The sequence below is a fragment of the Podarcis vaucheri genome (assembly GCF_965113315.1).
Source record: "Podarcis vaucheri genome assembly, chromosome: 7".
Lineage (NCBI taxonomy): Eukaryota > Metazoa > Chordata > Lepidosauria > Squamata > Lacertidae > Podarcis > Podarcis vaucheri.
Genome location: NC_138765.1, coordinates 92,202,366 through 92,448,235, shown reverse-complemented (window position 1 = coordinate 92,448,235; position 245,870 = coordinate 92,202,366). Strand labels below are relative to the sequence as shown.

Here is a 245,870-nt window from a genome sequence, read left to right as displayed (position 1 = left end):
TTTGTAAAATGCTACAGTTAAATCAAGGTCCGTATAGTTAAAGCTATGGTTTTCCCAGTAGTGATGTATGGAAGTGAGAGCTGGATCATAAAGAAGGCTGATCGCCAAAGAATTGATGCTTTTGAATTCTGGTGCTGGAGGAGACTCTTGAGAGTCCCATGGACTGCAAGAAGATCAAACCTATCCATTCTTAGGGAAATCAGCCCTGAGTGCTCACTGGAGGGACAGATCCTGAAGCTGAGGCTCCAATACTTTGGCCACCTCAGGAGAAGAGAAGACTCCCTGGAAAAGACCCTGATGTTGGGAAAGATGGAGGGAACAAGGAGAAGGGGATGACAGAGGACGAGATGGTTGGACAGTGTTCTCGAAGCTACCAGCATGAGTTTGACCAAACTGCGGGAGGCAGTGGAAGACAGGAGTGCCTGGCGTGCTCTGGTCCAGGGGGTCACGAAGAGTCGGCCACGACTAAACAACAACAGTTAAATCAGTAAAACGAGTAACTTTAAAACACGGAGAAAAACACGGAGAAAGGGAGGACTTTTTTAAAAAGTCCTTCTTCACACACTAGGGAACCTGCTCCCACAGGAGACAGTGATGGCTCCCACACATCCTGGCTCTGCTCTGCCTCCGTCGTTGGAGTCAGCAATGCTTCTCAATACCATTTGCTCAGTCTAAGCCACAGGAGGGGAGAGGGCTGTATGCACTCATGTGCTCCTCATGGGTTCACCACAGGCATCTGGTTGGCCCCTCTGAGAACAGGATGCTAGGCTAGATGATCCAGCAAGCTCTTCTGATGGTCTCAGTTCTTGTTCTGCTGGTAGTGGAGGGCAGGACTTGAAAAGCACCCTTTCATTTCATATTATATCTCATGGTATTTAATATTTTTGTAAGGGAAAAGTTGTCCTGCTGCAGTTCACGTGGCCACCAGTTTCTTGCTTCTGCAAAATACACTGTGAGGACAGACTGGCTGGGCAGAGAGTGAAAGGGTAGTGTGGATTTGGGGCAGCAGAGGCTGGGGCGGGGGAGAGAGAGTGGGGATGGGCAGGAGACTCCCGATCTCTGAAGGGAAGGGGAGAGAAAAGCCTTCAACGGCCCCCTTTTCCTTCAAACTTCTGGAGTTTGTGTACAGAGGGGCACTTGAAGGCCTGCTCCCTCCCTACAGCTGATAGGCAGCAGGGAATGTGCTGAGAAATTCCCCACACCCCCAGCTGCAATTCTCCTTCAGACCTCTGAGGTTAATTATATACATATACACAGACAGGTATCTTTTTCTGGGTTGCATCCAGTGTGGTGTTAAGTAACCTGTTCTATTAGCGCTCGTGTGATGGAACTCCTCCACTTTGCACCCCCCTGATCTGTTCTGGGGTTCACTCCAATCCTCTGGAGCCGATTTTAGGGAGGGTTTGGGGCACACACAGGGGCAGGAGAGAGGGGGACTTTTGTTGCACAAGCACAAATCTTTGTGCTAATGGAACAAGTACATTGGGTGCAGTCCCATGCGTCAGATCCTTGGTCCACCCAGCTCAGTGTTGCCTACACAGACTAGCAGTGACCCTTCAGAGTTTCTGACAAGGGGTCTTTCCCAGTCCCGCCTGTGGGTGCTTGGATTTGAACCTTCTGCATGCAGAGCAAGTATTATTGAACTAAGGCCCTCCCTAGTTGTAATGGTGTTTCTGTAGTTACTATGAGGCATAGGAAAGTGATAGCAACAAACGCTCTTTGCATTGGAAAAAGGCAGTGGTTTCTGTCTTGAGTAAGAGTGGATTTTGCTCATAGCCCCCCCCCCCATACGCACCTGGATGTGGGCTTGCAAAATCTAAGTTTGGACAGCAACATAGAAAGCTGCCTTACACTGAATCGGACCACTGGTCCGTCTAGCTCATTATTGTCTACCCTGACTGGCAGCCTGTTGTCTTTGTCCATGGAGTTTTCTTGGCAGGGATACTGGAGTGGCTTGCCGGTTCCTCCTCCAGGTGGATCACGTTTGGTCAAAACTCTCCACTATGACCTGTTCATCTTGGGTGCCCTGCTCGGCGTAGTTCATAGCTTCTCTGAGTTCTTCAAGCCCCTTCGCCACGGCAAGGCAGTGATCCATGTGTTTGACCAAACTGCGGGAGGCAGTGGAAGACAGGAGTGCCTGGCGTGCTCTGGTCCAGGGCGTCACGAAGAGTTGGACACGACAAAACAACAACAACAGACTGGCAGCAGCTCTTGGGGTTTCAGACAGGGAGTCTCTCTTTCCCAGCTGTGATTGGGAGCTTAAAAGAGGAGAGGAAGGCGGCTTGCAAAAGCCTTGGGGAGCCCCCCACCTCAATTCCCTTGTCAGTCCCTGATCTTACTCTAATGTTAAACGGATTGTGGGGTTGCAAGATCTGAGAGAATTGACCCTGAAATCTCTTGCCACTTTGAGATTGGGGTGCATGCAACAATATGCTCCCTCCAAGTTCAGAGGTGGATGCCTCTGAAAACCTGTTCCTGAGGACCATGTGCAGGGAGGGTGACCAGGCACACCGATCTCGTTCATGCACTTGCCAAAGGTTGGTGGCTGTGGAAACAAAACTGGGCTTGATGGGCCTTTGGTCTGATCCAAAGGAGTCCTCCTCTGCCATTTCCCCACTGCTGTCTCCGAAGGGCTGCTAACCAGCCAGGTATTTCCTTTTGTTTCTCCTCTAGCCGCTCATGTCATGTGCATCCAGCAGTTCTGACTTATAAATAACACTTTTGACTGACGCTGAAACAGTTCCCTGCTTTCTGGCCCAATGGCTTTGAGTGTGCAGCCTGTTCTCTAAAGCAGGGGTGAGAACTGGATCCTGCCAACAGGAGTAGAACCTTCTTGCTCTTCCTTTCCCCCTCTGTTCCTCTCTCTTTCTCCCAGCCCCCCCCCAACAAATATACCAAGCCAAGTTTGACAGGTGGGTGGGACTCCCCACATGCCAATCACCTGATGTCACAGTGATGGCTGCTCGCCAGTTTTTGTCTGCGCAGTTGGAAAGCAAATGGTGCAGGCTAAGGCACAAGCATGTGTGAGTGTGGTGTAGTGGTTGGTGTGTTAGACTAGGACTGGGGAGACCAGGGTTCAAACCCCCACCCAGTCATGAAGCTCACTGGGTGACCTTGGGCTAGTAACGCGCTCTCAGCCTAGCCTACCTCACAGGGTTGTGGTGAGGATGAAATGGGGAGGAGGAGAGCTACGTTTGCCACCTTGAATGCTTCAGGGGAAAGGTGGGATAGAAATGTAACAAATAAACAGCAAATAAGTGTTGATGGCCAGCTGAGTCTAAAGTATTCATTGTTGTTGTTGGCACTTATCTGCCTTGGGAGACAATGAAGTACCTTCCTAATTTAGCCAAAAAGATAGCACAGAGCCCTGCAGAACACGACAAGTTTACAGCACTCTGTAATAAGATGCCAGTGAAGGAAAAATGCCTTTTAAAAATCTGCCTCTTGGTTTTGGCGATGAAGTATGTACATAGACTGACTCTAAAATCGCTTTGCTGGGGAAATAACTATTTGAATTTGGAGGAGTTTCACTGGTCTGGTAAATGCATTTTAAAAGTTCAAAGCTGTGGCTGCACACTAGGTGGTGCTTTATTTCAAACTCGCTTTCCTGACACTAGAGTTTAATTAAGTGTTTCAGCTCCAGAGCCTGACGGACTCTGGAAGAACACGGCTCTGTCCCAGCATGGGAGTGAAGCGCTGCTGGGCTGGGAGATCTCTTGGAGTCAAATGTTTTTTCCTACCCAGATCGGTGTGATAAGTTAAATATTTTTTGGTTGACTGCTGTCCACATGGTTAATCTGAAGTAAGGAGGCTCATGCTCAGAGGAGTTGGTCTTCAGGCCAGGAGAAGCTGTCTGCTTTTTTAACATTGAACATTTTAACATTAACATTTTTTAACATTTAACATAAATTTTATTTTTACAGTCTGGAGGCTGCTATGCATACTATTTGTTTAATGAATTAAGAATCACTTCCCACAAAACATCCCAAAGTGAATAATAAAAAAATAAAATAAAAATCCCAATAAAAACATCAACACTAAAAAAATGTGTAATTGATGCATAAAGAACTGAAGTGTTTTATTGTTGGCAGCCTGTCAACTGTCAAGTTATAGCATACGAATTAAGGGGGAATCAGCAAATATTACATTAGAGGTGCAAGCTCCAAAGGTGTGTCCGACCTAATGCCTTGATGGGAAAGCTGACCAAAGAGCTGAAAGCACTGAAAGGGCATCCAGGTGGCATTGGTTTTGTTGCTGGTGACTTTTGCTTTATAAAGGTAAAGGTAAAGGACCCCTGACAGTTAAGTCCAGTCGCAAATGACTCTGGGGTTGCGGCGCACATCTTGCTTTCAGGCCGAGGGAGCCGGCGTTAGTCTGCAGACAGTTTTTCCACGTCATGTGGCCAGCACGACACTGGTGAAACCAGAGTAGCGCACGGAAACGCCGTTTACCTTCCCGCTGGAGTGGTACCTATTTATCTACTTGCACTTTGATGTGCTTTTGAACTGCTAGGTTGGCAGGAGCAGGGACTGAGCAACGGGAGCTCACCCCGTCACGGGGATTTGAATCGCCGACCTTCTGATTGGCAAGCCCAAGAAGCTCTGTGGTTTAGACCACAGCACCACCTGTGTCCCTTTATACATGCTTTATACAGTATGTTAAAAAGGAAGGAACAGACTCATGGACAGCTCTGGAGGGACCTGTTTGGGTAAGACTAGGACTACATCCACACCAGACATTGAAAACACTATCAAAACACTTTTAACAGACATGGCTTCCCCCCAGGAATCATAGAATTGCAGAATTGGATGCAGTAGCGTCGTGTGGGGAGGCCAGAGGGGCGGTTGCCCCAGGCACATTTTTCGGGGGGTGGGTGAATTTTATTCCTTGCCACCCTGCCAGCCGCATGCTGCAGTGCCGCTGTCCACCTGCAGCCCTTGGCAAGCGCAACAGGCATGCTCCCAAGTAGCGCACTCATGCTGCTCTGCCAGCCGTGCCCTGCTTTGCGATGCTGCAGGGCTGTCTGAGGAGGTGCAGCACAGCCTCGCCTGGCAGGGGGTCGACGGCGGTGTGGGCTGGGCATGGGCTTCATTCCCCCTTCATTCTCTGCCCCCTGCCCCCTGGGTGAGTGCCCCCCCTGGGTGCACAGCCACCCTCCTGCCCCAGGCACCACCACACACGCTATGCCACTAGTTGGAAAGGACTCTTGAGTGTCCAACCCCCTGCATGCAAGAATCATAGCTAAAGCACCCCTGACATATGGCCATCTAAGCTCTGCTTAAAAACCTCCAGTAGGGAGTCCACCACATCCCAGTACAGTGGTACCTCGGGTTACAGATGCTTCAAGTTACAGACGCTTCAGGTTACAGACTCCGCTAACCCATAAATAGTACCTCGGGTTAAGAACTTTGCTTCAGGATGAGAACAGAAATTGCACAGTGGTGGTGTGGTGGCAGCGGGAGGCCCCATTAGCTGAAGTGGTGCTTTATGTTAAGAACAGTTTCAGGTTAAGAACGGACCTCCGGAACGAATTAAGTACTTACCCCGAGGTACCACTGGGTCAGAACAGGCTTCCTCAACCTCGGCCCTCCAGATGTTTTGAGACTACAATTCCCATCATCCCTGACCACTGGTCCTGCTAGCTAGGGATCATGGGAGTTGTAGGCCAAAAAATATCTGGAGGGCCGAGGTTGAGGAAGCCTGGGTCAGAATCTATTTTCCTATGATTTAAATCCATTGGTTTGGGTCCTCTCCCCTCTGGAGCAGGCAAAAACATGCTTATTCCATCTTCTGTGAGACGGCCCTTTATATATTTGAAGGCAGCTGTCCTATCGCCTCAGTCTCCCATTTTCAAGGCTAACATTCCCAACTCCCTCAACCATTCCTCATGAGGCTTGATTTCTCTGGGATAAGGGTGATGAGAGTTGTTAAGAGACCCGTGCTTCCCTCGCTGAGCTATAATTCCCACAGTGGTTTAGCTGTCCCGAGGGAACTCTGGGAATTGCAGCTTTGTAAGGAGAACAAGGTGGTCAACTAGTAGCTCTCAGGATGTGGGCAAAGATGGAGCCAGCCATTCTGATATGGGTATGGGGGACATGGGTATAAAAATGCTTTAAGAGGAAACAATGAAATGCCAGGGTTCATAGAATCATAGTTGGAAGGGACCCTGAGGACAGGGCAGGAATAGGCAGCTGTCCCATATGGGGACTTTAGTGAGCAAGGCAAAAGGGAGTAAGGAATTACCGTATTTTTTGCTCTATAAGACTCATTTTTCCCTCCCAAAAAGTAAGGGGAAATGTGTGTGCGTCTTGTGGAGTGAATGCAGGCTGCGCAGCTGTCCCAGAAGCCAGAACAGCAAGAGGGATCACTGCTTTTGCTGCGCAGGGATCCCTCTTGCTGTTCTGGCTTCTGAGATTCAGAATATTTTTTTTCTTGTTTTCCTCCTCCAAAAACTAGGTGCGGTCTTGTGGTCTGGTGCGTCGTATAGAGCGAAAAATACGGTAGTAGAAGTTCTGCCTCTCCTATCTTCCCCTCTGCTGCTTTCCCCATCTCTTCTATAAGTGCTTGGTGGGGTGTGGGGTGGGAGAACTGGTGAGTGTGGCACTTCTCCAAGAATACAAAAACAAAAATCATTTTCCTTGATAAAACTGAGCGTGTTGAGTGTGCATTCCATAGATCTGAGGGGAAAGGTCATATTCTTTGCAGTGTTTCCAGATGACAAGAACCTTCCTCACGCTCCTACTCACTGGCAAGCCCCACAGAGCAGCACAAATCAAGATGCAACTGATTTAACTGCAGAATGTGTGACGAACTCCTGTACTGTTTGTTGTTGTTCAGTCGTTGAGTTGTGACCCCCATGGACCAGAGCACGCCAGGCACTTATTTTATGAGATAACACTGAACTACGGTGGACCTATGACGCTGTGCGTGGGCGTAGCTGGGGGTAAATCCGGGCTATGCGCATGGTGATGTGCAGATCATGTAACACACAATCTTCTCTTCCGAGCAAAACTTCTGAATTTTTCTTCATTTTTCACTTACACTGTATGTATTTTTGGAAACAGCCACGCTCCCCCCCCCATTGGGAAAGGGCGCATATGCCTGGTTAGAAACACTGCCCTAACCTAGTATAAAAACCCAAGAAGAGTCTGCTGGATTGGCCCAAAGGCCCATCCAGTCCACTTGACACTGAGATGGTCAAGGTGTGATTGGACGGTACCACTTTAATCTGCAGGTGGGGGGGGAGAGAGACTGTAATTGAATGGATGCTCTTCCAACCCTCAAAAATTTCAGACACAACAAAGTAATATTATAGTGGCCAGGTTACATCTTTCCCCCCCATATGATGCTACTATTCTGTCGTGCATGAAGTTTAATCACTTGAGCCCCTCCTGGACGGCTGGAGTGGCCCAGCCCGGCCACCCTTTCATTCCTCCCCCCTTTAAAAAGCCCCTGAAAGCTGCGGCCCTTTGCCCTTTTCCAAGGTTGGGCAGGAGCAGAATCCCTTCGCGCTCATGCCCAATAAGGGCCCTGGTGGGTGCACGTGTGAATGGCTCATGCGGGAACAGGCTCGGCTCTTCAAGAAGCTGAAGCGTTTCTAGAGCGCTGCCACTTTCCGGAGCGCGAGCGTGGCCCGAACAAGTTTTTAAAATGCCCGCCGAGGGTCCTCCGGCTCCCTTTCCTCCTCTCCCGCGAGAGAGGCTGGCAAGCTCGGCTGAGGCGTCTCGTGTGAAGGCGCCGCGGGGCCGGGGAGGGGCGCGCGCCGAGGGCGGTAGCCGGGCTGGGGCCACGCGGCTGCACCCAGGGGACCCTGGCCCTCCCGCTGCCTCGCCCGGAGCTCCTTTCCACAAGCGCGCGTCCGCGGCCGGGCCCCTTGTTCCGCGCCGCGGGGACCCCCGGGGGCAGGAGCGCGGCCGGAGGAGCTGCAACTTGGCGAGCCCGAGGCGCGGCCGGTCCGGAGCAGCGCTCGCCCCGCCGCCAGTCCGTGCCGCGCGCCCCGAGTCTGGCTGGCAGGGCGCGGGCGCTGAGTCAGCCCCGCGCCGGCAGCAGGCCGCTCGCTGCTCCCCCCGGCCCGGCCCAGCCCCCGCCCAGCAACCGCGGGGGGAGAGAGAGGCACCTCCAGAACAAAGAGGCAGCAGCAGCAGCAGCAGCAACGTGCGCTCCCTCCTGCTCCGCCGCCTGCAAGACGCTTCCCTCCGCCGCCCCGCCGAGCAAGCTGCAGGCGGGGGCTCCCGGCCTCCCCCCCCGCCCCCACGGGCCCGATCCTAGCGGTTCCCCTTCCCAGGAGGAGGCGGCGGCGGCTGGTGCTGGTGGTAAAAAAGGGCTCCTTTGTGTCTTGGGCGGGGGCGGCGTTTGGAAGCTCCTTCTGGGGGCTTGACCAGCCGAGAGACTAGTTGGCCCGAAACACAACCCCCTCTTCTCTCTGGCGGAATGGGAGTCTTTTAGAAAGCCAAAGGAGGAGGGAGAAAAGTTCTCTCAAGCTTTGCCTGCGAGGCTTCAGGAGGAAGGTCCTTCCACCAGGGAGTGGATTCCCGCCGGGATCTGGCGTGGGGGTGGGGTAGGGTTGCGTTTCTTAAGTTTTTAAAGGGCGTTGCCAGGGAAGAGCTTCCTTCTCCTCAAAACAAATCAAAAACGACACTTTTTGAAATTTTTGCTGTCTTGGAAACCCAGGAGCGCTGTGTTGCCACCAGTTCGATGTGGAATGAGCTTGGGCTGACGTGTGTCTCCAACCTTGATGTGCATATGGGGGGGTGCTGTGAGTAATGGCCCCCACTCCCGCCCCATTCCTCTTTAGAATACTTTGCTGAGGAAGTGTGACTTTGGACCACCAGGTGCAGAGGCTCGAACGGAACTCTTTCTTGACACTCACCCTGTCCAAAGTGCTTTTCTCTCCAGGATGGTCCATGTTCAGAGCACCTCTGACCTCTGTTGTCCTAAAGATCCCAGCATTTGGGAGTGTAGCACCCTGAGAAGAGAGAGAATATCGGGAAAGAAATGTAGATGAAGTACAGCAAGGAGAAGAGTATATCTTTTTTGTTGTTGGAGCGAGTTGGACTCATTAGGTAACCCAAATTATTCACCAAGGTGTTTTTGAGATCTTTGTTCTGAAGAGGTACAAAGTCCTGCACAGCTTCATGCCAGGGCATCACCCTAAACTGGCTCCATTGCCGTTCTCTGCCACTGCAAAGTCATGAAAAAGACCTGTTTCGCGCCGCCACTTAGCAGCACCCTGGAGGGGGCCTGTCACTACCCTGAGTACAGTGAGATGCTGAGCACAGCCAGCGGTGGCTTCCCAACAACAGTGCAGAATGAGGGCTGCATTGGTGTGGACTCTGCCTCCCAGTCCCGGAAGAAACGAAAGCGCTGTGGGCTCTGCATACCTTGCTTAAGGCAGGAAAACTGTGGGACTTGCACCCATTGTGTGAATCGAAGAACCAGCCACCAGGTCTGCAAGATGAGGAAATGTGAAGCTCTGAAGAAAAAGAAACTGGGCTGCATGAGAGAGGTAAGTGTTCCTTTTCTTAGATGTTTGTTTGAAGGGATTCCTTCTGTTGCCGGGCTTCTGTGGCACTGCTCAGTCTGGGAGTGACGGGAGCCCCGGGACCCTTTGCAATATTGAAGAGGATGTGCACTCTTGGATTGTGCCCAGTTGCACATGATCTGTGAGATGTGGCTCAGCTCCCACTGTGGCACTGGCAGAAGTGTGGATCTGGGGCCACCTGTGGGTTCCTTGCGTACTTTCAGGTGCTCCTTGAAACTACAGTGAGGAATAGCGTAGGGCAGTGGCTGATGAGCGAGAGGTTTCTTAGGAGTAACCTGAGAGACAGCTCATTTTAAAGTGTAAACTTTTAATGTTTAAAAAGAAGTGGCTGCTGTAATCTTCTGCAAGTGACTGTGTTCAAAGAATGGAAGGGGGGGTGAACAAAACTGAATGGACCAGAATTTGATTCCTGGGTGGGATGCGTTTGGACCAAGGCACCTTGTTGAACACCGTCCCCACCTAACTGCTATAGGCGGTGGTCTGCAAAAGGGTGAGCAAACTAGAATTGTGGTTGACTATAGAATATAGTTGGAAGAGCCATAGCTGCGAGCCATTTTGAGGGGTCATCATGGGGGTGCACTCCTCTTACTGTGTTCTGCCTTGTCAGTCTCCCTAAAAACATGTGTCTTGAAATGGTTGCTTGTACTGTATAGTTGGGCCAAAACCCTCTAAGTCTTAGAATAGTAGAGGTGGAAGAGACCACAAGGGTCATCTAGTCTAGCCCCCTGCAATGCAGGATTCTTTTGCCTAATCTGGGAGTTGAATTCACGATACTGAGCTTAAGAGTCTCATGCTCTACCAATGGAGCTATGCTTGCTTTCTTACTGCCCAAGTGAATGGTGGGAGCTTCTAGAGAGCAGCTGCCTGCACTTCAGTCTGGATACTGTAGCTCATAGCTGGGTACTGTGGTACCTCAGGTTACAGACACTTCAGGTTACAGACTTCGCTAACCCAGAAATAGTACCTCGGGTTAAGAACTTTGCTTCAGGATGAAAACAAAAATCGCGCAGCGGCGGCAGCGGGAGGCCCCATTACCTAAAGTGGTGCCTCACGTTAAGAACAGTTTCAGGTTAAGAATGGACCTCCAGAATGAATTAAGTTCTTCACCCGAGGTACCACTGTACCTTGAAAGCATCTGCTGCCCTTCCTGCAAGTGAATGTTTAATAAGGGATTCTGTCCGTATAAAGGTAGTTGTTACATCATGGTTAGCAATTAGACACATGATGTTCAGCCAGATGGGAGGTGTGCCATGAATTGCTAGTACCATGACATAATAGCAACTCCTGTGGGTGGAAGACTTTAAGCTGCTTCCTCTTATCAGAGTATGCGAAACTGTAGAAGCAGCAAAAGCAAACTACGCTACTGCTAAATGCCACTTCTAAATGAAGGCAATGCACTTTCAAAGTTGATTTTACTGGATAGTATGGTAGCACATGCTGGAGTTCATTGCTCTGTGGCTGCTTTGCATGTGATTCAGTGTTGAGATGCGGCCATGGGAAGTTGTAATTTGCACAAGACTCTTTTCTGTTCACTTTTTTCCATGTGAAGGAGCCCGCGGTTCCAGGGTTAGAAATTAGTCAGGTGCATTTTGTGACCACATGGAGATTTCTGGATGCCAGGTTGCAGACTGACATCTCCATCTGGCAGGTCCTTCCAGCTTCCTTAAGCAAGTAAGCAGAATAACTTATTTATTGCATTTATCTCTCACCTTTTTCTCCAAGGAGTACGTAGTTTACTCCCCTCCTCAGTTAATCCCTACAGCAACCCAGTGAGGCAGATTAAGAGGCTGTGACTGGCCCAGGGTCACCCAGTGAGCTTCATGGCTGAGTGGGGATTTGAACCCTGATCTCCCAGGTCCTAGTCCGGCACTCTAACCACTACTCCACACTGGCTTCCTGGAGTACCTCTGCTATGGGGCAGCTATATGAATTAAGTAAATAAATAAATATGGGGAAAGCAAAATGTAACTCAGAGAAGGATCTGAAATATTTTCCTTGAAGCTTGAATTTGTTTTATTCTGGATTATTTTATTTTATATTATATTTCAATGTGTTGTAAATGGCTTTGAGATTTTTGCTTTAAAATATAAAGCAGGATATAAATGAAATGAAGAAGAAGAAGAAACTTCATTGGTGAAAAAATGGCACCTGGATATTCTGTTGTGGCAACCGTAACCTAGGTTTAAGGTGTCATTTGGTGATTAGTTTATACTTCTGAGTTTCTAATACTGCTCCTTGCCCAACAGAGCAGGTTGTTAGTGATTGTTAATTTCTCTTCATGGAAGGTTAAGAGGTAACACCTCGCCCACCTTCAGCATCTGGCTCTTCTTGTAATTATTATTATTATTATTATTACATTTGTTATCTCAGGTGTCAAGGTAAAGAGATGTGTCTTCAGCATTCACCAAAAGTCATATAATGAAGGTACCAGAGGCATCTCTGTGCAGAGTGAATTCCACAGCAGAGGCTGCCAGAGAAAATACTACCCCCCAAACTTTGAAGGAGGTAGAACTACTCTGTGGGCCTCCTCTGCTGTGCTCAACACCCTAGAGCAGGGGTGTCAAACTCAAATTCATCGGGGGCCGTATCAGCAGTTTGGTCACCCTCAAAGGGCCGGTTGTATCTGTAGGACTTACAGTACAGGAGAGAAGGGTTCAGGCAGCCGCTGGATCTGTCACATCACAGGATGGCATGCGCTCAATATAAAAACAAGGGGAGGTTTCCTGAATGCATGTAAAGTGGAGGTTTCCTGTGTAGAACGGCCAGCACCGCTAGAGGGCAGACGTTCTCTGGCTTGTAGGCTGCCGCGCATGTGCTGAAGAGGCGGCTTTCTTGTGTAAAAAAAAGAAGAAGCGAGAATAAAAGGTGAAGGCTGGCGGCCGGCGGCGGCTACACGGGCCACATGACGAGGTCTGGCGGGCCGGATTCGGCCCGCGGGCCTTGTGTTTGACACCCGTGTCCTAGAGAATCTGCAGGGAAGGAGGCAGCTTTCTAGCTATTTGGAGCCAAAGTCACTTTGGGCTTTAGACTTGAGCATAAGCACTTTGAATGGGCCCTGAAATCAACTGGCAGCCAATGCAGCTGTTTTAGATCGAGGCTATAGGAGGCAACCCCAGCCACTTAACTGACCACTGTGTTTTGAACCAGTTGAAGTTTCCAAGCCATCTTCGAGGGCAACCTCCCATAAAGCACATTGCAATAATCTAGTCTGGAAGTCATCAAAGCATGGAGTACCATGGCCAAGGCATCTCAGTCCCAAAGGGGCTGTAGCTGATGAAACAGCTGCCATTGCAAATATACATTTGTAGGCTCCAGTGACAATGTTGGAACAGGAGTACCCCCAAGCTATGAACCTGTTCCTTCTGGGGGAGTACAACCCCATCCAGAACAGGCAATCTTCCCATCTCCTGGATTTGAGAACTTGGAGCACATAACATCTGTGTCTCTTCAGGATTCAGCCTGAAAGTTTTTGCCCACATCCAGCCCATTGTTGCCTCCAAACACCTGTCTAGCATCTCAGGCACCTCTCCTGACTCAGATGGAATAGAGTTGGGTGTCATCTACATATCTGTGATACCAGACTCCATATCTCCTGATGACAGCTCCCAGAGGTTTAATATGGATGTTAATGATAGGCAAGATAGAACCCTGTGGGACACCACAGGACAACTCCCATTGATCGCATTGGACAGTGTCCCCATCACTATTTTCTGACGTATAGTGCCCCCAACCCCCTTCTCCTTGAGCTGCTCCATTATACTGTGGTCAGTGGTATCAAAAGCTGGGGAGAAGGCATGAAGAACGAGCCAGGTCCCACTGCAGTCAGATTGAAATGTATCCCATTATTCAGCTTCCTCCAAGTGTGTTGGAATTTGGACAGCCACCATCCTCTTGAGTTGTTGTTGTTTAGTCGTGTCTGCCTCTTCGTGACCCCATGGCAAGAGTAGATGTGTTTGAGACACAACCAGGCATGGTGGAGAGAGAGAATGAGAGAGAGAGTGAATGAATGGAGCCCCTTAACTTGTTCATTTGCATATTCTAAAAGGCAACTCCTTTGATCTTTTAAGAGAGGGAGAGAAAGAAAGTTTTGTGGTTGCCATGCACAGAAGAATGGTGCATGTTGAAGGATGGCTGTGTCTGCATGAGGCTGCACTGTTTGGGGCTGCTGTTAAAGACTGTTCTTTAGTTGGCTCAAAGTATGGGTCCAGAATGCTATTGGGAACCTATCAAATGGATATACAGTGGTACCTTGGTTCTTGAACTTAATATGTTCCAGAAGTCCGTTCAACTCCAGAAATCATTTGAAAAACAAGGTGCAGCTTCTGATTGGCTGCAGGAGCTTCCTGCACTCAAGTGGAAACTACTTTGGACATTCAGCTTCCGAAAAACTTTCATAAACCAGAAAACTTACTTCCGGGTTTTCAGTGTTCGGGAGCCAATTTGTTCAACAACTAAGCCATTCGAGAACCGAGGTACCACTGTAATGCCAATCTTATTTTATCAACTACATTACTTCTGGGCTCATTTTTAAAGTGCTGATGGTTTTAATGGCCTGGGGTCAAGTCAATTTTAAGCGCCTCCCTTGCCTAAGCCGTGAGATTGGCATTGGGAGTCCTGCACCAGCTATGAGGTGCAGGACCTTTTTTCTTTTTCTTTTTTAAAAAAATAATATTTATTAATAATTTCAAAATTACAGAAAAGAAAGAAAAAAATTAAAAACAACACTACAATACATAGAAAAAAACAAGAAAAAAAGACATAAAAACCAATGCAACAATACAGCAAAAAGATAAAAAAGAAAGAAAGAAAAAGACACAAATCCCATATTACATATCTTTAACTTCCATTTGCTTGTTTCATTGACCTCCTCACATCTCCCTTTTTGTATTCTAGTTTAATTATTTCAGCAAATTCTTTCCATCTTTCTCAATTTTTACTAAATAATTTATCTTAACAATTTAACGTATTAATTAACACAACAAATCCTTTCTATTCTTTCCCCATATTCTGTTATTCAAATTACCTTAAGTTATTTAACCTTATCTTACAAAAAAAATACTTTAGAGCTTAATTCTTAATACTCGATTATACATAACTCCTGATATCTTTTCTACTAGAGTCATATAGTTTCATTCCAACATTTTCCCTAATGTTCATTAATTTTAGGCTAATTCCCTAGGGGGAAAAAATTCTTTATAAATTTTCTTCCAATCTTCATCCAACGTCTCTTCTTCCTGGTCTCGGGTTGTGTCAGTCCTTACTGTCCATTCCATCTGGTAATCTAATGTCCGAGGCCCTTAAGTCTCTTCCATGTCCCTTCTGCAGATCTTCTTCTTGTTGTTTATACTTGCACTTTTCCTTATCTTTTGTTGGTCTCTTTCTTAGTTTCTTTCCTTTCTCGTTGGGGAGTAGGTCTCTGGGGGATTCCAACCCAAAATTATCTTCCTCTCCCTTCATCCAACCAGCCCATTCCCCAGAGTCCCACTCCCCACAGTCATCAATATAGTCCAAGAAATATTTAAAAACATATTTCGAGGTCTCTCCAAAGTTAAGAACCTTCTTAGCTCCAGACTCCCCCTGGCCGACTCCAACTTCAATCTTCAAAGACAGCGGCTTATGCTCCTGTAGGGCCTCGGGTCTCTCCATTTGTATTATTTGAGGTGCAACCGCAACCTCCTCCATTATCTTCTGCACTTGCCCAATCAGTACAGGTTCCTGAGTTGGTCCCTGAATAGTTTCTGTATCAATATTCCCTGTTTGTCCACAGTTATTAACCACAACAGTCATCAAATCCATTTTCTCATTCATCAAATCCATCTTCTCATGCATCTGTTCCAGCAAGGCACTTGTCTTGCATAAAGCAAGCACCAAAACTTCCTCCCAGCTCATATTTAGTCAAGGTCAAAAAGGACTGGTCCCACGATCTTAATCTGACAGCTGTAGAGTTCTCAAGTAGACTGCAGCAACAATTTAGCAAGCTCCCTCTAGAGGAGACAATTTCTATTTGTATCCATTTTTTTAGGCAAGTCCAACAAAGGAAAATTACTTTCATTTTTCAGATATTTTGTTTCTTTAGAATGCAGAAGGCAACATTGGAATCAATTTATTTCTCTTCTTTAGCTATCTGTCAAAGTATTCCATTCACAGTCAATGAACCTCTCCAAGAATTTCTGTCTCTGACACCCCGTTCCCAGGTTAGAGACGGTGGAAACTTATCTTTCTTCACTCCCTCTCCTGCAGGCGTTAAACAAAGTCCCCCCCTTTTCTCCTGCTTCCAAGGGGGTTTCAGTAATTATAAATGAAGAAAATTTAAACTTTTTAAACGACTTTCCAGACTTTAGCTTACAAGGTTTTTGCTTCAGTCTATGTACAAAAAGCGGAAGGCGGACTTCCTGTTTTGAACCTTCCCGCTTCGGTGCCAAATTAAGATATTTCTTGATCCAATTTTCCGTTTCTACTCACGGGTACTTGTTTTAAATCCAATTGTCCACAGGAAAAAGTCAGCGCTCTCCAGCAATGGCTGTGTGGCTTCACTCCGTGAAAGTAGCAATCAGTTCGCAGCACCGCGCCGCTCACCCCACTTCACTCCGGAGCCCCAAAATGGGGTTCCCAGTGCGTAGGTGCTCCTGGTGCCCTGCCGAACCCCACGTTCCCAGGCTTCCTCCGCCTGGGATTTCTAGTGGGTCCCCACCTTCGCCGCGGCGGGAAGACCCAGTTTCCACGGAGCCAGTTTCTCCAGTTGGAGGAACTCCGCCATTCGCCGATGGCGCTAACCCGGAAGTCCTTGGAGGTGCAGGACCTTTTATGAGTGGCAATGCCAAAACTTAGTAGGGGTCCCGCTGGAGAGATCAGTTGGGCCCCCTCTTTTCCTCCTTTTAGGTAGACTTGAAAGCCTGCCTCCCCTTCTGTTGTTAGTTGCAATTGTATTCTGTTTTTAATACAGTGGTACCTTGGTTTACGAACTTAATCCGTTCTGGAAGTCTGTGCTTAAATCAAAATAGTTCTTAAATCGAGGCACGCTTTCCCTACTGAGGCCTCCTGCCACCGGTGCCCTTCCACCGTTCGGATTCCGTTCTTAGACCAAGGTAAAGTTCTCAAACCAATACACTATTTCCGGTTTTGCGGAGTTTGTAAACCACATCGTTCTTAAACTGGACTGTTCTTAAACCAAGGTACCACTGTAGTAGGATTGCTTGTTATATCTTTTTAAACATTATCTTGTTTTAATTGCATATGAGATTGCCACTGTTTACTTTGATGCACACCACTATGGATGCATGTTATATCTTTTTAAACATTATCTTGTTTTAATTGCATATGAGATTGCCACTGTTTACTTTGATGCACACCACTTTGGATGCAAATATATGTGAAAAAGTGAGGTTTCAATTGATGTAATCTGCAGTCAAGGGACTTGGCAACAATGTGCTAGCATGACTCCTTCCTTACTGTGGTTGTGTGCCTTCATTCTACAAAGTAGAAAGTTCCATCTAGTTGTCATGATGACAGAAACTGTCAACTGGTGGTTGGCGCTGCCCATTTTGGAGACTAGAGCGCGAGGGAGATGGTTTTGTTTGTGTAGGGCAGAGCTTGGCAGATAACGTTAAGATACATAAGGATTTACTGACAGATCTCTGGGTGAGTTGCAGCAGATAGGCCAAGATTTCTGACTTTTCTGACGTCCAGTTATTTAATAATGCCAACAACAAAATGACTTCCAACTCCAAAATTATATTGTTGTGATGAAGAAAGCTGGGGGATAACCTGTCATCTGGCTGGCCGCTCTGAAAACAAGATGCTAGAGAGATGGGCTGCTGGCTCTTACTAAGTTCTGAATCAGGACTGAATATGTGTGGGACAGCTCCATTTAGTTCTGCTTCTCAAAGCAAATCGCAAGGTTCAAAATTCTTTTCATTCCAAATGTATGTCTCTTGCATTCAGATCTTGAGGTTCTAGTAAAAAATGAAGTACATCCCATAAATCTGAAATTTGCTCCCCCCTGGGATGGCAGGGAGTTGGTGGGCCTGTCTGCAGTTGCTGGTGCACTGGCAGGCATGTACCAATTGTCTGGTCAGTAAAACCACAGCAGAGATTTGGGCCTAATGTTTTTTGAAGCAGTGAGGGTTTAGTTTAAGTGTGTGTGTGCAGGTTCTGGTTAAGGGTTCCTTTCCCACGCACTGGCCTTGCAGCCAAGAATTGCCTCGCTTGTAGCCTTCTGAGGTTGCAGGAGTATCTGCCATACTTACCACGTGCATATGTTCTGTGGGGGTTTCCCCCTTATTCCCTGACCTATGAAAACTGAGACAGTGCTGTTGTTGTTCTGCTAGAAGTAGGAGGCATGTGGAGAGAGAATTTCTGTGAAAGGGAGATTTGAAACTAAATTTAAAACCCCTTGTCACACTTCTGCATTATGTAGTTCTGCTTCTCAGAGAAAGGAAACTCCTCTGTTGGTGCTTTTTTGTCTTGTAAGCCACTGGTGCTGGCCTTCCTGTCAGTTAGTGACTAATTTTCCAATTTTTGCATGTTGCATTTGTGCAGCCAGAGCAAAGAAGCGCAGGCAGGAACTTCTGACTCACAACGTTTACCTACTTGGGAGGAGAGAGGGAGGAAGGCACTGAAACGCCTAGGGCCACCTTTACACGTTATGCCACGTGCTGCCCACCTAAGGACACTAGAAGAACCTAGCTGATGGATCAGTCCATAAGGACCCATCTAGTTCAACACCCTGTTTCCACAGCGGCCGGCCAGAAGCCTTTTTAGCACAGCAGACACTGTGTCAGTCCTGTAATCTGAAGGTCCTGAGTTCAAGCCTCAGAGAAGGCAACTTGCAGCTCTCCCATTTGGACAGCCAGTGTGGTGTAATGGTTAGAGTTGACCATGACCTGGAAGACCAGGGGTCAGATCCCCACTTGGCCATGAAGCTCACTGGGTGACCTTGGGCCAGTCACCACCTTTCAGTCTAACCTCCCTCACAGGATTGTTGTGGGTACAAGATGGGGGGGGGGGACACACACCATGTAAATCATCTTGAGCTTCTTGGAGGAAAAGGTGGTATAGACATACATACATATGCCAGCCAGCCATCCACCAAGCCCATTATGTGAAACCTGCAAGCAGGACCTGAATGCAACTGCAGTGCCCTGTCCACCTGTGTTTCCCAGTCACTGGTAATTAGAAGCATGCTGCCTCTGACACTGGAGAAAGAATATGCGCATTGCTAGTCGCCATTGATTGTCTTGCCCTCCATCCATTTGTCTGGTCCTCTTTTAAAGCCATCCACATTGGTGGCCATCACCTACATTGGTACTTTAGTTGAAGTTTGACCTGCATGTGCCCACAAGTCAAATCCCCCAAGAGAGAATGCCACTCTAGTGTTCGCCACAGCACCTGTGCAGATCTTTGGGAGGCTTTGTCCCAATGTTTGTAATCCAGGGAAGAAGCAGCAGCCCAACACTGTAGCACAACCTGCCCTGTGGGACCCCTTACCCACATTTGTGTACTCCATCCATGGAAGGTTCAGAGGATGGCAACAGAAGAGCAAGCCTTTATGGTGGTAGCCCCATTTGTGAAATGCTCTCTCCAGGGAGGGAATGATGCCTGTTGCCATCTCCATATAGTTTTAGGTGCCAGGCAAATACTTTCCTTTTCCCTTGGACTTTTGTCCCTTAATCTGAGGGACATTGTGGCTGCTTTTGGTGAGGTGGGACATGTAGTCTTGTATTTTTCATAGATTTATAGAATTGGAGATGGAAGGGACACAAAGGTTTATCTAGCCCAACCTCCTGCAGTGGAGGAACCTCCACAGTTTAGCTGCGTTTCCCCATCATTTTTATACTGGTGGTGTCTATAGGTTTTTATTGTTTTAAATTGCTTTTAAAGTAAGTTGCTTTGAGTTACCTCTGTAAGAAAAGTGACAAACAAATACAATTCCTCCTCCTCCTCCTCCAGATTTGCCATGCCTGGTCTTCCTGCTAATGCTGCCATTCTTCCATAGAATCACAGAACTGTAGAGTTGGAAGGGATCCCATTGATCATCTGTTCTAGCCTCCTGCAAGGCAAGAATCACAGTTAAAGAATCCCTGAAAGTTTGCAATCCAACATCTGTTTGGAAACCTCCAGTCACCTTCCAAGGGGATTCCATCCCACTGCTAAACAGCTCTTATCACCAGAAACCCCTTCCTAAAGTTTGGTCTGGAACTCCTCTCTTGTCCTTTGAATCCTCTGGTTTGGATTGTGCCCTCTGGAGCAACAGAAAATGTGCTTTCAGCATGTCCCCCCCGCAAATGCTGCTTCCTGAAGCATGTGCTTTCCCTATGTCAAAGTTGGGGACACACTTTTACACCAGAGAAGGGTTGTGGGTTTTTTTTGGGGGGGGGGGGTTAGAAACGACCCACCTGCAGAGGAGCTCCCCCCACCCCAGCACCTCTCAGCATGACTCAGAATTGCTCTGACGTCCAGGACGTCCCCACTGTACCACTTGCCCTTCAACACGGTGGCTACCGACTGTAGGTGGGGGTTGGGGGAGGGAGCCAGCGTGGTTGGGTTTAACAGGGTATGTGAAATGATGCACATGATTTCACAGCACTGCCAACACATCATCCCATACTTACTAAGCACACCGGCTCACTCTTCAGAAATATGCTACATTGTCAATTACCAAATCCACCCACACAGCAGATCTGTGAGCAGGTCAACACTTGCCTTTAAAAGCTCGCTTGTGACGACAACAAGCACAAGAAGCTTCTGTGTCTCCCCCCCCTTTTTCTCTCCCCCCTCCCTCCCTCCTTTCCCCTTTCCCTTTGCCTTCTCTTTTCCTTCCCAGCCAGAGGCAGCCAAAGGCATTTGGCTCCTGAGGCACAAAATCTATATGACATCATCCCTGCCACCCCTCCCCAAAAAAGTTAAAATAATGAACTCCATTATTTGGTGGGGAGGGACCCTCAGCTCAGTGGCAGAAAACATGCTGTGAGCGCAGAATATTCCGGTTCATGCCTTGGTATCTCCGGGTCAGGCTGGGAAAGATTGAAGCCAGAGACTGTGGAGAGCAGAGGCTGTTGCTGATCAGTGTGGGTGAAGGGTGGGAATGCCCCCACCCTGCTAAGGGCCACATTCTGTTGGGGGCAATGTGGGGGGGGTCCAGGGGGGGGACGCTTTCAGGATCATCAGCTTTCAGTGTTGTTATGTTTCGAAGTTCTCACCCTGGACCAGCAGGGGGATACTGTAGATAGTTTCACTCAGGTCCGCATATGCAAATAAGGAATTCAAAGTGACGTTCAGTGATTGGATAGTTACAGAAAGTTGTTACTGTTGCTTTGTAGTTGAACTCTATATAAGCAGGTTGGCTGAACCCTTCAGTTCGGTCCTGTTCTGGCCTGTGAATAAACAAGAGCTGTTTGAAGAATCGCTGTGTCGTCTGATATGTTCACCCACAACTTAACAAGTGTTACACACACACACACACACACACACACACACACAGCGTGCTTCCACCCATCCATTCGCCTTCCTTCTCTCTCTCTCTCTCCCTCTCCCTCTCCCTCTCTCTCTCTTTCTCCTTCCCCTGCTGGAGTGGCAATTAGGGTTTTGTTTTCAGTTTTAAATTTAAAAAGCTCCCATTGGTGTCTGTGGAAGCCCCCCCCCCCCCCGTCCCCAAACCTGACTGCCACACTTGGGAGTTAGGTGGGGTTTTTATCGTGTTGGCAGTGTGTGGCAGGGTGGGGAGCAGAGGGTTAACATTGTAGATCGAGTGGAGCTGGAAGCATCTGTGGGCTAACTCATGACAAGACAGCTGCCTACATTTTGAGCACAATTGCTGACAACTGGCTCTTCCCCTGCCACCCCCAGAGGCAGGCCGCCGCAGCTTGCCTTAATTTTGCGCTCAGTCCTGTCCCCAGATTTGCCTCATGCTCTGGACATGTTTATGCTCTGTCTCTGGCTCCCCCTGCCCTGCCCCAAATCAGCCAGCGATAGTGTTTGGAGCCAGACATAGTTTAGTCTGCCCCAAGTCTCACTCCAGTGGCTCGCAGGCAGAGGGAGCTAGAGACCTTCGCTGAGACTTGGCTGTGCCACAGTTTTGTGGGCCTCACACAAGTGTCCAGGATGTGATTGTTCAGTGGGTTTTGTGCTGGTGACTTGGGGGCTGGCAGGCAGGGATTCAGACCTGGTTCACCACCAACTGTATGATGACTTGAGTCTTGATAGTTGCAAAAGGCTCACCAAGTCATGAATTGAGGTCCTCCCAAGTCCTCCATCACTTCTGTTATGGAGACACAACCTCTTTTAAAGCTTGGGGACAGAGAGGTGTTCATTAAAGATTTAAGCTAGTTGGAAAGCTGTTTTAAACAGCATCCTTTTCCTTTCAAAAAAAAAACTCTGGAATTTGTTGCTGTGTGTTGAAACTTGGGTAAGCTGGCAGGTGCCCAGTTTTCTTAGATGGAAGCCATGATAGTTGATAAGTCGTTTTTGAAATGGATTTCAGTGTGTGGTGTAGGTATGTCATAAGACCTTTCTTCCATGGGAGGTCCAGAGGGTGGCAACACGAGAAAGGGCCTTTTCTGCAGTGGCTCCCCGTTTGAGGAATGCTCTCCCCAAGGGAGGCTTGCCTGGCGCCTTCATTGCATATCTTTGGGCACCAGGCAAAAATGCCTCTCTTTAACCAGGCCCTTGGCTGATTAACATTCTATACCATTTTAAATGTGTTTGCGGGAGGGGGGTTATTGGCTTGTTTTTGTTCTTGTTTTTATTATGTATTTTGTGGTCTTGTTTTGTATTTTTATGTTGTGAATTCCCTATGATCTTTGGGTGAAGGGCAGTATATAAATTTGATGAAAAGTGAATAATATGGACCACCGGTATAAAATTTACGGCATGTAATGCCTTAAGAGAGAATATTATGAAAATGATTTATAGGTGGTACATGACCCCAGTCAAGCTTGCAAAAATTTACCACCTGCCTGATAATAAATGTTGGAAATGTAAAGAAACTGAAGGTACTTTTTTTCACCTTTGGTGGACATGCCTGAAGATTAAGGCTTTCTGGGAAATGATATATAATGAAATGAAAAAGGCACTTAAATGTACTTTTCCTAAGAAACCAGAGGCCTTTCTCTTGGGCATTGTCGGCCAATTGGTGTCAAAGAAAGATAGAATTTTTTTTATGTACGCTACAACAGCAGCAAGAATACTCAACGCAAAGTATTGGAAGACACAAGAGTTACCCACTCTGGAAGAATGGCAGATGAAGGCGATAGACTACATGGGATTGGCGAAAATGACTGGCAGAATCCAAGAGCAGGGGAAAGAGACGGCGGAAGAAAACTGGAAGAAATTTAAAATTTATCTTAAGAAATATTGTAAAATTAATGAGTGCTAAAATGTTGTGGTTTATAGAAGTAAGGGATTACAACTGAAAAAGTTTAAGTAAAAGAAAAGGAAAGGAAACGATTAGATGAAATTAAGGGGAAGGATTTGCTGAAATAAATTTGGAAATTGGAATGCAGAAAGGGGAGGTATGGGGAAGTCAGTGAAACAAGTTTTAAGAAAACTGGATATGAAATCATACATGTTTGTTTTTTGTGTTTGTATGTTTGTATCGTGTATTGTGTATTGTTTGTGTTCATATAAATTGTGAAAATCTAATAAAAATTTATTAAAAAAAGAAAAAAAAGAAAAGTGAATAATAAAAGATATGGTTGTTGTTGTTGTTGTTACAGCAATTATACACTGAGCTGTGCTCCTTTCTGTGGAGCAGAAGGAAGGAGAATGCAGAATTAAGCCTCTGTTTATATTTGGTACTGTTCAGACATAGTGGCCAAGCCATAGCTTGTTGTGTTGTGAACAGACTTCAGACTCACCTGCTCCAATCTCTTTCCAAACCTTGCTGCCTCTTTTTATTTCTTACATGTTGTGTTACAACTTGAATTCCAGGGAACCTTTTCCAAGTGTCTCATGTTCACCCTGGCCGTTTCTAGTCTATCCTGTCCACCTTGTGGGCAGACTGGGCTGCTGAGTACTCACAGGTGCTCTGCAGAGCACCTCCATAAAGCTGATCTGCAGGTTTGGGAGCCCCTGGTGTAAACCATAGTTTGTAATATCCAGATTGGGGAAACCACGGGTTGCTTAAAACAGGAAGGGAATTGTAGTTCATGGTGTTGGGAGGGGGAGTGCAGTAGTGTTTTAATGACAGCCAAACCATGTTGTTTGAACCAGGCCTTAACTTTTCTCTTTAACCGTTGTGAAAGTTTTTTTCTGGTGGAAGTAAGGTATTGTTGGACAGTTTCTGTAAATCAAAATTTTTGTTGGGACTGCTTGCACTGAACTGTATATGTTTCAGAATTCACATGTGACTTGGAAAGCTGTCACAGATTCATTTTTATGGGTGCCATCAATATTTTAATAATATATTGCAGGGAAGAATTATTTAAATAAGAGCCACCAGAGAAGGATTGGAACAACTGTTACAGCACTTTTGGTTTTTGAATACACACTCCAAATCTAGCTGTCTGTTTCTGTCATTAATAGGTATTTGGCTTAACCCTTGGCCTTACATGTATATAGTGTTAAAATCAAGGGGGCTTACTCCCAAGTGCCTGGTTTTTTTATTATTTAAAGAAAATAATGATGTGTTTAGCACGCTCCAATCATAGGCCTTCACCTCCACCTCGCTTATGACTTTCTTCCTGATTCTCTTGCCAGCCAACTTTTAAATTGCTGTTTTTCCTTCCTTGAGACAGGGATCAAAGCTAATGGAAGCTCAATCATCTTTGGTCCAGTACCAAAGGAAATGTTTAAGAGGTGTTGATAGTGTCTATTCCTCCAATCTAGCTGCTTTGTCTGAGGTGAACCATGAAGTTAAATGGTTTAACACAGCAGCTTTATAATACCTTTCAAAGCCTGGGAATACAATACCCTCATTCTCAGCTCACAAAAGGTCAGGAGCCAATTCTTGCCATCTGATCAATATTAAATATCAATATTGCCATCTGACTCACCTTTCTGAAAATGCTTTATGTTTAAAAAGTAACAATGCACCCATGGGTCCCTGGGCATCAAGCCCCTTGTACTCCTGTTTGAAGGATAAGCTGGAACCCCCAAAAGCATTGCTTCTAGAATAATAGAATCATAGAATCATAGAACTGTAGAGTGGGAAGGGACCATGAGGGTCATAAAGTCTAACCCCCTGCAATGCAGAAATATTTTTGCCCAATGTGAGGCTTGAACCCATGACTCTGAGATTAAGAGTACAGTCTTACCTTGGGTTGAATGTGCTTCAGGTTTAGCGCTTTTGGGTTGCGCTCCGCGGCAACCCGGAAGTAACAGAGCACGTTACTTCCGGGTTTCGCCACTCGCGCATGTGCAGACACTCAAAATGACGTCACACGCATGCACGGAATCTGCAAAACGCGACCTGCACGCGCGCAGACACGCTGTCGCGTTTTACATTCTGTTCAGGATGCGAACGGGGCTCCGGAATGGATCTCGTTCGCATCCCGAGGTAGCACTGTACCATTCTCTACTGAATGAGATGTCAGATTCCCGTCAGACTGCCCATTCCTTTCATGTCCTCCTTGTGAGCTTCCCATGATGAATCTGGCTGGCCAGTGTTGGAAACAGAGTGCTAGATTATTTATTTAGTCAGTTAAAAGCATTTTTATCCTGCTCTTCAGCAAATAATAAAATACAAATGTGACCTTAGTGTGGCTTTATAAATAGACAACAGCAGTTTACTACAAAGCCCAGCTTTCAGTTGCCTTTTGTGGCTGCTCATTCCAGGACTTGAGCATCCTTGTCAAAGTTCTGCTGTTTTCACCTGTACTTTGCTCTTCAAACAGTGCACAGAAAATGCTCACTTTCAAAAAGCAGTTCTCTGCAACTGCCCAGGAGTAGCAGTATTATCCCTACAGATCCTTGCGAGGCTTTCTGTTGCTTCCACATCTCTCTCTGAAGCCAAGAGATTTCTGCAGAGATTCACCACCCACCTCTCCCCTTCTTGCTGCATCACTGACGTCCCTGGCTGTTTTGAGAGTGATGCTGTAGTTGGGAAAGTGCGAGCTGTGTTACCATGCCGACAGTGATGATGTTTTCAAATTGTCTAAAATTGCTTTTTATCTGGCAAACTCATATTAGTGTGGTGGCTGGGTGGTTTCATGCCAGTCAGTTTACAGGGTTTACGTGTGTGTTTGCCAGCTGCATAAGGAATGTGAAAATAAGTTGGGTCCATCTTTGCAAAAAATTGATAGGTAGTGATTGTGGCTTGTATAAATTTGCTTTCATTCCTGTGTCTAATTGCCTTGTTGTACACTGCCATTATATTATCAAATGAAGAATAACTTGCATCTGAACTTCTGTGTGTGTGTGTGTGTGTGAGAGAGAGAGAGAGAGAGAGAGAGAGAGAGAGGTGTTTCATAAATCTGGAATAGATCTGACAGATCATCTGGTCCCCAAATCTTGATGTGATGCATCATGAGCAACGTGAAAGTACTATTTTTGGATTGTTTTTAGTTGTTGTAGTTGTTTTTTTTTTAAAAAAAAAGTGCACTGCCAATCCTGTTCTCACACATTTCCTAAGCCAGGATTAGCCTAATACCCCCTAGATGTTGTTGGACTGTATCTCCCATCATCCCTGACCATTGAGCATGCTGGCTGCAGGTCCAACAGCATCTGGAGGGCACCATGTTGACTAACCTTGCTCCAAGGAGCTGCATCAGCACACCCTCTGATTGCTGTGTAGCTTGTACAGTATTGACCAGAAATGATGTATCTCCAGCTCTGCAAATATCATGACAAGAATCATGTGTCTTCTGCTCTCTCTATAAGGATCTTGGGGGGGGGGGGCAAATGAACTGGGGACCTCAGAAGGTCTCCCGGCTAGACCACCGGCTCCAGGGCACCAGCCTCTGCTGACACAGTCCTCCTCTATTTCACGCCTGCTGCTGGGACAGGCCAAGGACTGGCCTTGGGCTCTTCAGTCCCAGGCGGAAAGTTCAAGGTGCCTTCAGGTGCTTTCAGAAGAATTCATGAAAACACCTGCCGGTTTCTTCCATCCAGTCCAGCATTCTGTTCTCACAGGGCACAGCCAGATGCCTGAAGCAGAATCCCATAAGCAGGGCGGGAGTGTAGTAGCCTCTCTCACCTGCTCCCAAACTCCCACAAACTGCCTCTGAGTGAATAATAATAATAATAATAATAATAATAATAATAATAATAATAATAATTTATTATTTATACCCCGCCCATCTGGCTGAGTTTCCCCAGCCAAACTCCCACAAACTGCCTCTGAGTGAATAATAATAATAATAATAATAATAATAATAATAATTTATTATTTATACCCCGCCCATCTGGCTGAGTTTCCCCAGCCACTCTGGGCGGCTCCCAATCAGTGTTAAAAACAGTACAGCATTACATATTAAAAACTTCCCTGAACAGGGCTGCCTTAAGATGTCTTCTGAATGTCAGGTAATTATTTATCTCTTTGACATCTGATGGGAGGGCGTTCCACAGGGCGGGCGCCACTACCGAGAAGGCCCTCTGCCTGGTTCCCTGTAGCCTCACTTCTCGCAATGAGGGAACCGCCAGAAGGCCCTCGGCGCTAGATCTCAGTGTCCGGGCTGAATGATGGGGGTGGAGACGCTCCTTCAGGTATACAGGACCGAGGCCGTTTAGGGCTTTAAAGGTCAGCACCAACACTTTGAATCGTGCTCGGAAACGTACTGGGAGCCAATGCAGATCTCTCAGAACCGGTGTTATGTGGTCCCGCCGGCCACTCCCAGTCACCAGTCTAGCTGCCGCATTCTGGATTAATTGCAGTTTCCGGGTCACCTTCAAAGGTAGCCCCACGTAGAGTGCATTGCAGTAGTCCAAGCGTGAGATAACTAGAGCATGCACCACTCTGGCGAGACAGTTCACGGGCAGGTAGGGTCTTAGCCTGCGTACCAGGTGGAGCTGGTAGACAGCTGCCCTGGACACAGAGTTAACCTGCGCCTCCATGGACAGCTGTGAGTCCAAAATGACTCCCAGGCTGCGCACCTGGTCCTTCAGGGGCACAGTTACCCCATTCAAGACCAGGGAATCCCCCACACCAACCCACTCCCTGTCCCCCAAAAACAGTACTTCTGTCTTGTCATAGACATAGACATTGTGGCTAATAGCCATTGCAAGCCTTAAAGGTAAAGGGACCCCTGACCATTAGGTCCAGTCGTGACCGACTCTGGGTTTGTGGCGCTCATCTCGCTTTATTGGCCGAGGGAGCTGGCGTACAGCTTCCGGGTCATGTGGCCAGCATGACTAAGCCGCTTCTGGCAAACCAGATCAGTGCACGGAAACGCTGTTTACCATCCCACCGGAGCAGTACCTATTTATCTACTTGCACTTTGACATGCTTTCGAACTGCTAGGTGGGCAGGAGCAGGGACCGAGCAACGGGAGCTCACCCCACTGTGGGGATTCGAAGCGCCAACCTTCCGATTGGCAAGCCCTAGGCTCTGTGGTTTAACCCACAGCGCCACCCGCGTCCCTCCATTGTATATAAAAACAGAATAAAACATCAAACATTAAAAAAAGCTTCCCTATATATGGGGCTGCCTTCAGATGTCTCCTAAAGGTTGTATAGTTACTTATCTCCTTGGCTCAGGGGGTCAGATAATGCCATACCCTCCAACATTTCTCCAATGAAAATAGGGACATCCTAAGGAAAAGTGGGACATTCTGGGATCCAATCAGACACCAGGTTGGCTTCTGCAAATATGGGTCTGTCCCTGGAAAACAGGGACTTTGGGAGGGTCTGCAATGGGTATTCAGAAGCATTGCTGCTTCTGACTGGGGGGCAGAGCAGAGCCTCCCCCCTGCTTGTGGAGTTCCTATTAGGGCACCCGGTTGGCCACTGTGAGAAATGGTAGATGTTAGACTGGGTGGAGCATGGTTTTAATCCATCAGGGCTCTTACGGTAGCCATGTGCATCACCATGAGTTGGGTGAAATTGTAACAGAAAGCCAACTTTGTTCCAAAATTGTTGCTCTCTCTTTTGGAGTGACGACTGTGTAACCTTCTGGTTATATATGCTCCTTAGTCTTAAAACTGTTGGGTTAAATGCCAGCCTTGACACACTGGTAACAGCTGTGATTTATGTATTTGTTGTGCTTTAGTCCAGTGTTTTTCAACCACTGTTCCGCGGCACACTAGTGTGCCACGAGATGTTGCCTGGTGTGCCGTGGGAAAAATTGAAAAATTCGAAAGATTTTTTTTTAAAAAAAAGTCAAATTTTCGCCCACTAGGCGGGCGCTGGACTGTGCCCACCCTATTTTCCATCCATCCTGGGTGGGGATCAGATCGGATGGGATCGGATAAGAGCGGACAGGCGGTCCGCTCTCATCCGATTCCCCATAGAGAGCAGCGGGGCTCTGACATCTCCCTCTCCGCACACCATGGTGGTGTGCCTCGTGATTTTTTTCATGAAACAAGTGTGCCTTTGCCCCAAAAAGGTTGAAAAACACTGCTTTAGTCCATGCCTGCAGAAGAGTTCTGTGTAACTCAAAAAGTCACTTCTATCATTTTATCATCACAGTGCTTGCTCTGTGTTTTTTCTTCTGCTGGACTTTGGGGCTATAGAGGGTGGGTTTTAGCAGAGCTCTTTCAGTGGGGCTGTCACGGGTGTTGTTTAAATGCAAGGGGAGGAGACATACAGTGTTTCTGTAGCGAATAGGGGTGATTTTCAGCTGCTTGTGTGTTAGACGCAGGCAGGGGCCATGGACCTCTGTAAAGGAAAAGAGGAATGGGTCTTCCCCCCTCCCTGCCTGTTTTGTTCTAGAGGTCACTATTGATTAGAGGGGAAAAGGTGAAGGACCATGGCTTTTATTTATTACAAAAGATCACAGTGGGGGATCTTCACTGCAAGAAGCAAGTACTCACTGACCCATGAAAACCTGTCCTCTCCCCCACACCCTTTCCCTTTTTACTGCGGCGAGACTTTCTCATTTAAACATCAGCTGCTGTCCACATTGAGGTGCTGGTTAATGACTAAGCAGCCACTCAGCCCCAAAGTGACTTCATTACTTTTCAGGTGATGGCAGTTGGGTCAGTGGTAAAGCCCATGTCTGGAACAGGGTGTATGAGCCGTTAGTGCTGAGTTCTTTGTTTTTGGTGGGTCCAATTGCTCTAAAGTTTGGTTGTTTGTGTGGTTTTGAAACCTACCTAGTTCACTGCAGAGACAGTAACTGATTGAGATCATAGAATTGCAGAGTTGGGAGAGACTCAAAGGGTCATTTGGTCCAAACCCCTGCAATGCAAAGATACTGGTTGTGGTTGAAGCCTCTCTCCAGTGAAAAATTATTCTTAAGCTAGTTTTGATTCATTTCCCCAATATTCCACCCCAGATAGCAGAGCTATAATTGCACTGGGAACTTTCCACCAGTGGTTAAGTTCACTTTTAGAGTAATAGTAATATTCACACTTTCTCTTACCAATTGAGTGTTAAGTGCTTCACATTATCTCTGTCAGTGGAAGGCAATTTTAATCAAGTTAAGGCAGCCTTTCCTAACCTGTTGTCTTCCAGATGTTTCTGACTACAAGAGCTGTGCTCACCGAGACTGATGAAAGTTACGTGGTCATATCCATACCATATATTTAAAACACCATAATAGTCATGGCTTCCTCTAATTTATTTATTTGTTGCATTTATATGCCATCTTTTCCTCCATGCAGATCAAGGTGGCTTACATGGTTCTCTTCCTGCCCCACAACAGCCCTGTGAGGTGGGTTGGCTGAGAGTGAGTGGCATCACTCAGTGAACTTTGTGGCCAAGTGGGGCTTTGAACCCTGGTCTCCCAGCTCTTAGTCCAACCCTCTAACCGTTATGCCATGCTGTTGGTTAAAGGTGCTGACCTCACAGAGCTCTGACATCCCCAACAAACTACATTTCCAAAGAATCTCCATGGCTGATAAGAGTGCTTTAAATGTGTGGTGTTGCTGTGACTATATTCCAAAACATCTGCAGGACACCAGGCTGGGAAAGGAGAGGCTAAGGATGGCAGAGGAGTGTGAAAGCTATAGGGTTCCTCATTGACCAGCTTCATACCTGCTGGCTTTCCTGCTGGTGTAAATTGCTCTTGAACAGGCTTGCAAATGTGTCCTTTGCCTGGAGGAAGTTTTTGCTCCTTCCACACAAGTAGATAGAGGTGCTTCCTGATTTCTCTTCTCTTGCTTTTTGGCCTTAGAGGCTTAGATGGCTAGCAAAGAACCACTATGTTCTGTGGTTAAGAGTTTTGGATCAGGCCTGGGGAGACCCTGATTGAAATCCTGATGGCACTTGGCTGCATGATCCCTCTCATCCTAACCTTCCTCACAAGGTTGTTGTGAAGATAAAATGGTGGCAACCACATATGCCGCCCAGTCTTCCACAATCCCTCTGGAAGGGATGTCATGATGGAAGATCTATAGCCAGGGTGATGAGCAGAGCCTCCATCTCGTCTCCTGCTTAGAGGCAGGGTGGGGGCAGAGGCAGCTGCATTGAGTTTATGGATGTCCCAAAGTTGGACACAGCTGTAGGGGGGGAACCCTATCCACCTCTTGCAGGGTGGAAGGGGGCGTGGGCAGGTCCCCAGAGTGCGCAGGACTTTGAAGACCCTGTGATGTCTGGGTCTGCTTGGAATATGGAAGCATAAGTGGGCCAGTTAACTTTTTATGTGAGCTCGACTGCCCTAAGTGGCAATCTGCAATTGTTTTGGACCCAAGTTCAATGGCACCCAATTATGTTGTGTGTGGCTTTTTTTACCCCATGTGTCAATCTTTCTCCTTCCTTTATAAGACTCCAATGCCTTGCAATAGTAACTTATAGTTGTTCATGTTGCTACCCAGGGCTGTGCTTCATTTAATCACAAAGGGAAAAGGAAAAAAGAAAATCTGAGCTTTGCAACCTGTATGCATTATGCAAATTAAGCAGCTTTACCCATATTATTTTAGCTGGCATAAGACGTTCTCCTTCTGCTGGGCATGCAGAGAGCAGTGGACAGGAGTGCAGGGCATCAGGCAGGCTCACGACCTCCTGGTTGCTGGAGCTCCTCCCCAGCCTTCTTTTTTTTAATTTTTTTTTTTTTTGATGAACACCTCTATTGATGGTTACTGGATTTGAGAGGTCGCCTGCCGGAGTGATTCTCACCCTAGCAGCCGATCCATCATGCAGTTTAGTTATTAGCCACAAAAGTCTTTTGTCTATTCCCCAACGTGCTAGTTTTCCCCAAAGTAGTCCGCTGGGGATGCTGTCAAAAGCGGCCTTTAAATCAATAAAGGCCGCACAAAGTTGGCCTCTATTTGGGGCGGAATATTTCCGGGCAAGGTGGTATAAAACTAAGACATGATCGACCGCTGACTGATTCGATCTAAAACCAGCCTGTTCAGGCCCAATCAGGTTGTTCTCTTCGGCCCACTTAGTAAGCTTAGTTAACAAGAACCGTGCATATATTTTCCCAATTATTGACAATAAGCTGATATTCCTGTAATTTCCCGGATCATCTGTCGAGCCCTTTTTATGAATTCCCCAGCCTTCTTTGGCTCTGGACATTTCATTCGGCAACATTTCCAGTGCACTCTGATCTCCGGTGTTTTCAGCATCACCTATGTCTTTTCCCTCAGAGGCTCACAGTGGCTTCCCTCTTCTTTGCTGGAGGCAGCTTTATCAACTGGGATTGGGAGTGTGTAGTGTGTGCTTGCTTGCTTGCTTGCATGGGGGCTCAGGTATGGGCTGGCCATGCCCACTTTTGCTTTGGCCACACCCACTGCTGGCATGCAAGCCTTGGAGGGTTGGCTGACAGGAAATGCAGGCCTCCAGCTGAAAAGGCTCGCCACCCCCTTGCACGGCACCTGTAGTCATGAGGTGCATTCAGCCTCTGGCAGGCACAAACAGGTCTGGCAACCAGTTTACTTGCATCTGCTGATTCCAGAAATGTGCTGGATTGTGGTAGAGTGAATTCTTTTCATGTAGGCAGCTGATTTCAATCTGGGACGGATTTCTACAGATGATGGGACAAGTTTGTGCAGATCTTGTAGAGCAGAATGTGACTGGGCACGCAGCTTTCCTCTTTAAGAGCACATTTCCATGTGTTTTGCATGTCTGCATGAATGTGCTTGGCTGTCTGAGATGTTCCTGTGCATGAGGAATAAGCTATGAAGGTTGATTGTGCAAATGTGTTTGGGAGCTGGGTGTCACCCTTCTGTGTCTGCTGTGTTCCTGTAGGGCCCTCTGTTGCAATAAGGACACACCTTTTTTCTTGTTTGAATGAGACAACAAAGACCATTCTGAGAGGAATGATGTTAGTCCTGCAAACATTGCCTGCAAACTGTGACCCATCAGCCTAAGTATGACATGCCTAAGGAAACATAGCCTTTATCCTGGGATTGCTTAATCAGTAGAGCATGGACTCTTAATCTCAGGGTTGTGGGTTCAAGCCTCACATTGGGCAAAAGATTCATGCATTGCAGGGGGTTGGACTAGATGACCCTTGGGATTCCTTCCAATTCTACAATTCTGTGATTCTATGATACTATGAAGACTCACATTCCACACACCCTGCTACCTAGCTCAAGTTTATAACCTTATACTTTCAGCAGACTTGAGCAGCAGTAGCTTTGTTGTATTGCCCAGTTTCGAGTTGGATGTGAGGAATTGCCCATTAGAAAGCCTACCTGTCAGGGGAAAATATCTGTTCTGAACTAGAAGAGCCCTGCTGAATTGGACCAAACATCCACCTAGTTCAACATTTGGATTACAGCTATGGCTGGTCAGTGACATACCTCTTGGGACTCACAAGTGGGCCAAAAAAGGTCTTCCCCTGTTGTTTGTTTTCATCCAGCATCTGGCATTCCCAGATGTACCGTCTCTGTCTCAGGCAGCCATCCCCAGTCAGCGGCCCTCCAGATGTTGTCAGCCTCAAACAATGGAGCTGTGGGATGTTGGAACTAATAGGAGTTGTAGTACAGAACATAAGGAAGGCACCAGGTTGGAGACTGTGGATGTAAAGACTGTCATGATAATCCTGGATAGCCCTCTCCATGAAGTTTTCTACCCCCGCCCCTTTTAAAAGCCACCTAAACTGGCTATGTCTTCTCTTCATTAGACAGATTGCATCTTGCATTTTTACCAGGGTTTAAATCCCTACTCCACTTGTTGGGTGACCTTGGACCAATCTCTGGCTCTCAGCCTAACCTGCCTCAGGGCTGTTGTTAGAATAAAATGTGAAGGACCACGCACAACACCTTGAGCCCTTTGGAGGAAAGGTGAGATATAAATGTAATAATAATAAAAAAGAAAAGCATCTGAAAGCATAGTTGTGAAAGAACCTAGCAACCATCATTTTATGGCAGCAGAGTGCTTCCTTTTATCTGAACCTGCTGATAAGAAACTGATTGCGTTAGAGTGAGGGGTTCCTTGGCAGGCTGCTTTGGAGCAAGGACGGTTTCGATGCAAAAGTGCGGAGGAGAATTGATACATGAAATACAGAGCTGCAGTGTGGGGAATATAAAGGGTGACCAGCCTGACCAGGAAGCTGAATCGCTCTGAACACTAAAAAATGCAGAGCATTGCTAGAAAAGGTTTGGGATCTTTGCTGTGATGGCAAAATCTATGACATGTTATTTGTGAGCAAAAGAAAAGAAAAACCAGCAATAAAATTGGAAACCATTTGTTGAACACTGTGGCCGGGGGAGGGGGGAAAATACATTGCTTCCCCAGTCAAAGGGTGGCTTTGTAATGTTTCGGGTGTGGATTTGAATCCTGATCTCCCAGGTTCTAGTCCAGCACTCTAACCACTACACAACACTGCTTCTCATGATTACATGCATTGCGTGGTTCCTAAAGAGTTCTAATAGGAACAATTATTGCTAACTAAGTCTTTGAACTTTATATCTTTTGAATTTTTTTCTTTGTATGTGGTTTGTTTGTGGGTGCATTTTTCAATCTATTATTAAAATTTTCGTACTGTTGTAATATTAAAAACTGTGGTGGGGGGGGGAATGCACAGCATTATTTGTTTTGTGCAGAGCCACACGTGGCCGCGGTGCCCTTGCCAGGCGTTCATGGCATTCTTGGAGATGCCTGCCTTACTCCTTGCCAAACTAGCCCTGGCAGGCGTAGTTCCTCCTCCGCGAGAATTGGCCCACGTGAGTGAATGGCCTCATCCTTGCTCTGGACTTCCTCCTCCGAGAGCTGCTTCCCTCAGTAATGTGTCCATGCAGGGGAAGTAGCAGAGTCCTCCCAGCTCCATCCCTGGTGGACAGATCTTGGCCGGAGTGGCACTGGGTCAGTAGAGCAGGGGTGACAGCTCTGGGTGACCCTCCTCGTCCTTCTCTTTGCTTTGGTCTGCTGCCTCTGTGAGGCAGGTGAGAGCTCTGGGGAGGCAGCTGCAAAGCCCTGCCCACCCTCACCGCCCTCCTGCTCTGGCTGCTGCTGCTGGGAGGGTTGGGTTTCTCCCACCCCTCCCCTCGCCCTGCCCCTCCTCCGGTGAGGCAGGCAGGCAGGCAGGCAGGCAGGCGGAAGCCTGGGCATGCATGTCACGTCCACCCTGCTTGTTTGGTGGGGAGGGGGGGAAGAGGGCTGGGAGCTCGGCAGTATGATAATGACTCTAGCGTCTGGCAGGAGAAAAGCCCCTGACTGCACCAGGGTGTCTGTACCGCCGCTTCAAGGAGAATGAGGCAAGATGGCTGCTTGGTAGCGATGGAGGAGGCTCGCTGGGGCTGAAGGCAGGCTGGCTTTGGGGGGGAGGCGAGCTGGCTGGGAGGCAGCAAAGGGAAGCGGGCCAGCGGAGTGGGAAGCTGCAGAAGGAAGGTTTGGGGCGAGGTAACAAATGGATTCCTTTCTTATGTTTATGTTCAAAGACCTTTAAAAAAATAAATGCAAGCCTCCCGCACCATCCCTTCCTCCTCCTCCTCCTCCGCCTGAGAGGATTATTGTAAATGGAGGATGAACATTTAAATAGCCCACCACAGGCCTGGCAAATTAAAGCTCTCTTGCATCTTGCTGGATACCTCGTTGTTGTTGTTTTGCTTCGGCTGCTTTCTAAAATTTAGTTTTGATAGTTGTTGTTTTCTTTCTTTCTTTTTCTTTTTAAAAAATTCCTCTGCAGGTGGAAATAAAGGACAATAAAGACACCAGCACACGGGATCGAAAGCCAGCAGTGGAGGTACTGTTTCTTTGTATACTTTTAAAAAGACAAAAGCACTGAAGGGGGATTTGGAAGTGGAAGTACGGCCAACTGTGAAAGCTGATTGTGTGTGTGTGTGTGTGTGTGTGTGTGTGTAATATCGCAGTAAATCTCTCTCTCACACACACACACACACACACCTCCTGGTTGTCAGTTTCTGAGGCTTGCTTCTCATCCACAGTTGGTGTGTATGTGTTATTTTTCTTGGAGTTCCTTTGGAGTTCCTTTGCATCCTAAGAGCATCCGAAAGGTGCCCCAGGTTTATGACAGGCAAGCCATGATTTCTCTCTCTCCCTGTTCCCCAGATCTCTGTATGAGCTCGTAAAATTATCAAAGGAGACGAGACTCTTTGAAACAGGTGTGACATCATCCTGATGTAACCATGGTGACTGTCTTAACCTTTCTGTGATGTGGCTTGAAGTGACCGCTTGGTAGCGATGGTGCAAAACAGGAACTTTCCCTCTCCTAATTTTGGGGAGGTATCAAAAAGGGGGAAAGCAGGTGAGCAGTTTGATCATGTGCTTGTTCAGGACAAGGCCAGTTTCTGCCTCCTGGTATGCTGATCTTTGCGAAGAGCAACTTGACAACTGAAGAGCTTATTTTCCATGTGCCCCCAGCAGAATCTGGTCTCATGGGCTGCTCCAGATCTGAGAGCTGCTTGTGGGAAAATCCCTAAGAGGAGGCAGTTATGGTGATGATGAAACACCAAGCTCAGCATTGCAGCTTGTGGCGGTTGGGTGTTCTTGGTAGATATGAGAGGGAGGGGAAAGTGAGTTGGAGAGGCTGACTTTTCTGACTGGTCTGATAGAAGGTCGCACAACCAAACTAAGATTTGGCAATAGTTGCCATCCTACCAACCGCAGGTGATATGTGGGTTTACATTTCTCTATTTTCTGTTATCCAAGGTTTTGTTCTTTCCCAGGCTGTCCTTACACTACACACTCAGGTTTGGTTTATTAAATTTGGTTTGGTTTATTAAATTTCCTAGACACTTTATTCTAGAGAAAGGCTCAAGGTGTCTTACAATTTAAATATGCAAAGGTTAGAAACAAAACCATATGGCTAAATTTCCTGGACTTACTTAACATTTTCTTATGAAACAATATGAATCTGCCTTTCATTGGCCACTTATTGCCAGCAGCTAGGCTGGTATTCTGAAGATACTTGAAATTTCTGGAGGGAACGGCAATAACCACATGGTATAAGGAAGTCTGCCAGTTAGCACTTGTGAAAAATATCTGACTAAAAAGTTATAATTAGTGAGGGGTTTGAAACAAAAGGACATATTTTCAATGTCCTTTACTAAAGAGGACATGCTGGAGTCTCCTTCACACTGCAAAAGTGTTGGTTGGTATAACTTTAAGCTATAATCTGTTCTGATATGTAATGGGCACTGACATCAGAGTACTCTGTAACCACGTATCCTGGGGCACTTTGGGGAGGTGTTCTTATATTGCTCTTTGTTGACCTGTAACGTAAGAAAAATGTAATCACCTCATTTGCTGAGGATGAAAAGGTAAAATAGAGCTGTGTGTTGTCTGTGCACTGATGACAGAACATTCCAAGCCTCTTGATGACCCCACTCAATGGTTTCATGCAGATGTTAAATAACATGGGGAATATCATAGTGGGGAATCGGTGGGGCCGAGCAATATCCCCTCAGCACTACCAGCTGGAGCTACCCATTGAAGTAGGAATGGGACCAGTGCAAAGCAGTGTCCACCCTCCCAAATTTTATAGTCCCTGCTGAAGGATATAATGGTTGATGGTATGGAAAGCTGCTGACAGATCAAGGAGAACCAACAGGGTCGGATTCCCCTGCCCCTCTCCTGGTACAAGGTGACCAAAGCAGTCTCTATGCCAAAACAAGGCCTCTTCCCCAATTGAAATGGCTCCAGAAAATTGGCTGGTTCAAGGAAGGGGGAACTTGCCTATGTCCTAAAGTTATTAAAGTCTTCTAGGGAGGGGGGTCACTGCCTCTTTTAGGTAGCCTAGGACCTCTCCCTCCCACAAGGAGACATTGAGCCATCACCTCCTGACTGGATTTTAATGAGCCACAAGACACAAGGATGCAATACACAACTAATTGCATGAACAAGAATTGCACTTTGTCCTTGGGCTTCACCAGCAGAAATTCATTCAAGTAAAACCAGAGAGGAGATACTTCTCTAGATCTCACGCTTGCTGCAATAGTGGGATCCAATCCCTAGTACATGCAAGCAGCTTTATCCGCAAAATATCTTACAGATATGGTACAGTGGGCACTATTCAGCCTCCTTTGAGCTCCAAACTATCTGGAAAAGTTCAAGCTGGGTGGCATAAAGAGGATGCAGTAGAGGTGGAAAAGAGGGTTTTTCCATCACCTCCATTGCTACTGAATGGGCATGAAACATGAACACACACCAGTGGTTGGTTGTCTTCACTGGGAATTCCCCCCCCCACCTGAGCTCAATCTGTTTCCCAGCCTGGTTTATCACTCTCAGATCTGGGGGAGACCAAAGAGCTTTCTGAGCTTTGCCAGACAAGGAAGCCTTCTCAGGAGTAATTGTGTCAGCTGCTGCTCAGCTCTCTTCTGCATTCCACGTTTCAACCAGGACTTCAACTGGAGAGCCAGCATTGTCTGGCGGAATAGCTCGCAGGGCCCTCTGGAAATACATATCCTCTCTTGGAGGCACATAACTGGGCTCCTGCCAAATGAGACCACCAGCTTCTCAGACAGCAGATTTTCCTTGGAACTGCAACATCCGAAAAAGGGAGGGAGGAGGGAACCTTTCAAGAAAGATGTCAATAGGGTAGTCCTTGTGACATCCCCCCCGGGGGTGAACTCCCCTTTGCCACCCCTTTTGAGATTGCCAGAAACACTGCCTCCCACAAGGAAAAGGACAGTGCCCCTCTGCTGGCAATGTTCCTCTAGTGTCCTCCTCACCTTCAAGAGCAGGGCCAGATGGATAACAAGCACACCTCCTCTGCAGATTGTCCTGCTGCTGCTACTCCAGCTTGCTCCTGAACTCCTCTTCAGTGGCGGAGCTTCATGCTCTGGTACCGGGGGCGGAGAGCAGGCGATGGTGGGGCTGGTGCACGTCCTGGGGACATGGCGCGCTGCCCACAGGGGTGTGCTGTGCATCCTGGGGGCGTGGTGCCCAGCGTGGGCAGGGGGGCAGCCACGATGGCACCCCACTGGGATCGCGCTGCCGGGGGCGGTGTGCTCCCCTCGCACTCCTCTTCCTCTGCTAGTGCTCCTCTTACCAGCCTGTTGAGGTCGCTCCATAGGTATTTTCATTAGGAGAGTCTCATGAATCTGTTCCAGGCCTGCTGCAGCAAATCATAAGACTCTCAACTACTCAAAAGAACTTTTGGCTGGACCTATTACCTAGACTCTCCTTCTTGATTACCGTATTTTTCACCCTATATGACGCACCTTTTCCCCTCCAAAAATGAAGGGGAAATCTGGGTGCGTCCTATGGGGCGAATGCAGGCTTTTGCTGAAGCTTGGAGAGCGAGAGGGGTCGGTGCGCACCGACCCCTCTCGCTCTCCAGGCTTCAGGAAGACATCCGCAGCCTAGGCAGCCCTGCGGGAGGTCCCGCAGGGATGTCTAGGCTGCGGATAGCAGCCTGCCGCCCAGCGCAAGGGGCGCCCTGAAGCAGAGCGCCCCCCACGCCCGGCAGACATCAGCAGCATGGGGAGCCTTGCAGGAGTTCCCCGCAAGGCTCCCCACGCTGCGGATAGCAGCCTGCTGCCCAGCGCGAGGGGCGCCCTGAAGCAGAGCGCCCCCCGTGCCAGGCAGACATCCGCAGCGTGGGGAGCCTTGCAGGAGTTCCCAGCAGGGCTCCCCACGCTGTGGATAGCAGCCTGCCGCCCCGCAGGGGGGGGCGCCCTGATGCAGAGCGCCCCTCGCGCCGGGCGGACATGGGCCAGCCCCACAAGCTGGGGGACAGCAGGGAGGCGCAGCGCCGCCATCCCGCTGTTCCTCGACCTGGTTCGGTTTCCCCGACCTGGTTTTGGGGGGGAAATAAAGGAAAAAAATTTTTCCTTTATTTCCCCCCCAAAAAACTAGGTGCGTCCTATGGGACGAAAAATACGGTAAATTGTTCCTACAAACTGGTCTTTGTATCTGCATGTGACCCTTCGGTCGTGACTCCCTTCTTTGAGCAATTGATGCACACTGTTATGTTATGAATCTGTTGCTTTTGTTACTGTATCCTATATTTTGTACTGTGCAACAATTTGTTTTAAAATAGTAATTTTATAAGAAAAAAGTAGTCTGATCATATAACACCTTGACTGCTGTACATTTCCTGGCACAGTTCAAGTGCTGTTCTAACCTATAAAGCCTTCAAGCTTGGTACCCTGATACTTGACAGAACAACACTTCTAACAGGTCCAGAATCTAGAGTAAGGCACTGCCCTTTAGAACCAATTTAAACCTCGCAGAACAGCAAGCGAATATTCAGCTTACTCAGAACTCTTCATCAGTTAGGATGTTAAACAAAACAGGAAGCCAACATGCGGAGGGGCCTTCTCTGCAGTGGCTCCCCGTCTGTGGAATACTCTCCTCATGGAAGTTCGCCTGGCGCCTTCATTATACACCCTTAGGCGCCAGGCAAAAATGTTCCTTTTTAACCAGGTCTTTGGTTGATTTGATTGACAGCCCTTTTAAAATGTAGTTCTTTTTTGGGGGGGGCACACACACATTCTATTGGGTGGTTTTTATTTTGATTATATATTTTGTGGTTTTATATTTTGATTTTGTTCTGTGAATCACCTCCAGGTATAGGGTGCTATATAAATTTAATAATGATGGTGATGATTTGGGGGGGGGGAGAAGCTGTGAGTGGTGTTGAACTTAGAATGCCAGGGGAATTTTGCAGATGTTACTGAATCAAGTGCTCAAGGTGTGAGGCAGATTGTAAGAAACAACCTAGTGCTGTTATGTTTTCTCATTTTTGAGAGTATATAAATTACAGTTTTTACTCAGGTCTAGTTCAGGCCCTAATCACCCTAATTGGGTTCCCTTGGAAGGCAGAGTGAAAAAAGGGAAAGGGCAATGTAGTTGTCTTCATATTAGCAAATCTGGATATTAGTTTTTAGCTGCTATGCTATGGAGAAAATCAGGTAGGAATTACGTTCAGGAACATTGCCTAATGGGTGGAGCACATCCAAAGTTAACTCCCATCTTCAGGTGGTAGACTACCATTTCCTTGTGGTTTCAGGATCCCTCTCGTGCATGTCATATAACACTCAGCTTTTCTCTTTCCTTTCTCCGTTTTATAGCATCTTGCCTGTTGAGAAGTGCTGAATAACTCAAGGGTTTGCTCACAATTCTGTGATATTTTAATTGGTCCTTATTGTGGATTTTGAGTGTTTCTTTGCCGCTGTAAAATTTCATTATCTGATTGTTATTCTGTGTTTTCAGATTACATCCATATATGTGGGGGTTTGGGAGGGAGGATAATGGAAAGAATTCTGGAAACACAAAGATCTTTGTATGGTAGGAAAAGCTAAGAAATGGAGAGTTTTGATTCCTGTTAGCTTGTGGCAGCTTGGAACACAGTAGAGTTGAAGGCATTCCCCTTTCCTCCTCCTGTCTTCTGCCCATCAGTCAGAAGCAGCACCTCTTAAGTATAGTAGCAGTGCCAGTGCTTCTTTCAGCCGGAACTCCCAGGAGCTCAGTTCTGGCACCTCTCAGGTGGGCTCCTTTGCTATTATAAGAGAATAAAGGCTGTGTTCATGGTGAGTTCCGGCCCCTCTTTTTCTAGAAAAATATCACTGAGTAGTACTGAGAAATTCCATCCATGTGTAGCAGGACCTTAGAATGCTCCCTTTGTGCATTCTGAGCTTGGCTTTGTATAATTAATGTACGTGGGGTGGGATTCAAAGTTTGTCTATTCCTCTGAACTTTTTTTTTTTTTTTAATGAAGTATCCTATATCTTACTCCAGCATGTTTGACTTTGGCATTTCAAAGTTAGCTGAAACTTATTGACAGTAATACCACTTAGCATTTTTAGAGTGCGTTTCAAAAGGACAACGAAATTACTTTATCCCCCCATCATAGGCTGGTGGGTAGTAGAGTTAGTTGATGAATATGTGGGTGAGGTGAAATTTGGAATAGGAGAATTTTCCGTTCTTCCTGGTGGCTCATTTGCTTCTGCTTCTCTTATATTGTCCTGTGGAAGCAACAAGTGCCCCTCCCTTTTTGCAGCAGGAGTAAGTCCAAAACATTGAAAGATATTCATGAACTGTTGCAGTTAAAACCTGAATTTACTGTACTTTGATACATAGCTGCCTTATGCTTGGAGATCTATACGCTGTAAGGCACCCTTCTTCAGGAAGCTCATTGCAAGCATAGCAGTGCAATTTGTGTAAAATATTGCTATATTAGTCTCAAACATGATAATGACCATCTGCAATTGTTCAGTAAAGCATGCAGTTATAACCTGAAAAATATAGCTCTCCTATGCAGTCTTATGCTCAGTTCTGGGCATCACAGTTCCAGAAGGATATTGACAAACTGGAACATGTGCAAACAAGGGAGATCAATATAATCAAGGGTCTAGAAACTTAGGAGGAACAGTTGAGAGAGTTGGGTATGTCTAGACTGGTAAAGAGGAGACCGAGAGGATATATAGCAGCTATCTTCATGTATCTAAAGGTCTGTATTATGGAACGTGCAGCAATCTTGTTTTCTTCTGCTCGAGAGGGTAGGACCTGATCAACGGAGTCAAATGGTAAGAAAGGAGATTTCAAGTAAACCAGGCTTCCTCAAACTCAGCCCTCCAGATGTTTTGAGACAACAATTCCCATCATCCCAGTACATTTCCCATCATCCCAGTATGTTTCCAAGCACAATTCAAAGTGTTGGTGCTGACCTTTAAAGCCCTAAACGGCCTCGGTCCATTATACCTGAAGGAGCGTCTCCACCTCCATCGTTCTGCCCAGACACTGAGGTCCAGCACCGAGGGCCTTCTGGCGGTTCCCTCCCTGCGAGAAGCCAAGTTACAGGAAACCAGGCAGAGGGCCTTCTTGGTAGTGGCACCCACCCTGTGGAACGCCCTCCCACCAGATGTCAAAGAAAAAAACAACTACCAGACTTTTAGAAGACACCTGAAGGCAGCCCTGTTTAGGGAAGCTTTTAATCTTTAATATACTATTGTATTTTAATCTTTTGTTGGAAGCCACCCAGACTGGCTGGGGAATAAATAATAAATTATTATTATTATTATTATTATTATTATTATTATTATTATTATTATTATCCCTGACAACGTGTCCTGCTGGCTAGGGATCATGGAAGTTGCAGGCCAAAAACATCTGAAGGGCCGAGTTTGAGGAAGCCTGAACTAAACGTTAGAAGGAACTTTCTGACGGCAAGGGCTGTTCTACACTTCTATTGTACTAAGATCCTATGATTCATAGTAAGTGCATGAAATAGTCCTGATCAATAGAGTACTGGTAATTGATGTTTAAATACAATGCTTTGAGTTTCCATGCATGTTGATTTCTAATTGCTTGGGTAGGGCTGGGCAATATCTTGTCTCCAACACAGCGATATATCACAATTGCAGTTTGGTGATATATAATGATGTCTGAAACATTGAACTATGTGGGGTGGGGGTGGGAAGATCAACTGCCCTGAGACCTCTGGATATAGGGCAGTATATAAATTCAATAAATAATTGTCCTCATCATCAGGCGGAGGAGCAGCCATGGGAGGTTAGGTGGGGTGAAAGAGCAGTGCGGGTGGGGAGTGTGTGAAGGAGCAGCCTTTGGAGACTGCACAGGTGTGTATGTTGGGGGGGGAGAGAGATCAGGTGTGTTGGTGGGCAAAGGAACATGGAGATTGGGCAGTTGCGGGGCTTGAAGATCAGGCATTTGGGTAAGTCAAGGACACACAGACAGAAGGGAGCAAGGGAGGAAAGAGGCTGGAATGACACAGGGCTACTTACTTTGTGGCATCTCAGCGACCCAGCATTGGCAGTGGCTTCACAAAACCCTGCTTTCTGCCAGCTGCTTCCAGGCAAACGCACATTGCATGCACGCACACGCTGTGATCCGTGATGTATTGCCACATCAGTTATTTTCAAACTGTTATCATGATGTGGTCTAGAAACCAGTACTGGACGATCAGTATCAATATATTGGCCAGCCCTACGCTTGGGTTAAACTTTTTCAGTTGGGTTCCAATTTCTTCTGTGCCTGCCATCACGTGTGGTGATCCAGATGTGTTTCCTTCTTCTGAAACTTCCACCACCAAGAACAAGAATCTTCCTTCTTCTGAGTCAGAATGTTGAACACTGACTGGCAGCGATTGTCCCGGGTTTCCCTACCTAGAGATGCTGGGGATTGAATCTGGACCTTTTGCATGCACAACAGATGCTCTACCACTGAGTTACGACCCTTCTCTGAAAGAATATTATTCATCTGTTGGGTCTGGATTAAAAGACCCCTTTCTGAGACCTATTCCCTTGCTGTAGCTCACTGCATATTTATAGCCCCATACAGGTAACATTGCATGTTATACTGTTTTTTCCAATGCTCTCGTGAAAGGGGACCATAATACTCGGTGCAGTGTCTTGCGCTAAGCCAAGATTATTGCTGCTCATGATCCAAGAGTTGGGTGCCTCTTATGAGCCAAGCATTTTCTGGGATGTAGCAAGAGGTTCTGGAACTTTCAGAGGTTTTGCTTGTGCTCTTAAAATATATAATTGCCCCAAGCAACTGTTTAGGTTGCTTGTGTAATTGGGTCAGTCCAGGAGAAAATTTTCTAAATTTATGTATGTTTGACAAATTATTTTCAGTTGTTTATTTGCAGTTGTCAGGAAGCAAAACACAAAGTGGGGCAGTGTAAGGGTGTTGCTGAAAATTGCTGGTTCCACAGGACTGAACACCTTGAGCCTCCTGTGTCTGTTTTGTAATGCTGTAAGGGATTTTCAGATGTTGATGAAGGCTGTGGTCTCTGGCTGAGCTGCGTGGGTGTCAGAGGGGCAAGAAAGGCAAAGGAATGTCTCTTTGCCGCTGGCAGTCTTCCTTGCATCCCACTTTGTGGATACTTGACTCCCATGCAATTTAGCTTAATGAGTGAGATAGGAGGCGAAGGTGACTCCTCCACTTTGCTGTCAGGAGAGGGTCTTAATTGTGATTGCTTTGCTGATGTGTGGAGGCAGCAATAATTTAGACTCAGACGGTGTCCTCCTGCTCATTCATCTTTTGACTCCTAAAAATACTTGTTGTGTTGCAAGGTCACAAACTGAGCTGTTGGCATGGTTATAGATCAAGCTGTCTTACCTAGTTGGACCATTGGTCAGTATAGCCCAGGTTTCCCTCTCTGATAATGGCTCTGAAGGTCCAGGTTGGGTCCTTTTGCAGCCATTGCCTCCTGAGACCCATTTAACAGGATTAGATGCTGGAAATTGAATCTGTGACCTGGTGCCTACAGAGCCTGTGCTTCTGCACTGAGCTATAGATCCTCTCTGAGACTACAACTCCTAGCATCCCTGATCATTGACCATGCTGACTGGGGATGATGCGAGTTGGAGTCCAACAACATCAGCTGGGACACTAGGCTGGGGAAAGTTGCTCTGGTGTGAAGTGCCACACAAAGACAAGGAGCTGGTGCAGGATGAAGCAGAGATGCTGGAAGCCAAAAAGACATAAAATGCTCTTATAAGTCCAGGTGCTGCTGTTAGGAGGAGAGGCAGTGGGCGTGTGCTCAAAAGATCAAAGGCTTGTTTTAAGTTGCAAAAGACCTTTAATTCTTCAGGAACCATCCCATCGTGCAATCCAGCTCAGAGCAAGCTATGTACACTGCAGCAAACAAGTAATAATCTCTGAAGGGCTAACTACCAGAGTTTCTCATCAAGAACAAATATAAGTGAAACAAGTTGGGGGTGGGGAGGAGAGAGAGAGAGAGAAAGAAAGAAAGAAAGAAAGAAAGAAAGAAAGAAAGAAAGAGAAAGATGAGAGATGCATCCTCTTGTCTCCTGGAGCTAGACCCCAAGGCCTGTTTAATATGTGTACGTAGAGTATTTACTTTTATAATCAGGGCTTTGTGGGTGCTGCAGCTCTGGCCCAGAAGGGAGTATGATAATAATACTGAGCACAGAAAATGGCTTCTTGAAAACCTCAATCCCACACCCTTCTTAAAAAAACACAAATTGCAAAGCACGTCTTCTGAACCAAGTTTGTGGACCATACGTGGTGGGATGTCGGAAACTACCTAGGGGTGTGTGTGTGGTGTGGTGTGGTGTGTGCAGTAGCGATGGGGGTGGAGAGGTGCAGACTCTCCAGGCTTTTCTCATTGCAAGTAGATCAGGATAAACTATGCAGAACAAGACATATATATCAACTTTAATTTACAAAGCTGATCCGGGTCTCAGAATCCTGCATTTCATATAATTGTGGTGTTGGAAGGAATCCAAAGGGTCATCTAGTCTAACACCTTGCAATGAAGGAATCTCAGCTAATTTCCTGGTACAGTCATACCTCTTGTTACATTTGCTTCAGGTTGTCTTTTCAGGTTGCGTCCTGCAGCGACCCGGAAGTACCGGAAAGGGTTACTTCTGGGTTTCGTCGCTCGCGCATGCTCAGACACGCAAAATGACACCACACACATGCGCAGAAGCGGCGAATCGTGACCCGCGCATGCGCATGCGCAGATGCAGGTTGCGTTCCTTTCAGGTTGCGAACAGATTCCGTTCGCAACCAGAGGTACCACTGTATAGGATTTTTGTTTTCATATTTTTAAGTACACATAGTTCATTGTCCTGTGCAACTCCTTTGGACAGCAGTATTTCCTTATCTCATATGTATCCCCTCAGCAACCTTATGTGGTAGGTCACTAGCATAATTCTTGTTTTATTTCCGTGGAGAAACAGGCTAATTTGCTCGAAACGAAGAAGTCCAGAGCAAACCTGGAGTTTTTCTTTTTTAAATAAAGATTGGAATGCCAAGTTATAGCAGAGATAAGAAAAGTTTTATGAAACCTATGAATTACCCCCAGTATCTTCTTCAGTCATCTGTGATAGTCTGCTTCTGGTTACTGTCTCTGATTCCTGGGTTTGGACTGTTCCTGTCCCACAGATGAATTGGACGCTGATGTTTGGATGGATCTCTAATTCTTCAAGAGCCCATATTGAAATGTGATGCCCAGGTGGGAAATCTGTGACCCTCTGGATATTGTTGACTACAATCACCATTAGTCCCAGCTAGTTATGGCCAATGGTTGGGTGGGAGATCCTTGGCAGAGGATCATTAGTAGTGCTGTAGGCTCATGAGGTTTTGCCTTATGTCCACAAAGACCAGGGCTTTTAGCGTGGTAGCACCTGCCCTTTGAAATGTGATCCCAATGAACATCAGGTGGGCATTGGCATTTCAACACCCACTGAAGACTCGTTTGTTCACCCAGACTTTCCCTGAGGGTGATTCAGTTGTGTTGATGTACGAGGGGCGTTCATTAAAGATTTCCCCTGACCCACTTCCAGTGATTGTAGGAGGATGAAATTGCGCATACATCTCTCCATAGGTAACGTAGTAATTTGTAGCTCTGAATTCCTAACAGTTTCTCTGTTACGAGTAATGTCTGCACATCATGCAGCGGCCATCAGGTTCTTGTACTTGAAAGGGCGCACACCATGGGAGATGTTCGATGAGATGAAAAGGACTTATGGGGAGGATGCTCCATCATATGATGTAGTCAAGCACTGGCATCGTCAGCTCAAGTGTGGTTGGACTTCGGTAGAATGGCTCCCATTCCTGGGTGACCACAGTCCTCCATTGATGAAGACACCATCCGGCAAGTGGAGGCCGCCATTTTGGAGGATCGTCGCATAACCTTTCACCAACTAGCTGCAGATGTCAACACCAGTGTGGGCTCTGTATAAAAAATAATCCATGACCATTTGCACATGGGAAAGGTGTCCGCACAGTGGGTTCCTTGGATGTTGATGCGTTTCAAGAAGCAGGAATGAGTCAGATGCTCACGGGCTCTTTGGGCCATGTGTTACAAAAACCATGATGACTTCTTCACCAGATTAATTACTCAGGATGAAACATGGTTCCATCATTATGACCCAGAGACTAAATCCCGGTCCAAACAATGGAAGAACTCTGCCTCACCACCTCCAAATTAGGCACATATCTAACTGTCAGCAAGCAAGGTCATGCTCCCGGTCTTTTGGGACCAGCATGGAGTAGTGATGATGGATTTCCTGGCAAAGGGTACCCAACTGCTGTGACATATTATGCTTCACTGCTGCAGAGATTGCGGAAGGCCATCAAAATTGAGAGGTGTGGTACACTGACCAAAGGTGTCCGCCGCCTGCAGGATAACACCCCGATTCACAACTCGCATGTTGCTCAGACTGAAGCATGGTCCTGTGGCTATGAAATCCTTCCTCACCCCCTTATTCTCCTGACCTTGCACCATCGGACTTCCACCTCTTTCCCACCATGAAGTTATTTTTCAAGGGCAATCTTTTTCCAGATGAAATGCTGATTTCTGAGGTCATGTTGTGGCTTCTGACGCAACCTGCTGACTTCTACAGACACGAGGTCTCCACAGACTCTTGTTGGTAGCTATGTAGAGAAGGACTAATAACTGTGTCCAGTTTCATTTGTCTCAATCCATGGGAAATATGTCAGGGGAAATCTTTAATGAACACCCCTCGCATTAAGCTGATCTAGCGATTTGTGGTGCCATTATGAATGTAATTTTTATTGCTGATATTGTGCTGTTCACTACAATAATATCTTCCATACCATTGGTATGGCATGGAAAGTTTATAAATACGTAAAATACAGTGGTACCTCGGGTTACAGATGCTTCAGGTTACAGACTCTGCTAACCCAGAAATAGTACTTCGGGTTAATAACATTGCTTCAGGATGAGAACAGAAATCGTGCTCCGGCGGCGCAGTAGCAGTGGGAGGCCCCATTAGCTAAAGTGGTGCTTCAGGTTAAGAACAGTTTCAGGTTAAGAACGGACCTCCAGAACGAATTAAGTTCTTAACCAGAGGTACCACTGTAATTATTGAAGTTGTCACTCAACAACACCTGCAGGGTTCTGCATCCCTGTGATAGACTGAACAAGTAGAATTTTGTGTTGACCCATGTTAGAAAGCAGGGGGGCAGTCACATTAAAATATATTTGAGTATCTTTGTTGGCATCTGTCTGTCTCAGAAGACAATGGAAGAGTGCACCTTCAGGGGTGAAGTCACAGTGCCTGCTGTGGCTTTCGAGACCAATATGGGAGAGACATGTTTTGTTGCAGCTAGGGCAGATGCAAGTGTCTGATACACCAAGGCGTTTCTTCTCTCTGTGCTCCTTCCAGTGGTCATTCCTTCTCTGGTCACTGCTGTGGATGCACGACCCCTGACCGCTGTCTCCAGGCACTGCAATTGTCTGCAAGGGATTCCCACACAGCACTTAGTTATTTGAGTATGCACTAAAATAATAATTGCAGAATTTAAGTAAGGGTATGCTATATTATGTGATTGCACCTCCCATTTGTTTGCTTTTGAAAAACTACTATTCCAAAACTTTCTCTCAGATATTGCTAGGAACTTTTTATTGATGTGGGAAGCATTACGAAAAACACGATTCCCTCACCCACCCACCCACCCACTACTGCAGTCTGAAGTGGAACTGTCCCAGATTCTGCTGGCTTCTTCTACTATTGTTCTTTGGAATGTGGAGAATTGATCCATTCAGTGCTCTCCCTACCCCTGCACACATGTTCCAAAATTCTCTATGCCTGTAAACCTAACCTACTTATCCTTTGTTGTATTTGTGACTCTACTGGAAGACAAATGATGATAATATTTAGCATTTATAGAACTAATTTCTAGTGGTTAAAGCACATTACACAACATTATTGGCTTCTCCTTCTATGTATGCACCTGGGTAAAGTATTACAATATTACAATACAGTATTACAAACATCAATAATTTATTGCTCTGTGGAGCCACAGCTTGAGTTTGCCTTTCTTTATCCATGGTATAACTATTTCATTAAAGGCAAAATCTAGAGAGGAAGGAATGTGCCTTTTTAAAATGGGAGAAGCTTTCAGCTTCTGCCTTGGCATTGTCTCCCACATTGGTTTCCTAAGGCCACAAATCTGGTCAAAACTGCAGAAGCACTTTGGATAATGGGCGTGCCTCATTCTAGAGTGTTTGGGACATTTGAAAGAGCATCCCTTCTCCTCCTCCTCCCACCTGCCTGGAGATGAGGCCTTACGCAGCGGTGGTTGGCAGTCAAAACTACCAATTGGTTCTTGCTGCAGTCTGCTTGCTTGCTTGCCAGCCTGCCAGCACGTGGCTTTTAGGTTTACAAACATTGCAGGCTGTGTGTACACCTCCCTGTGAGTCAGCAAACCTCAGCATGGTCCTAGGGCTTGCAGATTGTGGATGAGAAGCTGGAAGACAAGGGAGAGCAGCATTTTCTTGCTTCTTGGACCCAATCCCTGAAATGATGGTTTCACCAAAACCTATCTTGCTCAAAGCAGATTCCTTCCCTTTTCCTTTTCCTTTTCCTTTTCCTTTTCCTTTTCTTTCCTGTTGATTCATTTGGCTACTTGGGAGACGCAGCAGGAAATCTGTGCAAGTCGTGGTGCTGCCAGAAAGTGTGTGGGATTCTCCTCTGCATAAGTGATTTGTAGAAGCAGACCTCTCACCCCCCCCACCTCTGCTTGCCTGCATGCAGAAGACTATTTAAGTGCCTGCTTCTTGCAAATTTAATCTTAGGTTTTGGAGCGGCACACTGGGAATAGAAAATATGAGGACTTAACGCTGGACCAACTGTTATTGCTACACAATGGGCGGAATACATTTTCATGTTCAGCCTGCTGTTTGTGTTTAGTAAAAAACAAATTTTCATAAAAGCATTTTGGAAGATGGAAGTGTGTGCTTTTTTGGGCATTGGCTGGGATTTAATTACTGTGGCTATTTTTAAATTTATTTTGTTACTTTTAGAGTGACTGGAAAAGGGGGCTGAGAGATTGGGGGACAAAGAAGTGGAAGGAGGAAAATGCTTCAGATGAAAATAATGATTCACGGCCAATTCTGGCAAGCAAGGCTACCGAGTAAATTGTGTCCTCTAGAGTCAGCTAATTGAGAAGAGAGGGTGGGCAGGTGGTACCACCACAGTCAGAACACATTGGTTATTTGAAGGGGAGATGGGCGGGTGAGAGTTGTATTGGTTCAGCTTTAGTATGTCAGCAGCAAGCAGAGCTCTCTCCTCCCCCTTCCTTGCCGCTGCATTTGAAGAGGGCCTTTTCCACAAGGGCTATTTTTAGCCACCCGTCTCCAGGCATTAATGGCAAAAAGAGTGACGCCATAGCTCTTGTGCGTGAGCAAGATTTCCCCTGCAGCTCACTCACGTTTGATCCTCTGGCGCTGGGGAGGGGAAGATGAGAGGAGGGTTGTGAAAACTAGATTTGGGGTTTAGCCAGAGATCCTTTTTTGTCTCAATAATGCACCAATATTCTCTCTCTCTCTCTCTCTCTCTCTCTCTCTCTGTGTGTGTGTGTGTGTGTGTTGCCTGATCTGCTGGAAGAGAAGAATATATTCCTTCCTTAATGGAAACAACATGACTATTGAGAGAGACGCAGAGGAATTTCTCTGGCATTCATTTCTTGGAGGCCTCTTAGCCGCATTAATTCTTGAAGCACACTGAATGCATGTTGTTTGATTTACAGTTGTGTTCAGATTTTGGGAGGTTTTCTGTAGTGGGGGCAGCTTTATTGTGAGGCAAGGGGAGGCAACTATCAGAGGTGCTGGATTTTGGAAGTCATGGACATTGATATGGCTGTGCAAGAACACAGAAGTGCTCCTTTCCGTGGGGCTTACAGAGGGGGTCTTTTTCCTAACTGATTTGTGCCTTGTGTTCATTAGTTGAGGGGAGGTGTCACTTGAATTGGCTAGCTTGGGTACCAAAACCAGGCTGTACCTGTCCTTACATCAGGAACACAGTGTGTTTCTGAACACATGCAAATTAAAACTTGGGTGAGTTTTTGGCAAAGGTCTAGAGACCTTTTTGTGAAATATGTGGTCTTTCTTAGAAGCCTGGCATTTGAGGTGCTCTTTAGATTAATTCAGTAGACCCATTTTGCTTAGGTCAGCCTTCATGGGTGTAGCCAAGGGGGGCAGGAGGGGACAGCTGCCCCCCAAAATCAATACAAATCTGATGTTTTGCCCCCTAACAAAAGCCTGCCCCCCTGACAGAAGCTTGCTTCCCCTAACAAATATCCTGACTATGCCCATGTCAGCCTTCTTCAGCCTTGTGGCTTCCAGATGTTTTACATTACACCTTCAATCAGCCCCCGCCAGCAATGCCTAGATCATGTTGAAAAGCACTTTAAAAAAGCAGGGGGTGGACTTTTTAGCAGCTGTGTGTGTAGCAGAGGCCCACCAATAGCGCTGAAACAACCACCATTGCATGGTGTCAGCCCATTAAAAGTTTCCTTTCCCTTCCAGTCTGATATCAAGCAATGACTTGAGATCAAGTTCTTGTGATCTAGTAAATACATCCCATTCATGTGACCTCAAATATGATTCACATTATAGGACATGCTTGGAAAGTGGAGTGGAGAAAGTAAACAGGTCTCACTTGATACAACTTGCCCTAAGACAACCTTTGCTAACCTGGTGCCCTCTAGATGTTTTGGACTACAATTCCCATCAGGCCCAACCACCCTGGGCTTTCTCCCACACAATACCACATGGTTGTGCTCACTGGGGCTGGTGAGTATTGCTGTCCAAACATATGGATGGCACCAGGTTGGGGGAGGCTGGCTTAGATAGTTACATAGCTTTTGCATAGTGCTTGTCCATATTGCATTACATTTACTCAGTGCCAGAAGTAGGTTCCAGGCCAGTATTTTGGGTAGGATTAACCAGAAGCATGTTTGCTGCTTCTGGCTAGGATATGAAGTGGCAACCTTTGTGTGCCAATGGGCTCTTGCAGATCTGTTGTCCCTCATAAACGTCTGCATTGTCCCAGTCACATGATTTTCATGTGCACATATCTGATTGCTCTTCACCAAGGTGAAGTGTATATGTGAACCAGTTGAAGATGAGTAAGTAGCAAAATATGTCAAGGTTCCTTTTGCCTTCTCTGTAGCCATGAGATGGTAAATGGAAGTTCAGCGAGCACTGTTCCTATGATGTGACATGTGCTTCTCCAAATTATTGAAAGAAGCTAATCTATGCAGGCGGGCCAATTATACTAGCTGAGAGAATGCCTCAACTTCTGTACTTCTGCAAAGATATATGTGCTTGATTCAGGAGCAAATCTTGTAGTTGCACATGGGCGGGGGATGTCTCATTGGGAAGTGGATTCTGTCATTCAATCCTGGTAGGAACACTCACGAGCAAATTGTGTCAGGAGCCCATTTAAGTGAGATGTTTTCAGGTGTGCGCTGCCATGCAAGTCAGACTCAAAGACAACCTGAGCATTGCAAATTTTTGCATTGGTACTGGCCCCAGAGTACTACCCTGTCTAGTAGAGCCCCTCAACTTTAAATTATGGGGTTTGTACATGGTTTTGGAAGTCAATTGGATCTCTTTTTTAAAGTTTCTTATTTGTTGAAGATTGGAAAGCATTTTGGGACTCTGCTCCTGAAGGCCCAGGTAGAATTTTATAACTTAGGAGTGTAGGCACACAGACATACATGGCTTGAATGGCAAGTCTGTCGTGAATCACTTTCTAGCTACAACTTTCTCAGAGAAGACAACTTTCAGGCAAACTGCTCTTCCTGTTTCCAATAGAAGCCGGCTGTGAAGAGTGCTAATTGGCTGTCTCTTGTGACAGTCATACAGTCCCTTCCCCCTTCCTTTCCTGGAGCTGTGTTTCAAGTAGCAGAGAAACTGGCTTTAGAAAAAAGGTTGGGTGTGAAAGAGCCACACAAATACTTAACTGGATGAGTATGCCAGGCATCTGATTTGGGGGGGCAGGGAGGGGAGAGGGACTCCAAAAACCTCTCTGGATCAGCTGGATTTGGAACTGGGGTTGTGCCCTTGTGTGTGTCTGGGGTGATGGGGGAGCAAAGCTGAAAAACATTTCAGGATGCATTTCTGTACATTGGTCGGTACGTCAACTTCAGCCACTTCTAAACAAGGCTAACAGGACCATTGTGATACAGTAGCCTAGCCTATCAGTTACCACATGATCTAACAGACTCTATGTGGGGCTTGAAGATTGTTTGGACACCAACATTGGTTCAAATGGTGTCCCCTTGCCTCTGATGTGAATGACCCAGAGGTAGTGCAACACTTGTTTGAAATAGCTTATCATTCAGAATTTTTGGTACTGGCCTTAAAAAGCAGGCCAGGGTTCGTGATAGATTAAGGGCTGTTCCCGCCTTGTCTGTGAGCTCTGCAATGCATTGATGTCATCAGGTGAAGAGGGTCTAATCCAGGTACTGACCTTGTTTGAGTCCAGACTGAAGGACAAGGGCCTTTTCAGTGGTGGCACCCTATGGTCTATTCTTTATGGCGGATCATACAGAAGGTTTCTGTGCTCCGGCTGTATTGGAGGGGGTGGTGGAATACAGTAGAATTTTGGACTACAATAATATTTTCCTTGAGGGTGGATCTGTTACCGACTGCTTTGCTACTGGTTGTTTTTGGTTGCCCTTCTGCCTTATTTATATTGTTGTTGTGCTTGGATTTTGGGATTTCTGTGTGCTTTAATGGCAGAAGCAGTTTTGAGAACTGAGTGAAGGTGACAGGATATACATTTCAAAATAAAAACAGCAATAAGGATGCCTGGCCCTCTTGACTTGCTACAAATACTATCTGTGCAGTTTCTGGTGTCCTCCAGATGTTTTGAACCATACTGGCCAGGGCTGATGGGAGATTCAGTTCAAAACATCTGGAGGGCATCAGAGTGGTGAAGATTGGCTAAGAGGATTGGGAGCTAAACAGTGTGGAAAGTGCACAGCTGCCAGAAGTCTTGGAATGATACGGAAAAGTTTGGGACATGCTAGTAGTCTTTGCATACATTTACCCCTTTGCAGGGGTAGGGGGCTTGCTTCTGGGGACCGTAACTGCCACACTGCGGGGAGAACCTGGAAAATGGACCTATGTAGATGTATACAGTAACTGTGTTCAGAAATGTTACAGATTAAATATTAGGAAATCATTTATTTAAAGCGGTGTTTCCCAAACTGAGTGGTAGTGCCCCCTGCGGGGGAGGGCAATAGGGTTACCTAGAGGGACACTAAGAGGCAAGGGGGTGGCAGGAGGGCACTGGAGGTGTAAATGACTATCAGACTTGAAATGTTTGTGTCATTGGATCAAGTTCATTAGTTTTGTTGAATTAATTAAACAGTTTTAATTGGATTTTGCATAAATGTGCAATTAATTGATGTTTTAAATTTTTTGTGTTATTAACTGCCTTTGTGGACAATGCAAACCATTATTCTGAATAATGCTTTGGATAGGATAGGAGGCACAGGGAATGAGTTTATGGAACCAAGTGGGCTGTGGCTCAAAAAAGTTTGAGAACCACTGATTTAGAACATTTTTACTTTGCTGTTCAAGAATTGTTTGATCCAAGTTTGGAGGCTCTTCTGTTATTTTGGGGGGTGTCTGAACTCAGAATTATTGTCATTCAAAGGCCCCCATTACTACTTTTGTTTGATTCTCTCCCTGCCCCCCCCATTACTGCTAACCTGGTATAGCCACACTTCCAAGTGTTTGCGTAGCCAGAGGAAGAATTGATGGTTTGTTTTAAGCCATTCATTCCCTTCCCTGAGTAAGTGTTGGAAACATGAGTTCAGAAGCTAAGAGTGCTTCTGCTAGGGGAGACAGCTGGTCTAGATGTAAGGAAGAGGACTGACTCCAAGTCTTTTCATTCCCTTGGAACTTGCTCCATCAGGTTCTGACTCAAACAGCTGCTCCAAGGAGCTTGGAAAGCCACAGGGTTTGCCCTGCCAGCTGGCTCCCCCCTGGACATACTTGCTTCTGTTGTGCGCTGTGTGGCTACTATGATGGGGAGTTCAAGTTACGGTTTGGGCACCAGCATGAATGGCTGTGTTCTTGAAGACACTTCCTTTCCCTGGCAGCCCTTTTCTCTGACATCGTGGTTTCACTTTGTCACCGGAAGGTTTGTGCGCATGATGCAATTTACAGCAAGACTGATCTGAAATAAGGGTCCATCTATCAACCTGAGTATCATTTGGCTCCCAGCTACTTTCCAAGTTTGTGGCAGAGGGGCTTTCTTGTTGGAAAATTAGGGGCCTTGCATGGAGACCACCAGAGATGTTTTGCATGAGCATGCTTAGGGGTGGGATTCAGATAATGAGCCCCACCAGTGGAAGCGTACACAGGGACTTCCGCTAGCGCAACACGACTCCCCTCCACCACCTCCTGCAAACTGGCTCTGGGGAGAGAACCCCAGGAGAAGCACGCAGGATGAGAAGATGGGAGATGATTCTGTTAGGCAAGCAGAAACGACAGGCAGAGCAATCTGCTTAGCAGATTAGACTGAATTCCTCCCAACCTCTGTAGACTGTTGTTCTTGAGGTTGGGCTGGCTTTGTGGGCAGCCTCAACACTGGTGTTAGCAGATTAGAAGAGCCTTGCTGGATATTAGCAAAGGTCCGTCTAGTCAAGCACCGAGGAGCAGGGGGTGAAGGCAACATCCATTTGCCAGCACTGCTCTCCAGGTAATAAAAGACCTGCTGCTTCCACTTCTTGAGTCGTGTGTGATAGACCTCCTCTCCCAAGAATTTGTCTGATCCCTTTTGTAAAAGGAGGCAATGGTGGCCACCAATCTAGATGGCTTTAAAGAATGATTAGACAAATTCATAAAGGAGAGGGCTATTGATGGCTACTAGCCAGGATGGCTCTGCTCTGCCTCTGCAGATGGATACCAGTTGCTGGAAGCCACAGGAGGGGAGAATGCTCTTGTGTTCAAATCCTGCTTGTGAGTTTCCCACCAGTGTTAGAAACTAAAATATATAAGCTAGTCACCAAATGGCACCTTAAACCTAGGTTCCAGTTCTCACAATGAAATGCCGGGGTGCCTTTTTTTACAATGAAAGTTATTATTATTATTATTATTATTATTATTATTATTATTATATTAATTCCATTTCCATACCAAAGAAAAATCTTAATGTTCTTTACAATGCATTAAAACACCAAATGAAACAACCCAGAATAAAGTAAATTCTGCAAGCTTCAAGGAAAATATTTCAGATCCTTCTCCAAGTGACATTTTGCTTTCCCCATATTTATTTACCTACTTATTTTATATAGCTCCCCCATAGCAGAAGTAGTCTAGGAGCCTTTACGAAATACCTCTCTAACAATCTTCCATTTTTTTCCTGCCCCACTCCCATGGACTTCCCTCATACGTCCACTTTGTTTTACTTTCAATTTATTCATGCTGCGTATTATTCCCCCAATTTATTCCTAATACATTTACATCTATTTTTATTTTATTTTATACATTTGTGAATGTTTACTCAAACCCTGCCAATGAGTCCCAACTCTTCATGTTGTCTCTTCATATATATTGTAAATGGTTCCCATTCTCTTTTAAAGTCTTTGTTGTCCTTTTCATGTAAATTTGCTAATTCTGCATATTCCATGAGTTTCTCTTGCCATTGTTCTTTCGTTGGGGTTTCTTCTGCCTTCCAAGCTTGTGCTAGTAAAATTCTTGCCACTGTTGTTGCATACATAAATACCGTATTTTTTGCACCATAACACTCACTTTTTTCCTCCTAGAAAGTAAGGGGAAATGTCTGTGCGTGTTATGGAGGGAATGCCTACGGGCGGCATGCCTACGGATTTTCCTCCTCTAAAAACTACGTGCGTGTTATGGTCGGGTGCGTGTTATAGAGCGAAAAATACGGTAATTTCCAGTTGTCTTTTCTTATTTCTTCATCTAAAATCCCCAGGAGGAATGCTTCTGGTTTCTTAACATAAGTCTTTTAAAACATTTTTTTCAATTCATTATATATCATTTCCCAATAATTTCTGACCTTTTTGCATTCCCACCACATATGATAAAATGTACCATCTTTTTCTTTATGTCTCCAACAAGTTTTCGATCCCGTCTTACACATTTTAGCCATTTCACTGGTGTAATGTACCATCTATACATCATTTTCATATACTTCTCTTTCAGTAAAATACAGTCTGTAAATTTTAAATTCAGCTTCCCCATCCTTTCCCAGTCTTCAAATTGTATTTTATGATCTTGAGCCCACTTTATTTGTGCTGACTTTACCATCTCATCCAATGTTTCCCCATATAGCAGGAGATTATACCTCTTTTAAGTAATTTTGTATCACTCTCGATAATTTCTTTTTGAAAGTTTGAAACTATGTAACCAAAACCTCTCTTTGAACTGTTCATTCAGCTTTCTATTATGTAGCCAACTTTACAAAAAGACTTTCAATTCTTCATACTCTGTTAGTTTCAACCCTTCCCCCCCCCATCAATAATTCTCTAAATGTCATCCAGCTGCCTCCACTGGCGAAAGCCACCATGGGGTTTGGGTTCTTATTATATGGTTATGAAAGCCTTTGCGTTTTTTTATCTTTCCCATACCATAAATATGAATGCCAACCAGATCTATTATTGTGCTCCAGCATTTCATCTTTCTCTAATTTAATCCAGTCCCGAATCCATGTAATACATGCTGCTTCATAGTACAGTTTAAAGTCTGGGAGGGAAAAGCCTCCTCTGTCTTTTATATCTATAAGTATTTTATATTTTATTCTAGACTTTTTCCCTTTCCAGACAAACTTAGAAATATCTTTTTGCCGGTTTCTGAAGCAGACAAGATTACTTATTATCGGTATTGACTGAAATAAAAATAACATCTTTGGTAGTGCATTCATCTTTATCACTGCTATCCTTCCCATCAGGGAAAGGTCCATTCTGTTCCAAATCTCCACATCTTTCTTGATCTCATTCCAAACTTTCTCTTGTGTTGCTGCAATCTAAAGATATTGGAACTGATGACCAAGTGAGATGTGACACTGGGAACCTAGAGTGGTTTGTGAAACACTCAGATGAAACAACACACAATACAAATGGCACAGTTATTTAAAATATATATTATTCACAGTGAAAATTCTCCAACATCTCAACAGTGACATAAAGGAAAACCAAGGGACATTTATGTATCCATTCCCCCCTAAAGGTCTGGGTAAAAACATGTGACTTGACACCGGAAGATTGTCAGTGAAGGAGACAAACAACACCTCCAGAGGATGAGAGCTCCACAATTGGAATGACACCACATTGCCACACAATGGACAATGCCTATTTACAAAACCACAAGAATCGTTTCCTCCATAGATCTCAAGGCTTTGAACTCTCCAGGGAGAGGATGGGACAAGATGGAAAGAACAAGCACGAATCCTTCCGTTTTAATACAGAGAGTGTATTATAAATATATGAAGAGCAGTGGAGGAGCTTGTATCAGTGCTCTCCTGTCAGGGACTGGCAGGAGTGTGCACCAGGGGAATGGGGGCTGGAGTCTGACTCGGGAGAGGGTGCCAGTGATTTGTGGAGGAAAGAGTTGGAGCCAGGGGATACTTCAGAGCTGGAGGTTGAGCATGGGATGGGTTGGAGGAAGAGGCAGGTCAGGCAAGAGTCGAGCCAGGTGCTTCCCCAACCTCTCCTGCACCACTTTCTCCCAGGATCAGGAGGGGACTGAAAAGGGATGAGCAGAGGAAGTTTTCACATAGGCGCAGTCTGTGGCTGCATGTGCGCAGCCCATCTGGGGAAGGTACATAAGCTGGTGGAAGGGTGGTGGTCCCCTGTTGCTGGAAGAAGAGGCGAGGGGGGCCAGCCACTGTGCTTACCTTCCCAGGGGCGTGATCTGTAGCGCATTTCATCTCAGTGGGCTTGAGCAGCAGTGGCGTAGCGTGGGGGGTGCAGGGGGGCCCGGTCGCACCGGGCGCAACATCTGGGGGTTAGGGTTAGGGGGCGCAAATCCACGGGTTAGGGGGCGCAAATTACTTGCCTTGCCCCGGGTGCTGACAACCCACGCTACGCCACTGTTGAGCAGTTCTTCAGGCACTGAATAAGTGGCCTTGAAACAATTGCTGCTTACTTGTGAGTAAGCGTGTCTTTAGGGCTCTTAGTGTCCATGCATCCAGCGGCAGGGCAGTGTGCGGCTACACGCCGAGATGTGGCGTCTCCTGGCGGTGTAGGTGGAAGCTGGCGGGGAAGGGAAGGCGGACTTCGGGAGGTGGCGAGGTGGGAGAAGCTGGCGGTGGGCACTACCTTTGTCTCCTTGTGACAGGAAGAAGAGGCCAAGCGGTGGCTCCTCTTTCAATCAAACACTGCTGAGCTAAACCAGGCGCGGCGTTTGAGTGGCAGAGCCGCCGTCGCTCAGCCTCTTCCTCCCTTCGCCATCGCTGGGAGTCTCGGTTTTGCAGTGTGGGGTGCGGGCTGGATTTATGACCCAGGTGGGCCTGATTTGGCCCACAGGCCTTAGTTTGCCAACCCCTAGTGTTGACCTAGGAATAGTAGCCTAGATGCTAGATTGGTGTGCATAGATAGGCATCCAGAGCTGTAGAAGCAACTGTGTTATCTTTGACAATCAAGAGTTAACTATCTGCCATGTGCATTCCTTTGGCTGTGAAGTGCCTAAGACTCCCCCCTCCACCACATCACTCCAAAAGAGCAGTTTGGAAGGCACTTTTGAGTGGAGAAAGAACAAGAGGGAGCAGACTTAGCAGCCCCTCCTTTCTACTGTTCTTTTTCTTCCAATTAAGGATGCATTTTCACTACAAAATAAAATAAAATTGGAAGACTGACATGCACTCATGCACCATCTATATACTTTGGCCCTGAACCTATGCCCTTTCCATTACAGATAGTCTCTTCTTGTTATGGTATATATAGGAAACACCATTTTAAAGAGGGATTTCTCCTTTACGCACACAAAAAAGCCAGAGAAATTGTGCAACGTAAGAAATCATGCCATCGAATTTTGCTTTTCTTGCCATAGAATTTGAGCAGCAGGCATGCAGAAACTTAAGAGAGTGAGAGAGAGAGAGAGAGAGTGTGTGTGTACACATGCAAGCTCCACACCATCCTGCCCTGGGTCAAGGAGGAAACCAAGATTAGATTAGGCTCCTGTCCTGCAGACGTGCAGGCAGCTGGTCATGTGGGAAGAGCACTGACTCATGCCCAGCATCATGAAACTTCCAGTATTCTCTGGGTTTCACTGGAGCACATCTGTTGCCCAAGAGAAGATGCCCAGCATGCGAACTGGGCATAGCAGTGACTGCACTCTTTGGGGCTTGGGGCTCTGGCCAGTTGCTTGTGCTGCTTTGAGTTTTCCAGACTTTTTTTGGAAAGCATATGGAGCAGATTAACCACAGGCGTCTGAAAACATTCTCCCTGTGCTATGGTGACAAGCAAAGGGGACACGAAGCCCTATGCTTTTATACTCTGTTTGCAGTTACTCTTCCTCAGGTATCTTCAGAACATTGTCCTCCTTCCATTTGCACACTTCTGAGGTTGCATGAGGTTGCTGGACAGTTCGTGAACTTGCAAGCCTTTCTGTGGTGAGAGCATGGCGGGGCCAGCGAAGCAAATTGAACAGTTCAAGGAGTGTGGTCCATCTCAGAAACAGGATTGCTGCTCATGGCCTTCTTTCCACCTTCCATGAACAATGTGAAAAACCATGGGCGAAGAAAGCTAACACAAAGGAGTTCAGTGGAACACACCGCAGAGCTCAGGCTGGGGAAGTCATGGCACTGATAAATTCTTATCAGCATCATATTTGATTAGTGTTGGATACAAATTGTCCAGCAAGAGCCATCAGGGCACCTGAGGCAGATTCCCAAATGGTGCCCCCTTCCCTGCTTCTCCACGAGGAATAAAGGGGGGGTGGGGAGATTGACACTGGGATCTGCTGCCCCTGTGGGATCCTGTCACTAAGGCAGATGCCTCACTTTTCTGTGGCAGGAGGAGCCAGCTACTGGAGCTGTGCCATGCTGGGCTCCATGCTTCGCCCCTGCACTTTTTGGTCATTGAGGGGCCCCAGCCCCTATTCCAATAATATTCGGAGTGGTGGCCAAAAGGGCTTAGCCCCCCGGAGCTGGTGCCCCTGTGTGTGGCTAGTTCTTTTTACATAGCTTCTGTTTCTGGGAAAGAGCCTGTTGGGTTCCCCCCCGCCCCAGTGGCTAAACCCACAGCCCTTGGTTTGCCTCCCATCTGCAGTCCTCATAGTGGCTTATTTTTCATTTGCCTCTTGAGTCTCTTGCTTGCTGCTTGTCTGAGTGTAATATCAAAACCGGCTGGTGCAGTCCCAGCCCACTATAATGTTTAATTTCCCTTTGTTTTCTTTTGGGGAGTTGGCAGGTATGCTCTTTGGCTCTTTAAAGACTCAGAACCTGCTGAGGCAGCTCCAAAGTCTCTCCCTCTCCCTCCCTCTCTCTCTCTCTGTGTGTGTGTGTGATTCAGTATTTGCATGTGCCCTTAAAAAAGTAAAATAAATAAATAAGTGAGCTATTAACAGACTTAGTTCAGCCTCAGAGCTGTGGTTCCAAGCTTGCTCCTGATTAGAGCCATGTGGTGAAGGAGGGGATTGTTTCAAGGCCACATAGCCCAAGTCCTTTCGCTCACTACCATAGCCAAGTCCTTCCAGAGTTCTCAAGACGGGTTTGTGTGCAAATGTAGGAAACAACTCTTAAAATACCTTTTAGCAACACTGACACTTCGGAAGAAGACCAGAAATATTTATTCAGAGGATTGTAGAAGATTTTTTTTGGGGGGGTGGAGCTCCAGAATTGGAGCATGTACACACACATCTCATTTTTGTCTTTCTTAGGCAGGTTTTGCCTGTCTGTGTTCTTTCAAGCCAGCTGTGAAATGGGAGTGGGCCTCCTGCTTGGCTTTTAAATCAGGGCAGGGATAACCAGTAAATAAGTGAATGCTATTACATGATAAATACAGCACATGGAACAATGCTTTTATATGTATGTGCTTGCGGTTCTCCTTGGTATGTGAACTAGGGTGTCAGAAGAACGTCTCTAATTTTGTCTGTCAAAAGCTGAAGGATTGGCCTCTGAATAATTGGGTTTGTGCACCTCATTCATTCATTAATTGACTGGGGGTTTGAAATGGTTAAGATACTTCACATAGAATCATATGGTTGGAAGGGACCTTGAGGGTCTTCTAGTCTAACCCCTGCAATTCAGGAATCTCAACTAAAGCACCCAACCTCTGCTCAAAATCCTCCAAGGAGAGTCCACCACCTTCTCCATTCCATGGTCGAACAGCTCTTACTGTCATAAAGTTCTTCCTGATGTTTAATTGGGATCTCTTTTCTAGTAATGAGCTTAAACGTCATATAAAAGGTAAAGGGACCCCCGACCATTGGGTCCAGTCGTGACCGACTCTGGGGTTGCGGCGCTCATCTCGCTTTACTGGCCGAGGGAGCCGGCGTACAGCTTCCGGGTCATGTGGCCAGCATGACTAAGCCACTTCTGGCGAACCAGAGCAGCGCACGGAAACGCCATTTACCTTCCCGCCGGAGTGGTACCTATTTATCTACTTGCACTTTGACGTGCTTTTGAACTGCTAGGTTGGCAGGAGCAGGGACCGAGCAACGGGAGCTCACCCCTTTGCGGGGATTTGAATCACCGACCTTCTGATTGGCAAGTCCTAGGCTCTGTGGTTTAACCCACAGCGCCACCCACGTCCCAAAACGTCATATAGTTGTTGTCTATTAGAACCATATGGATATGTGACATTTATTCTTGCCCTTCAAGATGGGGGATTCAGAATGTGCTCTGAAATGGTTAAAGAGATATTCCCAGTCTGAGCCCTATATTGTATGAGACACCTTACAGTTAATAATAGAGGCGATACTTTCCTCCTAACGGAGCACGAACATAACGTAGAACAAGATTTGTGTGCTCAAAAGCTTCACTTACTAGAGTGTTATAAGGTAAGTAGCCTTTGATGGGTAACAACTTGACGCTTTGATGCAACAAAAACTTTGATTGGCTTCTAATTGGCTGCAATGGGAAAACGTGTCACTCCCATAGCGTGATGACTAACACTTCCCCCTTGCTGTCCTTAAACTTGGCGCTTCCCACCAGCAGCGAGGAACTGAGCCTGGAGTCGTGTGACCCAGGACCGCATGCCCCATGAAACGGGGTTGGAGATGCGACCATGTGATGTAGAGGAGGAGCAATGTCTCTGCAGTACTGGGGGCTTGTGGATCGCGTCAGAGGGATCATTTACGAAAGAGAGACCGGGGATGGGAGGCAGGTTTTCCGCTGCGCTTACCTTGGAAGGGATTTCGTTAGGATGAGACGATGCTCTGACGTCAGACTTGTAGTACTTGGATGGGGGGGGGAGGGAGCTGCAATTGGCCACAGCCATGTTTCCGCGCTTCTGTTGCAGCGAGCGCAACTGGTTCCTTTTAACAGAACGGTCAGGAGGGTCATCTGAGGTAGTTTTGTAGATGTCTGCAGTAGGAAAACACAGCACTTGCAAGACGCAGTGCTTTGAAGAGTGGGCGACTTCTTGTGCATACGTCAGTTTGTGGAATTAGATTTTATTCTTTCAAAAAATACATATTTTCAAAAGACCTTTTGGAAAGGTGAAGGCCTTCCTCCTCCAAGCCTGCTGGGGTGTGGCTTCCCCCACCCCTTCCAGGGGGGAAAAGTCTCTTCCTGTCTCCTGCAGCAATCCAGTCCTCTCTGACTCTATGCAGCACTGCAGCCATCCTGGGGATGTACGTGCAATGTGCAGGAGGGATAATGGCCCCCACAGCTGTTCGGAGAGGGGAGGGGGAGGTCTGTGTAGGCTGAATAACTAGATCACTGTTACCTCCTCTGCAATCGGTCTTCAGTTGTGGCATATCTCATTTTCCTCGGGATTCCTCCATGCTTTGCTTTTCTTCTCCTTCGCCGTATTTGGTTCTCTCTTGGCGAATTCTGGAAATGTAAGTGCTTCCTTGTGCTGTTTTCCCCTCTTCTCCCCCTCTCCTCTCTTGCCTGCAGTTTTCCAAGATGTCTGTCTGTCTCCTTCTTTGTGCTCGCTGGAGAAGCGATTGACTGGTTTGTTCTTTGCACAGAGCACTTAGCCAAAGGCAGCTTTTTCTGCACACAGGCTGGGCTGCCCTCCTGTAAGCCGAGTTCACAAATCTGGTGTGTAAGGCAGCAAACACACATGCCATTTTTAACAAACAGGATTTGCAGCACTGTAGCTAAAGCGGAGGAGAAAATTGGGGCACCATTAGGGGAGGCTGAGTGCGCTTTGGAAGCCCTGTGAAACGCGAACCTCTGTCAATATTTTGCTTGCTGTTTCTGAATCATGGCAGTGCTGCTGTGCAGAAGGGGATGAGGCACAAAGATCTGCAGACAGAGCCCAGAGAGTGAATTGTGCCGAGTATGTAGGGAGGCAGATGCAGTTCGTGGTGTGGAGGTTACTCTGTCATTTTGGTTTACTGCTTTTTTTGCACCTTGCAGCTTTGCAGTGGAGTTTTCCCATAATTGCATCAAACCACAAATGGCTGCTAACTTTTTGAAGTTGGATTTGAAACCTTTGCCAAAATCCTTGAGGTCATTTTCCCTTTAATGTTGGGAGTTCTTTACATTTTTTTGTTTTAAATTCTAAAAGAATGTAAGCCTTTTGTGTTGGGGGTGGGGTGGGAAATATGTGATCCCCCTCCCCACTTTGATTTTCCTCTTGTATTGCTATTCCTTCCCCCCAAGCCACGGTGAAGTGTGGTGGGGAAAATGTTTTGTTTTAAAGCATTAGGATGACTTGGTATTTGGGGTGCTGCTTCATCCAGGAACATTTAAGCAGGGGAGTGCATGCCACATAAATGATCCTTGCTCTGGGACCAGCATGTCCTCCAGGGGATCTTTGTTTGCAGAGGAGGAGAGGAAACCAAAGGGTTTGTTCGGATCATGGAGTTTTTGCAAGGGAGCTGGGTGGGAGGGGGATGAATGCACAAAAGGCTCTGGCAGACCCTGCTGCTACTGCTGTGCTGGGAAAGAACAAAGGAATGGATTGGAAAACACAGGAATGGGTTAACAAAAATGGGCAAATTTAATCTGCAAAAAAATAATACTTGTAAAAATCAGCAGCGTTCCATAAAAGCTGGTGTATTTATCTAGCATTTCAGAAGTTGGCCAGCCTAAGTTAGATTGTTGTGATTTCAGGATAAGGTAAACTTGCCCCAGCTTGTTGCCAAGACTGGACTCAAATTTGCTGCTTCTTTTTTTAACATGGGCTGCAAGCATAATTGGGGATGCATTTTATTTCTGCTGCTCCTGCTTCTTGAGGGAGGAATTTGCTTTGCAACCTGGTGTTTGTCCACATGCAGTTGCACCTGAATGTTGGAAGATTCAGGACAGCTGAAAAAAAACAAACTTCTTCATGCAGCACAGAGTTAAACTGTAGAATTGACTCCCATAGGAGGCAGTGATGGCCGCCAATCTAGATGGCTTTAAAAGAGGATTAGACAAATTCATGGAGGAGGAGAGGGCTATTGATAGCTACTAGCCATTGTGGTTACACTCTGCTTCCACAGTCAGAGGCGTCTGCTTTTAAATACCAGTTGCTGGAAATCATAGGAGGGGAGGGGGGGCTCTTGCATTGGGGCCCTGCTTGTGGGTTTCCCTTGGGGGCATCTGGTTGGCCACTGTGAGAACAGGATGCTGGACTAGACGGGCTGTTGGTCTGATCCAACAGTCTCTTCATGTGTTCTTTAATCAGGTACACTGCCACTGAACAATGTCTCCTCCCCTGAACACTTTGGCGGTGTAGACACACGTGCTCCCACTCCCAACACGACATAAAAGCACTGGGCAATGGGCTTTGTGGGGTGGTGAATGCTTCCCTCTGTGAGAGAGTCTTCCTGAACCCACTTAAAGAAGCGGTTATTAAACTGCTTCTTAAAAAAAAATCTTTGGACCTGGCCATTGTGACCAATTATCACCCAGTCTCAAATCTTCCATTCTTGGGCAAGGTGGGTGGTCACTTGAACAACTCCAGGCACATCTGGAGGATGCAGACCATTTGGACCCCTTCCAGTCAGGGTTCAGGCCTCATCATGGGACTGAAACTGCTTTGGTTGCACTGGTTGATGATCTCCAGCGGGCTAGGGACACTAGCAGCTTTTGATACCATTGACCATGGTATCCTGGATTGTCTAGGGGCGTTGGGAGCTGGGGGTGCTGTTATGCTGTGGTTCTGCTCCTTCCTCCTGGCTCATGTCCAGAAAGTGGTGTTGGGACCCCTGGGCACTCATTTGTGGGGTGCCTTAGGGCTCTGTCCACTCCCCCATACTTTTAAACATCTATATGAAGCTGCTGGGAGAAATCATCAGGGGGTTTGGGCTAGGTGTTCACCTATATGTGGATGATACCCGGCTCTACCTCTCCTTTAAATTGGAACCAGTGCAGGCGGTGAATGTCCTGTGTGAGTGTCTGGAGGTGGTTGGAGGATGGGTGGTGGCTAATGGATTGAGGTTGAATCCCAACAAGACAGAAATATTATTTTGGGGGACAGAGGGTGGGTGGGTGTCCTGAATGGGGTAACTGTGCTCCTGAAGGACCAGGTGCACAGTCCGGGAGTCATTTTGGACTCACAGCTGTCCATGTACAGGTTTATTCTCTGTCCAGGACAGCTGTCTACTAGCTCCATCTGGTATGCAGGCTGAGACCCTACCTGCCTGCGCACTGTCTCGCCAGAGTGGTGCATGCTCTGATTATCTCCCACTTGGGCTACTGCAGTTCACTCTACGTGGGACTGCCTTTGAAAGTGACTCAGAAACTACAACTGATCCAGAATGTGGCAGCTAGACTGGTGACTGGGAGCAGCTGCCAAGACCATATAACACCGGTCCTGAAAGACCTACACTGACTCCCAGCATGTTTCTGACCACAATTCAAAGTGTTGGTTCTGACCTTTGAAGCCCTAAATACACAGTATACCTGAAGGAGTGTCTCCACCCCCATCGTTCTGCCCGGACTCTGAGATCCAGCTCTGAGGGCCTACTGGCAGTTCCCTCACAGTGATTATGTGAAGTTACAAGGAGCCAGGCAGAGGGCCTTCTTGGTAGTGGTGCCCACCCTGTGGTATGCCTTCGCATCAGATGTCAAAGAGATGAGTAATTATATAACCTTCAAAAGACATCTGAAGGCAGTCCTACAGTGGTGTTGCCTGTTGCCAGTTGCTCTCTCTTCCTCCCTGTGTGTGGTGGTGAGGATTGTGCTGAGAGAGAGAGATGGTGGCTGTTGTTGTCTGGGCTAGAGGGAGAAAGTGAGTAGCCAGTGAACAGCAGCCATAGTGAATGGTGTGCCCCTTGCTAGGTTTGGGCCCTGGCGGGTGCTGCCTAATGATACCAGTTGCTGGCAGGTTTGTTCCTGGAATAGTTCACCTACATGAACACCCCCATGACTTTTCTCGGAAGTCTTTGACACATAATAATCATCATATTTGGCACAGTTATTTGTCTCTGCAACCCACTGAAACCTTTAAAAAGTCCATGTAGCTGTAACCAATGGGCATTCTTTCCCTTCCTTGATCTCCTATCCCTTCCTTTGTCAAGTTTTAAATATATGTTCTGCAAGGTTAGGACCTGTTTTCTTTGCACAGTAACTTGGATGGTGTGGTATAAATAAAGTTGATCCCAAATAGCATTTTGGGTTCACAGGGTGGGAGAGAGGTTGGATTTGTACCTCATAGAATCATAGAGTTGGAATAGACCACAAGGGCCATCGAGACCAACCCCCTGCCAAGCAGGAAACACCGTCAGAGCACTCCTGACATATGGTTGTCAAGCCTCTGCTTAAAGACCTCCAAAGTAGGAGACTCCACCACACTCCTTGGCAGTAAATTCCACTGTCGAACAGCTCTTACTGTCAGGAAGTTCTTCCTAATGTTTAGGTGGAATCTTCTTTCTTGTAGTTTGGATCCATTGCTCCGTGTCCGCTTCTCTGGAGCAGCAGAAAACAACCTTTCTCCCTCCTCTATGTGACATCCTTTTATATATTTGAACATGGCTATCATATCACCCCTTAACCTCCTCTTCTCCAGGCTAAACATGCCCAGCTCCCTTAGCCGTTCCTCATAAGGCATCGTTTTCAGGCCTTTGACCATTTTGGTTGCCCTCCTCTGGACACGTTCCAGTTTGTCAGTGTCCTTCTTGAACTGTGGTGCCCAGAACTGGACACAGTACTCCAGGTGAGGATGAAAAGGAAAGCCTGCTGGATGAAGCCAGTGACCCATCTAGTCCAGCATCCTGTTCTCACAGTGGCCAACCAGATGCCTGTGAGAAACCCATGAGCAGGATTTGAGCACAAGAGCCCTCTTCCCTCCTGTGGTTTCCAGCAACCGGAATTCAAAAGCACTGCTGCCTCCAGCTGTGGAGGCAGAGCATCGCCAACATTGCTAATAGCTATTAATAGCCCTCCATCAATTTGTCCAGTGCTCTTTAAAAGCCATCTAAATCATTGGCCATCACTGCCTCCTGTGGGAGTGAGTTCCATAGTTTAACCATGTGCTTACTACTCCCAAAACCACATATCCTCATTCTTCTCTTGTCCCCTGGATAATCTTCTCTCATCTCTCCTCCCTTCATGCCCCAAAGGCCAACTCATAGCCCACCTTTTAAATCTGGCACCTACATGAATTGCTTCTCCACCCCAGTGAATAAGCTGCATGGAAAGAATTAGATATATCAGCTCAGCTAGGATTTCTCCAGATTAATAATACTGGAACAATATGGTGGCTGAGGCAGCACAGTCAGGCAAACAAGCAAACAAACAATACTAGGTAGTTATATATTTTATACTATTAAAAAGTTTTTATATACCACCCTTCCCCCAAACTGGTCACAGAGTGGTTTACAAAAACAAACATAATAAATGGAAACATTAAAACATTCTCATAAAATATAGAAGTAGCATAGTTAGAAACACCATAAAAATGACTTGACCCCATCAGCCACTGAAAGCCTGGTGAAAAATATGGGGTTTTGATCTGGTGTCTGAAAGAATACAAAGCTACACACCTCTGTGGCGAGGTCACTCTACCACCAAAAAGGCTGTCCCAGAGATGCCTACACCACATACCTTTTTTTATCTTGGAAACACCAGGAGAGTCTCTCCCACTGATCTCAAAACATGGCTTGTGTGATAGGGGAGAAGATTTTCTCTCAGATGTTTCTTCCCCAGGCTTAATCCGGGCTTTAAATGGCAACATAAGCACCTTGAATTGGGCCTGCTTGGCTTGGGAACTGAAGGAATCAAGCAAAACTAGGAATGGCAGGGGAAAAAGCTGTGGGCTGGACAGTTTGTAGCTGGTTGACTGGCCGAATCCAAAGAGTGCTCACTAATGGTTCCTTGTCATCCTGGAAAGAAGCGACAAGTGGGGTGTCACAAAGTTCTGCTCTGAGCCCATTGTTGTTCAACGTCTTTATGAACAACTTGGGTTGTATTTTGGGGATGATCATCATATTTGCAATTGACACCAAACTAGGATGAGTAGCTAATGCTGCAGAAGACAGAATCAAGATTCAAGATGACTTTAACAGATTGGAGAACTGGGCCAAAACTAACAAAATGAATTTCAGTAGGGGCAAATGTAGGGTTCTACACTTAGACAGGAGGAACCAGCTGCACAGATATAAGATGGGGGACACCTGGCTTGTCAGTAGTTCATGTGAAAAGGATCTAGAGGTCTTAATAGACCACACGCTTAACTTGAGTCAACTGTGTGATTCAGTGGCAGAAAAAAAGCTAGCACTATTCTAGGCTGCATCAACAGAAGTCTAATGTCCAGATCAAGGAAAGTAATAGTACCACTGTATTCTGCCTTGGTTAAGCCACACCTGGAATACTGTGTCCAGTTCTGGGCACCACAATTTAAGAAGGATATTGACAAGCTGGAAGGTGTGCAGAGGATGTGGACCAAGATGATCAAGGGTCTGGAAACCAAGTCTTATGAGGAAGAATGGTATGTTTAGCCTGGAAAAAAGGAGACCGAGAGGAGATATGAGAGCCTTCTTCAAATATCTCAAGGGCTGTCACATGGAAGATGGAGCAAGCTGGTTTTATCCAATGGCATCAAGCTACAAGAAAGGAGATTCTGACTAAATATTAGGAAGGACTTTTTGACAGAGATGTTCAACAGTGGAACAGACTCCCTCAGGAGGTTGTGGACTCTCCTTCCTTGAAGGTTTTTAAGCAGAGGTTGGGTGGCCATCTGTCATGGATGCTTTCGTTGAAATTCCTGCATTCCAGGGAGTGGGACTAGATGACCATTTATATCCTTTCCCATTCTATAATTCTATGATTCTTTGAATCACAAATACAGAGGGAAACCTTTCCTACATCTACACAGGCTCATTTCAGACATAGATCAGGCAACTTAACTTGATTCACTGTGATAAAGGAAATGATAAACTATGGCTTGTGTTGGGCTGGTAAACCAGAATCAGAAACCAGTGTTCGAATTACACTCACACTGTGGTTTGGTGTGGTGTCTGAATTGCAAAAAGCAGTCATGGGACTGCTAAACAGAAGAGAGCAGACAATAATATATTCTATAGTAGATGATACCTAATATATCACGTTCAAGGCACTGAACATACATTATCATGTTGTGAAAACAGTGGTGTGAGGTAGAGATCTGTATTACTAGTCCTAGATTGCAGATGGTCAGGGCTCCACAGTATTTGACTGTGGGAGCCAGGATGCTGTTTTTCCACTGTTCCCCGTCTTTGTATCTCTGCTCAGTGTCAGCCACTATGCTACCTCAGTTCTCTTACAGCTGAGACTTTCAACCTTTTTGAGTCCATGGGTCCCTTGACCAACTGCATTCTTTCTATGGCACTCCTATGGGGCTCAGGAGGCCAGTTAGGTCACCTCTTGCCTGCAGAGCGGGCAGCCTCTCACCCCTTTTCAAACACCCTCCCTTGTGGAGTGTTCCCTCAGCCTCCTCTCCGTGGGAGTCCTCCAGGCAGCCACTGCTGCCACCCTGGTCTCTGAGCTGCCCCCCTGCTCCAAAGAGAGGTGCCTCTTCACACTGCCCCTCAGAGGCCTGGGAAGCACCCCTGGCCAGCCCCAGAGGCACCATTCGCCTGGGGAGCTTGTAGCCAGGGCTGCTGCAACAAACAGCTGTGCAAGCCTTTGGGAGGCAGAGATGCGGGAGAGCGTCAGAGGAGGGAGGGAAGGAAAGAGGGACAGAGGCCAGTGTTGCCCACGGCACCCCAGACTATCATTCAAGACACCCCATGGTGCCACAGCACACTGGTTGAAAACCCCTGCCTTACAGCATCCTTCACCAACCTGGGATCCTGAAGATCTTTTGGACTACAACTTCCATCAATCCCAGCATCATATGGCCTTGGTGGCTGGGGCTGATGGGAGCTGTAGTCCAAATTGTTGAAGGCTGCCCCACAACCTTAATTTTTGAACTGGGAATTAATCTACTAAGAGGAGTGAAACAAAGGGAGCATTTCTCTCCCAAAAAGTTTGTTCATTTGAGGAGCTGCTGAAGTTAACTGATGCCTTCTCTTTCTTTCCTGGTTACACACACAAAATACCATTCCTCTTTTGTTGCCCTTTGTTGACTACTTTAGTTTCATGAATACCTTCTGGTGAGAGATTTTGTCAAAGACTTTTAGAAAGTCTAAACCTGCCTTATCAACTGAAACAGGCTTAGTTGCAAGGACATTGAAAGCCATGATAAACTTGATTAAAATTGTCAAAGGAAGGGAGAGGAGCCCATGAATTTTACTCCTGAAATGTTTTAGGTTGGCTTTTTGGAACCTGGAATAGTTTTCCAGCACTTGATAGCTTCTCTACAGCATAATCTTAACTTGGAAAATATTCAGTGGTTTTGCTTGTAGTTGTTTCATTTTCTTTTTTTGGGGGAAAAATTATGCCTGTGCTTTGAAGTGATGGCTTTGAAGAGGGGTGCGCCTCCTCTGGGTCCTACCAACAAGTTTCTTTCTAATGAAATGGCTTTCAGATGTTTCTTGGCAATGTGTTTAGTGGACATAATAGACTGCTTGTATGACTGGTGTTGGAGTATTATAGTATGAAATTCAAAGGAGGAGCAATGGCCCTTCCTCCTAACCTTCAGGGCACTTGATCAATTGTGAATTTTCCCCACATGGTTTTTGCAGGAGAAACAAAAAGCAACTCATGGATCAGTTCAGCTTTTAGGATTCTGAAATAGGCTTTACTTAGGAAACTGCCTTGGTCGTCCTGATGATTATTTTCTTATTGGCTCAGAAACAAAACTGGTGACCAGTACATGTTCAAGGTCTCTGAATAGCTTGGCTGGTAGAGCATGAGGCTCTTAATGCATAGGCAAGGGACAGTGAACCTCTTTGGAACCCAGATGAAAGCTGTCTGTCCCGCCAGGTGGTCTTTCATCTGGGCACATGTGGAGGAATGCTAAGCTACGAAGGGTCAAAGTCGCTGAAGCTGACTTTCCCATTATTTTGAATTCCACAGCATTAGGCCTCATCAATAGGTTGGGAGCAGGCTCTAACTGGCTGCAATATAACCTAGCAGGGAAGCAGCCTATAACATTTCCTAGGTTAGAGACATATGTGGGGTTTGCAGGACAGGCACAGCCAGTGTTGTGGTCAACCAGAAGTAGCCACAACCCCCACCTTCCTGCCTGTGCACAAGCTACCCCAGTGAACACTGGCAGCCCTGCTTGTTTCAGGAATGCTGAGCAGCCTTTGCGAGAGGAGGGTTGAACAGCTGCTGTATCCTTGACCGACTTGGATGGAGCCCAGGCAGCTTCCAGACCTGCCTTATCTGCTCTCTGAGCAGGGCTGCGCTTCACATTGGCAAGAGCTCGCACAGAGAGGGTGTGCGTGTGTGGGGTGTGTGTGTGTGTGCGTGCACACCTGTGAGTGGGTTTATGTGCAGGGTAGCAAAAGACTGGTTTACAAGACAACCACAGGCAGCTTCTCCAAGAAGAGGCTTGTTGGAGCTTGCCCACTCTGCTGGCCTGTCAGTGCAGAACACAAGCCGCTTAACAGGCTTCTGGCCTACAGTGGCGGCAGCGGCGGCAGCAGCAGCAGCAGCACAGGAGAGTGAAATAACAGTGGGAAATCTTGCAATCTTTGGAGCGCTTTCCCATACTAAGTTAGAACTCCCAGACGGAGGATTTCTCAGGTACACAGTTTCAGCACTCTGATACGTAACTCTCTTCTGTGGCTGCCTAGAAGTTACTGGGCCCAAGTTAATGTGTTAATGTTGGCTTAATGAGAGCCAGTGTGGTGCAACAGCTAGAGTGTTGGACTATGACCTGGGTGGCCAGGGTTCAAATCCCCACTTGGCTGTGAAGCTCAGTGGGTGACCTTAGGCAGTCACTGTCTCTCAGCCTAATCTCAGGGCTGTGAGGATGAAATGGGGAGGAGGAGAACTATGTATGCCACTTTGAGCTCCTCGGAAGAAATGGTGGTATAAAAATGTAATATATAATATAAACGTACAAATCCTGAATGATTTGGGACCCAAATGATTTGGGATGGAGTGCCTCTTCCCATACTGACCAGTCCAGTAATGGGAACAGCCATGACTCATTGGTAGAGCATCTGCTTTGCATACAGAAGACACCAAGTTCAATCTCTGACTTCTCCAGGCAGGAAACATTCCCTGCCTGGGATCTTGCAGAGCCACTTCCAAGCAGTGCAGACAAGACTGAGCTATTTGGGCCAATGGTTGTGTTCAGTATAAGGCAGCTTCCTATGTTCCTAAGGCTCTCAGTTCAGCAGGGGGGGGGGCCTTCTCTTTGCACACCAGCAAGTGTTGCTTGCTGTGTGGGGGTGCAGGATAGGCCCTTCTCCTTAATTCTTCTCCAGCTGTGGAACTCCCACCCCCTAGAGGCACAGATGGTCACATCACAGATGGGCTTCTGGCACCCAATCAAAACAAACCTCTGCAAATAAATACCCAGGTCTTGGAGGGTGTGGTGTGAGCTTCGCTTTGGTATTCTGGACACACAAGTGTTGTCCTTTGACCACTGCTTTTAACTGTGTTTTTTCTTAATTTACTGTTGCATTGTGTTGGAAACTGCTTTGGAGCTACATTGAGGGGAAAAGTGGTTTATAAATATTATAGCTAAAATAAATAATAGGCAGATTGGTACCCCAGGAAAAAAAATCCTAATTTGGGAAGTGAATGGAGGGAGATAGGGATACAAAGATAGTAATAAATAAAATTATTGGTAAAGGAAGTTACCTATCACTTCTCCTCCAGCAGCTCCCATGCCCCATTTCAAATTGTTCAACCCACAACTCTTCAGAGAAGGCTTAGAATCATAGAATCTTCAAGTTTGAAGGGACCCCAGGGTCATCTAGTCCAACCCCCTGCAATGCAGGGATCTCAGCTAAAGCATCCATGACAGATGGCCATCTAACCTCTGTTTGAAAACCTCCAAGGAAGGAGAGTCCACCACCTCTCGTGGGAGTCTGTTCCACTGCTGAACAGCTCTTACTGTCAGAAGATTTTTCCGAATGTTTAGTCAGAATCTCCTTTCTTGCAACTTGAAGCCATTGCCTCGAGTCCTCCCCTCCAGAGCAGGAGAAAACAAGCATGCTCCCTCTTCCATGTGACAGCCCTTAAGATATTTGAAGATGTCTATCGTATCTCCTCTCAGTCTCCTATTTTCTAGGCTAAACATACCCAGCTCCTTCAAGCGCTCCTCATAAGGCTTAGTTTCCAGACCTTTGATTATATTGGTTGCCCTCCTCTACACACGTTCCAGCTTGTCAACATCTTATTAAATTGTGGTGCCCAGGATTGGGCACAGTATTCCAGGTGTGGTCTGACGAAGGCAGAATAGAATGGTACTTTTACTTCCCGTGATCTGGACACTCGACTTCTGTTGATGCAGCCTAGAATAGCATTAGCTTTTTTTGTTGCTGCATCACACTGTTGACTCGTGTTATGCTTGTGATCCACCAGGGTAACAATATATTATTATTTTTAACCTCTCTTGCAAGCCTGAGCTCATTCTGAGCTTTAGCCAGCCTGACTCCCCCCCCCCCCCCGCAACTGTTGGCTACTCGTGTATACTCCTCCCTTGTGATTTCCCTTTTCTTCCATTTCTTATACATGCCCTTCTTAACTCCCAGCTCATCCGTAAGCTCCTTATGCAGCCACACCAGTTTCCTCAGATGTCTCCCACTTTTCTTTCTTGTTGATGTAATCTGCATTTGGGCCTTCTCCTTTTAGAAACTCCCATCTTTCTTGGACTTCCTTCTCATTGAGTGTTTCTGACCATGGAATCACACCCAGTAGCTCCTTTTTGAAATCTGCCTTCTTAAAGTACAGAGTGCATGTCCGACTACACTCAGTTTTCCCTTGCCTCTGTTTCCTGAAACCCAGGAGAACATGACCTCTCCTCCCAAGTTTCTCAGCACTTCCACTTCATCAGTTAGTTCCTCCCTACTGGTGCTGTGGTTTAAACCACTGAGCCTCTTGGGCTTGCTGAACGGAAGGTGGATGGTTTGAATCTGCATGATGGGGTGAGCTCTTATTGCTCTGTCCCAGCTTCTGCCAACCTAGCAGCTCAAAAACACACCAGTGCAAGTAGATAAATAGGTACTGCTGCGGCAAGAAGGTAAATGGCATTTCCGTACGCTCAGTATGGCTTGGTGGTCTATAGCAGACACACACAGTGTATCTGAAGAAGTGTGCATGCACACGAAAGCTCATACCAAGAACTAACTTAGTTGGTCTTTAAGGTGCTACTGGAAGGAATTTTTTTATTTTGACTATGGCAGACCAACACGGCTACCTATCTGTAACTGGAACACACAGTAAGGTCACTGTTGTTTCTCTCTTCTACAATTTTTACCCATATACTCTCAATCTGCTCAATCACGCTCCAGGTCATGGATTTCTTCAGAAGTGTACACATCCTTTATATACAATGCTACTCCTGCTCCCTTCCTGTTTGGTCTATTCCTTTTGAACAGGCTTTAGGGATTGTAGGTGGCTGTAATGGAGAGAAGACAGTAAACTTTTCTTCCATCGACTTGCTTAAGTTAACATATCTTAGAACCTAAGAGCATATGCTGCATCAGGACAGTGGAACATCTAGACTAGCATCCTGTTCTCACAGTGGCCAGCGCATTGCTTCTTCCAACTGTAGAGGCAGAGTGAAGCTGTCATGGTTGTAACCATCAATAGCCCTTTCCTCCATGAATTTGTCTAATCCTCTTTTAAAGCAGCCTTGCTTGGTGGCCATCACTGCCTCCTGTGTCAGAGAGTTCCATAGTTTAACTCTGTGCTGTGTGGAGGAGGACATTCTTCTGTTTGCCCTGAAGCTTCCAACCTTCAGCTTCTCTGGATGTCCACAAGTACTAGTATTATGAGAGAGGGAAGAAAACTTTTCTCTATCACTTTCTTCATGCCATGAATAATTTTATAAACTGTCATGTCACATCTTACTTTCTCTAAATTAAAATGTCCCAAATGCTGCAAACTTTCATTGTAAGGGAGTCTTTGTATTGTAATGGTTTTTAACCAGAGTAGCAGTGGTGCTTAGGCCCATTTTGAATGGCTGTGAGGGGTCAAGGAAGCAGCCTTGAAGGCTTGTGTTAACTTGAATTAAAGGATATATTGACTAAGTATCTCTGTTTAAGGGATACAGTTAACACTATCAAAATGTTTCCCTAAAACAAGATACTTAGTATATTCTATTAGGCAACACTACTAAAATTACAGGCCTTTTTCCTATGTGTTCATATAGATGGTGCTACTTGCATAAAGCAATAGTGTATAAGGAAATGAATGTCAATTGAAGAATTCACCATATGCACAGCAATGGCCTTTCCTGGAATGATGAGATGGGGAAGCACCTACCTGGGTGCTGAATTTTCTGGCTGTTTATTTAGAGCACCACCTTCTTGCTAGTTGAGAGGCTCCAGTTGGAAGTGTGAGAACCCAAGTGGCGCATACAGTAAGCCCACAACTTGCAGAGGGGTTACGTTTTTGTTGTTGTTGTTTAGTCGTTTAGTCATGTTCGACTCTTCATGACCCCCTGGACCAGAGCACACCAGGCACTCCTGTCTTCCACTGCCTCCCGCAGCTTGGTCAAACTCATGTCTTGGTCAAACTCATGTCCGAGAACTCTATCCAACCATCTCGTCCTCTGTCGTCCCCTTCTCCTTGTGCCCATAATCTTTCCCAGCATCAAGGTTTGGAGGTCACACCTAAAGCCAAAATTGCGAATAGTCAAAACTCATTGAGTTCATGGCGGATGGGATTGCCAAAGCTTTCTGTCTGGGGCAACATCACCAAGATGCTGCTAGACTCTGGTTTGTTTGATCCACTAGAACTCATTATTTCTGTTTTTCTTCTCTTGTTTCAGACCGGTTTGGAGTGCAGTTCAGTTGATGGACCCAAAACAGGCCAAATGGAAGAAGGGCCATTTAGCCATGTTGAAGAAAGAAGGTTGAGCGAGGACCGTCTGCCTGGCCTGGCCAATGGAGGAGGATCCCAAGCCGCTGGAAGAGGGGCCATGCTGATGGAAACGCCTGCATGGCTCAACAGCTCCTGCGCTGAGCAGAAAGCCAACTGGGAGAGGCTGCCACCTGCCCCAAGCCAGGGAGACTCCTCCTCCAGCAATGCCAACTTGGAGGGTGCTCAGAACTTGGTGGATTTCTCGGCGGCAGCAGAAGCAGCCATGTCTTCACACGGGATGGTGCCTCTGCGGTCCCCTTCCTTGCTGAGCACGCAGCTCTATGAGAAATTCAACGCTGAGATGAATCGCAGCAGTGGGGTGGACCATGACCTGGCAGTGCCTCTTTCCAGCACCTGCTCTGGCAACGAGGACCTGGCTGCTCTCAAAGCTGCTCTGAATTATGCAAAGCATGGCGTCAAACCACCCAACTGCAACTGCGATGGACCCGAGTGTCCAGACTACCTGGAGTGGCTTGAGAAGAAGATCAGATTGGCCACTGGAGAGGACCAGAGCTGCACCCCACAGCCTCTCAGCCAGGAACACCAACCTCCCTTAGACAATGGTGCTAATCATAAGCTGATGCCTGCTACAGAAGAGAAGGAGGCTCCGTGTTCCCTGGAGGCCCTCCCTCTTACGGAAAATGCACTGAACATTGCAAAGGAGAAGAACATCAGCCTCCAGACAGCCATTGCTATTGAAGCCCTCACACAGTTGTCAGCTGTTCTTCCTGAGCCAGCCCAAGAGACTCCTCCCCCTCCTCAGAGTCCCTTGCAAGCCATGGCATTCATCTCCAAGGAACAGCTGGAGCAGCCTTCCCGTTTCCCGGCACACAACCACCCCAACTCGGTGCTATCTGAATCCGGTGCTGAGCTGTACCAGAGCCAGGCCTCGAAATCATACATGAGCCACAACCTGCTCCAAGCTCCTGCATCATCAGCACCATCTTCCTGGCAGCAGGGAGCAAAGGTTGCTCAGGATATGGCCCCCTATTGCCTTGATCGCAACAATGGACATCTGGAGCCATCAGAGCTGTTCCCCAACTCCTCCACCCCGCAAAAAGTGGAGTTCCCCGAGCAGTGGGGTGATGAAGGCAAGCTGAAGAGCAGCCTATGGGGCCTGCATTCCAACACCCCTCCTTCTCCACTGGTGAGTGATCCCATGGCTGAGCTGGAGCAGCTACTGGGCAGCGCCACGGACTGCATCAAATCCGTGTTCAAGCGACCTGAAGCAATGCCCAGCAAAGCCAAAGCTGCCAAGCCAAAGCAGGAGCCATTCGCCCAGAAGGACGACAGCCCCAGCTACCCCAAGGCAGCAGCCTCCTCCAGCCCACAGCTATCGCAGCTCCTGCAGGAGACGAGCTTCCACAAGAAGACCCAGAAGGCTCTGCAGCACCACCTCCACCATAAGCGCAGCCTTTTCGTGGACCAGAAGACACCTCCGGGAAGCCCCCAGGAGCAGATGCCAAACTGGTGGGCTCCCAGCACCCAGGCCCAGCCACCACCACTACCAAAGCCATCAGAAAAGCCTGTCAAGGAGAGGAAGAAGAAGGTCCAGCCTGATAAAAATACTCCAGCCAAGCCGCCGCGCAAGCAAGTCCAGATCAAGAGGTCCAAGCAGAAGGATGCTCAGCCCCTCTTCCTCCCTGTCAGCCAGATCAGCTTGGAAGGACTCCGCTCGGTTGCCGCTCCAGAGCGTCCGAGCAAAGAGATGCCGCCTGAGCAGCTCCTGATCTCCAGCACCCCTCCCAGGCTCCTGCCCCCTCTTCCCATGCCAGCCAGCCCTGCAGAGCAGTCTCCATTGCAGAAGTTACTTGAAAACAGAAGCCCGGCTCCCAACACTCAGGAAACATGCTGTCCCAACAACCAGGAGGAGAGCCATTGCTACTACCCTGAGAACTCTGCATGCAACACGGCTTCCCTTGCCACTTCTGTGCCTGGCTTTGCCCCTTGCTCATCCTCTGTGGCCTGCAGCAACGGGCACGAGGAAGCCTTCCACAGGACTGCAAACCCCGCAGACCACCCTCTCTTCGCCCACAGTTCCATCGCGATGGATGACAAGCTGGAGGAGCTGATCAAGCAGTTTGAAGCGGAGTTTGGAGAAAATTTCAGCTTTCAGAATTCTGAGCTTCCTGCCCCACTGCTCCTCGGGGACGGGCCACTTTCAGCTCCCCACCCTCCTCCTCCTTCTCCTCTGCCCCCATTGTCTTCTCTGAGCCATTCTCCAGAGCCGACGGTGGGCTTAGATGCAGCTCTCCAGCGTCCGGCTAGCAAGGACTGCCCCCTTGGTGCTGCCAGTGCGGGTCACAAAACGTTACCCCTCTTGCCAGGGGCTGGGCAGCCTTTTGAAAACCCCTTTGCAGCTCGGTCCCCTAAGCAGATAAAAATCGAATCTTCTGGTGCTATTACCGTGGTGTCCACCACGTGCTTTTACTCTGATGAAAACCAAAACACAGATACCGCTTCCATGGAAGGGACGCCAACCAAGGATAAAGTGCCGCTCATGCCTACTCTCAGTGGATTTCTGGAATCTCCCTTGAAGTACCTGGACACGCCAACCAAGAGCTTGCTGGACACGCCTGCCAAGCGCGCTCAAGCAGAGTTCCCGACTTGTGACTGCGTGGGTGAGTCGTGTGATTTCCCTGCCCCCTTGTGTCTTGCAAAGGAATAATCCTGATTTCTAAAAAACGAAAACAAGTGTTGCCTGAGGGTGGGTTTCAGAAGAGGGTGTTTGTGTCTGTGCGCGCATGTGCACATGTGCGGAGTTGCATGGCATTTGCACCCTCCACATCAGGATTTTGAGCTCTTGCAAATAACGCTGAGGCTTTCTGTGTTAACTCTGGCACAACTTTGAAACAAAATTGAATCTGCAGCACAGGTGCGACCCACCCTGTATTGCCAGTCCCTTCTAAAGGACGACTTTTCACAAAACAACTAGCTGAGTCTTTTTTACTGACTGCTCTTCTGGTAGGGTAATGGGGCCTAAACTATGTGTATCTAAGTCAGTGACCATCACCACACCTTGCAGCAGTGAGTTCCCTCAGTTAACTGTGCATGAAGTGAATAAGTGTTTCCTTTTTATCTTCTTCAGAAGCATGGGACTTGTTGCATTTAAGGAGTGCAGGGGCACCTTTGCCACCATTGAGGAAGCTTTAAAAAAGTTGTTTGCACACAATAAGGAACTGTAAGGCCATGTTTCCTACACAGCATCTGATTGTAGGTGTGGGGTTAGCTGTATGGGAAAAGAGCCTTCAGCTGAGTACAGGTGAAGGGAAGGGCCCCATAGGGTTTTGAGCTGGCAGCTGTGCCCTTTCCTACATCTTCCATTGATGACCCCTGCAGCAGAGGTTTGGGCCCCAGATTGTGAGTGCCCAGCGGCTCATGCATGACATGATGTCTTTTTGTCACTTGCGTCACCATGTGATGCCCACTGCCTTGCCTCTGCTGGCTCTCCGGAGTAACGGCAGTGACTGGGACAGGAACTTTGTTGGCTCCATGGAGATGGTGCCTATGTCATGCCATGTGATGTCACACACGCAATGTTTTGGGGTGCCTTTGGGTTGCCTGGCTGGGTATCTGGGCCCGCCAAAGATGGCACCTCTGCCCTTCAGTGTGGTGGCTGTGAGCTGAATACACCACATGGAAAAGTCAGCTCTTTGTGCTGTGCGCATCGGCTTTCTCCATATGGGGGAGAAATAATGCAATAAGGAAGAAGGCAGCCAAGAGGAGTTACTAAGGACTTATGCCATCAGCTGCTGGTGATAAAACCAGACGGCGTTGCATGTCCATTATTGGTCGTTTGTCTGGATGGCTGCTGTCCAGCTGAGATTTGTTTTCTCTTTCTCTTGGCACTGGGCCACAAAGATGTGCTTGGAATAAAAATTAGGGTTGGGTGAGAAAAGGGCGGTGGTGGGGGAAGCAGGAGTTCCTTTGTCCCTCAGAAACCTTCAAGTCAGCGACTTCCAACTTTGAAAGTGCTTTAACCCCTGTGGAAAGGAGCCCATGCCAACATGGCACACTCCCAGGGGATCATATGGTGGGAATTGTAGTCCAAAACATCTGGAGGGCATCAGGTTGGCAAAGGCTAATGTAAAGTTTGTAGAGCACCAGCCATGGGCCAGATGTTGTACTGGGCAAGTTCTGAAATATCTCCAAACTCTCTTGCTATGGCCACCACAATGTTTGAAGAAGCTGCACTTGGTGTGATCTCCACCAACACCGTTCATTATGTAGCAGAGAATTCTGATGGTTGCCACAGGTCTCAGCCCACTTACTGGCCTTGTGTCAGTTGTAGCTAATGTTGGTCCCTTCAGATGTTGCTGAGCTGCAACTTCCATCACCCCAAACTTTTAACCAGGCTGCCTGGGGCTGATGGGAGTTGGGATCCAACAACATCTGGAAGGCCTAGCGTCAATCATCCCTGCCTTTCATAGATATAATATATCAATGATGTTGGTTTTCCTTTACCATGGCTATGTGTTTAGTTTGAATTCCTGCCTCATAGTGAAGTATCGGCTGCAACTATGGGGTGTGGGGACCTGTGTGTGGTCAGGGCCCAACAAATTCATAAGCTAGCCTTCCTTAGCATGTTCAAAGTTATCTGTAAGTTACCAAGTGGCCAAAACTGGAATATATGGTGTTAAGCCTTCCAGCTAATATCAGCAGCAGCAGCCACAGCAGCAAAAAAAGCAATTCTAGGATACATGTTGCTACCATTGGCTGTTCTCAGCGGGGTTGACAGGAGCTGAAGCCCAACAACATCTGGAGGGCATCAGTTTGCCTATCCATGCTTTGCATAGAATCATAGAATTGTGGAGTTGGAAGGAATCCCAGGGGTCATCTAGTCCAACCCCCTGCCATGCAGGAATAACAGCTAATGAATCCCCGACAGATGGCCATCCAACCTCTGCTTAACAACGCCCCCCCCCAGTGAAGTGGAGTTCATTCCACTGTCAAACAGCTCTTACCTTCATAAAGTTCTTCCTAATGTTTAGTCAGAATCTCCCTCCTTCTCATTTGAATCCATTGGTTCGGGTCCTGCCCTCTGGAGCAGCAGAAAACAAGCTTGTTTCCTCTTCCGTGTGACATTCCTTCAGATATATGAAGTTGGCTATAACTGCACCTCTCAGCTTGTCTCTTCTCCAGGCTAAACAGACCCAACTCCCTCAACCGTTCTTCATAAGGTTTGGCCTCCAAACCCTTGATCATCTTGTCTCAGCCAACCTCTCCGGCCTTCATGCTGTCTGCTCTTGTGAATATCTTTTGTTTGTATTTTTGCATATATTGATGTCTTCCTCTGCCAGCTTCCTCTAGCAACCTCTCCAGGCAGTGATGCTTTCAGAGGTGCCACTGAAATTCCCTTCTCCAGCAGTTTACAGTGAGCCTACCTGTGTTATCCTGCTAAGTCTCTTGGAATATTTTGTTATACAGCAGGTCATACACCTTCAATTGGGTGGGGGAGTGGCTTTTCAGGTTAGACCTTCAGCCCTGCCCTGGACCCAGTCCAGTAAGGCTGTCCTTAGCTTCCCAACAGTATTAGCAGGTATAGGCAAACTCGGCCCTCCAGATGTTTTGATACTACAATTCCCATCATCCCTGACCACTGGTCCTGTTAGCTAGGGATGATGGGAGTTGTAGTCCCAAAACATCTGGAGGGCCGAGTTTGCCTATGCCTGGTATTAGGCTCAGTTTTTTCCACCTGGAAAACAGGCATAGTTTTGTCCTTCCTCACTGTATTTTCAGAGGAGTAATGAGCTCATCAAGTCCCCCCCCCATCTGAAAAAAGGCTCAATGAAGGGATTTCATAATGAGTGCCTGGTTGTAATTATGTACCTGGTTGCCAATGGTGAGTAAGAAATTTTTGCAAGTGACCAGTGAGTGGACCTGGGCCAATGCCAATTGTTTTCTTTTAGGGTATATCTTACTAACTTAAGGATCTCTGGGCAGGTAGGCTTGCAACTTTTGTGGACTTGTTTGCAAAACAATTTTACTGTTTTAACAGTTATAAAGCCATCTTACATGTTGCTATGTCACTGATTAACTGATCTTTGGCTGCCCACTAGTAGCCGAGATCAGGCCTTTAGGTCAGCATAGGAAATGCCTTTGCATTTCCGGCCCTAGCAATGGAACTGGCCAAGATTTAAGGATTTCTGTTTTGGGTCTCTTGTTATTTTAAAGTAGCTTGGCAACTGAGCCAAGTGTAGTCTGGCCAAAGCCAGTTTCCATCAGACTTCAAAGAAAGGACCAGCTGTGTTTACATCCAACAGAGGGCAAATCCTTGCAGCCTGCAACAGTGGAGCAAGTCTCACCTTAATGGAGGGTTTGGTTGCTTTTTCGTTTGCTTGTTCCAAGAACAAATATGGGAAGAAGGAGATGATGCTTCTCAATTCTGGAAAGGCAACACCATAGGTGCAGCTGCCAACAATTGCCACAAAGCTGAAATCATGCTGCACCTAGGTTGGTGGCTTTTGCTGAATTGGTTTTGATGAGAGACAAACACCAGTGTTCTAAATTCCCAGGTAGGTACCAGGCGCATATTGCTACTGGCACAGGTCCAATCATGACTACGTGGAGAGTTTGGGGCACCAGGCTGGCAACTGAGCCAACGGACTTGCATGCAGTCCTCCATCATCACGTCAAGGAAAGTAGGCGCAGGGCTGAGTACAGAGATATTTGACTGTGCTGCAGCCTCTCCGCAGGCCACCCAAAGGGAACTCACAAACCACTGTTTAAAAACCTCTGCCTTAGTCCATAGTTAATACCATTTCCATTTCCACTGTGTGTGTTTCTCTGTCTTGCATACTGGGACAAGTGAATTGTTGTAAGAGCAAGCTACAGTCAAGCAATGTAGTTGAGATCATAAACATGTAGAATTGTAGCATTGGAAAGGACCCCAAGAGTCATGCAGTCCAAGCTCCTGTGAATCAACATCTTGTGGTGACCATAACCTAGGTTTGAAGCGCCGTTTGGTGCCCTGCTTATATATCTGAGTTTCTAACACCACCAAGCACTTGCTTGATTCAGTCAGTTAGGATTGCAGGAGCCTTTGGTGTGATAGTTGGCTGAAAGGGACTGTGAATCCCCCAGGACCTGCTAGGGCTTGACAGCATGAACTGTCTTTTCCATATACCCTCAGAGTCAAAGGTATGGAAGGTATCAAGTGGTGGTTTCCAGGGCTTTACCTGCGACTCTGCTAGCAGAATTGGGCCTTGGACTTGGACTTACACTTGAACTGTTGTTTCTGAGGGGAAGAGAGTGGCATAGCAGTGAACTCAACCCAAGGTGGGGACTCTTGTCTTTCCAGGTATGAAGTGATACGGTGTCCCAAAAGTCCACAAGCTCATAGAATCGTAGAGTTGGAAGGGACCTAAAGCGTTGTCTAGTCCAACCCCCTGCAAGGCAGGAATCACAACAAAGAATCCGACAGATGGCGTTGGGTCACTGTTGCCAACCTGGGCATGAAATGGATGAGACAGAGTGGGCCAAAATCTGATCCATGGTCAGTGACCTTGGAACTCCATTTATAATAATAATAATACCTTTATTGTCAATGTACAACCTGTGTACAATGAAATTAACCAATTTAAGCTCTAGTCAGGCCTCCTCCAGCTGCTCTCCAGCTTTTTGGGGCTACAGCTCCCATTGGCAGCAGCCAGCATGGGTTTGCCATTGTTCTGATGATCTATGAGAAGCTGAAGAAGCCCTAGTGGCAGGGCGGTGAGGGCTGAGGACCCTGATTTCATTCTGTGTAATGTGTAACACTGGCCTGACGTGCTCCTAGACCAGGCATAGGCAAACTCTGGCCCTCCAGATGTTTTGGAACTACAATTCCCATCATCCCTAGCTAACAGGACCAGTGGTCAGAGATGATGGAAATTGTAGTCTCAAAACATCTGGAGGGGCAGAGTTTGCCTATGCCTGTCCTAGACCTCTGACAGCTGCTTTCAAGGGGCTTGCAAATAAAGCTTCTGGAGCCCTTTTTGGCATTTATGCAATGTCAGATGGGAAAGGCTTGGTCTGGTGGACCAAATTGGCGTAATTAAGCCCGAAGGCACAGATGGGAATGTTACTGTAGCTTTTCACCATCTTACTAAGACCTGCCTTTTCTCCCAGGCCAACTAATACTGCCTTAGGTCCAGGTGCTTTTGTACACCTCATGGTCTTAGTGCAGTAACGTTGTGTTGTAGTGCCTGGAATTGCTTTTAACTGACCTTGGTCTGTTGAACTACCTTTATATTGTTGTACAACTCTTTGGGGCTTCTGGTGAAAATTGGTTTATAAATTCTATGAAATAAATAAATCAAATAAATAAATAACTTCCATGAGTAGCCTTGTTGGTTTATTTGAAGACCCCAAAGTCATAGGAGAGCAATAAATTGATTAGGACCAAGTGAAATGTCACAAACAACATGATCATTCTTTCTGCAGGATTTTTCTCTGTGATGTTTTGGTTTGCCCCAGTCTGTTTTAACAGATCACTGAGGCCGCTACCTTTAATTAAGGTTTAAGGATGCAGTCCTAACTAGGGCTGGGCGATATCTGCTTTCCAACATCGTAATATATCGCCAGCTAAACCTCACGATGTGGTGGTATATTACGATGTCAGAAAGGAGATGGGGAGGAAGAAGGCAATTGCCAGCCCTGGATATGATTAGCATCACCCTGTGCAACTTCTGCCTCTTCCTGGCAAGGCTGGGCTGGTGCTACTACCCTGGGCAGAGCACAGCAGCCAGGGCACCACATGCCAGCTGCAGTTCGCCCCAATGATAGTCTCTCACTGTACAGGCGGTGGCTACTACCACAAACCACTGTTCTGCTCTGCGCAAGGAGGAATGGAGAGAGGAAGCGACACTCACATGGCCATGGAAATAAATGAAGGGACTGGCTTGCAGGCAGGCAAACCCCACTCCTGAGGCCAGCGGCTGAGCTGTGTGCTGTGTGTGTGTGTCTGTGTGTGTGAGCAGGGCCAGAGATTAGTGATACATTGTATGAAATTGCTCTTTCAATTTTAAATTTAAACAGTTTCAGGCAACGTATCAGTACATTGACCAGGCCTAGTCCCAACCATGTCTACTTAGAAGTAAAGTCCCATGTAATGTAGCTAACTCCCAGATAAGTGAGGTGAGGATATTTGCAACCTTAGTTAATTAACTGGTGAAAGCAGTTTCAGCTGAGAGAGGCTACATAAGTAGCTAGCTGTTGCTATTCTGGTTCCAGTTTGTTATTGTTATAAATACAGTGGTACCTCGGGTTAAATACGCTTCAGGTTAAAGACTTCGCCAACCCAGAAATAGTACCTCGGGTTAAGAACTTTGCTTCAGGATGAGAACAGAAATCGCGCGGCAGCAACGGGAGGCCCCATTAGCTAAAGTGGTGCTTCAGGTTAAGAACAGTTTCAGGTTAAGAATGGACCTCCAGAACGAATTAAGTACTTAACCCGAGGTACCACTGTATAACATTATTTTATTAGGAAACAGAAGATATTGGCAGCCATCCTCTTTTTCCATCAATGAGTTGTATTTTTTGTTTACTAAATTGTAGGTTATCTTATGACAAAAGGACGCAGGAAGGGTAAATCTCAGCTCCCAGCTAGTTGGTATGGGATTCATTAGAAGTGGATTATTAAGATGGGCATGTGGACCATTTGGGAGCCTTTCAGAGATGCAGAGCTGAAGGCATTCCTGTTTTTCAGTCAGATACCTTTGTTGTGCTCTGTGGAAACAGGAAACAGAAGCACTTTGTTTTCAGAGCTGGGAAATAAGTTTTGAGCTCAAGTCAGGGTTACCATTTGAGCAGTGAAGAATTTTGTATTTGTAGCTTACCTTAATTACTAGGTCAGCAGACCCGAGATCTTAACCAGAAGGGCTTTCCCCTGATCTTGCTTAGGGCCTCTAGATGCGGCTGCACTTTTGTCTGGGGTTGCAAATATCAGCCTGGGACCCCAGTCCCTTTTGCTACTCCAAGTCGGTGAGAGGTCCCTGCCACTTTGGGATCTCTTGCATGTTTCTTAAGGCATTTGAATGAATATTATGAAATACACAGCAGTATTGCAGAGGGAGGATGCACATCTTTTAGCTTGTACTTTTGCTTCTTTGACACCACTTATATATAAAATGCCACCAGCTCTCAAGGATAATGGGAGTTGTAGTCCGGCTACATTGGAGGGCACCAGTCCTCTACTCCTAGAATAAAGGAAAATTATTTCTTTGAAAATAATTTTAGGCCACTTTTGAGCATAAGCTTCACAAAGTAGTTTGTAATTTATCATGTTGTGTAAATCACAGTGCAGTTTAAAATCCCAGTTGTGTTTTGGTGAGCTGTGCGTCTGCCCTCTCCCCTCCCCACCCCCTCGTTTTTGCAGTTTCGGTGGGGCATCTGACCAAGGGCTTCATTCTGCCCACCTTCAGCTTAACAGACTTTCAGTTACACCTGTTCCCTTTGCTATAAAAAGGCAAAGACACCGAGGTGAAATAATTCATCTGGTTTTGTTTTTAAACAGAGCAAATAGTGGAAAAAGACGAAGGGCCCTATTACACCCACCTGGGATCTGGACCAACTGTGGCAGCCATCAGGGAACTCATGGAAGAACGGTACGTTGCAAAACATCTGCAGTTTAAAAAGATTTCTTCTCTTTTCTTTTTTAAAATTCTTGCATCAACATAGATAACCTTCAACACTTTGATTCTGTGATCACCGTAACTCCCTATAAAAGGGAGTCAATAGGAAAAGGGTGCAGGTGCCCCATAATTTTTTAAAAAAGTTTTTAAAACAGGTCTTTTCGGCAGAAGGGGTATTGCACAAAACAGCTGTGTTAAAAATAGACATTTCCCCTTGTCAGGTATAGGAGGTGGGGAAGGAAAAGAAAGTAAGAATAAGGTTTTCATGCAAGTGACTCCAAATCCTTGCCTGACTTGGAGTGACACAAATTTTATATATTTACTGAAGTTCTGTGCAAATCTGTAATATTGAAAAACTTACATTTAAAAGAAGAATGAAAAGGAATGTGTGCCTGACAGGTATGCAAATACCTGTGCACATGTCCCCAGTAGACTTTTCTGTGATTCTGTGGGAATCTGGAATATTGGAAAACTTGTAGTTCAAAATTAAATTAAAGAAGTGCTTACACACAAAGAACCAAATACTTGCACACAGTGCCCATAACAGGCCTCAGATGTTTGGAACTTACAGTGTGGGGGGAAGTACTATTTGGGAGCCAGTGTGGTGTAGTGGTTAGAGCAGGCATAGGCAAACTGCCCTCCAGATGTTCTGGGACTACAACTCCCATCATTCCTCGCTAACAGGACCAGTGGTCAGAGATTATGGGAATTGTAGTCTCAAAACATCTGGAGGGCTGAGGTTGAGGAAGCCTGGCCTAACCTATCTTGAAGGGGTGATGGCAATTGGATGAGGAGGGAGAGAACCATGTATGCCACCATAATAATAATAATAATAATAATTTATTATTTGTACCCCGCCCATCTGGCTGGGTTTCCCCAGCCACTCTGGGCGGCTTCCACAGAAACCAAAAAAACATTAAAATATCATACATTAAAAGCTTCCCTGAATAGGGCCGCCTTAAGATGTTTTCTGAATGTCAGGTAGTTTTCCATCACCTTGACATCCGATGGGAGGGCATTCCACAGGGCGGGCGCCACCACCGAAAAGGCCCTCTGCCTGGTTCCCTGTAGCTTCGCTTCTCGCAATGAGGGAACCGCCAGAAGGCCCTTGGTGCTGGACCTCAGTGTCCGGGCAGAACGATGGGGGTGGAGACGCTCCTTCAGGTATACTGGGCCGAAGCCGTTTAGGGCTTTAAAGGTCAACACCAACACTTTGAATTGTGCTCATTGGAGAAAAAGGTGGGATATTAATGCAACAAGCAAACAGCAGCACACAGCCTGAATACATCCCATCAGACGCTACCCACTAGTGTGGACAGGAAGCACCAAGATGGATTTGGGAGGCATAATAATTTTGAAAGTGCTTATAGATGGTTTAAGGTATACAAATGTGAATGTGGAAACAGTGACCCACATATGCCTGAAACCTTGACTGTCCTAGTGTTGGTGCAGCCTTGGTGGAGATTCCTCTGCCTCTGGACCTACAGACCTCTCTGCCTCTTCTCCTTTCTGCTTTAGCCCTCAGTGCTGCAGGCGTACAGTCTCAGTCCTCTGTTTTGACTGGCAGGTCCATATATGTTGAGTCAGGCATTCAGCCCAAAGACAAAGGGCCTGAGCAGACCTCTTCATTTTCCTGTTATATGGCAACATGCATTGTGGTCTGAAACCAGCTAGCCCAGTTGATCTGAACTTAAAATAAAATAAATAAAATTCCTTCCAGTAGCACCTTAAAGACCAACTAAGTTAGTTCTTGGTATGAGCTTTCGTGTGCATGCACACTTCTTCAGATACACTGAAACAGAAGTTTTTTTTTTTAATATATATTTATATCCCGCCCTCCCCAGCCAAAGCCGGGCTCAGGGCGGCTAACAACAATCAAATAATCAGTCAAATAATCACACAATCTAAAAATATTTCATTATAAAATTAATTAAATCAAATTGATGGCAACCAATTATGCAGAATTATGTGCAGGTTGCCAGAGGAGGGAGTCAGGCTGCGCCCTGACCAAAGGCCTGGCGGAACAACTCTGTCTTGCAGGCCCTGCGGAAAGATGTCAGGTCCCGCAGGGCCCTAGTCTCTTTTGACAGAGCATTCCACCAGTTTGGAGCTGCAGCCGAGAAGGCCCTGGCTCTAGTTGAGGCCAGCCTAACCTCTCTGAGGCCTGGGACCTTGAGGATGTTATTATTTGCAGACCGTAGGTTTCTCTGTGGGGCATACCAGGAGAGGCGGTCCCGTAGGTACGAGGGTCCTAGGCCGTATAGGGCTTTAAAGGTTAAAACCAGCACCTTAAACCTGATCCTGTACTCCACCGGGAGCCAGTGCAGCTGGTATAATACCGGATGAATGTGCTCTCGCAGCGAAGACCCCATAAGGAGTCTCGCCGCGGCATTCTGCACCCGCTGGAGTTTCTGGGTCAGTCTCAAGGGCAGCCCCACGTAGAGCGAGTTACAATAATCCAGTCTGGAGGTGACCGTCGCATGGATCACAGTGGCTAGGTCAGGACGAGAGAGATAAGGGGCCAACTGCTTAGCTTGGCGGAGATGAAAAAATGCCGCCTTTGTTATAGCTGTAATCTGCGACTCCATAGAGAGGGAGGTATCGAAGATTACACCCAAACTCTTAACGGACGGTGCTGGCACTAATTGCACCCCCGCAAGAGATGGGAGTTGCCCCCCTGATCCCATATCTTCCCGCCCCAGCCAGAGGACCTCTGTCTTCGAAGGATTTAACTTCAACCGGCTCCCACGTAACCATCCAGCCACAGCTTCCAGACATCTGGTCAGTGTGTCTGGGGCCGAGTCAGGATGGCCATCCATCAACAGATAGAGTTGGGTGTCATCAGCATACTGATGGCAACCCAGCCCAAAACTCCGGACAAGCTGGGCGAGGGGGCGCATAAAGATGTTAAAAAGCATCGGGGAGAGAATTGCACCCTGAGGCACTCCACACACCAAGGAGTGGCGTGATGACAATTCCCCCCCAAGCGCCACCCTCTGTCCCCGACCAGAGAGAAACGAGCGCAGCCATTGAAGGACTGTGCCCTGGATCCCCACGTCGGCAGTTGCCAGATCCTTCTATATAGTGAGAAGGTGGGGAGGGGTATTACTCAGAAGGGTGGTGGGAATGGGAGATTGGCAGATAGCTGAGATGAGCCTGTTGACGACTCTTAACGACTGCAATAGGTCTTACAGGAAAAGGCAAGGGGTGAGAAGGTGAAAAATGGCTTAGTCATGTATAATGAGATAAGAATCCAATGTCTTTGTTCAGACCAGGTCTCTCCATGGTTTTAAGTTTGGTAATGAGTTGCAATTCAGCAGCTTCTCTTTCCAGTCTATTGATCTGAACTTGTTTGTGTGTTACTGATCCTGATCACTCTTTCCCACCACCTAGACTTTTAAAAACACATGAGAAAAACAGTTTAAACATACTAGCAAATTGGTTCCCTCCTTTAGAGAGAAGGGTTTTAATATAAATTATACTACACAAATTACATATGTGTATGTAAAAGTAACAGTTGTTGAAGTACGTTATCTCTTAGTTGGTTGCCTCCAACTAAGTTCCATTCACAGTAGAAGCATTGAAACTAATGGGCCTGCGTTAGTCATGTCCACTCATTTCAATGGATCTTCTCTGAGTAGGTCCCACTGATATTATTTACATGGGGTGGGGGGCAGCACACATCTTTTTTGCATATTCAGATTCAGTGAAAGTAAACCCTTCAGTGTAAATTTGTTTTTTGTTTTTGTTTAAGGGAAGATATGCCTCTAATCTTTAGATTATTTTAAAAACCTCCCAAATTAAGGTGTTTTTTTTTAAGGTTTAATAATTACTTGTGAAATGTGGTAGAAATCTATTGGAAGACAACGTATGTTCTACTTTGCAGGGTTGGTGTGGGGATTAAATTAAGCAAGGGGAGAACCATGTACCGTATTTTTCGCCCCATAGGATGCACCGGCCCATAGGACGCACCTAGTTTTTTAGGGGGAAATAAAGGAAAAAATTTATTTCGCCCCCAGGTGCGGGGCTGGGGTGGGGGAACAGAAGGAGACCCAGCTTCCAGGCAGGCGTGTGGCTGAAGGGTTGCTGTGCAGTTCTCCCTCTCTGCGCAACACCTCTCCTGCGAAGGAGAGGTACTGCGCGGAGAGGGAGAACTGCGCAGCGCCCATCAAGCAAAGCTGGAGGAGGAACTGAAGGAGACCCTTCTGCTCTTCCCCCGGCTTTGCAGGACAGGCGCCTCGCTTCCATAGCCGGGAGTCACCTCTCCAGCCGGGAGAGGCTGCGTGCGGCTATGGCAATACCCCCACCTCCCGCAAAAGCCCACAGGAGCCGTGCACCCTTTAAGGAGCACGCGGCTCCTGTGGGCTTTTCTACGAGGAGGGAGAAGGGACTGACTGGCGGCGTCAGTCCCTTGTCCCTCCTGAGGAAAAACCCGCAAGAGCCACGTGGAGCTTGTGTGCGGCTTTTGGGGGCTTTTCCTGCCTGCCTCCCCCCTGCATTCACTCCATAGGACGCACACACATTTCCCCTTCATTTTTGGAGGGGGGAAAGTGCGTCCTATAGGGCGAAAAATACGGTACTTCACCTTGAGCTCCTTTGAGAAAACGGTGGGATATAAATACAATAAAGTAAATAAATAAATAAAGCCCACACAAGTTTTCTGAGAAGGGAGGAGGGAGCATGCAGCTTATTTCTCATCCTCCAAATCATGGTTTGGAGAATTGTTTGAAGACTGCCGTGTTTTAAAAAAGGGAAGTTTGGGCTGAGGCTCACATCCTCTCAGCATTAAAAATGTACGATGTCCAGGTACTTCTTTTCATTGTTGCCAGTAGAAGTGTTGTCTCCCTGGCTCATCCAGAAGCTCATTTGAATCTTAAGTATAACATACAAGAAAGAGGTGCTTTCCCCCTATTGTTTCCATGGAGGAGTTTTACCCAGGCAACAGGGAGGGTTAGTGCTGCAGACTGCTTGCAGGTGGGCCGACACGTGTTCAGACTGATTAGGTTACTCCCCTGCAGTTGACTCATAGACTGCTGAGGAAGCTGAGTCACCTCTGAACACATTGCCACTGAATCCCCACCGCAGGCAGCACAACCAGGGCTGGGAGGCTGGCGATCCTAAAGGCGGAGGTGGGAAACGTACCTCTGTGCATCCATAACTGATATGAAGAACATCTCCCACGCTCAGTGAGTCCTTTTGAGAAGCACGTCTTCTGCAATAAAGTGAAATGCAACCTTTTCCCAGTGAATAGCAAAGCCCCAGTGTGTGACCTCCGGTATCCTGGAGTTACTGCTCTTTGGGAAGGTTGAGTTGCAATTAATAGAACTAAGGTAGGAAGTTGTATTTGCCTGTCTCTTAGCTATGATCCCCCAAAGCACTGGGATGGCAAAACAATAACCACACCAAGCATTTTAGAGTACATGTTGGGAGAAACATAAGCCTTGCACTTGCATGTAGCCTCCCTTTGCTCTTCCTTTCACACATGCAGCTGAACAAGTCATCTTTCATTTCCTAACCACAGCTTCCTGTTGCATCCAGACTCCTAAACTATGGTGAACAGCTAAAAAACAAGCTAGAATATTAAACCATGGTTTTGAAGTTAGCTTACTATCCTGGCTAGCAGGGCCGTCTTAAGCATATGCGGCGCCGGGGTGCAAAGTTCCTCCCGGCACCTGCCTCCCAGGTTGCCCAGTCCTAGGCACGCAGGAGGGTGGAGTCGGCTGGTCGTCTCAGCGTCTTGCTGGCTCGGTCGCCCCTGAACTTGCAGCACAGAGCCACCCGCAGCAGGAGAGCCCACTGCAGCACTCCGACCGACAGGCGGGCTCTTCCCCGGACTCAATTCTCGGGCCCCGGACTCTTGGCCTGCCACCCCTGAGATCCCAGCGCCCGGGTGCCCCACACCCCTAGCGCCTACGGGTAAGACGGCCCTGCTGGCTAGTTTGAAAGCCATTTGGCAAGTGGAAGCCCAACCCATCTTGTAATCTTTCTCCAGTCTTTCAGAAAGAGGTTTCACTCAGATAGTCCTCCAGAGCAGAGCTCTCAGTCATGTGCCCTGTTTGTCTTCCTAATGTTGTGACTTTTCCAACCAGGTATGGTGAGAAGGGAAAAGCCATCAGAATTGAAAAAGTGATCTACACAGGGAAGGAAGGAAAGAGCTCCCGTGGCTGCCCCATCGCGAAGTGGGTAAGTGGCTGCCCTCCTTTCCCCTGGCATTTAGCATTTATCTCAGAAACCTGGCTGAATAGCAGTTCCTATGCAGTCACTGCCAGCAAACAAGAATGTTCCCAAATTCTGCCCCAAAGACCCTCAATAACTCTCATTTCAGGAATAGTGGAACAGTGGCGTAGCTTGGGGGGTGCAAGGGGGGCCGGCCGCACCGGGTGCAACATCTGGGGGGGGCGCTCGCTGCCTCTGGAGTCGCCGAAGAGCCTTGGGCGCAGGCTGTAGCAGAGCCCCATGTCTCACGGAACCGACGAGCTGTGTGCGCGCCCGGGCTGAAGGCGTCCGGCAGGCAGCGGCTCTCAGCGCTCGTCGCAGTCCCCGCGCATCAGGGCCGCGGAGGACGCACCAGGCAGCCCCTCCTCACAGCCCCGCCTCCGCCGCTGCTGCAGCACCTGCTGGGCCATGTTGCATTTTCCTCGCCTCTCTGCCCCCCTCCTCCTCCAGGCAAGCGGCGTCGTTTGGGTGGCAGCGCCAGCGGCAACTCGCCTCAGATCAGCAGGTTAGGGGTTAGGGGGGGCGCAAATTACTTGCCTTGCCCCGGGTGCTGACAACTCACGCTATGCCGCTGTAGTGGAAGGAAGATACAATTTCATAGTGGTGGTGGTAGTGGAGGAGGAGGAGGAGAGGGGCAAGGGCTTTCACCTAGGATGCCACTTCATTCCAGTTGCTTGGGCATAGCAATGGAGGAAGGCTTCTACAGCCCACTTATGGTCTTTCCAGAGGAATCCGGCTGGCCACCGTGGGAAACAAGATGCTGGACTGGGTGGGCTTTTGGTGGTCTGATCCAGCAGTTAGGCATCTCTTATGTTCAGGCATTGATGTGGAGACTGTCACCAGCCAACAGAAGTGCAGCACTGCCACGCCAGGGCAGTCAGCAGCAACTGCAGTTCCTTCAATTGTATGGAAAATAAGTCTACAGTTTGTCACTTTGCCCCATTAATGTTGACTTCTCTTTGTGCAGTTCTGCCCAGGAGGCTGGGCAGCACCACCACTCTGGCCCCGTTGGGGGAGGATGGCAGGGTGAGGTTGGAGGCTTTATTTTCCTTAACCAAGCAAAATCCTCTCCTGTTTTCCAGGTCATCAGGAGGCACAACTTAGAGGAGAAGCTCTTGTGCCTGGTGCGACACCGTGCTGGTCATCACTGCCAGAATGCTGTCATCATTATCTTGATTCTGGCCTGGGAGGGGATCCCTCGTGCCCTGGGGGACACCCTGTACCAGGAGCTCACTGATACCCTCACGAAATATGGAAACCCCACCACCCGGCGATGTGGGCTGAACGACGAGTAAGTTCCTTTAGCCCTGGCCAGGCTGCTGGAGACAAGAGGCTTGTGGGACACGACATTTTCTCAGAGATCTTGGCCGGGAGGAGACAAAGCCCTGTTCTGCTTGTGTGTGTGTGTGTTTATTTGCCCATGGTTTACTCTGCAGTATGAAGTTTGCCTCACTTGCCTGAGCAATGGAGTTGATTTACTGAAAGTTCCCTTGGACTGGGGAGATGCGGGTCCTTTATTGACTCCTGATTTCTGCTTCTGACGAGGTGAACATGTTACCTCAAAAACTAACAAGTTTCTCCTGCTTTCCCTCCTTCCTTCCTTCTCTCCCCTGACTACCATGGATTAGGGCCCAAATAGAAGATCCTTGGGTCCATATGAAACTTGCCCCCTCCAGTCCAACATTTTGAGCTCTTCCCTGCTTAAAATTATCAGATTCAGTGATAGCGGGAATTGGCAATCCTTTTCTAAAAACAACAATCTTGACATGAGACAAAGAATACTAGAACCACACCCTTGGAACCGCCCCCACCAGAGCACTTTTACCTTCTGGAGCTGTTGTGCCAAATGGGCCTTAACCCTCCCAAGTAAGGCAAAGGGTTTTTAAATTTTCAAGTTCTTTGCCTTGCTTACCAGCTCCGGGAGGCTCTCATAGGGATGTGTGAGACATCATGAGAGCCTCTCAGGGCCCACATGAGAGCCTTCTAGTAAGCAAGACAGTAAGCAACACAGAGATAAAATAAAACTTTATTCGCATTAGCCAGTGGCCATAGCAACAGTAAAACATTACAGTATACGCAGAAAAGGAAATTTGATATAAGAGCACAATTTAAAGTCCCGAATCAGCTGTCAGTTAGTGGCCCTTATTCTGATTGCCCCTGCTATGAACCTAGCAACCTTTGCTGTTATCTGCTCATTTTGATCTGATAGAAGAAAGGACATTGTGGCCGTGGCTGAGCGCCCTGGGATGGTTAGTACGAGTGGGGCGATGATCTCGTTCCTCAGGTCTTTGTAGAGAGTGCAAGACAGGAGGACGTGTGCCGCTGTTTCGGTGCTGCCATCTCCACAGGGGCAAAGACATTTCTCAGGTGGGATCTTTTGAAATCGACCCTCAAGTACCGCAGATGGCAAAACATCCAGTCTTGCAAGTGTAAAAGCATGTCTGTATTTTGGGATAATAAGTTTGTGTAGATATGGGACGAGAGAATCAAAATGGAGAGGTGGAAAATGAACATACCAAGGGCAGAATTTCCTTATAGTGGCCAGGTTGTTCTGATGCTCGATATCTTTTAGACGTTGACCAATTAGACTGTTTGCTTTAGTAGAGCACATAGTGAGTAGGTGTTGTGGGGATAGGCCGCAAGAGTAAAGTTTTTGATAGATGGTTTTAAGCCAGGCACTTTTATGGGAGTCTTGAAGTACTAGGGATGGTAAACCGGGGAGATTTGAGTTTAGGCGGAGCCAGAAGTTAAGAGTTCTTTGCCAAGTCTGTACTTCTACTGAAGGGAGACTTGCCTCCAGTCTCAGTGATGCGTTTGGGACGCATGGCGGTACAGAAAAAATCTGCCTTAGAAACTTTGATTGAACAGCTTCCAAATTGCTAAGGTGGTTACCAGTCCAAATCTGAGCCCCGTATAGTAGCTGTGCTAGGGGTTTAGCTTAGAAGACTTCTAGGGCTGATGGTATATGTTTGCCACCCTTTGTACAGAAAAAGCAAGTCAAAGTCTTGGCACTTTGGGATGCTTTTTCTTTTGCACATTTTGGTGTGCTCCCCATGACCCCATGGACTGGAAGATAAGGCCCAAATATTTGAAAGTTTTGACTTGTCCAATTGGCTGATTGTCCATACGCCAACTGTGGGGCCTATATTTTCTTGAGAAAACTATAACTTTGGTTTTCTGATAGTTTACGACCAGGTGTTCTCTCTCTTGCAATACACTGAGAATTCTCTCATCAATCTTTTTAGGCCTATTTTTGTTTGGGATAAGAGGACCGCATCATCAGCATATAATTGTACAGAGATTGGTATTGAGGCCAGTTTAGGGGCCTGGAACTCTGGAGATGTTAGCCACTGGACCATGTCATTTATGTATAGGTTGAAGAGTGCCAGAGCTAAAATGCATCCTTGCTTGACTTCCTTTGTGGCTGGTAGCGATCCTGTAAGTTGGCCATTTGTAGAGCAACACACTTTCAGCACAGGGTCTTTATAAAGGCAGTTAATAAGATCTTTTGTCTATGCTTGAGGTGTTCAGTTTAGCCCATAGTCTTACTTGTGAGATTGAGTCAAAAGCAGCTTTCAAATCAATGAAAGCAGCATACAGCACATCGCGAGATTGCTTGGCGTACGTATCTATGAGGTGGGCTAGGACGAAGCAATGGTCTATGGTAGATCTGCCTTGCCTGAATCCTGCTTGCTCTTCCGCAAGGATAGCCTCAACATCAATCCAGTGGATTAATTTATTGTGGAGGTGTTTTGCATATAATTTACTAACTATAGGTAAGAGGCTGACAGGTCTGTAGCTGGCCGGATCCAAAGTAGGGCCCTTTTTGAATATTGGGATGATTACCGCAATGGGCCAGCTATCAGGGAGTAAACCAGAAGAATCAATGTGAGCGAATATTGCCGCAAGCAGAGGTGTCCACCAGTCAATATTGGACTTCAAAAGTTCTGGGGGCAGGTGATCAATGCCTGGGGCTTTATTGTTTTTTAGCTGTGTAATTAGGTCTTTTACCTCAGTCGTGGACACTGGGGGCCAAGCTGGTAAGTTTTCTGGAGATACTGTTGGGTGATTAAGCTGAGTATCCTGGTCTACGAAAAGTGAGCGGTAGTACTGCGTCCATTCTTGGGGTTTGACAGTACAAATTGGCCCTCTCCATGCTCCAGTAGGCCTGGTATGGTACGCCAGAAACAGGATGTGTCCTTGTTGTGCGAGGCCTTTATTAGGCTGTACCAGGCGTTTCTTTCAGCTCTGCAAGACAGAGAGCTTAAAAGCTCTTTCTGTGCTGGGGAATACCCTGTACAAAAATAGCTTTTAAGCTCTCTGCAGTCTGTGCATTCAATTTGTGCAGTTTTAGCTAGCCAGCCTTCAGCCAGGTAAAGTTGAAACCGCACATGTTAACCTGTACACAATAAATTGTTACCTGTACACAATTCTGAGTTACCTGTACACAATAAATCGTAGCTATGTGTGTTAGAAAGCTCCCATGATTATGTGTACTTATTTAGAGAAAAGACCATAAGATTTAAGCTCATTAAAATACTGCAACATATTAGCCACTGATAAGACAGGTATACATAACAGTTAACACACTACGTTGCAAGCACATTAAAAGTTAATCTTGGGAATAAACTTCACATCACCTTAATATGACCACAACCCATACCTCCCACATTATCGGAAAGGAAAGGAAATCCCCTTAACTGCTTTATAAGTCAATGCTTTTTAGAGGTCAAGTGTTGGTTTATGGTTGGGCTCCCTTGATGGGCACCTCCTGATGGGGGGATTTGGCCTTCCCAACTCATTTGTGGTTGACACCTTTAGATTCAGTGGGCTGGGAATGACAAGAGCACAGGTCAGTAGCTCCATTTGGCTGCTGTGGACAGTATCTGAAATGCCTTCCTTTGTATTCATTGCAGCCGGACCTGCGCATGTCAAGGCAAGGACCCCAACACCTGCGGTGCCTCTTTCTCCTTCGGCTGCTCTTGGAGCATGTATTTCAATGGGTGCAAATACGCTCGAAGCAAAACGCCCAGGAAATTCAGACTTCAGGGAGACAACCCCAAAGAGGTTAGTGAGACACCCACCCACCACCACGCCTCCCTTTGTTTTGCTTGTTCATTTTTCAAGGAGGATAGGGCTCCCGGGTTCACCAGAATCTCTTAAGGGGAAGAGCAATGACATGGGATTCTGGCAAAGTTCATGTGAGACTTCCCCCAAAGTAGGCTGACCAAATACCTGCTTGCATTTGGTCAAGCAAGTCATTGCTTCCTTCTTGTAAACGTGAAAGGGCTGGAAAATAGCCTCTACAAAAACCATACCAAAAATAAGTGGATGGAAAAAGTTTTGGAATTTGTCCTAATGGCAAAAATATTTAAGAACTGAAGGAGGGGGCTGCTGGCGGCACTAATAGGGAAACTGCGTCCCGAATTGTAACCATTGTACTGATTACTCCAGAATGAATTTCTTGCTTCCTCATTTGAAAGGTGTTCACAGTTCTTATAAATTATATAGGTTACTGATCACTATGGATTCCATCCAACTAAGTTCTACTCAGAGTAGATCAAGTGAAATGAATGAACCTAAGCTTGTCATGCCCATGAATGTTGGTGGGTCTACTGTGAGTAGGACTGGCATTTGGCTACAACTCTGTGATGCTAGCTTTTAATATTTGGTAGAAAGGATTGGGTCCTGGTGAAACGCTTGGAAGTATTACCCCTTGTTTTGGAAATGTCCTTGCCGGCAGTAGTTTTTGATGCAGCCCCTTTGAAATGCTTTACTATGGCTCCATTAAAAAAAGGTGAAAGGGTTGGAGGCTATTGTCCTGTAGAAAAGCCCCTGCTTTGAGTGCAGAAAGTTGCAGCCTGAATGAATCTCTGGCATCTCCCATGAAAAAGGATCACAGGCGGTGACAGCGAGGTAGGAAATGACTCTGGGCCTCAGGTAGATGCTGTTGGCTGCTGGGCATAGGATATTGAACTAGGTAGTCTGACTCAGCAATGAGCAACTATGACTCTCCCAATCTCTCCCTGCAGGAAGAAGTTCTCAGAAGAAGCTTCCAGGACCTGGCCACAGAAGTCGCCCCACTTTATAGGAGGCTGGCACCCCAGGCCTACAAAAATCAGGTACCTGGAATGGGCCACTGTACAGCTCTTGTTATTATTGTGCTGCTGATTTAGGTATAGATCCCAGTGGTTCTCAAACTTTTTTCTCTGAGCCATGTTTCAGAATAAAAGTTTGCTTGTGCCACACTGAATTTTTGGCTGGGGGTGGGGTGGGGGCCAGCGTCTAGCAGTGCTTGACTGGTAACACTGAACACATCTACTTCATATGCTCATGGGACATCCAGAAAGCATAAAACAATTCAGCTACATAAGAACATAAGTCAATTCCAAAATATTAGTATAAAGGACCTCTTTCATAGGTACTCCACAGTGAGAGGTGTGAGCTTGCAGCATTACTTGATGCTCTCATGTTAAAAGATAGCTATCAATATTCTGCAATAATGATACTATACAATACTGAAATGTTTAAATGTTTCTTTGATTATCCTCAAATCTTCCCACCACGCTTGCCATCCTCTCCTGCTGGTGTGCCACAGCCTTTAAGAACCATTGACCTATACTGGCTATGAGGCTGTTGCCAAGGTCCGTTGCAGGAAATGCTCTGATTCGTTGCATACTGGTTTGACTGGTTTACAGCAGTCTTTGCCCAGCCTGCTATCTTCGAGATGTTGTTGGAACTCAACTCAGCTCCCAAAACATTGGCCAGCACTGCCTGGGGCTGATGGAAGCTGGAGTCCCAGCAACATCTGGAGAGAACCAGATTGGCACTAGAAGAAATACTGAGCAAACAAAAGATGGAGCCCAGGGTAGGGCTAGGTAAATGAAGGTTCAGGTCTTTGTGTAATCATAGAATTCTAGAGTTGGAAGGGAGCCAAATGGTCATCTAGTCCAACCCCCTGCAGTGCAGTCTTGTTTTCAAGGACAGTCCAGTCTTAGACTGCAACTCCCATCAGCTCCAGGTAGCATAATGTTGGATTCCAGGGCAGATGGGAGGGTGGCTCTGGTGGCTGGGGCTGATGGGAGTTGGAGTCCAAAATGTCTGGACAGAACCAGGTTGAGAAAGACTGCAGGAGTCCATTGAAAGTGTGGATGTTGCTTTTGTCTTGGCACTCAGACTTTAGCCCTTTGTCCCTTTACAGCTCTAACAAATGCCCCTCTCTCCCAGCTTGTGGAAAGCTGTCCCAAGAGAGGCATGCCTAGCCCCATCTTTGCCCACTTTTAGATTGGAGGCAGGGGCTTTTACCTTTCCCAAGCCTTTTGGTCTCTTCTAGTGGTGTGGGAGCTGTAGTACTGCCTCCTCTCCCTATCTAAAGCTATGTTTTTAGCCTTTATTTGTGTTGCTGTGTTTTTACTTATTGTTTTTATTTTATTTTAATGTAAGCCATTTGAGTTGCTGCTGCTGCTGCTGCTACATTTACATTTATTTATAGCCCGCTTTCTCCCAGGTGGCTTACACAAATTAAAATGACACAGATAAAATTCAAAAATTAAAAAATGTATGAAAGACAATTGTTACAAAATAATTAAATTTTGGGACGCGGGTGGCGCTGTGGGCTAAAGCCTCAACGCCTAGGGCTTGCCGATCGAAAGGTCGGCGGTTCGAATCCCCGCGGCGGGGTGCGCTCCCGCTGTTCGGTCCCAGCGCCTGCCCACCTAGCAGTTCGAAAGCACCTCCGGGTGCAAGTAGATAAATAGGTACCGCTTACCAGCGGGAAGGTAAACGGCGTTCCGTGTGCGGCTCTGGCTCGCCAGAGCAGCGATGTCACGCTGGCCACGTGACCCGGAAGTGTCCCCGGACAGCGCTGGCCCCCGGCCAATAAATGTGAGATGGGCGCACAAACCCCACAGTCTGTCAAGACTGGCCCGTTCGGGCAGGGGTACCTTTACCTTTACCTTTACCTAATTAAATTCCATCTGATGTCAACTCCAGGGTGACTTCAGTATCGTCTTATTTTTATTCTACTCCTCACTGTGTTCTGTGGGGAGAGGGAGGGTTAGGGAAATTAGGTGAGTTTTTCTTGTTTTGTTCAACTTCATGCTTTGTATTTAATAATAATAATAATAATAATAATAATAATAATAGACAACAACAGGTTTTAAAACTTACATATTAATATAAACAAACAAACCACACATCTTTCCCAAGGTACTGCTGTGATTTGAGTTGTTGCTGTCTTTTCTCACCAGGTTACAAATGAGGATATAGCAATAGACTGCCGGCTTGGACTGAAAGAGGGGAGGCCCTTCTCTGGTGTGACAGCGTGCATGGACTTCTGTGCTCACGCTCACAAAGATCAGCATAACCTTTACAATGGCTGTACTGTGGTAAGGAAGCATCATCGCTCATTTTATTAATTATTCATTGCATGATGCAGTAACTGCGTTCATTTTCTCCAAGGAGCTCAAGGTGGCATACTTGATTCCCATGGCCTGCTGGTAGAGCGCTGGCTGTGCAAGCAAAAGCTCCCTGGCATATCATTGGGGGATGGGAGGCACTCCTGTATGAAAGCCTTGAGATCCACTACCAATCAGCACGGGCGCTACAGAGCTAGGTGGACCAATAAGGCTACTTCCTCTTTTCCCATGTTCTACATCAGGTCAGTTCATATCAGGAAGATGGAATTTCTCCACCACCCCTAAGACACCTTGCCATTAAAAAGAAAGCAAACAGGTCTTGAGGAATTCAGATTGAGATTACAGTGGGGGGGGGGAGCTGAGAGGAGGGAATGTGTGTCGTCCCCCCAGTTTGCTTAACTTGTAGAAATAACCCCCAAGCTAGAGGGGTGCTGGTGGTTTTCAATGGGAAAACAGTATGGGAGTTAAGGTTAACCCTTTGTCCGCCATATTGCCCACTCTAGATCCCCTCCCACTCTAATAGCTGCAGTTAATTCTTTAACATGCAGGAGATCCTGTCACAGTGGGTTTTCTCCAATTAACCACATCAGTTGAGGTGTTCAGGATAGCTTTTACTGGTTAAATAAGCGTCCGCTGAGGAATCTGCGAAGGTTTAGTCCAGGCATAGGCAAACTCAGCCCTCTGGATGTTTTTGGGACTACAACTCCCATCATCCCTAGCTAATAGGACCAGTGGACAGGGATGATGGGAGTTGTTGTCCCAAAAAACATCTGGAGGGCCAAGTTTGCCTATGCCTGGTTTAGTCCATAGGCCTATTAGTTACACAGGCCTTATACAGAGGCATTTCCTCGCCTTAGCTTTACACACACAGAGAAATCAAGTCACCTTCTCAGAGGGGAAGCAACCCTCTGTTATCAGAGCTGCCGAATTCAGAGAGAAGAACAGGCTGCCTCCTGCACAAACATTATTGTCACAAAATCCCCCTATAAGGTATTTAGGTAGAAAAACTAGCCAAATATAATCATGATAAATAAATGAGAAAGATGGACTCTAATGAAAACCTCCTAGATGGAGAAGATGGCAACAGTTAAGATTATGATACCTCCCAAAAAACTATTCTTCTTCTTAAATCTTCCACTCAAAGTAGACCTAAGTATAATAATGGCATGCCCAAAACTATGGACAGATTTCCGTCTGGGAGAAGAAAAAGCCTAGGGCATCTGCTGAGACATTAAGAAATACAATAACAGATGGATAATTGTCTTTCCCTTCATAAATAAACTTCTGTTAGCTGCTGCCAGAAGATTTCTTTGTCAAAGTTGGGTAAAAAAAAAGGGAGAACATCATCCATGAGAGAATGGATAACTAAAATCTGGGACGTAGTATGTATGGTTAAGCTTACATGTATGTAAGAACTAGAGAGGGTAGACAACAAGGAAACGTCTTCATTTTGAAACGGAGCCTTTTCATAATGTACTGGAGTAAAAGGTATAGGAGAATGCAAATCCATTTGTGTTACTTGGAACTTCGTGATACTAATTTATTATGTTTGATTTTGGTGTGGCAATCTTTTCCTTCATGTTTAGCTTTAGATACTACCTTTGACTCTACTTTTATTTCATTTTATTCGGCATCTGTTATTATATTTTTCTATGTTTTGTTATACATACAAACAAACAAAAACAAACCAAACATTCCTGACACATTCATTAGACAGTCTCATTCATTAGACACTACTCTTTTTATCCCACATGTAGCCTGCCTATCGTAGCATATATTATAAATTCCTACTACACTATTCACAGCTCTATCTCATCACATCAGTTTGACCTAAATATATAACCTGTGATTAATTGGCTCAGGTAAAGTGAAAGTATTTGTTCAACCAGCTGGCAATAGATATGCCGTCTTGAAATTCTCAAGCTTCTAGACAAGTGTTTCCTGCTTGGCAGGGGGTTGGACTCGATGGCCCTTGTGGTCTCTTCCAACTCTATGATTCTATGATTCTAAGTCACTTTTTAGACTCTGGCTTTGCCGTTTTGTGTGTCCCCTCATTGAATTAGCTAACTGGGACTCCCTGTGTGTTGTCTGACCATTTCTTTAGGTGTGTACCTTGACAAAAGAAGACAATCGTACCACTGGGAGGATCCCTGAGGATGAACAGCTGCATGTCCTTCCACTGTATAAAATGTCTCCCACCGATGAGTTTGGCAGCGAGGAGAATCAAGCTGCCAAGGTGGGCACTGGGGCAATCCAGGTACTCACCTCCTTCCCCAGAGAGGTGAGGAAGCTTCCTGAGCCAGCCAAGTCTTGCAGGCAGAGGCAGCTGGAAGCCAGGAAGGCAGCGGCTGAGAAAAAGAAAATGCAGAAGGAGAAGCTGATCACACCTGAGAAAATCAAGCAGGAGGTTTTTGAGATGCCACCACTTCAGCAGGATGCAGGTGAGGGCAACAGGGGCTGGAAGCCGAGAAGGCCACTTGTCTTATGCTTTCGATGTGCTAATCTGGTTAGGTTTCTTACGCAGCTGCTGTTGGGATGCAGTCTGATCAATAGTTTTCAAAGTTTCTGCCCTTTGGGAATGCTTTATTAATCCTGTCTCTGTTGAGGCACTGCTAGGCACAAGCAAAGGATTCTGGGACATATTCTTGGGTGCCAATCAGATTATTAGCTAGGCCATTTGGGCCTCACCATTTTCCTGTGCAGCCTGTGTACTCTCTATCAGCTTTTTCCAGCTTGGGACCCTCCAGAAGTTTTGGACTACAACTCCCATCAGCCTTAGCCTGCACTGCCATATTGGCATGGCTGTGCTGGCTGGAGTTGATTGGAGTTGTAGTCCAAAACATCCAAAGGGCATCGGGTCCGGGAATGCTACTTTAGAACAATATTTTTCGAGTTAGTTGCATGCCACCCAACTTACTCCAAAGGCACCACCAGTTGGAAAGCACTGCTCTAGAGCATGGCAAACAAGCACTTTCTGCACAACTTAGAGGAAGATTGGTAATTGTAGATGAGTCATTCCTGGAAGACTGCTGTCCTCAATTACTATTTTCATTTGTAAATTTCATTTCTATTCCACACTTCCTCCAAGCAGTTCAGGTCAAGCGTTCATGGTTCTCTCCTCATAAGAAAGAGCCCTGTAAGGAAGGTTAGGCTGAGAAACAGTGACTAGCTCAAGGCTTCCTCTAGATTGAGTGGGTTTTTGAACTTGGGTCTCCTAGTCTAATACTCTAGCCACTATACGACAATGACTTTCTCATTCACATTCTTGTTGATGAATCTCTAAAGCTGCCAGGAAAGCAGAGGATTTCATGGAACCTAGGCTGATGATGAAGATGATGATATTTGCATATTCAACAAAGAAAGAAAGAAATTAATTTAAATTAAATTAAAGAAGGGGGGAAACAAAAAATTCAGCATAATCATAATAATATACTAATAATACCAATAATTGTAGACCATCATCCATTCACATTGTAGATACAGTTACCATCAGCACACAAATCTTAAAATGAGACATATAAGTTAAGATGTCCAAGTAGGTAACCATATGAAATTGATGCCTATATGAAATATGTCTGAATGTAGCCAGGATGGTAAGGTAATTATGTAATAGACGGTGGGTGTTTATCCTTCCGGGTTTGAGGTATAAGCCTCTTAGGTTGTCTTGGTTTTGAAATTATCAGCATTGATAATTAATTATGGTGCGAATGACCACTGTTGGTTTGGGTGGCAGAAATCCTGTTCAGAAAGCTTCTCTTCAGTGCTGTGAGAAGCCCCAGGGCAAGAAGTGAACGGCATGCTCCATAAAAATTCTGGAGCATCACAACTTGCTCCAGTGTTCTCTTTCCTTTGTTTTTGTGGTGGGGACTGGATTGTAGCACTGCTGCCAACATCACAAGATTTGCCAGGAGGATTTTGCAAAGGAAAATAAATATGGTTGGAAGGTGCTTTGCAGGATGATTTGAGATTCCCTCGCCCATACCCTGTCTGTGGGGGCAGGGATAGATCCATGATGTATCTTAGACCAGTGTTTCCCAACCTTGGGCCTCCAGCTGTTTTTGAACTACAATTCCCATCATCCCTGACCACTGGTTTTGCTAGCTAGGGATGATGGGAGTTGTAGTCCAAAAACAGCTGGAGGCCCAAGGTTGGGAAACACTGTCTTAGACACTAGTAATGTGTCTTAGGCAGTGCAGTCACACTATGCAAAGGCCTTGCACAAGTCAAGTGCGCAAAGAGAAAGGATTTCTAAGTTTTCCTGAAGGTGGTCAAATTTTGCCACTTAGGAGGATAGTGCAGACTATTACAATGTGCATGTAGCCACTTGGTTAAGTTTCCCCCTCCTAAATGGCGTTCTTAGACACTCAGGCAAGGGACAGAAACTCTGCTAGTGTAAACAGAACACTAGCCAGAAGAGTGGCCCAGCTCTTCAAAGGTCTTGTGCCAAAGAAGCAATCCTGTTTCTGCAAATTAACATTGGTTCTTGTTTTGCACCTGCAGATATGGCTTTGAAAAGTGGACATTCCCAGCGGTCAGTCAAACCTTCCATCAAAGTGGAACCTCAGAACCACTACAACACTTTCAAATACAATGGGAACGCTGTCGTGGAAAGCTACTCGGTGCTGGGGAACTGCAGGCCCTCGGACCCATACAGCATGAACAGTGTTTACTCCTACCATTCCTACTATGCACAGCCTAACCTGCCTTCCATGAATGGGTTGCATTCAAAGTTCTCTCTTCCATCATTTGGGTATTATGGATTTTCCAGCAATCACATGTTTCACTCCCAGTTTTTGAATTACGGTGACACTAGGAATGCACCCTGGGCAGGCACCAGCTACGAGAAGAAGCCTGATGTCCAGATGTTGCAAAATAACTTGAGCCATGGTTACAAGAATTCCGAACAGTTAGATGAAATCCCACCCACTGTACGAAACAAAAACCACCACCAGCGCACCTACGAGAGATCCAGCAGGCATTCAGGCAAGCCCACGGCTGTGCCCCAGAGGTGTAACTCTGTCCCTGCAGAAGCCCTGTCATTTGCACAAAACACAAACTGCTTCAATCACCGAACAATCAAGCAAGAACCAATGGACTCTTTGTCACACATGGAGTCTTTTCAGAGAGCAGCTGCTATTAATGGCCAAAATCCAAATCTGAACCTATCTGATTTGTCCATGTCATCTCAGAATGGAGGCCCAGAACAACAGTGGAGCCCTTACAAAGTCAACAGAAATGAGTCCCCTTCGGACAGGACTAGTCATGCTGAGAGCCCTTGGAACATGTTTACACCCAATGACAATGCCGGCGTTCTCAATGCAAACACACAGAATAAGTCCAGCTTGTTTGGTTCCCACTCAAATGCTACCAGGTTACCACAGTCCCACCTCTTGGAAAAACAGTGGAATATGTTTCCTACAGAAGGACAGCCTTTGCCACCTGGCCCTGATGTGCTGGGGAAATCATGGAGCCCTTGCAAAGTCAATGAGAACTCTTCAGCCTTTTCAGTGAATTCAAACCTTCAGGAGAAGCCCTGGAACTTGGGGCAGCTGAATTTTGGTTCCATCAAGGGAAACTCCAGACTTCAAGATGAACTTTGGGGTTCTGTCAAAGCAGATGACAGGAGGACTCCTACACCGGGCACAGGATTACCCAGCAGACCATGGGCTTCCTTTGGCTCATTGCCCTCTGTGGCATCAGGTGTGTGTGGGGAGAAGCCATTCCCTTCCTTGAAAGCCGATGGTGGTACAATGCTTCTGGATGCTGGCCAGGAAGAAAGGCCGTGGGACTCATTTAGCTTAGATGACAGCATGGAAGAGACACCCGAAAAGAACATCAAGGAGGAAGAAGAGGAGGAGGATGAAGAGGTGTGGTCAGACAGCGAACACAACTTTCTGGATGAGAACATTGGCGGGGTGGCAGTGGCTCCGGCCCACGGCTCCATCCTCATAGAGTGTGCAAGGCGAGAACTACATGCCACCACGCCGCTGAAGAAGCCCAACCGGTGTCACCCCACGCGCATCTCCCTGGTCTTCTACCAGCACAAGAACTTAAACCAGCCCAATCACGGACTTGCCCTCTGGGAAGCCAAGATGAAGCAGCTGGCAGAGAGAGCCCGGGCGAGGCAGGAGGAGGCAGCCAGGCTTGGTCTCCAGCAGGACATCAAAGCCTTTGGCAAGAAGCGGAAATGGGGAGGCAGCTTGGCCACTGAGCCCCAGCAGAAGGAGAAGACAGACACTGTCCCAACCCGGCAGGCCCTGGCCATCCCCACAAACTCAGCTATCACTGTGTCCTCTTATGCCTACACCAAGGTAACTGGGCCGTACAGTCGCTGGATTTGAGCAGAGCGCAGCTGGCTGGCATGGGGCCATTTTACCTCAAAGTCTGCAGCACTGGAACACAGTGCTGGTTTGTGGTGCTTTTTCCTTCGTGTGTCGGAGAGAAATACGAAGCCAGGCCAAGTGTGACATTTCCAGTATATTATCTGCACTTGGGAGTTGAGCTGAAGAAACTTATTGCTGTTAACATTTTTCAGTAATCTAAAAATATTTATATCTGTGCATTTTTAATCTGTACATCATGATAATGGCAAGAGAAATTTGTAGTGTCCTTTCGCAAAGGAGAGCTTTTTAATTCCATTCCAAATGCACATGTGTATATTGGATTTTTAACAGAAATTATGACAACTCTGAAGGGGATTATGTGACATAGAAGCAAAATTTAAAACTCAGCTGCACCCTAAGCCAATACGAATCTGCACCATCACATCCAAGTGGGGTAGAGATCTCACGTTAGAGACCTCTCAGAAACCAAGACTTACAGTTAAAGTCATTGTATAATTTGCTATGTGATGGTTTCTTAGAGATTTAGTAGATCTCTTCCAGGAAGGAAAAAGGTTGGTGGAAGAATTAAGCAGAGAAGGCAAGAGACTACAAATAGGCAAGGTTTTGAACAGAGCACAAAATTTTGTGTGACACTTCTTTTAACTTGGGAGGGGCCCCCAACAGAATAGATGGATTCACACAGTGGGGAAGCTGTAAAAAGGTGACCCAATTTGCCTGTTTCAATCCTCAAGACAACCGAGTCTGCCTAGAGCATCTGAGGGAAGTACCAGTCCTCTGGCATGAGTGCAGCTGGCACATGTTGCTGTCTGTGTAAAAATTATGTTGTGTAAACCACTGCAAAGTCAGGTTTGCTGTGAGCTTGTGGCCTAACTTTAACCAGTTTCAGAGGAGGTGGAAATGAAAAGAATGAAGATAAAGATATTATTTCTGCCACTGCATGTGGTTACATTTTTATTTAAAGGCAAGTTCTTGAATGAAGTTCTTTTGCCAAGGCAAGAGGCAGCGGCCGTGCAGCCTGTGTAAAATTAAGCTAGTTTAACTTCTCCATTTACTGTTTGGGCATAAATATCTTACCCAGTTAAATTCATGAAGGAAGGAACTGAGAAAAGGACAGATTTAAGGAGAAGAGGTGGAAGGGGAGGTGGGGAGGACTGGGTAGAAGAGAAGCATCATAAAACAATATTTGGAAGGTGCTGTGTTTGCCCAGGAAGTGACCTTTTGATTTTCATGTCTCTCACTCTGTGGGACTCACAGAATAGCACTTAGCAACGTTTCGGTTCTTGCCAAATTTATCATACAGTGTAACCATCCACACTTAATTTTTCTGTAGGCCAGGCCTGACTATTTCGAACTGATGTCCGCCTCACTTTTGAATCTTTTATTCTGTAGTGGTAAAAGAAAAGCCACTCTGGAAACAAAAGAATCTCGGGCTGAGCTCCTGTATCTTTAAGAAACCATCATGGCAAACCTCTTTTTATCATCTCTGGTGCAGAGTCCAATGAAAAGGAAGGACACAATAGATCTCCTTTGTGCTGTGTTTTCAAAAGGTGCATGCTTACCAAATGAAAATGTCCACACACACCAACCTTTACACGTGGACATTTTCAAATGCAAAAATGAAATTGGCTTATTGTAAGTTTTATTTTATTTTTCTTGTGCCATTTTTTTAAAGAGGAAATATCAACATTATATGATAACTGATTACTGCAAAACAGCTGGTGCTTTTAAAACTTTGAATCACAACTTTTTAAGGTTAACCTCCCTTTCCCCATCAGTAATGCAAGTTGTCTTAAGAATAGCTGACTCACGTAAGTGGCTACACTCTCTGAAGCCTGGCCTCCCCTCGACAGAAGCATTGTGTTGCTAAAATGATGATAGGAAATCTTCCCTAAATTAGGATGAAATTCACTCTAATTCAGAACCCTTGTACTATTTAAACTACACCAAAAAGTTTACTTATATCAGGGTTGGTTGTTGTTGCTGTTTTTATTTAAAAAATCTTAATAGGACAGGGCTCAAGGACAGAAGTGTTGTGTAAGAGGAAGTTTGTGTCTGCGGTTCTTTTCCATATTGTGTGAATTTCATCCTTTACTGGGAAAATGTTAATGATGAAGTCCCTGCTGGGCTTTAGGTGCTCTCACTAAATTTGCTCAGAAAATCTCCACGAACTTCCATTGGAATTGGGGGTAGAACCTTCCAGCCTTGAGGGAACACCTTCAAAGCGTCTCCTCAAAATGGGTGCCATCTTCAGATTGGGTGGCGGCAACTCTTTTGGCAATGGGTGCAAGAGTATTTTGCTGCCTTATACTACGGGTCTTTCTGTAGAAAAAATGGGAGGTCTGACTCCTTCAGCAGAGTAGGTCCCCTATGGCTTTGATAAGCCTGTGCATGCGATTTCTCAACACTGCAGAAGGCCAGAAGATCAAACACGTTCGAGATCTGAAACTGATTATTCCTTGGCCACCTCCTTCTGCACTTAACAGGTGCCTTTTGAGAAAGAAAAATGGCTTGCAAATTAAAACCTGTACATAGCATTTTGTTTACTAGGGAACCTTCTCAATCCTCATGCGCTGGAACAGGAAAAAAAAACTAAACCAGGATCTCTATACAGCATCCTGAGTGTTTTATGTGGTTCTGATTTTAAACTGTAAATAGAGAAAGATTTTTTTAAAAAAGCACTTTCACCAAGATTTAAAAGAAAAAAAATTACCCAATAACTTGAAGAGCAGTATGTTTTAAAACAGATTATTGCGGGAGAAATGTAAATAGAAACAAAATATTTAACATGCTTTTCCGTCCTTTTTTTTTGTTTTTACTGTATTCTGTAAAGATGCTTTTTTTTTTTTTGGCAAGGGGAAAATCAATGAATGATAATTGATTTCATATGCATACCCATGAGCGTATCGTGCTTGTTAAGAATTGTTCCAAGTCAGATTTATAGGAAATGTTCTGAATGTCATAGGATGATAGTGATGTCGTCCCATGCAAGGCCTGATCCTCCACTTCCGTAAATCAGCCATTGATTTCAGTGGGGCTGCTCTGAAGGCCGTTCTACATGTTTGTCGAATCATGGACTAGTAGGCCTGCCTCGATTATACCACTTCAGGCTTCAGGTGGGAAAATCACATTTCTTTAAAGATTCACATGGTCCCTCACCCCATAAACAACATCACGAAGTGGAACAGCTTTCTCTCTGTTATTTTAGATTTCTGCATGCAGGGAGGGTTGTTTATTTCTATTTAATGTTGAGGCGTCTGCTGTCTGAAGTCTGATGTGGTCCAAATCCTGGAGGTCTCTGCATAAGCATGTAGCTCCAGCCCTCAGTCAAATCATCACATATTCCATCTTCTCAGGCTTTTTAGGCCAATGGCTGCTTGCTATTGACTGATGTAGGATGGATCCGTTAGCCGGCTGTAGTTGGGGAAAAGCGTTGGACTTGTATCTCTTTCCAAAAACATTTTAGTTTGGTTTTTTTTTGTTTCTGTAATTTCCTTGTTAACGTCTCATTTGACTTTCCTATTTTAAAGGTGTTCCAGGGGTGCCTTGGAAGCTTCATTTGCATGACTTTGGAGAGCAAGAAATTGTAATATATGTGGGAAGGGAGGTGTTTCGTTTGGAGGGATGTCGCTGTGCATCTGACCTGTTGAAATCCTATTGTGTGTTCAGCTTCCGTTTAGGGGTTTTCCTGAGCTGTCTGATCATGGCATAATGTGGCTCTGGAGCTGTAACTTTCTGACCTAGCAATGGTGCCCTTAAGATCTCTGGATGAGGAAAATACCTTTTTGTAGAGGCAAGTTTAAAGAACAGGAGCTGTCTTGGGAGTCAGAAGGTGGCAACGCAGGAAGACCCATGAATTATTCCAAATTTGCCTGTGTCCATTTCCACTGTTTTTTTCACAGTAGGAATAGAGAAAAGGAGAAAAACAAATTGGCAGGGCAAGTCCTTTATTTGTCTCACACAAATAATCCAAAAGACCAAATGGTGCTTTCCCTTCACACTGACGCAAGTCCAGAGTGAATAAAACTGGAATAATTTTTCCCTATTGAAATTGTGTGTCTAAGGCAAAATTCTCATTTGCTTCATCTTAGATGGGTTTCTCTAAGACTTTTGGACTGAGATTCTCTCTCTTTTTTAAAAAAGAAATCTGGCTCTCCAAACCCATTGTGCCAGGTGTTTGCCAGTATAATTGGTTGATCCTGGTGCAGATAGGAGGCAATCCACATACTATTTGATTCTGGCAATGGCAGTATTAAATCTATAGCAGCATTATGTGAATGCCACCATAATTTTCTGCAGCACATACGTTATATGCACACTTTAAAACAAGGCTGCTAGAAGTAAAGGCAAAACTCCTGACTCTCAAAATCCTGAATAAATTGATGTACTTAGTATATTTACGAGTAGGGTGCAATCTGAGGTTGTTTCTCACTACGTATATAACCTACCTCGAATCTCAGTTGTTGGGAAAAGTTACCATGCCTCAGATTTATGAATAGAACTGTGCACAGATTGTCTACTCCTGCTTTAAAAAAGAAAAAAAATAATTATTTTATTTGGCAGTCGGCTTTTTGCTTACACATGGACAATTACAGCTCCTGTTGTGGTCAGGGTCATTTAGAAAAGTAAATGGAAACAGATATATATTTATTTACAAAGGTGCTTGTAAAAGGTGTCTTAAGGGCACCACGTTGGCCCGACCATACTGAAGCCAATGGGGTAGTGCTAAAAACGATTACACTTCTCAGTCATAGGAAGTTGGATGTGCCAATATGGCAGGCCTCCCTCAATCTGCAGCAACATTTGTGAGCTTAATTATGCTGTTTGTTGCATAGTCTGGTGCCCTTGAAGGACTCATCAACCCCAGCCAGCACAGTCCATGGTCATAGGTGATGGGAGTTCGGCAACATTTGGAGAGCACGAAACTAAGGCTGCCTTAGCTCGTACATCTCTCTATGCCCACTGAACATCCTATTACGAGGTGCGGGAAGCCAAGACCACCAGGGCCTTGAGCATCATGTTGGCCTTCTCAGAAATCATGAATCCTGACTGCAGCCCTTGTCAAAGGCCAGGCAACTTCTGCAGGCGGTAGTGAGAAATTTCTTTGAAATGTATTTTTTGGGGGTAGTGATGTGAAACAAGTTAACAGCAGCTAACCCTCAATCATAATAGCTGATGGTGCTAAAATTACAAACAAAACTGTAATCCCTGGGGAAAAAAATATTCAAAAAGGGAGTAAGTGGTGCTCCAGCTTAAGTTATTAGCAAACTCCCCTCAAACTTCTCTGGGAGGAAATTTGGGTCGGTTAAGGTCCCTTCTTTAAGTGGATTCTTATTTCCTCTGTATGCTTTGCTGAGCTATTGGGCCATCATGAGTGTCATCTGTTTAAAAATATTTCCTTTGGGGCGCTTACTCTTCTGGGTCAATCAAGAGCTCAAGCAGATCGTGGTAAATAATTATTTATGAAGAAAAAAATGCATGGACCAAACAGTATAGAAGGCAAAGGAACAATTCTGCATACCGGGGGTCCAGTTTGGGAAGGTGACGAAAAGGCTCATTGCTTGTGAACTTGCTATGAACTTTTGTGTGTGTGTGTAAGAGGATTGTTGTGTTGCTGTCTCTGGTTAGCAGACAGTTGAGGAGCTGCATCAGTGAGACACAAGGTTATCCCAATATATCAGTAGAGTTAGAGAGCTCCCTTCTTTCTATTTATCATAGGTTGTAACTGTGTCCCATAGAAAGGCAAAGAGAGAGAAAAATGAGCAAAGAAGCCCTGAGTTGCTTCAGCTGAAGCAAAGTCTGCACTGTAGGCTAAAGACATAATTTTTAATAACCGAAATCTTCTGATGAAATGGTGCTATCTTGGTGGGTTTGTTTTCAAAAGGGGTGTTTGGGCTTGTTTGTTTTCTGCCAGATTCCATCTTGCTATGGTGCTACAGTATATGTCAAACCAGAGAACTGTACAAGTAACTGATAATAGAAAGTTTCAATGTTTTAAATACATGTTGTTTTTTTAAAGTCTATGCTCTGAGTCTAAAATTTATAGCTACCTAATTTTTAGCTCATTTACATGTGTGTAGATCCAGCAGAGGTTACTTTGGTATAAATGACAACTATCCACATCCTAGGGCTCGATCCTAAGCTGATATAAATGGAGCAGCACAGCTCAGGATCAGATGCTGAGAGTTATCTTTTTACTCATTCAAGTAGTCCTACTTCGCTCGATGGAATCAGGTGCTGGCAAAACTACCACCAGTGAAAAGGGCTTCTGGGATCAAGCTCAAAGGAAGTTTAACTATGAATAAGTAAAATTTAAAATGCTTTCCTTAAGCAGCTGGAAAATAAGGTACTACAAACTACTTTGAGATAACACTTGTGCCAGTTTAGCAAGTGTGCCTGGTGCAGGAATATGTAACATTCTGTATTGGTAATTATTATGCAAAAACAATGGGTGCTGAATTGGAAGTTTTGAGGTCACTCCAAGACAGAGCAGCTATTTATAAAGCAATGTAGTTGCGTCTTCTCCAGCTTCCTTCCTTGCTTGCTTTTATAGTTAACAGCAAAAAGTTATGACTTAGTCCTGCATTCCTTAACCAAGGAAAAATCCTTCTTGGACCACATCTGCATCTCAGTGTAAACAGGTTTATTCTATAGATGTTAATATTGAAAACGGACCCAACCTGTTGAAGGTTCATAGTGGAGAAGGAAACCAGGGTCTGGCCACATATGGATTTGCTACCCTTTAGTCTAAAATGCCTGCTTCATTCTGCTACTTTATGATGGCTTTTTCTTTGTATATTGCTATTTGTGAGTAGTTGTGTCTGAAAGTTTTACAAGATACCTTTTTGGTGCTATTTATTTTCTCTCTCACTCTGTCTTTCACTTTTTCTCTCTCTTTTGTTCACAAGACTTGTTTTAAATGCGTACAGAAGCCAGGTTTTCATCATATAATAAGCTTGCTGTTATCACAATACATACAAAAAATACCTCAGAAACAGAGTATTGTGGCAACCTGTGATTCAGTTATAGCTAATGGGATTGATACAAATATTAGAAACAAGGTGTGTATTTTATTACGTCAACACTGTACTTGACATCCTATAAACTGTATGGCCTTTGTTGTTCTATTCTTGGGCAAGTTCTCACTTTCAAAATAATGAAACATAATGAGGAATCAGTGTACAGAACTAATTAAAAGGTGAACTGGGAGAGTGGTGCTTTCATTTCAGTAAACAGTAGATTTTACTGAAGTACCTCAGAACAGCGTATGGCCCACATGGGAAAGCATTTTTAGAAATAAGATCTTAAGCAGCTATATTATCAGTAATCAAATAATAGTTTCTGCACGTTTGGTTAAAAAAAATCTGCCCCAATAGAATGTTCTCAAACTCTTTTTGCTGCAGAATTTGCAAAGGTTTCCAATGATGTTTTGATCTGGGAACAGCAAAATCCTGACTTGATTTATCACCACCCCTTCCCCCCGCCAGCAAAAAGTGCATTGTTTTTTTCAAATATGCCATCCAGTTGGATTACTCCACTAAGCAGTTTTGAAAATGCAGAAATAACAACTCTGGGTGGACTAAGAAACAGATTCCAGGGGCAAAGATGAAATGTTGGTGCTAGATTGGGTCAGATCCCCCAGCATATTGCTCTTAGCGCCATACCACTTCATGGACAGTATGTGACTTGTTTTTCCAGACAGCAAATTATAAATCTTATGGTAACTAGCAAAGAGCAACATTCCTGTATTCTCTTAGGAAGGCAGTTCTCTGTGGAATGCAACAAGAGTCTTGCCTACATTAAGAATATTTCATGGTCAAGATGTGAATTGTTGTTTCTCGTTTTTGCCTAAGAATAGTAAAGCAAATTGGCCAGTTTTGTCTTCTGCTCCAATATCAGGGATATATTTTACAAGTGATTTTTGTTTGCCATCCTTTTCCTCCTTTTTTGACACCTGTTGTTTAGAGTTTACTCACTGCTGTTCAATCTTTGGAAAACGTCTGCTGTCCAGCTGGCTTTTGGCTTTTGATTTTCTTTTTGCGTGTAAAACTAATTAAAAAGGTATAAAGCTAACTTCTAAATACTTTTTTTTTTAATTTAAGAGAAATGAGGAAAAGAAACAGGTTGGATTTGGCAGACTAATTCAGTTTAGTTAACCGAAGGCTGTAACTTCTCAACTTATTTGATTTCTTGTCTCTTTGAATTCACATTTGGTAAATGAGGCCTCCAGTGGAGGCCACCTTGTGGACCACACTTGAAGATTTCTTTGTTGATTTGTGACTTGAAATGAAGTTTATCTGGGGTTGGTTGACAAATGGTAGATTTTACAATGTCTCAAGGCAATAGGACTTGTGTATTAAACTGTAGATATCCTTAGTATGGTAAATTTATGCTGATAATTTTATTTTGTATAATTTCCCCCTCTTGTCTGTATTTTTTTTTTCTTTCACACTTCTCCCTTCAGTGTCTCTGAAAATTTATTTTTAGGATGCCTAAAAATTGCAAATATGGACCCTTCTTTTTTTTAATTTGTATTTTATTATGTTACACAACCAACTGGTTTGTGAAATGTATTATTCCTGATATCTTTAAACTATTGTGGGTGTTTTAATAAATTTTATATTTATTTTTTGCACTCAAATTCTGTGTGTTTTTTTCCTCTCCATCATCCAAGCTTAAGATTTCTTCTCACATTACATTTAAATGGTATTGATGTAGTAATGGAAGTCATCAGGCTGAATTGCCATTTGCCTTATGCCCTTCATGCCCTGGCCATGCTGACACTCACTTAACTGCGTGGTCCTCCTTCACGGACAACAACGGGCACGTGGGATGCCTGTCCTTCACCCTTCCTGATACACAGAATAATGTGGCTGGACTGCTTGCTCAACTCACTTGGCTAGTTTCCTATTACGGAGGTCTAAAACAGCATTGGACACACTTAGTTTTCCTGGGCATGTTCACCGAGTCTTCATTGTGACACCCTGCAGTGCCCCCCCCCCCGACTCAGTGTTCAGTGCAGGGAAACCAGTTGAGGTGCCCTAAACCCGCCTCTACCCAGGGGGTGCAAAAATCACGCCTCTCCACTCTGGCTTAGCACACTCTCTGAGCTGCTCCTCTGCTGCTCTGGCTGGCTGGCTGTGGAGTGCAGTCTCCTCTGGCCACCTTGGTGGAGGAGCATAAGGGACTGGGCAGTGGTGTAGCGTGGGTTGTCAGCACCCGGGGCAAGGCAAGTAATTTGCGCCCCCTAACCCGTGGATTTGCGCCCCCTAACCCTAACCCTCAGATGTTGCGCCTGGTGCGGCCGGCCCCCCCTGCACCCCCATGCTACGCCACTGGGACTGGGTGTGTGTGCTGATACGGCTCCTTGCCAAGGGCGCTAGAGAGCCTAAGTATGCCTGTGATGCAAAGTCCAATGCCTGTTTTCCTCTGTGTCACATACACACAAACTGCCTTCCTCTTTCTCAGTCAGGTGATAATTAGGGCTACCCATAATCTCCCTCTGCCTTGGGCTTGGAGAGTGACTCTCTGGGCAGGGGCATAGTGTGGATTGCCAATGCCTAGGGCAAGGCAAGCGTTGCATCCCCAACCTGTGGAACGTTAGCACTTCCTGAGTCCCTTCCACCAGTCCAGTATTGAACCCCTTCTTTTTTTTTTTTTTAAAAAAAAGATATTTATTGAAAGTTTTTAAAATATTACAAAAAAAGAAAAATAAACATACAAAATAAAAACAGTATTGAACCCCTTCTTACCCCCAAGCATATGCATTGTATTTTAAGAAAATACTGATGTAATTAAAGTAAGATGCATTTAATGACAGCATACTTACATGTATTTAAAATCGCTTGGTTTAAATTTGTGCAACTTTTTCAATAACAGTCTTGAAATCTAACTTGAAAGCTCTCTCCATGGACAGTATTGCTAGGTTACTCAGTCTTTCTTGGCTCATTGTAGATCTTTTGATTAAAGTATTGCGATCCTCAAGATGGGATGCACTTTTTTCACAGTTGCTGCCATGCACTTGGGTGGCATCTTTGCCACCTTGACGTCTTGTTTTGAAGTTGGTGGAGGCGGGAAATCATAGGAGGGTGCGGGGACTGCACAAAGACACAAGAGGGTGCTGTAGCCTAACAAATGAGGATCAAGGAAGCCTTAAAAGCAAAGCTAACATTCTCCTGTTGCCATGATGAGCCAGGATACCTGTTCCCTAAATGGAATAGGAAAATTTGGAGACTTCACACACAACCTACCTAATGCATGCAGAGTGCTGTGGGCTTGTGCTCTCAGGCCACAACAGCTCTCCCAGGATTTCATTCTGTACTTGCAATAAATGGATCTTTTAGTGTTGCAGCAACCATAGTTCGTTTATTTCACAAAATGTATATACGCTGGTTTATTTGGTTTTTTTAAATGGTTAAAGCAGTTTTGCTAAAAAGATACAAGAAAAATGATCAATAAGAAAGAATAATAACCATAATTTAAGACTTCAAAAAGTTTTAAACAACTGTAGATTGAAAACATTAAAACACGCACCAACTTTCCAAGCATCTGGGTAAAAAGGTAAAGGGACCCCTGACCATTAGGTCCAGTCATGGCCGACTCTGGGGTTGCGGCGCTCATCTCGCTTTATTGGCCGAGGGAGCTGACGTACAGCTTCCAGGTCATGTGGCCAGCATGACTAAGCCGCTTCTGGCGAACCAGAGCAGCACACGGAAACGCCGTTTACCTTCCCGCTGGAGTGGTACCTATTTATCTACTTGCACTTTGAGGTGCTTTCGAACTGCTAGGTTGGCAGGAGCAGGGACCGAGCAACGGGAGCTCACCCCGCTGTGGGGATTCGAAGCGCCAACCTTCCGATTGGCAAGCCCTAGGCTCTGTGGTTTAACCCACAGCGCCACAGTGTCCCAAGCATCTGGGTAGGCTTGTCTAAACAAAAATGTTTTTTAGCAGGCTCTGGCAAGCACCCTGTGAAGGCACCTGCCTGATGTCAAGAGGCGGGGAGTTCCAAAGTGTAGGTGTTGCCGCCCTCCAAGGTGGAGGTCCCACGTGGCACCAGCGGCAGAGCCAGTGCCGTCGACTGAGTAGAGGGAGTAGGACCGCCTGGAAGGTGGTGGCCTCTCCTTCGGCGGAGGGGAGAGAACCTTCTGCTAACTCTATGCTCTTGGGAGAGCCGGAAGAAGGGGCGGCATTGCGACTCTGCCCGTTTCCTAACTCTGTGCTCTTGAGAAGAGCCGAGAGGAGCAACCCGGCTGCACGGCGCACGCGCGGAACGTCATCTCCCAGCGCCTCCAAGGCGCGCTCCCCTCTGACGCAACGGCGCGATGGCTGCCGCCGTAGCGAGGATGGCCGCTTGTCGGGGGAAGGTCGGTGATCTGTGGGCGGAGAGCTGCGGCCTCCTTGGCGGCGCTCTTGGCCGGAGGCCCTGGAGCGGGGAGGCCCCGGGCAGCGCCGTGCGGCCTCCTTGGCCCCAGGCCCGCTCCTCTGCCCCAGGCGCAGCCCCCGCGGTGTGGGGCCCCCGGCGCCCTCGGCTCTGGAGCAGCGCCGTCGCCCCAACGACGAGGAGAGCGCCTCCTTTGCCTTCCCGCCCCCGGGCAATAAGGCGAGGCGCTCGGGGAGCCTGCTGCCTGACGCTGCGCATGGGTCCTCCCTTCCCCGCCCCCCGAGTTTCTGGTTTATTCTTGGTAGGGATCATAGCTGTCAACTTTCCCCCCTTTTTAAGGGAAATTCCCTTATTCCGAATAGGATTCCTCGCAAGGAAAGGGAAAAGTTGACAGCTATGGTAGGGATCCCAGTGCGGAATAACTTGTGGGAGAGCAAGAGCCAGGCATTTTATTTTATTGCGTGTGCCGTTGTGATTTAGGGGATTGTCAGTGGTGCAGCATGCCCTTAGCATGCAGAAGGTCCCAGGTTTAGGCCCCAGCATTTCTAGTTAGGTTGGGAAAGATTTGGGGCTGAAACACTGGAGAACCACTGCCAGTCAGTGCGGGCAATACAGAGCCAGGTGCAGTGTGACTCAGGTGGTGGCAGCTTCCCGTGTTCCCATAGGGACGTTTGCATCCTTTGCCATGATTATAGTTGGCTTTAGTCTGATGATATCCCAACTAACACAAACTCTTTCCATTTCTCATCAGATCCATTTTCTTCTGCACAATATAGTGCGAACCTTTGCTTCACAGACGGAGGGAGAAATCAGGGTGGCACAAGTGCTTAAAGAAAAGTTCCCTCAGGCCGCTGCTATCAAAGTAGTAGATATATCAGGTAATTAGCAAAGCCTCAGGCTCTGTCTGAACACTTGCCATTCTGCAGGCTTTCCTGTGATCTGAATCATTTCTGTAGATAAGATTTGGAGAAAGGCATTGCTTTGTGGTTAATTGTAATTTTGGGTTAAGATTAAGAGTTGGCATTGTGTGCCCCTTAGTCTACCTTGTGGGTTTACATTAGCCCAGGGGTCTGCAACCCGCGGCTCCGGAGCCGCATGTGGCTCTTTTACACCTTTGCTGTGGCTCCGGGATGGATACTAGCGAGGGGAGGAAGCGCATTGTGCGCCCTGACACCCCCCACTGTGGCGGGCGCTGTACTGGCTGTGAGGTCGCATGGGGGCGGTGCGTGCGTTAGTCACGCACCGTCCCGATGTCACCTTCCCGCCCGCCCACTACATTGTAAGGGGCATGTACGCTGGTCACTGCATTGAAAGGGGGCATGTACGCTGGTCACTGTTTTGAAGGGGAGTGAAGAACACACACACACACAAAAGGTAACTTGTTAATTTAACGTTTATTTCTATGAGGAGGAGTAATTCTGAGGGGTCAAACAAAGAAATAATAAAAAAGTGACAAAAAAGTTATTTTTATAATGACGAGTTTTGTGGCTCCCAGTTTTTCTTTTCTTCGGAAACGGGTCCAAGTGGCTCTTTTTGTCTTAAAGGTTGCAGACCCCTGCATTGGCCTAATGAGAAATACTGTTTTTCTCATACTGTTTTTCTCATATGATATTCTTGTAAAGAAGCTGGTAAAATGCGGTCTTGACTATGCTACCACTCAGTGGATTTGTAACTGGCTGACTGACCGAACCCAAAGGGTGCTCATCAATGGTTCCTCTTCATCCTGGAGAAGAGTGACTAGTGGGGTGCCACAGGGTTCTGTCTTGGGCCCGGTCTTATTCAACATCTTTATCAACGACTTGGATGATGGACTCAAGGGCATCCTGATCAAATTTGCAGATGACACCAAACTGGGAGGGGTGGCTAACACCCCAGAGGACAGGATCACACTTCAAAACGACCTTGACAGATTAGAGAACTGGGCAAAAATAAACAAGATGAATTTTAACAGGGAGAAATGTAAAGTATTGCACTTGGGCAAAAAAAATGAGAGGCACAAATACAAGATGGGTGACACCTGGCTTGAGAGCAGTACATGTGAAAAGGATCTAGGAGTCTTGGTTGACCACAAACTTGACATGAGCCAACAGTGTGACACGGCAGCTAAAAAAGCCAATGCAATTCTGGGCTGCATCAATAGGAGTATAGCATCTAGATCAAGGGAAGTAATAGTGCCACTGTATTCTGCTCTGGTCAGACCACACCTGGAGTACTGTGTCCAGTTCTGGGCACCACAATTCAAGAAGGACACTGACAAACTGGAACGTGTCCAGAGGAGGGCAACCAAAATGGCCAAAGGCCTGGAAACGATGCCTTATGAGGAACGGCTAAGGGAGCTGGGCATGTTTAGCCTGGAGAAGAGGAGGTTAAGGGGTGATATGATAGCCATGTTCAAATATATAAAAGGATGTCACATAGAGGAGGGAGAAAGGTTGTTTTCTGCTGCTCCGGAGAAGCGGACACGGAGCAATGGATCCAAACTACAAGAAAGAAGATTCCACCTAAACATTAGGAAGAACTTCCTGACAGTTGAGAAACTTAACAGGAAAGTAGCACCAAAGAGAACCCCACCGTGTTCTGAAGAGCTGGAGAGTCAGTGTGGTATAGTGGTTAGGAGCGATGGACTCGTAATCTGGGAAACCGGGTTTGCGTCTCCGCTCCTCCACATGCAGCTGCTGGGTGACCTTGGGCTAGTCACACTTCTCTGAAGTCTCTCAGCCTCACTCACCTCACAGAGTGTTTGTTGTGGGGAAGGAAGGGAAAGGAGATTGTTAGCCACTTTGAGACTCCTTAAGAGGAGTGAAAGGCAGGATATCAAGTCCAAACTCTTCTTCGTCTTCTTCTTCTGAAGGAAGTGTAACCTTGTGCATAATGCCAAAACCGACAAGCCTCCCAACCTAGGTTCTGCCACCATCATGATCTTTGTCACTGAGTAAACAGCTTGCCTGCCCTCAACCATCCATCATCATAGGCTTATAGAACTGTAAAGTTGGAAGGCATCCCAAGGATCATCTAGTCCAACCCCAGCAGTGTAGCAATCTACACTAGATCATACATGGCAGAAAGGCACAAATGATATATTGTAGAGTTAGTTATTATAAATTGTCATGTGGTTTCTGTTACCATGTAGGTTTCTTTCCCTGGTTGATCGTGTGACATCCCCCTCCGAAAGCCCGTATTTAAAAGTGATATCAAGTTAAAAGAGCATAGGGGATTGTTAAAATAAAATAGCTGAAAATATGGTAAAATCAAATCCATTTTGTCAAGGTGGCTGTGGAGCAATGTATGAAATCCATATAGAGTCTGAAGAGTTTAAGGAAAAGAGAATGGTACAGCAACACCAAATGGTCAATCAGGTAAGCAGGTTAACATATTCTGGGTTGTCTATCTCTCTGTGGGAAATTATATTACATTTTCAGTTTCATGGATGCTTTGGATCTTGAGTTTTTGAGTTTCAAGCATTTTGCAGGATAATCTGCTCTGTTTAAGCTCCCCCAAACTGTTCCCTATTCCATTTTCTTTGAATTAACTTAATTGTTCAAGTCTTTGACCTTAGTTGGGATGAGCTAATACACGCAGTAGAATAAATTTTTGTATGGCCAGATGTTTAGAGCATGCTTACAAGTTGTTTTGGGTTGCCTTGGACAAGATAAACTGACCAACAGTTACAATAAATAATAGTAACAACAACAGAGATGGAATACTCTGAAAGTCAGTAACAATTCACCTGCTGCTCAGTGCATTGCAGTAAACACAAATAGCTTCATTTTTTAACTAGTTGGGTTTTAAAATTCCACAAGCAGATGGCCAGAAGCACCTTTCCCCACTTTGAAAGCAAAATACATTGGATCAAATAGAAGCTGCTACTTTGAAATCTGTCTGTGGCTGGGGGGGGGAGGTGTCTTGAACCATGCTTGGGTGTTGCCTTCTTGTCTTTGAGGTTGTTTCACCCCTTTTTGTGTAGCTGCTTGCAATGCTTTCTTCCTCCAGGCTTTAAGTGATGAAATTAAAGCAATGCATGGACTACGGATATTTACTTCTGTTCCCAAGCATGGAAGCTAGGAGTGGCTGACAACGTGCAAGATTTTCATGTTCCAGAAACTGGTGAGGCTCTGAGAGAATGCTGCTTAGCACATCATACAGCCAGATGCCTTTATTTCCACCCTCCCATGCTTCTCCATCTCCCTCTGATCTACAAACTACAAATAAAATCACTGTGCTGATGTGCTGTAAAATAAGGGTACCTAAGGCTCGTTTCAAAAGCAGTATTTATTTCAGATGCAGAGGTCAGCTCTCTTAATTGCATTGATTAACCTCTTTTCCCCAAGAAGAATCGTGTCAGAGTATCGTGTGAGTCTCTTTTGCCAACAGCTGTAGAGAAAGAATGAAGAATATTGTAGACAGGAAGAAGTACTCCTTGATATCCACCCCTCTTTATGCAAAAGTATGCCAAAGTTCAAGGGAAAATTATAGATTAAATGTGCCGCACTTGTTTCTGGGGTTTATGGCAACTGAGGAGCTGAAAAGGAATTTCAGAACAACAACTTTAGAGAGATTACTGAAAGAAGAATGCAGATGCCTTGTACACAGAGTGCCTTCCTTGTAATAAGGTTGCTTTAAACCAGCTGTTACAAACACCGCAGTTTTCTAGGGTTAAATGATCCTAGCAACATTGTTTTATTAGCCTTTCTAGGAATGTTACTGCAGTTAGTTTCTTGAAATGTTAAATGAGGCGTGATCTTTGGTGAAGAGTCATTTGCCATTTTAGCATGAGCAGCAGTGATGAATTCTGAATATCTAAAATAAAAATGCTACTTACATTTTCTTCCAGTCTAACTGCAAAGCGCTCTCTATTCTAATAGTATTGTATAGTGGGCTGCACTGGAATACAAAAGGGACTTGTTGGACTGCAGCTACAATCAGCCATATATCACACTGTGGTCTCTGGGAACCGCCAGTACCATTGCGTTGCAACCCCCTGTAATATTGGTATAGGATCCTTTGAACGCCCCGCAGCAATGTTGAAAGGGGAACAGCATCACTTCAAGCCACAGAGAATGCAGCAACAGTATTAGATAAACCTCAGCAACCATGGCAGCGTTGCTGGCACCCGCCAATTACACTGCAGCATTAGGATGCCTTCACGTTAACCTTGTGTGCCAGGAACGAAGCCATGCATAGTGACAGGGCACCCCCCTGTAATGCCATACTGCTCACCACACAGATGAGACTCAAACTGGCAGATACTACCAGCACTTTCACCATTGTTTGAACCACTGTGGTGCCCTCAACACAAGGCAAGTTTTTTTTAATTACCACTTTAACAGGTTATCTTCCTGTGTGTTTAGTTCTCTGTAAATCTCACTGGAATCAAGAAATGAAGGGAAGATATATGCATGTTTTCATGACATAAGCGGTCCAGCACTCACTGCAGCTGGGGGATTGAATCCCCTTTTTCCACATACAGAGCTTGCCAACAGCTGCCTGTGTTGAAAGGAAGCAGAATGAGGTGCAGAGGAGAAGGAAGATGGAAGCCCCTAAGAGCCGCCATTCATACTCCGCAGTTCTGAGCACTTAGCCTGGCAGAACACAGTATGGAATGTGAGCACTGGATACCACCTGCTAAGTGATTAATGTTACAAAATGGCTGTGGAACGTGATGGAGCAGATCATACATCTGTGCCTCAACACACTTTTGTCTGTTTTTCAGTCATGTTAATAGAGAGAATCGTATCACCTTATTGTCTCTTGGCACTATAAAACACCCACTGTGATCCTAAAACATAGCTTGTGCTACAACCTTTATCACAGAAATGAGAGTGTTTCTTCAAATAAAACATAACCTCAGTGTATCGCTGATGTCTCAAGACTTGTTTTGGAGCTGTTTCACCAGAGTTCTAGTCAATTATTAATTCATTTTCTTGACTGCTTTCCACAAGAGTCTTAAAGCAACTTACAAACACTATAAAAATAAGAGTATTTAAAATTGGCAATTAACACACTAAAATCCACTAATATAATCCCCTAATATTTAATAAACAAATGAAACGATGGATAAACTTGGTCACCATAAAAGAATGCCTGCAGGAGCCGTAATGACCCATTCAAAAGCTTGGGAGAAGAGAAACCTTCATTTTGCACCAGAAAGATGTTAATGTCCCTGTTCACTTGCACAACAGAAACTATGGATGGACTTGGGGGACTGGCCTGCAAACAGACTGGCTTCACATTGTAATGAGAACTGAAAATATTGGTGTAAAACCAGTCTCCACAAGGGGGAGAGTGGAGCCGTCCTTGCTTCGTGGTGCAAGCAGGAAGAAAGCAAGATGAGCTTACCTGCCTCTTATTATTTCTCCTCCTCCTCCTCAGCACATTACAAACGTTTGAGGCTAGCTTGAAACTTGCAGGGGTCTTAATGGCAGAGGAGATTGTCCTGCTGTCACCTCCCACCTCTGGGAGTGGCCCTCGGGCAAAAAACGTGTGTGTGAAATACCAGGTGTTAGACCTGCTTTTCACATTTAGTGGGCAGTATTTGACTCACTACTAGAGATGCATGTTTTTGTGGCAAGAATAAGGCAATGAGTGGTTGTGCTGTGGGGGTGGAGAGTATTGAGAAATACAAAGCACATATCTTTCTAATCGCACCTTAGCACACTTTGCTGATTAACAGCATGGTAATTTGTTTTGCAAACAGGCATGTTCAGCAAATATATGAATTAATCTCTGCATGGCATAGAGCACCCTTCCCCAACTTTGTGCCCTCAGGCTGGTTGGGCCTGATTGAAGTTGTAGTCCAAACCATCTGAAGACCACCAGGTTAGGGAAGGCTTGCATAGAAGTCCGTGCTAAAGAAAGTAGAACCCAGCACAAATTTCTCACATCTCCGCCGCTCACCTTATTTAACACCAGCTACTGTGTGGGAAAAGCCACTGGGAATTGTGTTACATATTATAGTGGGCTCTTTGCCAAGCCTTCCAGAGATTTTTTTTTCTCCCTGCTTGCCTGGGAGACTAAAAGCAGCAGGAGAGCTTCCATCAAGCAGGTCGTCTGAGGCTAAGCATCCATATGCACACTGAGTACAGTTGCCTAGCAGGCTTTGATAAAATCAAAGAATTGTAGAGTTGGAAGGGATTCCAACCCCTGCAAAGCAGGAGTCTTATCTAAGGCATTCCTGATGGCTGGCCGTCCAATCTTCAAACCTCCAAGGAAGGAGAGTCCCCCACCTTCTAAGGAAGTGCATTCCTGATGTTTAGTTGGAATTTCCTTTCTTGTAACTTGAAGCCACTGGTTCGAGTCCTACCCTCCAGAGCAGGAGAAAACAAGCTTGCTCTATATTCCATGCAACAGCCATTGAGATATTTGAAGATGGCTATCATATCTCTTCTCAGTCTCTCTTCCAGGCTAAACATACCCAGCTCCTTCAACCATTCCTCATAAGGCTTGGAATTGTTATAAAATTTAGAGTGCACACACATAGCAGACACACCACAGAAAACCAATCATTCGCCCTTCAAAATATAGGAAATATTTTCTGAGAAAATTACACATTAGTTTAGCACACAGAACAATCCCCAAAAGCCATCCTGACTCTTGACTAAATATTTCCTCTGCAGAAGAGAAACCTTTCCCAATAGTTCTTTCACTTTCAAATCCTGTCTTAAGGGCATATTTTGTGTATGAGTAGCATGGGCCTGGCACCTGGATGAGAACCAAAGTAATTTCCATCTCAAAAGAATGGCCAGACTGCCCAGGTAAAGCTATCAGTAAAACCTTATCAGGTATCCTGGCAGAAAGGAGAGAAGCCACAAAATCAAATTTCTGTCATAGACTGCCTCTTTCTGTGATTTATATTTGATGCTTTTAGTGCATAATCTTTGGCTAATGGGTTGGGCAACGTCTATAAAGGGGCTTGCACTCCTTTGTTCTGGGTCTCTCGCCTCCCTGCAAGGAGGTGGGGAACCCTGTTGCAATAGAAAAATAAAGTCTGCCTTGCTTTCACTAGATCTTGCCTCCAAACATCCTTGTCTGACTGATCATGGACTTGTGGGACTCAAGAGTCCCTTGGGGAATTGGGCAGCAAAAGCCAACCCCCCATTTTTCTACAACCGTTTCCAGACCCTTGATTATATTGGTTGCTCTCCTCTGCACATGTTTCGGCTTGTCAACATCCTTACTAAATTGTGGTGCCCAGAACTGGACACAGTACACGCTAGCAAGGTTATGCTTAAAATTCTGCAAGGCAGGCTTAAGCAGTATGTGGACTGAGAACTCCCAGAAGTGCAAGCTGGATTTCGAATGGGCAGAGAAACCAGAGACCAAATTGCAAACATGCGCTGGAATATGGAGAAAGCTAGAGAGTTCCAGAAAAACATCTACTTCTGCTTCATTGACTACGCAAAAGCATTTGACTGTGTCGACCATAGCAAACTGGCAAGTTCTTAAAGAAATGGGAGTGCCTGATCACGTCATCTGTCTCCTGAGAAATCTCTATGTGGGACAAGAAGCTACAGTTAGAACTGGATATGGAATAACTGATTGATTAAAAATTGGGAAAGGAGTACGACAAGGCTGTATATTGTCTCCTTGCTTTTTTAACTTATATTTAATTCATCATGTGAAAGGCTGAACTGGATGAATCCCAAACTGGAATTAAGAATGCCGGAAGAAATATCAACAACCTCAGATATGCAGATGACACAACCTTGATGGCAGGAAGTGAGGAGGAATTAACCTTTTAATGAGGGTGAAAGAGAGCACAAAATATGGTCTGAAGCTCAACATAAAAAACTAAAATCATGGCCACTGGTCTCATCACTTCCTGGCAAATAGAAGGGGAAGAAATGGAGGCAGTGAGAGATTCTACTTTCTTGGGCTCCATGATCACTGCAGATGGGGACAGCAGCCACGAAATTCAAAGACGCCTGCTTCTTAGGAGAAAAGCAATGACAAACCTAGACAGCATCTTAAAAAGCAGAGACATCACCTTGCCAACAAAGGTATGTATAGTAAAAGCTATGGTTTTCCCAGTAGTGATGTATGGAAGTGAGAGCTGGACCATAAAGAAGGCTGATTGCCGACGAATGGGTGCTTTTGAATTCTGGTGCTGGAGGAGACTCTTGAGAGTCCCATGGACCGCAAGAAGATCAAACCTCTCCATTCTGAAGGAAATCAGCCCTGAGTGCTCCCTGGAAGGACGGATCCTGAAGCTGAGGCTCCAAGACTTTGGCCACCTCATGAGAAGAGAAGACTCCCTGGAAAAGACCCTGGTGTTGGGGAAGATGGAGGGCACAAGGAGAAGGGGGCGACAGAGGACGAGATGGTGGGACGGTGTTCTCGAAGCTATAATCATGAGTTTGGCCAAACTGCGGGAGGCAGTGGAAGACAGGAGTGCCTGGCGTGCTCTGGTCCAGGGGGTCACGAAGAGGCGGACACGACTAAAAGACTAAACAACAAATGCCTTTCCTTGACCTGGACCCTCGACTTCTGTTGGGGCAGCTTAGAATACCGGTAGCATTAGCTATTTTTGTACCGAGAACTAAACACACAGGAAGATACGCTACTAAAGCCGTGATAAAAAACTCGCCCCGTGTCTTGGACCCCGCAGTGGAAACTTCCCCCTTTCAGAGCAAAAGAAAAGAGAAGGAAGCGCCGCCCGCGGGGTTTCCTGCCCGCACAAGCCACGGCCACGCCCCTTCCCTCAGATTGCTTTATTTCAGGACCTGTAAACGCGCTCTTCTTTCCTGCGTTGGCCAATCAGGACTTTCGATGGGCGTTTCAGCCCGCCCCCGGGGTCCCTCCTTCCCGGGTTGCATCAGCCTTTCCCTCCGCCGCTTACAGTAGAAGCCACGGAGCGCTCCTCGGAAGCCCCCCGCCCTGCATTGGCGTCATTCCCGGCCCTCGCCCAATCGGGGCAGCCGCGACTCTCCCCCCGCCGGATCGCGTCATTCCCCTTTGCGGCCAATGGCGGCGAGGCCGGCTTGGGAAAGGGGGCGGGGCGGAGCCTTTATAAGGCCTTGCTCTGGCGCCGCGGCCGCTTCCTCGCCCCTCGCTCTTCGCCCGCCTTGCCGTGCGCCGTCGCCATGGCAACCGCCTCCGCGCTCCCGCTCTTCCGGATCCTGGCCCGAGCCGCCTCGGCCGGCCCCGCCGCCCCTTGCTGCTGCCCGCGCCTGCCCGGCCCGCGGGGGACTCGCCGGCTGCACCTCACGGCGCCCAGGTAGGCGGGGGGGGGGGTCGTCTGTCGGGCGGTGGAGCCTCCCTGGCCGGGCGCAGACTACCTGAGGAGGAGGAGGAGGGAAATAATGGCCAGTTCGAGGCTTCCCCCTCTCTTTCCCTGCTCCCCCCCCCCGCGTGTCCCTGGCTTCGCCCGGCCGCCGCCTTGGGAGAGGAAAGGGGGCAGGAGGGGCTGGCGGCGACCCCCCCCCGCGACCCCCCGGCCCATCTCTGCCGCGCTGCTTCCCTCGGGGAGCCCCTCCCAGGCGGGCGGGCGGGCGTGGTGGCGCGACACCCCCTGGCGGCGGCGCGGAGGGCGGCAGGCTGATGAAATCGCCCCGGCCGCTTGCATGGCTCGGCCCGGAGCTGCTGCTGCTGCTGCTGCTGCTGCTGGCGCGGAGTTTCGCGCCGCCAGCCCGGGGTTGCTTCCGTGCCTGCCTCTGATGGGGCGGGTCCCGGGAATGCTTCAGTATTATGGGCATCGGAGGCGCAGGGGCGCCCCAAGGCTTCCAGGAGCAAAGAGGTGGAGGTGCAGTGTGTTGTGTAATGGTTAGCGTTGGGCCAGGAGACCCGAGGTCACTGCACTCCCCGGGGGCTAGCAGCCACTGTCTCTCAGCCCACCCTTCCTCGCAGGGTTGTTGTGGGAGATTATACGAGGAGGGGGAGAACCACATGCGCTGCCTTGAGCGCTTTGGAGAAAAAAAGGTGGGTTGTTAAATAAATACATAAATAGTCGTTGCTTGAAAAGGAGTACGGAATCCTGTCCCTAGAAACCTGCTGAAGTGGAGGGTGCGGGTCCCAAGACTTTCAAGGGCAAAGCGTGGAGCCGTAATTGGGAAAGGGGCACCTGTCATCTTTCTCTCTCCCTGGTGCTCTTATCGCTTGAGGAAGCCTGGTCTGCTTGCATGCAAGATAATATTCTGCAGAGCGCAGTTGCACCTTCCCCACTTCATGAAAAACAGCTTTGAGAACTTGGTTGGTGTTGGGAAAACAAGTTTCCCAGGCACTTTTTGAGATTCTGGAAGTTTGAAGAGTGTGCAAAAGGAATGTGTGAGAAAGATGATCTCTTTCCACAGCAGATTTGCCCTGTGGGTATCAGTATACCTGATTCACCAAGACCCATTGCATGCTAGCCAAAACCCCAGCATGGTTGGCTCACGGTAGCGGCAAGGGGGTTTCCTGCCTCACTGCAGCAAGAAGTGAAACTTGCTTCGGAGGCTGCACCAAAATATCCTCCATTGTTTGCACAGAGATAGTAGCTTGAGTAAAATGCTTTTGCCTCAATGTTCTTCCAAATGGGCTCTGTGAAGTCATTCTACTGATACTGCAGTGGCAATTGCATGTAGAATTGGGCATTTTCTGTTTTTTAGAGCAAGAGAAGGCCTGATCTTGTTCTGGAGGTCATCCTTCTCTTACTCTTCATAGTGCCTCTGAAGTTATGTAATGCCTTTGTGGCAGTTGTTCGTGTGAAGTTTTTAGCTTCCTTGCATTCTTGCTCCTTTTTGCCAACTGTTGGCTGTAGAGTGCATGCATTCGGCTGCGCCCCCCCCCCCAATGTCCCTGTCCTTTTGTTAGGCTCCTGCCTTCCATGAGATCTGTGAACCTTTAAGTGTTGGGTCAGATAGCCTGGGAATAAGTGTAAGCTGCTATGTGGGAAAGTAATGAATTTCCAACAAGACACTACTAAGCTTTTTGGGGATCAAATGCTTTAAAAACTCTCTGCTTGCAGGAATGAAGCAGTTGTCATTTCTGGGAGGAAGCTGGCACGGCAGATCAGGCAAGAAGCCCGTCATGAAGTGGAGCAGTGGGTTGCAGATGGAAACAAAAGGCCCCATCTCAGTGTGGTTCTAGTTGGTGAAAACCCTGCCAGCCACTCCTATGTCCTGAACAAAACCAAGGCTGCGGCTGATGTAGGTAAGTCTTTCCTGGCCAGTGTCTTCTGCAGTATTAGTCATTGCACTTTTGCTGGCAAAAAAAGGGTCTCAGATGAGTGTCGGTCCCCATAACTCAGCTTGGTTTGTCTCTCCTCCTGACCATCTCCTGGAGCCTGTCTCAGCTGCTGCTTCCTCAGCTGCCCTTCGTTTTGAGCAGTGTAACCTCACCTTACCTCAGGGATACTGGCTGCAAGTGGTTCCCAGGGTTTAAAAGAGGCATCCTTCCTGGCCCTACCTGGACACACCCAAGACTGAACCTGGGATCTTTTGTATGCAAAGCAAGTGCTCAGCTGCTGAGCTACAGGCCTCCTCTAAATTTTGGGCAGTGAAGGGGCTGGGGTGCAGACGGGTGTGCCTTTCAGTTATATGGCAGACTGCAGCAGGGTTTGGCCAATACACTCTCTCCACAGTCCACTTAATTTTGGTTTCTCTGGTTTCTGCCATCTCACCCCTAATGCTGCTCCTCTAATAATCCTGCTTCACTTTTGTGTCAGTAATTGTTTCAAAGCTTGAGGTGGGAAATTGAAGAAGGACGTGAAAAGTTTCAAGCCGAAAAATGCAGCAGGTGTTGCCTCTTTAGCACTTACTGCTACTATGGTGGTATTAGTAGCAACAGCAGAGATCTAAGCGCTTTAAAACAATATTTTGGGTTGCTGAGCTTTGTCTGAACTCTGTCTAGGCAGCAGTTGCTTTGGGGGCTTCACTCTAGATGTGACTTTTGAGTGGAAAATGTAAAAGGAGAAAGACCCCAGGGCTTGGCAGCCACTTGAGGTTTTCATTTCACTGGTCAGATTGCAGTTACTGGATCTTCACTGCCTCATCCACTCTTGCACTCTTGCTGTAGTTTGACATGAGGACAGTGGGCCTCATGTATCCTAAAGAATGTACACAACATTTTTGCACTGTTAAGCAACTCTGGTATTCATAGCTTCGTTTAGCTGGCTCCAACAGTTCCATTGCATAGTTTGCAAGCCTGCTAAGTGTTTTGGGAGGGGAAGTGCTAACCAGGGGCAAAAGGCACAGGCTCACTGTCTGTCCAGATGTAGGATCATATATAAAGACACTTGTGCTTCACCAACTCGTGGACAATGTCACAATTAAAAGCTCTTCCCCATAGTCCAGGACACTTTTCACTAGAAAAGCCAAAATGGGGTGTTGCTCACTGCATCTATTATTTCTTTTGCTTCTTCAGAATACTTTTCTAACAAACATTGCAAAATCTATTGTATTCTGCATTTCCATCTGGATCTGTTCTGTATCTTAATTTTGTGTGTGCTGCTGTTTGCCTATTGTGTTCCTTCTCTCCTGTATTTTTCCTCCATAATGACTTTTTAAAAAATTGTAAATGGCCTTGGACCAGGATTCTATTTGATTTCTCCCCTCCTGCCCCCCAAATAAAACAGAATAAAGTTTACACTGGAGCCATTCCTTGACTTATACTCATGAAGTATGGTGTACCAATTTCAATCGTCTTTTGACCCTCTTTCATCACTTTTGGTACTTGTAGGAATCAGCAGCGAAACGATCCTGAAGCCAGCCTCCATCACTGAAGAAGAGTTGCTTGATTTAATCAGCAAGCTAAACAATGACAGAAATGTAGATGGCCTCCTGGTTCAGCTCCCTTTGCCTGGTGAGTGCTGTGCTTTAGGAGAAGCTCTTCATCCAGCATCCCTAGACACAGACCCATAAGTGTCAGCTTCTGATTTCCCCCTCCGTTCATCCTGTTCCTGGGATTACATGCATCTGACTCCTTGCACTAAAATCTCTCTCTCCCCACTTTCCCCTCCAGAGCATATTGATGAGAGGAAGGTCTGCAATGCTGTGAACCCAGAGAAAGACGTGGATGGCTTCCATGTGGTGAATGTGGGCCGAATGTGCCTTGACCAATACTCCATGCTGCCAGCGACACCTTGGGGCGTGTGGGAAATCATCAAGAGAACGGGTAGGTGTTTGTGTGCAAATACTGCTGACCTTGAGTCGCTTGAAAGAAGGCAGAGCCTGACTTCGGTGTGCTGTGTTGCAGGGATTCCGACCCTCGGCAAGAATGTGGTTGTGGCTGGACGGTCAAAGAACGTGGGGATGCCCATTGCCATGCTGCTTCATACGGATGGGCGGCATGAGCGCCCCGGAGGTGAGGGTCTGGGGGGCCTTCACGTGTGAGCTGCTTTTCCCAGGGATTCTTTTCCTCTTGGTCCACTTTCCTGGTGAGACGGAGGCTTTTATGATCTTTGCAGGAGGCAGCAAGTCATGTTTGCTGCGAGTTCTTGTCACTGTGTGGCCCCAGACTGACAGGTCCACTGTGATACTGCCTCTTGCTTGCCTGGATAGAAAAGGGTGGGGGGGTGTTGCAGGGGTGGGGGCTGCATGTGCAAAACTGGCTTTTACAGTACAAAGTTAAGAACCACACTGGTCGCTCCATCCACTGCCTGCATGTTGCCCATATAACCCTTGCGTTATATGGAAGGTGTGCCTGCCCCACATTTTCCCTTCAGCTGAAGCCTTTAACTCCGAATCGTTAAACTGTTGTTGTTTTTTAATGCGCTTTTTCTTGATGCGCTGGGAGGTCTTGCTGGACCTCTTAGTGGGAGTATACAAAGTAATCAAACCCAAACTGTTTCCTGAGGCAGGTGCGAGGAGCGCAGACTCTGTGGGTGGTAGGAGCATGTGGCAAATTGCCAGATGAGATGCAGCCCCAGTCCACCTCCCTAGCTGCCACTTGCCCTTCTGAAGGCCGTTGGAGGCTTCTGCCAGGAGGCCCGGTGTGTCCTGTTCTGACTGTAACTTTTCTTTTCAGGGGATGCAACAGTAACCATCTCTCACCGCTACACTCCAAAGGAACAGCTCAAGCAACACACGATTCTTGCTGACATTGTGGTTGCAGCTGCAGGTAAGATTCTGCGTGTCTTCTTTAAGAAAAAGAGCCTGAAAGCAGAAGCCCTTGAAGAACACGGCTGCCATTCCTGTAGCGGCCATGCTAAGAATAACTAGGAAGGCTTCCGCTAGGAGTCTGAATGCCGAGGCTTCTGCCTGTGGAATTTCACATGCTGCTTCAAGCAGATGACTACTGGCTTGCAGTGGCTGCCCTAGGTTATGATGGATGACAGGCACCCTTTGTCAAGCTCTTGGGCTTTGTCCTGTGGATGTCTGCCTGTGGCCGCATTAAATGAAGATCGGTAGCTGCCTTAGATGTTACATGCCGAAATGAAAGTGAATGAATTAAAATGTTAACCCCTGAAATGTTGCTTTGCAGGCATCCCTAATCTGATTACAGCTGATATGATCAAAGAGGGAGCTGCGGTTATTGACGTTGGCATAAACCGAGTCCGGGACCCTGTTACTGCAAAACCAAAACTTGTTGGAGATGTGGATTTTGAAGGTAAGCAGGGGGCTTTGTATTTGGACCCCCAGTCCTCACAGTGTCTGATCTTGCCTTGCCTTAGGCCACCTGAGGCCACGCAGCTGTTTTGGTGTTTGCCTCCCATCCATCTTGTTCTGACTGGGGCTGATGGGAGTTGTAGTTCAAAACATCTTGAGAGCGCCGGGTTGGGGAAGGCTGGGTTAGGCAGATAGGCTCCTGCTGTCTCAGCTATCCTTGGGAGGGTTGCAGTTTTGAACGAGCTGCATAGCTTCTCCTATAAGGCAGTGGGCTAGCTTGATGCAGAATATATCTGGTTACTTGATATCTTACATAAAAAAAGATTGTAATTCTTCCTTGTAACTTCATCCTGCAACTTCTGGATGGAGCAGCTGGTGGGCTGCGAATTTTGAATCTGGTGCGTGCTCTTGGCAGCACGGAGTGGACTTTTGCGTGTGACCTTGTTTCAGCGAGTAATGGCAGGAGTTCAAATTTCTGAAAGCTTTAGCACATGCAGCTCTTGATACTGTAAATATCAGCTTAGCTAACGTATTAAGACAGTTTGCCCGGCAGAGAAACACCTAGATCTGGCCAGTTTTGTTGTAATGTAAGGATGGGCAGCTGCCCGGAACTCCTGCTGAATGTACACCACTGTGTGGTTTGGGGCTTCTGGCAAAAGGGCCTGACTCCCTTTCCACTGTTGCCCTCGCAGGACTTCTCCTACCAATTACTCTGGCTGATAATATGGAAATACTCTTAACTATGGAAGGCATCTAGAATGGAGAATATGAGGGGTGCAGGCAGTGGACTTTGAAGGACACTGTAGCTCCTTAGGGTTTGTTTGTTTTTTTGGTAAAGGTTAACAAGGATTCTGAACCTCTTATAGGACAAGGATACAAATTATGGGTATATTATCTCACAATGCTAAGTTTTAGATATTTTGTTTTTGTTTTATTTGGCAACTAGCATGGAGACAAAAGCTCAGAGGTCTCTGAATCTGGGAGAGGCCTAGAGTGGCTTTCCAGTGGTCAGGGGAAGTGGCAGTAGTGCTGTCAGCAGCATCTGTGGCTCTTACTTTGCCCTGCTTGGTCCCCTTGCCCCAACATTCACACTGTTGTGTCACCACAGCCTTTCCCAGCCCAGATTTCAGGATTAGCTTCTTTGGGGCAGCCTCCCTCTGCACCCCCCATCTTCTGTGATGGCTCTCTGCCTGTGGAATACTCTCCCCATGGAGACTTGCCTGATGCCTTTGTTACATATCTTTAAGTGCCAGGCGAAAGCATTCCTCTTCTCCCAGGCCTTTGGCTAATTAAACAATCTATGGCCTTTTAGACTGTGTGTGTGGGATTGTTTTTGTTTGTTACTATGGTATACATTTTTATGTTATATTGTAAACTGCCCTTTGATCCTTGGGTGAAGGGCAGTACAGTGGTGCCCCGCAAGACGAATGCCTCGCAAGACGGAAAACCAGCTAGACGAAAGGGTTTTCTGTTTTGGAGGTGCTTCGCAAAATGAATTTCCTATGGGCTTGCTTCGCAAGACGAAAATGTCTTGCGAGTTCCTGCGGGGTTTTTCCCCTCCCCCCTTTTTTCCCCAAGCCGCTAAGCCGCTTATCAGCTGATCCACTAAGCCGCTAATAGCGCTAATCCGCTAATGGGCTTGCTTCGCAAGACGAAAAAACCGCAAGACGAAGAGACTCGCGGAACGGATTCTTTTCGTCTTGCGAGGCACCACTGTATAGAAATACAGCAACAATTTTGTCCTTGATTCATCTCTGTCCTGCTTGCAGCCTCCTCCTAGGGCTTTTGACACTTGTTTTCCTTCTCTGCTCCATCATCTCCTTTCCTCCTTTTCTCCAGGTGTGAAGCAGAAAGCCAGCTACATCACTCCAGTCCCTGGTGGGGTTGGGCCCATGACAGTTGCCATGCTCATGAAGAACACCATCATTGCTGCAAAAAAATTGTGGCGGCCTCAGGAGCTGGAAGCCCTAAGTGCCTAATGCTGGACTTCCTAGGGGCAAGCAGCGGCAGCATTCCAAATCTCTTCCCAAACACAGCCTAAGGGACAATGCAATATTTATTTATTGGCTGAAAGGGCATCAGAGAGTCTCGCTCTGGAGTATTTATTTTAAAGCAATTTTTTTCCAAGGCAAAAGGGTCCAACATGATACATGATTCCGATCTTTTAAGCGTCTGCGTTTATGTGCAGGAACCAAGCTTGAGGTTAGGATAGAGGGGAGTGATTGTGCTATCTCTCAAACCCAGTAGGAAGCTGTAACTGAGGGCCAAGTGTGTGTGTTCATTGTACAAAATGTCTTAGTGTGTACAGTGGTACCTCGCAAGACGAAAAATGCGCAAGACGAAAGAGTTTTCCGTTTTTTGAGTCATTCCGCAAGACGAATTTCCCTATGGGCTTGCTTCACAAGACGAAACGTCTTGCGAGTTTGTTTCCTTTTTCTTTAAGCCGCTAAGCCGCTAATAGCCGTGCTTCGCAAGACGAAGAGACTCGCGGAACGGATTAATTTCATCTTGCAAGGCACCACTGTACATGGTGCAATTTCAATTCACCAACCTCTGCTGAACCCAGGAGATACTATGTTATCTGCTAGGATTATACCACAGCTATTCTGGAGTCAGATGTTGCTATTTTCTACAAAGCCTTATTTGTATGACCTTTTGAAGCTCTTGTAACAAAAGTTCTCAGTTCCTAAACATTTTTTTTGAAGATGGAATGGACTCAAAAGCTAGACAGTATTTTGAGATATAGTGTTGTGTTAGCCTGCAAAAACTTGGGTGAAGTTCTCTGTGCCTGTTTAAGCTTGCTTGCTATTTACATGGGCTGTTACTGGAGCTTGGAGGTTGCATCTGAATAAAAGCGATTCACATAGCACATTCAAATGTTTGCATTCCAATGTGTGCACTGACAAGGGGGATCTTAATTGGGCAGCAGCCGAAGAAGAATAGTAACTCTGTGGTAAAGCGTATGTGTTGTGTGTACAAGTAGTATCCCTGGTATTTGTGTCCCCAGGTTTTTTTGAATACCAAATCTCCGTGTGACCCATGTGGTTTTTTTTGCAGTCTGGTAAGAGTCCCATTTTTTGTGACACTTGACATTTCCAATATGTGACTACATCTGATAACACACTATTACTCTCTCTCTCCAACCTGGTGCCTTCTAGATATGTGGTCAACAGTGCCTATCAACCCCAGCATCATCCAGCTATGCTGGCCATGAGTCATGGGAATTGTAGTCTAAAGCATCTACAGGGCGTGGAATCCTGACTTACAGCACCCAAGTCATTTTAGATGGTATAAATCTGAGAATCCTTAGCAAAATACTGAATTGGCTCTTGAAGATGAACATGATTTTCATGAGCACAACACAAATGGAAGAGGTTCAAAAATTTATTAGACTATAAGTGTTACTATAGTAGCAATGTAATAGCTCTGGGGCTGAAAATATTTTGCTTTTGAAATTGTGTGTGTGTGTGTGTTTGTAGTGGCACTGAGCACTGCAGTGCTAAGTAGCTGATGGTGGGAGTAATAGATTTATTTCACAAGCACAGGTGCATGAAACACTTGGCTTCCACAAACAGCCTTTTGATTTACAAATCCTGCTAAAACTTTATAACAGTATTGTTAAAGCAGCCTCTACTAAGCAGTACACAGTAGTGGTACAAAATAAGTAAGGGAAATATACAAGGCTATGTTCAAGTTCAAGTTGTTCTTGCAGCCTTCACTGGCTTGGCAACTTCCAATGGTTTCGGAATCCAAATCCTACGAACCTCCACTTGCCTGGCCATGCTACAACAGACTGATGGGGCCCAAGTTTCAGGGAGGCTAAGTTAATTCTATTTAGAAGTTGTTGCCCAGGCATAAAACGCTGTTTTGTTGAATTTTGTCCAACAGTTAATGGGTACTTGATTGACATAATATGATAAATAGGATGCTAGATTCAAGTTTTTCTTTTGTTTTGACTTCAGTATTTACAAAGTTACAAGGAAATCACCATTAAGTTCACACAGGTTCAAACCAGGTGCAATATTTAGCAGGCCAGAATATTCTGTACATAAGAGTCCTGCTTTAGAAGTAAAGTATCCTTTCCAAAGAAAATATCAAGTCTTTGAAACTGCACAATAGGGAAGAAACGGTAACTGAAATTTTTTTGATTCCAAGATGTTTTTTTCTGACAAGTAGAAGGAATGATCTTTAAGCCAGTTAAGGCCAATAGCAATCAGCAAACTATCAGATAGCTTGACAGCCAGGTGACAAGCCACACACTCACATTTCTGTTGTAGATCACCTTTTTCTGTGACACGTGTGTGATGCTGTTTGGGTGGTCCTTGGCTAAGGGACAATTTCTAAAGCCTTTAAAAGTTCTTGTGCTCCTTTGATCTGGGTCCTCACCTCCTACTGAGCAGAGTGGGGGGGGGGGGCTTCTGTTGCAACAGAATAATAAAGATCTGCCTTGCTTTCACTGGATCCTGCCTCAGCTCATTCTTCTCTTGACCAATAATAGCTCAGTTGGTTAGAGCAATAGTGCAGATAATGCAAAGATTGCAGGTTCTCCTGTATGGAGCAGCTGCATATATTCCTACACTGCAGGGGGGTGGTCCATTCCAACTATGATAACAAAATTGGGGGACTTAAGTCCCTTAAAAGGGATGTTAGGCTGTTAAAGCCCACCCCCCAATTTCTTTGGGACAGTGGTATTGGCACACACTGAGGGAGGTATCTCATGGCACTATGGTTGGCCAGGGATGCCATGCTGGGAACCCCCAGCTCTTAACAGAAAACACTCATTCACTAAGGGCTTACCCACATTTCCTCGTGTTCACATGGCGAAGGTGACCATTCTCTTGGAACCAGCTTGGGGCCTTCATGGTAAATGCACAAACAACCAGCATTTCTCATGAAGGAATTCCACAGGAGGTGTCTCCTTGGGCAAATTGTTGAGAGTCATCAGAAGTCCAAATCTGCTTTGCTGCAACTGGATTCTGTGGCTCCTTCGCCTTCGTCAACAAGCTTGTGCAGCATTCAGATAAATGATACGTCATTTGAAGATGGCAGTAATCCGGCTCCTCCTGCCTCTGCAATACTATGGTTGATAGTGAGAGAGAGGCTTTTTCTACAGGAGTGGAAGGTTTAATACACTTAGCTACAAAGTGAATAAAAAAGCTACTGGCTCCACTGAGAGATGTCCTACTGAAATCCATGAGCCTTCAGAGAAAAAGACCAGCAGGTCCAATTGGAAGGAACTGCTGCAGACCACAGGGAAGACACCCAAGTCCAAAAATGATACTGTTCTTCCATCCAAAGAGCTCAAGTTCTAATAAGTTCCTTTGTTCCCACAGACTTTTAAAGTCCTATTTCCATGTTGCTTGGATGGATCTTAAGCTGGAGATCTAGGGTCATCATGGCATGTGACCAAGCAGGATGGAATGTCACAAATTGTCTAATTTTCTGATGCTAAATGTGTATATATATATCTACATACAAAGGACCCCCCATTCCTGGGACTATAGAGTGGTCTCGCTGCCCATGTCCCGGGGGTGCTTCTCTGTGTCAGTGTCTTCATAATCTGACTCCATCTCTATCTTCACCTGGGGCACAGCACAGATGGGATTTCGAGAGTAATTAAATGCAGGAGAAGACGGGCAGGAAATCTTCAGGTGAAGTGTAATACTGGAAGAAAAGCAGAAAAGGGGGTTAGCGGGTCAGACCATTGCAGCCAAGGAATTCTATTCTATTCTACTCAGACCTTGCTGTCCTTCTGCCTGTCAGCTCATCATGCGGCACATCTGAACAAACTCCCTTTCCACCCCTCTCTTGTGGACCCTGAAGGCTCACGAAGCAGCTGCAACCTGGTGCCCTCTTGGCTCCCTGGCCCACAGTTCCAATCCTTTCTCATCTTGCCACTTCCTCCTAGGCTGACCATGGTGGTGGTGGTGGCGGCGGCGGCAGAGTTGGGTGCAGCCCTGCTTTTTGGCTTGGCCAAAGCTGCCCTTTGTTTCACTGGGTGCTGCTCTTCAGTCCATTGCTTGCTTTGCTCCACTTCCTCCGGCCATCCTGTGCCTTGGCCAGTCTCTCTGCATCTCTCTCTGACTTGTTGCACAGGCTCTCTCCTGACTCTGAGGACAGCAGGCTTCCTTCCAGTTGCCTCACTGTCATTGTCCTTTTCCGTGTCCGGGGCAGCTGTTTACCAGCTCCATCTGGTACGCAGGCTGAGACCCTATCTGCCTGCAGACTGTCTCGCCAGAGTGGTGCATGCTCTAGTTATCTCCCGCTTGGACTACTGCAAATGCGCTCTACGTGGGGCTACCTTTGAAGGTGACTCGGAAACTACAGCTAATCCAGAATGCAGCAGCCAGACTGGTGACTGGGAACGGCTGCCAAGACCATATAACACCGGTCTTGAAAGACCTACATTGGCTCCCAGTACGTTTCTGAGCACAATTCAAAGTGTTGGTGCTGACCTTGAAAGCCCTAAACGGCCTCGGTCCAGTATATCTGAAGGAGCGTCTCCCCCCCCCATCGTTCTACCCGGACACTGAGGTCCAGCTCCAAGGGCCTTCTGGCAGTTCCCTCACTGCGAGAAGCCAAGTTACAGGGAACCAGGCAGAGGGCCTTCTCAGTAGTGGCGCCTTCCCTGTGGAACACCCTCCCACCAGATGTCAAAGAGAACAACAACTACCAGACTTTTAGAAGACATCTGAAGGCAGCCCTGTTTAGGGAAGCTTTTAATGTTTGATGTATCACAGTATTTTAATAATCTTTTGGAAGCCGCCCAGAGTGGCTGGGGAAACCCAGCCAGATGGGCGGGGTATAAATAATAAATTATTATTATTATTATTATTATTATTATTATTATTATTATTATTATTATTTATTTATTTATTTATTTATTTTCCTCATTCCTTCTCCTTCACTTAACATTCCTCATACTTCCATTGGCTTGACCTCAGGTGCCTTGCCAATTATTTAATTTATTTACTTATTTACAGCCCACCTTTTCCTTCAAGGAGCTCAAGGTGGTATGCATGGTTCTTCTCCCCCCTTTTCATTTAATCCCCACAACAACTCTGAGGGAGGTTAGGCCGAGAGGCAGTGACTGGCCCAAGGTCACAAGCAGTGAGCTTAATGGCCAAGTGGCAATTTGAACCCTGGTCTCCCAGGTCCTAGTCCAACACTCTAACCTGCACTGCAATAGCCCTCCCTTCCTCCCAAGATGTCTTCCCCCCTGTCAGTTGGTACAGTAACACTATTTGTGCCCTTGATTTGACTCAGAGCTAAATGGACCAGTTTTTATGTCATGTCACTGAACTTGACTTGAAAGCATCAGTTGTTACATGAAATGCTCACATTCCATATTTTTATTATGCCAATCTGTGCTGCAAGACTAGAAGATAGAGGGTTGGGGGCCCTCAGGAAATGTCCACTTGGACATGTTCACCTGGATGAGTTGCTCTCCAATTTGTGTGCTGTTTCAAAGTGCCAAATACCGTAAACATTTCATTGTGTAAATCAGTGCCATGACTGCTTAACATTGTAGGGCGTAGAAGTAAGAGATGGCAGAACCCTTCCCCAAAATTGAAAAGGGATATAGCAACGAGGCATTTAATTGCTAACCCCTTTATAATTGTTAATAATCTTCCTATTCTTAATTCGCCTTTATCAGGACTCCCCCCCCCACCAGAACTCAGCCACTGCCATTATAAGAGAACAAGGGTGGTGTTCATACTGAGTTAGAGCACCTCTTTTTCTAGAAAAATAGCACTGCCCCTTATAACCCCATCTTCTTCTGATTTCTGCCCCCCAGATCTGGAGGATTCTCTATTTGCATTTCTTTACGTTAAAGTAGGAAGGCTGTCAGCTGACCAGGTGTGTTGTTTACCTGCGATCCAGGTCTGACCCGTTAGGAGATGCATCAGAACGCAAAACTGCAGCTGGAAGACCTCTTTCCTGCAGAGAAACAGAGATGGCTATGAAACTGTTTCAAGGCAGGGGAGGAGGAAAGCATGAAATGAATAAGAGAGAGGAAGAGCTGCAGAAGGAAAGGCCCAGCTTGTTTCCAACCAAGTTCTCATCACCCATTCCCAAGGTGCCTCCATCCATCACTGACCACTTTCTTGGAAGGAACTGATTAGTGAAAAAGGATTTTGGATTTAATGAAATTTGCATGCCCTGCCTTGCCCTCAACCAATTTTAGTAGAACTACGTTCTTCCAATAGTCTTTTAAAAGCAATGGCTTGAAGGCCCCCCCCCAATGCAAAAGCCCCACCCCACCCTCTGGCCCTGGGAGTGCTTTAGGGCGGGGAGAGTGTGGGCTCAGTGAGAACATGGCACACCATGAGATCTCTGGCAGCTCATGACCTCTGGGCCCCTGTTGGCACCCCCACTTCCAGAAATTAACATGGGGCACAAGCAATCCCTCTGTGCAAGCCCAACTGAAGTGAGTGTCACCCCTGCCTCTCTGCCCCAGCTCCCACCCCTCTCAACAGGACTCCTGGCAGCTGGTGAACTGTTGGGCAGACTTTGCCCTCAAAGCACCACACTGGTTTGACTCCCACTCTGCTGCCACTGGTAACAGCATCCAAAATCTGCTGCCTCTCACCTTGCTCATGGTAGGGCGGCTTCTGATGACTCCACTGAACTGGAGCCTTCTTGCAGGAAAAAAGTGAAGTGTGTATATCAGACATAGGCATAGTACGGAAGACAGGCATTTACGAGTCCTGAATAACCCAGAACACTGTTCATCTTGGCTCTTCTGAATGCTCTTCAGCTCATCTCAGAGAGGCAGCACGTCGGTTTTTGCATTGGGTTTATCAACTTGCCCTTTCCAAAAAGGTTCACAGGGCGGCTGGTGGGTGATTACTGGCCACAGCTCAGGATCCTTCCCCAAATCCTTTCAAGTGCATAAGGGCCTAACACTATGCATTCCACCCAAGAGCAGGATGAGAGCAGGAAAGGCTGTTCCGCGCAGAGTGCAGAGGGGTGATTAACCCTTTCTCCACCACCCACTGCATCTCCCACCCCCATGCTTTCCCTCCCACTGGGTTTCAAATGCCTCTTTGCCTCCCCAGGAGAAATACAGCTCTGCCCAGGTGATGGATTAACTGCTGAGGAACTGGACAATGGTCTTCTGAGAAGTGTTTTAGTGCAGAACTTCATTTCCTGCAACTAGAAACAAAGGACTTGGCCATCAGTATTACCCAGGATATGCTGCAAAATGCACCTATGAAGTCCTCGTGAGATAAGGCCACAAAACTCATTTGCATTACAGCTCACACAGGAGTTTAGTGTGCGATTGGTGCTGCTCATCCATACACGCAGCCTACAGGTTCCACATTACATTGCTGGCATCATAATGTCACAGCCTGTATTTCATATGAATTTACTCTTTTCATGGAAAATCTGATAGGAACAGTTTAAAATTAGAAGGGTAAAAACCTAAGTACCTATTTGTGATATTCAAATGACCTCATTTGCAATATCCTCCGCCTGGAGGCAGCCCAGGATAGTTTTGCGGCAAGTGTCAGCAACAGAAGAGATCTAAGGTTGTTCTTGAAATCCTGAACATCCCTAGGATCACTGTGAGCCAGCTAAATGCTCATGATATCTCCAAACTGCAAGCTCTAAATGGCAATCTGGAGTATCACTGGGTGTGCCAGGGGCCTTAAAGCGCTACTGCACCATCTTGTGAGCTGGGTATGTTTAGCCTGGAGAAGAGGAGACTGAGAGGTGAAAGGACAGCCATCTTCAAATAACAAAAGGAAGATGGAACAAACTTGTTTTCTGCTGCTCCAGAGTGCAAACCTCAAACCAAAGGATTTGAGTGACAAGAAAGGAGATTCTGACTAAACATTAAGAAAGACTTTGTGATGGCAAGAGCTGTTTGACAGTGGAAGTTATCTGAAGAACTGGAGGCAGAGAATATCCTAAAAGCACCCAAATGCTCTGTCTGTCTCCTTATCCCCACCCTGCAAACCTGTACACATTACTTCATGCTGCAACGTGAAGTCAAGTTATGTCTCATTCTCTCCATGGGTTAGTGTGATTAGTAACCAACAAAAGATAAAGCCCCACTGAAATGAAGGGGAAATATGCAAGAAGCCCCCTCCTCTTCTTGGCCAGTTCCGGTTCAATTCAGTGGCTCTTGTGTTTCTGGTCAAGCATGTCCAAAGGTTTTGAAGTTGCTGAGTTAGCTGTTAATTTAACATCTGACAGCGCGTGAGCATGTTACTTACTGGAAATGCAATGCATACTGTTTTGGGGTTCAGATGGGACAGGGTCCAGTGGGATGGTTATGACAGAGGGAGTGGGGAGCTTGGGCTGGGAGAAAAGGGGAAAGAGAGACAGTGAACAACTCCAGTGGTGCAGATGGGTTCAGGTTTATCATGGCAGGGCAGACGCAACACTCAACCCAAAGGAAAACACATACAATCTGAGTATTTGGAATACATCACATCCTCAGATTCATATTAGAAGCTGGGCAGAAAATCAGCCAAGTTACCATGACTTTTCCAAAGCACTTCTCATAATAAATGAAAACTCTTTCACAGGGACTGTAGTAATGTTGTCTCAGTTTGAAAATTTTGGTCACTCAAAAACAAAGTAAAAAACCCCTCACTTTAAAAATAAGAACAAACTTGATAAGAAATTCATTGCTGGGGCACTGAATTGTCATAATGTGTATTATGTTGTTGAATTGTTTATATTGTTGAATTGTTTATATATTTAAATAAACAAACCATTATTTTTGAGAGAAAGGCATTTTCATGAATGCAATGGGCTGGTGAATTATTCTTTCTTTAAAAAAAAGTTAAATAGCATACATTGAAACATACTAGATCTACACCAGGTCTTTGACCTTCCATTGCTTTGGTTTCTGGTGCTTAAGAGCATAAGGTGAGACTGCTGGATCCCATCTAGTACAGCATCCTGCTCTCACAGCAGCCAGCCACATACTTGTGGGAAACCCGGAAACAGGTCCTGAGCACAAGAGCAACTCTCCCCTAATGTGGTTTCCTGCAACTGCCGCCAGTTGTGGAGGCAGATCAGAGTCATCCTGGCTAGTAACCATTGATAGCCCTTTCCTCCTCCAGGAATTTGTCTAATCTCTTTTAAAGCCATCCAAGTCGGTGGCCATCCCTGCCTCCTGTAGGAGCAAGTTCCATGATTTAGCTCTGCACTGAGTGAAGAAGCACTTTCTTATGTGGAAACACTATATATGTGGCAATGGATCTCAAATGGTCCAAAGAGGTAGGCGCTCCGTAATGCTTCTTTTCAGAGAAGAACTGCTCCTTGCGTTGACTCTAATGAGTGCCAATGCAGACCATTTAATGCAGGGGTCAGCAACCTTTTTCAGCTATGGGCCGGTCCACTGTCCCTAAGACCTTGTGGGGGACTACATTTTGAAGAAATATATGAATGAATTCCTATGCCCCACAAATAACCCAGAGAAGCATTTTAAATAAAAGCACACATTCTATTAATGTAAAAACATGCTGATTCCTGGACCACCTGTGGGCCGGATTTAGAAGGTGATTGGGCCAGATCCAACCCCCAGGCCTTAGTTTGCCTACCCATGATTTAATGGGTCTGGCTGGCAAGAAAGAAACACATGTCCCACCACACTGCCCCCAAGCGTCACGGACACACCTCGTCACTGCTATCATCCTCCCCTTTGTTGCCTTTCTTCTTTTTCTTCTTCTTGTCATCCTCCTTCTTCTTATCCTTTTCAGGGATGATGTTATCAATCCATGCGAGGTCATGTTGGGAAAAGACAAGGTCTAGCATCTTCCGGACTAAAATCAAGGCTAAAATCTAAAAGGAGAGGGAGAAAGAGAAAGAGAGAGAAAGGAAAACAAAAACCCACCAAGACAAGGCTCAAATAATCTAGCATGAAGACTATGAGTTGTTTAGAATTCAAGTACAGTGGTGCCTCGCAAGACGAAAAGAATCCGTTCTGTGATTCTCTTCGTCTAGCGGTTTTTTCGTCTTGCGAAGCAAGCCCATTGACAGATTAGCGGATTAGCGCTATTAGCGCTATTAGCGGCTTATCTGCTGATCGGACCAGCTGATAAGCGGCTTAGCGGCTTAGAAAAGGGGGGGGGAGGGGAAAAAACCAGCAGGAACTCGCAAGACATTGTCGTCTTGCGAAGCAAGCCCATAGGAAATTCGTTTTGTGAAGCACCTCCAAAATGCGAGGCATTCGTCTTGCGGGGCACCACTGTACCCAAAGTGCAATGAATGAGATCAAATTTCAGTGGGTTACAGGTTGATTCCTTGTGGGGGCTGATTCTGTGGCAGACCTGGGTTGGTGTAGAAGCAGCAGCAAGAGGAGAACTCCTGGCCATGATACTGGCAGGCCGAATTCTTAGGAGGGGATGCAATTTGGAGTGGGAGTTCATTCATGTTTCTTACTCCTTGCCTGAAATTTCCCATGCGGAAGGCACAGAAAGGCTGGTTTTGGGCCTGGCACTTTCCAACTCTTAGGTGGAACTGTTTTTCTTTTGCACCCTGACTCAGACAAAGAGATGGTCTACAGATTAACTGCTTCCCATCCCACAGAAACAGAGATATATTTCTCTCTCTGGACAGAAGCTGGCATTCACTGCTTAATTTCATCCAACAACCTGGAGCCCTGGTTTGGTCTACAACTCCCACCAGTGATGGCTGGGGCTGCTGGGAGTTGTAGTCCAAAACATCTGAAGGGCAATAATTTTTATTGGTTTTATAAATGAACACAAACTGTAATAAAACAAATCTATATAAAGAGATTCTCCGAATCTCAAGACTTCCCCCCATCCCCTCCATGGGGTCTCATTTTAGACATCTACAAGTGCATATTCAACCGTACTCCAATTTTTATATCAAACCATATTGTTCATAATATTTTTACGCTACAAGTGAGTCAAAATCCTGGGAAAGTTGCTTTCTTTAGTAACAAAAGAACTCTGAATAAGACACATTTTGGGCAACAGATCATTGGCTTTGTGGGTGGATGTGCACTTCTCAGAACCTTCTCCCATTGGGCCCTAGAACAGGAGAGAACAGTGACCATAGCTGCCTACCATCACAGGGAAGATTATGGCTGCCACAGTGGACTTCAGGATCCAGAGGACAGCCAGACAGACAATCTGAACCATGGTGAACAGGTGGATTCGCCGCAGAGGGACATGCCTGAGGTAGACGTAGTCTGGCTGATGCTTGGCTGGCATCAGGAAGAGCTTGCAGCGATCCCAAAACTGTTGGGGGGAAATGGAAGGATTAGTTCTGGGGAGGTGGCCAGTGATGAGGAGTGGCAAAGATATTGAAGCAATCATTGAAGGTTTTGTTAAATGTTAACAATGTACAGTGGAACTTCGGGTTACGCACCGTCCTCCTTCGGGTAATGAGCTCTGCTAACCCAGAAGTAGATGCCCCTAGTTGCAAACTTTGCCATGGGATATGAGTGGAAGTCATGCGCCAGTGGTGTGGCAGCAGTGGGAGGCCCCATTAGCAAAAGCATGCCTCATGTTAAGAACGGTTTCAGCTTAAGAACGGACCTCCGGAATGAATTAAGTCCATAACCGGAGGTACCACTGTACAAGGATCTGAGCTAAGCACAGAATTTTATAAAGTCCATTTTCTGTGGGCTGCCGTTAGTGTTGGCTCAGATGCGGGTCAGCACTCAAGTGCAGAAATGAGCAGGAAGCCCACCCCTTCTGCCACCTTGTGGAAGGCTCCCTCCTCTGGCTCAGCTGGGCAAGGGGAGAGTCTTCCAGTGCACAGCAGGAGAAGGGGTCACATAATGGTAATTAATTTGTTGCTGATTTAGGCCTATACAGTACATTTAAAACACATGGTTTCCCCAGAGGATTCTGGGAACTGTAGTCTTTCTTTTTTAAAAAAACAACAACTTTTTATGCAAAATTAAAACAAAACATATTATCCAGAAACATATCATCCTTATTCCCCCCCATTTTCCCTCCCTTTCCCTCCCTCCCCCACAGAACCCACTCACCCCCACCCCGACTTCCCTCAGTTCCAGTCTTTGATTTCTCTAAAAATGCTGTTTTCCGCATGTTACACAGTTGTATAAATCCTCAAACTATTTAGCTGATTATTATCAATAAAAAGTTTGTGGATGTCTATTCAAAACCAAAAAGAAAAAAGAAAAAAAGAAAAGAAAAAAAGAAATGAGCAGGAAGTTTATTTTTTTATTCAAGGAAACAGTAAAGAACGCAGGGAACCCTCAAAGGCAGGACCAGCCTCTATACCACAGTTGCCAGGACTGACGGTTCCTGCTTCCCGCTCCCCCCTAAAACCACTCTTCCTCCAGAGGCCACCAACACAGACATAAGCTATGGTGGGAGGGAACTTTGCCTGCTTGGCCTTTTCAGGAATAGGAAGAAGCTGTGTACTGTGATGCTAATTATCTCCATGGCCGGCAACTGCCTTCTTCCTCCCCGCCTCCTTTCCGACATTGTAATATACCACCATATCACGAAGTCTAGCTGGCTGTATTGGAAAGCAGATATTGCCCAGCCCTAATGCATAGCTCTTCGTGTTCTTGGAGGTAACGGGGGGGGGGGGGAGTGGGGGAGCCTAATACAGCAAGACAGGCAAGCTCCTGGGAAGCTCCCTGTACAGAGTCTGAACCACAATCTGCCCTTGACTCTTCCCTCTCGCTCATGCCTGTTGCTTCTTCAGCAGCCCACCATCTCTCCCCTCCTTTGTCTCCTGACTGTCCTCAGTGTCCCCCCCCCCAGAGCTTGTACCTTTGTCTTCTGAGGCTTCCCTAGGGGATTCGCCAGCTGGTGTCTTCCCCCACTCCTCACCAGCCAGCCAGTCCCTGACAGCTTGGTAGTGGGGCTGGCATCAATAGATGGAGCAGCCAGACGCCTGCACTTCAGCAGCAGCCCCACAGACAAGGATCCCCTGGGCTTGGTGCAGTAAGGAGATGGGTTCCCTGAAACAGGTGGGCCTGTGGATGGTGCCTTGCCCATGGGACCCCCAAAAACCCTGTGGAAATGTAGCCTACACTTTTCTGAGCAAACTATTCCATTGCTAAGTAGAAACCTGGCCACTTATGCAATAACCTGAGTGGGTAGATAAAGGTGGTGATTGCCAAAATCATTATGAAGTTGCCAGAACAATACATGTTCTTACCTGGATGCCATTTAGCGAGGCCACTCCCATGTAGAGGAAGACTCCATACAGCACAGGCATTGGGATGTACTATGGAGAGAGAGAGAGAGAGAGAGAGAGAGAGAGAGAGAGAGAAGGCAGGTGAGGCCTCCTCTTTATCAGACATTTCCACAAATGCTTTTGCAAGGGCTGCTAAGGCATGTTCCCTTGATTAATCTGCCTTTAAAATGATGAATCACTGAAGGCTGAAACAATATGAATGCTCACTTGTGAGTAAGATCTTTTGAACACGGCAGGATTTATATCTGAGTAAATATATATAGGGCTGAACTGAAATTAATCTGATGTAGATGTTGAGATTGGACCAAAGCTTTGGATAAAAATAAGAAACCACATGCTAAACCTATGCTGAAGATGATGACAAAAATCTCTGGAATGTGTTACCTTTAGAATAGGAGCCAGGAAGACAGAAATCCCAGTCAGAACAAAGACAATGATTCCCGTGATTCTCTGCTCCCTGAAAAAGAACAGAAGCAGTGAAATTGAAGATTCAACTGTTACCACATTCTCTGTTTGTGGTTACAGCACAGCCCCATGAATGTTGACTTGGAGAGCATTCAGTGGAGCTTACCTCCAGGTAAGCGTGCACAGGATAAAGCCTAAAATTATTGCGATGCTCTACTAGAGGTCATTACTGTGCATGGATTGGTTCCTCCCATGCCTAGCATAAGTACTGTTAAGAGTGTCTGTTGGTGTATGGCTGAGAAATGATCTACAAATTTAGTAGCAAACAAACAAACAAACAAACAAACAAACAAACAAACATTGTTGTACTGTTGATTTGAATGGCAGAACTGCATAGGATTCTGATTACATTATGCTGATGGCCAGTTTTAGTGGCTGCTGGCGAAACAGGACCACTGAACTAAGATCTAAGCAAGGTGAACAGGAGGCAGCCAGAAACACAGTCTGGTGAACTGCAAGATGTGTAACAGGCCTGCTATAATAATATGCCCCCCAAAACCCTCATGGTCAAGGAGGAACTTATGTAGAGCACTGTTACATTGCACTTCTATTCACAACTGCCCTTTACAGGTGAGTTCAAGGAACCCTCACCTCACTCCCAGGAACTGAGGCTGCTCTCCTGGTGCACTGGTCTCTGTCTCCATCTTTAAGCTGTCAATGTGTGCGATGGAAATGACTGTGGCTGCTACATACCATGGTAGCCCCATGAATGAGCAGACCGCCATAAGGATGCCCACCCAAAAGAGGTCCAGATGATAGCCTGCAGCTTTCTGAAACAAAAGGACACACCGTTTTCATAGAAGGAAATGGATTCTACCTCTTTAGCCAAATAAGCTCTCAATATACCCAACACATTAGAACTAGGATTTGTGGAGGATGCTGGGACCCCAAGGCTAAGCATTTGTAACAACTTATCTGTTTGAAAAACTAGAGAAATTAAGGCACAGCCAGAAGTATGGTCAGGTATAACAATGGGCCGGTGGAAAAAAGAGCTGTGATAACTCCTGTCTGCTTCAAAGTGGCAGAGAATCTGTTTTGAATACAGAAGGTTTAATCTCTAGCATCTCCAGGTAAAGCTGAGAACAATACACAGGACACACAAAAGGGAATGCCAGACCCAACCTCTAAAGGGTCAGCTGAGCCACAAAATTGGGCTGGAGGAAAAGAAAATGTATGGATTGCTATTAAAATTCATATAAAACAGAATTCAAGTTTAATCTTCCCCAAAATTTAAAGATACATAAACAATGAATGAAATTTCTAAAATGCAATAATTATAAGGTAAAACATAAAGCTAAAGGACCCTTGGACAGCTAAGTTCAGTCAAAGGCGACTCTGGGGTTGCAGCGCTCATCTCGCTTTCAGGCCGAAGGAGCCAGCATTTGTCCACAGACAGTTTTCAGGGCCATGTGGCCTGCAAGACTAAACCACTTCTGGCACAACTGAACACCGTGATGGAAACCAGAGCGCACAGAAACGTCATTTACCTTCCCACCACAGCAACATCTACTTGCACTGGCATGCTTTCGAACTGCTAGGTTGGCAGAAGCTGGGACAGAACAACGAGAGCTCACTCTGTCACAGGGATTTGAACCACTGACCTAATTGGCAAGTCCAAGAGGCTCAGTAGTTTAGACCACAGCGCCACCCGTGTCCCTAATAATTATAAACACAGAAATGATAAAATGAATGCTGCTGGCCACAGGCACTTCAATCCTCAGCAGCCAATAAATAAAGAAATTACAGAGGTGTTGCCAGAAGTAAACATTTGACTGATCTAAACAGATACGGTGAGCTGACCAATTGTTCCACCAAATAATTCTGCATGCATGGGAAGCCTGGAGATGAATGGATTGATAGAGAACAGGAATTTTTCTATTGCCCAATCATGTATATTTTGAGGGTATTCTTCAGGGTTCTGAATATCAATTGTCACCCACCCACAAGTATTCATCATGGGTTGTATTTTAGAAATTTCATTCATTTTTTCATTGTTTATATTTTCAGATTAACTTTCAGATTAAAGTTGAATTCTATGTTATATAAATCTTAGCAGCATTCCATACACATCCTTTTGCTCACACCCAGTTTTCTGTCAGGTTGTTGTGGTTGTTGTTCCTGTGTCAAACCTGGGGAGCATGGAATCTTTATGCAAACTTGCGGATAAATGATCAAAGAGATTAATAGAAGGGGAAATGTTTCCCTGGAGGCAATGGGATTACTGAGAGGGGCGTTAAGAGCCAAGGGGTGCTGGAGGTCTAATGACTATCAAACTTTGAAAAAATGGCATCACTGGATCAATCCATCAATGTTGTTGCATAGTTTTAATTGGATTTTGCATAACTTCACAATTAATTGTAAGGGAAGATTATTCATTGCATTTATATCTCACCTTTTCTCCAAGGTGGTACACATGGCTTTGTTAGGAGCGTCCTACTTGCACATAGGACCCTGGCAGAGACACATGCCCAACTGGCATGTTCTCTCCCTCCTGGTCGGTTGTTTGGGAGCTTCAAAAGCTTCCTCCAACCTGAACATCACAGCGACTGATGCCAAAAGGCATTAGCACACTTAGGGATTTGCAGAGCATTCAGTTTGCCTAACAGAACCAATAGCACAGTGTTTCCCAACCGGTGTTCCGCGGCACACTACTGTGCCGTGAGACATCAGCTGGTGTGCCGTGGGAGGGAGGCGGGCGAGTCGGGCGGTGAGAGGCGGTGGCGGACAGGATCCGCGTCGAGCCGGGGGCGGCTCCGCGGTGGTGGTGCCGAGCGGCGGGGCAGCGCGTGCAAAAGGGAGGAGCGCGAGACAGCGGAGGAGGAGGAGGCCGGCATGTCCGGGCAACAGCAGCAACAACAGCAGCAACTCCCGGCAACGGCTCCTCCTCCGCCCGCTATCGCCGCCACCACCACAACAGCCGCCGCCGCCTCAGTTGCCGCTGTCCCTCAGTCCCTCGCTCTGCTGCCTCTTCCCGCCTCCAAAGCTTGGAGGTTCCCCGGCAAGGGGGAGGGAAAAAACTTTCACTTTCGTGCGTCCCTCCCGGCGTGACGCTGCGCGCTGACGTCACGGGGCGGGGCTTTAATGGTGGTGTGCCGCGAGATTTTTTTTCAGTAAACAGGTGTGCCGTTGCCCAAAAACGTTTGGGAAACACTGCAATAGCACAGCATTTTGGCTAATCTACTTTATTTACATATAATGCACTTGGAGCATCCTGCCTTAGCTCCTTCCTCTTTCTCATCAGACAGCAAAGAGAGAAAGAACAAAGGACAATAGTCCCACTTCAGGGAACACAGTGATACCAAAACATCCTGTCTCCGTCACTTCCCACACTGTGGAATGAAAACACACACCGTCATGTGACAGACAACAATCCCATGACTGCAGACCCGGGGAATGAATCTCCAACAGGTTTTCCCCCTGCCTATTTAGTCCCTCTGACAACCCTGTGAGGTAGCTTAGGCTGAGAGGCAGTGACTGGCCCTGAAGTGATTTATAGGGCGGCTGAGAGGGAATTGAAACCCTGGTCTGGCACTCTTAACACCACACTGACAACTTCTACTTCTAGACTCCACAAAGATTCCTGGGATAGTGAGACTCTTAATCCCAGGGCCAGAGGTTCAAGCCTCACATTGGGCAAAAGAATCCTGCTTTGCCGGGGGTTGGACTAGATGACCCTTGGGGTCCCTTCCAGCTCTACAGTTCTTTGAATCTATGAATTTTATTATCTTTCTTAGTCGGTTGTGCAAACTGCTGTTCTGAATAATGCTTTTTATAGGGAAGGAGGGAGTGGAGGTGAGTTTATGGAACCAAGGGGGCAGTGGCCCCCAAATATTTGGGAGCCACTGGTATAGACAACACTGAGCCAGATGGAGAAATGGTCTGACTTTGGATAAGGTTCTATGTTCTATGTTCCTGGCCTTGTATACTGATCCTATCCCTTTCCTTTTCCAAATGAGGGGGCCTTTGAACTCCATGCCCACTAGGGCTCCATCATCAATGCCTTCTTCCAGGTTTCACAGCAGACAGTTTTCTCTCTCTCAGTGGGTTCAGTATTGGTGAACACTCAAGTTGCAAGGCAGGGAAAGGCAAGGCAAGGAAAGCATACCCGGAGCTTGTGCTCCTTCCTGTTCACTATGACGGCTGTAATTTGCTGGTCCATGAAGATCAGGATGGTGACCAAGAGAGCAGGGAGCGCGCTGGCCAAGTAGATCCACCAGGGATTCTTGCCAAATGGGAACACAAACCATCCACGGTCTAAGCGAGTGGGCTGTAAAGGCAGTTCAAGGGTAGAAGGTTACCTACCACCACATTACGAGTGTGGCACACAAGACTGGTGCCAGGAGCCCTACATTTCTTGTGTGCTGCCTCACAGCACAGGTCCGCCTTGTGTGGGAGGGCAATTTCTCTCTCACTTCAGATTTCAGCATCAAAAGTGCTCAGATGGAAAGCAGAAATGTAGCTGGACAGGGGAAGCCCAAGAACACATGATATGGTGGTGGGATGGAGGGGCTGTTAGATGGCCCATGCAGGCCTATACAGTATCTTAAGACATATTGAAACAAACAATAAGAAAGGTTGAAATGAATTGATTACTTCAGTGCAAATTTATCAGGGGTAAGGTGGAGGCACCGGGGCTATGGGCATGGGCAAGAAAATACTTGATTTGCACAAATTAAGTGAACCAAAAACACTGCTATCCCTGGAAATTCTTCTTTTTCTGAATTCAGCAGTGCAGTTCTCCAACCAAATAACATGCACAGAAATATACATATTAGGGGAAAATGTGGACAGAAAGGCAGGTAGCCGAGAAAACAGAATAAAGGTATGTATTATGCTAGGGGAATGTGTATACTAGGCAAGATTGCATTAAAATGTGTGTATGAAATGAAATAGGAATGCAGACAATTTTTAATGAGGACTTCTTCAAAAATGGAAATTGATGTGGAAATGTGAAGAACTAAATTTAATATTAGAAAAATGGAACCGCAAAAAACCGAAATTGACTAATTCATCCAGTTCTAGTTGGGGCAAGTTGGCGTTTTGATCTGATCTACCTCTATGATGGTCTCATTCATTGCTTTTACCTTAAAATCTGTAGGCACTTGTAGTTTTGGAGTATTCAGTCCAAAAAGACAATCAAGACCAACAAACATTAGTATGGACATGAAGATAGAGAAATCACTAATAAGCTTTCGGAGCTGGAAAAGGAGCAAAGGCAGAGAACACATACCAGAAAGAAAGCAGAAAGGGGCCGTGTTAGAACATTCAATAAGAGAGAAAGAAAATATTTCAGTTAAGAAATTGTTTTAAAACAAACAAGCAAATTCTTATTCTAATTTGAAGGGAGAGAGAACCATCATTTATGGATATTCGTTACAATACATTTTTCAGCATACTGGGGTCCAGACCATTCTGCCCTCCCCCATCCCTTTCAAGCACAACTTGCTTTGCAGGCTCCGAGTTCAGCATTGTCTGAGACACTGAAAATCCTACATGCAACTCTCAGTCCTTGATCTTTTAAATCTGACACCGCTGCCCTCTTGCCTTCTGTTCTGCATGTGCACTATCACCATGGTTGTGGCGCCCAGTGGTGTCCCTCTCGGCTTGGTGCCATGTGTGTGGAACTGGTCGCGTTGCCCTAAATCTGCCTCTGGCTTGAGGTTACCCCATTCCTGAGATATACCAGTTCACTTTGACCGTTGGTTGTTGTTCAAGCAACTGGGCCGGCCAACCAGAAAGCAGTAACGAAACCTTGAGGCTACACAGAGAAGTTTTTGGAAGCAAGCAAGCAAAGGGGTGGAGCAGAGAGGCATTAGGAGATAAGAGCACATCAAAACCCACAAGGGAATCCGAACCTTAATTATACTGGGCACATGCAATTTGGGAGTTTCCAGTCCCAGACAGGCATCTATTCCACAGAAGAACAGGATGGAGAAGACAATGGAAAAATCAGCAATCAGGGCCCTGACCTAAAAAAAGAGGAGACAGGGTTTGGAAGGAAAAGGCAAATGAAGTGGGGTGATGACACAGAGGGACCCTCGGCATCATTTTTGCTGCCACGCAGGTAAGCAGGAAGGGCAGCCATCTGCAGGTTTGCAGCTTCTGAGAGCTAGATGAGCAGACACACAGAGGTTTCAAGCTCAGGCTGGTTAAAGCAACTGGTTCACACCTCATTTTATTTCAGTTTCACACCCCATTGGCTCAGAAGAAATCATTGCCTTTTTTCTGTATAAATGTGCCTTCTCTTAGAGTTGGAAGTACTTTTTCTTACTAAATTTGTGCAACTGTTTTAAACTGTTTGTAACCCTGCTTAGGGTCAAGGGCAGGCAAATAGATAAACATAAACATAAACACAAACATAATACAATTGTACCCACCTTGATCTAGTTGGGGGGGGGAGTGTTGGCTAGAACTGATTAACATGCAGCCCATAGATTTTTGGGGGACCCGAACTGTTTTCCTCCTAATGAGACTCTTAATCTCTGGGTCATGGGGTTTGAGCCCCATGTTGGGCAAAAGGATTCCTGCACCGGACCCTTGGGATCCCTTCCAACTCTACACTTCTATGATCAATAGCCCCCCTCCCAGACAAGAACCCTTTGACCTAGTTCTGTGCCCCCTGGCAGAGCTCACTGCTGGATTCAGGCTTGGATGCATGTCACTTTCCTGATAGTACTTCCAGCGGATAAGCTTGCATTTTGTGATTGAAAAGTTTTGCTTTTGGAGCATAGAGCTGTCTTCCCCGACTTGTTGCCCTCCAGATGTTTTGGATTACTATTCCCATCAGCTTCCAGCCATCTTATCAGTGCTAGCTGGGGCTGATGGAAGTTGTAGTCCAATACACTGGAGGGCACCACGTTGGGGAAGGCTAGTTGAGAAGATCTGTGGTTTTACTTACCTTTGTAGGAAAGTAGCGACTGAACTTGAATTTTTTCAGAGTCAAAGTCATGGAATAAGTCCCAAAGAAGAGAATGAAAGACATGAGGGCCAGGTCAGGGACGAATTTGCAGGACTTCCCCACCAGACTTCCTCCATATTTCAGACATTCCTTTTTGCTCAGCTGGGTCCAGTCCAGAGCTGTTACATTAATAGGATTGTACTTGAAAGAGGGAAGAAAACAAACCACAGTATTTTTAGGATGCTAAACAATAATTTGTTTTCATTGTCAAGTAAAATGCTGTTGGTCTTAAAAGGCACAAATCTCTTGAATTTAGAAGATTAACAATGTTCCTAATCACTGTCCTGTCTGAAAAGCATCAGGGGGAAGTGTAGAGTATACATTAGAAAATGAAATATTAGTAGTAGCAGAATTGACAGGTAATACAGTTTTTCAAGGTTGCACAAAGTTCTTTTGAAACATTTGTTTTGCTTTGTACAGTGTTTTAATTCTTATTTATTTTACTTTACATTTCTTACTGGATTATTTTAACTTCATAATAAAGTCTTGAAAATTGAAGAAAAGTTATTTTGAAGATTATCACAATTAACATTCACACCCTCTTCAACAACTTTGACCTATCTAAAAACATTTTGGATTGCTCTGATTTATATGAGCAATCATACTCCACTCCTTTGCCATTTGTAATCAATGAAATAACACTACCAAATCCCATGGAAAAAAGCAGCTACAGGGTTCGAAGGCAGATAAAGAGTGAAGAATCCACTCTAGCAATGCAAAATACCCACTAGGTGGCAGCAGTCATCGCTGTTCAACTAGGTACCTGGAAATGTTGGTTGATTCACAGCACAGTTCTATGATTTAAACAACTTTGCAGGTGTGCTCAAGGGAGTTTGCACCTGTGCTTGCCTCTGGCTACCTGACGTGTTTGTACTTGATGGGAAATTTTAATTATGCCATCCTAGCTGGGGCTGATGAGCACTGTAGTCTAAAACATCTGGGGAGCGGGGACTTAATCAAATCTTTTTTCCTCAGCCTAATCTACATGCTTTGTAGATTCACCTTGATATAAAAAAGGTAAAGGTAAAGGACCCCTGACAGTTATGTCCAGTTGCAGATGACTCTGGGGTTGTGGCACTTATCTCGCTTCATAGGCCGAGGGAGCCAGCGTTTGTCTGCAGACAGTTTTTCTGGGTCTTGTGGCCAGCATGACTAAGCCGCTTCTGGCACAATGGAACACCAAAACCAGAGCAGCGCACAGAAAACCATTTACCTTACCCTTCCCTATTTATCTACTTGCACTTTGATGTGCTTTCAAAATGCTAGGTTGGCAGGAGCCGGGATAGAACAACGGGAGCTCACCCAGTCGCAGGGATTCGAACTGCTGACCTTCTGATCGGCAAACCCAAGAGGCTCAGTGGTTTAGACCACAGCGCCACTCGCACCCCTCACCCTGATATAGGGAGCATTTAATCTGATATAGAATATGCATGTTTGTTTTGCTGTGTCAGGGCTGTTCCCAATGTCTTGCTTGTCCTTTGAAAACACTGGTCAGAAAGTGAAGAAGAAATGGCTGAATTCTCCCTTCTTTTATTTGTTTACTTCTTAATAGATTTCTTTACTGCCCTTCACCAAAAATGGCTGCAGGGGCCATAAATAAGATTTTTTAAAAAAAGACAATAAGCAAAACATTAACATGGTTCTCATAAATTAATTAAAATGTAATTAGCATCATCATTCAAATGACAAACCATCAGCCTCTGAAAGCCTGACTAAAAAAGGTATGTCTTCACTTGGCATTCAGAAGAATTATAGAATCATAGTATCGTAAAGTTGGAAGGGACCTGAAGGGTCATCTAGTCCAACCCCCTGCAATCTCAGCTAAAGCATCCATGGCAGAATATAAACACGAGAGGGAGACCATTCAATGAGCACAGAGCCACCACGGAAAAGGCTCTTCTGCTCCGCCCCACACTAGAGCACCTCCTTTGACACAGAGACCACCGGAGAGCCTCCTCCTCTGATCTTAGTGCCTGAGCAGTTCAATGCAAGACTTGAATGTCAACAGAAACACGCTGAACCTGGTTATTGTTGAGATGTCAGAAAACAAAGTTTTATAAATGCAAGCAAAGAGTTCTATCTTCATGGAAGTAGCCCTGATTCCACTGGCTTTATCTAATTTTGCCTACTCTATGGAGTTAGGTAAAACATGTAAACAAATATGCAAGCAGCAGTTGGGAGGGGAGGCAGAGTAGAAAATAAATCCCAGCTACTTACCACAGAAATGTTAGTGTTGTTTGGGGCCAGTGGAACTGAAGCATTGAACAATGTTGTATTCACTGCAGAAAAGGAGTTAGTTAAGATTTTAAAAATATATATATTAAAGAAAAAGTCTCACTCCAGATATGAAATCTTGCTTAACAAGCCACTGTTCTCTCCACTGGCTTGAACTGTTTTGAATAATCACTATTTTATAGGCAAAGCAGAAGCACAATCCGTATTCAGTTACAAATTCCAGGGTGGGATCCAGAATCTCCAGTCAGTTGCATGATGAGGCACAAAGCTTGAAACATCGACAAAACTCTGACCAAATTTGGGGATGCAATTACAGATTCTTTATGGTGGGTTAACAAGGAAATGCCTTTCTGCCTGAATGAGGTTTGGCAAGTTGGAGGACAAATGCCCTGGTTCTAACTCCAGCAGAAACTTCTCCCTGATTAACATAACGTGTGGCCTTCCAATGTGGCTTCAGGGGTGACTTCAAAAAGCCAAATTAGATGCCTCCCAGATACCCAAGGTGTCTTTTGGCGCATATTGAAACAGTTGACCTTATATAATAGCTACAGGGTATGAAGGCTGCTCAAGAGACTTCATGGCTGAGATGTAATGGTCCAATTCAGATCAACCCGGAGGATAGGATCTACAACTGCACGGAAAACTCTCCATCTTGGAAGAGGCAGCGACTGATCCTTATCTGATCCCATATTTGCTTCCAGACATCCTGGCTGCCAAGCAAGGCTGGCTACAAAAACACAACTATCTCAAAAATAAAGAGCCATTTACAACAGAGAGCCAGTGTAATGTGATGGTGATATTGCTGAGCCTTCATCTACCTGGTGCCATGCTAGCTGCAGCTAGTGGGAATTATAGCCTAAAACATCTGGAGGGAACCAGACTGTTTAGTTCAAATCCCAACTCAACCAAGATGATCACTGGATAATCTTGGGCCAGTCTTGATTTCCCAGTAAGCTACTAAGTCGAGGTGTGGGGGTGCCGCGCATGTTGGCGAACTATTTGAAGCCTAGCCCATTAGAACACACACAGTCACATTTTGAGAAGGTTGCAGTTCAAAACAGACAAGATACTCACCTGTTATGAGATGGGAGAAAGTGGCAGGAAGAACTGACCAGATGGCTTGCTCATAATCAAGACTTATAACTTATTTTTATTATAACTTTTTTTTTAAATTAAAAAAATACCACATAAATATGACTTTTGTACTTTGCTAGGTTGCATTCTTTGGTACAAACCTTTTATATTCTGGAATTATTGTCCTAAGACAAGAGATGGAGTAGAAATTTGTTTCGGTTTACATTCTGACGCAAACTCACCTAAATCACACTCCCCAAACTAGCTTGCGAACTGAAACAGTTCACAATGAAAATTTTGGAATGCAGCTTGCAAAAAAAAAGGGCACAAAAAGCTTATGTTAACAGAAGGTGCGTGTACACATTAGTGAAAGGAACAAAATAAAAAGAAAAATTGGGCAAAATTGTCTACAAAAATGTCTATGTTTAGGAGAAAAGTGCATGAAAATGCATATAATTTTCCTCTGTAGTTTTTTATTGTAAAATGATGCAGAAATAGGAACTGAAGTTAAGATTGGAAGCAGGAGAAACTGAATTTAACAGATCCCTCAATCCCTACTGAAGGCCACCACTGTGGCAAATACAAATAGAAAACACCCACCCCCCCTCCAAAATTTGTGGTCAGTGGGTAGCAGCTTCTTCAGGAAGCGTTCTTCATCTGCCATCCTGGATTCTCACTGCAAGAAAGAGGATTCTCTGGATCCTATCCCACCCACCTTTTCCAGAAGAAAACAGAGAAAAAGCAGGCCACCTTTCAGGGAAAATATGAAGAGAAATTCCAAATAAGCAGCACTGAAACCAAAACAATCCTTATAATACTACTCCAGAATTTCATACTAAGGGATCTCAAAAGATGTGCTTTTGCAAATAGTAGTGAAGTCCAGAACAAGTCAGCATTATCCTTACAGATTTACAGATGTGGTCTATCTGCTTCAGCTTGGTCAGGTAAATACTTGAGGTCAGTCACGGGTGCCTTGAAGAAGCTGCGTGGCCAATAAAGGCAGCAGGTTGACTCACCGACGTCTCCTTCATTGGACTCTCTCACCCGCACTGAGCTTATAGAGATCAGACCTCAAGTAGCCAGGATCTCTTCTTGGAAAGCCTCCTTGCTTTGGGGGCCGAAAATATTTAATTCATCTCTGCTCAGGATTCCAGAATGATAATAGTGGGGGAAAGGAAAACATGTGGCTGAAAATAACTCTTATCAGCCTGAACGAGCCCCAACATGAGCAATTTTGTGCAGAAATGTGTGTTTGGTTTTGATCACTGGGTCAACTAAGCCAAGCTGTGGTACTGCATTATCTCAGCGATAATGAATCTTCCCAGTGGAGGACAACATTAAAGGAGTTAATGAAGGAGAAGTGATTGCTGGGTTAGAATCAGAGTTTTTGGTACTATTGGGTCATAACACTCCACTGCTGAAGAAAAGCAAAATAAGACCAAGCAGAGAACAGAGAAAATCACTGTTATTCATTCCAGATTCCTTTATGGGGTTACAACAAAGTTTCTCTCCACAACTGTCAGTTTTTTCCAGGACCAGACATATTTTGTGATTTCCAGTAGCTTAAAAAGTGATTGTTTCATTACCCAACTTAAAAGAATTCTGTAGCATTGGCTGTATTATTCTAATTCTTATTTAAATGGTTTGGATGAGAAGGCTTTATGTAATCTGTGTATATTCAGAACTAGTGATGAAAGTAATAATTAAAAACAAAAAAGGAACGAGTATCAAATATTAAATAATTTTAATATTTATAAAATGATACTCACTTGAGATTGAAAGCAGCCAAATAGATGTGTGCAGCAGAGACAAATATGGTACAAATCAGTTACAGTAATAAAAAATCATAACTAATGAAAAGAGAAAACAAAAAAAAAGCACCAGAGGGCGATTATAGCAAGCACTCTCAGTATAAAGAGGAGAGAGATGTTTAATTCTGATACCATTTATGTAAAAACATAAAATAACAAAATTAAGCTGATCTGTGGAAGGACCATCAACAACATGCAAAATGCTAAAAAGAGAATGTACCAAATTATCCTACGGTGCAGACATGACAATGTCAGGGACCAAAAAGTTCGTCTCAACATGGTTCAACATCCATTTCTGGTTTGCCCACAAGCTAACACAGAACTGAATCCCATCCATGGTTTCTGAATGACCGGAAATGGATCTGGGATTGCCACAGCTACCCTGTTGTTGCTGTTGTTGTTATTTTTATGGATAACATTACTACCCAGTTATCTGCAAACGTCACCCTGTGTCCAATTCTGGGCACTACAATTTAAGAAGGATGTTGACAAGCTGGAAAGTGTGCAGAGGAGGGCGACCAAGATGATCAAGGGTCTGGAAACTAAGCCTTACGAGGACCTTTTGAAGGAGCTGGGTGTGTTTAGCCTAGAAAAGAGGAGACTGAGAGGAGATATGAGGGCCATCTTCAAATATCTTAAGGGCTGTCACATGGAGGAGGAAGCATGCTTGTTTTCTCCTGCTATGGAGGGTAGGAATTGATCCAGTGGCTTCAAGTTACAAGAAAGGAGATTCCGACTAAACATTCGAGAAAACTTTCTGACCGTAAGAGCTGTTTGACAGTGGAATGGTCTCCCTCGGGAGACTGTGGACTCCCCTTCCTTGGAGGTTTTTAAGTAGAAGTTGGCTGGCCATCTGTCATGGATGTTTGGTGTGATTCCTACATTGCAGGGGGTTGGAGTAATTGGCCCTTGGAGTCCCTTCCAACTGCATGATTCTATTTGGTACCTGGTAATGCAGTCTGCACCAGGTTGCTTTGGCTCAGAAAAAAGCTTAGCTCTGCTCTGGTGCACACACAAACATCTCATGGATGTGGACTCACCTCAATGGAAAAAGCAACAGTGCGCACACTGAGGAACACCCATCAAGGCCTGCTTCCCCCAATGGAAGTGTTTGGGGAAGTCCCTGGGCTCAGGTCAGAGCAGTCTCTGCCCACATCAGAAGCCCCTCTCCTAAGGAAACACTGAACTTACTGGAGACCTTGGCAGTAAAGTGGGAATTTTACCTTCACCTTCAGTCAGGCATGGAAAGGAGACTGGCCAGTGTAGCTTTGGGTTTGTTTGTGGGAGAAGCAGGTCCAAATCTTAGTCATGAAGCTGACTAGGGAACCTCAGACAAGCGCTCAGTTGGTTGCAGTAAGGGGAAATTGCAATAAGAATGAATAATAAAGTGCTTTGTGCACTGCTATTGCAACCTTCCCCAACCCGGTGCCCTCCAGATGATTGAAGTGCATCAGCCTCAGCATCCACTGGCTGTGCTGGTTGGAGCTAAGGGGCACAGGAATCAACTCCTAGGGGCTGAGGTCCCTTTGCTGCCATAAAATATTTGAGCTCCCCCTCCCCCAGTTGATGGACATTGCCATTCAAATGGTATGTGTGCACCACTTTATGTGATTGATTATGCAGGATGGGGCTTCCTTGTCTCCCCCCCCCCTATTTTATTCATATTGACATCCCTGCTAAGGGGAGTTGTAGTCCATATTATCTGGAGGGTACCAGGGTAAGGAAGGCTGGCTTAGTGATACACAGAGGAAGTAGTTGAGGTTGCTTCTGTGTATGGGGCTTAGAATCAGTAATACCTCTAGTGGCCAGAATGAACCTTGAGCATAAGGCTCTCTCCTTAGATGCTCAGGAGATGTTGACTGTCAGGAGCAGCTTTGATCAGCTGTCGTTGATTCACCAGCCACGGGTCCTGCTCAGAGTAATGGATCTAAGCTCCTGTGCTGGTGACATCCAGACTGTATTGCTCTCTGTGTGGGGCTACCCTGAAAGGGTGACAGTTGGGAAACTTTGATAGCTGCAAAAAGCAGTCACTAGAGTACTAGTAGGACAATGTCAAGCTCACAGTACACCTACCCTACAGCAGTTAACACTGCTTGACCATTTGTTCCTGGGTTCAATTTAAGGTGCAACCATTGACCTGTAAAGCCCTAAGCACCCTGCGACCCAGTTACCTGGAGGTCCCCCTTCACCCTTAAGAATCCAAGTGAGTCGCTTTAAGATGATAATCTCAGCAGAGAAGAATTATGCTAAGTGCTAAGGGATAGGCTTCCTCCGAGAACATGCTCAGCCCAAGGATTTTTGATGAGTAGCAGAACCAAGCTCACAAGTCCTTCAGTACAAAAATCCATGCCTGGTTTCCCCCACAAGCAATCTAAAGTGGGAAAGCTTTTAAATAATTGCTATAGACAACTGACAGTCAGAAATCCTTTTCTCATCTATGGCAGATCACCAAGAGATCTGCCAGTAGCTCCCAGTCTTCCTGATTTAGAGAGCAATCATAGGTACGGTTACTCAGTCAGAATCAAGTCACACTGAATTCAACAAGCCTTACTTCCTTCCTCCCAAGTAAGTGTGTATTGGATTGCAGTTTTACTGAACCCTGGGGTAATATCGATAGAATTCACAGCCACCCAAGAGCCACCACAAACAGTTCCAAGAACAAAGTGAAGTTCGTATCTAAAGTTCAAAAACCTAACACAGATGGTGGGGGTAGCTGTGTTGCCCATGGCCTGTGATGCCTCAGTTAAGTGTCCATAATATTTGAACACATTCTATAGAGAATTTAGAACAGCAATGAACACTATCAGGCTAGGGAATGCGGAGGCCATGTGTCCTTCAGTGGGGGTGAAGGTAAGCAGATAAACCAGCAGCAGAAGAGTGACCCCAACAGAATAGGAGTAACTAACTGCAAATTCATTGCATGAAAATAATGTAGAGAGAAGAGTGTGACTTGACCCCCCCCCAAATGAATGCCTTTTCCTCCAGTTCAGGATGGAGACAAGTAACTGAGAAGTCCAAGTTGGAGCTAGAGAACATATGAGAATGCAATAACTTCAATAGGTTTTTTTTTAACTGCAAAATTTCCATTTATTTTGTTCCAAATACCACTTCTTCTGAGAGTTAGCGTTTTCTGCTGATTTATTATTATGCAGAGAACTCTGTTGCCCTTCAATATAATAAAGGTAAGTTTTGCACTTTTTGAGCAAATATATACTTGAGAAATGGCAAGTTTTGGTGCAGCTCAAATGGGCAGCTGCCCCCCAGGAGTGGGGATGAGGGAGAAACTCAATTCAGCTGAATCTATCAAATTTGCACTTTCCAAAACAATATAAGAACCGAAACATAGCTGTCCATCAAAATTCAAACTTACATGGATTTTGCAAGACAGTTCTCCAACCAGACAGTGTTTACAAAAATGCACATAATAGGGGGATATGTGTATAAAAATGAATATATTAGTGAGAATTACAAAAGTGCATTTTATCAGGAGAAGCTGTTTGCAAAAAATGTGTTTGTTAGTCAAAAGTGCAGACAAAAGTGTGTTTATTAGGAGAAAATCACATTAAAATGCTGAATAATTTCCATGCTGTTTTTTAAAACTGCACCCTGGGAGTTCATGCTGATGGTCTGTTAACAAATTGACTAAATAAATAAACAAACAAATAAATAAATAGCCTTCTACAATACAGCCACTGTCAGAGAAGAGTACATCATGGCTCTGGAAAAAAAGAATTTGGTTTCTTTTTCCCTGATGAGATATTAAATTGTCTTGTAAGTCCGCTCACCCCTCTTGGTGTGGTGGCATTGCAGGACAGTGGAGGCTTCACTGCGGCCCCAACGAGGGAACTGGAACCTGCAGTGCCCTTCCTGACAGGCGGTGGGGGCATCAAGGACAGGGTCCTAGCCCCAGACGGCAGTCCCTGCGGGGGTCACCCTATTTGATGTAAATCTTAGGAACCCCTGCCTGGATTGACCACACATCACTTCCAGCAGGTGGGCCAGAAGTATTTAGATTGCCCCGTGCCCAAGCCAAACCTCTTTCATCTGTATTCAATAAGGTTGTGGCCTCTTTTGACCTAAAGCCAGTCTTATTGGTCTCTTATTTGCATGGGTTGGGGTATGGGGAGCCCGACGCCTGGTCCTGCAATTAAGATGCTCTCTTCTTGCAGTTGTAGTATCAAACACTTTATAGACGTTCAGGAAAACTTTTCAAATGTCAATATTATAAGTGGAGATATATCTAGATCATGGGTGCCACATAAAATTTTTAAATTTCAGTAGAACCCCAAGACCAACCAATGAGAGACTGGTGGTGTTCTTTTAAGAGGAATGGTTTGGGGTGGACACAGGGTGGGACCTAAGGGGATTTTTTCTTCTGTAAGTCTCACTGAGTATTACAAAATGAAAGTAACTGGGTTTTCATCTTTTATTCATCATTTGTAGAAGTGGAGTTCTTTGGTCATTAGTTAAGTTTGTCAGTTTAAAATAAAAGTAATCAGTGTTAAAGAAGCTCATGAATTCATCTACCACATAAATCAGAGACGGGTTACAATAACATGAACTCAATTTTTGTTTTGTTTCAATCTGATTATATAAAAAAATAAGAGCTCTTCTCCTTGGGAGTATCTCAGAGAGAGCTTGCTAACTGAATGTCCAAATAAATCCAGACTCAACTCTGTGTGAAGGTATCTCAAATTCAGCACCAAAGAAACAACAACTTATGCATCTCAGATGAATTAGGCAAATTTGCTGATATTTTCCTATTTTTTGTAATATCTTTTGCTGGGATGTATTTTTACTGAGGGGCAACTACTCTGCTCGATGTCACTGCTCTTTCCCTTTCTGGAACTTCACACATTTTCAAGCTCAACTTCACAGCCATAAGGACTCCAAGCTTACATTACAAAAACCCAGAAAGCTGGAAAAACCTCAGGAATTTGAATTCTGTATACAACACCATATACCATGAGTGTCCCTTGATCTTTCAGTATGCATGCAAGCCTCTTTGTGACCCATCAGCTTTAAAATCTCACATGGAAGGAACATTGATAATATTGAAGTAAGATTCAGTTGCCAGTCCAGTCAGCTTCTGTGCATGGTCTCTGCCACAGGCAGCAAAATGACTTGGGCTGGCCTTGACTATGACTGACAGACCCCGGGGTCATTGGCTCTTAAATAGCATTTTGTTAAAATGCTGGTGAAATTATTTAGTACACCAACCACCGATTTAACTTGAACACATGGAGACTTCTTGCATGCCAGTTTTCACCCGCTTGCCTCAACATACGATGCCTCCCACACGGTGCACCCTAATGCCACCTCTATGCACAATGCTCCTGGTCACTGGCCTGAGCACATTACAACATCATGCAGAACAAGCCCCAATGAAGAGGGGCAGCCAGAGATGCCTCTGCTGTCTCAAACCAGTCTTTGCAAGGATACATCAGAAACCTTTTGCAGGACTCATTTCCTTCAGGCACAGGGTATCAACACAGAACTGTGGTTCAAACAATGGATGGCAGCAAGGAACGCACACCAGGATTGCATCAGGAGGATGCAAGACTTGTACTCACCTGGGTCTGGAGCAATGCACTCGCACTTATACATTGTCACATAGTCTGGCTTGAAGCCTGCATTGATGGGGTAATACTTGAAGGCTCCAATCATCTTCTTGATGGCGTCGTAGATGAAGATGAAGCTAATGAGAGTGGAGAACCCTTCCTCAGTGAACCGTGTGATGTATTTTATAATGAAGCTGGCATCTGTAGCCACCAGGATAAGGCACTGGAGAGCAGAGTGCAAGCCGATCCAGAGGCGAAACTCCATGTAGTCAATGCCATTGCCTCTGAAATTGGAAATGAAATGAAGTCACGGGTTGTTTTAAGTAATACTCATAAGACATTTGATCCTTATAAGGTAACGCAAGAAGAACACGTGAATGATGTTGCCATAATTCATCTAGTATTTTATTTATTTAGGGTCCTGCGAGGCTGCTCGTCCACTAGCCCAGGAGGCTCCCACTGGTACAATGGAGCCTTCCTTCCTCTCTGCAGCCCCCTCAACTGCTGATGCAAAGAAACATATAGAAAGGAGAATTGCTGCATGACAAGACCCAAGTCTGGGGCAGTACTCTTTGGTGAGGCAACCCCAGCAGAGATTTAATAAAATCACAAAATCTGCAGCAAAGTAAAATGTGGAAATATAGGCTGTTAGATCTTTAAAATATGTGCCCCTCCAAGTGAGTTCCAAAATGTCCCCTTAAAAAGTTTCTTTCAAAATGTTTTCTTAAAAGGTTTATTTCTTTCCCTCTCTGCCCAGTACACAGTTGGGAAGTTAAAAATTGTTTACTTACAAACTCTCCAATGGTCAGGTTTATGTGCTTTTCCATACATCAGTCAGAAGAGATGCACAGGAAAACTTATTTACAAAGTGGTAAAAGTACCTAAACTATCTATACAGGAAGTCAAGAGAGGCTTGTGAAAACTGTGCAACAGCTCAGACCTCTTCACATGCTGAGCTTCTTAGGTGGACGGGGGGAGAAGAAAGGCTTACTCTATGGTATCAAACCCTTCGTGCATTAATTAGACTGAAGCATGTTGGATATATGAGGCTGGTTATCCCACAAACACCCTGAGGGAGTTGGATGAACATCTGGAGCAGATTTTGAGAGTGCCCAGGGAGTGAAACTCTGCATCTGTCATGTTGGATGCAACCCTTGTTTATTCATACATTTTGCAGAGCCCTTTTCACTGCAGTCATTTCCAACACAAATCAAAACACAGCACTTAAAACAAAATGACAGTGAAAACATAAATTAGCAGCAGAACAGAATCGAACAATCCTAAACTCCAGAGTAAAGGTAAAGGTACCCCTGCCCGAACGGGCCAGTCTTGACAGACTCTGGGGTTTGTGCGCCCATCTCACATCTATTGGCCGGGGGCCAGCGCTGTCCGGAGACACTTCCGGGTCACGTGGCCAGCGTGACAACGCTGCTCTGGCGAGCCAGAGCCGCACACGGAACGCCGTTTACCTTCCCGCTGGTAAGCGGTACCTATTTATCTACTTGCCCCCGGGGTGCTTTCGAACTGCTAGGTGGGCAGGCGCTGGGACCGAGCAGCGGGAGCGCACCCCGCCGCGGGGATTCGAACCGCCGACCTTTCGATCGGCAAGCCCTAGGCGCTGAGGCTTTAGCCCACAGCGCCACCCGCGCTACCCAGAGTAGGGTTAGCCAAATGCAATAGAACAAAGCAAGCTTACTTCTGTAAATTAATCCTGTTAGGAATGATTTCACTTACTTGCTGAAATCGTAGAGAAGTTTTTCAAAGATCAGGATGGGCCCTGTGCTGCTCAGGATAATGAGGGGCTGCCCAGCAAAGAAGCAGAACACGGCCCCTGCCATCGCTGTGCCAAGAAAGCTCTCCATGACTCCCTGGTGGGAGGAAAACAGCTAAATGTCAATAGGTGCCATTTTAAGTGCTGTCAAAAATGACACTGTTTGGGTGCAAAACAACACCACCACAATCATTGCCATATGTTCAAGAGTGACTGGGTTCCAGGTACCTGCGGATAACAGGGTGGGGCTCTGGGACCACGGGCATCATGCAGAGTCATGTCTGTGCTGATGGTTCTTCACTCACCTGCAATGCTTTGTTCTACATGCCCACATTTGGAGATGGAAGATGAGCCCAGGTGCACTCAAATGCACACCCACCTAAATATGGACAGCTTCGGTCCCACAAAGATGCATTTAAGCATTTGTTTATGTATTTTCGTACAGGATGGAATGGTTTCTAAGAACAAACACATTCATAACTAGCCTGGACCATGAATCGGCTTATCTGCCCATTCCTAGGGAGCACTGCCTGTTCCTGAAGCCTCCGTTGTGGCCCAGACTTGCCTGGTAGTTTTCTGTCGCATCCCCCAGCAGCCCGCCAAACGTGATGGCATTTGTGATGCAGCCAAGGTAGATGAAAAGGATGGCAGAGATGGACTGGATGTGAAAGCCCTCATAGAAGTCACTGGGAAACCAGGGCAGCTTCCTCTTGATATCCAAAAATAGGCCACCACAGAACCTGGAAAGGGAACAGGAGAGGCTGCACCAGAGGAAAGCACACAAGAGCCACTGAGGGAGAGCAGGGTTGGAATCCCCCCTCAGCCATGAAGCTCACTGGGTGAGACCTTGGGCCAGTCACGCCCTCTCAGCCTAACCTACCTCACTAATAATAATAATAATAATAATAATAATAATAATAATAATAATAATTTATTATTTGTACCCCGCCCATCTGGCTGGGTTTCCCCAGCCACTCTGGGCGGCTCCCAACAAAGATGAAAAATACACTAAAATGTCACATATTAAAAACTTCCCTGAACAGGGCTGTCTTCAGATGTCTTCTGAATGTCAGGTAGTTGTTTATCGCTTTGACATCTGATGGGAGGGCGTTCCACAGGGCGGGCGCCACTACTGAGAAGGCCCTCTGCCTGGTTCCCTGTAACTTGGCCTCTCGCAGTGAGGGAACCGCCAGAAGGCCCTCGGAGCTGGACCTCAGTGTCCGGGTAGAACGATGGAGGTGGAGACGCTCCTTCAGATATACTGGACCGAGGCCGTTTAGGGCTTTAAAGGTCAGCACCAACACTTTGAATTGTGCTCGGAAACATACACAGGGGTGTTGTGTGGATTCAATATACGCCACCTTGAGCTCCTTGGAGGAACAGTGGGCTACAAATGCAAATACTACTACTACTACTACTACTACTACTACTAACAACTGAATAAATAAATAAACAATAAATAATTTTAAAAAACCACATTTCCACAAAAGTCAACTTCTGTGACTAGAACATATTCTGCAAATCAAATAACTCTGGCTAGATTTTCGGTGTTGCCCTGTGTATTCTACTACTGCTGGCCATAGGGGGAAGACACTAGCCAGCACAACACTGTGGCCGCCTTCACACAACAGTTCATTCTGTTTCCCCAACGGTTAATTTCCGCATTATATTTGAGCTTTCACATGACGTAAAAGCCATTTCCAGAAATCTAGCAGAATACTATGGAAGTTTAGTGCTCTTTTTCATGTTAATTGCTTCCAGAAAAAACAAAACAAAAACAAAGCTGTTTATAACTCCATTAACTCTGAAAATCGAGGGAGTAAAGTGATGAAATTTGGGGTGGTATCCTGCCATACAGTTTTCAGGGGGGAATTTAATGCAACCTGTCAGTACATCAGTCCAAAAACTACAGGTCCAAAACACAACAGGTACTGCAGTGTGAAAGGAATATTAGAAAATGGAAAAGCTAGCATTATAATCAGGAAAACTAACACAACATTCACCCTGCTGGAATGCCCTCTGTCACTATCCCTGCCCCAGACCCTGGGAGTCCTGCTGTGCTCGTTCTCCATCAGCAGCGCAGTTTGCCTTTTGCATGCTTCTCCCACGTACACAAATCCCAGGTGATGCAAAAGAACAAGAGGCTAGCTTCACATGGCTGTTAGAATTTTTGAGTGTAGGTTGTGCAGTATTGAAACATAAGGTGTTTTCTGGAGCAACACAAGGCCAGACTAGACATAATAGCTACAGGAGTGGTTGCTGGGGCACGAATGATGACCTGGCTTCCCAATGCTGTGATTCCCTGCTTGTACCAGAGAGGCACAGGCGAGGCAACCAATCTGAAGCTCCCGCCACGGCGCTTGGGTTGAGCTTCCTATTCTCTTGCCTTTCCCCCTCTTGGTACCAAATAGCTCCACACCGTCACACAACCCTTGCCGCACCACCACCCCACCAGCCACTACTGGACGGCAGTGAGTTCATACATTTAAACCTGTATCTATCTATCTATCTATCTATCTATCTATCTATCTATCTATCTATCTATCTATCATCTATCTATCTATCTATGTATCATCTATCTATCTATCATCTATCTATCTATCTATCTATCTATCTATCTATCTATCTATCTATCATCTATCTATCTATCTATCATCTATCTATCTATTATCTATCTATCTATCTATCTATCTATCTATCTATCTATCTATCACGGGGGTCGGCAACCTGCGGCTCCAGAACCGCATGCGGCTCTTTAAAGCCTTTGCTGCGGCTCCAGGGCGGAGGCGCGAGGGGAGGGCGCGAGGGGAGGAGGCGAGGGAAGGAGGCGAGGGGCGGGCGCGAGGGCGCGAGGGAAGGAGGCGAGGGGCGAGGGAAGGAGGCGAGGGGCGGGCGCGAGGGAAGGAGGCGAGGGGCGGGGGCGAGGAGGCGAGGAGGCGGGTGCGAGGGAAGGAGGCGAGGGGCGGGGGCGAGGAGGCGAGGGGCGGGTTCGAGGGAAGGAGGCGAGGGGCGGGGGCGAGGGAAGGAGGCAAGGGCGCGAGGGAAGGAGGCGAGGGGCGGGGGCGAGGAGGCGAGGGGCGGGGGCGAGGGAAGGAGGCGAGGGGCGAGGGGCGGGGGCGAGGCAAGGGCGCGAGGGGAGGCGGCGGAGTAGTTAGTTGCCTGAAGCCACTGTTCAAAACTGGTCACTGTTTTGAAGGGGAGTGAAGAACACACACTCAAAAAAAGGTAACTTGTTAATTTAATGTTTATTATGTTTACTGATTTGTGCTTTGTGACTGTTTGAGGTGGGGTTTTTTTCTTGGGAGGCTGGGCGGCGCGAAGAGAGGGAGGCTTGTGGTAGCGTCGGGGCTTGTCTCTAGCAAAGTAAGTCCTCGCTATTTGGTCACATGCGCAGCATTGTGGCTTCGGAGCTCCAACACTTGCTTTGCCGGCTGCTTTCAAAAGCGTCGGTATCAGCTGTGCTGTTGCTGGGTAACCGGATCGTCCCAGCAGCCATCTTATCTGCCCATGTGGTCTTCTGAGGCGGCCGCCATCTTACTATAGGAAATTCCACGTGGGAGTTAGTTGCCTGAAGCCCCTTTTTAAACTTAAGCAGGGGGAAGTTTTTGGGGAACGTTATGCAACAGCTTATTGCTGGTCTTTGTCGTCCCGCCTTTGTAAGCAGGCTGCATTGAAAGGGGGCATATACACTGGTCACTGTTTTGAAGGGGAGTGAAGAACACACACTCAAAAAAAGGTAACTTGTTAATTTAATGTTTATTTCTATGAGGAGGAGTAATTCTGAGGGGTCAAACAAAGAAATAATAAAAAGTGTCAAAAAAGGTATTTTTATAATGACGAATGCCTCATTATTATATATTATTAACATCAGGCACTGATTATGATTTATGGTACACTGGGGCCCTGATTAATTTTCTATGGCATTTTGGGGCATTGGTTATTGGGCATAGCAAGTTGCGGTCGCGTGGAATTTGTGCTTTGTGACCGTTTGAAGTGGGGTTTTTTTTCTTGGGAGGCTGGGCGGCGCGAAGAGAGGGATTATTTTTATAATGACGAGGCTGACATTGGGCCCTCATTATTAATTATTATTTACATCAGGCACTGATTATGATTTATGGTTCACTGGGGCCCTGGTTAATTTTCTTTGGCATTTTGTGGCATTGATTATGCAGTCGCGGTTGCGTGGAATTCCACGTGGAGTTAGTTGCCTGAAGCCCCTTTTTAAGCGAAGCCCCTTTTTAAACTTAAGCAGGGGAAAGTTTGGTGAAAGTTTGGTGAATTGCTGCCAAGGAGTGTGGTGGAGTCTCCTTCTTTGGAGGTCTTTAAGCAGAGGCTTGACAACCATATCTCAGGAGTGCTCTGATGGTGTTTCCTGCTTGGCAGGGGGTTGGACTCGATGGCCCTTGTGGCCTCTTCCACATATGTATGTGAGCAGGTCTTCTCCAACATGAACTATATTAAAAACAAACACCGATCACGCCTCACAGATGACAGCTTGCAAGCCTGTGTGAAAATGAAGGTGACGTCTTACAGCCCTGATGTGCAGACACTGAGCACTGAGGTTCAGGAGCAAAAGTCCCATTAACCAGGTTACCTGGTTGTAAATTAAATATTTTAATTAGCTATTAATTTGTCCTTTTTTCTTGAGATTGACAGCTGACTGCACGATCCTGTATATATAGCATTAAGGCCAGAAACAATATATGCAGTGTTATATTTGTTTTAAATGTTGCAATGTTTTTGCGGCTCCCAGTTGTTGTTGTTTTTTCGGAAACGGGTCCAAGTGGCTCTTTTTGTCTTAAAGGTTGCAGACCCCTGATCTATCATCTCTCTATCTATCTATCTATCATCTATCTATCTATCTATCTATCTATCTATCTATCTATCTATCATCTATCATCTATCTATCTATCTATCATCTATCTATCTATCTATCTATCTATCTATCTATCTATCTATCTATCATCTATCTATCTATCATCTATCTATCTATCTATCTATCATCTATCATCTATCTATCTATCTATCATCTATCTATCTATCTATCATCTATCTATCTATCTATCTATCTATCTATCTATCTATCTATCTATCTATCATCTATCTATCTATCTATCTATCTATCATCTATCATCTATCTATCTATCTAGCTACCATCGTCATCAACATAAAAGTACAAAATGAGAACACAAAATACTTAAAAACAAAAACAAACCAGGAGCCCTTATGGAGAGAGGTGGTCCTTGAGGTATTGTGGTCTTGAGCTGTTTGGGGTTTTATAAATCAAAGCCAGCACTTTGAATTGGGCCCAAAATGTATTTGGCAGCCAGTGCAGTCAGGCCAGGACCGGTGTAATATATTCAAACCGTCTTGTCCCAGTCAGCAACCTAGATGAAGTTTCTGAACCATCTTCAGAAGCAGCCTCATGTAGAACGCATTGCAATAATCTAACCTTGAGGTTACCAGAGCACAGACAACAGAAGTTAGGCTATCCCTGTCCAGACAGGGGCATAGCTGGGCCTCCAGCTAAAGCTCAATCCTATAGAAAGCAGGGGGTTGGAGGGCAACCTGCAGCCTGCTCCCGAAGGCTCCTACTCTGGTTAGGCTGTGATGATGGAGGTGAACCTGGCTAGGGACTAAGAGTTGAGAGCCCAGCTTAGATGGCAGATTGCAGAAAGGACTATTATTATTATTTTTTTGGGGGGGGGAAACACCCTGTTCTACACATTTGCAGTAGGTCTGGGTTTAAATACATATATTTGCTGCCACATTATCTAGTTTGGTCCATGATCTCAGGAGCTCTGTACCACGGGTGAAAATATCTCCAGCTTTAGGATTGTGTTTAGTGCTTTCCCTCAGTCCCTAAACAGATTCTCTTTCTGCTCACGGAGTCCAGAATGTTTTGCTTACCTTCCAGTCCAGATAAGCTCCTCCCCAATCTCGTGCACTGCTGGCATCTCGTCATCTTCGCTGCCTCCCCCCCCACCACCCCCTCCGCCCCCTCCGCCTCCGGCTCCTCCGGCCGTGCCATTCATTTGTCCAGCCTCACTCAGGGAAAACACAGATTTTCTGGTGGAAGAGAGAAATAGCAAAGTGTTAGGAAACCTGGTGCCTGAAGCGCGACACCGCTTAGCCCAGCCTGCAAGCCTTTGTTCCTCTGAGGTTCTTTCATCAGGACTTCTGCTGAAAAGAGTTCTCCCTTTACCTCTTCTCGGCAGAGGGCACTTTCTTGGGTGGCTCTATTCTAATGTTTGGGTCCCACTCTCCAGGCGGCAGAACGATGACCTCGTCCAGAAACTCATCTATTCCAGCTATCAGGTCATCTCTGTCTCTAGCTTTGTAGGCGACATCACTGAACAGCTGGAAGTAAAAGTGAAAACAGGAATTATCTGGACAAGTCACTACCCGAGAAAATGCAGTGGAATACAATGGAGAGTGTTAAGTTGTGGGTGAACATATCAGACAACACAGCGATTCTTCAAACAGCTCTTGTTTATTCACAGGCCGGAACAGAACTGAACTGAAGGGTTCAGCCAGCCTGCTTATATAGAGCTCCAGTACCACATAACTGTAACAACTTTCTGTAACTATCCAATCACTGAACGTCACTTTCGATCCCTTATTTGCATATGTGGACCTGAGTAAAAACTATCTACCCCTGCTGGCCCAGGGTGAGAACTTCAGTACATAACACTGAGCCTCATTTCTTATGTGTTAACCAGTCTCCACTTGCGTAATGGAACTCTCCCCCCCCCTCTACCTGTGTGCTCTCCAGATCTGTGCTAGGGTTCCCTCCCAACTTTCTGGAGCAGATCTGGGAAGGGCACTGGAGGAGGGAGGTGTCATGCAAGCAGAAATCCTTCACTGACTTAGTTGCACCCTTTGGTTCAGTTCCATTGCAGAGTTGGCTACGTGTTTACCACCTTTCTGCACAAGGTACAGAATATGCCTTTTGTAATGCTGACCCTGGGTTATGCTATTGCATGACATCCTCAATAAAATATCAGAGCAGCATGGGTGTAGCCAGGATTTTGTTACGGGGGCAGGCTTAACGTTTTTTTCTAGGGGGGCAGAACCTCAGTTAGTTAAGTATTTTTATTGATTTACTTGATGAGGGGGCAGCTGCCCCCCTTGGCTCCGCCCATGGAGAGGAGGCATCTACGAAGACATTGAAAATGCACTTACATCATCTACCATGAGGGTGGCGATGGCTCTACCAATTTCATTGTAGGATTTTGCCTTTCCAGTGGGACCCAGGAGGATAAAGAGGAATCTGGTTTAAAGAGGGGGGAAAGAAGCAAACTCATGAAGCATGAATGATGATATGCAAGCCATCTCACTGTGCTGCTCCCAGCTTAAATGACAGTTAGGCTACTTCAGTGTCTCCCAACGTGCTGTTTAGGACTGGGGCTGATTAGCTGCAGCTGATGAGAATTGGAGGGCACCAAATTGTGGGATGTAAACACAGGAGCAGTCAATGACAACATTCCTAGAGTGTACATGTTAGAACATGGGGAGGGATGTCTGTCCAGCAAGCAGGTAAACTTCCTGGGGGCGGACTTCCTCCGCATGTGACCAGAGGTGGGTGTGGCCTCACCTGTGCAGGTAATGACAAAAGCACAGGGCAGGCAGCCATCTCTCTCTCGCTGCCATTTTCCTTCGATGAGGAAACATCTAAAGATGCTCTCTTGGCTCTCAGCCAAGAGAGGAGATAAGGTCTATCTTGCAACAAGATAGATTCTAAGTATATGTAACCTTTTTAAGCCTGTCTGCCTTCTGGGATCATGTTGTGAACAGAACGTGAGTAAACTCTTTTATACTTTTATAAAGACTGTGTAGTGTCTTGTATTTTAAGAGGGAACAAAAGGGGAAATTACCAGAGTAATTATTATAGAGCTTCTAGCGAACCTGTGCACACGTTACCGTTGCAAACTTAAAGGGGAATGTTTATAAACTCTGCTGATATTTTGGGAACTTGTTAGCACAAGTTGGATAAGGATATAATTAGTTAATATATCCTCTCCTGCACCCCAGAACATTCCCACACAAATCAGGGAAGGCTGTACTAGGCAAAACAGTTTCTATCTATTGCTCCCTTTTGAGGCTTCTATCCCAGACTTCTCCTATCCTAATGAATTAAAACATCTTGAACTCCTTGGGTGTTATTTTCCTTTCAATAGTTAACATGCAAGTTGTATTGTTCAGACAGATTTGCTCTGCCAAAATGGGACTATAATGCAGGCTAATTTCACTATTGCTGTCTAGATGTACTTAGAAACATTACCTTGATGTTTTGTACATACAATGGGCCAGTTACAGTCACATCATGCAGAAATTACTATTGCTTGTAGCTGCATCAATTACCTGAGATTTAATTCAATAGCACAGAAAAAAATATCTGTGCCTATAGTTTTGGGAAATAAAACCAGTAACTCCTGATGGGTCGTTTTTCTGCTAAATGCAAATATTTAGCAGGTCTGGGCTTGGTCAGTGTACAGTTGGATGGCTGCCTGCAAACTGTGTATTTGCTGCTTTGGGTGCAGTGATGACAGAAAGCGGAGATAAATATACATGTAGCAAAATAAAATTAAGAAAAATGGAAGCAGAGTTGAGAATGCTCATCAAAACGAATCCCAGCAAAAGCGAGTACTTTCATGGGGATGGTGTCCAAATGGCAGACATATTCAGGGGCAGAAGGCGTTCCTTCTGAAGGCCTTGCTTTCAGCCATCCTCTCCCCCCGCCGTTGATTTTTTTTGTAGGGCTGGGAGGGGGGCAGGGCCACAATCCTCCTTTTAATCATCTACCTACCTCGTTGGGACAGGCACTTCTGTCACTCCACCCAGCATGGTCGACTGAATGAGCCGGACAAACGCTACAAACGGTTTGTCCAGGAAGTCCACTTCTCCCACAAGGACATTGGAGGCCTCAGCATCTTTGGGGATCTTCTTAATGAATTTGTTTTTGAGCTGGGAGAAAAACAAAAGCATTTCTCTAAAGATCAGTGTTAAGTTGTGGGTGAACATATCAGACGACACAGCGATTCTTCCAAAGCAGCTCTTTATTTGTAAGCTGGAACAGAACTAACTGAGGAGCTCAGTCAGCCTGCTTATATAGAGCTCCAGAACAATTGTAACTGTTGCAACTTTCTAAAACTATCCAATCACAGAATGTCACTTTTCGATCCTTCATTTGCATACAAACTATCCAATCACTGAATGTCACTTTCGATCCTTCATTTGCATAACTATCTACAGTATCCCCCTGCTGGCCCAGGGTGAGAACATCAGTACATAACAATCAGTGATGCCCTTCTTTCGGTTTGTCTCTTTCTGCCTGAGTCAAAGCAAGAGCAAACTCCTTGCCAGCTGGGGAAACACGTCACTTAGAATCCGCCTGGGACTCTTAACACTCCCAATGTGGCTGCAGTTAGATCTGTGGTAATTTCCATTTGAGCGGACAGGCGGAGACCCCCCCTGATCCTGGGTGACACATGCGTGGAATAATGACTCAAGGCAATGTGTTATGGGATTAAAATTTGACCACTTAATTAAAACTTCAGATGTAGGGAGACCTTAGCTCAGGCATTGGGCGTTTATCCCTCCCAGTCCCCGGCCAGGGATCTGGGGAACATCAGGGTTATTCAGAATGTGTGGGGATTGGGCTGGCTCTGGAGAACGTCTGTTCAAGCAGAGAGCCCACCCCTCATGACAACTTAACAGCAGAAGGCCAATGCATCCCCTCAAAACAACCCCTTTAACGGGGAACTCTGAGATCACCGCCACCCCCAATTTAGGGAAGACAGACTAAAGGATTCCGCCCAAGGCCTGAAACCGCCAAAGTTGTGAGGTTTTGCTACGGGGAAGGCAAAACCTGCCAATGCAGGAAAATTCATTTCTGGCCCTTCAACAGCAACCGTAACGTAGCAGCGCCTGCACACCTGTGGAGAAGAGGTCAACCTGCAAAAGAAGGCTTAACTGAGGGAGGGCAGGGTGGGAGAAGCTCTGGAGCCGACTGAGAACTCCCAGGTAAGTTTCGCCCACTGTTGTGTGGGCTGGTCGATCTCTCCCCTTACCTGGCCAACTCTCTCCTGGCTACGCCCCCCCCCCCCAGCTGGGACTGGGTAACTGGCAGAGGCAGGCGGCTACCTCCAGGTACTACCCTCAATGTTTACCCAGTTCCATATTATTCACCCCTCAGATTGTACAGCAGTAAATGCTGCCCTCGACAAATGCTAAAGTCGCTCAGTGATGTGGTTAGTACATCCTCTATTGAGAGTATTTTTATTTATTAGCCATTATGCCAATTTACTTCATTTTAATCTGTTTGGTAGCTGTACCTCTTGAAAGCCTAGCTTTGTACTTATTTAATGTTGCTGGAGACTGGGTTCCAGCCATCTTAGTTTTGATTCTCGGTAGTTTTACCGAATCTTGGGGATGGAGAAGAAATTTGATTCATCATGAATTTAAAGCTGAAGCTATCAAATCCACACCTTCTGAAACAATGTGTAAACTGAAAAACAGCTGTCATTTGAAATTCACACTTATCAAAACTGTGCAATTCAGTTCTTCAACCAAAAAATGTTTTAAAAAATGCACATATTTTGATTTTGCATGTTAAATTGGCTTAACACCAAATTGGTTACTGTGTATGTATGTACTATGTTACTACTATGGGAAATCCAGTTTTGGTGTTTACAGTTTCTGTTTGTTGTTCTTATTGTTAAAATTGTTAATAAAAATATTTTTTTTAAAGGAAAACAAAAAAAGAAACTATAAATATTGTCAAATGAAATCATATTTAACAGAGACAAATGCACATATTATGGGAAAGTATGCACAAACATGAAGATATCGTGAAAATAACATACAAAAAAGCGTTATATTAGGAAATTTGCTTGCAAAAATGCATATTTTAGTCAAAACTGCATATGAAACTGTTTATTAGAAGACATTTGCAGTAAAATGCTGATCAATTGTCATGTGTTTAAAAATAAATAAATTCACAAATTGCTGCAAAATGTGGAGAACTGAATTTAAGATTGGAAAACTGGGAAACAGAACAGCGACACTTGACAGATCCGTCCTTACTGAAGGTAGACCGTGTGGCTGTAGTGTCATTGCAATAATTATCCTAAATTGGCCTGACCTGACTACAACTCCCATCAGCCCCAGCCAGCAAAATCATAAGATGTGGGTGCTTAGGGGAGCACAGCTGTACTGGCTAGGGCTGATGGGAGTTGCAGTTCAAAATTCTGGAGGCTGCCATATTGGTATAGGCAGACTTAAATCCATTTTAATGGTTCATTGGGAAGTTCTACTGTGCTGTCATTAAATCCAGTGGGGCTTCAGTGGTAGAACATCTCCATGGACTGTGCCTGAAGAGTATGAAATTAATCCAGAGTGCCAGAACTTGACAGTATAAGCACCCACCACTTCCCTTGCTAAGTCCTCCCCATATGCCCACCACAGAACATCACAGTATATTCATATTTTAGGAACAAGGAAATGGCCTTATATTGATCCATCTAACTCAACACTGCCAACACCGACTGACAGCCGCTCACCAGGATTCCAGACAAGGGTCTCTTCCAGCCAACAGCGGGTGGTGTGTTGGGGACATCCATCCAAACAGATGAGTCACTGCTGCTTACAAAGAACAAGAGGGGGAAGTGCAAAGGCATTGGCAGGAGTGCTGGATTGACTCTGATGGTACCAGCCTCCCGGCCATCTCCCACTTCCTCTTCTCCTTCCCCGTAAGCAGCAGCAACTCAGCAGTCAGGAGGTCAGATGTGATAAGTGAGAACTGGCATCTTAAGTAGGGCTACTAAGTGAGCTCATAGCTGAGTAACATGATTCAGTGTCTTACAAGTTCTCATAGCTCATACTCTAAACCGCAATGCTATGCTAAGTTCATCATCTTGATCACATATCCCATAAGTAAACATAAAATTTGTGGGATAACCAGCATCATATAACCAACATGCTTAAGTCTAATTAATGTATGGAGGCATTAATACCATAAGAGTAAGCTCTCCTGCCAGGCTATGACCACTTCCCCTTACCTTGGGAGGAACTAGGTAATCAAGCCTTTGTTCTCACAGTATACATGTGAACTTTGGTGTGTGAGGAGTTCTGAGCTGCTCCTGCCAGCCACATGGCTTTAACCAGCCTCTCTTGAGTTCCTATACCAATAGTTTAGGAACTTTTACCACTTTCTAAGCAAGTTAAGTTTTACTGCCTGTGCAACTTTTTCTGAATGCTGTATGGAAAAGCACATAAACCTGACCTTTGGAGAGTTAGTAAGTAAACCATTTTAAATTTACCATACATGTGATCTTTTTCCTATGCTGGGGAAACAGGGAAACTTTGGTAGGAACTTGAAGGAGCATATTTTAAAGGTCTAACAGCCTAGATTTCCACACTTGGATGCATATTTTGTGATTTTAAAGCTCCACTGGGGTTCTCTCCCAACTTGGATCTTGCTCCCAACTTGGATCTTGGGATCCAGGAATCCCCCCTCCACGAAGGGTGCTGAGATACAAAGAAGGAGAGCACTTCTTTGATCTTATTACTTCTGTAGGAAGGAGAATTCAGCTTTTGATAAAACACCTTTGTGGAATTCTTTCTTCTTTGCAAACATTGAAGCCATTGCAGCAGAAGAGCAAGATATGGATGTAGTGGAGGATAGAAACCTCATTTAACAGATCCATGCCCAAGACTCTTCTTGTCCTTTTCTGGCTGTTTCATTATTATTAGCCTAAAAAGGCTCAATAAACTTCAGGCTGAGGTTTATTATAATCTATATGCTGGCATGAGGAGAGGCATGTGAGTAAGGCAGAAAGCTCTCTCTGCTACCCACTGCTGCCACCCCCCCTTTTTACTAATCTTTTAAATCCATAATGGAAAAGAAGCCAACAAAGCTTTTGGAATAAGCAGAGAGCAGGAGTTAGGAGCAACCTCTAAGCTTCATGTAAAACTTCATGTAAAAGTCCCTTTGTAGTGGCCCTACTAGGCTGATTAAGACCAGTGTTCTTTTGGGAGCAAAATACTTTGCATGCCTTCAGGTTAACCCTCCCCACACCCACTTTTCAAGCAGGAGACGTGAACTTGCATTCAGAAGCTGCCAGATACCGAGTCAGAGCGATCGTCTGGAGTTCACTAGCAGAGACTCTCCAGGATTTCTGATGGATCTCTCTCAGCCACACCTAGAGATGCCACGGACGGACTTTAGGACCTTCTGCATCATGCAAAACAGGTGCTTTGCCACAGATGTGCTGCTACAGCCCTTCCCTTTGTGTCAAAACAAATCCTTACTGTGCAGAACTAGGGAGGTGACGCCAAAGCAGTACTTCTGCCCCCTGCCGCCAGTGCCTTTGACAGAATTTGGCATTAGTTGTGTGGGATAGCTCAGTTGGTAGAACAGGAGACTCTTAATTCATGGTTGTGGGTTCAAGCCCCATGTTGGGCAAAAATAATCCAGCATCGCAGGGGGTTGGACTAGATAACCCTCGTGGTCCCTTCCAATTTTAAAATTCTATGATTCTCAGGCAAAGCTTTTTCATGCCGCCCCTATTGAATTTCTGTCAAAGCCCTGCTGTATAGGAAGGTTTTTTTTAAAAAAAATGTTTAGTGTTTTTTTAATGTTTTTATATATTTTTCGCTCTATAAGACGCACCAGACTACAAGACGTACCTAGTTTTTGGAGGAGGAAAACAAGAAAAAAAATATTCTGAATTTCAGAAGCCAGAACAGCAAGAGGGATCGCTGCGCAGCGAAAGCAGAGATCCCTCTTGCTGTTCTGGCTTCTGGGACAGCTGCGCAGCCTGCATTCGCTCCATAAGACACACACACACACACATTTCCCCTTACTTTTTAGGAGGGAAAAAGTGAGTCTTATAGAGCAAAAAAATGCGGTATGTTGGAAGTTGCCCAGAGTGACTGGAGGAACCCAATCAGAAGAGTGAGGTATGATAACAACCACAACCACAACCACAATAATAGAACAGGACGTCCCTATTTTCATCGGAGCAATGTTGGAGCTGCCAGCGCTTCCTACTGAATGCTCAAGCTGCCACCGCCACCACTCCCAATGCAATGGACATGGTGCTCAAAAGTGGACTCCAAATCCCCCCTCCCCATTAGGATGAAAAGGAATGGGGGGGAGGGAATCTGTCAGTTCTGGTTCTCTCAGTTCCTATTTTTCCAAATCATAAATTATGTTATCCAGATTTCTGCAGCAACTTGCGATTATTATTATTATTATTATTATTATTATTATTATTATTATTTAATTTTCATGAAAATTCATGAGCATTTTGGTGCAAATTTATCCCAATAATATTTTTGTTGGCAGTTTTGACTAAAATGCATTTTTGCAAGCAATTTTCTTAATATGATCCAGTTTTGTACATTATTTTTCTGAATATTTTAACTTTCATGCACACATCCCCCTAATATATTCATTTTTGAACAGACCAATTGATTGGAGAATTGCACGGCAAAAATTGAATAAGTGCAAATTTTAAAGGATGACTGCGTTTTGGTTTTCTCAGTGTTTCAGAAAGTGCAAATTTCACAGATTCATCTTTAAATTTGAACTTGTTTTGTTGCACCTTTCAGAAAGAGGTTCCTGCTTTAACCTGTTCCCTCCTCCTGCCATCCTTCTGATGCTGTTGAAAGCAGGCCATTTGGCCCTGCTGCTGCTGCTGCACAGTGGAGCCGGTCCTTACCATGGACAACAAGACACCTCTACTTTGGAAACAAATGGATTCACATATTTTAATAATAATAATAATAATAATAATAATAATAATAATAATTTATACCCCACCCTCCCCAGCCAAGGCCGGGCTCAGAGCGGCTTACAAGCAATAATAAAAACAAGATGAATGATTACAACTTAAAAACAAAAATAAAATACAACATTAAAATTAAAATGTTAATTTTAAGACATTAATGTTTAAGACATGTGAAGACCACTGTAATGAATTCTTCACAAGAGGGACATCCTGCACAGCAATGAGAAGTTCTGAAAACAATTTCAAGTTTGTTTTATTGTGACAAGGAATACACATTGCAACTGGTTTTCGTTTTGGGTCATGGCTGACCTTTGGTCCTGGGGCTTGGGAACCTAAAAGAAAAGATTTTAGTGTTTGGGATTTCCTACCTGATCTGTGCTTGGTGTATCTGTGATGTCGTTCATGCTTCTGCTTTGTGCATGGCCTAAAGGAGTAAACACATTATGCACCCATATATGATAAAATATAATTTATTTTTTTTTTAAAAAAAAATTGAGAGCTGAGATTCTGGAAATTCTGTCTAGAGATTCAGACTTTTATGTTGTCTGTCCTTGATGTGATTTCTTCACCAAGAAGCCACTACAACCCAACCCTGAGTATACCACCACAAAGTTTCTCAAACTAGATAGACTCAGGGCAGGCTATTAAATGAAGATTGGTTTGGGGAGATGAGTATATTCATACAATCCCTTCATAGCCCAAGAAGACCTCCAACCACATTTTCTGCAACACACTCATTGTTACCACAAATTTGCATATGTGGCAGAAAACGTATAGATAGATAGCTTACAATATACAGGCATTAAAAAGAAAGTGTCAAAACCATGTTGAGGAGGGGATATTGAAAGAAAGGAAAAAGTGGTCTTTGAAGATGTGTGAAGGAATTTGCTGATGAGTTTTATGGCCCTGCTCTTCCTCTCTACACCTGCTCTGCCTGATAAGGCCTAGTTATCTAACTGTAACCTCTGCTAGTTATGTGACTTAATTTATATCTACTAGTAAAGCTCAGTCAAGGAAATGCCTCCATATAAGCCTGTACAATTTACAAGCCTGTGAACTCCACTTTTGTGGTTCCCCAGCAGCTGCTGTTCTTCTGACCAAGTGAAAGGTGTTTCAAACATCACAACAGCTGTGGTTAACTGAAGGAAATTCACTGCGCCTGGCCCCATGCTCAGCACCAGAAATCATGGCTTTCCTCCATCATCCTGCTCTTCTGGTACTACAGTGACATGCACCTGTGCAGAAGTGTATCAGGACAAGGATGCCAGGGCCTTCCTCCAAGTGCCAGGACATGGGGTTGCCACAGTAAGTTGTTCCCTGCCTGCTGAGTTCTCTGCCGCCATTCTGTGACAGGAAGAACTGGAAGGAAACTCACGTAATCGCCCATAACTTGCGCTCTGCCTCATTCTGAGATCCTCTGACGAACGATGAAAGCTGGCCCCTGCAGCTGGACTCCGGACAGGGCTACGATCTGCAAACAGGAAGAAAGAAGATTGGAAATGAGAGGATCAGCTTGACCCCTTGGAAAAGTTACTCTTTGCATTTTTCTTTTTGAGACAATGAACGAAACAAATTGTTCATCACTGCCTCAATGCCTCTGTTTTCGGATGGGCATGCAACTCCATGAAAACCATTTTCCTGGCTGAGGTGAAGGACAAGATGGCACCTCTCCCTATTCCATAGACCAAAAAGCTGATTGGACAGGCACCATTGACAGGGCAGTGTCCTCCCCCGAGTGTGGCAGGCTTGCTTAAGGGAGCGTAGGGTGGTCGGGCATTTGGCATGGACATCTCTGTCTTCTGACACCTCACGGCCACCCCCCAGCATCTGCCACCTGAGGCAGCTGCCTCACTCTACCTAATTTGTGGCATGTTTCTATACATTGCCTACATTATGATTCTGGATATGAAGCAGCCAGTGTGGAGCAGTGGTTAGAGTGTCAGAATCGAACCTGGGAGAGCAGGGTTCAAATCCCCACTCGGCCACGGGGCTCACTGGGTGACCTTCGGCCAGTCACTTCCTCTCAGCCCAACCTCCCTCATAGGATGGACATAACCCGGGGTCCTTTACCTTTACCTGTGGAGATTAAATGAGGAGAAAGGAGAACCATGTATGCTACCTTGGGGGGAAAGGTGGGATACAAATGCAGCAGCAACAACAACAACAGAACTATGTGTGGGAATGCACCCAGGGTGAACCTCTGTCTATATTACCACTGCAAATGTGTCTCTTCCACCTTGCCTGTGCAGAATGGCAAGCCAGGCAACCGGCACTCACTTGTGTTTGAGACAGATTTGCCAATATCTGCCAGTGATCGGTGGATGGGTTTCTTGGTCTGATGACGGTGTTTTCTCAGGAGCACGTAGCTTATTTTCTCGCGCAGTTCTGGTTTCAGCAGGCCGTCTTCTATCTGCTTCTCAATGACATCATCTGGGAGGGAGACATCGCACATGTTACTGGTCTGCAGGGACACCCCACCCCACCCCCGGTAGTGCACTTAACTGTGACAATCCTTGATGCCGCAGGAGGAGGGGGAAAGTCACTGCCATAAGCCTCGTTAGTGCCAAATAAGGCTCTATCCATCCATCTAGCCATCTATATCTATATCATCTATCTATCTATCTATCTATCTATCTATCTATCTATCTATCTATCATCTATCTCTATCTATCATCTATCTATCTATCATCTATCTATCTCTATCTATCTATCTATCTATCTATCTATCTATCTATCTATCTATCTATCTATCATCTATCTATCTATCTCTATCTATCTATCTATCTATCTATCTATCTATCTATCATCTATCATCTCTCTCTCTCTCTCTCTCTCTCTCTCATCTATCTATCTATCTATCTATCTATCTATCTATCTATCTATCTATCTATCTATCTATCTATCTATCATCTATCTCTATCTATCATCTATCTATCTATCTATCTATCTATCTATCTATCTATCTATCTATCTATCTATCTATATCTATCTCTATCTATCTATCTATCTATCTATCTATCTATCTATCTATCTATCTATCTATCTATCTATCTATCTATCTATCATCTATCTCTATCTATCTATCTATCTATCTATCTATCTATCTATCTATCTATCTATCTATCATCTAGCTAAAGGTAAAGGGTCCAGTCATGGCTGACTCTGGGGTTGTGGCACTCATCTCGCTTTATTGGCCGAGGGAGCTGGCATACAGCTTCCAGGTCATGTGGCCAGCATGACTAAGCCACTTCTGGCGAACCAAAGCAGCGCACAGAAACGCCATTTACCTTCCTGCTGAAGCAGTACCTATTTATCTACTTGCACTTTGAGGTGCTTTCGAACTGCTAGGTTGGCAGGAGCAGGGACCGAACCACGGGAGCTCACCCCGTTGTGGGGATTTGAACCGGCGACCTTCTGATCAGGAAGCCCTAGGCTCTGTGGTTTAACCCACAGCACCACCCGCGTCCCTTATCATCCAGCTAGCTATCGGCTATTTGGGATGAACAGCATGTCAAGAGACTAAGAAATGTGTGTGTGTTTTTGTACATTCACAGTCACACTTAGAATGGATTCCTGAGTGCTAGTATGGTTGGTAAAGATATTTGACCACCCAGTTCCTAGAAATACAGGCTGATAACTCAGAATTTTGCTACTTTGATAGTGATTTCACTAACCCACTGACCCGTGACAGGGACTTATTTGTGGCAGTGGTGGTTCCCCATCTGTGGAGTATCCTGGTTGAGGTGTGCTTGCCCACCTCACTATTAACACGCAGGAGGGATATAAAAACATTCCCATTCACCCAGAAATTTGATGACTGAAAAACGCCTAGCAACCTAGAAATTATTAGCTGTGACAGTATGTGACTGGTTTGAGTTTGTTTTTTTAACTTAGATGTTCCTAACGTTTTAATTTTTAAAAGTATATTCTTTGTTATTTTAATTTTTTAAAGTAGTTTTTGTTTTATTTTTAATTGCATTGTTTTATTACTTTGTTGTTTGCTACCCATGGCTGCTTCCGGAGGACAAAGGGTTGCAGCCATGCAAACAATAAAATCCTCTTTTCAGAAAAAAATAAAATACTCATTCCCCCCCTGGAAATCTCCTTTAAGCCAACAAAGTGATAAATTTCTGTTCTTTTATGTATCTCTAGTTTCTCCCTATGTCCTACAGCATAGTAAAGAAAGATGTTGTTGTAAATAAGGCACCTTGAAGCTTGAAATTATAAAATTATTTATTAAACCCATGGGGCAGACTGGAGTGAAGCCTGCCGGCTCAGTCCAATCCGCCTGCCATTGGCCAAATAGGCAGGCAAGCTGCAATCCACTTCCCGGGCCTGAGGGAAGCCAAAAAGGGTTCCCCCAAGCCTGGCCAAACCCCATGCCTCCAACAGGACTGATGGATCCAGGAGAGGTGTTTTTTGCCATCCTGCAACAGCACCCGATCTGGTGGTAAGCGTCATTACACAATAGATTAAACATGTATGAACGGTTTTTCAAAATTTTCTTCTCTTGTTTCTTTATGCTTCTTCCGCCCCTGTATTTTTATTCAGTGCCCCCCAGTTGCACCCAGGCTACTAGCCCCTTGGATTGTCCCAGCACCAGCACTGGACTAGTCATGGCATTGGTCACCAACCTGGATAGCTTTAAAAGAGGATTAGACAAATTAAATGGATGCTAAAGCTATCAATAGCTACTGCTTGTTGTGAGTCACTTTGAGTTGCTTTTGTAAAAATAGAGACGAGTAAGCTTAATAAATAATAATAGCCACAATTATGTTCTAGCTCCACTGTCTGAGTCAGAATGTCTCTGAAAATCAGCTGCTGGGAATGACAAGTGGGGAGAGGACCACTCTTCTCAGGCCCCACCTGCAGGATTCCCATTGGCGCACCTGGTTGGCCACGGTGAGAATAGGATGGTCCTGACACCACCCCTCATTATTGGTTGAATCACAGAATCATAGAGTTGGAAGGCACCCAGGGTCATCTAGTCAAACCTCCTGCAGGAGGGGAACCTCAGCAGTAACTTCTGAATGCCTCGTTGATTTGCTCAGCAGCTTCTGGGTGGATTGTTCTTATAGTTGCATGTTTGAGGTCCATACCTATTATTTGCGGCAAGGAGTAGCCATCTAGATCAAGCATCACGGTACCCGTCTGCAGGCAAGTGCGTAGCTCAAAGAGGCTATGCAAAGATAAGGTTGACACGTGTGGTTTGCTCCATCTCTCCCCTCCTTCTTCTACCTTCTCTTCAAACTTGATCCACCTGAAACAAAGATGACGGAGATGAGACATGACTAGTGCTCAGCATAAATGATACACATGTGGTATGACCAACATGTCTTATTAATTAATGAAGGGGTTAATGCCATAGAGTATGCCAGGCATAGCTAGGGCACTCCCTCTCCCCTTGGGAGTAAGCTAATCAAGCCTATTGTTGTATTTCAGTCTACCCGATAAGCTCAGTGTGTGAGGTCTGAGCTGGTTGCCACCAACAATATAGTTGGTGCAATCACACAGTAAGTGTCTCTTGGAACAGCATGCTTAAGTTCTGTTAAGAGGCAAGGCAGCTGTTGGGGAGATTTTCACTTTTGGCAGCATTCAGGATAAAACTGCAAAAACATACAGTGTATTTTAAGTGTATTTGCTATACAGTGGTACCTCGCAAGACGAGTGCCTCGCAAGACAAAAAAATCGCAAGACGAAAGGGTTTTTTGTTTTTTGAGCTGCTTTGCAAGACGATTTTCCCTATGGGTTTGCTTCGCAAGATGGAAACGTCTTGCAAGTTTGTTTCCTTTTTCTTAACACCGTTAATACAGTTGCGACTTGACTTCGAGGAGCAACTCATAGTACGCGGTGTGGTAGCCTTTTTTGAGATTTTTAAAGACTTTGGTGATTTTTGAAGCTTTTCCAAAATTTTCCCGACACCGTGCTTCGCAAGACAAAAAAAATCGCAAGACGACAAAACTCACGGAACGAATTAATTTCGTCTTGCGAGGCACCACTGTAGTTGTTGTTGTTCCCAATAGTAATAACCAAATAATCAATGCAAGGCAGTCATCTTTTTGTTAAACAAAATGAAATGTCGTTGGGCTATATATAAGGATGAACACTTAATAAACAGGTCATGTGGAAGAGCCCCATGCAACTGTCATTCAGTTATAAACTACTGCTTTAAAGAAGTCATTACAGGTGATCCTACATAAGGGAGGGGGTACTTTTAAAAACAATATGTTCAAAAGTCTGGACTAAAGTTTTATTTATTTCTAGATTGCCTATTGACCAAAATCTTCTGGGTGCTGTACAAGAATCAATAAAACAGCAGAAGAGCTCCATTTTGGTAGGCCCAAAATTTTACTTTCAATCTCCTTCTTGCTTAAGGGTGTGTGCATTTAGTCACTTAGCTCCCTGTGTAAATTGAGAATCTGACATCTTTCCATCTTTAGTGAGCATTCATTCTGATTTCTTTGTGGGGAAGTGATATGATTTGATTCTGATTCTCATGCCACTTGGCCACAGCCATGGCTTTCCTCAAAGAATCAAGGGAACTGTCGTTTGTTAAGGGTGCTGAGAGTTGATAGGAGACCCCTATTTACCTCAAGAGATGCACTTCCCTGAGTTCTCTGGGAAGAGGGGTTGGTTGTTAAACCTTCTGGACATTGGGGGGTGGGATATGGGTCTCCTAAAAGCCCTCACCACCCTGGACAGATTACAGTTCCCATGATTCTTTGGGGGAAGCCATGACAGTTCAAAGTGGTACATATGACCCTGCTTTAAATGTATACTGCAGAGGGGCCCATAGGCTGTAACCACCTTGTAGCAGGGACCTTCCTTTTCATAATTTGTAAAGGATCATGAACACGGATTGTGCTATACAACCAATTAACATCAAGTCTTCCTTTGCAAATTCTCCTCAGAACACACGAGCCAGGCGTGTGCACAGAAATGGGGAAATCAGAATGACTGCACAACAAAGGCTGAATAACTTCCCTGCAAATTTTGTACAAACAGAGCAGGATGAATGCCCAAAAAACAGTTTGTCTGGAAGTGACCAGTGTCACGGAAGTACATAATGAGTTGTGAGCCAAAGCATCTGTGGAAGAAGGCACCACAAGTCAAAGGCAACGCATTTTAAACATGGCTGTTATTATCTTTCTGTGTGCAATACAAGTATAACAATTAAAAGTGGGGTGTGTAGACATGAATATTCTTTTTATTCCCTCCCCCTTAGCATTGCAGTATTGTATATAACCAGGAAAGTAGGACCATTACAGAGAGCTGAAATGTTTCTTGCTTGTTGATGTGCCATTTTTAGGCAAAGGAGGGTAGAGAAGTCATTCCCTCCCCCCCCCACCCAGCACGCACATTTCAAAGCACATGTACTTCAGGAATGCTTTGATATGTGGCCAACTCACTGGTTCTACGCTCCTCTGTACCAGGTATGCATGCCAAAGGTGCAAATCCCTTTATTCAAAGAGGCAAATGTTTAGCCTATCTTGATAATGTTGCTTCAGAATTATTAGAGCAAAACAAAATAACCCTAATAAATGCTCATAAAATATGCTTCTGTTTTGCAATTTAATCCAGAACAAAGAGCAGGCTGTGAAAGTTTCTCAGCTTTCAACTAGCTGGAGAACTACAGAGTTCAATGGCTGCATTGCCTGTGGGCAAGTGGTGGCTGCGACCACCAGCAGGTGGAGTCAGAACCAATGACAGGCAGAGTCACTCGGCTGCACTGGATGTAAGGAAACAGGCAGGTGGGGAGAGGCTGGCTGAAAGCAGATGGCATTTGGTGGCCAGTGCCTCATTTGCCCTAATGGACCAGCCTCCATGACTGTGGGTCCTAACACAGCTGACAGAAATATCTTTAGGTGCCATTTACCATCTCTCTGAAGCCACTGGGAGCTGTCATCAAGTGTGATGAAGCAGCAAAAAAGGCTAATGCTATTCTAGGCTGCATCAACAGAAGTCGAGTGTCCACATTGAGGGAAGTCATAGCCCACCCTATTCTGCCTTGGTCAGATGCCACCTGGAGTCCTGTGTCCAGTTCTGGGCACCATAATTTAAGAAGGATATTGACAAGCTGGAACGTGTGTAGAGGAGGGCGACCAAGATAATCAATGGTCTGGAAACCAAGCCTTATTTGGGATTTCCATAGAATGCTGTTTGCTCCAATTCAGCTTTAAATAGTGGGTTTTTGCAGGGAAAGTTCCAGAGTAAAAAAGACACTCAGACATAGAGCTTTAAAACACAGAACATGCCTGAAAAGTGCAGAGGGAAGTGTGGCCAGTGGCAGGCCTTGGCACCCCAAATTTCAGTGGCTCCTAGATCTGCCTTTGGTACGGCTAAGCCCTAAGTTAGGTTGTCTGGGATGGGAGCTTTCTATTTAAAGCAACTGTGCCATTTTGATTGGTGCCGGGCTCTGAGGATGAAAATTCCTATTTTGACTTGCCAAAGGTTCATTTGCAAAGTACCAGCCTTTTACTATGTGAAACGAAGCCTAGGCACCCTGCAGCTAAATTCCTGATCTGGATTCCTAAGTCAAGGAGAGCGGAAATCCTGAGCTGGCAATGCTAAAATGCTGACAAAGAGAGGCAAGCAGATATCCTTGTGGACTGTGGCAGCAGTACAGAAATTCAAACAGTTTCAGCCACTGGCATTTTGTTTGTAGAACAGGAAATGCACAGTGCTCTCACCCTGGAAACAGTAACGTATGAGTGTTTGATGGGTTAATCTCCACATGTTCAGTGGACAGTACCCTGCCCTGTCATGATAGATCCATGATAGGGGACATGTGATTTTAAAGAACTGAAATATACTCAGAGTCGCAAAGTGATTTCATGCTCTTTATTCAGCTCATAGAGGTGAGGAGGAATGAATGAAAGTCCCCTCAAAGTATCTGCTTTATATACATTATTTACACAATGGGCTGCACATGATTGGCTAATTCTGGAATTCTACTGTAAGCCAATCAGGTTGTGGATTCACTTATATCTGGAGCATGATTGGGTGGTTCCTGCCAACCAATCATACAGCTGCATTGTTCTTGGACCAATCAGACTGCTGCATTCTGAATCCTATTGTTCTAGGACCAATCAGACTGCTGCAATTTGGATCCTATTGTTCTAGGACTAACCAGACTGCTGCAGTTTGGATCCTATTCAACTCCGTACATAACAAGAACGTAATAATGTAAGAAGAGTCTCACTGCAGTAACAAGCCAAGGACGCATCCAGTGTTGCATCCTGTTCTCATATTCCTCCAGGAAGTCTGTGAGTGGAACTTGAATGCAAAGAGGGTTTGGGGCTAGCACAACCTTCTGGGACTCACTGAAATCTAGCACGGCTGTGACAGGATGGCCCTACCTTCTGGAGATCACCTCAAGCAGCGTTACGCTGGGAGGCCGCAGTAACAGGCCCTTAGCTTCTCTCCCACAATATTCTCCTCTGTTAGAGCAGAGCTATGTCTCTCTCTCTCTCAAGAATATAAGGAGAGCGTGTTGGATCAAGCCAAGAGCCACCTGGTCCCACACTCTGTTCTCAAAGCGGCCACCCAAGTGTCTATATAGGAAAGCCCCCCAAGAAGCACAACAATGTTCTCTTGCCTTTTGCCTAACTCAGCAAATTTTCTTGGACGGGCTCTGCTTAGAAACCAGGGATTAAGATGTTTCTGTTATGTAGGGCTCACTCAAGCTGTGCTTATCCAGAGCGTGGCTGTTGCCTTTTCTGGGGGCTTTTCAGTATCGCCCAGCAGAGTCTCGACATTGTTAACCCGTGTGCTAGGAAGAAAACTCCATGCTTTTGAAAATCTCCTCCTCCTCCTTGATAACCATACTAGACATTCCTCTTAAACAATCATTATCACAGCTACCTAGAATGCGGAGGGTCACCTTTTGCACTCTCAGGGACCACCCCTCTTCTCGGTTCTCTGGAGCAGCCTTTTCCCCTTCCGATATTTTGAGTTATTGGCTGCATTCGTATGGCAGTTTGTTCTGTTTTTCTGACATTTCCCTAGTTTTAATTTCTGCATTATATTTCTTGCTTTCACACAACAGGGAAGCAGCTTTTGGCAGCTCTGATATACAGGAGCTATTCTGAATACAAAACCAAAGTATGAAGGTTCTGCCTGCCCCGTCTCTCCTGGCACCGAGGGAGCACATTAGACAAGGTCATTATGTGGCGCAAGCTTGGAGCCACTGCGGGGCATGTGGGGCAGAGGGAGACAGAGTTAATCAAAATCTATCTTATTAACTGCCTGACCTCACGGCATTGATCCCATTTAAACATGGCATAAACACCCACAAATCCCTTTGTTCTTCACCATTGAGAGGCTCAGCGAGGCTCAAACCTGCTATTCAAGTCCCCGACTCTTCCTCTCCCTGCTGCTCAAACTCAGGATGTGAAATTTAGTAAATAATAATAATAATAATGAAAAAACGACTGGTTATAAAGCCTCAGCTGGAAAGGAAATTCCATGTGGATTTCGTTTGGGTGAAAAAGTTAGTAAGCTGGTAATTCAATAAAGTAAGGACATCTTGCATTCTCTTTAATACTTTGATAAAAGTTATGGGGCTTTTAAAAGGTTTACTTTATTGGTTTGCAATAAAAGAGCAAAGTTAACTCTTTAACTGCTGGCTGCAAATAAGGCTCATAGCAAGGTGGCTTTTTCTTGTGACTTATTCACATAGTTCAGATTTATGCTACCAGTTCAGCATGGGGCTGGCCTAAGGGAACTGACTTTCACACTGCCAAGATAATGTTTAATTCAGACTCAACAGCCTATTTCCTTGAAAGCAAACCCCACTGTGGCTTGCTTCTTAGTAAATGTGCTTAGGATCTCACTCTGAGAGCTCTAAGTTTGCGGGGGTGGGAGATGGCCAGAGGAGATCGGGTGCCAACTGGGGAAACTGGAGGAAACAGTGTGTGTGTGTGTAGTGGCAGGGGAAAGTCACTGAAGTTGGCTGCAGCCTCCATGCAGGAGCAGGAATGCAGGGAGGAAATGGTAAAGGAAACTCTTAAAGGGGGTTGGCCAATCTGCGGCCCTCAAAATCAGCTCCAAGCCTGAGCCCAGTAGCAGCAGAATGGATTTAAGAACATAAGAAGAGCCATCTAGATCAGGCCAATGGCCCATCGAGTTCAGTAGCATGATCTTACAGTGGAATTCCCCCCCCCCCCGGTCTCCCTGTTACGCGTGAACCAGATTTCGGGGTGTTAATTTCTGTTCTGGTTGCAAAACAGAAAGCAATGAGCATATGAAACAGGCTAGGACTGAAGGCTTTTAACAGCTTTCTCCACACACCCCAAACACTCACTTTGGATCACTGGACAAGGTGGTAACCCTTTCCCCCTGATAAATAATATTTTGCAGCTTTTAGTTTGTCCAGAAGTGACAGCGTGGCAAAGAAGATTGTGAATCAAGGCATCTCTCAAACCAGGTTCTACTCTCTTAAAAATTATGGTCTGCCTCCAGCAAAGGCCTTCTTCCTTCAAGAGCGCATACCTCAGGAGGAAAATGTGTGAGTCACCCAAGAGAAGCAGCTGCTTGCAACCCTCCCGCTTTTTCCATACCTGGCTGATTCCTTCCACTCCATTTCTTCTCCATCATGCTGGAGTGTGTCCATCTCAGTGAACAGGGTGGGGTTGGGGGGATCGTCATCTTCACCCAGGATATACCGGAGGCGTTCAGCAGCTGGAGACACTGAGCCAAGATTGGAAAAGAGAATCAGTGACAGGCAGGTGCTATTCACATGTTCCAAACTTTCAGTTCAGTTGCTCTAAAAACCATCTAGAAGAGATGATGATGATATTTTATTTATAACCTGCCCATCTGGCTAGGTTGCCTCAGTCACTCTGGGCAGCTTCCAACACACATAAAAATAATAAAAATAAAATCAAACATTAATAGTAACAATCTGATCCAATATAAAAAGTCACAATAACTTTAAAATAAACAACTTATATCAAATAAAGACATATTCATTATTATTATTATTATTATTATTATTATTATTATTATTATTTATTCAACTTATACTCTGCCCTATACCCAGAGGTTTCAGGGCGGTTCCAACAAGACTACAACATATAATGTTGTATATGAAAACAAATTTTAAACAATTAAAAACACTAGCAGGATAGACATAAACATGAGCAGTAAGAAATAACTTAAGGGAGCAAAAATGTTACATTTGTAAATAGGTTTGAATTGGTTATGCAATAAGATTACAATATAAAATGAGGAACCACACAGAGGGGAGGAGGGAGGTAAAAGAAAAAGCAGGTTCAATTTGTTTATATTTATATTTTGTTGTTAAAATATTGTAGAATGGAAAAATAAAATATTATAAAAAGCAATATTCAATAATCCATTAGAATCCAATAGAAAACAGTACAATTAAACATCAGCAAATAATAATTAAATGGTTTACACTTATCAATTACAATAAATAATTACTAATCAATAAAAATAACAGCAAATCACAATGCATAAAATACCACAAAACATATAAAACCATTTAAAAGGATCAAAATGAGAAACAAGCACACAACTTATAATTTATTTATTTTCAACTATAACTGAGCTACTCTCTTTCCAGGTGCTTCTGCTATTCTCAAAGTCATGGTCTGGGAAAGGCTCCTAGGGCTGGAAGGCAGGGCAAGGCAGGGGCCTGATGACCAGCAGAAAGTCTGCCTCCCTTCAGTTCTTCAATTAAAGATCAAGTGAGTGTAGGGTTTGTTGCAAGGAATGTAGCTATGGTGAAATGCTAATATACACTTCTGAGGTCCCACCTTGAACCTTGTCAGTGGGGCTGAGCTAACCCAAACCTAATCTGCTTTTGGTGGTAGTGAGAGCCTTTCCTAGCTTGGTGCCTCCAGCTGATTTTGACTACAACTCCCATCAGTATATTTAAGGCAGGATTGACTGCAATACCTTCCCTCCAATTACAGCACAGTCATACCTCGGGTTACAGATGCTTCGGGTTGCGCAATTTTGGGTTGTGCACCGCGCTGAACCTGAAAGTATCGGAATGGGTTACTTCTGGGTTTCGGTGCTTGTGCAGAAGCGCTGAATCGCAACCCGTGCGTGCGCAGACGTGGGTCTGCAGGTTGCAAACGTGCTTCCTGCACAGATCACGTTCACAACCCGAGCGTCCACTGTAATCTTTGTAAATTGTGGTGTAGGTTTAACTGTTATACTGTCATCCCAACAATAGGTGGTACTGTGTCCAGCTGAGGCCATGAGCCATGCTGTTGTTCTGGACCAGAGCTTTCCAAACTGTGTGTCATGATACATTAGTGTATCGGTTGCAGTGTGTAGGTGCGCCACACGAATGCTCTCCATGCCCCACCCAGGACTGGAAAGGGAGTGGGCAGCCCGCCAGTTTACTAGTAAAACTGAATTAGTGTGTCGCGAAATGATGCATAAAAGGTGTGTCACCAACATGAAAAGCTTGGAAAGTTCTGTTCTAGACTGTTCTTTTTGCAATAAGGCTGTTACATGACCAACAAAGTGCATCACATAATCCCATACATCCTGGAAGACGAAATGAAACAATGGGTGCACATGAAGATAGATAAAACTGGAAACACCCACCCTCTACAGTGAATCCATTCCTCCAAAACAAACTAAGGAAAATTCCCACAACGCTAAACAGATCCACACAATAAATGCTTAAAGCATGGAAGAAAAAAGCAAGAAAACTGGTGCCATTCCCATCGCCACTAATTCCCCTGGCCCAATACCCACTATTCCACCAAGAATCCCAAAGCAGCCAAATAAAAACCTGTCAAACTAAAGGCCTATATTGCCTACCGACTTTTACAAATATCACAACCCCATATCAACATGGGAAATACAAGATAAACTAGGGGACACTCCAATACTCTGGTTGACCCTAGCACCAACTACAAGCCTTCCTAAACAACCCAGCTACAAAAACAGCAGCCACCAGGCCACTGACTATCTTTGAGAAGCTCCTCCTAACAATGGAGGGACAGAGTAAAGGGGTGGACTCTACAATATATAAAATACTACTCCAAGACTCTACAAACCTCCTTACCACGATTAAAAACCAAGGAAGCATGACATAGGATATGAATTAAACCCTACCCAATGGTTTAGACCAGGGGTCTGCAACCCGCGGCTCCGGAGCCGCATGTGGCTCTTTTACACATTTGCTGCGGCTCCGGGGCGGATACTAGCGAGGGGAGGAGGCGCATTGTGCGTGCCGACACTCCCCACTGTGGCGGGCGCTGTACTGGCTGTGACGTTAGTCACGCACCATCCCGACGTCACCTTCCCGCCCGCTGTCAGATCGGACATTAAGGTAAGAAACAATATATGCAGTGTTATATTTGTTTTAAATGTCGCAATGGTTTTGCGGCTCCCTGTTTTTTCTCTCTTCGGAAACAGGTCCAAGTGGCTCTTTTTGTCTTAAAGGTTGCAGACCCCTGGTCTAGACTATAGACCACCATTTAAATCCATCTCAGCCAATAGTAGTAGTAGTAGTAGTAGTAGTAGTAGTAGTAATAGTAATAATAATAATTTATTGCTTACATTACTTAGGGAGAGAACTCACCCTAAAACCTATACATAGATGGTACATAGGTACTCGTACACCCAGGAACCTCCTCTAAATGTTGGAGAGACTGCACTTCCATAGACACACACGTCCACATGTGGTGGAAATGCCACAAAGTTCAATCTTTCTGGATATCAGGGCTGCAGGAAATTTCCAAAATAACAAAACAGGTAATAGAAGCAACTCCAGGACAGCACACACGCACACACACACACACACACACACACACACGACAAGGAACTCATAAGTTACTTGCAGCAGCTAGAAATATCATAACTAGACACTGGAAGGAGCTATGAGGAGTGAACATAGACCACTGGCACCAAAATGTATGGAAAACCGCCCTGCTAGAGAAGTTAACCAACAAACACAAAATACCATGGGGATAAGCAAAGGAGGACACCTTCATCTCAGTATGGCTTCCCTTTATCGCATACACCACACAAAAAGACAGCACAACCTCTCCTCCCCAACAGCATATGACTCAGTATGGCTAACTTCATCCAACAACCTACCCCTCCCCCCCCCGCGCACGCAAACAAGCCACACTGCAATCAACAGAGCACAACCAAACAAATCTGGGACCCCCAACCTCTTGCAGTATCAATGAAAACAAATAAAGACAGTCATACCTCGGGTTGCAAATGTGATCCATGCGGGAGGCACGTTTGCAACCTGCAGCGCCGTGTTTGTGTCTGCGCGTGACGTGATTCGGCACTTCTGTGCATGCGCGTGACATCATTTTGCACTTCTGCACATGTGCGAGCACCAAAACCCGGAAGTAACCCGTTCCAGTACTTCTGGGTTCGGCATGGTCTGCAACTCAAAGATGCGCAGCCCACAGCGTTCGCAAACCAAGGTATGACTGTACATAAACGAAGGACTACCCATGTGATGCTGACACAAACCCCTACACTAGCAACAGATAATAGAACAATACTCTCTCTTTCCTCCTCCCTTTTCCCTCATGCAAGATGTATATGACAAAATAGATAAATGTAAATCACTAAATGCAATCAAACTCTGAAAAAGCATACAAACTGAAAGTGGAGACAACAAATGTACCTTTCCGTGTTTATCTTTTTTTTGGAAACAAAACAAAACAAAACTTTAATAAAAACTAAAAAAAGAACCTGTTCCTTGGCTAAGCAACCAATTTGGCCTGGCATCGTCTCTGAAATAACCTGACAGAGCCTTGTGTGACTGCTGAAAGGCAGGTTCCCAGCACCTTTAGTATTAAATAAACAACAATCCCCAGATTTCCTTGAGAGTTTGGTGGATTAAACCACTTGTAAACTGCCCTGAGATATTTTTATGAAGGGCGGGATACAAATTTCAACAACAACAACAACTTGCTCTAAGATTTTACTGTTGATGGGCCCTCAGTTTTTCCTCTCCTCGGCACCCCCATCTTCCTCCGCTCTCTCTCTCTCTCTCTCTCTCTCTCTCTCTCTCTCTCTCTCTCTCTCTCTCTCCTTTCCTTCTTCAATTTCCTTCTAACAAGTGACAAAGGGAAATGAGTACCTGAGAAGTTTTTAATACTTGGGCTGTTTGCACACCATGCCTTTAAAGCTCATTCAAAACACATTCCTTTCCCTCCAATAATTTCTGGGCATGATAGTTTAGCCCTCATAGAGTTGCAGTTCCCCCAAACCCTTAACAAACCATCAGGCTCAGAACTCTCTGAGTAAAAAAAATGTGCTTTAAAGGTATATTGCAGGTGTGGAGAAACTTTGATGTTGCTAAATTACAATTCCAAACTAGAACAATCAGGGATGGAGGAAGTTAGAATCACAGAATTGCAGAGTTGGAAGGGACCCCAAGAGTCACCTAGTCCAACCCCCAGCCTCCATTCCAGCTTGTCAACATCCTTCTTAAACTGTGGCACCTAGAACTGGACACAGTATTCCAGGTGGGCTCTGATGGAGGCAGAAGAGAGCAGGACTATTACTTCCGTTGATCAGGACACTACTTCTGTTCATGCAACCTAGAATTGCATTAGCCTTTTTTGCTGCTGTCTCATGTTGTTGACTCACATTAAGTCGTAGCATATCCCGCAACATTTTGGAAGAACAAATGAGGGTATACCCCCACCCCCAACCCGCTGCCTCTGTTGCTCACCCCCTCATCACAACCACCACCCCCTCACTCATTTGCTGCCATCCCCTCACCCTCTCCCTCCTGGCTCATAGCTTTTCCACGGCCTCCACCTCCTCCTTCTTCGCAGCCTGAGCCATTTTTTGGTCCTGCTCTGGTGTGAGCCAACTGACTCGCAGCACAGGGCAGGATGGGAAAATGCTTGCCTTTTGGTCCTGCATTCTGGCGCAGTCAGAGCATGGGAGGCAAAAGGGAACACGCAGGATGGGATCAGAAGTCGGACCGGCTTCTATGAATCCAGATGTCCCGCTTTAAATGGGACAGTTGGGTGGTATATCTTAGTTCAGCAACTTCTGGAGGGCCAAAGGTTCCCCACATCATATATAGTCCAAGCAGCAAACAGAGCCAAGCACTGGGGGTGGTTTAAAGGCCTTCCAGCCCAGCCCCTCTCCTCCACGCTCTGGTGCAAGGCAGACTATCAGCCCCCACAGATCACCCTATTGCAATCCAGGCCAGAGGCTGCCACACGCAGGGAGCAAACATCAAGTGCCTTGGGCAGATTCCCTGCAGAGAAATCATATGGCAAAAATAACCCCTGAACCAGAGGTGCCAGCTTGTGAGGGCCGACATTGTGTGTAGGACATCAGGAGGTCAGGAGGAGCCACGGCAGAACCAAATGCGCGGCAGCGCGGCTTCAATGGCCGGTAGCTCCTCCTGCTGCCGCGTTTTGGCCACATGACTCGGAAGCTGTACGCCGGCTCCCTCGGCCAGTAAAGCGAGATGAGCGCCGCAACCCCAGAGTCGGCCACAACTGGACCTAATGGTCAGGGGTCCCTTTACCTTTACAGTGGTACATTGGGTTTCAAATGCTTTAGGTTACAAACGCTTCAGGTTACAGACTCCGCTAACCCAGAAGTAGTACCTCAGGTTAAGAACTTTACCTCAGGATGAGAACAGAAATCGCACAGCAGCAGTGGGAGGCCCCATTAGCTAAAGTGGTACCTCAGGTTAAGAACAGTTTCAGGTTAAGAATGGACCTCCAGAATGAATTAAGTTCTTAACCGGAGGTACCATTGTACTAACTAATATGGAGATTGGCCGGATGCAGGCAGAGACCACCTGCCAAACCACTTGTACTTAAGTGAATCTCTCCTCTCATTAATGGCAGAAAAAGTGACTTCGGAATCTTCAAATATCAAACGGCTGTCAAATGGAAGAAGGAGGCAGCTTGTTTTCTGCTGCTCTGGAGGGTAGGATTCAAATAGCAAGAAAATAGATTCTGACTAAACATTAGGTAGAACTTTCTGACAGTAAGAACTGTTTGAATGGACTCCCTCAGAAGCTTGTGGACTCTCCTTCATTGGAGTTTTTTTTTTTTAAAAAACAACAGGTTGGATGACCATCTGCCGTGGATTCTTTAGTTTTGTCCTGGATCTTAGACAAGTCAACTAAAGAACTGCAACCCTAGACTAGATTATTATTCTATGAAGCCAAAAAACCCTTTGGCACAACAAAATCTTTGCGTCAGATTCACAATTTCAGAATGCGGCAAATAGCCGCCAGTTGTCCCAGCACCTCAGATGAAAAGACCGCTTGAATAATAATAATAATAAGCTGTTTGAGGTAACAACTCATTAAAAAAACAATATGCCCATTCAGGACCCATCAGTATGAAGATAATTAGCAATTCATGCCTAACTCCTTTCACAAAGAGGGCTTGAAATATGGAACGGTTGGCAAAATAGAAAATAAGGGTGAAAGAGAGCACTGTTGGCTCGTTTTTATCTGGAGCTTGATGAGATTGGGACCTGATAGTCCAAGCAAACTGTGCAGCTGAGCTGGCTTTTGGGGTTCTGTGCTGCCCTCCTAAATGTTGGGAAGGAAGAGGGGTTTGTTTGGTCTGTGCTTTAAACTGAATTGACCCAGGGTTGTCTCCATCTAAGCTCTACTCAGAGTAGACCCAATTGAAATTAATGAACCTTCGTCATGTCCATTAACTTCAGTGGGTCTACTCTGAGTAGGGCTATACATTGGATACAAGCATTTATTAACACTTCTTGGATTAATAAAATGATTGGACAGTAATAACCTTTCAGATTTCACACTTCTCCAAATTATTCAATATGATTCTTAATTTAGAAACTGTACCAAAATGCATAAAAATTATATATTTTAGGATAAAGTAAAAATCCACACATTATGATAAAATACATATGTAAACACATAATTACATGGGACGTGGGTGGCGCTGTGGGTAAAACCTCAGCGCCTAGGACTTGCCGATCGTATGGTCGGCGGTTTGAATCCCCGCGGCGGGGTGAGCTCCTGTCTTCGGTCCCAGTTCCTGCCCACCTAGCAGTTTTAAAGCACTCTTAAGTGCAAGTAAATAGGTACCGCTTTCTAGCGGGAAGGTAAACGGCGTTTCCGTGTGCTGCGCTGGTGCTGGCTCGCCAGAGCAGCTTCGTCACGCTGGCCACGTGACCCGGAAGCAGGGGCGCCGACTTATAAAAAATATTGGGGGGGCCCATACCGGGGTCCTGCCGCTGGTTCGCTTGGGTAGCCGGGAGAACGCAGTTCGAGGTGGCGGTGTTGGGGAGGGACCCTCGCTCAGGGCGCCACGAGACTTGGCGGCCGGCGGCCTATCTGGGGGGTTTTGGAGCGTATTTTGGCGGAGCGATTGGGGAGGAGGGGGCTTGTTGCCGGATTCTTCAGCTGGGCCGGAGATCTGCTGCTGGGGGGTCCCTGGGCCGAGTTGTGAGCACGGCCTGCTGAAGGGAGATCCAGCCGATTGCGCGACGGGGACGGCCGGGGCTCTCCGGCTAGGGCATGCGGCTGGCTGGCTGGCTGGCTGGCTGGCGAGGGAGCAGGTGGGGAGGAGGCGGGGGTCCTCACTCTCTTAGGAAACGCACCCGCGCGCCCGATTGCCACGAAGTCCGAAGGGTGCGTGTGTGGAATTAAAAAGCAAAAACGAGATACAGGCAGGGCAGGCAAAGAGTTTTCCGCAAGAGGATGGAGGGCAGGTTGAAGAGAAAATCACTCAAGATGAGACAGTCAAATCAGCCATGATAAAATGGGCTCAGGATATTGGGTATAACATCATGTTTGAGGACTGGGAAAGGTTATGGACCACCGGAATGAAATTCACGGCATGTAATGCCTTGAAGGAAAATATTATGAAAATGATTTATAGGTGGTACATGACCCCAGTCAAGCTTGCAAAAATATATCACCTGTCTGATAATAAATGTTGGAAATGTAAGGAGGCTGAAGGGACATTCTTTCACCTCTGGTGGACTTGTCCAAAAGTGAAGGCCTTCTGGGAAATGATCTATAATGAGTTTAAAAAGGTATTTAAGTATACCTTTCCCAAGAAACCAGAGGCCTTCCTCTTGGGCATTGTTGGCCAGAAAGTGTTAAGGAAGGAGAACTTCCTGACAGTAAGAGCTGTTCGACAGTGGAATTTGCTGCCAAGGAGTGTGGTGGAGTCTCCTACTTTGGAGGTCTTTAAGCAGAGGCTTGACAACCATATGTCAGGAGTGCTCTGATGGTGTTTCCTGCTTGGCAGGGGGTTGGACTCGATGGCCCTTGTGGTCTCTTCCAACTCTATGATTCTATGATTCTATGATTCTATGATTCAACTTTCTTTATGTATGCAACTACAGCAGCAAGAATACTTATCGCAAAATATTGGAAGACACAAGATTTGCCCACACTGGAAGAGTGGCAGACGCAAATGATGGACTGCATGGAACTGGCTGAAATGACTGGCAGAATCCAAGATTTGGGAGAAGAAACAACGGAAGAGGACTGGAAAAAATTTAAGGACTATTTACAAAAACAATATAAGTTGTATGAATGTTAAAAATTTACACGATTCGGAAACTATAGCTTCAGCAATTAGATTTGGGAAACAGGAAATTATATTTTAAGTAAGAAAAGGTCAAAATCTAAGGTAATACTATGTTTAATTTAAGATATAAGTAACTGATGAAAAGTATGTTAAATTTAGAGGTATAGTATTTGAAAAGTACAAAATAAGGTACGAAACAAGGTAATAATTTGCTGATATCTTTATTATAAAGAATGCAGGGTAAGGGAGATGCGAGGAAGTCCAGTTAGTTATATAAAAAATGTGTTGAATGGTTGGTTTTCTTTTCTTCTTTTTCTTTTTCTTTTTTTCTTTTTCTTGTTCTTTTACTTTTTTCTTCAGTGTATGTTTCTAACTTTGTATTTGAAAACTTAATAAAATATTTATAAAAAAAAGAGAGAGAGAAAATCCTTTCGCTTTTCTGGGGCGCAGGGAAGTCTCAGAGCCGGAGGTTGGGGAAGGGACCCCCTTTGCTCTGCCCTCTTCTCCCATCTTCGATTCGCATGGGGGTCCCCGCCCGAGCTTGCCTGGCCACCGGGCCACACAAGGGCCGCGCTCTACGCGGCGCGCCTTGCTAGCCGCGCAGCTGTTCTCCGCGGCTGCGGAGCGGCCCTGCGCCAGTGCCCAGCCCCTCTGGGCGCCCGCTGCGCTGCCAATGACAAGCGGGCGACGTCGCGGGCGGGGAAGGCGTCGCTTTCTTTCCCGATCCTTCATCCTCCGAGTCTTCCAGACCTTTTTTGGGTTGGAAGCTCGTCTCGTTCGCCCTTCTCCTTTCTTCACCCTGCGCGCAATTTTCCTCCCTCGTCTCCCTCCCCATTTCTCCTTCCTTCCTTCCTTCCTTCCTGACTGACTGACGGGCTTGGGCTCAGGCTCGGGCTTCGGGTAGGGCTCGGGCTCGGGCTCGGGCAGCCACAGCGTCGGCGGTGTTGGCGATCGGCGGCGCGGGGGGATGGCCCTCCCGGGGGAGCCGGCGCTGCTCAATGGGGTTGCCAAGGAGACAGGCCGGCCGCCCCCCGCCCTCGGCCCGGCGCCCCCCGGTGCCCTATAAAAGCCGCGGACGCGCCAAGCGTCAACAGGCAGAGCCAGCGCGGCGGCGGCGCTCTGCTGGAGGGGCGCTCGAAATTATTGGGGGGGCTGAGCCCCCCCAAACGAATTTTTGAGGGGGCTCGGGCCCCCTCAAGCCCCATGGAGTCGGCGCCTATGCCCGGAAGTGTCTTCGGACAGTGCCGGCTCACGGCCTATAGAGCGAGATGAGCACGCAACCCCAGAGTTGGACCCGACTGGCCCGTACGGGCAGGGGTACCTTTACCTTTACCTTTAAACACATAATTATGATGAAGAGTGTTTTAAAGTACATATCTAAGTATGAATATTTTGTACAGATATTTTAAAATTGCAGACTGATGCAAAAATGGGACAGAAAAGACATATATTTACATTATATTTGCCAATAATTGATATGTTTCAATGTTTAGTTTGTTTTACAATGACTTTAAAATGTTATAAAGTTCACATATTCTAAATGATCTATTTGTTGCACTGTCATGTTGCGTTTCAAAATGATTTAGTATTCGTTTGTTCTTGTAATGAAGTACTGTATTGGTTGTATTTTTTGTTGTTGTGAGTTGCTTCCAGCATACCTATATGGAAAAGCAGCACACAAATTAAAATAATGAATAAATTTAAATGACAAACGCATGCAAAACAGGGAGACCTGTGAGGGTTGAAGCGCAGTTCCCAGGACTCTTTGTGCTTTAAATGCATGGTGTGCAATTGGCCTCCCTGTGAAAGAACTGGAAGGGTGAAGGAAGCGCCTGGCTGCTCGACTGCCCCACTCAGCGCTGCTTGCGGAGAACAAGCTTGGCAGATTTTCTTCTAAATCTCCACGCTCACATGGTTTTTAGATCTTTGGCGGCATGCAAGGCAGCAGGCAGGATGGCCTTATCCCATTAGCTAGTGTGTGTTCATAGACTGCATGTGTGCATGGGCATAAAAGCAAATTCAGAAAATAAAGGAACTGTGAATATTGATGTTGGAAGACAGCCTTGAGTTCTAACATCACCAGCATTTCAAGTGGGAGGCTAACGCACCCATTACCCACAAGTTTCTTCAGCAAACCATGAGTTGTCCCACAGACAAGCAAAGATGATGTGGATTGTTTCTCCAAAGCTCATTCCCCCACACCCCCAGCTGCTCTTGTGACTGGGCAGTAGTTGTTACAAACCCCAGGGTCGGGGGGGGGCTTTTTCAGGAGTGGGTGCATTACTGCCTTTTTAAGGGAAGCAGGTGCTGTTCCATTGCAGTGGGTGCCGATCACCACACCCTGGACCCACCTGGTCAACCTGCTCAGACTGGGTTTCACCAGGCAGGATGGACAAGGATCAAGTGAGAAAGCTGGTTACATCATTGCAGGTGTCTTCTTGGCACCATCAGGCTATATATACTGAAACAGACCCCATAAAATATGGGAAGGCACAGTACTGGAACCTTGACTGAATTTGCAAGATTTGCACTGCACTATGGAGCTGAGCAACTTTTTAATCCACTGAGTGCCATGCAAACTGGTGCTGAGTGCTCCAGAAGGTCACCCATCACTTCTGCTATGGCTAGCCTTTGGACCACCTGGAACAACTCTACTGGATTGCTCATCGAGGATGCAATACAGGTGGACTCTTAGGAGAGAGTGGGTCAATAGCTCTCCTCACCTCACCTCCCCACAGCGAAACAGAGTCTCTCTGGAACACCCCTGCCCCGCCCCGAATATTCAGAGATCTAACATAAATCTCCAGGGGCAGGCCAACTGACTCAGTTCCCCATCACAGCAAGGTGGGTGTGCTGCGCAGAGTCCAAACTTCACCAGGAAGTGGCCTGATCATGCCTGAGTGCCTTGGTGCCATGTGGTGGATCTCAGGTGAACACTATCTGCTTAAATTAAAGTTAGCTTTAACGTGTTAGAAGTTAATCTGATTATAAAAATGTCTGTGCTCAAAATCCTCCAGCTTGTTCTTTCACACTGGGTACAAACAGTGAGCGTTTTTGTGTTTCAATGTGTATATATGTATATATATGTGTGTGTGGTCATAAGATGAAATCTTAATGCGGCAAATGTGTACTAAGTGCCACTTGCTTTCCCTCCTGGAGAATGTTCCTGTTTTCTGCCAAAAGAATCACAATGGCCCCAAAAGAATAGGATGTTCGCTATTACTATAGATTAGCCTGATTTACTTGCTAAGAACCTTGAAGCCAAACTACTGGAAAGAAGGTGATATCGTCAAGTGCTTAGTGGACTTCAAAGCCTTGGCAAATTTATTTCTGGTTTAGGGCTTCCATCACAAAAGCACCCAAGGTGGGGCAAAGGGTCTTTGGCATTAAGATGTTGGTGTTAGCAAAACAACCCAAAGCTCGGTGTTAGGAGCAGAGTTGCTTGTGGCACCCGCCTGGCCTGCAAAGGTCGCAGGTTCAACCAGCAGCATCTCTCAGTAGAGCTGGGAGCAGTCCTTAGAAGCCGTGTTGATGATGCCAAGCTAGGTGAAACAAAGGTCTGCATTATAAGGCAGCTTCCTTCCTATGGAGCAACAATTCTGGGTCTGAGTTTGCTCAGTTCACAGCTTGCCAATCATCTGGAAATGTCACTACAAATGTTATCACTGGAAGGACATGAAAAGGTCCCACATAGTTTTTAAAGTTGGAGAGCCTGTCTGCTTCACATGGGCGGTGGTGCGCATGGCAGTCTCAAGTGGCTGCCCCAGATTATGCAAGCAATTCTGCAATAATGCAGAGGCTGGTGGGGCAAAACTCTGGGAGTGCAAGCAGTTGAGGAGTTATACCTTGGCATCTCCAGCGATATGGCAAGGGGTCCTGAATGGAAACCTCTTTCCCAATAGTACCTGAAATTGCCTGTAATACTCAAACTATGGAACTCCCACAGGAGGCAATGATGGCCACCAACTTGGATGGCTATAGAAGAAGATTAGACACATTCATGGAGAAGAGGGGTATTGATAGCTACTAGCCATAACAGTTATGCTGTGCCTCCACAGTCGGAGGCATCAATTGCTGGAAACCACAGGAAGGGAGAATGCACTTGAGCACGGATCCTGTTTACTGACTCCCCATAAGAGGCATCTGGTTGGCCACATCTGGTTAGTCCAGAACAGGATGCTGGAGGAGATAGGCCATTGGCCTGATCCAGGAAGCTCTTCTTACGAGTTATGAGCAGGGGTGCCAATCGGGGGGGGGGGGGGGAGAGAGACTATAGTCATTCATCATAAATGCTTAGATAAAATAAACCTGTATAATATAAGTGTGAATATGAATCAAACCATCCGATTCTGTATGTCAGTATTACACTGCAAGAAAAGGGAATGCCTGAAATTTTTAGCTTCTGTGAGTTCTTGTATTAGAACTGATGACTTAAAAAAAAGAAGTGCTGATAATATATTTAAGGAAAAAGCAATTGATTCATCAAACTGGTTATCATAGAATCACAGAGCCGGAAGCAACTTCAAAGTTCATCTAGTTCAGGGGTTTACAAGCTAGGGGGCCTAATTTTTTGCCATCACCAATTTTGATGACGGTGGCAAACGGTGGCGGGGGGTGGGGGGATAATTTGAAGAAGACACGTGTTGCTTTGGGTAACAAATCATCTCCTAGTCACTCATCAGATTGAACATTTGATGAGCAGAAAGAGGGGGATACAGCCCTGTGCTCATTCAATCTGCATGGATCATCAGAGGAGAGGGTGCCTGGGTGTGTGGTAGTGTTTGGGGGGAGAGTGTGGGATGATCACGCCTACTTGTTACCTCTGTACAGTAGACTAGTTTGCACACACACTTGCTATTCAGGAAACAAAGAGGAATTATTAGAGTTCTATCCAGGCAAAAACACTCAAGAAGGATGTGCAGCAGGGCAGGTGAGGGGCGTGGCCTGAGGAGCGGGGATAAGGTTGTGGAGGGCGGATGGTTTGGGGATAGTCCAATGAGCTGGACAGAGAGGCTTGGAAGGCTGCATTTGGCCTATAGCAGCATCACAGGGCTTGCCCACACTTCCACTTGTACTGCTGCTTTCCCACTTCACCCTCAAATCGGTGCAAATGTCCACTGTGTTTTCCACAGACTGATGTTTGCTCCAAGTCAGCAGTAAAGAGCAGGTTTTCCTGGGGAAAGGAGTGGAGCAAACAGAAAACCATTCGAATCCATGACTAGAAAGCATGAGACAAGTGGAAAACCTCTCTAGGCACGGGAAAGCAGAAGTGTGGATGAGCCCACAGTGAATAAAAACAGTGAAAAGATTACCATCTGTTCCACAGGCATGCTGGCAAGAGGTTTTGGTGCAGGACTTAAAGTTCCCAATAGCAGAAAATGTGTGGAACGCTATATGGAGTGAAGCTCCTTTAAGAAACATATATTCCCAAACTAGAGAAGTGGTGCTGAAATTAACCTACCAATGACACTTTAACCAACTAAGGGCTCACCCACAATTCTTTGTCCCACGTCTAGAAAGCACGGGACTGAGTCGTTTTCCCTTGATGCTGCCCCTTTCCCAGGGAAAACCTGCTCTTTATCTCTAAATCAGAGCAAACACCAGTCCTGCCCAAACTGGTTGTTTGTTCTGACTGAGCGCTAAAGAGCAGTTTCCCCTGGGAGAAAGGAGTGGGACTACCAGGGCACTGTCACAGAGGAGCCCCATCCCACATGAGAAGGATCTCTCCTGCAGAATGTGAGGCCCAAGCCGGCATATATAAGTGGAGGGGCTCCTTCAAGAATCTGGCTCCTAAACTGTTCAGGGCTTTCCATGGAAAGGAAAACCCATTGAATTGATTTCAGTATTGAATTGGCAGCCAGAACAGTTCATACCAGATAGGGATTATATGATCTGTCTATAGTATACTGTTCCCCTCAAATCTGTTGCAGCTGCATTCTGCACATTTTTAAAACGTGTGTCCCATTTTAGAGTATGTGACAATAATCACTTATGGAGAATTGCGATTCTGATTCTTTGCATCTAAGACTTTCTCCAAACCTTCCTGTGCAGAATTTTACTCATCGGATTCCCTTCCAAAGGAGAGCCACGTGACTGGCTCATGGAGAACAGCCATGCAAATGTCCATGTCAAATGTTTGGTGGCACATTCATTTTTGATTAAGGTGTTCTCATTTAAAGTGATGCTTTCTTGAGGTGAGAGAAAGAGAAAGAGAAAGAGAAAGGGAGAAAGAGTAAAGGCTGGATATAAAAGTGATCAGTCAATCAATCTGAATGTTTCTGGTACAGCACAAGCAAATAATAATAATAAAAGTTTTCCCTTTTTAATGGTTCATTAAGATATCCCAGGAGACCAGCAGATCTTTCCTGGGAATGAGAGATTCTTGGATTTGCAAAATTGTCTCCCTGTACAATTGATTTCTTATTTATTTATTCATTTCCTTATTCATTTATTTAAAATTTAGAAATCATGTTTCCATGGTGCCAAAGGGTGCACAATAAGCAGCCATTATTAAATACTAAAACAACGAGGCTGTGGGGATGGGAGGGGATTAAGATCCTAAGGAGAGCTCTGCTCCCCCATCTGGCTTCCCACAGTGGCCCCCTGGGAGCCACAGAGCAGGAGCGGATGAGGGCAGCAGCTCTTTCCTGCTACTGTTCCCCAGCAACTGGCATTCAAAGGGTTACTGTTTCTGACTCTGGAGGAAGCACAGAGTCACTAGTCCCTTCCAACTCTACAATTCTATGTGTCTGCTTTAAAAAAAGAAAAAAATGAAGGGTGCCCCCCACTTTGCATCAGCTCCAGAAGCTTAACCAGTTAACTGGCATATTAGCTGCTTGTTCATTTCAACCGTGCGCTACTGCATTAGAAAAACAAAACCCAAAATAATAATTAAAAAACATCACAGCAAAACTACCAGTCACAGAAACAAACAGAAAACAAAGGAGGACATTTAAATAGAAAATAAGGGTTTTTTTCTTTCCTTTCCCATTTCCCCAGCTTAAGGCCTAAGCCGATCTGTCTATGGGCAACACGTAACCTCGGCTGCATTCAGCTTTTGCTGGGATCCACGAGGCATTCTATCCGGCTGGAGGAAACTCCATCATTCAATATTGTGTGAATGGATGCTCTTAGGGTCGTTTTACAAGCTTTCCTCTCTCTAAACCTGCTTGTGTTGGGTTTCTGATTGGGGTCACTGGTGCAGACAAAGAGTCATTTGCGAAAGCGGAGCGAGCGGCTGCGGAGGGCAGGAAACAGAACAGCCAGGGCAAATTCTTAGTGCTCATTCACCTACAAGACCTTTCTTTCTTTGCAGTCAAACCAACAAAGGCACTGAAGCCTAGCTGTGTTTGCCAGGTATAAAACACACCTGGAAGATGGCGGGGGGGGGGGGAGAGAAGCTTTAAACTCTATCACTGAAGGAACCAGAAGGTCTGCAAAACACAATCCATTTTTGATTGCTCCAGTTGGGCGATGGGGGTGTCTTCCATCTTAAAAGAAGGATTCCAAAAGAAGCAGGTTAAATCTTTTGAAGCTCTGATTCAATAGAACAACTATGGATTGGTGGGTTAAAAAACAACAACCTTAAACATTGATTATGCTTATATCTAAAGACATTATATTTCAAAAGTGCCTCAGATGCTCACATATTTAAGGCTGCGGGGGCTAGTATTTTGGGACCTAAGGGTTACATTCTTCTCTGGGGGCCACAATCTCTCATGTGCACTCTCACATGTACATGGGACATGTACACACAGAGGCAGATACCTACACACAGACCCCCCCTCTCACTCCTCTGCTGATCCGTGGAGGTGTCCCCCCCTTTCTGCTCATCAGGTGCTCAATCTGAGGAATGAGGAGGGGGTGATTTGCTCACCTCAGCACTGTGGTGTTTTTCAATATTTCTCCTCATATTGCCATTGCCAGAAAAACTGGTGGGGGCTCTGTGGGCCAGTGAAATTGTCCCAGAGGGCTAGGAGCTAGTAGTCACCCCTGCTTTACAGCTACAGTGGTACCTCGGGTTACATACGCTTCAGGTTACAGACTCCGCTAACCCAGAAATATTACCTTGGGTTAAGAACTTTGCTTCAGGATGAGAACAGAAATTGTGTAGCGGCAGCAGGAGGCCCCATTAGCTAAAGTGGTGCTTCAGGTTAAGAACAATTTCAGGTTAAGAACAGACCTCCAGAATGAATTAAGTTCTTAACCCGAGGTACCACTGTACTCTCTTGCATGATTAAGAAGATACCGTATATTTGTTGGAGTGGCACACGGGTATTCACGCCCCAAGACAGCCTGTCACTGGTATGAGCAGCAAGCAGTACCTCAATCTCAGATACAGACCCCACAGTGATTTGGATGCATATTTTGGGGAGGATGGAAGTTATAGGAAGGTTGTGTGCATTACCATTGCTTCTGCAAATGGAGAGATTTTCTAACTGCTATGTTTATTTAGACTTTATTTTAGGCAAGGCTGGTTGAAAGAAAGAGAGCATGCAGAAAGCAGTCTGGTCTACTGGGAGACTCTGAGGGCCTTTGATACTTCAACACAAAAGATGCCAGGGGAATTTGGGAGGGAGATGCTTTGGTCCTGGAATTCAGTAACACTCTATTTCATGGTGCAAATGTACAAGGCTCACACTACAACCCCCCCCCCCGTTGTCCTTCATTTGATGTTATCAGAACTGCTTCTTAGGTATTTTGAAGTTCCAGCACACATGCATGGCTTACGTGTCTCATACCTCTAGTATCAGATCAGTTTATTTATTTTTTACTTGCTTTTCCTTACCCTGTATCTCAGCTCATGCATTTATATAGCCACTACCTTTTCTGCCAGCTTCATGCATCTGATAAAACAGGCTTCTGCCTACTAAATCTCAGACCCAAATGTATTAGCTACCCCTCAGGACTAGCTAATTATATCACATAAATCTTTGCATAAGAAGAAACAGATATGTATGGCAGATGAAGGCTGCACAGCAAATCGTACCATAGAATCAAAAAATTTCAGCTCTAGCTAAACCACAAGAGAGGATAGAGACACAAAATATCTCAATCTCCCTCCTCATTAACAGCTGATGACATGTTCTAGCAGTATAACTGCTTTCCATCACTCATAAAGACAGACACCTGCTTTCCTTTGCTTCAAATCAAACTAGACACAGAATTTGTGCACTTCTTTTTTTTAAAAAAAAGATTCCTAGACTCTTTTGAAGAAGAACATATGGGGGCTATCAGATAGAGGGGAAGAAAAGACAGCAGCAAATCCAAATGCCAAAGGCAAGAAATGCACACCTGAAATCACAGTATGAATAGACATGATGATTTAAAACACCAGTCCTTTTACCTCTGACCTTTATGCACAACACTTGCTTAGGCATCCATGTAGCTTTACATGGAGTAGTTGTCTATCACATTCTTTTCGGTGCCTCTCCTCTGAGTGGACAGTGCACCATTTCAGCCACCACAGTTTCCAAAATGCTCTTTCATCTTACATTTAGACACCTGTCTAAGGGGAAAGAATTTGGTTGCGCCACAGCCCCTGGGGGTTGCCATCCACAATCCAAATTTGTTCCTTTGGGAGTGTCAGATCCAGTACCCAACCTCCCCTTGGGCTGTAAAGAGATGAAAAGGCAAATCAAGACTCCTACGCAGGTGTCCCTTAGATCGAAACAAAACCTTCAACAAGACCACAAGGCAGACTACAAAAAACTCTCTAGTGAAAGCCAAAGGGCTTTCCAGACCCCAAGATATTGAAAATATGTGAAATGATTTCCTACCTGGAAATGTTTGGAATCTGTCCCCCATTTTTTTCCTGGCTGAAGAAATATTCACAGCACTACACACAACCCTTCCCCCCACCCAAAAAAACCCCAACCAAAATGCAGCAGCAGCAGCAAAAAACAAGACCCTCAGACTTATTTTATCCACCCTGTTTAGTTAAACTCCACAGCTTACTGAGCAGATTACAGGGCATAGGAAGCCCTTTCCTTTGCCCTCAGCTCTCATGACGTGAACTTACCAAATAAACGCGATGCCTCAGAAGAGGTGGGCCTGTTGGTGACTGGGGGGGGGGGGGTAGTGAGAGGAGTGAGGTAGACAGAGAAGATGGAAAACAACAGGACCTTTTAAAAGTATATGTAATCCCTTCGCAGCCAGAAATGTTAAACATGACAACGCCTGCTGCAAACTATTCTGAGGAAGCGCCTTTGACAATGCCACAAGAAAAACAGGTGCTTTGATAAAATAATTTTATTCTGATATGCCCGTCAATCTGGGAAATTTAAAATTGGCTGAATCAGCTGGCCTATTTGTTTCACACATGCGAGAAATTGCTTCTCTTCAGCAGGGCTTGGGCCAGCCTTCACTAACTTGGTGTCCTCCCAGCCAACAAGCTGATGGGAGCTGTAGTCTATAGCATCCGGGGGGCACCAGGTTGGGGAAGGAGGGATTGGTTACTACATTACCAGAGGCAGAGAGGGTGGAAAGCTCCAATGCCTTGTGCTTCTCCATCTCTGTGCTGCTCTGCAACATCTTCAGTGAGATGTGCAAGCTCTCTCTGCGCTCCACTTCAGGCATTGCGGAGAAAACAGGAAGTAAAGAACACGAGAAGAGAGGCAAAGGGCCTTGAGCTTGTTTGGAGGTTCTAGCAGGGGAGCGCAGAACGGTACACTCCTTCTATCTGGGATGGTCGTCCTCTTCCACCGAGCGCGCAGCTTCGGGAGGGACGCACATGGAGCGGTGAGGGAGGAAGGGGACACCCGCCTAGCCAGCCAGATCAGCCGAATCAACCCTGGCGATCAATGGGGTGACAGATGTCGCCCATCTAGTTCACCATCCTGTCCCCAGTGGCCAACCAGGTGACTCAGCGGGAAGCCTAAAAGTAGGGTTTGAGCACAACAGCACTCCCCTCCCCCCCTTGGTTTCCCACCGGTGATATTCAAAGGTGTTAGGGGACACATCATGCTCCTTCTAGAGTAGTTTGTCCACCTTTGGTCTCCACTCTGCACTCAGTTTTCACCTGTGGCTCTAGAACAGTGTTTCCCAACCGGTGTTCCGCGGCACACTAGTGTGCCGTGGAACTTTGCCTTGTGTTCCGTGGAGGCGGGCGAGTCGGGCGGTGAGAGGCGGGGCGGCGGCGGCGAGCACGCGCGGGGCGGCGAGCGAGCGAGCTCCCACATCCCATCGCCGCTCGCTACTGGGCCTGCGCATCCGCTCGCCACTGGGCCTGCCCCAGGAGGTGGGGTTGCGTGCATCACGCCCTTCCCCACGTGAGCGGGGAATCCCATCCGCCCCCACGTGAGCGGGGAATCCCATCTCAGCCCCCGCGAGAGCAGGGGAATCACATCCGGCCACGCCTCCTGGCTGGCTGGAGGGGGCGTGGCTTGCCCTTTTTAGGGCCGGAGCGGAGGGGGCTCGCCCTCTCTTCTCCGGCTAGCCCCATCGCCGCTCGCTACATCCTATCGCCGCTCGGCGAGCACACGCGGGGCGGCGAGCGAGCGAGCTTCCACATCCGACGGCACCAAGCAGGGGCCCTTGGCCGTGCTGGTGCCCACCGTGCCCGCCTCCGCCCAGGAGGGCGGCAAGCAGCCACCGCCACCACCACCCCCGCCGCTGCCCGGCAACCGCGCCGCCGCCCCCGGCTCCCCGCGGCGGGTGATCGTGCAGGCTTCGACGGGCGAGCTGCGAGCTCGGCGGGCAGCGCCTCTGTCTGCAGCGCCCGCCTCGCGGCTCTCATTCCCTGCCCCTGCCAAAGCTTGGAGGTTTCCCCCCCCCAAAGCTTGGAGGTTCCCCGGCAAGGGGGAGGGGAAAAAATTGAAAACTTTCACTTTCGTGCGTCCCTTCCGGCGTGACGCTGCGCGCTGACGTCACGGGGCTGTAATGGTGGTGTGCCGCGAGATTTTTTTCATTAAACAGGTGTGCCGTTGCCCAAAAAAGGTTGGGAAACACTGCTCTAGAAGCTGTCTGCATGTGACAGCAGCCACACCTGGGAACAGCCTTGACTGGCCAGCTAAGCAGGTGAGGGGAGCAGATTGTTCTGAAACCCTCAGTGAGTTAGGGATTTGCCCTGCATGTGGAGACAGACTCTGGCGGATTGAGTGGACGAGACCAAGAGTGGATCCAACATTCAAAAAGGCGGTTTCTGCATGTGCTGTAGAGGGAAGTGAGGGGAGATGGGACTCATCCAGCTGGGGAGGGAGCCCATCTAAGGAAAAGGAAAACTCCGATCCTAAACCAGGGGTCTGCAACCTTTAAGACAAAAAGAGCCACTTGGACCCATTTCCGAAGGGAAAAAAAACTGGGAGCCGCAAAACTCGTCATTATAAAAATAACTTTTTTCTCACTTTTTATTATTTCTTTGTTTGACCCCTCAGAATTACTCCTCATAGAAATAAACGTTAAATTAACAAGTTACCTTTGTGTGTGTGTGTGTGTGTGTGTGTGTGTGTGTGTTCTTCACTCCCCTTCAAAACAGTGACCAGTGTACATGCCCCCTTTCAATGCAGTGACCAGCGTACATGCCCCTTACAATGTAGTGGGCGAGCGGGAAGGTGACGTCGGGACGGTGCTTGACTAACGCACGCACCGCCCCCATGTGACGTCACAGCCAGTACAGTGCCCGCCACAGTGGGGAGTGTCGGGGCGCACAATGCGCCTCCTCCCCTCGCTAGTATCCGCCCCGGAGCCGTGGCAAAGGTGTAAAAGAGCTACGTGCGGCTCCGGAGCCACGGGTTGCAGACCCCTGTCCTAAACCTTGCAGGATATCTTCAGGAAAAGAAAAGGCTAAGGAGTAAACTCTACACAAATGTGGAATGGAGTCGCAAAGGCAGTTGGATGGCACCTGGTACGCCTCCTTCTGGCAACTCCTGCAGCCAAGCTGGTGCCAAATGTATTGCTCTGCTTCCCTTTGGACCATATTAGTGAGACTGAGGAGGGGTCCTGTCGTTTGGGCAGCCCAGGACCTCTGTCTATACACACCGCCCAGGGAGGTCACTTTGATGCGGCTAACACAGCAGTTTTTCACCTCTGAAAGTGTACTCCATTGTCTCTTGAGACCAGGGGTGCCAACTTGAATAAATATTATGGGGGTCCAGGCAACCCCCCCCCTGCATAATTGATTGCATGACGCAGTGCGCGCACACCATTTGAATGGGAATGCCCATCAACTTTGTGGGGGGCCGGTCTCCTCAGATATTTTATTGTGGGGGCTAAATCCCCCATGGCCCCTAGGAGTTGGCTGCTATGCTTGAGACAGACGGATGCCAACAAGAATGTTATCCAACAGTGCAGGAAAACATAGCCATCGATATCCCTCTCCTGCATGAATTTGTCTAATCCTCTATTACAGCCATCTCTGTTGGTGGCCATCCCACTGGCCCTAGTGGGAGACATTTCCATAGTTTAACTATGTGCTGTGTCCAGAAGCACTTCCTTTTATCAGTCCTGAATCTTCCAGCATTCATTTTCACTGGATACCCACAAATTCTAATATAATTGGAGAGGAAGAAAAATACCTCTCTGTCCACTTTCCACATGGAATCCATATCTTAATGCCCTTCTATCATGTCCCTTTATTCTCTTCTCCCTCAGTCAAACGGCCCCAAATACTGTAATGTTGCTCCTTCCTCTTGATCATTTTGATCAGTCTTTTCTGAACCTATTCCAGCTCCAGCATGTCCCTTTTAAGATGAGGCAACCAGAAATGTACACAGTATTCCAAGTGTGATCACACCATAGATTATGATATCAACAATTTCAATCCAATTCTAACCACTATGGAGGGAGCTGCGCCTGAAATTACAGGAACTTAAGATTTGGATCTCAATCCTTGGTAGAAACCAATAGCACGTCCTTTCGTTAATTGTGACAAACAAAATAGGTAAAGCATCAGTCTCAGGGAATCAGAACCTGTGGATGAGGCCAATTGTCCATCTAGTCCAGCACTCTGTTCTCACAGTCGCCAATCAGATACCCCAAAGGAAAACCCACAAACAGGATCTGAGGACAAGAGCCCTCTTCCCTCCTGTGGGCTCCAGTAACTGGTATACAGAAGCATCGCCGCCTCCAATTGTGGAGGCAGAGCTGAGCCAATAACTTGGATTTACAACAGTAAAAACAGTAAAAAGCAGTTATCTAACGCAAGAGGACAACAAGAGCAGATGATTGGTTTAACCTTTGCCCCTTAATGAATACCCTTCATTATTTCACTCCTATTAAAACATCATACAGTGTTCTGTTGGGGCAGTGGCGTAGCGTGGGTTGTCAGCACCCGGGGCAAGGCAAGTAATTTGCGCCCCCTAACCCGTGGATTTGTGCCCCCTAACCCTAACCCCCAGATGTTGCGCCCGGTGTGGCCGGCCCCCCTGCACCCCCCACGCTACGCCACTGTGTTGGGGATTTCACAGTGCGAGATAGGGGGCAAATATTGGCCTTTGCCCCAAACATGAGTGGCTGAGCTAGCCATGGAGAAGGGCCTCACCCGAGGGTTGAGATGGGCAGTGCCGTGTGTCTCTGTGTGCAGAACAAAGAGGCACACTGGTCTCCCCCTCCCGGGATCATTGCAACTTCTTGGCCTCTGGCCGCCCCTGCCCACCCTAATGACGGACATTGTGCTAATGATTTTGTAAAACCCAAGCAAAGTTCCTTACCGAGTGCACCATGGAAAGCAGACAACTATTTTGGTATGCAAAATGCTAAGCTTTCCTAAGGAGCTTACAGACTAGGCTGCATGGAATAGACGGGAGTGAACAATTCCATGTTGGCCTCCAGAGCAAAGTCTGCAGACTCGGCCATTCGCAATGGAGGATATTAAAATGGTAAACCGTGTGTGTGTGCTCTCTTCACTTCTGTGCTTCCCACAGCAAACAGATACTGTATCCCAAACATCTCTCTCTCCGTTTTAATTTTAAGCTTTCAAGCAGCAATGGAGTTCTGGCTCCCAGGGCCATAGCTAGGGGGTGGCAAGGTGGGCCCCTGCCAGGGGCACAGGTGGGAGGGGGGCGCAAAATTGGCTAAAAATATGTCCGTAAATAAAAATATTGATTATTGCCTCGTAAGAAAAAGTTTTAAATAGAGGGTGAATTGAATGGGGTGGGGTTTGGAGGAGAGGCGGAAAGAAGAGCTAATTTGTCAGTGGTCAGGGGGCACAATCTGGACAGTTCTGCTAGGGGCGCAAGATCACCTAGCTAGGGCTCTGCTGGCTCCTTAGTCAAAGAGAACAGGCAACCTTCCTTTTTTTGGTAGCGTAACGTGATCTGTCTTGCAAACGTTAATCTGCAGGGGGGGGGGAAACCCACCCTCAAGTGCAGGTTGGGAGTGGGACTGGATGATCTTGGCAAGAGAGATCTGTTTGCATATGCAGAGCCACCAATTTAGTTCTTGTAGAGATGTGTTTTCAACTTCTTTCTGATTCTGCAGTGTCTACCTCACTCCCCATATAATGCATGATGAGTTGTGTGGAAATCAGGCATTGTTCCTTTTTCATGCAGACTGCAAGGAATTGTGATCGCTTGCCCTCCCTCTCCGCTGTTAAAATTTAGCTTGCGGGCTCCCAGAGGCAGCAGCTGGTCTTTCACTTAGGCAGGGTTGGCAGCAAGGGTTGGCATGGTTGGGCATTTGCTGGGGACCCAACGACAAGAGCCCCCAGGACCTGCTGCAGGACGGGCACACCTTCTCCAAAACCTGGAGCCAATACTGTGTTTACGGTACCATGTATACTGAGAGCAGTGATGCTGAGATAATCATGATGATCCTAAGGAATTCTTAGCCTTATGTCTCCCCCTTTCCCTACTCACTAGTCCTGCTGGCATTGTCGTTTCCATTCTCATAGCTGATCCTGCCCCCGTCGTCTGTGTCTGAGCGGTCCTGGCGCTCATAATGCCTCTCACTGTCGCCGTTCTTGTCCCGACTGGACGACGATCTCCTCCTGCGCCTCTTTCTCCTGTAGCCACGTGGCACTGGCACCCCAATGTAGATGGAATGGTAATCTGCTAGGAAAAGGAAGAGACAGAGGTGAAGAGAGAGTGCAAGGGAGGGAGGATCAGAGGGGGAAGAAAGAGAGAGGTCCACCGGGCAAAGCTCCAAAATCATTCCCAACAAATTTCTTGGGCTCTCTTTCGTTCTGTCCCTGGCTCTGTTGAGGGTATGGAGTTATGTGACCCCCGAAATACCACCATTAGAAAAAATCTGAAGGTAGCCCTGTACGGGGAAGGTTTTTTTAAAAAAAAGTTTAAAGTTTTATTACAGTGGTACCTTGTTTTTAGAACAGTTTAGTTTATGAACAACTTGGAAATAGAACGCTGCAAACCCAGAAGTGGGTGTTCCGGTTTGTGAACTTTGCCTTGGAAGATGAACATGTTCTGCGTCCTGTCAAGTGTGTTCCATTTGTTGTTTGTAAAAGAAAAAGAAAAAAAGAGCCTTCCTGTTGAGTCTGTTGGCTGTTGAGTCCTGAGAACCCACGCAACACAGAGGTGATATTTGGAGCTTTTGTTTTTGCTATTTTTTGCATTTTTGTTTGTGTGGCTTTTTCATTTTTTTTTTTACTGTGACTTGTTCTTTGTTTTATGGGACTAACTTGTGACTGTGGCTTGTGACTTTATTTTTTGTGACTTGTTTTTGTGACTGTGTGGAACCCAGTTCAGCTACTGATTGATTGTGTGACTGCAGAAATGGATACAAGCCCCCCATACAAACAATGACTATCATCGGTGCACCTAAGAAAAAAACAATAATTTTAATTTTTATCATTTACAATACTGTCTTATTTATTTTATAGCGCAGTACATTGATTATTGCTTTCATTTTATGGATCAGTGGTCTCGTTAGATAGTAAAATTCATGTTAAATTGCTGTTTTAGGGGATGTTTTTAAAAGTCTGGAACGGATTAATCCGTTTTGCATTACTTTCTATGGAAAAGCATGCATTGGTTTTGGAACGCTTTGGTTTTGGAACAGACTTCCGGAACGGATTAAGTTTGGGAACCAAGGTACTACTGTATGTCATTTCAACAAGTTAATTAATTAATAATAATAATAATAATAATAATAATGATAATGATAATAATAATAGAAGCTGAACAGGGAAAACATGCAAGGGCTATATTTTCTTCATGCTGATGTTCAGATGCCCCATAGAAATGGGATGCTTGGAGGGTCTGTAATTGTACCCTGCCCATCTGATGGTTTTGCTTTGCCTCTGCAGTTAGAGGAAGCAATGTTTCTAAATCCCACTTGCGGGAAACCATTGGAGGGGAGAGTGCCGTTGTACTTCAGTCCTGCTTGCAGGTTTCCCACAGGCGTATTGTTGGCCAATTTGAGAACAGGATGCTGGACTGGATATGCCAATGACCCTGTAGGCTCTTCTGAGGCTCATATTTTCCGAGCTTTGTGCCCATAAAGGTTTTTGTTGATTGTGTTTATTACGATTAGTTTAGTATTTCTGGTGTGTTTGTAAGTCACTTTGGGTCATTTTAACAAGCGAATTAATAATAATAATAATAATAATAATAATAATAATAATAATAATAATAATAATGATGGAAGCTGAACAGGGAAAACATGCAAGGACAATACAGCCGTACCTTGGTTTTCGAACATCTTAGTTCTCAAACGTTTTAGCTCCCAAACGCCACAAACGTGGAAGTGAGTGTTCCGCTTTGTGAACAATTTTTGGAAGCTGAACAGGGCTTCTGCGGCTTCCAATTGGCTGCAGGAGCTTCCTGAAGCTAATCAAAAGCCGTGCTTTGGTTTTGGAAGTCAAAGGGACTTCCAGAATGGATTCTGTTTGATATCCAAGGTATGATTGTATTTTCTTCATGCTGATGTTCAGTTGCCCCATAAAAAGGGAGTGTACAAGGGTGCAAGCCTTCGCTAGTGGCCACAATGGAAGGCAGACAGATCAAACTGTGACACGTGGAGTCAACTTACCATCTTCATCATCATATCGCATCCTGGAGGTGCTGAGGCCTCTCTCGCTCATTGCATCTTCATCCTCCATCGTGGCCAATCAGGGGATGCTTAGAGTACAAAGAGCAGGAGGAACAATTAAAGTCTTCTGGGTTTGGTTTTGTAAGAAAATCATTTTTATTGTGATTTCTCATCAACTCAGGACCTACACAACATAAGAGAGAGCTTCTTCACATCCCTGTCTTAGCCATCCATGAAAACAAAGGCAGTGTCGTCAACACAGCGTAGTCAAGCAGGCACATTTTCACCCTGTCTTTCTTCCTCCTTCTCCTGTAAGGAACTTCCTAACAGAGCAATCCTGTCTGTTTAAAAAAATGGATGTCCTTTTATCCAGATCTCTATATCAGATTTTGCTAAGCCTCAGTGCAGTAGGCAAATTAGAGTCCTGTATGACATTAGCACCATCAAGCCCCACCAGCTCCATTTTATCTGTATGCTGCCTTTCTACAAAAAATGATGCCCAAAGCGGCTTACAATAACAATGAGAACAATAAATCGCAAAACAAGGGTTGCCATATTTCAAAAAGTGAAAATTCAGACACAAAAGTTGTTGCAAAGTTGCTGAGCTGGTTGGGGCGGGGGGGGGGGGGATAACTCAAAAAAAGAGAGTTTTTAACCTATTTTTTTCAGGAAATTCGCCAAAAAATCAACACTTCCTATATGCCAATATGGGCTGCCGGACATTTTAACCGAGTTCCAAAAAATTCCACCCAGACACAATTTCTGACAGACGAATCCCAGCTATGTCCAGGAAATTCCAGACGTATGGCAGCCCAAACAAAACCCACTGTCTCAATAGAAATTTCGCTATAACAGCAATAACAAAAATGGAACATATATCAATATCAACATAACTTTATAACACAAAGCTTATAAACTATGGTGTTATGGGCAGCAGAAGTTGCTGAAATAAATAAATCAAAAATATTATTTGGTGGGGAGGGGAGACAGGGACAAAGCCACCCCCCCTTACAGCAATTCTGGATCCTGGGACTACTCAACTAGTTCTCCATAGCTGTTGCAGGGTGGGTTGGTAAGGTTGCTTCGCAGTTAAGTTTTCCACAATAGTTTAACTGTTTAAATTGTTATGCTTTTTAACTAGCTTCTGGTTTTTTTGTATATTTTAATTACAATTTTTTTAAATGCTCTCATAGAATTGTCTTATTGTGTGTGCCTTTTAATAATTGATGGATTTTGTAATTGATTTTACACTTGCAAACCGCTTAGAAGCCATTTGGGCATGTGAGCAGTAAATAGTAGTAAATAGCAGTAAATTCATAAATAGTAAATAGGTAATCAAATCTCCTCCACGTAGCATTGGCTGTTAACCTTTTACCTGTGGAACCCAGCGGGGGAGAAGAAAACAGAAATTTCTGATCCAGCGGGTAACTGGCCAAGAAATAAGAGAAGATGGAGAATTGAGTGATTGCTGATGTGCTGATGGTGTTTTGCACTTCTAAAAATGGCATCAGCCTGATCATGCAAGCCAGTGATTAGTCACCACCAATGTAAGTGTTAGCAAGGGGCTCTGCCTCACCATCATTTTAAGGCTTACCCTAACAGCTTCTTCATGCTAGTGAACTCCATTTTGCCAGGGAAGGCGAACTAAGCAGAGGCTTAGGGAACTGGCACAAGAGCAACCTTTACCTTCAGGAGTGATGCTCACCATCTAGACAAAGGGATGTGAGAGAATGCAGGCGCCTTCCTCTCTGCCTAGTCTCAAACTCAGTCAAGTCACCCAAGGCATGCCGACTCTTGGGCCTTTCAAAGAGCCCCAGTAAAGGCAGACCCATGCCTAAAGCACTGGGGAACTCACTGGCACACTCACTCCAGATACCTGGCCAGCCATCAACACCCATTAGCATTTGCCACGTATAGGAACCCCATCATAGGAAGCTGCCTTTTACTGCCCCAGACCACCTAGCTTAGCATTGTCTACAATGGTCACAGGCACCAGCTCTCCAAGGTTTCAGGTAGCAGTCTCTCCCAGCCCTGCCTGGAGATGCCATGGCTTGGGACCAGGATAACCAGAAAGATCACCTCACTCCTTCTATACCCAGCTGAGGCGAGGGCCTCTTGCAGGTGCTTTCTTATCAGGAGGCCTGTTCCACACAGTGTAGGAACCAGGCCTTTTGTGTAGTGGCCCCTGCCCTTTCAAATCCGCTCCCCTGGAATGTTAGGCAGGCACAACCTCCCAGGCTGTCTTTTAATTGCCTGCTGAAGACCTTCCTTCAACACATTTAAAAGTTGAGGTCTGCTTCTGTACTGGAATTGTTGTAAAGATGTTTTTATAGTGTTTTCGCTTGAGGTTTACCATCCTGGGCTCCTTTCGAAGGAAGGGCAGGATATAAATAAAATGAATAAATAATCGAACAAGGAGGCAAATAGAGGTGGGGACTCATGTGACTGAATGACACTCCCCCATACTTCTTTTTTGAATGCCCTGAACCTAGAAAACATGAACGGCACTGGGAAATCTAAGCTAGCACCCTTCCCCTTTGTGTCTAGTTTTACGGGGGGCGGGGGGGGGAGTTATGGAGGATCATTCAACCAGCTGCCACCTGCAATCTAAAGTGGCCCAGGCACACACAAATTTATCACCTCATCTGCTGCTTGTGAGATGTAGGTCACACAGTCTACTTATTAAGGCAGAATCATTGAACAGCATCATATTCTTCCACAAAGAGTGTTTCTTCCAAGGCTCAGCTTAAGCCATAGTGTCATATTTCTATTCTGTGGCATCTTTCCCTGTATAGCACCTGCAGAGTATCTGAGTCTTTTTTTTTTTAAAAAAAAATAAAATTTAAAAAAAAATCACGAATGCATATTAGTTTGCTAATTATTTCATGTGCCCTGATTGCCCTTCATGGGTGCCTGAAAATGAAAGGGTGATTGCTCATGGCAGGAAAATCAATCCCCTCCAAAGTCACTTTGAGACTGAACCAGCAGCCAACACCCATTCAGGGCTTCCACCCGCTGCAAACGAAGAGCTGGAATCCATTCATTTCATTACTGCAACACCCTGACCAACAACTAAGAGAAAATATTGTTGCATTACAGCTGATTAAGGAATATAAATGCTTATTTAAATATTTATTATGACTGCTGCCAGCCAACTGACAAAATTTTAGTTGATTAATCACCTGAGTTTTTTAATCAGCCTATTGCAGTGACTTTACAAGTAGTCCCACCACACTGCAAGACTTAAAAGATAAGTTGCAATATCCCAAATAGGCTTACTATGGAGTAAGTATCACTGAAGTCAATAGGCCTTTTCTTTGGTTAAACATGCACAAGGTCAAGCTGTTGGTTGATTAAAGCACCCATGAGAGCTTTTTGCCTCTTTGATATCCCACTTTCCTTTCTTGTCGAATGAAAATCCTAAGCTAGGAGAAACCACAGGGCTCAGTGTTAATTCAGGCTGCCCACCTCTCCCTTTTCTGAACAATTCCAGCACCTGACAGGACTACAAAAGTTGAATAAATATTGTACTACTCACACTTGAAACGTCCCAGGAAATACTCCAAACTGAGTTCAGGGGATCTGCAGCCAGTCTGGGGCTCTATCAGGTCTCGGGTGGCTGAAGAATGAGCACAGAAGTCACGGATGCAAGGGCACTATTGACTCCCAGTGCCCAAGGCTGGACAGCCTCCCAAATGAGGCCACCAGGATTGATTCTTTCAGAGCACAGTGACATCACATCATGGGACACAGATAGATCCCCACAGACGCTGCACCAGCAAATACTGCTTCACTCAGATAAACGCAATCAGCTTAAAGTAGCCAGTCTTCAGGTGGTCCACAAGCCAAGATGGATTTTCGCTTAGGGCTCTGATCTGTTGGAACTCACGAGTGGAGGGACTGAAAGGCCACAGTGGATAAAGTTAGGTGAATTGTTTGGATGGGCAAAAGTGATGGAGTTTCTGAATGATACAGAGGGAATGTACTCTACCATTGAGTACCAGATAGGAACAGCAACATATCCTGTCGGGAGGGCCATATCTGCCAATTTCACTTTCTCTCTTAAAATCAGTTCTCTGCTTTTTAGCACCAATGTCTGTTTTTTAAAACAAAACAAAACAAAACAAAAGTCCTCATGAAAATTCATCAGCATTTTAAATGCAATTTTGTCTTAATGCATTCTTGCCTAATATACACATTTTTGCAAAGCAATTCTCCCTAATATAATACATTTTTATATTAGTGAATACATTTTTGTATGCATTTCTAGGCACACTTAACCCCATTGTATGCATTTTGTAGACATTACTTGGCAGGAGAAGAACCGACTTTCCAGATTCAGAGAACAGTAAATTTTGGAGGCTTTTGGTGTTTCCGCTTGCTTATTGTTCTTGAAGGTGCAAAAGTAGGTAGCTTCACTTTTAAATGTGTGCTGAATCAATTATGTGCCCCATGCCTCCTACCAGCTATGATAAAAGCATCTGGAGAGGCCGGTCCTCAAAATTTGAGCCTCAAATGCAAGTTGCACCATTTCAATAACCTCTCACATTTGCTTTAACCCACTATGCTGATTACCATAACCTACATTGCAAAAAATAAAAGGTACCCCTGTTTGAATAACCCTAGAAATCGTTCTTTGTTTGACAAGTGTTGTTCTATGACATCCCATATAAGAAGTTCAAGGGATGAGAGTCAACCTGTACCCTGAGCTGATGCAGAAGTCATGCACTGAATTCTTTAATAAAAGCTCTGGGATTTCCTGAGCCATGAGTTTGAGGCTTTCATCCAAGGGTGGGAATGAGGATAGCTGTATGTGTCATGTATGTATCATGTGCTCTGAGCTGTGCCCCCTGTGCTAGCTTAACCATCTCAGAGATGCCTCACTGGACCCTCTAGAGACCCCATCCTGAGCCCTGCCTTGATCCCCAATTCTCCCCCATCACCCCCTGCACCTCAGGTACAATGGCAACGGTGGACCAGGCAGGAAGCCCAACATCATTAGGCTGGCATACAGTTTTAGTAGCAGGGGTCTTCAGGGCAGAAGACTCAACTTGGGAGGAGCAAGCAGGCCCAGCTGAAGCCATCGCTCATCAGAGGACCAGGAAGAAGCAGGGACTATTTCAGTCTGTCTCCTCTGGACCTCTACTAGATTATCAGCAGCTCCCTTTGGAGCGCAGTACCTCCCCAGCACCTGCTATGACTAGGTTGCTGAATCTGGCAAATGCAAGCCCATAGTGCTCCTGGCCCCAGTGATTAGGCTGTTGACGGCTACTAGCCACATGGCTATGCTCTGCCTCCACAGTTGGAGGCAGCAATGTTTTTAAATACCAGTTGCTGAAAACCACAGGAGGAGAGAGTGATCTTGTCCTTGAGTCCCGCTTGCTAGTTTCCCACAAACATCTGGTCAGCCACTGTGAGAACAGGATGCTGGACTAGATGGGTCATTGGCCTGATCCAGCAGGTTCTTCCTATGTTCTTAAGTTCTCATTGTACAAGGGAGAAAAGGGCACCAGGAACAGATACTTGCCATGACTAGGCTTCATTCGCCAGGCAAACAAACAGGACCAGACATGAAAGGCCTGCCATTCCTATCACACCTGGCAACTCACTCCCGGTTGTGTAGCTATTGATAGGATGACCCAGAAACTGGGTTTAAGTCTCTACTGGACATATGCTAATCAGAATCCACTATAGTTGTTATGGTTTGCAATGAACAATTGATTCAAATTACAATTACCGGTGAATTAGGTGAGGTGCATACATCTCCAACTGTGATTAACAACCAGTTCCTAAAATTCTATTCGGACCTGTATAGTAAACCGGAAGAGGTTATGGAATTTTTAATATTTTTTTTTAACTACCGGGACTAGAAAGCACATGAAAACAACTATTGATGTCTCCAATATCAGAAGTTGAGATTAGGGAAACAATCTGAAATATGGCAGTTGGAAAAGCACCTGGGCTAGAGGGTTTTCCAGTGGAATGGTATAAAAAATACATTGATCTCCTGTCACCAAGATTATATCAGTTATATGATAAGATATTTAGAGAAGGAATCGGCTTAACACTATTCAACCAGGCTTATATTACTGTTATTCCAAAGCCCAGCAAGGACCTCACACAATCTGCCAACTAGCTCCCAATTTGTTTGATAAACATTGATACAAAAATATTAACAGTGATATTGACAAATAGACTCCAAGGAGTAATACCAACTATTATTAAAAATTACCAAACAGGGTTTATAAAGGTGAGACAAGCTGCAGATAACATCTGGCTGGTAGTGGCTTTGATAAATTTAAACAGAAATAGTGAAGATAGCTATACTATCTCTAGATGTGGAAAAAGCTTTTGATAAGGTCCACAGACAATATATGGAAAAAGTACTACAAAAAATGGTTTTCTATTTGACTTTATAAAATGGATAAACATATTATATTGCTCCCCTACACCTAAAGTTAAGACAAATATCATAATGTCTGCACCTTTCGCATTATCTGGAGGTACCAGGCAAGGCTGCCCACTTTTGCCTTTGCTTGGAGTCCCTGGCATATATTATTATTAGACAGCATAAGGAAATCTTTGGTGTAATTCAAAACTCACTTGAATACAAATTGGTAATGTATGAAGATGATATTCTTCTGTTTATCACGAAACCTCACAGTACTGTTCCAATATTAATGCAAAATATAGATGCTTTGGCAATATCTCTGGATATACTATAAACTGGTCCAAATCAGAGTTGATGGTAATGGGAAATAACTTTTGGTTCAACCGTTTAAACAATACCAATTTCATATTTGCATAGACAACATTAAATATCAAGGCATATTAATACAGCAAGACTTATCTAAATTAGCACCATTAAACATCAACAGAATATATCATGAAGTATCAATAGACATCAACAGATGAGAGTCATTGAACCTGACCGTGTGAAGAAAAATCATTGCTCTTAAAATGAACATATTACAGTGGTACCTCGGGTTAAGTACTTAATTCATTCTGGAGGTCCGTTCTTAACCTGAAACTGTTCTTAACCTGAAGCACCACTTTAGCTAATGGGGCCTCCCACTGCTGCCGTGCTGCTGGAGCACGATTTCTGTTCTCATCCTGAAGCAAAGTTCTTAACCCGAGGTAATATTTCTGGGTTAGCAGAGTCTGTAACCTGAAGTGTATGTAACCCGAGGTACCACTGTACCTAGCCTAGTTTATATCTTAAGAGGAATTCCAGTTCATATACTGAGCAAATACTTTCACAAAATTAAATCTTTGTTTAGAAAATGCCTTTGGGACTCTTCAGTTCCAAGAATATCTATGCAAAAAACACAAATACCAATAAAAGGAGGAGGATTTGGGATCCCAGACTTAGAATTATATCACCAAATGTATTTATTGTCAGGTACACAATTCTGGGGACCCACAACTGAAAACAACTGTCCACATTGGGCTACTTTGGAATATTCCTATGTAGCTCTGCTAGAAAGATGGGCGGCACTTGGGTCTCAAACACATTAATACTCAAGATGCTATTGAAACAATAACATCAGTTCGAACGATATGGCACCACATGTCCCAAAAATATAAATTGTACCTTTTCTCTCACAGCAAAATGACTTTGTGGGGAAACCCACCCTTAAAAATAGGGAAAGAAATGTTCGTATGGAAGGGGTAGATGAATTTGTGTATATTAACGTTAGACCAGCTGATAAACAAAGAGGATGAATTTTATACATATTCAGTTTTAAGAGACAAATACAAATTACCTACAAATGCTCAATGGCAATATATCCAGAAAAAACACTTGCTAACCATCATCTATGGACCAGCAGCTTTTACAGCCTCAGAGACCCCAGAGATATTGAAGTTGATTAATTCTTACACAACAAAAAACATACTGTATATAAATCTTTGTTACTAGCAAACCAATTTGACATACAGGTATTGAGGGAGGAATATAAGAAAGAATTAGAGACCTCAATTTTGACCACACAGTGAGAAATTGTTTAAACAAGGGTGTCCCTGGACCTTAAATTGAGGTTCATACAAGAAAAAATAACATTTGGAAAATACTGGACCCCATTACGTTTGTTTTAAAAAAGGCCATCTAAGGTATCTAACTGTTGGAGATGAAATAGAGATGATGCTTCTCTAAAAGATATGTTTTTTTCATTGTCCTATATTGAAAGATTTTTGGCAGAAGGTAACTGAAACTATCAACAGAACTGTATGGAACAACCTTACATTTACAGAGCAATATATCCTTTTGAATTATATGCCCAGCACATGGAACCTTACAAAAGGACAATACAAGAGGACTCTCCATGCCCTGACCATGGCAAAAAGACTGATATTGATAAATTGGAAAAATAAAAATGTGGCTCCCTTCTATAACTGGATTGAAGACTTATACAAACTTGCAACATGTGAACAACTTGCATATAAATGCAGACTTGCCATGGACAAATTCAATGATATTTGGAATCCGTTCTTACAAATACTGTGATAGGTTAAGATCTAGTGAAGTACAATAACAGCTTTGTAAAGTGTACAGTTTTGGGGTTTTCTCCCTCCCCCCTTTACTTTCCCTTCAACACGGGTAATGTTTCTCTGTTTCTATTTCTTTCTTTTATTTACATCTCACCATGTTGGGACAAAAGAACAGTGGCAAGAGAAATTGATGAATTATGCAGAACTGGCTAAATTGACATACAAACTGAGAGATAAGGACAACTGTGACTTTAAAGAAGAATGGGAACATTTCACAAATTATTTAAAAAGACAACAAAATGAGCTGGACTCCTTGGCAGGTTTTGAATGAACATACACAAATTTACTGATTGATAACATGGTAGACAGATAACGTAAGGATTCGTATAGTTTTATAACATGCAGAGAATAATACGTGTGGAGAAATCAGAGAGAGGAGCTGAGGGAAGTCTTTGAGGGAGGGGAGGGTGGGTTTGAGGGGTGTGTGGGGGGGGAGAAAAAAGGGGGAAATAATGAAAATGATACGTTTTGATATGCTGTTGTGTGGAAATTGTTAATAATTTTTTTTTTTAAGGAAGAACTTTCTGACAGTAAGAACTGTTCAGCAGTGCGATGGACCCCCGGGGGCGGCTGTGGACTCTCCTTCCTTGGAGGTTTTTAAGCAGAGCATGGATTGCCATCTGTCATGGATGCTTTAGCTGAGATTCCTGCATTTCAGGGGGTTGGACTAGATGACCCTTGGAGCCCCTTCCAACTCCACAATGATATGATTATATGATTCCACAGGACCCCAAAGCAGGATCTGAGCACAGGAGTCCTCTCCCCTCATGTGGTTTCCAGAAACTGGTGTTCAAAAGCATCGCTGCCTCTGACAGCGGAGGCAGAGCGGAGCCAGCTTGAGAGGTTTTGCTGCTATAGGCCAAACCCCCGATGCCCCACCTGCCCCACCTGCCCCTGTGATGATGCCCCACTGAGGATCTGGGCCCTTGCCCCTCCCTCCCACCATGCCTGCACTGCCACCAGCACCACCACTGTCCCCTTGCCAGGGGCTGTGGTGAGGGTGCAGCAGCAGCAGTTAAGGGAACAGCATTGTGGTGGGGCTGGCAATGGAGCAACGGCAGGGGCGGGAGTCAGATCTGCTGCCCGAGGCAAGTGGCTTCACCTTGCCTCATTGACAGACCACCCCTGAGGCAGAGCAAAGCCTTCTCCTTCTCCATGAATTTGTCCAATCCTCTTTTAAAGCCATCCAAGCTGGTCATTCTGCTGTCCCCTTCACCAACAGCTACAGATGACACACAGCTCGCTGCTTCTGCTCTGCATCTGCATGTGTGGCAGTAGATGAGCTGGACTGGTGTCCAGCTTCAGTATTGGACTGGAAGGGAGCAAATACACTGAAGCTCAGTCCAGATGATTGATTGAAGCAGCTGAGTAGAGACAAAAAGGGGTCAGGCCATCCAGTGATAGTCTGAATCCATTTTACAATCCTGGCAAAGTTGCCAGCCACTTTTCTATGGCTACCAAAACCATGAAACATGTATTCCAAGAAAGGCTCTGGCACATGGCTGGGAGAAATCTAATGATCACCTGGAAGTCCCAACCACACCCCGTCAATGGACACTGGAGAAATAGTCTCTTGGCAGGAAATAAATGGCACTACAGCAACCTCAGTTCGAGAGAGAGACAAATAGATCCATTTGGGCTTCTATCAGCCTCTCATTTTCCAATCTTGATTTCACTTTGCCTCATTTCTGGCACACCACAGGGATGTGTGATAAGTCCCTACTTGTATTCATTGTATACATACGAATGTGTATCATCTGACCCGTCTACTGCAATTATTAAGTTTGCAGGAGACAAATCAGCGTATAGAGGGGAGGTCCAAAAAATATCTACATGGTGCCTAGGGAACAACTTACACCTTAATATCAGCAAGGCAAAGGAGATGGTGTTGGACTTTCGGAGGAAGAGAGGAGAACTAGCCCCGCTGTACATCGGGGAGGGCTGTGTGGAGAGAGTCTCTTCCTTTAAATTCCTAGGAGTTTATCTCAGTGAAGACCTTACTTGGAAAATCAATACAACCCAGGTGGTTAAGAAAGCCCAACAGAGACTCCATCTCCTCAGAGTATTGCGAAAGAACAATGTCAATCAACATTTGATGATCTCCTTTCACACTGCATCACGGTGTGGTACACTGGTTTGACATCAACTGATAGGAAGTGCCTACAGAGGGTGGTGAATACAGCACAAGATATTATGGGCTGTCCCGTGAATCCGCTGGATGACATTGCAGAAGAATGTTGCATCAGGAGAGTGAGGAAAATTCTCAGGGATGATTCACACCCTGACCAGCATATCTCCTGCCCTTGGGCAGAAAATATAGAAGCATGATTAGTCGCACTAACAGGGTAAAGAACAGCTTCTATCCATGGGCTGTTAGGCTGCTGAATGAAAAGATAACAACGGGGCAACTGACTTTTGGGTTTGGTGGGTGTGCATCAGTAAACGAGGGGAATTAAGACTAAGAGAGCTGAGTGGGGGTGCTTGTGTAATCTCACTGTATACAAGTTGTACAGGTGACAATAAAGTATTTCAATATTTCTGCTTCAGAGTGGATTTTTAAAAATTTAAATAAAACCTGAGTGAACATTTGCATGCATTTTCCTGCACATTCCTCTAACAGACACATTTTTCTCTGATACTTGGCCCAATATACGGTACTCTTTTTTTTGCAAGCAGATGTCCCAAGTACAATGCATTTTTCTACGTATGTTTACTATATACAACTTGGTGCACACTTTCCCCTTTTGGTTTTTCTTTTTTGGTATGCATTTTTTTGTCGAGGAACCACACTGCAATGTTTGAAGAAGTGTGAATTTTGAAAGACAGCTGTGTCTTAGTCTTTGTACTGGCTCCATCAGGACAAATCAGAAAATGCAGAATCTGAACAAATTAAGGTAAAGGTAAAGGGACCCCCGACCATTAGGTCCAGTCGTGGCTGACTCTGGGGTTGCAGCGCTCATCTCGCTTTACTGGGCAAGGGAGCTTCCGGGTCATGCGGTCAGCATGACTAAGCCGCTTCTGGCGAACCAGAGCAGCGCACAGAGACACTGTTTACCTGTTTATCTACTTGCACTTTGAGGTGCTTTCGAACTGCTAGGTTGGCAGGAGCAGGGACCGAGCAACGGGAGCTCACCCTGTCATGGGGATTCGAACTACCGACCTTCTGATCAGCAAGCCCTAGGCTCTGTGGTTTAACCCACAGCACCACCCGCATCCCTCTGAACAAATAACTCCCTTGTGAATTTCAAAGCACACACACAGAGACGCCAAACAACAAAAAAGAAGCCCAATCAACTCTTTCCCAAACCTATAACAGTGCCTTTTGGTCCACAAGGTGGCGCTGCACAACCACACTCTGTACTCTGCCGGAAAGTAGGCAAAGGGAGAGTGAAGCCATTTCTTACTGTTGGATTTTTAGGCATTTTATTTGTCAACACCTGAAATGCCTGATATGGAGGAAAAGCCAAGACCCTTCTCTGTTGTTCTGCAGGCCTATCCATGCAGACTCCCTCCCTCCTCAAGCGTGCTCCAAAGGGGCTGAGCAAAACAAAAGTGAAATCCAGAAGGAGGCTGAAGTGTTGATGGTTGGCAGTCCATGCGTTATGGAGGGAGGAGCATCAGTTTTTCTACATGGAATCAGACCCTTCCCAGACTAATCCTGAACCCTGTGTTGGGGAAGGGACATAGCTCAGTGGCAGGACAGCTGCTTTGCACGTAGAAGGTCCCAGGTTCAATCCAGGTGGGGCTGGGAGAGACCCTTGCCTGAAACCCCAGAGAGCCATGGCCAGTCAGTGTAGACAACAGTGAGATAGATGGGGCAGTGGTCCGAGTCAGAAAAAGGCAGCTTCCTGTGTTCCTCCAAGGATGCAAGTGCAAAATCAGACCAGCTCCATCTGACTCACTGAGTGACAGGAAGTTGCCCATTGTCGTACAATTATGGTCTAGCTCTACCCTGAATGACTGTAATGGACTTTGCATGGATCTGTCCTTGATGGTGGTGTGGAACGTTCAGCTTGATGGTTGGGGTGGGATGGACATGTTCCTCACTGCTGAATCACATCAAAAATGCTAAGAGGGGAGGGTTTCTAGGTCAGAGGGGGTCTTCCCAGAGAAAACTGAGCCATGGCATCTGTTTCTAGAACTCCCGCTCTGGGGTTGCCTCACATTCTCCCAGAATCCCATTTGGCTAGGGAAGCTCTTATCTGGGTTTAATGCACTTGTGAGCGTGATGGTTCTCAGAGCAGGGCTCCTTCATGCGTGAGTTGACCAGCACCACCTTTTGATTCAGTCATTGAAACAGAAATTATCAAGCCAAAGAAAGCAGGAAGAAAAGCTGAAGAATGAAGGGGCAGCACCAGCAGCAACAGAAACAAAAGCTTGCATGAAATGGAATGTTCTCCATTGTTGGCAGGACACAAATATAGAGGAATGCCATTCATTCATTCATTTCCCACCCTTCACCCTAAGGTCCCAGGGCAGCTTGTAACATTAAAACAGATTAAGAACAATTTAAAACAACTTGCATACATAAAATGAAGCCAAGTTCTAAGCACAGGCATCAAAAGTGTCAAAAAGCCAAAGTGAAGAGATGTACCACCACATCACCATCATAATTATTATAATATTTATAATATAATTATATTATAAATTATAAATTTATATTATAAATTATTATTATTTAAATTTGCATACTGCCTGATATCCGCAGGTCTCAGGGAAGTTCACAAGATAAAATCACAGTATAAAAATACAAAATACTTAATCAAAATAGAAACAAAACCAACCCAATAACCCGCCTCCAGCACATTTGCAAAGGGCATTGGATGTGAATGAGCCAAATGCCTGGTTAAAGAGGAACGTTTTTGCCTGGCACATAAAGGTGTAAAATGAAGGCACCAGCTGAATCTCCTATTCCAAATGGGTGGCTGAAAACTTTTTATTCAGACAAGCATTTGTTGTTTGTGTTTATTGTGTTTATTGAGATTGTGCGTTCTCCACTGCTATTACTTGTTGTTCTTACCAAGATTTTGCATTATTACATGGTTTGTATCACTGCAAACACAACAGCAGCTTTTCCAAGGGCACAGTCCCAAGGGCAACACCAGAGATTCAGCAGGCACTTTCTGCGCCAACTTTTAAGTGCCTTCTGAAAACTATGCTATTCCATCAGTCTTATGCTGGCGATTAACAAGAAACCATTCCACAGTAGTTCTCCAGTTTCCAATTTTAACTTTTTCATATGGTTTTCATTGTTAGGTTTTGCATACAGTTGTTGTGAACCACTTTGGATGGTTTCTTTATGAATTCGTGGTATATACCGCATTTTTTGCTCTATAAGACTCACTTTTTCCCTCCTAAAAAGTAAGGGGAAATGTGTGTGCATCTTATGGAACAAATGCATCTTATGGAGCGAATGCAGGCTGCGCAGCAATCCCAGAAGCCAGAACAGCAAGAGGGATCGCTGCTTTCACTGCGCAGCGATCCCTCTTGTTGTTCTGGCTTCTGAGATTCATAATATTTTTTTCTTGTTTTCCTCCTCCAAAAACTAGGTGCGTCTTATGGTCTGGTGTGTCTTATAGAGCGAAAAATACGGTAAACACTCTTATTATGCATTTATTGGAGTTATATCCCACCTTTTCCTTCAGTGAGTTCTAGGTGGCATACAAAGTAATCCCACAGCAGCCCTGTGAGGTAGGTTAGGCAGGGAGCAAGTGGCTGGCCCAAAGTCACCCAGTAACCTTTGTGGCTGCGTAGGGATTTTTAAAATTAATAACAAACAAGCAAAACTATCCACCAAATAGAGGGAAGAGGAGCTTTCATTAGGGTGCATTTACCTGGTTGTGGCAGTTCCAAATACCCAACAAAAAGTAAAGAGTCCAAACCAGCCCCCGCTTAGAAACTGTGCACGACTCAAAAGCAATGCATCTAACTCTTCCTGTTTCAGGAGTTCAGCCCCTCTGCAGCAGCTAGAGCTTCCCCTTGACCTGCTCCTTGACCTCCTTGCTGCCCCAGCCAGGCTAAATGCAGCAGAAAAAAGCCACACCAAGAGGAGTGCAGTGGTGGATCTTGCAGTCTCAAATTTCAGTGGCTCCCTGCACAACACGAAAATCCAGTGCCCCTCTGCCTCTAGCGCTCCACTATACATCATAGTTGTGGTGTTCCCAGCAACATCCCCAAGGCTCTGTGCCCAGTGACACTGAACCGGTTGGGCTCCCTGAAATCCGTCTCTGTGCACAGGCAGCACTCCTGGCCAGCTCACTTCATTTTGGTGACTGCAGTTACAGTTATTTTGGGTACTTATTTCTCTGTTAGAAGTCCAGAAATCTACTGCCTTTATTAGTCATCATTCAGCTGTCATGCCCAGTCCACAGTGGGCTAATTTGTGAAAGGCCCAGTGATGTATAATCTAACCTTTCACGAACTTTTCCAACCAAAATTCTATTATTATTTCCCCAAGGCTCTTTCATGCTTGCTGGGGTGCATTTGTGTTTACTGTTTTTCCTTCTTCATTCACTCTCCCTGTTTCTGAAGCTATTTCTTCTTCTGGCGCTTGTGTAAGGGCATCTTGACCATCCTGTAGGCAACTCAGCATCTCATACCCATTCCTGCCCCCGTTCCAACCCCAAATCCTGTCTTAAAGACCTGATTCAGGCAAGAACATAAGAAGATCCTGCTGTGATCGATCAGGCCCATGACTTGCCTCGTCCAGCATCCTGTTCTCACAGTGGCCAGTCAGATGCCCCCATGGGAGACCTGCAGGCAGGAACTGAGCACAAGGAATGCTTCCCGTCACACTTGGGGGCATTTCCAAGTGTGCAGAGTCTTGACTTCCCATCAGGATGGGTTATGCAAATGAAGTTCAGTCTGCCCCCCAGGTGGAAATTAGTCTCCTGGCATGCCCCCTCCATGTACCACCATAGTGCTATGCATGTCCACAAATTCCAAACTACAGCGTTTGTACAGTTAAACTTGGGTTGGGGGGGGGCTGTTTCAGCATTTGGCCTCATTTCATGCGGCCCTAAGCACCATCCAGCTTTCTGGGCCCACTCCTGCTCCTCTGGGCATCGCACCTCTGTGTGGAGTGCTTGGAATGCTGTAGACGTCCACAAAACATGGGCTCTGCTGTCCCTCGGCTCTGGGCTCTGCCCCATCTATTATGCTACCATCACTTGATTGTGGGTCAATGGCTCTTCTAAGGGAAAACATTCCCCACTCCTGAATTAAATAAAGATCTGACTTCTAATCGGGTAATCAGCCACAGAAAGAAAACACTAGAGACTGAGAATCTATTAACACTGATTATAGAACAACTTTAGGTTGCAGTCCTAGTTACTCATGAAAGTCTGCCCCACTGAATTCCATGGGGCTTACTTCTGATTATTTGGACATGCAAGGTATTTTATTCCGTGTAACTGGATCAGAGTCAGGAGCTGTTTAGTCTCTAGTCAACCACCGTCTGCCACCCCAAGCCTCTCACCATCTCTTCATCCAACCAGTCCTTCAAAATACCCCAAGGGCTGCCTCTCCCCATATGAACTGACCCAGACCCTGTGACAAGCATCCGAGGCCCTTCTTCGTGGGTTTCCTCTGCCAGAGGCCCAGAGGGTGGCAAGACAAGAACGGGCCTTTTCTGCGGTGCCTCCCCACTTGTGGAATGCTCTCCTCAGGGAGGCCTGCCTGGCTCCTTCATTACATATCTTTAGGCACCAGGAAAAAACCACTTCTCTTCTCCCAGGCCTTTGGCTAATTAAGCAACCTATCTGTTATGAACTGGCAGGACTTTGGCGAGGAGGAAGAGGATCCTGGTGAGGGGTGAAGCTGGGATGGGGAAGGAGAGGTTGTGGTAGACAATATTCACGGGGTGACAGAGGATGATGAGGGGCCAGGGGCCAGTGCACAGGGAGCCGATCAGCGGGACCCTTTGCCAGAGCCAGAGAGGCCCCCATCCCCACAAACACGGCGGGTCCTGAGGTGTAGGGAACAGCAGGTGGGGCACTCCGGGAAGCAGAGGCAGGCCAGGGCCTGCAGCCTAGTTCACTAGCTGGCCAGGTGGGGAAGAAGGCATGTGATTCCCTTAGCTGGGGCAAGCTGGGAGCAGGTGAGGGTCAGAGACCTCATCAAGCCCAGATGCTGCAATCAGAAGGCAGCAGAGCTGAGGTGCTGTGTCTGCTCAACTGCCCATGTCAAGGGACCTGGTCTGGGATACTCCTGGACCTCCACTGGTTTCTTCTTCATGCCTGATGCTGGACTGCATCCTGACTTCAGACTTGGATTGACCCTGAACCTCATTTCTTGACCTTCAGCTTTGGATCTTGGACTGTGGACTTTGCAGATGCCGATTGAGTCTCGGCTTTCGGACTTGGTCTTAGCCCACTGTCTGGCCATTGGATCAGCACACTATGGCCTTCGAAACCGTGTGTGTGTTGAGGGGGATTGCTGTTTTTGTTTGTTACTATCAGTGCTTTCTCTCTTTTTTTATAGAAAAAAAGGTGCCGGTACTCACCATAAAGTTGTTACAGTAAGTGCCGCACTATTAACATTTGAAAATAGGTGCCGGTACTGCGTACCCTTGAGTAACCCCAGAAAAAAGCACTGGTTACTATTATATGTATTTTGGGGTTTTTACATTGTAAACTCCCCGGTGATCCTTGAAAGGCATTATAGAAATTTAATAACCTAATTTGATTCTCAACTGAAGGTTTCCCCCCACCCTTGCACCTTATCTGGAGTTGTTTTTTTACTCTTACAGTCTGCATTAGGCGCCTCCTAAACTGTTTCTTACCAGTTTTTGGTTAGGCTGCACCCTTGCAAAGTGAAACGGGTCTTACTGATAATACGCTTTGCAGAATTCTGCCTTATCTGCCATTGGCACTGATTTGAACTACTGTTGGCCTTCTGATTTTCTGCCCTTCCAGTCCCAATGGACCCCAGCCAAGACGCTCAGAGGGAATATGCAACTGTGTTCTTGTGCACTGACTGGTGTTGCATGTGTATGGCTAACATGGCAGCAATACGAGGGCTGTCATGATTGGCGGCTGGCAAGAGAGAGTTGCCAGGGAGACTGTGGGCATGTCATCTGTTGCCCTGTTGCTTCTGCTAGTATTCTACTCTTCTGCCTGGTTGTGGTGATGGCCACCTTAGCTGGTCCCTAGCCTTGTCCCTCCCACTGCTTCAGCACAGCATTTAGATGAATGGCTCCAGCCCCACGTGTCAGAATCACTCCTGACTAGCTACCAGCAGTGCATTGCAGCAAAAGGGTTCCTTTATGCAGTTTGTCCTTGGATCATTGCTGAAATTCTGCCCTTTGCATTAATGGTTAGACATCACCATGCTTAGCATTAACCCAGAAATGGAAATACTCATTCAGCCATCTGCCTTCGTCTCTCTAGCATTAGTGAAACCTGGCAGCTTAGCGGACAAAATACAAAACACTGTACTATAATTATCCTGTGCCATTTACAGAGTGGTATTTTTGCCTGGGGATGACAAATGCCTGCCATTTCTCAGCCAAACATGACACACAAATTAACAGTGAAGGAACAGTTTCCATCCCCAAAGACTGTAGAGTTTTCTCCTTGTGAAAAGAAGCCCACTAGTTCGGAATGCAGAGGTTTGTGGAAGACAAAAGGGATTTTATTTCAGAGCCATCTGAATTTCTAGTCCCAGATTGTTTGCAAATGCAGTTTGTCCACCTTTGCTCATTGCTATTATTTTAAAGATTGTTGAGGACAAACTGGTGAATCCACACAGGAGCTAAGAAAAATAGAATTCAATTCCACGGTCTAAGAACAGACCTGGGTTGAATGTGCTATTTGGGGATTAATATTTTCTCTGAAGATATTCCAGAGGAGTAGCCGTGCTAGGCTATGTTGCGGAAGAAGAAAAAACCCCAAAGAATTTTGTTGAATTGAGTGGTGAATTTATTATGGCATGATCTGCAAAAGCTGATGCCATACTAAATTTGTTAAATATTTAAGGTGCCACAAGACTTTTTTTTTTGTTTTCTCTGAAAAGCTTCAGCTTGGGATCCTACAGGCTGAATTCATTCCTGCGCAGATTCATGTCCAGCTAGGTATGAAACGAGTGCTAAATGATTTATGCTGCTCTGCAGCCATGCATTATACATCAAGGGGCCTGGCAATGGAGGAAATCAAAGCTCCATGAACGCTGCTGTTTCAGCCTGACAAGGCAAAGCACCCACAGATGAGCTTTCATGCAAAACAAGGCGGAAACGACAAGTGGGAAATGGCCTCTGGAAATATCAGATGGAGACAGGCTCCTGAATAAAAATGAGGGTATTTTAAGAGCCCCATTTATTTGTTTATTTATTTATTTATTTATTAAATAAAGTCTGCTAAGGTGGAAGGAAGAGGATAGAACTTAATAATTTACGTGTAAATCCATACACACCTTTGCTTTAACATGTCGTCTGCTTTAGAGCCTTGTGTATTACATCTCAGAAAACCTGCAATGCAGCTTAGTGGCTTGGTCCAAGACCCAGGGCTGTAGCTCAGTTGTAATAATAATAATAATGATAAAAAGTAAAAAACATGGGATGCGGGTGGCGCTGTGGTCTAAACCAATGAGCCTCTTGGGCTCACTGACTGGAAGGTCGGCGGTTCGAATCCCCACAACGGGGTGAGCTCCCATTGCTCTGTCCCAGCTTCTGCCCACTTAGCAGTTCAAATCCATATCAACACAAGTAGATAAATGGGTACCACTGTGGCAGGGAGGTGAACGGCATTTCTGTACCGTCTTGTTTTCTGTAATGGTGTTCTGTGGTTTATTCATGCTGGCCACATGAAGTGGAAAACTGTCTGTGGACAAACGCCAGTTCCCTCAGCCTGAAGTGAGATGAGCGCCACACCCCATAGTCACCTTTGACTGGACTTAACTGTCAACCTTACCTTCTTACCTTTTTTACTACTACTATTATTAATAATAATACGTTGTTGTTGTTTTTGTTTGTTTGTTTCCCACCCATCTGGCTGGGTTTCCCCACCCACTCTGGGCAGCTTACAGCACATATAAAAGCATAGTAAAATGACAAACATTAAAAAATTCCTGATACAGGACTGCCTTCAGATGTCTTCTGTTGTTGTTGTTTGAATTTATATACTGCCCTATACCCAGAGGTCTCAGGGTGATTCACAGAACAAAATCAAAATATAAAACAAGATATATAATCAAAATAAAAACAACCCAATAAGACCCCCCCTTATCTCCTTGGCATCTGATGGTGGGTGCGTGCCACTGCCAAGACGGCCCTCTGCCTGGTTACCTGGAACCTCACATCTTTCAGTGAGGGAACCACCAGGAGGCCCTCGGAGCTGGACCTCAGTGTCCGGGCTGAAAGATGGGGATGGAAACACTCCTTCAGGTATACTGCGCCTCTGTTGTAGAGCATCTGTTGTACATGCACAGGATCCCATGTTTAGTTGCTGGCATCTGTAGGTTAAGGAGTGGCCTTACCCCTCTGAAACTATGGAGAGCTGTTGCCAGTCATAATATAATAATAATTTATTATTTATACCCAAACCATCTGGCTGAGTTTCCCCAGTCACTCTGGGCTGCTCCCAACAGAATATAAAAAATGCATCAAACATTAAAAATTTCCCTGAACGGGGCAGCCTTCAGATGTTGTCTAAAAGTCAGTTGTTTATTTCCTTGACATCTGATGGGAGGGCATTCCACAGGGAGGGTGCCACTACCAAGAAGGCCCTCTGCCTGGTTCACTGTAACCTCACTTCTCGCAGTGAGGGAACTGCCAGAAGGCCCTCAGTGCTGGACCTCAATGTGTAGACTATGCTGAGCTAAATGGACCAATGGCCTGATTTAATATGACCAGTGAGTGCCACTGCAGAGGTGGGATGAATCCAGAATTCCCCAGTCTGTGTTCAACTACTTACTCACTGGACCAGAATATAGCATCTGTTTAAAAGAGCCTATTTGCTTTATTGGGCGCTGATCAAATAACACCAGAGTGTTTGTTTAGCAGTGCTATGTATGTTAGAACGTACCAGATGTTTTCCATAACTACAATAATTTGTTACTACAACTCACTGGGAAAGCCCAAGGCAAGGCACTTAGATCTGGGCAGGGATCCAAGATCTGGATCCAAGTGCAATTTAAATTAGCATTCCTGGTCTATTTAGACCCAGAGTTGTACCAGCCACCACTGCCCAGCCACTCATGGGGCTCCTGCTGCAACAAGTGAAGCTCCTTCTTTCTGTTCACTCCCATAGCCTGGTGGTGCTGAGGACTTCTAAGAATGTCAGGAGAACCCTGCTGGATTAGACCTTTGGCCATTTCCGCAGATAATGGCCAACTAGACGCCCCAATGGGGACCCACAGGCAGGGTGTGAGTGCA

The 245,870-nt window shown here is 45.8% G+C and overlaps 4 protein-coding genes and 1 long non-coding RNA gene across 18 annotated transcripts; 4 read left to right on the top strand and 1 right to left on the bottom strand.

The window, feature by feature from the left end:
- The first annotated feature begins 8,143 nt into the window (after window positions 1-8,143).
- Window positions 8,144-117,850, top strand: TET3 (tet methylcytosine dioxygenase 3). 6 transcript variants are annotated; one of them, XM_082229667.1, is made up of 11 exons: window positions 8,144-9,505; window positions 35,649-35,705; window positions 78,080-80,792; window positions 88,667-88,757; window positions 94,874-94,967; window positions 96,083-96,291; window positions 99,917-100,067; window positions 101,033-101,122; window positions 103,250-103,387; window positions 105,522-105,858; window positions 107,918-117,850. In XM_082229667.1, the coding sequence occupies exons 1-11, from the start codon at window positions 9,191-9,193 to the stop codon at window positions 109,756-109,758; spliced, it is 6,036 nt and encodes a 2,011-aa protein (XP_082085793.1). In that variant the 5' UTR covers window positions 8,144-9,190; the 3' UTR covers window positions 109,759-117,850. The 6 variants fall into 6 exon arrangements, with proteins under 6 accessions (XP_082085793.1, XP_082085794.1, XP_082085795.1 ...); XM_082229669.1 differs by lacking the exon at window positions 8,144-9,505 and adding an exon at window positions 34,733-34,825; XM_082229670.1 differs by lacking the exon at window positions 8,144-9,505 and adding an exon at window positions 35,017-35,217.
- A 3,143-nt stretch (window positions 117,851-120,993) lies between these two features.
- Window positions 120,994-133,167, top strand: BOLA3 (bolA family member 3). 5 transcript variants are annotated; one of them, XM_082230716.1, is made up of 5 exons: window positions 120,994-121,121; window positions 121,890-122,016; window positions 124,406-124,494; window positions 125,129-125,242; window positions 133,077-133,167. In XM_082230716.1, exons 1-4 carry the CDS (start codon window positions 121,080-121,082, stop codon window positions 125,198-125,200), a joined length of 330 nt encoding a protein of 109 aa, XP_082086842.1. In that variant the 5' UTR covers window positions 120,994-121,079; the 3' UTR covers window positions 125,201-125,242; window positions 133,077-133,167. The 5 variants fall into 5 exon arrangements, with proteins under 5 accessions (XP_082086842.1, XP_082086841.1, XP_082086840.1 ...); XM_082230715.1 differs by lacking the exon at window positions 133,077-133,167 and adding an exon at window positions 126,606-126,990; XM_082230714.1 differs by lacking the exon at window positions 133,077-133,167 and adding an exon at window positions 125,510-125,817.
- On the top strand, window positions 130,869-138,818 carry MTHFD2 (methylenetetrahydrofolate dehydrogenase (NADP+ dependent) 2, methenyltetrahydrofolate cyclohydrolase). Of its 2 annotated transcripts, none has more exons than XM_082230384.1 (8): window positions 130,869-131,351; window positions 133,077-133,261; window positions 134,789-134,911; window positions 135,071-135,223; window positions 135,305-135,412; window positions 136,076-136,168; window positions 136,532-136,657; window positions 138,496-138,818. In XM_082230384.1, exons 1-8 carry the CDS (start codon window positions 131,218-131,220, stop codon window positions 138,633-138,635), a joined length of 1,062 nt encoding a protein of 353 aa, XP_082086510.1. In that variant the 5' UTR covers window positions 130,869-131,217; the 3' UTR covers window positions 138,636-138,818. The 2 variants fall into 2 exon arrangements, with proteins under 2 accessions (XP_082086510.1, XP_082086509.1); XM_082230383.1 differs by lacking the exon at window positions 130,869-131,351 and adding an exon at window positions 131,695-131,876.
- Window positions 138,819-140,024: 1,206 nt separating this feature from the next.
- On the bottom strand, window positions 140,025-228,559 carry SLC4A5 (solute carrier family 4 member 5). Of its 3 annotated transcripts, XM_082229859.1 has the most exons (26): window positions 228,489-228,559; window positions 224,951-225,039; window positions 222,820-223,014; window positions 198,065-198,194; window positions 191,603-191,763; window positions 188,781-188,933; window positions 187,879-187,974; window positions 186,872-186,927; window positions 180,515-180,672; window positions 178,891-178,978; window positions 177,911-178,065; window positions 177,616-177,774; window positions 172,267-172,445; window positions 171,669-171,798; window positions 169,947-170,218; window positions 161,471-161,532; window positions 159,194-159,394; window positions 158,151-158,264; window positions 156,401-156,562; window positions 152,887-153,065; window positions 152,215-152,287; window positions 151,792-151,860; window positions 149,712-149,885; window positions 148,297-148,461; window positions 144,530-144,597; window positions 140,025-142,320 (listed from the first exon to the last, which is right to left on the bottom strand). In XM_082229859.1, the coding sequence occupies exons 2-26, from the start codon at window positions 225,018-225,020 to the stop codon at window positions 142,155-142,157; spliced, it is 3,435 nt and encodes a 1,144-aa protein (XP_082085985.1). In that variant the 5' UTR covers window positions 225,021-225,039; window positions 228,489-228,559; the 3' UTR covers window positions 140,025-142,154. The 3 variants fall into 3 exon arrangements, with proteins under 3 accessions (XP_082085985.1, XP_082085987.1, XP_082085986.1); XM_082229861.1 differs by lacking the exons at window positions 222,820-223,014; window positions 224,951-225,039; window positions 228,489-228,559 and adding an exon at window positions 217,047-217,081; XM_082229860.1 differs by lacking the exons at window positions 222,820-223,014; window positions 224,951-225,039; window positions 228,489-228,559 and adding an exon at window positions 216,805-216,957.
- On the top strand, window positions 183,896-186,449 carry LOC309536589. Of its 2 annotated transcripts, none has more exons than XR_014221652.1 (3): window positions 183,896-184,004; window positions 184,802-184,960; window positions 186,325-186,449. It is a non-coding gene; the product is annotated as an uncharacterized lncRNA (long non-coding RNA). The 2 variants fall into 2 exon arrangements; XR_014221653.1 differs by having other exon boundaries at window positions 183,902-184,004; window positions 184,799-184,960.
- Window positions 228,560-245,870: the final 17,311 nt, after the last annotated feature.

What these genes read in the sequence shown, in the direction of transcription:
- TET3 (XM_082229667.1), top strand. Translation starts at nt 9,191, where the DNA reads ATGAAAAAGACCTGTTTCGCGCCGCCACTTAGCAGCACCCTGGAGGGG. An exon ending in GCTGCCCCATCGCGAAGTGG is followed by an intron (nt 94,968 to 96,082) that starts GTAAGTGGCTGC and finishes CCTGTTTTCCAG; the next exon opens with GTCATCAGGAGGCACAACTT. An exon ending in ACCACTTCAGCAGGATGCAG is followed by an intron (nt 105,859 to 107,917) that starts GTGAGGGCAACA and finishes TTGCACCTGCAG; the next exon opens with ATATGGCTTTGAAAAGTGGA.
- BOLA3 (XM_082230712.1), top strand. Translation starts at nt 121,080, where the DNA reads ATGGCTGCCGCCGTAGCGAGGATGGCCGCTTGTCGGGGGAAG. An exon ending in TGGCCGCTTGTCGGGGGAAG is followed by an intron (nt 121,122 to 121,889) that starts GTCGGTGATCTG and finishes ATTTCTCATCAG; the next exon opens with ATCCATTTTCTTCTGCACAA. An exon ending in AACACCAAATGGTCAATCAG is followed by an intron (nt 124,495 to 126,605) that starts GTAAGCAGGTTA and finishes TTCCACATACAG; the next exon opens with AGCTTGCCAACAGCTGCCTG.
- SLC4A5 (XM_082229859.1), bottom strand. Translation starts at nt 225,020, where the DNA reads ATGGAGGATGAAGATGCAATGAGCGAGAGAGGCCTCAGCACCTCCAGG. An exon ending in GCGATATGATGATGAAGATG is followed by an intron (nt 223,015 to 224,950) that starts GTAAGTTGACTC and finishes TCCTTTTCCTAG; the next exon opens with CAGATTACCATTCCATCTAC. An exon ending in ACAACACTAACATTTCTGTG is followed by an intron (nt 159,395 to 161,470) that starts GTAAGTAGCTGG and finishes CCCTCTTTCAAG; the next exon opens with TACAATCCTATTAATGTAAC.
- MTHFD2 (XM_082230383.1), top strand. Translation starts at nt 131,698, where the DNA reads ATGGCTCGGCCCGGAGCTGCTGCTGCTGCTGCTGCTGCTGCTGGCGCG. An exon ending in CAAGGCTGCGGCTGATGTAG is followed by an intron (nt 133,262 to 134,788) that starts GTAAGTCTTTCC and finishes TGGTACTTGTAG; the next exon opens with GAATCAGCAGCGAAACGATC. An exon ending in CATTGTGGTTGCAGCTGCAG is followed by an intron (nt 136,169 to 136,531) that starts GTAAGATTCTGC and finishes GTTGCTTTGCAG; the next exon opens with GCATCCCTAATCTGATTACA.